The 244,954-nt window shown below is 45.1% G+C and overlaps 5 protein-coding genes across 18 annotated transcripts; 4 read left to right on the top strand and 1 right to left on the bottom strand.

Annotated features, from left to right (window-relative positions):
• Nucleotides 1-71,326: 71,326 nt before the first annotated feature.
• Nucleotides 71,327-167,666, top strand: GPR132 (G protein-coupled receptor 132). Of its 7 annotated transcripts, none has more exons than XR_007509611.1 (2): nt 71,327-71,644; nt 166,265-167,666. XR_007509611.1 is itself a non-coding variant. In XM_049828857.1 (2 exons), exon 2 carries the CDS (start codon nt 154,880-154,882, stop codon nt 155,981-155,983), a length of 1,104 nt encoding a protein of 367 aa, XP_049684814.1. In that variant the 5' UTR covers nt 71,327-71,644; nt 154,856-154,879; the 3' UTR covers nt 155,984-159,038. The 7 variants fall into 7 exon arrangements, 3 of the variants coding, with proteins under 3 accessions (XP_049684814.1, XP_049684817.1, XP_049684815.1); XR_007509613.1 differs by lacking the exon at nt 166,265-167,666 and adding an exon at nt 128,374-128,489; XR_007509610.1 differs by lacking the exon at nt 166,265-167,666 and adding an exon at nt 109,805-110,008.
• A 3,259-nt stretch (nt 167,667-170,925) lies between these two features.
• CDCA4 (cell division cycle associated 4) lies at nt 170,926-179,798 on the top strand. Of its 4 annotated transcripts, none has more exons than XM_049828863.1 (3): nt 170,926-171,177; nt 175,454-175,534; nt 177,819-179,798. In XM_049828863.1, the coding sequence occupies exons 2-3, from the start codon at nt 175,496-175,498 to the stop codon at nt 178,572-178,574; spliced, it is 795 nt and encodes a 264-aa protein (XP_049684820.1). In that variant the 5' UTR covers nt 170,926-171,177; nt 175,454-175,495; the 3' UTR covers nt 178,575-179,798. The 4 variants fall into 4 exon arrangements, with proteins under 4 accessions (XP_049684820.1, XP_049684821.1, XP_049684819.1 ...); XM_049828864.1 differs by lacking the exon at nt 170,926-171,177 and adding an exon at nt 171,220-171,355; XM_049828862.1 differs by lacking the exon at nt 170,926-171,177 and adding an exon at nt 177,405-177,682 and having other exon boundaries at nt 175,457-175,534.
• A 74-nt stretch (nt 179,799-179,872) lies between these two features.
• On the top strand, nt 179,873-203,134 carry LOC126050677 (SERTA domain-containing protein 2-like). 2 transcript variants are annotated; one of them, XM_049828866.1, is made up of 5 exons: nt 179,873-181,095; nt 182,505-183,145; nt 184,060-184,338; nt 191,351-191,479; nt 199,473-203,134. In XM_049828866.1, exons 4-5 carry the CDS (start codon nt 191,421-191,423, stop codon nt 200,326-200,328), a joined length of 915 nt encoding a protein of 304 aa, XP_049684823.1. In that variant the 5' UTR covers nt 179,873-181,095; nt 182,505-183,145; nt 184,060-184,338; nt 191,351-191,420; the 3' UTR covers nt 200,329-203,134. The 2 variants fall into 2 exon arrangements, with proteins under 2 accessions (XP_049684823.1, XP_049684822.1); XM_049828865.1 differs by lacking the exons at nt 179,873-181,095; nt 182,505-183,145; nt 184,060-184,338 and adding an exon at nt 188,170-188,314 and having other exon boundaries at nt 191,351-191,469.
• Nucleotides 203,135-203,334: 200 nt separating this feature from the next.
• Nucleotides 203,335-218,943, bottom strand: CLBA1 (clathrin binding box of aftiphilin containing 1). Of its 4 annotated transcripts, none has more exons than XR_007509586.1 (7): nt 218,857-218,943; nt 217,029-217,706; nt 213,390-213,538; nt 211,741-211,870; nt 210,349-210,462; nt 206,197-208,863; nt 203,335-206,098 (listed from the first exon to the last, which is right to left on the bottom strand). XR_007509586.1 is itself a non-coding variant. In XM_049828559.1 (7 exons), exons 3-7 carry the CDS (start codon nt 217,485-217,487, stop codon nt 208,696-208,698), a joined length of 1,020 nt encoding a protein of 339 aa, XP_049684516.1. In that variant the 5' UTR covers nt 217,488-217,706; nt 218,107-218,223; nt 218,857-218,943; the 3' UTR covers nt 203,335-208,695. The 4 variants fall into 4 exon arrangements, 3 of the variants coding, with proteins under 3 accessions (XP_049684516.1, XP_049684517.1, XP_049684514.1); XM_049828559.1 differs by adding an exon at nt 218,107-218,223 and having other exon boundaries at nt 203,335-208,863; XM_049828560.1 differs by adding an exon at nt 218,147-218,223 and having other exon boundaries at nt 203,335-208,863.
• Nucleotides 218,099-221,937, top strand: LOC126050445 (uncharacterized). Its single transcript, XM_049828310.1, has 3 exons — nt 218,099-218,169; nt 219,013-219,505; nt 220,250-221,937. Exons 1-3 carry the CDS (start codon nt 218,099-218,101, stop codon nt 220,547-220,549), a joined length of 864 nt encoding a protein of 287 aa, XP_049684267.1. The 3' UTR covers nt 220,550-221,937.
• Nucleotides 221,938-244,954: the final 23,017 nt, after the last annotated feature.

Raw genomic sequence — 244,954 nt, 5'->3', positions numbered from 1 at the left:
GCCCAGTACTGCACTGGACATGGGGGTTGGCATCCCGGGTGGGATCCCTGACCCTCTGGGACAGGTCTGATGATAGTGCTGTGGGAAGCAATCAGTGGTGTTTTGAGTCCATCACGTGCTCAAGGAGGGGTATTGACTGAAACACTGAACGAGGAGTAGGCTCAAGTCATTAGCATGGGGGGGGTTTCAAATGCCCTTAAAAAGAAAAAGGAGAAAACCACCAACAGCAACCAAACAATGGAGTTAAAATGAGACACCATCTAAAATCTGGACTATTCACGCCAGGTTATGGCAATGCTTTTAGCCCCCAAGCTCTGAGGGAAAGGCTGGGGTGAGGAAGTTCAGGATGTAGGACCTTGACTGCCAGAGCTGCTCGCTGGAGAGAGAGGTTTCCTTTCTACAACGTGCTTTTTAGCTCAGCACCCAAAGGAAGCCTCCCATGCACCCTTCCCTCTGCATTCAACCTGTGGTGTGCAGAGCAGACAGCCACCTTCCTCCTTCCCTCCATCCCAAGGCAAAGCCCAAGAGCTGCGCTCACTTCATTGTACCTTTGGCTTTGCCCAGGGTGGAGAAGAACCAGGAGCACCTGTGGCTTGCACCAGGAACAGGGAGAAAAGCCCTCTTGCTCCCCGGCCATCATCTAGTGCCTGGCCTGCTACCCATGAGGACAGAAGAATTAGAGGTCAAAGAGCTCCTGAGATCTCAGTCTGGGCCCAGGTTTTGGCAACACATGGTCTCACCTCCAGTTTTGGAGGTAAGAAACCAGGCAAAGAGCACGTTGGATCTGTACCGTGGGCCACACTTCTGGAATTGTCCTTCTGTCCACAGGAATCACTTTCCAGCTGCAGCTCCTCACTGAGCTGGGTTTAGTCCAGCACAGAACAGAAATGTACCCAAGAGCCTGCATACCCCATTAAATCTCTACTTAATATTAGCCTGTTGGGCTTTGCAAACTTCACAGAACAGTGACATGTTAATGTCCTCGAGCAACGACATGTCAGTGTCCCGGAGCAGTGACATGCTAACATCCTGAAGCAATGACATGCTAGTGTCTTGGAGCAATGACATGCTAAAGTCCTGGAGGCAGCTGTAACCAAATCCTCACTTGAGCCATGGTAATACTTATTTTACCAGAAGACCATTAAACTCATGGCTTGTCAGTTCCGGCACAGCACGACTTCATATAAACATGCAGGGCTGCCTGAGAAACTAAGCTCATTGCATTATTATTATTACTATCATTATTATTATTATATTCTTTCTTTTTATTCTTCCACATGGGCCCCAAGCAGCTCACTTCATCCCCCATTTCTGTCCCCTGGCACAATTATTGATCCACACTGAATTGTCCTTCCTGCTACAGAAAGTCCTCTCTCAATGCAGAACCTTTGCGGAGTTTTATTTGGTTCATCAGGGGACAGAAACGTATGCCACAGCCTGCATTTCCTGAAATGAAAGCACCTGAAATTCTGACAATGAGCAAAAAACCCCCAACAAAACTCCCCACCAACAATCCACCAAGAAAAACCCAGGCCCGTAGTCAATAATTCCAAGGAATTCACAGGGACCTCACTCACATTCACCAAACAAATTCCTTGCTGGGAATTATTAGCTTGGTTGGAAGTGAGTGTTTTCTTGCCCTCTGTCCAGTGGTGCATCTCAGATGACATTTTAAGAATCATTGACCCACAGCTGGCTGACTCCAGCGATGGGTAATTTACCATTTCATCCAAGGATCCACACAATAATGTCACTAAAAGGAGTCATAGCATGGGGTCTGTTTGGTTACCAAATAATTTCTCCTTTAAAGTATAAAGTCTTTGCACAGGAATACTCACACCTTGCTACTACTCAGCTGTAAATCATTGAATCTTCAGAAGAAGGAATATTTAATATTTGTTGCTTTTAATCTGGACAGGAGACCAAGCAGCCTTCTCCTGCAAAGCTGATTGAATGCCACAGAGCAGTCCATGGCTTACAAACACGAGAAACCTGTCTTCCTTATGACTAATAAATAATAAAAAAGACCCATCTCAGGCAGAGGAGTGCAGTGATTCAGCAAATGCTCCAGCAACGGCCTAGATGGCATTAATCGGCTCTCGTGTCAGAGATGATGTGTGCGGTCATCTCACAAACCAAGTTCATGGCAGCAGCTTCTGCACACCTATGAGTCAGCTACAATTTTGAAACATCAAGGTGCCAAATTTCCCAAGTGACCTCAAGGTGGTTTCCCAAATGGGGAGTCAAGTGCAGAGGCTTTGGAGCCCACACATCTGCAGTGGGACTGGGACACCATCCAGCTGTGAATCTCCTGTCGAGTAAGCCAGCCAAAGGGGTCTTTGCGCAGGATCTCACCCGAGAGGGAGCAAGTCATAGGAGAGGAAAAAGTGCAAAAAAAACTTACTGCATGAGGCCAGTTTTTAGTGCAGCGTCTTTCTTCTGCCTTTCTCCCACGTATCCAGAAGCTGAGTTACTTGACGGCGAGTCAGTGAGACCTTCTGAGAGCACCTGCTCGGTTTCTGCCCATGCACAGAGGCACTCCCAGGCTTGCTCCTGAGGTCTGGGCTCGTGTTTGGGTCTGGAGCCAGCCGGGAGGAGGGATGCCCAGCCTGCCTTTGACCGCAGAGCATGCCCAGCAGCCCAGCTCCACGCTGCTGGTGTGGGACCAGCCCCTGGCACGGGCCGCGGGCGTGCGGCATCACTTTCCACAAATGTGGTGTGCAGCCACCGTGTCCACAGAAGCCCTCAAATTTTGGTGGTGCAGGTGAGGGAACCTGTTTGGCAAGTGCTCCACGGCCCTGGAATTTGGGTCCTCTCTAATCTGATCTCCACTGCGTGCCTGCACTGGTCCTGTGGCTGTTATCCCCTCTGCAGAGAGCCTCCTTCCCTGCAACTGTGTCACCGTGCCGGGCAGTCTGCAGTGGGGCTTTCTGATGCCCCTTTGGCATCTCTGGCAGTGCAGTCACACCAACAGCAGCTGAAAAAAAAGCGCCTCTGAATATTCTGCTTTTCAGCGTTTTTTTCTCCCCACCACAGCGCATCATGAAGCTGGATATCCCTTGGGGTCCGTCCCCAGCCATCTCCTGTTTCCATTTCTGCCTGCACCTCCCCAGGGATTGCAGCCAGGTTGTCTCCTTTCAAAGGTCAGCAAGAAGTAGGGTTAATACAGTCACAAATCTGCAGCACAACCTTCCTGAGCCAGAGCCCGGACCACAAACAACATTGGGCGTTATCTGGACCGAGCTTGGAAAAGGTCTTTGCTGTGCTGTTTGCAACATCCCCCTCAGCAGAGGATGCTAACAGAGTCACTACACCCCGCTGCTTTTCACGGGGTGTGAATATCCTCACCGATATTCCCCAAGAAATTTTCTCTGCAATCGTTTTGATGCCAAGTCAAGCGCATATTGATATATTTGCACCAGGGGCAAGACCTCCTGTGCTCTATGTTTGGAGACCTGTGGCTTTTTGATTTAAGAAGGTCCACGATTGGAGGTGGTTGATGGTTTTTTTTCTCGCAGGCTTTCCCATTCCCCACAGCCTGTAAATGGCTTTCTGCCAGCTCTGCAGCTCCTCACCCCTCTGCCTGGCAGCGGCACTGGCGATGACACATTTCTCAGGTCTGCGTGGGAAATGAGTAAAGCTACACAGGATGAGAATTTCCTTTGGGGGCGGGATTTATGTGATTTTGAAACTTATCTGAGTTTGAAATATTGGTTCCAACCCAAAATGTAATAAAAAAAAAATGTCTGAAATCTCCTTCCAGAGGTACAAGTGGGACTTCAGATGTCTGAAGAACATTCTTCATCAATACAATCAATGTTCGTCATTCCAGGCTCAGTCTTTTCTGAACTGCACTGCTGTTTGTAATAGAATATGCATTAAAAATTAATGAAAAACTGTTTCAAAAAAAAAAAAAAAAAAAAGAGAAAAAAGGAAAGAGGCTCTTGGAAAAGGCCGAGAGAATATCTTGACCTTGGCAGGAAAGTGCCAGTGTAACTTCTTGCAAAGTCACTTTTGGTTGAAAGCTCTATGTTCCCACAGAAAGTTTCTGGTTTTTTAAGGAACTGCACTTTCTTTTCCTTTCCTTTCCTTTTCTTTTTTTTTTTTTTTGCTTTTTTTTTAAATTTTATTTTCCTGACAGAAAAGGACTCAACCTGAATATTTGCAAGCAGCTGTCTAAATAAGCTATGTCAAAAATATCTTCTTGTGACACTGAAGAATGAGCAACAGTATTTTTGGTCACTGAAATGGATGTACTTAATATCACACATTTTCCCTCTACACTTTTCCCAGCGTATTTCCCAAAGCTGCTGGGCAGCACACGCCTCTGCTCAGGAATTTCATCCTGGGAGGTTTGCTCCCCATCTTGGGTCCATCTGAACCTCCTGCTGCCATTTCATCCCGTTCCCTCTTGTCTGACCCAATGTGAGCCGATTGCTTCTTCCCTCTTTTTGGCAGCCTGATAACCTCTTCAGGGATTGCAGCCATTTGTTCACAAAGTGTGTATCGATGCCTTGCAGGCAAATTTTAAGTCCCTAAATCCCCTCTTAGATGCCTCAGTGGTGCATTGAATCTGGTTCAACAGTCTCTTAAGCAACAGACCCTCCATAAAGAGACGGGGGATGGACACATCCCTTTCCTTCCACTGCAGTTTGTCCCCCAGGATGAAAAGGAGCACCCCAGTTTGCAGCTGATTATTTTTTTAACACTTGGAGACATCTGCCTGGGAAAGTAGCTGCCTCCCTGGGATCCGCACACATTTGTGCATCAGACATAAGTAAATGGAGGGCAATTTTCCAGAAAAGTTGCTGGGCATGTGTGTGACAGCTAGAAATTGCAGGGAGGCCCTGATGGAGTGGGGAGGGAGGCTGCGTCCCATAAACGGCCTTTCCCAGAGGACGAGGAGGAGGGGAGGGTGGTGAGGAAGATGGGTGGGGGAAGCCAGTGCAAACCCAGTGCCCTTGCTCCTTCTGCAGAGAGGAAAGGCAAATGCCATTCTCAAACAAATCTGCAAGCGTGGGGAAATCCTGCATTCGTTTCCAAAGATATGGCAGATCCGGTGGCTGAGAAACACAAGCCCCCGCAATTTTGTCCCTGTCCCTGTGCAAACAGCTTGTGCCTTGCTCACCACATCCCCCCGTGGCTCGGCCAAAATCGCAGGGCTCTGCAGTGGCTTTCCCTGCCTACACGATTTGCGCTCACACACAATGCGGCAAAGGAACCTTGTAAAACCGGGAGCGGGAACGGTGTTTGGCCCTCTGACCTCTGACCCTCCAACAATTTAGTTAATGATTCTGGTTATCAGATATACTGGCTCAGCAGTGCATCCATCACTGGGCTGACAGGGATTCAATCCTGTAAGGGGAGGGAATGTGCAAACACATTCAATCCTGGCCCAGCCAGCCCACAGCATGCCTCGGCCCCTAAATCCAAGAACAAACAGAGAGTTTCCATCGAGGGAAGATCTGCTGTGATTTATTGTAAAATAATACACAAGAAGGGCCTCACATGCAGGACAAACCCATGAGGTGCTGCTTAGCTGCTAATGCTCCTTTGCAGTATATCGGTACAAAAGCAAACAAGCAATGATGCTTTACTTTCCACAACAGTCTTTGCCCGTTCCTCTGCAATGTTTTAATTGCACTGGGTTCAGTCCTGCAGCCCGAAACTGAAGTCAGCAGCTTGCTTCGCTGAACCTAAAGCTTATACCTTGCATCTGTACTGTTTCAATATCCATGGTCTGTGCTAAAGCTTCTTGTCCCATTTGTTTTCAGCCCCTGCCCAGGACACCGTGACACCCCCTGCCCCATCCTGTCCGGTTCCTCCACCCCCTTTTGGTAGATTATTCTGCAATAAATCACAGCAGTCTTCACATGATGGAAAAATCTCTGTTTGTTCTTGGATCTGGAGGAGGTCAGTAAAGATGCTGTCAGCCACAGCAGCCCCAAGGGCGCTAAAGTGAGGAAGAGAGATGCTGCAATAGCAACAGCCCAGGGTCAATTTGCCCACGCTTGGGACCCAGCCCAAAGCTTTCCAAGGCTTGTGGCTGCTGGCTTGCCCCTGTATTTTTGGATATCATGGTATTTTCACAGTGAGCAAGGTCTGAGACAAAACACTGAAATACGGCTCCTAAGCTCACTAGCTTTTTTTTTAACAGGCTTGGAAAAATCTGGAGACACTTCCTCTGAGCAGGCAGTGCAGAAACAAGCCTGAACCCAGAGTCTCTAAAGACCAGTCCCCTCCTTCTGCTCAATTGCCATCAGAAATCCTCGGTCCTGTTTCATTTTCTTGCCTCGTTGTGTCACACGTGCATGGGGTTGGTGGCAGGGAGGCACAGGGCATCTCTCGGGGTGTGAATTTTCACCCTCCCAGCTCCTGCATAGGGAAGAAACCCCTCCAGAGGAGAGGTCCAGAGGAACTACCATCAAACCCTGGCCATCCAGGAGCACCAGGAGACGACCGACCGCAGAGCGGGGCGTGTATTAACCAGCCCGACGTGCATCTGTTTTGCATAGCAATTATTTCAAAGAAGGCCGGGGTTAATTAGCTGCTCCTGGTTGCTGCTGCCTGAAACAGGCCACCCTCTGCGCAAAGGGCTGCAGCGCAGAGCAGACCTGGCGCTTGCCTTTGCTCCTGATCAGAAACCAGGCAGTCAGTGCCAGCTGGGTTTTGGAGGGGTGGCAAACACCGTGCTGAGGTTTATATCTGGTTTTGGACCTCTCAAGGTGCCCAAAACCTTGGCTTAGCCTTTTCAAAGCTCACTTATAGGCAGATAACACAAGTACAGGAAAGCTGGCTGTAGCAGGGATAAGGCAGCACGGGCACCTCCTGGCTGATGGGTGCTCTCTAAAGTGCCTGATGTCGATGCACTCTTTCTGGAGGCCCTCATGCTCCCTGTACAGGCTCACGGGTAGTCAAAACCCCTTCACTGGAGTTTACAACATGGCCGGGTGCTGCATCTGTACACGGCGCTGCTTGCCTCGGGAGGAGTGGCCAGCCAGGGGGAAAGCTGCGACAAATGCACACGTTTCCCCCCTGCGCTCTTTCCAGTCCTTCCATGCTTTTATGGGATCCTCGAGGGAGCCGAATGCGGCCGTCAGCGCAGGGAGGATAGCCTGAGTGATTTCTGGATAGCACTGCTGCGCCGGAGCCTCTGGTCCCATGCCAGCAGCCTTCACGCTGGCTGGGTCTTGGAGGGACCACTACATTAAGGAAGCTACACTGTAGGACTGCATGATAAAAGCAGATAAGAGAGTTCCTGCTGTGACTTCGGCATGACCAAACAAGTTTCCTGATCCTGTACCTATGCCTGCCGCTCCTTGAGACAATACTGTTATCCCTGGCGGGAATGTGCAGGCAAGCAGGAGCAAACCAGAGCCGCAAGCCCTGCTGCCCTGTGGCAAATAAACATCACTATGTACACTCATCCCGTGCAGGGGGCTGGCTCAGGGACTCGGGGCAGGGAGATTTCCCAAGGAAAAGTCCTGGCAGGGCAGAGCATCCTTACTGCATCAGGCTTGAAAGGGACAGGGCGAGGGGAGTTCAAAGGTACAGTGAAAAGAGAACAGGATGTGAACCAATGCTGAAAATATGACAAAAAGCAACTAAGAGTGCAGAAAAAAAGTCTCTCTTTGCCTAGCTGCAATTTTCAATTGGATGCTATAGGGGAGCTGAGGATCACAGCAATGGAAATGTTCTTCACTCCACCAGCTCTTCCCAGCTCCACCGCGGATACTGTGACTGCTCCAGTGTGGTGGTGCAGAATGCCCCAAGCTAGCCCCAAACCACCATGGCCTGACTACCTTGTCCAGTAGAAAAGTGCATGGAGAAGCTCTCTGCAGCTTTGCATGTGTGGTCTGGGCTTTGTTGGCTTGTCTGCAAGAGAAGAGCCTGGCTGGCAGACTGGCCTAAGCTTTGTCGGTGCAGTCCCTGCTGCCTCAGAACAAGCAAGGCTGAGGAGCTCTCAGAGTTGTTTTCTTGCGGGACTGTTCATTCGCGTGGGCACTGAGCTGGGGAAACGCTCATACTCAATGTCAGGCACATCGTTGCCAGGCTGGCATTGGTATTCTAAGGTAGACCATGTGCTGACCCATGGGGGGAGACTTTGCTGAATTGGGGCCTCACTCACAGGGGTTTGCCTGCCTGATTTCCCTAGCCATTGAGGGATTATCACTTTCCTTTTAAGTGAGCTAAGGGCTTTCTGGTGCTTTATAGTTTGCTTAGTTGCTGTCCCAGCAGTAGACCAAAGCAGAGAGCTCCAGACCCGCTCAGCACCGTGCCTCTCCGGTCTCTTCCATACAGTTGCTTGAAGGAAACACACCTGATTTTAGAAGCAGACATATTGCACCGCTATTGTATATCCAAGTTCTACTATAAGCATATAGACACTTACCATGTCATCCTTACCCTGTTTATGCAGCAGTGAAGTCATCGGGGCTACACCAGTAGAAAACAAGGGCAAATGCAGCCCAAGCAAGGTCCATACCTCTGTGGCTTGGTGTACAGCTGCAAGTGGTTTCTGAACCTCTTGGTTTTGCTAGCTCAGTGTGTCTGCGCTCATTTAATTTTAGTGCCCAACCTGCAGTCTGGACAAACAGCATAACGTCATGCCAGGGTGTGCATTCAGCATGTACAGTCAGTACAAAGGAGCAAATAACGGCCCGTTAGACCACGGTATTTAGCAAAGCCCACAAGAAAGAGTTTTCCAGCTATCTGAGAGGGCTCATTTGCATCGAGAGAGCCAGTTTGCTTCTCTGAACGCTTCCTGGCCTGCCTGAACGGTGCCACCCCAACGGCTCTCAAAAAACATTTTAATAGGTACCACTGGATAACACTTTGTAGCTGCAAATCAGAAAGGTGACCAGAAAAATTACTCTGAAATTCTTTTTTTCCCCATTAAGAGTTAATTTGCATAAATACAGCGCGATCACCGCCAGGTTTTGCTGTTCTTCAAGCTAGTTTCTGCAAGAGATCCATGAGGCAGAGATCATCTCTTCCCCTCACAAGCAGAGAAAGTGTTCTGGTAAATAAATACCTCTGCAGTTCTCCTGAGGTGCAATGGCTGAACATAGGCTTTTTCATTAGTCTCCAGGGGGCACTCAGTCCTGTGAAGACCCACTGGGTGGGCTACCTCCTTTCATGCTGAGGCTTGGGTCAATGGTAGCGGTAGACCATCTCCTGGTGTTTTGCTTCTTGGGAACTGCATCTTGGCAATGGGCTGGGAGGTCAGAAGAAAAGAAAATTGTTTGTGTCATTTGGCCAGCTCAGACCCAGGAGATGAGAAGGTGTGGAAATAGAACACACTAATGATATACTCAGACAGTGGTAGTGATTTCTACTTTACTAAGCAACTCTAGTGTCAAAAGAATAGCAATGATAATTTATCATGATTAAAGGTGCAATAGGTCTCTGTAGATGTAATTAGGTGCACTCTAGAAGGAAAAGACTATAGCTAAGCCTTGCAGGCATGTTTACTTGACCACAGAGGGCCCTCATCAGAACATCCAGTACTAATATATTATCATTAATGATGACAACCAACAGTTTCTTCTCCACTTGAATTACAATTACACATTCTCACTTGGCTGGAGAACCCAATTTTTCACAAGGAAAATTTTTTGCTCATACAGGACAAGAAATATTAGCAATACCTACAGGTTGTTCTTTCCTACCTTTTTTTTTTTTTTTTTGACTCTCTGTTGACTGTCTGTTTTCCACCACTAATTCGTTTCAAATTATTTCCAATGTTATTAAATTGGTATGAATGATCACCCACCACTTTTCTCTTTCACCAGCCCCCATGTGTCTTTAGATGTTCCACATTTTTACAGTTAACATGAAAGCAATATTCGACCTCTTAAACCAGCCATCACCAGAGGGTTTGCCAGTCTTTATTTCACGACCAAACACTTTTTCAGTATGGCATTTGACATCTGAGCTATGTGCTCCTCTCACCTCAAGCTCACCTTTGCAAACGTTCTTTCTCTAACAAGCATCTTTTAAGGACCACTGCCCGATGTCCTATGCTATGTCCTACACTTAGCATAACAAATTGCTCCATAAAGATCATAGAAGGCTGAAGCAGCTTTGGAAGAAGACTGCCTCCCTCGATGCAATCCAGTGGTGTGGAGGGAGCTGTTACCCATGTGCAGTAGTGATACCATAACAGAGCCCCCAAAAGCAGTGCACCTTAGGAGGCTCTGTGAAGCAAAGGTAACAGCATCAGCTCTTCTCACAGCTGGAGATGAAATGTGTTAAGAGGCACTGGTGTGAAGGGGCCACGGAATTATTTCAGCTAGACCCCAAAACAGTTGAAATGACCCAAGAAGGAGGCACTAGGAAGGCCTGAAGGAGAAAGTCATGGCAATCTCAGCAGCCTCTGACAAGCAACGCTGATGTTCTGAGCTGCTGTGACGGATGGGGAGGTATTGCATTATCATCTGGGCTGAAACCACTTCCCCAGCTGTGGGGAAGCCCAGCGCCTCTGTGAATCATATCCTGAAGTGCACAGACCAGATCTCAGTGGTTTCTGCTGCCACATCCCTCCGTCTGTCTGGCTGGACTGCTCCTGCAGGAGGACAGAGGGCTGGTACTGCCTAGGGAAAGCCCATCAATACCCAGCATGGCAGCCAGCAGCTAGTCCGACCTCACTGTCCCTGCTACCAAAATTCCTTCTGAACAAGACTTGTCTCCCTGGATCTGCAAGGCAGTCTCCAGGTCTAGCAGGCTTGCTTTGGGGCACTGCTCCATCACTTACCCATCCCTTGAGGGGTGAAGACATGAGTCTCTTTCCCTGTGCCACAGTTATCTTCTGTTGTGATGCAGAGCCTGCATCTCAGGTTTAGTCTCAGAAGTAAACCTGCTCTCAGGTTATGTGGATGTTAATTCTAGGCCTCTTCTAGTAAACCTCCTCTTTTATTTCTATCTTCCCCGCCATCCCCCAATTGTTACTTGGCCAAAAAGCTGCTTAATTAAAACAAAAATAAAAAAAATTTAAAAAAGAAAAAAGAAAAAGAAAAAAAACGCGCCAGTGAGCTCAGGAAACACTTTTCTTTCTTTGAAATGTCCTGCCTAATGACAGCTCTCTAGGCCCCAAGGTGCACACCAGAGAGACCAGGAGATGCTAGCAGCAGCCAAAGCACTGAGCAGCGAGGTCTGGGACCTTGCTCTGCCCCTTCTGTAACATGCTGCTTCCTGCCCAGGATGCCCAGAAATGAGCTGCCCATTTTGGGCAGCTTCTTCTCCGTAGGGCAGGAGGAGATTGCATTCAGTTGCTCTGTCTCGTCAGGCTAAGGGATTGTGCCTCGGGACTGCACATGTATATTCACCACTCAATCAAAGAGCAAGCTGCTACCTAGACTGAGGCCGGGGGCTGCGTCTTTCAGATTCAGGTGTCTGTCCTGCGGAAGAACTGGAGGGGAGCCAGCGGTGGACCCATAGCTTGTTTTACCCCACACCCTATTTTGATGTATTGCAGAGAGCTCAGACTCAGCTCTGAGAGCAGACTGAGCTTTCTGAGCCCCCAATATCCCCAGCCACCGTTCCAGTCCTAGCTCCAACTGCAGCACCCCTCTACTCTGATGATTTTGCTGCATCCTGCTAAGTACCTGCCTTTCTAACACTTTCTTGATTAACAAACATCTGCAGCCGCTTTACTCCACTGAAACCCACTGGCATCTTGTCACCGATTTCAGCCAAGCAGCTGGGTCTGACCCTCAGAAATCACGGCATTGCACTCAGAGGGTTTCATTGCCTATAAAATGGAGCTGAACACCACCCACGTTTTTCTTGGAGTCTTTGCTTGGCTGCAAGGTCCTGCTCCAGCCCACCACGGAGCCTGTCCTGCGCAGCGGTCCCCTCCTTCCCGCCTGGATGGGACGCGGCGCGCTGGAATCTCATTCATGCATCTGCTGTTGCACCGCTGCTGCCAATCCAGCCCAGGCTTTAGGAGAGGAGAACATGATCGCTTTGCAGGGTGCTGGTGGAGTCACCGCACAAACGGAGAAGACCATCTAATCCTCGCATTCCTGCAGGAAAGAAAGCCCTCAGTGAGCTAAACATAAATGGCCAACGGTGTGTGTTATTTTTAAGTCCAAGGCAAGGTTTAAAGGCAAGGCATTTTTTTCATGAGCTGTCTTAAGTCCCCTTGTCTCTTGCCTGGATTGCGTCAGCCAGCAGTGACATATTTTGGTGCGGGAGCTGTCTCTGTCCCCGTTCTCAAGGCACTTTAAGCCTCCGTACGAGGCTGGAGCGGGCAAACTGAGACACGGAGCAAATGCTGGCTTCCATCTACATATCTTGTCATCCGGGATTGACAGAGACCACAAAGTGGCCTCGTGAAGGCATAAAGTCAAACGATACGCCTGCCTGATGTTTCGTGTTATACCCTGCCTCTCCTCTCCGGAGCCAGGGGGATGCTCGCCATACCCCGCGGTGATTTCCCTGCCCGCCAGCTGTCCGTCACCGACCGCCGGCGAGAGGCCCCGGGTAGCCCCGCTGTGCTGCACCACCTCCTCCCTGCCACCCCGAGCGGGAGATGAGGATGCGAAAGCCCGGCACGTATCCTCCTTCCCCTCCCTGCTCTGCTGGCCACGGAAAGCTGGGGTTGCACCAGCCTTCTCCAGTGCCCAGGAGCATCGCAAGTCCCGCATTGCTCCGTCTGCTCCCACAGTTGCCAGAGCATCAACGCGTGTCTCGGCCGAGACCTAAAAAATCGACGACTTCACACTATGGATATGTCTAAGTCCCATATTTAGCGGCTTTGTCGCTGTGCGGGGCAGTGTTAGGAGATGAAAGGGGGGTTGCAGAAGAGGGGCACAGCGTGTGCCCTCTGAGGAGCCTTGGGAAGGCATCCCCTGGCCAAGGGCACGCACCCAGCACACCCAGGCACTGCAACCAGCTCTCACCCTGCTTACTCTGCAGTAACTAAGCATCCCGGGTACACACGGATACTGTATGGCATTAAGTAATGGGTTCCTGTTTCACACTTTCTCCATTCGAAGCAACGGTAGAGGCAGTTGAATGGTCTCCAACACTCCATAATATCTGTCACACTGATGTTTTCATATTCCAGCAATCATTTCTGACAGCAACACCATTTTTGTGAGACTGCTCCAGCCAGCTCTTACCATAATTGCAAAATTGCAGCTTCAACTTTGCAATGTTTCATACTCTAAAATTAAGATGAATATTTTTGTGACAGTACAGACGGCTCTTGCTGAAACAAGCAGCCATTCAATCTGGATTGAAATCCAGAAGGTAGGTGGGGTTTCTTTTTTGGAAGGTGACTCCTGGGGACAAAGAAGCCCGGGTCTTTCCCCATATAGAAAGGATTGGGGCCAAAGTTGGAAACCATCATGCCACAATGCTGATGAACGCGAGAGGTGATGGGAGGCAGCCGCGCGGCTGAAGGCCAAGTGTGGATTTCAGCCCATCTTGCAGGATTGCCTCACCTGCATACACACCAGCACAGGCTGACACTTGATCCTGAAATCCCCAAATCCCTGGCCTGTGCACCCTGCTGTTCCCATCCACGCTTCTCAGTATAAAGAAGATACAGGGACATATGACACAGAAAACCACCACTTTGTTTTGTGAACACCAACCTGTTCAAAGGAGCTGTCTTTTTTTGTTCTTTATTTAGCTTTGGCTGTGACACCTTCTCGGTCGCTCCACTTTTTCCACTCTTCCTAATCTACATTTTTCTGTCCCATCTTCTATCACCTGAAGAGCCTCGCTCTCACAGACAACAAAGATAAGGGAAATAAGATATATATCTCTCTACCCACCAGACCAGCTTCCAAAATTCCCTTTCCTCCTCTGCTGTACCAGGCTGGCGCTTATGAGGCATCTGGCACAAATGGGACTGATCTGAAAGCAAAATCCCCTGCACGAACAGGGCAAGGACCTGTTTGTATGGGCTAGTCCCCGCATCTCTAGAACTGGGTATGTAGAAGCAGCAGTAGCTCGGGGGTGGCAGCTCAATGTTTGTGCAGAAGCACTTGGGCTTGTAACCATGGCCTTGTCCCCGCTGGGCGAGGGTGTGTGGGCAGACCGCAGTGGCTGGCCATCTTCAGACTCCCTTGGAACAGAGGACTTCTCCTGATCTGGTGCAGAGGAAATGAAGGAGAGGAAACACCAGCGTCAGTTTGGGGATGGAGGCGAGGGGACCTTGTTTCTGTATTTTTTAATTAGTTAGGGCATGACAGTGAAAACAAAATCAGTTTAAAGAAGCCAGACTGATTTTATTAGCAATATAATTATGAATGCATGGCCTTCCCAGGCAGAGAAAAGGGTCTCATCTTCAGCAGTTTCATTAAAATAATGACTTCTACCACCTCTCCCTCCCCCCAGCCTTCACTATAGGTCCTCCCTCTCCCATGCCGGCGACCGTGCTGGGATATGCCCCCGATAATCTTCTGCTATCCTGGGGGCCTGGGAGGCAGGAGGGCCATGGAAAGAATCCCAGCATTTCCATCTGTCGAATTCCCGAGCGGCAGAAACCTGACCCCGCACGGAGCGGGTACGCGCTGCATTATTGCTGCTGTGGCAGAGCAAGCAGCCTGCGCTCCTTGTCATGCATTATTAAGTGAGCTCAGCGAGAGGGAAAGACACTGACGAGAGGGTGAGTGAACTTGAAAAGTGGAAAAGTCAAATCTATCCCTGTAATAAAAAAAAATAAAAAATGAAAAAATAAATCCAACCCTGAACAGCCTCACTAGCTGGTGCGGCAGCTGCTTTCATGGGCAGAGCTGACCCAACATGAAACAGAGACATGACAGCCATGCTGATGGTTTGCTGCAGTATCATGGGGTTTTTCCATTGTTTTAGCAACTTCCTAGAAAGGGAAGGAGCCTGTGTGAAAAATGAGGCAGTAAATGTTAAAGCCTGCAATGCACTTGTTTCAGCCCTAATTAGCTCAGGGCTGAGGGACTGGGAATACTTGGCCATTCCATGAGCTGCCCCAGAGCCAAACCCCCCAGAAGTGGTGGAAACCCGTACACCGATGTACGAGCTGCGAGCATGGCCAAGTGCTCCTGGGGTGGCATTGCTGGCACCTGAGGCTGGGGGATGCCACGGCTGGTGCAAATCAGCTTGGCTTTGGCCCCCCTCAGGCAGCACATCCCCTTGGTCCTGAAGCATATTTGGGAGTGGTGGCAAGCCCCCAGCCCCTTGCAGGGCCCTGCCATGGGCGCAGCGCTCCTGAGCCATCAGCTGAGACTGCCCTGGGACCCACATTTTGCTGTGCATCATTGCAGCCATGCTCCCAGCCAAACTGCTGCTCTGTGAAACTGCATGGCATGAAATACAGGGGAAGAGCCCGGGTGTAGGGTTTGTCCTCTGGGACTCCATCACCCATAGAGGTGGATGGGATTTGATGGGAGGGGGGAGGGAACACCCCAGAAGTCACCTGCTTCTGCCCAGCTGATCACCATCACGGTGACAGCAGGAGGATTTCAACCAGCAAACAACATTGAGCTCACCTGAGGGGAAAGGCCACCCACCAGTGGAGGTCTTGGACCAGAGATGTAAACTTGACCGGGTATGTCGTCCCTTCCCAGTCTTTTCCCAAGCCTGTTTACAGATGCTTTTATGGATGCTTTTGCCAATTTTCCAGCCCAGTGGCAACTACTCCTTATATGAAAAAACGTGAGCGTAGAGGAACTTAATGTGTTTCTAGCCACTTTTAATGAAATATAACAACTTTGGCGAGGAAGCAGAATCAGCCCAACTAATTCTTTGTGAACCCAGAGCCTGTAACTCCAAAGCCTGTTTCAAGCAGAGCAAAAATGGCCACTCCTGTTATTTGCAGAACAGGCAAAATTGAATTGCAAAGGGCCAAGTATTGCAAAACCCCAGGCTCTGCAGAAGGTGATTTATAGTTACCTGAAAAGATGTGACTAAGGAGCTCAGGAATCCCAAGCCGAACAACAGTCCATTGATAAGCCCCAAGACACTGCGGGACAAACTCTTGGCTACCCCCCAGCTGACCCCTGGCAGTGTCCTGGGCTCGCCCGAAAGGCGAATGTGTGCAGGTGAGAGGCAGCTGGGAGCCGGGGAGGGCACTGCTGCGGGCCAGGGGCTCCGCGCACCGGGGCTGGTATGCTTTTGTCAGCAGAGGATGGACCAAATCCATCGCTGGAGGCAAGCGGCTTCATCGCTGTCAAGGGGCTGAGGGTCAGACCTCTGCTAATAGGGTGGGGTTTTTTCAGGGATGTTTTCTTTCCACTTGTGCTCCTGGAAATGCAGAGGCACACAAATAGAAAAGGAGAAATCAATAAGCACTTATGAGCCTTGAAAAAGCTTTCTTCTCGCTCAGGTAAAATCTTAGTTGTGCTCTTTATGTAGCTGGGATGATTCATTACGCTGCCCTCTCCCCCACAGGCAAGCAGAAATAAACAGGAATACTTTCCAAATTCAGGAAGGACACCCTCCCCCCCTCTCTCCCTCTTTTCCCCAGTAGTAGTATAATTTTCTCCAGACAGCTCAAATCATTCTCTTTGAAGACAGGTAAACTCCTGGTCGTGCCTGGTTTGCCGCAGCATAGACTGGCATACAGGCGACCTGTCCTCCTGGCTATGGGTATGTCCCCGATCGACAGCTCGTTTCCCTGTGTGCCAAAACGCTCCTCCAGTCCCCTGAGCTCCGCTTTTGCTGTCACTGGAATCAGAGGCAAAACTTCCCCCGGCTGCAGCGGGAGCAGGAGCGCATTTCGTCCAGCAAGTCCACGCGTATCGCCATATGTTGCTTTCTCTCCCTGTTCTGTTTTCCTTTCGGCCCTATCTGCTTCATCAAAGAAAGGGAGCTGATCACGGCAGCCACGCGGGGTGTTTGCACAAAGGCGGTAATTCAAGCCCCGGCGCGAGCTGTTTTGGCAGCGTAGCCTAGGCACCGCTTGTTGTTGCAGCTGACCTCTCCAGCGGCGCCTGCCCCGGCCTCCTCGCTGGATGCAGGTGGCTCTCACGCCATCCTTCCCCCCGGTGCGTTTTTTTAAAACCGTTTTCTTGTGACTCACTCGTGGACGAAGCGGCTCGTGTTCCTGCTCAGCAGGACGCCTGAAGGTCCTCCCGCCGGACGGTTTGCGCCCTGCGGTATTTGTAAGACCCCGCGGGGCCAAGAGGTGCTGGGCAAAGGCAGCAAACTGATAACGACACTAAGAGTGAGTGCTGCCAGGGATTTGGCTGGTGTGGGTCTTTGCTCGGGCAGGAGAGCCACACGCTGCTCTCCGTCCTGCTGCACGGGTGCGTGCACCCACCGCGCTCGCGGGGCCCGGCTGCCGGCGCCTCCACCGTCTCACGCTGAGGGCAGGCATTGCAATTCAAAGGGAATCATGACTTTCTTTCATGTAACCATCTCCTTTGTAGGTCAGTCCTCGCACAGAGGGAGGCACCAAGCCCTTCTGCTCATCCTTTGCAATGGGACGGTGTTCCCTGGCCCTTACTTTGTAGACACTTTATCCCAGTCCTGTTGCCACCATCTAAGGACTTTGTAGTGAGTTTTCTGGCCCCCGACAGATTTGGAGAAAGTGCAGGGTGAGATTCCCTTTCGCTGCATGCCTCAGTTCAGTTTCTCCCCACTGCGAGAAATTCCAGGATGGAGAACAGTCAGATCAAAGAGAGACAATCCCAGCTGAAACATGCACGATTTGCATATTCCATTAAAAAAAATCAAAGGGGAGGGTGTGTAAAATATTTGCGCCCTGGAGCATATACAATGTATGCCCCAACAAGATGCTCCGTGTAGGGCTTATACTTATTTACTCTGATGCCTAATAACAAAAAAAAAAAAAAAAAAAGAAAGAAAGAAAGAAAAGGAGTCTGTTGTAATTTTCACATCCCAGAAGATTCTGGCTCATCTGATACGCAGACCATCTCCTTGAAAGAAGCGCAGATACCCCTAAAAAGCTTGGGCTGACTTTTGGCAAATTGCTTACTTTTGAAGGTCAAACTAAATACATTCCTTGTGCAGTGGGAGGTCCCCCAGTGATAGAAATCTTTATTGCTCTGGTTCTACCATTTCATTTAACATTTGATAGGCCCCAAACACAGGGGAGGTGAGTGGAGGATACATGCGCCTTTCTCTGCCAAATTTTAGAATGGTGCTGTGAAAAGTCACAATGGCAAAGCTGAGTTTGTTTTAGGCTGAGAAAAGCACGGGTTGTGAGTTCAAGTCTCCTGCTGGCTCTGCCACCAGTCAGCTGGATGACAGTGACAAGGTCACTGCTCTGTGCCAATGCTTCTCCATCCATAAAAATAACGTTATTGATCGCTTTTTGGAGTATTTTGACATCGACTGGTGGAAAAAGAGCTGTCTGAACTGTACACCATTATTTTTAGCATTAATGATCTTACTGCTTTTTATTACCACTGTGGTGGCGATTACCACTGCCAGCCCACATTGCCCCACCCTGGCGTTTGAGCACAAGCACACCCTTTTGCAAAAGCAGGGTGATACTCTTTGCATGGGGAGATGCGACCTGTGCTGCTTATCCCAAGTCTAATGACTGTGTTCTCCTTTCTGCCTACCATTTCCATCTCCAAACCCTGCGCTGATCTGCACTGCCTTCCATCAGGAGACAAAAAATAAAAGACCAACTGGTCTGTGCTCCCTATGGAGCGGTGGGTTGCAGGGCTGCTCCGCCGTCCCCCATCCCCGAAGCCTTTCTCCCGGCGGCGGGTCCGGTTCACACATCAGCAGGCCCCGAGGGATGCAGTGAAGGCTGCAGGGCAGCGTGCGGAGACGGAGGAGGCAGGGGAAGATGGTGGGCAAACACCCAGATGGGAAAACACCACCGGCAAGAGCGGAGCATCTCCTCCCACCTGCGGCTGCCCCAGCCCTTCCCCAGGCAGGAGCACAGCCCTTGGGTGTCCCCTGCAGAGCTACGGGCTGGAGGAGACGCTCTGCTCCTCTTCCCCGGAGGGGTTTTCTCCTGGGTAAAGCCCTCCTGTGCCAACGCCCCACACTTGCCCAAAAACCCGACCTGCCGTGTGCCTCGTCCCACGGTCCCATGGCTGCCGTGCCTCGCTCCAGCCATCCTCCCCCTCGAAGGGGCCAGGCACGGCGGCCGTGTGTGGTAATGCCCCAAGAAAGACGTCAGCTTCCTCCCGTTGAGTTTTCCCGGCTGTTGGCACACCACAGCAGCGCTGTATTGATTTGCTTAAAGGCAATGGTCGAGTCTCTCATAATTTATTGAAAACCAGCCGGGTGGTTTTTGCTGACTCCCACGCCTTATGCGGCTCACATTAATAGCGATCGGGTGCCAGCAACAAGTCATTTTTGAGAATATAATCCCTCTCGCAGAGCATCTTCCAAGAAAAAAATAATACGCAGGAAGAATGCACCTCGAGACATCAAGCGTTTTAGCGTTGGTTTGTTTGCTTTTTCCCAACAGCCTGCCTTTAAGGTACATCATTTCTGGCATCAGGTTTCCTCACGTAGAGACCATTTAAGTACTTAAGGTGCTCTCTATGTACTCAGCCAAATGTTTTGCCAAGAAACCTAGAATTTCTTTGCTTTAAAGGCATAAAGTCTTCCATCTGAGTCTTAATTACAGGGTTGAATACACAATGAAACTGCAGCTAAGCCCCTACATGTATGGAATGTAACACCACTTCACTGCGCCTCACCTGAAAGACAACTTGTAAAAAAGCCACAGATGAGTAATAAACTGGAAGGACACTAATAAGAAAAGAGGAAAGATTTAAAAAAAAAAAAAAATATCCCTCTAGTAAATAATTAGCTTTTTTTCTGATTACGCTCCTCCTGATAAAAGACAAAAGAGCTCTGTCAGGAAGTGACTCCATCTGAGAACCTACTTCCAGAAAATGTGGTTTTAGTGGTCTAGCCCATCTGCTCATGGCCAGGGGAAGGGTGGGTCTGAACCAGTCTGTGTTCGAACCGCTCCAACGTGGGTTCCGAGGCTCTCCAGAATCACGTTCCTGGGCTGGGTGTCACAGGGGAGGCAGCAGGAGCAATGAGGTCCCCAACCTCCCCTGGGAGAAGGAAGCCCAAAAGCCATCACTGCTGGGACGTGTCCTTGGTGCTATTAAAGATCTGCAGTGCTGGAGTCAACGGGAAATTTGCCCAGGTCTCCGTGGGCTTGAGGTCAAGCCCATCTGCAAGGCTCGTTGTGCACTTGGGCAGGGGTTGAGATGGCTCTGGGGATGTGGCAAACCCAGATGCTCCTTCGGGGCTGCCCTGGGGCTCTCCAGAGCACAGCAAATTCGTGGGCAGTGTTCTCATGGCCAGCCCAGACCCCAGCGGCACCGCGCCCACCCGACCCTGGCTTCCCACCGCACCATTTCTGCTGCTGGGGCTGTGCCATGGGGTTTTGGTGTGATAAAACAGGGTGGATAAAAGGGACTGTCCAGCTCCGGGGAAGAGGAAAGGGTGTACGAGGTGTCCTTCCCGGGAAGGAGAGGGGACATGCTGAGCCGGGGCGGTGCGTGGGGCGGAAAGCCCTGGAGAGGCAAGTTTGCTCTCCACGGCCACAGCAGCTGGCTTTGCCTTTCCCCCCCTCACAAAGAGCTGAACGGGAGAGTGAATCTCCCTGGATAAACCCCTGCCATGGCTGGGTCATCTGCTCGGGACAGAGGCAAGAGGATAACAAACAATAAGACCAAGTTAGTGCTGCCATTGCTTTGAAAGAAATGTGGTCTGCATTTCTTAGCAGGGGAAGAAGCCTCATCAAAGCATACCTGAAAGGAGGGAGCATGCTTCACCCAGAGCACATAATCTTCATTTTTAACCTGTAATTTATTTTTTTTTCCATTGAAAGATCAAATTAGCTGCTTTAGCTCCATCCCTAATTAAATGTTTTTCTTTTTTCCTTTTTCCAAATGGCAAATTCCTGCAAATTCTAACAAGTTATATCAACTGGTAGAATTAATTTTTAGTCAGGACATGCCTGTCATTCCAAACAAATTAGATATCTGAAGGGGTGGGTTTAGCCGCATTTCTGTGCACTAACCAAACCAAGCGGTTATGATCCACATGGGGCCAAAACCTATGTTCTTCAGGCGACAGCAACCCCTATGCATACCAGCACCTTGCTGAATCAAAGAGTAAACACCCATTGTACCTGGGCATATGCCACAGTGGGTCTCTGAACCGATGTTTAATGACCTTGTCAGGGAATGTGTGTGCTGTACTCTTACATTTTTAAGAAAGCATAATGGTGCTTTTGTCTTCTGTTTTTTCCTGTGTGGCAAGTTGCAGCTAGTCTTCAAACTTAGCTTAAAAACTTCACTTATTACTTCTGGACAGTTCTCTTGCCAGTTATGTGCTTTTATTTATTTATTTTTTCCTCTTCAGCTGGGTGTCTCAGCAGATATCGAACTTTCTTTTTTAGTGCTGTAATTGATAGTTTGCAAACCAGTTGTGTGTCTGTGCATGTGTGTATCTGCAGACTCACAGTCTCCAGTTCATTGAACAACCATACGGCAAGAGCATAACTTCTGCCCGAAGACCTAAAATAAACACTAATGCTCTGTTCAAAGGGCCCTGGTGTTCAGTGTCTCCTTATTCAGGAGGGAAGTTCACTAGGTGGCTGCCTTTCGGCATGTGCCAAAGTCCCACTAAATTAAAGTCTCTACAAGCTTTTATAGACACTGAGAACAGTGAAAACGCAGGATTCACAGCCAAAGTGAACCTTTCTCTCCTCCCCACCCAGAGGCTTTCAGGAGAATTTAGGGCTCTCCTTGCCTGTGTTTGTCTTGCTGTGGGCATGCGTGTGCAAAGCTCATCAGCCTGCCCTAAATTCACAGCTATGGAACTGGAAAGCTGCTGTTTCCAGCATCTAAACCTGCAGTTCAGCTACAGAAAGGGGCAGTTCATTACAGATAAGATAACAAATTGTGCGTGTACACCCAGAAAGCTGATACAGAAACTTCACATAAATTTCTTGGGGCCTGTCACTGGGATTTGTAGGTTCAAGAGGATGTTTTGGATTAGGAGGTAATAGGAACTATTCATCTGGAGCAATCAGAAAGAAGTCAGGGCTTTTGATGAATTTTTCAGTGCAGCTGTGGATTTTTCATACTTCCGTATGTTCTTTTTAACCAACTTCCATTACTGGAGAACAATGTTCGTGGCAAAAGAGTAGGATTCCTCTCACGGTGTTTTAGACATTTACAACACTGCTGTGTTATCACAGCTCCCTTCACAGTCATGTAACACATTCTAGAGAAGGATGGATGTAATTGATTTTGGGCGTCTATTTTAGCATGAGATAAATCCCGCTTCAAGCCATTGACTCTAAAGAGACAGCAACAGGCTGGATGGTAGCCAGATAGATAGAGGTACCTGGAGCTAGGGAGATGAATTTCACCCTAGGTACCATTTAAGTGTTGAACAGGTCTACTAGCCAACTGCTTTTGCTGCAAAATTTGTAGGAAAATTAGTCAGGGAGCTGGAGGAATCTGGCTCTGGGCAAGGAACATTATCATCTCCTGGCATGAAGAAAAGGCACTGGGAAGTGAACAATTAGGAAAGTGTATGAATATTAAAATCTTAATGGCTCCTGAGGTTCCTGTTAACTCTGCTAATACCTGAATGGAATGGAAGACACACAATGGGCCTTCCTACAGAAGATGAGGGTGAGGAGTAAGGGAGCCTTTAATAAGCTGATTTTAATTCATGCCCTCTAATGCCTCTCGGGAGCCAGCATTCCACTGGAGGGCAGCTGAAGTGGGGAGACCCAGAGCTCTGAGTCTCAGCCATGGAGGATTGCTCTTCCAAACCCACCTGAGAGCATCCTCAAGCATGCTGAAGTGAGGGGGAACCCTGGGAAATCTCCTTAAAGGTTATGAGATTTGGTGCAATGAAGTCTCAAAGAGTCAAGCTCAGATGATTTGCCAGGAGACAGACCCACATGTTTTTCCTCCCATTGCCTGAAGGACAGCTGTGCAGGAGGCAGGGAAGAACCAGAAAGGTGGGCTGAAGGACCCCTTTCTCTCCTCATTGCTCCACCACATGCCACAAACATGGGTATGAAACACAACCATCTCTGCAGGGTGGACACTGGAAGGAGATGAGATGAAGGATGGAAAGACACAAACAGGAGAGGGGCAGCAAGGCCCTCAGAGCATGATTTACCCTATGACATGCTAGGAAGGGGACTGAACTTCATCACTCGCGCCTCGGCTGAGTGCTTCACTCCCAAAGACCCAACTCTTCACTCTGGATCAGGAGCTGCTGACTCCATACACCACCTCCCCATGCTGCCCCATACTGCAAGCCTCTCAAGAGCCTGCCCAGCGGCACCATACCATGCTCCAGGGGTGGACACACAGCTGAGCTCCAAGATAGCCAGGAGACGTTACTGTGAGCAGGATGCATCCCTTCCTCCAGCTGGTATGCGGGTGGTTCAGCAGCCCCCGCATCCAGTCCCATGCCTGTTGGTCCCACTCCAACGCTTCCCGTGTGCTCACACGGCATCTTCCAGGGGTCACGAAATGCCACGCCAGGCAGTCTGTACATGTGTGTGAGCACACACTTTCATTCGTACCTACAGGCAGAGCTTTATTGGCTTATGAATACAGAAGGCTCCTAAGTCTTTCAATAGTGCTACGAGGGACCATCACATATAATGTCAGAGCATTAAGGCTGGCAGCTCGGGCCCTGCACAAGTGCCCCACATGAAGATAACGCTTCCTATCCCCAAAGAGCTCACAATCGAAACATAAGAGCAGGGGCAACAGGTGGACGCAGACAGCCAGGCTGGAGGGAAGTGCACGGCAAAAAAGGAAACCGAGAGATGCATGCAGTGCTGATGAAGCTGCATGTCCCTTTTATTGAGATTGGGGGTTTTGCCCATTTCTTGCAAAGTATTGCATCAAAAAATTTACACGCTCCATTCTGGGTTGTACAGATAGTGCTGGAGACAAAAATGGATCAGCCATAACCATACACTCTAGTATGGGCAAACACTGGCAACATAGGGGCTTGTGTCCTGTACAGAAGATCCCAAATTAGATATTTTTGTTTAAATGACACTTCTGCCCTTACAGCTTTTCTCGCCAGCTGTCCTATGGAGGACTATGTTCTATATCCGTTTGTTTACCTACTCTGCTGTAGGAACCGTTCCTATGACAGCTCCTATTAGAGAGAACACCTGCAAGTCTGAAACCCCGTGCTCCTTGGGTCAGAAATTAATTATTCATCTCGATGGGCTGAAGCCTGAATCGTTGAAAAAAGTGAGAGTTTCCAAAGAGCAGTCAGAACTGCATATGGGGAGTTGCATCTAGAAGACGGCAGCTTCAGATAACGATTTCCAAAATTCCCCTCTGCCAGCATGTTATGTGATGGATTTGTAATGAAAGTCTGCAGTTGGCTTCCTTTGTTACCTGTCTGATGATAAGTCTCCAGGACCCCTGGGCTTGCTGTAGCAGGCACTATGCAAACATACAGAAAGGACACAGTCCAGAGTTTACAGTAACATCACAGGATGGGCTTTTTATTCTATTCTGCTCATTATTCTTCTTTTGTTCTGCTTATGAGTAAGAGTTGGGAAAAGGTTACTTGCAACTTCACACAGCTCAGAATCAAAGAGCAAGGCCAAATCCAGAAAAACAAATCTCCCATTTGGACTCTTCTTCTGCATTGCTGAAATTAAACTGAGGTTCAAATTCTGGCAGTGTTAGATGCCAGACATCCAAGAGCAGACAACGTAAAAGCAATCAAAAATTGCTGCACCAGCAAGCACTCCAGCAGTGGCATCTATTGGTGTAACTTTCTTTGGCCAACAGACAAATGCCCATTGACTGTACCAGGAAGACCAACCTGGACTACAGCAACTAGACTGGAAATGTGCTGCTTAGCCCTTCTCTGTCTGGCAGAGGACTGTTCTTCATCAATGCTTGGTAGAAGATTGGGCTTGGTGTCTAGTAAGGTTGTTCCTGTCACATCTCCAAGAGACATTTCCATAATTTCCTGGAGTACAAAACCAGAAAAAGACTTTTAATAGGTTAAGTTATTTTGCCTTATCTGTGGGTCTTTCTACACAGCAGGATGAAGCATGACTGCTGCACGTGTTAGCACATCTCTAACAAGGATGCTGTGGCATGAGCTTTATCAAGCACAAGTAACAGGAGAATAAACCTGCTGGGGACCTGAGTAACAGTCAGGTGAAAGCCAGGCCGTGGTCCTTTCATTGCCCCGTTCCTCCAGCTAGTTAGATGAAGACAGACTGGGCATATTACACTGACTGCCTTGCTCTGCAGCCTCACCCAGGCTTTCACCTCTCGGCTAATAACTCCTCCTTACTGGGGACTTTCTGTGCTCCCCAATTTGAAGGCTCTCCTTCACCATCTTGCTTGTCACTCCCCATGGCTCACAAGTCCCATGGTAGGGGTAGAGTGGCAAAGAAAAATACCACTTGTTTAAAAATCTGATTTCTGCCCTTTGGCTCTACCCTGGTAGGATTCATGACACAGCTCCTTAGGTTTGTATCTGCAGCTGAGCAGCCATGCCCAGGGCTGACCTTATGCACTTCATGCTGGTGGGTAATAGCAGGCTGAAGAGCAAATGAAACCTCTGCAAACAAACTCTTCTCTCTTAGAAACAAAAATCTAGGAATATCACTTAACATTTTGGCTCTTAAAGTCATACAGCTGAGTCTCAGAAGCATGAAACACCTTGACAAGAGCTTGTGCCAGAGGCCAGATTTCAAGAATGACCTGAGAGGTCACTTCAACTCTACTTCCCCCTACAAAAGCCAACTTGGGAAAATGAGACTCACGTATCGGAGTCAGAACCAAATATCTGGATGCATATGGTGGCCCAGCAAGCTGCTAAAGCAAACACTGGCAGCACTACCCCTTGACTCGCCCTGTAACACAATACAGAGTAGCTCTTAGAACTGATGCTTTGCAGTGCCGTCACCCGAGGAATCACTGGACTCTGCTGGTAAACTAATCCTTGAGGTGAGGCCGGGGGGCAAAGGAGCGAGGGCCACACTGAGAAGGATAATCCCCATCTCCTTTAAAAATTAAAAGCTGTGTTCCACTGTTCTGACATCGCGTAGCACTTTGCTCTGTGAAACGCTCACAAAAGCCAGGAAATTTTAGGTGTGCAAGCTGCCCAGCTCTTAACTAGGTGCCACCCGAAGGGGCTTGCCTGGGTCCCTCTGCAGAGGCAGAGAGCAGACACCATGGAAGACCATGCACCCCATGGTCCCAAGCGGTTGGCCTCGAAGGGGGCAAACCCCCTCCCAGAGAGCCCCAGAGATGGAGAAACACCCAAAATCATATCTCCCGCCCATGGACAGCAAGAGCCTACTTTGCTCAGACAGCTTTGCATTTTCCATTTCCAATATTTTATTGGCACCTACTCCTCAAGAGACACTTCTCCATCAGGTCTGGGACTCCAAAGCCTGTGCAGCAAGCAGCACTGGAGATCTCACAGCCCAGGGATGACAGCCAGGGCTCAGATGGGACCAGAGTTGTACATACGTCCTGGGTAGCTGCCCCTCTCCAGCCTTTCACAGGCTGCCACCTCACCGGGGTTATATTTAGCGAGGCATCTGCGGTGACAGTCATTTTTCCAGTATTTAGGAAATGCTAGTGCTGTCTTCTGGTTGGCTGCCAGGTGCTACTGGGAAACATGTGTTGGGATTATTTTCGGCGCTCCCACCACCACAGTGCCCATCAATCATGCCTGCGGGGCTGCTTCAAGTCTGTCTGGACCACGGCAGCCTCGCGAAGTCCTCCTGCCTCTCCAAGGCGGGGGGAGCATGAGCATGAGGAGGCTCAAGGGAGGCATGCAGATCATTTTTTAAAGAAATTCCTGTCACGCCAGGCTCGGCTGAGCCCACCCAAGCCCTCTGCAAAGCCTGGGGAAAAGGGTGACGTTTAAAAGGAGTGGGCCCAGGCTGGGGGCACGCTCTGGCTTCATGATGAAGGCTTCCTCTGAAATGGTTCCAGGGAGGACAAGCCGAGGAAACCGCTCTCCTTCCCCGACATGCTGGCTCGCAGCAGGGCTTTCAGCAATTGGGTTGTTGCTTCACTTCATGTTGGCTTCTCCCAAGCAGCAGCTCTGAGTTTGCTTCCTGCAGGGGACTTCTTGCTATTTAGCAAGCAAAACGCACTAAGTAATTGCTCGTAACTAAGAAAGGCATTGGAGGCCAGCGGAGAGCGGAGGGGTTTTGTGAGTGGTGTTATTACTGAATTGATACGCTCTGTTAAACCCTTTATTTTCTTTTAAACGGGATTTTTTATTTTCAATGTACTTTGGCCACAGCAGCATCAAAGAAGCGTGGCTAGAACAAACACTCGTGCCAGGTCTCGATATGCCTTCTCCCAGATTGCGACAGCCTTTCCCCAGTGGCGTTTGCAGGATCTGGCCCTGCCTCCGCACCTCAGTTCCCACCACTTCCAGCTGGGGATTTTCCTTCGGGCTCTTGGTGCTCCCGGATTGTCCTTCTCAGCCTCTCACCTTCCTCACATCTAAGCTTCCCTTCCCTTTCTGCTCTCCCTCACACATCTCCTTACTGTGGGTTGCTGAGGTCAGCCTGGGAACGTACCTCAGGGAGGACTTTTGCTGCGCTCAGCCCTGAACAAGGTCTGGTTTGCCCATTAGCTGGGGAAGGGCCACAGCGGTGGCAGCTGCCTCACCAGCATCACTCCATGTGCTTGCACCTTCAACGCAAACCCCTGGGAGAACAGATTGCAGTCACGAAGGCGTATTTCAGGAAAATCCACACCCAGGGAGAAGGAGAAGGTTTCCCAGCTGGATGAAAACAGCAGAGCCCATTCCTCAGCCTGGCAGGGACCACAGCCATGGCCCTGAGCCTTCGCTCCAAAGCAGCCACTGAGGTTTCTCTCTTTCTCCCACCAAGACTTTCCTCCTTCCCTGTTGTGCCTCAATAGTCTTAAAACAACATTTTAATCTCCACACTTTGTTCTGCTGCTCAATTCTTTTTTTCACTGGAATATATACTTACATCAAGCTGCTGGTAACTGTAAAATTGTCTTGTAAATAATGTCATTAACAGTTACAAAGTGATGGCTGCGAATTAAAAATTATTTACAGAGGAAATCTGGACACTGTTTGGAACAACTGATAAGATACAGAGTTTTGCAATAGGTGCATGAGGCAGAAAAAGATATGAATTTCCCAAACACATTGCTGGTGATGGATGGATTCGTCACTGTGTTGTATCTCTTGTTTCAGCTTCTGCTGTATGTGGGCTCAGAGAAGCTTCTTTTCATGAAAACACTTATAGAAGTGTTTAGGTTTCTCTGATGGTGATGATTTGTTGATCTGCATTACATATTACCGCAAAAGCAGATAGGGGATGGCTGATTTGGTTGCTAGGGGTGGCGAGGTCCTGTCTGTGCCAAGAAAGACATTAGATGCAAATTTCCTGCAGGTGACGTTTTTACAATTCAAGTGGGTTTACAGAGGTCTCTTTGGCTGCGTGTGGTGTATGCCATTGTCACAAGCCAAACACAATGTGATAATTCTGGCAGAAGTTGCTAAACCACCCAGCGGCTCTCTTTAAAGCATCCACGCAAGTATTGGAGCAGTGTTCACGTCACCTTCCACACCTAACACTGACTCCCACAACTGCGTTTTACTTTGGTTTTGAGGAGAAATGCCACCAGCTCTCCATGAAACACTCCTTCTCTGGCCAGGCAGGCAGAGGCACATTGCACAATCAGGGACAGAAAGATCAGTAAAAGAGTGAATTTTCTACCTGTCTGCCACATCAGAGCAGCACGAATGTCCACCTCTCAGCTTGCAGGTCAAAGCACTGGTTCAAAGGAGAAGATACCACCCAAGGCAGGACAGGAAGGCATTTGGGGCCACCCAGCCCAGCCCCCCAAGCCGTGTGAGCATCACTCAGCTCTCCAGCACCACCTTTCTACGCCCCAGCCATGCAGCGCAGGATCAGGGCTGTCCTCAACACCCAAAACACGTTTCCAATGGAAGACCAGAAACCCCAAGGGGCCAGAGGAAGGAAGCAGGAGGAAACAAGTTGTCACCCCTGTCCTGGGCCCAGACAGTAGGAGGGCTTTAAGAGATGGAAATGTCCCTGCTGAGACATATCCCACTGCCAAACCTCAGACTGCCCAAGCCTCTCCCTTGTTATCATTCCCCCCGGGATTTTTGCTGAACTGGCAATAAAACAGTTTCTTATCACTTTCTTGCTGCCCCTCCCCAAATGTTTTGTCAATAGCCGGGTTTCTTCCCAGGGTTTCCAGAAATAAGTGAGAAGGGCTCTGCAGTTCATGTGCACTCTCAGACAGCAGCCTGCAACATGCTGACAGCATCCCCAAATCCCACAGGCTGGCCCCGGTCACCCTCAAGCTGTACACGCAGCACACGGAGAATACATTGAGTGCACCCTGGACACCTTGGACCTGCTGTGCACGAATGGTGGGGGAGATTTGTATGCGGTCAGGAAGCTCCACGTGTGCCGAAGACATCAGAGTTCCCGCGCGGTGCTTGCCCCAGGAGCCCGGCGCGTCTGGCACCGCTGCTGTACCCTCCCTGCACTGCGCAGTTTCTGCGCCCGTACCCACCGTGTCTTGCCCAGACTCCTGCACGCTCTCAGCTAGGGCAAACCCGCTGCCCTGCCTGAGCTGCAGACCACCAGTAGACGCAGCTGCAGGACCTTTGAAGCGAATCTTTACAAACTCAAGAGACCTATCCTGTTCTTGCAGTAGGAGCATTTGCTAACCCAGGAGGGACGCTGAGGAGCTAATGCCTTCGATGTGTGGAAAGCACAGCAATACTCACGCCTGTTAACCTTATCAGCCTTGTCCTTTGAGGACCAGCAAAGAGTGAAAGGCCAGTGCAGCTGCTAACTCTCCACTGGGGCTCTGGAGACCAGGGCTTTGCCTGCCTTCCCACGGAGCCCAGGCTGGTGGCTGAGGCCCGTCTGAGCTTGGGCACTTCACGAGGCTCCTAGGTGGGAATTTTGCCTCGGGAAACCTTGGAGCTCTGCAGCAAGAAGCCCTGCTCAGTTGCATTTTTGCTTGTCTGGGGAATAGGAGATGGCTCTGGGGTGCCTCCATGGGCCTGGGCACTGCCTCTCTGTTTCCCACCCAGCTGCTGCACCTATGCCTGCCCCCAGCACCGGTTGCAGGAGGCATACAGGGAGAATCGGCTTCAAGCAAAAGAAACTGTGTCTTGAGGATTAGTAAAGGGTGACAGCCTTTTCTCCTGGAGCAGGTTGCATAGCTCACCCAGAGAGGGCTGCCTGCAGCTAAGGTGTATTGCTGGTGTGCAGCTTGTTCACTGGCAAATCCAGTTCCTGGACACACTCGTGGTGCGTTGAATCTAAGAACGGTGTTGCTCTTTCCCAGAATTGGAATTATTTTTATTTTCTTTTTTTTTTAGGTTTTGGACTTTTCTCAGAGAAACTTCTGAGGCTGACATGTCATTTAGGAAGTGAGCATGACTGACCTTTTATTGGAGTAATAGAAACTGAAACATGAAAATTAAGCAAAATATTTTGGCTTACAGGGACTGCAGCGTCACATTTAAAGAAAAGTGTTCAGAATGTCTTCAGAAGTCATTTCTCAGCCAGGTGCCCAGCTTACTCGTGCAGTCCTGGGGGAGGAAGGAGGGACATGGCAGCCCCCAAACGCCCTCCTCTCAGCCACGGGGAGAGCATTGCCCTTTGTATCATCCCTATGCAACATGTACATGGGTCTTCTTAGAGCTCATCTTGCAGCTGAGAAACTGCATCACAAATTTTCCTCTGAGCAGATTTTCACGTCACTTACAAATCCCTCAACATAAAGTCTATTATTGAAAATATTCAGCAAAATATAGAGTATCAGGGAGGAATTTCTCTGTTTTCCTGCATGTGATCTCTTTTGAATCAGGGCTACTCAGTAAAGGCAAAACTTGTGGAGTTGCACAAGTTTCCCTACTCAGGGAAATCTCCCCATAGACTTCAGTGGGATTTTCACACAGGTAAAAGTCCAGAATTCATCCATAATGGTGAAAGAGGTGATTCTTGTGTTTAGTTGTCCAGATTTCATAAAGAAAAGGGGAATCAAAACCTGTTTTTTCACATCAGATGGCTTTTATGTAAGATTGACTGAGCTAATTTCAGGAAAAACTCTGTGTGTGTGTGTGTGTGTGTGTGTGTGTATGTTGTGTGTAACCCTGGTGACTGACTGCTCTGGAGCCTATACATACGAAGACTTCAATCAAGATTAGTTAAAATGTAATAAATCTAAATAGGCAGACATGGTCTGCCCTGACTATTAATAGCAGAAGTGGGGAACTCAACAACTGCTGGTTGCTCAAAGGGCTTAAATGGATAAAATGAAACAGAAGGTATATGTTTTATTATAGGGTGTCACAGTGTTATCAGATGCGTGGAAATCATCCTTGCAATGCTACTGCACCACTAAATCTTGCATGCAGGCTGAATGAAGAGGATTATTTCCAATATCCTTTTGCTCATGCTGCTGTCACAGCTTTTCCATATTTGACTTTGGGAAAAGAAGAAAAGAGTTTGCAAAATGAAGAGTCATGGCAACACTGCGTGCTAGCACCAAATCAAATCAGTCATGCACTGTTTTCACTGGTACATCAGGAGAAGTTACCAAGCCAGCAAAAATGGCTCAAGATCCTTTGCAAGGGGTCCATTGGTATTTGGGTTTATATCCATTTCAAAGGGAAGATGTGGATAAAGCACTTTATGGCAGACTGGCGTATAGCACTTATGAATTTAAGAGAGTAGGCAACTTGGTCTAGTATGCCAGAGGAAAAGTGCATTTAGACCTGGATTTTATTTTCATCTCTTTATGACTGGAGTTGTCTGTCTGACACTGCTCATATTTAGACTCATCCTTGCCCACCTTTAGACTCTCTGGGGCACTGGGGCTTGCCAGTTGTGTGGCACAAGCACTGCTTCTCAGCATATGCTTATGCAAGGGCTACCCCAATGTGCCCAATCTTAGTGTCTGTTGGAGGTATCATAATGCTAATATAACCTGTGGGTTGGCTTGAAATATTTTTAAATATACTTCCAATATAGCTCTCTGTGTGGGTATGTAGCTGGGATGAGCAGGTTTACTGTAGGTATTACTAGAACTGCTAGAAATGAACAATGGAACATAAAACCTAATTTCCATTACTTTCTCTTGCCTCTTCCAAAAAAATGACAAAATATATTAAAACGTTGGAAGTGGGACACACTTGTTTGACTACAGCTATACCACTTCCAATAATAGCTGTTAATGACTTCCAAAGTTCCCCGTTTTTCTTTCAGCTTCCAAATTCATTGTACTATGAAGGATGGCAAGTCATAATGCTGATGGGGGTGGGGTGTTCCTTTTTGTTGCACAACATGAAATCATGTCCATCTTGCTCCCATTTTCCATATGGGCCTAGGAGTCTACTTTCGACTTAGTCTTCCAGACTCGAATACAGATCTACAAGTTGAACCTTTGGTCCACTGACCCTTTCAAATGGTGCAACTTCCTGAAAATCTACCGCAACCTTAGGAAAACCAAGCAATGGGAAGCAATGAAACAGTGGAAAACCCATAAAGGTTACCTTGGAAAATGGAGGTTGGTCTTGAAAGGCTGTTTGTTCACTTGATGGGCTCTATTAGATGTGCTTACTCACATGACAGGGAACTCCTGGGCTCCTAAGAGACTGCTCAAAAAAAGGAGATGTAGGTAAGCAACTGAGGCCCAGATGGACCCTGGAGTAGCAGTGGTAGAGTCACTTCTCTGTGGTACTATCGCTTGTGTGGCGTGTTGCAGAGCAACCCTTACTAGGGCTGCTCCATTCCCATCTATCATGGTCCCTCACTTCTTAGATCAGAGGGAGTTTTCACATAAAGCCGTTGCTGCCCTCCCTCCAGCTGCAACCACTGTCCTGACCTGCCCGTTATTCAAGGTCATGCAAGGGTTAGTGGTTGTCCCTTGAGTCTCCCATCACACAGGAGGCTTAAAAAATAGTGTACTGGGCTATAGATGCACGGGCAGAGACTGCCCCAAGGGGAAGCCTGAGGCTGGCCTGAATACACCGATTCCTAAAACAAGACAGGGGACCTTTCTGGGGCACCAAGTGACACAAATCGACTGTCCGTGCTCCATAGCATTTGGGACTGGATCTCCTTTGGGCCCCATGTGATGACCCTCCAACACTAGTATTTTTTTACCTATTTTTTCAGCTCAAACCTTCTGCAGTAGAACTGGGGTCATGCTGTCACCAGTCAGAATGGTTAAAATGGAGGTTATGTGTTGCATGTCCTGGCAAGAAGCTGTGGGAAGATAGAAGCATATGGGGCCGTGCACCATGCTGCAAGGATAGGGGATGGCAGGAATAAGCAGTTGGACAGGTTTATCCTTATAATCCCTTGTATAAGGGCAGGTACCAGCTACACCATGCCACTGTGTCCTGCACGGTCAGGAAACATGTAACAGGATGATCCCAGAAAAGGAAAAATAGATTGCGTCTCCTATAGACTGATGGGGATGTCCTGTGGTGCCTGCGCTGTGTTGGCTGACTGTCTTCTCTCTGGCCATCTGGAAGTAGGGAAAGCAGCACATCGCGTGTGTGAAGGCAGATGATGACAGCTGAAGCTGGAAAAGAGAAGCAGAGAAAGACAGAGGAAGCTGTTTGTGCTGCCAGAATCTATTCTGCTAGATACGGGGTTTCATGTATTTAGCAATAAATGTCAGAGATTGGAAAAAACTAGAAATGAGCCCCAATAGACAATAGACCTATGAGATATGCTGAGTTTTGTATCGGAATTAAAAATCAATCATTTAAAATACTGATATTGATCGATTAAAATGCTTGAAATTACAATTTTTTGCCTTATTTTTCCCCTTTTACTCCTCATTCCAAATCCCTTTGTTCCTCACTTGTCACTCAATGTCACATAGGTTTTACGGTATCTGAGGCTGCGTTTTCTTTTCAGCTTTCTTACAATCATCTGTTTGCCTGTGTCTCATTTCTCTTCTAGTCACTCTGGGTGCAAATCATCTGACGCAATTTTAGCCATTTGAGAGTTAGCTACTTACTTGAGCTGGTCTTCTGGGCTCGTTTTACAGTAGGCAGAGAGAGACCCAGCTGGCAGTTTATCCCACACTCTCTAGGAAGGGGCAAAAGGCTTAGCTTAGCTTTCACTAGACATCTAACTCTAAGACAGTAAAGAAAGAGGGTGACAAGTCCTGTCATCTGTGACTTTCCAATAACTGCATAGTACTGGACTTAAAAGGGCGAAAGGAAGACTAAAACAAAGACAAGCTATAATTTGAAAGAAAATGAAAAGTAAACCCAAAATTCTCCACTTGTCAGAAAAGGAGATTTTTTTTTTTTTTTTTTGAGAAATATTAAATTTAGGAAAACCCAAAACTTTTCACATAAATTCCCAATTTAGGACAGAAAGGGTATTTTAAGCAAAAAGATACAAATCAGATTTAGTAAAATCATAGACTTTATTTCTCTAAAATTCCCCAGGATGTAGTTGGATACTTTATGAAAGGTAAGAGAATGTTTTAAGCGAGAATAACCTCTAGGAAGTTGCAAGCAAATTTGTCATAGACCATGGTGCGGATGTGTTCTGTAATGCAGCAGATGATACACTGTCACAGGCTGTGCTGCTGCAATGACAACAGGGGAACCTGACACATGGATCAGAAAACACATTTCATCTGGAAGCCCAGTGCATTGACTATAAAAACCAATACAGCCAAAGCAGATATTACATTTATCAGAAAAATACCTATACCCTGAAGAAAATTCCAGCATTTTCTTTTTTCAAAGAAAAGCAAATCTGTATAACTTCATGTGATATTTAAGTGCCTCTGTCTTCACTTCCTTGTCACCCCCACACCATCACTTGACATCTCTTCATTTCTCCCTATTTGTCTCAATTAAAAGACAAAATGTAATTTTCCAGCTGATTTTCTTTCCTGAAATTTTTAATTCCCTTTTTCCAGCATCCTATTAAATGTCTATCTCTCCACACATGCATAAATTACTTAATAAAGTTGGAAAAAAATTTTAAAAAAGAACAAGGGAATGTTAGAAAAAAAACTGTATTATTCACAAATGCTGGCTAATGAATAAATGCTGCTAATGCCATGTGCATTTTGATGCCATGGGGATGCTCTGCTACCTAAAACCTGTCCAGTCACTGCCCCTTCCAAGGGCCTGGGTCCATCACCTCTTTGCACAGATGTTTGTGTACGCCACTGCAAGGAGGTGAAAACCCAGTTGTGCTCAGTGCATCCTGCTGCAGGGTGCTGCTGTGGCCGTGAGGTGTGGACTGTAGGTGGTTCGATAAGGGTGTTCAAGCCAGGGTTTCAGGCCATGCACCTTTCTGCTTTGTCCTAAGCAGATCTGACCTGCCATAATCCTCAAAATTTGCAGAGGTGTCCCCTGGAGTGGTGCTCTCCATAATGTCACCTTGCAGAAACCGGCTCGCCAGCTGAGCCCCAGCATTAGTGTGCGATTGCACTGAATGGGAGCAACCTTCTTTCTTCTCATTTTAGTAGTAATTTATTCAATTGGAAATTACCCTGGCTGGAAAATCGGCATGTCCCTGGCTTATAAGGGGCATATGAAAGCGCAGCCCCTTCTGCAAACAGAGGTTTAATTTACTTCCCAATTGCTGTGAACTGGTGTGATATTAACTGCACCGGTGCCCTGTATAATCACGGCTGAAGTCAGGCTTCAACGTTTGCAAGCTCCTGTCCAACAAATAGGTCTTTTTTCAGTGAATTTGTTGGTAAGGCTGTCAAAAGGAAGAACGCTTTTCTTAGAAAAGCACTGTGCTTGTGATGTCCCTGGGTCACCATTACTCCGGCTCATTGCCCCTCGTGAGCATGAACTGGGCTGCACAGACAGAGCCTGTCAAAAGAAGAATTCTGCAAATGGGGAAACAGAGGCACGGCGCAGCAGTGTGGCCAAAGCAAGGGGGATTTTTCCCCTGGTTGAGTTGCCCTGACATCAGGGTTTGCCAGAATTGGCAATCAAACAGTAATTATGAATCCCAGGCCATGTTTTCGTGATCCTTTCTCCAGCAAAGAATTTCCCTTGCCACTGATGCCGGAGTTCAGGATCGCGTGCGGGTGACCAGCAGATCCAGGCAGCAGTTTCGTGAAGCATGGTGGATCCTCCATGACTTCCTTGGTATTCTCAGCACCCTCCAGCCACTTTCTCCCTCCCTGCTATCTACCCCCAGGTCTTTTTCCTCACCTCTAAGCTGGTAAATCAACGTCTTTCTGTCTCCAAGTGCCTTTGTGCTAAATTCATTGGTGTTTATAAACATGTGAAGGCAACTATAAAAGTGCAAAAAAATGAATATATGTTAATGTATTCTGTGATCATAAAACCAGAAAAGGGAGAAAAGAAAGCAGTGATTTTATCTCTGTAGAAAGAATAATTTAAGAAACATTACCAAACATAGCTACAGGCCAATGACTATTTCAGGTCTTAACTCCATATCGATCCGCTCATAAATGAGGTCTTTTTTTCAATATTATGTACTTCCCAAGCTGCAAATAATCTGCAACATCAGTGATTCCAGTCTCATTTATTTGCACCGATTTGACTTTATTTTTCAAATGAAAAGCACACTGCCACACATTTTGCCTACAGCTGGAATAACATGCAAGTTGTTAGCTGTTAAAGTCACCCAAGGGGAGCAGCTTAAGGTAAAGCAGCATTAGCCTGGAGCACATGTCACAGCACGACAGAACCCCTTGAAAATGAAAATAAAAAATGCAAATCTGCCCTCTGTGTCGTCTGTTACACCGTGTCACCAGTTGAGCCTCGTCTCTAGGCTTTAAACATTAAGAGAACAGCCCTGTTTGACTTTTTTACTCCCAGGTTGGTTATTTAGCTCAGTGCACAGATATTACTCTGTCAAATAACTCCTGTGTAATTTGAACTACACTACAAGATTAATCCCTTCTTTTTTTTTTAGAGGACAACCTGATGGAAAGAGCTGCAGTTAGCAGGTGGGCTTGTGGCAAAGAAAAGAGAGCAAGGATCAATTATAGCCTTGAACATGGCTGCTCAACTATGTATCAGATAACCACCAATTCCCTTAAAATCTGTCACTACCAGCAGTTGCTATGCAAGGGTGAGCGTGAGGCTGCTTAGTTCATGTTCGTAATCAGGCCAGGTGGGTGATGCCTTTTAAGGAGAAGCGGCAGGAGGAATGCATTGGGACCCAGGATGAACAGCCCTGTCGTTTTTGCCAGAATAAAACGTACCTGATGACCTGGGAGCTCTAGTTTTGTCTGCAAAGTGTTTTTGCAGGGGGATCACAGAGAAGCAGAGTCCCATCAATCAGGTTGTGACAGTGCTGAGTAATGTGGCAATGGCCTGCAACAGGCAGTCTTTTCCTCTTATAAATTTGCCCTTACACACTGGCCTGGGTCAAAGCTTTGATGGTATGGATATCTGGAGGGCAAAGAATGGGTCTGATCTAGGAAGCGCTTGCTTTCTCCTGGACTCAGCCCCCTTCTGAATATCCCCAGTTTTTTCACTGTATTGTATGTTTCCGTGCATTTCGAAGAAGAAGAAGAAGTGATCTTTCTCCTCCTGCTGGCACAGTTGCATGAACATCCTCATTTCAATGCAGCCCTTAGAGGAGGGCAAAAAAGCTGGTAGATGGTTTAATTGGTCAGACAAGATTACTGCAGGTAAATGCTTAAAATTGCTCCCTTATCTGTGGGGACACATGCAAAGCTCTTTGATGAGATAAAGAACATGCTGGTTCCTCATCTCACCTCTTCAAATGATCCCCTGAGACTGGTTAAACATCTGGCTTCATGTTCACCGAGACAAACTGAAGTCACTGCTTTATACCACCTCATGCTATCTCGCCTGACAGCAGTTTTACTTGCACTGCTGAAGCACCTAATGGAAAAGAGACCTGAGAGCATGAGCTAGAGACCCACCAACATTTTTTTTCACCGGGCTATCAAAAAGTTTGATCAGCAGTCAAAGCAGTGCAAGGGTGGATGGACTTGAAGGTGAGGAAGACACATCCTCAGCAATATGAGCTCTTCTCTGCATGGGTCAGGAGCACCAAACCTGGCATGACTGTATCAGCTGGACCTCCTCTGTGGTACTGCAGAGCCTGGTGATCCTGTAGAAAAATAAAGAGAAAGCAGCAGGTAGTTGAATGAATGAAGAAAGTTGAGCAACAGGTGAAGAAAGGAAGGAGCAATGGGACACATTCCTTACAAGGGGATCACAGATGAAGCTGTGCCCACTGCTGGGTGCTTTTCAAGAACACTGCAGACCAAAGCAGATTCACAGCTGTTCTTCAGCAAACCATTTTAAATCATGAAACAAGACCATAAAGAAGGCAAAGTCCTGCTCAGAGGTCAGTAAAGGGCTAAGACAAACTCAACGCAACAAAATAAATACATATTTTAATGCCAAGAGACCAGTACATTTTTAAGTGTCGAGAAATGAAGCTACGTCTTCACAAGTGACTCAAAAGATTGAGATAATGGGAGCTCAGGGACTAGTGGTTGCCACTATATAATGGGACAGCTGAAGTCAGGGACTGCTCCCAGCTGTCCTCTTCAAGTTCCCCATCCGAGAGCCGCCTTTGCTGCAGAGGCTGAGCAGGACGCCTGTCTGCCTCAGCCGTTACGTTTTAACTCCACATGAGTCAAGACCCTCAGGTTCCTTCTTTTGAAGATGGGGTGTAGGTCCTTACGTCTCTTAGTTGTGTATAAAAGTACTTACCAAAAACCAGACACAGAGTTACAGGGCAGTGACTCACAATTGCCTGTTATTTACTAAATATTTTTATGGTATACTAAGCACTTATTATGTTCCTCTGTGCCCTCCAAGGGGAATTGTTGCAAACACATTTCGAGAGATGATGTCTGTCCCAAAGCACTTGTAGTCTGGACAGACAAGACAGCCAAAGTGTGGAAGGATAAACAGTGGGGCAGGTAAGTGATTTGCCTGAGGTCATAGCATTAAAACTGGGACTGGCTCTCCTGATGCTCCGTTCCCTGTTTGATACTTTGTCCACTTAGTTCTGATGCTGTTATTCCTGGCTATGGAAAAAGTTAACTGAAAAATATACCAGAACAGAATATTACTGACAAATGATAGGGGTTTTACCTGATGCCTATTTACAGGAGTGGTTATTACAGAGGAACTAATCCTCAGGGTTCTCTGCTCCATGAAAACAGGTTGACTGTCTTTCATATCATTTTTATTTTCTCTCTTCTGCCACTGAGAAGTGGTACTTTACCTGCATGGGGTGGGACACTCATTGCAACAGTGCTTGATATATTTCCTATTGCTGTCCCATAGGTATAAGTGATAATCCACAGTATTCCACCGCATCTGTGGCAGAGCGGAGGCCAGTGACTCAGGGATGTCCTCTAACAGCTGAGCAGGGGATGAAAAGCAAGTCCCCTGGCTGCCTTCCCCAGGCACCAGCTTTGCAATCCTACCCTTAATTCAGCCGGTGGCTGGTTTTGAGGTGACCGCTCATCCTCTCCTGTGAACTCGGGGTGCTCCGCACGCTGTCGTGTCTCTGTCCCTGCTCTCGTGTTGCAGAGGTGTCATTCGGATGTTTCCCGTTTTACCGGGAAGCGACGGCGATGATGTGTGCTCAGAGCACCGTGAGACCTGCGGACAGAAAGGGAAGTGGCAGGGATTATATCTGCCACCTGGAAAGCTCGAAAGAGGCACTGGAAAAGACAGCGCTGTAAGCTAAATGTTAACACCTGCCTCTGAGAGCTCTCTGCTTTATCTATAATTGAAATATTTGTCCTTGAAGCAGCTCAGCTATGCCCCTGAGGAGGAAGAGCAGTGAGAATATCTGAGGGCACTGTAAGAGCCACTGAGCTCCAGGAAACAAAAATGTATCTTAGGCTTTTGTGGTTCCTGTGACATCTTGCTAGATGTTGGAAAGGTAGTCAAGTTTTAAGAACAGCAAAGGACCCAGATATAAAATGAGTAAGAGTTCAAGCCCCTGCAAACAACCTACATTTTAGTAACATTTATTCCTATAGACAGGCAGCAAAGAGAGGAGGCACTGAGGGCCCACAGAGATATTCTAGCTGCATGAACACGCTTCCTATGGCATTTACTCCTGATTTCCTAAGCCCACAAATGAGTGTGGATGGAGAGATGGGAGGGGAGTTCTTGTGGGAAAGGTGGAAGAGGAGCACCTTTGCCTGGTGGTGATGCAACCAGGTCTGTGCAAGGTTTCTTGTCCTTGGGACTACTTTGAGGGTATTTTGTGTGGACACAAGTAATTGTGCCTGCGGCAGGCTGTGGGTTTAAGCTGGGGTGTAGGAGAGCCATCACACTTCAGAGGAGCTGCTTCTGGCTGTGGAGGCCGTGGGCAGCAAAGGGGTCTCTCCTGAGGGACTGGAAACACAGCGTGTAAGGGTAGGACCTCTGCGTGGGTAGCAGGCGGGTTAGGCTGAAGGGAAGAGGCTTTTCTAAAGCAAGGGGAGATGAGCTGAATCCCTCCAGTCAGTGCAGCGGTGGGGGCTAGATGAGCAAAAAGGCAAATCCCTCAAACGCTTTGCCCTCCACAACAATGCCCTGAACCCGCAACATCAGAAGTTGGCCAGCCCTAAGGTAAAGAGAAAAATGGCAATGGTGTCCCTTGGTGCAGAACACAGTGGGTCTCCCAAATAGGTGTGCGAGTGTCTAAGCAAAGACGCGTTTACAGAAAGAGGGCTAAACTTATCACAGCTGTTCAGCTGAGCTCTGGGCAAGGTTGGGACCTGAGCATCGGGTGACCCCCGCCTCTGCCCCTGGGAGCTGAGCTCCTTCCTGAGCCAGCGGGAGCAGGAGCAACGTGAGCAGCAGAGGAGCGGGCACGAGCAGACCTTCCCCAGCTCGCACCTCTTGGCGGAGAGAAACCAGCCCAGCCGATCGCCCCACCGCTGCCGCCAGCCACGTGCCAGCGAGCCTGCCCAGCCTTGCAGCCGTTTTATCATTTTAATTAAGCTCTGCAAACCCAGAGCTGTTAGGACAGATTCATGCTTCTGGTATTTGCTTTTGGCTCCGGTGGGGACACGCTCTCCGCAGCTTTCGGGTACTGGGGAGGGGCCCTGCACACCATGGTGCTGGTGGGGCACCAGCGCATGCCCAGCAGCTCCACCGACGTCCCAGTGCCTGATTCCTGCAGGGTTACTCAGCCGGGTAGAGCCGGGCAGGAGGAATGGGCTCCCTCGGGGCACAGGTTTGGCTGTTCTGAGTGAGATCCAAGCAATGCTGGTAGCAATCCCACACACTGGTGCGGGTTGACGTGACGGCCAAGGGATGGCCACAGGGTCCCTCGGCAAGGCAGGGAGGTGGGCTGCCTCCGCTTAGCTCATTGCAATGGCTGGGCGCTGCCGCAGGTGCACACTGAACCGGGAAAAACGTCGGGCTTTTGTAAACGGGCGCGGCACCGTGCGAAGCTGTTAAATGTCCCCCACCAAGGAGATGTGGAGGTTGAATGTGGGGTTGCTTTGGTCCAGCCTGGTGTGATGTTGTAGCACTTTCCATGGGGTTTCCCAGCCAGCTCCCGTGGCCCCCAGCAAGCCCCAGCCCGGCAGGGAGGCGGCGTGCCCGGGCCCGGCATGCCGGGGCACCTTTCCTGCCTCTTTTGCAGGGGCCATACTTTCCCTGCCGTGCCAGCCCATGCCGCCTGCCCACGCTGTCTCGAGCGTTTCCTGCAAGCACCAACGATGGTGCCAAACAGAGGGTGCAATCCCCCGGGGGGGTCCGGAAAGATGCGTGGTACATCCCCGAGGAGGCTCGGAGGTAGGCACCCAAGGGCAGCCTTCTTGGTGGACATCTCAGCAGGCTGCAGCTCCAAGCTGGCTCTCCTTCATCCCCAGGATGACACGGAGTCACCTCGTTAGTACCAGAGCAGCCACTTCAGCATTGCCCCTGGGTTCAAATGGGAAGGGGTCCTCACTGTGTAACACCCTCCAGCAGCTCCTCAGGAGAGTATTTCTTTCTGTAGGTGAAAGAATAGGGATTTTGCTTTGTTTCTTTTCAAAAGCGAAAAGATCTCAGCGCAAACATTTTAGATCTAACAGCCTGACTAAACTTTGAGTTCATGTGGTCACAAAAAGTCATGTCTTCTGAACATTCATAAAGCCTTCAGTTATTAATCACATGTGCAATTTTTCCCTTGGTTCTTTAGAGGCAGGAGGTGATGCGTTACAGCCACGCACTATGTGCTGCTGCAAGGAAGGGGAAAGGCAGCCCTGCGGGGAGGGCTCCAGGGCAAAACTCTCACCATCCGCATGCCTAAGAAAATTTGGAGCAGCGCTTCTAGCTGAAGTTAGTGGAGCTGCTCCAGCTCTGCGCCACTGTAACTGAGATCACACTTTAGCCTAACGCATTTCCAAGCAGCCTCAATAGCAACGGCGTGGCACGCCTTGGCACTGGGAGCGGATCATGCATGGCAAGTGTGCCTTCTTCCCTCCGGTGCCATCTTCATCCCCGTGCAGCTGAGGGTCTGTTTAGCATCCCAGGATTTTCAAGATATATTGTTTTATTTTTATTACCGATGAAGGATTTATATTGTACATAATGTGGTGATTTGGCTTTTAACTGTTTTTTCTTCTAGGAAATGACTTCAAACTTTTATTGTTGTTGGTTTAAAAGTTAAAACGGTTTCTTTCCCATTGTGTTTCCTCCCTTCCTCAAAAGAAATGTCATTTATAGGACACCGGTATCTGCACCCAAAGTTTTAATTGCTTGTGGAAACTTGTCTGCCTATATGTGTGTCAGCTGTTTTATACCAGAATCAGAAGTGTATTTAAAGAAAAAAAAAAAAGATAAAAGAAAATGGAGCGTAATAAAAAGTATAGCTGAAGGGTTTTGAGCGGTATCTCCATATCAAGAAAAGTTACATCACCTGTGAAAACACCAGATATACTCTTACAGCTCTGCAGTCATTATCCTTATTAGCAGTGTTGTTATTACCACTGGAACAAGTGTGAGCTCAGGGCCAGGGAAGCAGGAAGGCTCAGCGCCACATCCTGCAGCACACGCGATGGGGGGCCCCATCTAGACCAGCAGCAGCAAACAAACTCGTACAGAAGAGATGAAGGAGCATTTCTGGTGGCTGCATTTTTGGAAGAAGTGGGGTTTTTTGGAAGGAGCATTTTAGAAAATCCTTTTGTTGTTTCTCTCGCACGTTGTGCCTGGCTTCTTCTCACTGCCACAGGTGTCCCGGTGCCCGGGCTCAGCCTGGCACTTCTCTGCTCTGCCTCTTGGGACATGTGTCAGGAGGGCAAATCCTGCCCATTCACCTCAGAAATGACCCCAAACGCAGCGGAGCAACTGCCACAAGAAATTGGGCAGGTTCCTAGAAAAGAGGGAAGTTTATTTATAAAGTTCTCCCTTAGACAGAAACTGCCTGTAGGCTGGCAGAGGTCTGCCCGCTAGCCCATGGGAGAGCCATGCGCCGAGTCCACCTTCACCTTCAGCCACCAGCAACCCCCAAAAATGCCACACAATCTTCCTGCTCTCCCAGGGACCATGGAAAACTTAGGTGCTTAGTTTAAAGGAGTTGCTTTGGTCCCATCCAAGGCAGGGGAGACAGGCGGACACCTCTAGGAGGTTTTCTCACCCTAAGGGGAATATTGAGAGGAAAGGGCTGCTTCTTTTCATAGCCTCCTAGCTTGCCCCATTGGCGATAAGCAAAGACCAGTCTGACTCAACACGTTCCCTTTAAAACAGACTACTCGAGGCAGGTTGGCAGAATTAAATCTGACCAAAGGTGGATACTTTTGTAAACAAATTATATTTTACAAAAAGCCAACCCCCTTTCCTAGGAAGCCACCCACTTTTTGCATGCCAGCTGCTCTACTGCCTGGAAGCTTTCCAGACAAAGTGCAAAAAAGTTTCTGGATGGGCTGCAAATTAATTCAGCAGCAGTTCATTTGTTTCCCTTAGCTGCATGTACCAATTGCAAATAAGGTTAACAGATGATATTTGCTACTTTGAATAGTTTATAAAACACTGCAGGAATTATTTATAGACTGCCTTCTCTGCATGCATGGAGATTTGATTTGAGGTTCAAGAAATCAAGCTCTCTAGCACAAGTTAAACCCTGTCTTGTGAAAGTTTCATAAATTACCATCAAGGGAGAACACTGTACAGACTTACACCATGCCAGCTGGTATCCTGGAAGACAGGTTTGCCACTTCATCAGAGAGAGGAATCACACCAGTTTTCACAAGGAAACAAGAGAACAGAGGAATTGGTGTTCATATTATTCTGCATGGGTTGGGTCCTCTGCTGATCTGTGCTGGTGGAGCTCCGTTGCAATCAGCGGTACCACTACAATCTGCGCCCCGCTGGGGATCCACCCTACAAAAAATAAGAAGTGCATTTAATTTAAATGTCAGCATTTTACAAATAAGCCTCCAGGTAAAACCCCTGCACTCCTCAGTATGCACTATGTCTCATTTTTAGATAGTACCAACAACCCATTTACAGGCCAATTAGGAGATTGGTATGCATACATATCCATAAGTGTGTGTATGGATGTGGATACAATTTTATGGCTAGCATGTAGACAGACGAGCAGTACCATAGGCTCAGGGTGCATATTGGCTCCATCAATTCATCATCAGAAATGTCTCTTCTCCAGATCAATCACCTCCTCTTAAAGCACGTTTAAACCCCCGCACTTCATGGTTGTTGGATAGTGTTGGACTGGATCACTCCAACTTAGCAGCTGGTTTCATATGAATCTGGAAAAGTCCTTCTGCATGTACAGTTATCTATTTTGCCTTTCAAAATGAGATGGACCACTTATGTGTAAAAATGGTCCTGAGGTATACCTACAGCACCATAAGAATTTAAAAAAATCAGCCTTTCTTCAGCCTCGGAAAGAGGACAGTTGATGCCTCCAAAGACTGCTGAACAAGCTTTGTGCTGGAGAACCTCTTTGGAAAGAAAACAAAACAGAAGTGCCTGTGCTAGCAAGACTCTGATTTTTTCCATGGGGTCTACCAGCACTTGTGATACTGCTGCCGATTTAGCTCTGCTCCTATGAGAAGAACTTGCAAGGATCTGGAGCTATTGAATGTAAACTTAGTTTGCCTTTCTCCTCCATCATACCCGTGAAGAATTGTGATCCACCTCTCCAGGAAAAGCTTGCAGATGACAGGTGAAGTGACCATGAGGCCGCCTTCAGATAACAGGCTGGAGATGCCTGCAGACATTTCCAAAGGCATAAGCATCATCTAGCAGTGAGCTCTGCACAGTGAACGGTGAGTACAAGGCATCCAGTACATGCAAGTGCCAGGAAATGTTTGGCATTTGAAAGATTTATGTACTCATTGTTCGCATGAACATCGAGTCCCAGGGAGCCTGGACACCCAGAAACGAGTGAGGCACTGTGGGCGTTTGCAGACCAGCCATATCACCATGCTGACTTTGTCAGAGTCAAATACCCCTTGGTTTGAACTGAGGGTCTCTTCAGCTTGCACACAGAATCATAGCTTCTCTTTTCCTCGAGTCCTCTCTAGATTTGAACCAGGCTGAGTAATTGGAGGGATCGAGTGGGAGTTAGATACAAGGCTCTTGACTTCTTTTAAAAAGTCAGATGAAACAGCTCTTACTTCCTTGCATTCCTTCAAGGAGCTCCTGTCCAACAGGAGGGATCTAATGACCGAGTCCATATGAAGCCCTTGAGATAATGGTTTTGCTTCAAAGACTGAATGCAAATTTTGTGCTTGTACATTGTGCAGCTGAAGGGCTTGGTATAAGCACAGAGGTGGGTGGTGCAGAGGGCACTGCTGTCCGTCTGTCTGTCTGAAGGATCAGGAGCAAGTCATGGCAGCGCCTTGCCACAAAAAGGCTAGAAGATAAAAGTCTTGTTAACTGCCATTCAGGATTTGTTGCCATGATGCAGGGAATTCCTCAGACACAGCAGGTCCCTCAGTGTGGGCCAGAAGTGAGACCCCAAATGATTTTGAAAAAGCAGTTTTGTTTTGTTTTCCACCCCAAATTCAAAGATCCTCAAATCCTTCCAAGGCTTCTTCTCACACCCTGAACCCTCTGCATCTCCCAATACTCTGCCACTCAACCACCACTTCCTTGGCTGCCATCCTCACTCCTGGAGCGCACGAGGACCAGGCCGAGAGCCCTGTCCTCCCTGTGAGAAGATGGCTGTGCCCCATGGCCATCCAGGCATGGGTTGCTGAGGTCTCACCACTGAACACTGGCGTGGAGGCATGGAGGCAGAGAGGTGACTGAGAGGGCCAAGAAATTCCACGGTCTGCATCTTTTCCATTTAAAGTATCATCTCCCCCCTTCCCTCTCTCGGTCCAAGGCCACTGGCTCCCACAATTTGTCAAAGGCTTGGTCTCCGTGGTGGCAGAGATGAGAGGATCCAGGGCATCCAGTTTGTCTCTCCTTCCCCTCAGCAAGGCTGTTTTCCTTCTGCTGTTTCTCCCCATTTGTTGAGGTGCAGACACCTCTACTCCTCTCCCATCCCATTCATTGGTGGTCTGAAGTCACTACAGCTCTTGCAGGCTGTAGAGTTGAGCCCAGGCCATGGTGCTCAGCCCTAAAACAGGAATCAAGTCAAATGAGGACTCTGACCAAATTCGACATCATTAACTGGCGGTAGGCAGCAGCACATTTCCAAAAGAAACGTTGCTTGGTGGGAATTGGTGCTAACATATCCCCTTGAAAAGCCTCCTCTTGGTCAGAGCTTGCAGAAGTCATGCATATGGGATGTGATTTCCAGACAAAGACTGCACAACACCCAGATATTGCAGACTGTTGATGGCTTCTAGAAGGGGTTGAAAACATCATCAGCACAGCATAATTATTCGTAAGACGGGCCAATTTCAATGCTCAGCACAATGGTTTTAAATAATACTTGATGAAAATCAATTTCCAAGTCTGTTGAGAGGCTGATAACAACCCTGGTTACGTTGCTAGTCCCGCTGGCGTGCTCATTCTCAAGTAGTCAGAGGCAGATGTCGCACAAGAATGTGACTCTGCTAACCATTAAAAAAGACACTGAGCTCCTTTGTCTTCTGAAGCAAGCTTCCATGGGATTATACCGAGTAGAATAATTTAAAACTAAAAAGCCTGTAAAAATCCTGGAATCTTTTAATGGGATTTTTCTTTAATATTCCTTGTATGGAAGAATCGAAACTAATCAGGGGTAAGGGGACACCTCTCCCCAGGGTTATATGGCCATGAAATGCTAGCTCACATCCAATTTCTGTGGGACCAGGACATACAGTCGTTGTCGGTATCTTTGCAAATCTCCCTCCTAGCTGAAATTTCATTCTCCCATTCTGCCAAAAAGCAGTAGTCATTTTTGGTTTTCAGGGGAGCTTTCTTTTCCTAGATGAGAATATACAGATATTCTCATCAAATTAGAGAGGCTTTCAAAACCCAGGTGCAGAGCTTTGGCATCAGCAACCTCCCCAGAGCACTTTATAGCACATAAATCTTGCTCCTGGTTAATCAAACAGTGCTAGAGAGAGCCAAGGAACCATGAGAACATAAGCCGCTCTCCCCCTCCCTTCCCACTTATCAGAGATTTCTGCTGCTTCTTCAGAGGCAGAGTGAGGGGTTTTATTACTTTAAACATGACTTGAACACCGGTAAGGATGCTGACTTTGTTGGACATAGGCATTTTCTGTGTAGAGAAGTGGGGGTTTTTTCTTTTTTTTTTTTTCCCAAATGGCCCTTGGTGGTCCAGCTGCAGTTCTGCCTTCATCCTATTCTGGAACAGGTCCTTCGACTCTCACCTTTGCTTTAACCCCAGTCTGAGTCCTCGACAAGGCTGGAACTGTTTTGCAGTTGTGGTCAGGAGCAATCACACTGTTTCTCTCAGCCAAAGCCTTAGCAGAGCACATGGCTGCCTTCCTAACACTGAAGCAGAGGAAAATGTAAAGTGTTGTAAATGGGATAAAGTGACAACCCTTCTGTTGCGGGTGTTTGGGTCCCCTGTGCTCCCAGGGTTGCGTGCTACAGGATGACTCAGGGTGCATTACTTTTTGCTGATGAAGAGCTTTGCGAGGGTGGGAGAGTAGGTAACACCACTGAGGCCATTCTTTTTCCACCAAAGGCACCTTGGAGCAACACCCCCTTTTTGCCCAAAGTTAATGCTGCAGGTGCCACGCTGGTTTGCAACCAGTGATGCACAGACTCAGGCTAAGCCATGTAGAGCCAGAGGAGAAGACTGCACCTCCAACCTGTTAGGAAATCAGGATTAGCACATGAAGCAGGAGCTACATTTAGAGATTTGTTCAACCTCCTGTTTAACCGAAGTCCTTAATTTAATCTATAACGACATCTTGTTTTGTCTTAATAAAGTTATGCAAAAAGTTCTTCCCTGAAAAGGCCAACCCAGGATTTTCTTTCTTCCCTTCAAACTGAGATGAAAAGGACTGCCTGAAGCCTGAATATTTGTTTCCTTAAGGAAATGGGAAGCAAAGAACTTACTTATATTAACGCTTCATATCAGGCACCTTTGATTTTCAAGGGATAAAAATTAGCCTCAACCCTGCTGCTGCGTCAAGGTTTTCATAACCTTTTTCCCACTCTGCTGGCTCCAAGGTCAGTCTGTTGCACTTCTGCTTTGGTCTGTTTTAATTCTGGTCTCTTAGCACTGATTTCTGTGTGCAAGACATGGAAGCCACACCCCAGTGTATGCTACTCCCAGGCATTAACAACCTTGAGCTAAATAAACACACAAAGATACTTCTGCATCTGGTTTTATTGGCAGCAGAAAGAGACATTATATGTCTCTGGAAATCTGATAAAGCACTGACATATAAATCCTGGATTGCAAACATTGCCAGTTTAACTCTACTGGACTGCATTTGCTGCAATGCTTAAGGCTGAGAATAAGCTTTCTCACTTTTTCTAAGCACTGTAAACCAGACAATTTTAAAATTAGTATTTGGCAATGCCTACAACTCTCTACCAGCAGATAATAACCCCTCAAATTCGGGTTCTGCAGTCTGACACGCTACTATGGGGTAATGACTTTTCATTTGTTCTGCCTTATTTGTGAATCATTGCACAAGCCTGTCTTTCTGCCATGAATATTTAAAAAAGCTGGATAGCTGCTTGGTAAAGGCCTGGGCTGGTGCCTGAGTATTGTGCAGTCTATACCATACTCTGCCACAAACTTCCTGCGTGACCTTGATAAGTGCCTGCGTTTCTCCCATTTCTCAATTTCCCATCATTGCAGTGTGCATTTCCTTTCTTCTATGGTTTGTCTCTAAATTCCTTGAACCAGGAAATATCACTCTATGTATGCATCTTTATACAGGGCTTACCGCAGATGTTGTTTAAGTTTTCAGATGCTAGAAGCAATGTGATTCAATTAAGAAAAAAAAGAATTGTACTGTTGGTTTTGTCGCTACAATATTTGACATTATTTGAGCATGAAGTATATCTGTTTAGTCCATGTTTGCAAGAGCCATTCAACTAGCATCAGACATGGAGAAAATAGCCAATGCTATGAAATAGTGCTGGGATGCAGGCAGGAGACACAGCTGAGACGAGGAAAGAAGAGCAACACCCTCGAATCACTTGCAAGTGAGATTTAATACTTGGAATAGGAGAACCTTGCTGCAGAAGAAGACTGCCAGACCTTGCCTCTGCTACAAGCTGTGTGCCCTTTCCCAGCAGTTGACTGAAATGTCTCCGGTGCCATATTCAGGAGGCCTGAAACGTGCTGATACCCCCACTCCCCAGCAGCAGTGCAAGCACGCCCCGTCCCGCTGCCATCAAATCCCACGGGCAATGTTCCCGTCCTGCCTCCTCCCTTCCCAACCCACCGGCTGTCACCCTTTGAAAGGAGGTAGCCAGGAGGACGTTAGGGAGGAGGTGGTTCTGGCAGCATTTTTCACCGTAGATGAGGAAAGCGAGCATGGTTTGGGGAAACCTGGAGCAGGGATGGGCTTGAAGGATGAGTTTACAGAAGAGCAAGTGCCACAGTTGGGGTTGTACAGTAAAAGTGGGAGGAAATATGGTCCGTAGAGCACGAAGAACAGGGTAGATGGAGAGTTTGCAAAGAGTGATGGAGGAAGATGGAGAAAGAGTGCACTGGGAGTGAAAACAGGGAGTTTAACTTTGGCTATTGCTGGTAGTAAGTTCTCATGAAGAAAAACATGATCAACAAGGACCTGAGGATTTCCCTCAGACCCCAGGACCTTCCTGGCCTGGAGAACCCAGAAGGAGCTGGCTGTTTTTAACACGGAAACAAAGTCTGCATCAGGTTAAAATTTAGTCTCTCCTCCTGTAGTCCCTGTCCTTGCCCTTTTTAAGAATTGCAAGTGGGAGGCTTTTGGCAAGAAACTTCCCTCCCTGCTACCAAAACAGAGCTGCCACCTTTCTTAGCAGACAGGGCAGTCTAGTGCAGCAGTGATGGAGAAAGTCATTGCTGAAATACTCAATTCAGCATGTTTAAAGAGGCTTCATCGAACAAAATCAGAAAGAAGAATCCTGCAAGGGATAATGTTTTTATTTAAGCAACAAAATTTGCATTATTAGTGGTATAGCCAGACACAGTGCATGTATATGGGCTACATTTAAGGAATGTATTATCTATACATTAAAAAGTCACTCAGAGTGTTATGGAAAAAGAATATCTACAGATAACATTGACACAAGCAAAGCTGTGAGTACTTAACCGCTTATCTTTGCTTAAGTGTCCTCTTAGAAACACACGTCTTCATATGCAACTTAATTTACAAAGCTTAGGTATGAATGAAATTTGCCCCCCAGTTCTTCCATTTGATTATGTCAGATACTGGACTAGATTCTTTTCTTACCTCCTTGGTTTAAGTGGATGTTTCTGTCTGTCAAATCTGGACGTCTTCTGAAGAAATGTTGTTAGTGCTCTTGCCTGTGTTTTGCTATAATTAAGTAGTTTCTATGTTTTCCCTTGATCAAAGTGTAGGATTTGTCCTTTGGGATCTATGTTGCATTTATAGTTTCTAAATGGGCCTTTGTAGTTAAATCCTAGAGATGTAATTCATTGCGGAGCAACGGTATACAGTTAAGCTTTGTTAAGTAAGAAAATACATAATATGTGTGCATAACAAGAAATTGAGGGCAAAATTCTTCTGTCTGAGCCACACAACAGGGGCAGAAGATGTGCTGGAGATGTACTGTGGCCAGCTGCTTGGGTACAATTGCATGATATGTTTGCTTTGATGGTAAAGCTAGCTTCAGATGTTCCAGTGAAATAGAAACATTCCAAACACTGTTTAATAATATAATTTTCCACTAGAATATGCGTGTCCTTCAAAAAATGCATTCTTGTTGAAACAACTTAATCAGTGACAGATATTACAAGGTATAATGTAGATCTTCCACGCACTCTGTGGCTCAGAGGAGAGTTTTGCCAAGCTGGATCAGCCGAGGGGCACGGCATGTTCACACAAGAAAGATTGAAAATAGCTGCAGAGTGTAATTGTCATCCCAGAGTTTGGTGGATTTGACACTTTACACCAGCACCACTTGAGAATCAGGGAGGGTTACTGGATCTGAGTGTTAAGTACATGAGCCTGAGCAGCGTAAATGTCACAGGAATAAGGCTGTTTGGGGAACCGGTGTTTCTTCATAAACGAGTCTCCTGCCTTTGTTTATAGACACGATTAAAGTCTGTGTACCAGTGTGTTCAAGTGGTATCTTTTTCCCCTCTCTCTTGCCCTTTTCTTCAGATAAGAGCATAGCACAGGTTATTCTAAGCTTACAGGAAATGACTGCGATATTAATCACGGATTAATCAGGATCTCTAACAAAGGCCCTGCTATTTTGAATATTCATATTGCCATGGCATTAGGAATGTCAGAATTGCCATTGTTCTGCTGATAGTGACACATCCCCGCTCTTCCTGCTTAGCATCTCCAGGATGCAGCTCCGATGAGAGTGAGAAGTGCTGCCCCTGTTCTCCAGATGGGAGGCAGAGGCACAGAGACATGAAATGACTTGGCCGGATCACATGGGATCCCACGGAGAGCCAGGAAAGAAACACAGGTCTTCTTAATCCTGGCACAGGGAGGGAACTTTGTTTCTTATAAACAAAATAATTCGCATACCTGACACAAAAGGATGTATCAAGGTGATGAATGTATGTGTGAGTACATGTGCACGTAGATAATGCATATATAATGTGTGTAAGATATATAATATTAGATGTGTAACTCATTGAGAGTTGGCCAGAAAGAGCTATAGTAGTGCCGGCTGAACAAATTTATGCAAATTAGTCACTGATGGAATTAAAAAGCTTTACGATATTCTTCAGGCAAATCAAATGCTTGTGGAACTGTTAGTCCCAAAGCCCCAACTTAGAAAATGGGTTATGATGGAAAAATGAGTCTTAACGGAGGGTGAAGGTGTATGAAGAGGGAGGTATCTATTATCCGTCTCCCTGCCACCACCCCAAGGCCGTTCTTGGCTTAGACCCCCAGGATTAGCTTTTGAGCCAGGACCTTTCTTGCAGAGCTGGTAGTCAGCTTGTGGAGTTTGTTGCTTCAGGAGGCTGTGGAGTGCCAGCAGGGCCAAGGGGGATTAGACAGACAAATTCATAAACAAAAGAAGCAACCAGGCATGTGTCCTCTAATGTCACAAGTTTGAACATGGAAAATTCCAGTTAGATATAAGGCCAAAAAATTTTTTACCATGACAGTGGTCCAATATAGCAAAAGTCACCCAGAGAGGCTGTGGGATTTCCATTCTCGGAGGTGTTCAAGGCTGGACTGGACAAGTCCCTGAGCAAACTGGTCTGATTAGCCCTACTTTAAGTTGGACTGAGTGGTCTCCGGAGGTGTCTCCCAGCCTAAATTATTCCTCGGTTCTCTAACCAAGTTACCAGCTCTTCCTTTTACTCCTCTCTCTCTTTCCTCTCCTCCCATCTGGCTCGCTTTCTCCCTAACGGGTCTGGTCTTGCAGGAGGATGGGTTTGTTCTCCCCTCTTGCCCAGCCACTCTCAGGCTGTGGCCTTCAGGATTCCCATAATACTCTCAGGCCTCATGTCTTTCAAGGCTAATTTCTTTACTCTTCTCCCTGGAGATTTTCCAGTCCCAGCTCCTTGAAACAGAAATGCTGGTTTCCTTGGGCAGTTGGTCCACAGTGCTGTCACTCCAGCGGGAACCCCTGGGATTTAACAGGCCAGGGAAAGAGCTGGCCCAACCCTGCCACCAAACGGTGGTTTCCGTGGTCATGGTACACCAATTTCCTAACATTCATCACGCTCGTGCATTTTACCCTGCCCGTGTCCCCACATTGCCAGCCCTAGTATGGGAAGCCTGCAAAGATCTGGTAGAAATTTTGGCTGGGCATCAAGTAAACATTCTCTCAAAAAACCATCAAACAATCTTGGCCCATCTGGCCCATGGTCTAACACTTAAAAAAGTGGAGGATGTACCCGGCTTAAATTGGTTTTGGTCTCTGCACAACAAATGCCTTGCTCTAGCTGGCCTGTCATTGCTCATTTATATCGATATGAAGAGGCAATGACAACGTGAGATGTATTAACAGGAAAGAAGATACCGAATTTCAAGTGTCCATACTAGAACTGGGAGACTGTTTTAACGTTTTGTGCGTCTTCCTGCCCTGAAGTATTTCAAACACTTATGTCTTGTTTGCTGAACACTCTGAACAATACACGTGTAGTTACAGATTGATGTCATTAATCACCTAAAGAACAAGACGATCTTTCAGAACAGACAGGACAATTTTGAGGAAGTTTATTTTTTAAATGGCAATATTTATCTGCTTAGTACTGTAGAAAGAAAAAAAAAGAAAATCTCAGCTGTTGGGTCTGAAAACCACCTGGGAAACATTAAAAAAGGCCTATATTCAGTCTTTGACATTGTACGTTTCTGTGTATGTGTGAATGCACATGTATATATGTGTGTGTATGCATGAATGTATATAAAACAAAAGTGGATAAGATCGAATTTTCCAGGCCAAGTGAACTCCAAAGCTCAAATTTTATTTTAGATATATGCACATTTTTGAGCCAGTGTAGAGATATGAAGCTAAACAGGAACAGACTGGATAAGCGATGACGGAGGGCAAGTTTCTCCTTCAGAGGCTGTGCTGGAATGGCTGCATTGGCAGAGACCCCAGATGTAGATGTGTATATACTAATCACAGGAGCTCTGTATGTGATACACTTATGCTGTGTCTCCTGGTAATATAAGCTGGGTCAGCAAAAGAAATCTTGGAAGGTCCTACTGAATGTTGATGTTCTGTCTCAGGAAGATTTCCAGAGTTTGTCTGTGTTGTGAGAGGGGTTGAAACCCTGAAATTTCAAAATTACTGTAAGGGAAGACTTTGGGGGAAAAACCCAAACAAACATGGGTTCTGGTTGCTTGATTTTAATTCAGTCTATTCATCTGATTAATTTTGATTTTTCAATGTTTCCATTTTGCAGTATATTGTATGAAGATTTTCTTACAGTATGATCCATGCTATAATAGACTATCAAAATAAGAAGCTGTTCTATAGTGAAAAATGCAAATTTCTTCTTTCTTCTTAGAAAGGTGGAATAGGTCCTTTCAGCAACTTTTCTGCTTGATTTTACAAATTTTCCAGATTTTAATGGAATCAATTAGTCTCACTTCCATTGACATTTCTCTGCCTAGTCCAATTTTTAAATATTAAATTATTAGAGAGTAAAAGACATACCCAATGGCCAGCAGCTCCATGTAGACAAATCCTGCTTGTAAGTTAGGTACAGTTTTCTCTCGATCAGAGAAGGCAATGTACCATTGTAGGAGGTTGCCAAGGGGTGCAACAGACTCCCTAACACTTGAATTCTGTATCTGAAATCAAGATAAAATAATTTTTGAAAGGCATGCTTTACATCACCTAGAAATTACAAGGGCAGCAGCAGGAGCTGTGAAGTGAAATTCCGTAACCAGCGTAAATGATCAGAAAGATCTTTTTGGCCCTATATCAAGCCGTGATTTTCTGAGTTCAGTAAAAGGGGACGTTTGCAGTGATGTGCCATACCTATTACCCTACCTGACAAACAGCTTCCTGTTTCAGAAGAATTCTCCATAAGAGACACAGCACAGCCATGCTGTATTTTTCATTTACGCAGGTGTGTTATTTATATACATTTCTATGGGATCAACTTAATTACCCAAGGAGTGACAACTCCAAGTTTTGCAAGTGGGGCTACTAAACACAGCAAGAGTTCAGCAGCTGGAATATGAAGTGGCTTCAACTTAAAGAGGTGTGTGACAGCTCATGCTGTTCCCACAGGCTATCCAGGGAAAGGGGATGTCCTCTCACTTCACACCAGCCTCCGTCTCTGTGCAAGTGATAAATCAGTGCCATACGTTTGCTCTCTGTCAAGAAGTGAACAGAGGAAGCAATTATCATTGCTGCTGTCTTCCAAATAATAATGAAAACATCCCCTTCATTTTCATGGACTCCAGTATTTGATCACCCAACCTTCTTGAGCAAAGTGTCTTCTTCCCAGGGGCACATCATGGGATCTGCTAGCCCTGCCAAAGGTTTGGCTTGGCTCCAGCTCTTCTGTGCACAAGGACAAGTGTCTCCTTGGTACGAAGGGGTCCTGACTTATGAGGTCTCTGCTCTGAAAAGCCTTGTTGCAAAGCAGTTGTTCCGCAGCCTCTCAGACATAGAAGGGAAATGATGAGGCTCCACTGTGGATTGCCACAATTTAAATCAGGAGGAAAAAAAACAAACAGAAAGAAATAAAACCAATTAAGGCTGCTGTCTTTCCTAACAAAGAGAACGAGAGAGAAAAGTCAGATTTCTCTAATTTCAGCCAGCCACATCTATCTTCACCTCTTCCCAGCCATTGTTGGAGGTCAGTGATGTTCTGAGCTTTTAAACTGGATCCAGCTGTGGTCCTCCTTCAGGCTGCTGGAGTTTAGTACGCAAAACCATGCATAGTTTGGACAGGATTTCTGTGCTGATGATACTTTATAAGAGGGTCAACTGCTGCACTTGGTGTTTTCCTCAACTCTTTCTAAACACCCCTTCATGATGGCTGATTACAGCAGGAAAAAAAAGTCAGAAACTGAGGATGGGGGACCACAGAAGTGAGTCCACACTCGTTCCCCCAAAATAACAGACACCTGAATATCAGTCTCCTTCCCATTTTTGTACAGAGCGTGTACAGCACTGCACCTTGGAGCTCACTTCTGTGAAGAGTTAAAGCACTTTTCTTGTATTTGTCTTCACCGCTATCCTGTCTTCTGGACCCTCTCCAGGCACGGTATGTCACGACCCAGGTGCAGCAATGCCCTTCTGCAACGTGCGCTTTGGATTAAGAGATTTCAGGACACTTAGGGAGAAGATGTTTTCCAGCACAAGACCTGTGCCGCTGCTCCGACCTCCATGGCAGGCAGAACCTGGGCTCCTCGGCTCTCTCCGTGCCAGCAGACCTCCCGGGGCTGCAGCCTGCCTCTGAGTCACTGCCTGCCGCTGGTTCACATCAAGGAATTGCATCTACAGCAATCTCCCCGCTTCCCCCTTTGCTCCTGCCATAATTTACTAGGGATCGATGCCAGGAGCAAATTGTCATCTGTTACCAGCTCAGTTGTGCTGCTGAGTGGGTGCTGAATGGGAGAGGAGTGCAGCCCCGCTACCCGCTCCCTGACCTCTCCAAAAGGCCATTTTCCACTCCTGGAGGTTTTTCTAGCCTTTCAGAGGAGGAAAGGGCTCCCACTGCAATCTGGACCCAGGAAAGAATGAGAGGAGGCAAAGAACAACCGGGAAGGAGAAAGAATGAGAAGAGGGCTCAGAGCCACTGAACAAACAGACCCGTGGCATCCAGGCGTGCTGCACTTGTGTAGTTTCAACCCCGTGGCCAAATAGCCTTGGCTGTCCCAGGCCTTGGCAGTGGTGGGGTTGGGGGAGAGAGGGAGGGGACAGAGGTAATAGTTTCACAAGGACATACTGTTCTTGAGCAATTTCTGTGCAGGTATAAACATGATTTCCTGCGGCACTGATTGGTACATAAGTCTCCCTGCTGAAACAGGGCTGAATGCATTTGTTTACTGTGTCTGATGCAAGGAAAACTTCTGATACATGTTTTATTTATGAGGTGTCCTAACAGTGATACTTTTTGTGTGCATGAGGTAAGGAGAGAATTGGTTGCCTCTCCATGGCTCCTAATTTGAATGGCTGAGGACTGGGTTTATAGACATGTGTGGCAGGATGACTTAAAAGCTATACAGACCTTGGCTGTGTAAGATGATCAGTAAAAGTGGAGTGCCTACTACTGGGTGCATTCACAGACCCTGCAGCTTTCCCCAGGGCTCACCTGCTTCTTTAGAGATGCCTAAAAGACAGCAAAGGTGGTCCCAAAATCAGGAGGAGCAAGTCCAAAAGGTCTCAAACTTTCTGAGCTGCTGCTGCAGGAATTTGGAGCAGATGCAAAGACCAGCGGGAGGGGAAATGCCAGCAACCTCCAAAACCAGGAGAGCATAAGGACAGGAACAGCAGCATGGACAGGACAAGCCCTGTGCTTGCACTGGTGCTCGGGACAGCAGAGCAAGCCCACCAAGGAGAGGTCTGTGCAAGCTGATGTCCAAACCTACGGCAGACCCAACCTTTCCAAGTGGTTGAACTTGCTCAGCCTGTCCCTTCCCTTATCAGCTGGACATGGGTGGCATGAAGGAGGCGGCCAACTGACTTGAGTGTTGGGGGTTGAGAGCTTGCTGCGGAAGGGGACATGTGGAGGAGAAGTTAATCAAAACATAAGAGGGGTTGTACCAATTCAGTCATCAGATCCATCTTGCCCAGAAACCTCTCTCTTGGCCTTGACCTACTGGTTGCGGTGCTTAAAGGTAAAAGTACGACAGATGTGTATGTTGCTGGAATACTGCTAGCCTCTGGGACTATATGGCACTCTTATTTCCCACGTCAGGACTTGTACCCATGTAGCCCTCAATAATTTCTTCTGTTGTGATCAGGCATTGACTTCATGAAAATGTCTGATCTCTCCAATACCCTGCAGCAAGGATTTCCAGGAACTATGTGAGGAGAGGACTGATGTTGCACTGGCAGAGTGGGTTGGAGGGCATTTGTCCTGGCTCGGCAAAGATGCTCTTTCCAGAGGCTGAGGAGATGGTGGCTGCTTGGTCAAGGAGACTGGAACAGGTAGTGAAATGGCAGTTGGAGGCGAAGAGGAAAAGCAGGTCCGAGGAAGAGCCCTGGTACAAGGTAGGAGCCAGTGAGACTGACCGTGACCATAAGGTAAGAAAAATACAGAGCCTGGGTGAAGACTCCAAGAAGAATGAAACTGGGATTCATTGCAGACTGGGTGAGGAAATAGTGGAAAAGACAAGGAAGAGAGAAACGAACCAGATGGGGAGCTGGGAGGAGAGCAGCTGGGACTGAGCAGCAGTTTGGGCCAGAGTGCAGGCAAGAACTGGAGGCAATGGGATGAGCTTCAAAAAATAGCACTGTGCAATGTGCTGCTCAAAAGTGAGTCATTTGACGGCAGTTTGGGTGCATCTGCCCTGCAGTTACTTCTGTGAATGCGGTGAATTATTAGGTTTGCTGGCATGGGCCATTCTGCACAGGGCAGGTTACTATAGCAGTGTTTACTTTTATGGCAAACAAACGTATCCAGTACAAGTTACCTTGGGGACAAGCCTCCCCGCTGAGCAATAGCAATGTTACAGCTCAGCCCATATTTGAACCTTTCCTTACGCTCTACTCCCAGGAGGATTTGACGGAAAAGTGCTTTAGTATTCACTTTAGGAAAGCAAGCTGGATGGGGTTTCTGTGCAAACCAGTCCATTCAACAAACCCACAGAGTTTTGGAGAAATGGATGCTATTCATGAAAACAGGTGGAATTTAGCAAGAATTTTGGCCCAGCCAAATACAAACATGTGCTGTGCAGGGGAAGGATACGAGGGGTTGAAGAAGATGACAAAAAGGTCAAAGGAGATATCAAAATTTTAATTTTCTTTGGTTTAGCATTTTCTTTGGAAACACCATCTTTTGATTCCATTCTCATCCTCTTTTCATAGTCCCCTCCTTCCAAGTTTTTCTTAAGAGCTTGGGTAACTTGCAAAGAAATTAAACACTTTCTTTTCAGAAGGTCTAAGTGGCCTGGGGTTTCCAAAGTTATTTTCTCTTCCATCTCACAAAAAAGTAGTAATAAGGAACATTCCATATAATGTAAGTGGTGGAAATGAAGCCTGGTGCATGGTAGTCCGCCTGGAGCCGAGCCCTTGGGGAGCACTGCCTGGAGTTAGAAATAGCCATGCTCTTTAGGAAAGAGAAGCAGCAATACATGTGCGTGCCACTACTGGGGCAGGCTGGGGAAGGAAGCATCCGAGGATCTGGTCCCTCCCTCGGTCACACACAGGTCCATTGTATTACAACTCCTGTGCGTTTGTAATATCCCCCCTGACCTGGCCATGCACATAAAGCATGAGGCACTGGCTGGTCTATATATACTTGCCTGCAGGAAACACCAACGTCACTTCCCCTGCAATGTTTCTTCACCAACTTAACTGGAGAAAAGTCTGTGGTGACGTGGTGAGAAGAAGTGTCTGGCAGCCACTGCAGCCAAGTGCAGGCTACCCAGGCTCCCTAATGGCAAGGGCTAATTGCATCAGCTTCCTTACTGCAAAGACCTTCCTTCTCCCAGCAAGCACACAGCCCGCTTTCTTTTTCCCCTGAAAGATCCCAGTCTCTGAGCCATCCTAGCCACAGAATTCAGGGCAAAATTCAGCCCGTCATATCCTGCTTTTTATTTGAAGAAAACAATGGGCAACAAGTCTGCCAACAAGGTCCTAACACTCTGGGGACTACTGTAGGTCCCGAATGAAGTCCAAGGGGATGTGGCCAACTTCTGTCCAGGAATCAAGATGGCTTCTTTGGTCCACATATCTGGGTGTATCAGAGGACACAGAGATGCACTTGAGTTTCCAGACAGCCCTCTTGCTTGTAACAAGTCTGCTGGTGGTGGCAGGAGTTTGCAAGGCAGCTTAGGGTATGATGATTCCTCTGGACTTCAGCAGGATGCACTGCCCCTTGCTTTTGGCATCCACCTCACACACTTTGTCTTCCAAGTCACTTCTAACTGCTGGCTTTTGTTTATTTGGAAGATGCTCATTGTCCATCCGTTTTGTTCTGCAGTTTTTAGGTAGCTCATTGACTGAAATCCCCATTCCCTTCATTTTTCTTAGGCTAGCGCTAGTAGAAAGAGTGTGGCAGGCAATAGGTACCATGAAGCTGACAGGAAAAACATTGCTGTGCAAAATGCTTCTGTCTCTGAAGATTTGGAGACATTTTAGCATCCGGGTACAAATGTGACATGATCTGTGTTGGACACAGCAATGTTTGTCCACTTTGTTCCAGCTGGAGGGCTAAAAAAGAAATTTGCTTTTCATCAGTATCAAAATGTTAGCAAATTCTATCAACACCCTATGTCATTCAAAAATAACAAATGTCTCTTCTTTAGAATGAGCCATAAGAAAATGTGCTTTGGAGTGATAATCCAAAGCAATTTTCTTTTGACAGGCTGACTGCTCAAGTCACATGCAGAAAGTCCAAGGTAAGGCTGTTTTTCTGTGGTTTGTTTGTTGTTTTTTTTCCAAAGCCCACTTTGACTCTCTACAGGGTCTGTGAGCCATAGCTAAAATCTCTTTGACTTGGGTAGTGGAGACTGTGGCTCCAGTAGCTGCTCAGGGACTTTGCAGCTGTTCTCCAGCAGAGATGTGCAATAACTGCGTGCAGTAACGTACACGTATTTTCTTTCATAGTGGATGTTAATTTATGAGCTCGCTTAGAACTTTAACACTCGGTTGGTTTATGCTGCACCATTTTTTGTTACACATAGACAGCATTTCCTGAACCAGGACGGCAACTGGATACGGGGTTGCCTCAAATCCTTGGCGAGGTCTGCCGCTCAGAAATTCTACCCTAAACCCAGCCAGGTCTTTTGTCACAAAATATTATTAGTTCCCTCTAAAAGGCCCCGAGAGTAACTAAGTACTTTTGTTTTTTTAAAACCCTAACTTACCTCAAATGGGAGGGAGAAAAGGTGATGGGAGGCTCATTTCTGTTGAGAAGATGCAGAGTGAGTATCGACGCTTTTCTCTGGTGCTCTTGTAATACATGACACATCTGCGAGTCTGAAGAGAAGCCCTCCTCCCTTTAAATCTGTCTCAGCATTACTAACATAAGAAACTGCTTATTTGCTTCAGAGTGAAGGTCACATCGGGTGGATTTCTGACAGCCCCCCTGCAAGCTACAGCCTTCTGAGAGGCACCCTAAAAAACAGGTTTCATGCAACCAGCGCTCTGCAAAATAGGTGCTTGGGGCACTCACCCAGAGGGAAGGAAGGAAGAGCTGAAGTTTATGTGGCTCTCCCAGTGCAGCAAAAGGGGATTCACATGCGGTAGGTGGGCAGCCTACTCACTGGGCTGTGGCAAACAAGTAGCATCCAGTCCCTGCTTCCCTATGCTACACACACACACTTCCAAAAACCTCTGCAACTCTGGTACCTTTCCCTCCAAATTATCCTTTTCCTTTCCTGTAAAAGAAGTCTCCAAGTAGTCCCAGGTGAAACAGATTATTAGGGCTGAAAAAAGTGTTTTATATGATCTGCTTTTTTAAAGATTTATTGGTTTTCTGAAACTCCCAGCAAACCAAAAAAAACCAGGTTAATTCAAGCGTGGTTTAAGCATGTGGTTAACTTCTTATGGTTTCTAAAGGTACTTTATACAATATACATGCCCAAGTGCTTCATTGAATGAATTCCCCGTGTTCTTCAATCGCAGGGAACAGACAACCGTGATAGCACAGTATCGCAGAGACACGTGAAAGGACGTCTTCTTGGGCTTCAGTTTAGGGCAGCCTTTCAGGGCTTCATCTCTAAACCCAGACAAATCTCTGGAAGTTGTTCTGACATGTATTATAACAATAAATAAATAATCACATGGCATTTTATTACACCATCAGAACTCTGCATGGGATACCAGTGGATCTGAATGAAGCCAATTCTAATTACAGATAAAAGGTTTGATGCATGAAAAGAAGCTGGTATTTACACCCAATTATCTGAGGGAGGAGAGATAGGGATACGCTTCCTTTTATCGTTTTCATTAAATTTCTTTTGAAATTAAAAGACTCCTTGAGTTTCTGAAGATGCAACAGTCTTTTCAACTTGCCGTCAGTGAGATACAGGTTGTTTTCCACGATGTGTTGCATAAATTCAGACACTGGGATCTCTCCCCCCTCCCTCAACTCCAGTAGAGCATTGCATGGTGCTTGTTCACCCTGTTGCTTCTTTAACAACCCTTTGCTGAAGTTTAATCTCCTGGATTTACATGTCATGTATTTCAGGTCTGAGGCCAGGCACGCTGTATTTGTAAACTGCCTCTGCCTTCACATCACCTGAAGTAAATCACTTTGAATGAATGAAACCTCCGTGCCTTTGAGGCCAGTCACAATGGGTCCAGCAGCCTGGAGATCATTAGGGAGCGGTAACACCAGCCCATTGCATGCCAACAGAGGGCAGCTGGACCTACAAATGCCATTTTACCCCAGAGAACCCTCTAAGGGAACAGTGAGAGGGCATGGGAAGCAGCCAGGTGGGTGCGTTATCCCAAAGAAAAAAGCTCACAGGGATGGGGGAGAGCAGGACCTTATCAGCTCCATGTGCTGCTCACAGTTCAGAACACCTGGTCTTTGCCACTCTTCTCCTCCCTCTCTCCTGGGCACTCTGAGCCCAGGCTCTTTTCTTGATCTCAGAATAGGTCGCTTACTTCTCCTCTTCGTTTCTCCATCGGCAAATTGGGGATGATGTGCGTAAAGCTCCCTGAAATCCTCTGCAGGGAGGTGCCACAGAAGTGGAAAGTATTAGCTATCAGTATCCTTGTTAATATTCTGCTCGACTCTGAGTGAAGTCACATAATCCTGTGTTTGGGTCATCACTGTTTGTTGCTATGGAAATGTGTGTTATCAGATATTACAAATTCAGTGTCTGAGGACATCTGAGGAGGGGGAAAATCCTTTGTTTGAAGAGACGCTTGTGTCAGTGGCAGGAAACTTTGCCAGAAAGAAGAGAATTCACCTATTTGTCTTTTGTTCTCTGAAATTTGCTGGAATGAGTCAATACGAGTTCCCCACGCTCACCCCCTGAAAACCAGTATCTCTTACTCGATGCACTGTTCCAAAATGACTGCACATGCTGGGTGAATTTCCTGCAGTCATATGTGAGTGCATCTGGTAGGATCATTAACACTAGAGCAGAAGACAAATGCAAAGTATGTGCTTGACCATATGGGTGAACGTGAGCTGCTTAAGAGTGTGCACCGTAATGGAGATGGAAAGTCTTACGAGAGAAGATCAGTATCCCCCCATCTCTTTGGTAAGGGATTAAGGCAGTTGGTCTTGCAGGAGTATTCATAGAGCGTAAGGCCAAAGGGGACAGTTAGGTCACCTAGACTGACCTCCTGCATGCTACAGGTCATGGTATTTCATCCAGTGACCCCTGCGCTGGGCCCTATAACTTGTGTTGAGGCTACAGCAAAGCTTCCAGCAAAGCCAGACCAAAGAGGCAGATGCTAACAACTCCCTGCCCAGTTTGTCCCAGTGAATAAGCGCTCTCAATGGTAAGGCACAACTGGTAAGGGTGGGTGCAGATCGAACCGAGCTTGTTACAGTGGGGTCAAACCCAGAAGTAGATGTGCTGGCCCAGTGCAGCTTCCAGGTCCGAGCTGGTGGGGTTACATCACCCTGCGCCTCAGTCCCCCCTGGCTCCAAACCTCTGCATGAATATGCCTTTTCCCTGGGAATGTGCTTACTCACCAAGTGACCATGCACTCTTCTTTGAATGAAACAGAAGAATGAAACAAGCTTTTGGGGCAGCTTGCTGCTCATATCTACAGTTCTCTATTGCACCTGTGCAAAATCTGACAATATTTTTTAAATCTATGGATGCCCAACACATGTAGGTACTCGCTGTTAGTCCTGTGCATTGACTCTACCGATATAAAAATCTCCTTCTGGTACATATTCGGCATCAGTGATTTCTAGACTTTACTGTCAGGTTTCCTGAATAAAGGCTGCTGTAAGAGAAAACATGGTTCAGGTTTTGATAATGTCTCTGGTTGAGGTATTTCATGGCCACACTCTTATCTCATGCTTAAAGATGAAACACAAGCCACACCTTTATTTCCCTTTGGTTCTCTATATTGAGTGCATTCCTCATCCTTTACCAGTTTCTCACTGGGATTTTCCTCCCTGCTTCATAGAAAGCTGATTTCAGGCTAAACGCAGGGAGAAAGGTGCATAAGACCAAGCTGGCCAGCCTGAGTTTTCTTAATTAAGGTCTTTATTTTCAGCTATTCAGGCAGGTTGTAAAAGCTCAGTAATACTTGGGGGGATGCAGCCACTGGCAGGCAGGGCTGATAAGAGCTGTTGCCTGAACATCATGCATATACTATTTTTAGCAGGCAAACACCTGCACCCAGCACTAACAGAAGGCTTTTGCACTGAGAAATGGCCAGCTTATGAAAATATGTATGTGTGTTTTTATGTATGTATATATGTGTGCATGTATATATATACACACATACATGCATATGTACATATACATATATGCACATATATATTTGCTAAGATTTTTTTCTATGACAAATATCTAGTCCATTTAAACTAAATTTTCCATATCTAATGGAAAGTTCTAGGGAAAGAATGAAGGAATATACATTGGAGGGTAGTTGTACATTGTGCTCTATAAATTCCCTGTCCGCTAAGAAAGATGATACAGCTTTTATTTTGTACAAGTTTCAGGTTTACAACTCAGACAGTAAAGACCAGGCTGGGAATCTGAACAGCGGCTTACTATTCCTGCATCTCTACTACTATGGTGATTTTTACCATCAGAACTGAAAACAGCAATTACAAGGCTCAATCATGAAACGAGACAGGATATACTTGGCTTTTTCATCCAAATCAGCAGAATCTGCAAAGATTTTGGTATTTGTAATTAGTATTAACACTGTCCAAGTCACATTTAAAAATCAAGAAGACATCCAGAACTGCCTAAGGTGTGGCTCATCAGGAGCAGAAATGGTGAATTTAAATCTTGTTTGTAGGAAGACATTTTTGGACACTTTCCATTGCCAGCTCCATGCTATTACAAACTACTTCAGTGCCTGCGACATTGTCACCTCCTCTCACAGACTGCCAATATTCAGAACAGGTATTGCAGACACTTGTAGGAAAAAATGCTGGCGTGAAAAAACAGTATCTGTTCTCCCATGTGTGATGGGAGAATGCAGGTGCTACATGTTTTCCAGCTTGACAAGTTGCTCTTCACAGACCTCAGCTCTTCTCTTTGCTGAAGAGCAGACCACAATTCCGACCTTGCACGATGGTTTAGCAAGAATTATACAGACTTAATTGTTAGGGCTGTTGCAGATTAAAACCCCAAATAGACATATAATAACACATAACAGAGTGCCATATAATTTTAGAAATATTTAATACATCCAAATTCTGTACGTGATAGCCACAATAAACGCCACTCCTTAGTAAAATTCCACTTAATTAAAAAAAAGTTACAATTTTGTAGCTTCATTTCATGCAGTTTCTCTAATCAGGATTTGCAAGCGTGTTTGTACCATTCTTTTTCCCTCCAGGTCAACTTTTGATCATTTTGGCCACTTGTAACAAACATTTGGCAGAAGAGAAGGGCTCTCAGATACGCCACACTTCCAATATTTTTATGAATACTTGTCTCTGCTTTAAGGAGAGAGAAACCTCATTAGCTTGCAGGGGAAAGCTGCAAAATGACCTCAACCACAGCAGGCGTAAAGGGCGTCTACAGAAGATGTTGTAACGGCCCAGCCACAGCCACATCTCATGTTTTATTAGACACTGGAGTCTCCAGTCACAAGACACGCAGCCCTGGGCAGCTCAGCTTTGCCTCTTTGGCTCTTCTTGGAGCTACTTGTTTTAAAACCTCCCCGGGTATGCATCAGATGCCAACATGAGAAACTCAGCCCGCAGCCCATGATTTACGAACCGCATCAGCAAGACATGCTTCTTCACTTACACAGCTCCTTGCTGAACTCCAGCCAGTTTGAGCCAAACACAGCGTTACTGCAGATCGGTCCTGACGCTGCTGAGCTTTAGCGTCAGTCATCTCCCGTCTCAATTTCTGCAAATGCCTTGATGGCAGCGAAGGGCAGGGACCGAGCAGAATAAAGAAAGGGATTGCCATGCACTGGAGAGCAAAGATCCTGGGTGCTGCCAGCTGCACTGTAGGCTGTTGCTAAATGCTGCACTGCCCTTGGGTAAGGAGTTTACTCAATCAGTACTTGATTAGGACATCTCTAGGGTACATTCAAAGGGATATAGGTGCTAGGACACAACAGCAGACACAGTTTTTAGTCCTGGGTTGGGCAGGAAGCAGTTGAATTGGGTTTAGCAGAACTGACTGGTAAAACCCATACCCAGAAAGCACCACTATCTGACCCCTTTTTGGGGAGCTGTGTGGCTGCAACATAGCAGACCTCTTCTCCTGCCCCAGCTCCCCAGAAATCCTGCCCTGGCATTGCCCCATGGCTTTTTGCCATTGCCCTTGGGGCTGCATACCCCAGTATTTGCTGGCTTGGCTTCTCCATGCAGTGGAGGAGCGTGCCCCGCATACTGCTGGATGTTTCTAGCCTGCTCCTGACTGCACGACTTCTGTCTGCTCTCTGCTTGTGCACAGGATTTTCCAGCAAAAAATATATGCCCCTTCCCTGCTCTCGTGCTCCCTTTCATTGGATTTAAATGGTACCAGGTAAAGCTTAAGTGTTTTAACTGAGCAAAACAAAAATGATGGTGAAATGAAGCCATGGGTATGCAAGGTAAGACCGATTGCGTGTTTGCTACAGATACCTGAGGGCAATGTTTTGTTTTTTATTCACCTTGGCTGCTCCAGGATGCCTCTCAGCTCACACACATTTCAGCGCAGGCCTTTATGGCAGCACTGAATGATGACTTTTGGTTGCTAGTGACATTTTCCCTCTCTCCTAGTCTACTCAGTTTTTACCCTCCAGCCACCATTTCCTGGCTTATTTTCCACTTGGAAGCAGTTCTCCACCTCCCCCGGCCATGTCTGCTCGATGTGTCACTGCTCCTTCTATTCCCTCCAGCTCAAAACCTCAGCCCTTTCTCCCACATCTCGCAAAAGCTGCGTCCTCCTCTCTGCAGGGACAAGCTGTAGGGAGAAGCTCCTTTCCCAGCCCTCTCCTCCACGCCCGCATCAGCAGCACACTTTCCAAGCCTCTTCCTTCCGTGCTCTTTTCTTAGGCTGGGCTCCCTTCTCCGGCTTCCCCCCGCCACCTCCCCTCCTCTCCGGGAAAACCAGCGCTCGCCCTGCCTCCAGCCTTGGGACGCCGACTTCTTCCTCCTCGAGCAGCCGCAGCAGCTTCCTCTGACTGCGGCTGTCCCAGACACTCTGGCTCCGCGGCACACCCTCCACGTGCACAAAAACACTGCACCGGGGCTTTGCTTTCTTCAAAACTTCAGCTCAGCCCAAGCAGCTGCGCCATTGAGGAAACACCTGTAATGCGTGTCACCCACCGTGCCACCGCCAGCACGGACACCCCAGCTGGCTCCGCCGTGGGTGCCACTGGGGACTGTGGCATTCACTCATGTCCTTACGCATCCATGTGTCCTGTAGGACCACCCTGAGAGAGGATGATATTTTTTTTTTTTTTTTGCAAACCAGATCTGTTGTTTTGTTAAAACGCAGATGCCCTGTGGTTTGCAGAGGGCACCAAAATTTTAAGTGGAGCCAATAGAAAAGCACCCTGCTTGGGTGGACGTTTGCAGAAGAGGTGGGGAATATTCAGCTGGAGTTAGTGCCCACGGGCAAGCTTGGCCCAAGGGAAGAGATGGAGGCGCATCTCTGCCGGGGCAGCCCTGTTTGCTCAGCTGCCCTCCCAGGTGCCATGACTCACCCCCCGGCACTGTCAGCTTGTGTAATGGAGGGCGAATCCCTCCTTGCGAGCGGCTCCTGTTGGAGCTTGCTCGAAGGTAGGCTGCTCTGCATGTGCAGCCACCCTGGGCAAAGCTGTTCAGGGATGGAGACGGGACCTGGCCGTCCCCGTGCAACCTTGCCGTTGCCACGCAGCGGTGGGGCTGGTAACGCGAGTGAAGCCCGGACCACCCCCGGTGGCCTGTGCCTGGTCTGTGCAGATGCCGCCGTGATTGCTGGCAAATGGATAACCCGGCTCGTAGCACAGTTCTTGCCTTTGATGCTGCCAGCTCTCAGCCAGCTGCCTGTTTTCAAGTCTCACGAACTCAGCAGACTTGGAACAAGCTGCAACTTGGCAGAGACATCCAAAAAAAATCCAGATGTTGCAGGAAGTGCTGTCAGGCTGGGTCAACCTAGGACTAATTCAGTGCTGGTAGGGGCCATGGCGCTCCTGGCCTCCAGCCGCCCAAATAGAAAAGCTAATTTTAATTTCCTGGTGGCTTGTGGCCACTAGAACTACCATGATCTCCCATTCCCAGATGCTGGAGTCTGAATGTCATTGGCCAAGCCCAGTTTTAACTTACTTAATCTTCTGCTGCGATTTAAACCAGAGTTTTGTTGACTTCCTCCTTTCTAGGCAATGGTTGTGTAACACTCCTGGCTTGGGATAGCTGTTGTGTTCCAGTCCAAAGCAGCTGTGTTGCAGCAGTGGGTTTTGGTGATCCATATTAGTTAGATACAGTGTTTGTCATCTGTCTGTACACCCTTCAGTCTGGGAGGAATGATAATGATGATAATGAGTTAAATGCCTTGACCTTGTTTGGGAATTTTACTGGGGAACATGTGCAGAACTTGGCTAGCAAGGGGTAGTGATAGTCAGCCTGTTCTTTACATTTCTGTTTGCCTAAACTACATACGCTCTGACAAATGCTATCCGGAAAGTCTGGCACAGCTGCAGTCTCTCCATCTCAAGCAAACCCCTGTTCTACCTACGGGATGGGAGACGGCTTTGGGAAGCGGTGCCAACATGTCAAGAGATGCTCTTCATGCAGTGGGGTGACAAGAAAAGTCTAGGTCTTTCACAGAGGGATGGAAGCTGGAGTGACGTGCAATCAGGAAAGCAATCTTGCGTCTCTTACAAGAATGGCTTTTGCTAGGGCAGCAAGAGGACATGAAGACACCTGAGGGTGTAAAGGAGAATCAGTGAAGTGAGACCGCAGCTGGAAAATGAGCTTTGTGGATTGAGGACCAGGATGCTTTTTGCTTGTCAGACAGCAGGTTGAGAAGTGACTTAATCACTGCAGGTGGGTGATTCCACCTGGAAGAGATGTAACGGAGGGGAACTGGAGAGGCTTTTCAGTCTTGCTAGTGAAGGTGGAACACGATCAAACAATGTGAAGCCTGGCAAACCCAGCCTTGCAGTGAGGAGTCCACTGATATCTCACCTTCCCACTTTGTTGTAGCAAGAAAGGATGTTTTTTCTGCATGATGTGCTTTGATCCAGCTTCTGGGAATACTCCTCAGTGAAGTGAGTATGTAAAATAGGGCAAGATTGCATAATGTGGGGAGTACTTTTCCCTCTGAATCCAACTCCTGTTCTCCCTCTTCCTGGATGTTATGGAGAAGGCAGCCAGCTGCAATTGTCCTCAATATGTTTATCACATATGTGGCTCTGTCTTCAAAATATGACAGTAATACAAGCTTGTGGCTCTTACAGGAGTAGATGCATTCTAGGATCATATTTTTTGTTCATTTACCACCTCCCTCTGAAGGCTCAGGATGCTTCCAGTTCCCAATATGTCAGCAAAAGGGACAGACCTGCAAATTGAAGTGTTCCTGAAAATACTCTTCGGTCTGGCTGATGTCTGGCTAATTGGCCTTGCCAGAGTACCTCACATGCTCTAAGGGGGTGCACATAGATTGGTTTCTCCAGAGACAGAGAGAAACAGTGTGAAATGCACGTCTGTCTGCAGAGGTCTGGGTGATTCAGCTGGGAGTTCCCAGAAGCAGCCAGTGAAAGGATGCAGCGCTTACTGGAAATGCTCAGGTGTCATTTCCCCAGGACAGAGCGTTAGCGTAGGCGGTCGAGCTGGGAGGTTGCACTCAGTCACATTCACCAAACCAGGGCACAGAGGGAGAGGATTACGTTTTAGCAGTTCTCTCTTGTGGACTCAGTTTGAGCAACCTGTTCCCCAGGGGAGCTGGACTTCGTGGCATGTGTGGGCAGGGGCCTTTGCCAGCAGCTGGGGGCTAAGGGGAAAGGTCTCTGGTAAAACAAATGGAATAGAATAGAATACAACAGAATAGAATGTTTCAGCTGGAAGGGACCTACAACGATCATCTAGTCCAACTGCCTGACCAGTTCAGGGCTGACCAAAAGTTAAAGCATGTTATTAAGAGCATTGTCTAAATGCCTCTTAACCACTGACAGGCATGGGGCATCGACCACCTCTCAAGAAAACCTCTTCCAATGTTTGACCACCCGCTTGGTAAGGAAATGCTTCCTAATATCAAGTCTGAACCTCCCCTTGTGCAGCTTTGAACCATTCCCATGCATACTATCACTGGATATCAGGGAGAAGAGCTCAGCGCCTCCCTCTCCACTTCCCTTCCTCAGAAAGTTGTAGAGAGCGATGAGGTCACCCCTCAGCCTCCTTTTCTCTAAACTAGAGAAGCCCAAAGTCCTTAGCCGCTCCTCATAGGACATTCTTTCCAGCCCTTTCACCAGCTTTGTTGCCCTCCTCTGGATGCATTCGAGTACCTGAACATCCTTCTTAAATTGTGTGGCCCAGAGCTGCACATAGTACTCAATGTGATGCCACATCGATGCTAAATACAGCAGGATAATCACCTTTATTAGTTGATGAATTGCTTGTTGGGGAGAGGCTAAGGTGCTGCCATTCCCTCACTCTTGTAAGATGAGGACACTACAGAGGGGCATCATCTCTGAAAGATCTGGTGGAAATGTGTGTTTACATACATACCTGACAGCAAATCCCCTTCTGAGACTTTATAGTATGTAACAGCAAGAAAAGGCCATATAAATGAGGAACACAAAAGAATTTATTGTTGAGGACTCCTAGGTTTACTGCCTGATATTTGATTTTCTTATAAGCTATTTCTAGTATTCAAATGGCACACACAAGTTTGTGTGCATCAAGTCTTTCATTAAGAAATTACTTATGTTCGTTTTATATGTTGTCTGGGAACTATTAACAATTACTAATGAGGATGTTATACACTATCACTCTGAACTTCTATTCAGTATTACACTGGCAAATCCTGGCCAGAAGGCTTGTGGGCCATGCTTGAGCAATAAGTGGAAGTGCAACAAGAAGAGTGGTGCAACAGTTGTACATGGCAGTGTTGCCACATCCCCTTTTGACTCTTGACTCTAACTTGCTGAGGGTCAAAGTGATTACTGTGTTTGAGGTTCAAAACTGGTTTTCCCTCAAATCAGAGAGCAAGGACCTGGATTCTTTTTGCCGTCCTCTACAGTAGTGCGTTGCTGATTGCCTGCTGGTATCATGGAGGCACAGCTCACCCAAGCCCTTCTCTGCCATTGATGAGGCATCAGACAACAGCAGAATCGGTCTACCCCATCCCGACTTTTGACTGAGACCCTATAGTCTTGAGACGACCAAGATATGTTGCCTAACCAAGTCGTCAGACCCAGTACTCGAGCGAAATCTGATGGTCTGTGATTGCCAAGCCAGGTAAGACAAATTAATGGCCCCTTCTGACTCCCAGCTGCGTCATGCGTTGAGTCTGTGTTGCTGTGTGTGTGGTGTCCCACGGGGCCTGGAGCATGGTCGCTTTTGGGGTGCGTGGAGGGGGACCCAGGCTTGGGCCACTCGGGCACAGCCAAGGGGACAGGTCCCCACCAGGGAGGCTGTGGGGAGCTTCGTCATGAGGGGAAGGTGCTGGGTGCAGATGGAGCGAGTGCCCTGACATGCCTCCAGGAGGGCTCCCGAGAGCCAGAGGATGCTGTGCTTTCAAATCTCACCTGAGTTTTCCCCTGGGTGAGCGTGGCTGGGTTTCGGAGATGTTCTCAAACTGCTCAAGCGCTCACGTATCTGCGGGGTGTGCTAGGTACTCTCTCCGTGTCTAACTCCTACCAACGTCTGCGGTGATTTTCACACATTTCCTTTCCCGAGTGCTGCCTCTCCCTTCTGTCTCCTCTCCCCAGTGGCAGCCGTGGATGTGTCCCCACCACCCAGCTCCTGCAGTGGGCTCCAGCTGAGCTGCTTTGGGAGGGGAAGCAGCCCCCCAGGGGCAGCTCTGGATGTTCGGTAGCTCCCGCCTCAGACATTAGCGTGACTGCTGATGTGTATCGCTCGCAGAGCACCGCTCACAAGGGAAAATTCTCACGTGTTCTCCTTGGCTCCTCTTTATTCCCAGTCACAGCAATTATGCGGCTGCTTTTTGGCCTTCGTTTGTCCTAAGCTGCTGTGCCTCAAGTGAGTGCTTATTAGCACTTCCTTCTCTAAAAAAGAGTGACTGCAAAATAAGCCAAGGGTCATTTCCCTTCCCTTGAGACCAGGAGACATCCTGGCTTTTAAATCAAGCTCAATAAATTTTAAGCCTTAGCATCTCATGTGTTTTGCCTAGAGAGGGGTGGAGGTTCCCCTCAAGAGAGTGAGGAAAAGTAACTGCTCCTGATATGACAGTACATTGTTTGGGCAAGTGTTTGTAGGGCATCTGAGACAAATGACAGTACAGACCAGTGAAAAAAAGCAATCACTAGTATACCAACTGTGTGAAATAAATCAAAAGAAGAAGTGGAAGAAGGAAGTGACCATTTTCTGTTTCTTGCATCATCTTTACTTGCATATCATCCTGCAGGGTTGGGCATCAGCAGGTGGAGTTGCTATACATCAGCCAGCAAAAAATACTGCCAGTAAATAAAATGCTGTTATTGAAAATCAACACATATAGACTCTGTTACATGTGATGAATGTAAACTTTTAGACTAAAAATACTCCCGATATCTGCAATGCTTACTATAGGCTTGGAAAGAAGGATTCGGTCTAATGTCAGAGGCTTGAAACTTTTACCGGTCCATAAAAATCCCAAATTTCCCAGCACATAAACTGTCTCCTCAGCACTACCCATGCTGATTCTTTCTGCAAGTGATTCCAGTGGGATAAGCCATCGGAGAACAAGGTGGCCCCTAACAAGTGATATCAGGATTACGTGTTAGTGGGGTGATGTGGTAGGGAGATCAAGAGCTGCAATAGCTGGCTGGTTTCAGCGGTGAGCATGATATTTGTACCTCAACATGTTCTGCTCCTTTGATGGAGTATCCCTCTAATGCCTGTGTTTACATCCCAAGAGCAGAAGCAAGGCTGCACTAAGGAGTTCCTCTCTGCCCCTTCCCTTTCAGGACGAGGGTCAGTACTGGCAGATGGAGGTATGCACGCCCAGGGCAAACACCCTCACCGAGGCAGCACACCTGGCCCAGAAACAACTGGAGGTCTAGTCTTAGGCTTGGCACTGTTTCTTGGTTAAAGTCAATAGGTTCCCCGTGTCCCCTCACTAACAAGTCCCACAGACACCAGTACTAGCTTTGCTTTTCCCTATCAAGACCCTGACTTCTCTTGGGCCTCAGTTTTAATTTCTTTTCTACAGACACAATGGTGATGTTGTTATAAGTTGTATATTCAGGAGGGTTTATGGCCCAAAGAAGTCCAACTTTTCCAAATCCATGAGCTGCTTAGTGAGATTTTCACACAGCCCAGAACTGCAATACAACCCACCTCCCACACAGAGGCGGCTCGTGGGTAGGGGGCAATTGTGTGTCAAGGGCTCATTCACTCCATCCCGCGGCATGACCACGGCAGGACAGTAGCCTGACGGTTTCAGCCTCAGGTAGGGATTAGACCACCAACACCCCATCCACCAGTGCAACCCACAAGGTGTGTACGTGGGATGGTGCTAGCATAGGAGCCACACCTGAACACAAGCTGTGTGTGGCATACAAGCCCACTTCTGCCTGAAAATCTAAGCATTGCTCAGGGAATGGAGCAACCTACGTACGGAGGAAACCTGTTGTCATTTTCTCTGGCAACTGATAGGGCTATGGGTGAGGGTGTGCCACAGAGAGAGTGAGAAGCCAGGGAATCAGAAGAATATTATTTCTTGATTTCCATGCTGCAATTAAGAAAGGGTTGTGTTTTTCGTTTTCACGTGCCTCAACTCCCACCAGCTGCACGCACCCACCCACAGCATGTGTGCTGTGTTTTTATTACAGCTGTAGCCTCAGGTAGTGTGGAATCGGGGCCAAGCATACATTAGTAAAATTAGAAGAAATATCATCTGACGGGTCTGGACGGTGCTGTGGGCAGAGCATATTTGGCAAGACTCTGCTTCCTTCGCAATCCAGCCCAGAGACATTCCCTGATCCTATCTGAACAGGGACTGAACTTGCAAAACGAGTCCCAGCTTGCAAGCTGTGAGTCAGGGATGTCTTAAACACTGCCTCAGCATCCAACACCAACAAGCTCTTTTTATCTTGTTCATCCTGCTTAAATAAATGCAGTGAGCCCTCACGTTAATAGAGCAGCCTTGAGGGCCGCAAGGCATAGGTCTGGGTTTTTCACACCCTCCAGCATTTGGCCCGTTGTATTCGGCCATTTTGACCCATTTTTCTCCTCTTCTCTGGCTCAACTAATGGGACTCTTGACCACATTGCTCACAGTGGTTTGAAACTTTCATCTGCTCCATATGGCCATGTTCATGTTCCTCACTGGTGAGCCAGAAGGATATACTCACTTTAGTGGCTTTCTCTGTGTAGCAGCCTTTGAAGAATGTGTGTCTGTGCTTAAAATCAAGTATACTTTCCAATTCTTTTGAGTACCATCCTATTAAAGAAAGCCTCCTTCACAACTCAAGAGATTTCATAAATTGTCTGTCAAGATGGGCAGGAATCTGTGGAACACCCTGCAGCACCCCTCCATTGTATCTGCAAAAGACTAATTAGAAATGTTGTGTTTGGGAACCATTTGCTGAAAAATGGTGATGAAAAACATCAAATCAGGGGAAAACAGGACTTACATGGATCTCTTCCAGAAAATCCCACCTGGTAATGCTATTGCAATGGCTCAAGCTATCCTTGACCAAGTTTCAGTGAGAAAGTGCAGATGTAAAAGCAGTAAGGAATAATGACTGCAAAGGTGCATTTACCTTATTACTAGAAGATGGAAAAAGAAAACATTATTTACCTATGAAGTAAAGGAATTTAAGGCAAAAGTTTGTAGTGACAGAGAGTAGAAAGCATAGTGTTTTGTTCAAATACAGAACAATAGAGACAAAAAGCTGATAAAAAGGGACTACACGGGATGTGTCTGATGCTTTCATAGCCTTGATTTATCTTACTTCAAAGATGGGCAAGTCACAGAGAAGAAATGAGTCCTGCATGGTAATAAACAATTTGCAGTACTGTATGGGAGAGAGTCAACTCCCGCATACCACGGGTGTATCAAGATTTACCACACTCTCATGTACCAAGAAAGACACATTCAAGTCTAAATTTCTAAGAAGGGAAAAGAAGGATCAGATTGGAAAAGAAAATAAAGGCAGCTTGAAACTGGCTTTTATCTTAAATATATTTTGCTGCTCTTCCACAATACAGTGCAATGCAGTCTTCTTGCCCCTTTTCTCACCTTCCTTTTGTTTTGCAGTATCACTCATTGCTCTTTACATGTCAGTACTGCCCACTATCAGCACAACGCACATTCCTTTAACAAACACCACCATTCCCCTCTCATGGGCTTAGAATGAATTATTTCAGAGATACCATTCAGGGGCCTCAAATATATTGGCTTTAGAGCTATTTTTACTTGCAAGTGCTTGAGCCAGACCTTTGATGTTTGGGTTCAGGGCAAAATAGAGAACACAGTAAAAAATAAGCAAGAGCTGGTGGCTTTGTTCTAAGTGTTACCAGAAGCCAGGGTGAGACCCAGAAGAGGAAGAGAAGGGAATTGCCAAAGATTTCCGTTGCCTACTTACTCTCTCCAGGGTTTTTAAATCTGTCCTGTAACACTCTTAATCCCTCCTCCTGCAGGGGAGCACGGTATCGCTGAAATCTTCACAGTCTCCTGCAATGCAGCCTTTTGTTTATTGTCTCTGCAAATCTTTCATTTTTCAGGAGATAAACGGGGTCATTTCTTCTCCGGAGCCTGAAGGCTCAGGGAAGTTACCCAGTGTCCTATCCTGCTCTGCCTCCCATCCAGCACTTTGACAGGCGTGGATTAGTCCATGTGCAGACACTGCCTCACTGGACATGCCAAAGGAATGGAGTGCTGGAGACCATGGCATGACGATTTTCCAAATTCAGGGTGAAGGGAAGGCAACCACAACTACCAGGCTTGAAGTCGACATCCATACAGCACGGAAAGCAGCCTCTGCAGAGGTCTAAGGGCCATCTGAGCTGTCTGCTGCCCAAGGGTCTCCTCGCTGATGTTGTGCACAGGGCCTGGGGGCTCCCTGCGTCTTTGCCAGGACCCTGAGCGTTGGGTCTGAAGAGGTATGAGGGGCTTTTGTACTCATCCATGGCACTCCGTGGCTATGCTCAGGGAGGTAAGCCCGGTCCTGAGAGCAGCCTTGGGAATACCCTTAGCCTGCAGTATCAATGTCATCAGAGGTGGCAGGATTCAGGAGGCTGAACTGACCTGCTCCTGCCTCCCCACCCATGCAGGAGCTGAGGAAAGTCAGAAGCGCAGAGCAGCTCCAGCATAGTCCTTTCGGTGAGTCTGACCTGAGATGAGACAGGAGCTTTCTCATCTAGTGCCACCTAAAAGCGAGAAGGAAGGAGATTGTCCCTGTCCATCCTCAGTGGATTGTACAGGGAATGATTCACATCCAAACTGAAACCATCCTGGGAGTATGCCCTGGTAGATGTGCTGCCTACCTGCTGTTTCATCTAATGAATTTTACTCACCTTTTACTACATCTTTCAGCATGTGGATAGACCCATCATTTGTCTGTAGCTATTTCAAGGAGACTTTGTATTAGAGATAGCCCAGTATAAACCTGTTGTGTCTAACATGCATATGCAGAAAGGTGAATAATTTAAAAAAAAAAAAAGAAAGAAAGAAAGAAAAGGAAATCCTATAGAAGTCATTTTAAAGGAAAAATATGCTGGGAAGAATATGGGAGAATAGGAAGAAAATGTTGGAGAAAAAATGAAAGTAAATAAATCACATATAAGTAAGCAGGGGAAATGCACAGTACAGCAGTATGGTGTTGATGCTAAAATGGGAGGAGTTTTGAATGTTATTGAACAGAGAAATTACCCTGTCGCACCTACAGAGATTAGCAATGTGGCCAGGAAATAACATAATGAAACTGGAATAATATAGGATACCAGCACTCAGGAAAAAATATCCCTGAAGGACACTCAGAAGCAGCTGTGTAAGGAAAGGCTGGGAGGTGATATAGGACAACAATCTACATGTAACTTTTGGCAGCCAGCTTGAATTGCAAAAGACCAATGCCATTCTCAGCGAGCATCACACTAACCATCTTGGGTTAGATACAGCTGGAAGGTTGCTGTTATTTTCTTGGCATCCAAATGCCAAACACTGTAAAATCAGAGGCCTCAAAGAAGAGTAGAGACATGATCAGATCATTTGGTGTGGGTTTGATTTATGAAGATTAAGTGATGCTTAGATATAAGCTGGTGAAGAGATAAGAAAATAGCTGACATGAGCCTACAAGTATTTGAAGATGTAGGCAGGGTCACATAAATGTGCTTGGAGAGAGAGAAAATAGGACATGATAGGAAGAAGGGAAAATTTCCTACCAGGATCGAGTAGACAAGACTTGGATATAGGGTCTTAGAGTAAAAGAAAATTTTTTGGCATGGGACCTTTCAAATAGCAGGAAATGTTCTGTAGATGCAGCCTTGCTTGGATAGGGTGAAAGATATTAGTTGCAGCTCAGACTTTTAAGACTCAATGCTTCTTGAGGAAAGGTGAATTTTAAAAGTGAGTTCGTTTCTGCCATGGATACAGTGAGCTGAAAAAATCATCACCTACTTCAGTTTTCTAAATTTCCTTTAAAAACATTATGTGCAATGAGCAATCAAAGGAAGCCAAGAAGCTGAGAGCTAAAAGTTAGCAAAATCATTAAAGAAACAGTAAAGAAATATTAAGAGCACAATGCATTCAAATCGGCACAGAGGGCCAGATGGTACATACCCGAGGGTATTAAAGGAATTAGCTGAAAAACTCTTAGGCCCATTATCCATTATATTCAAGTGCTCCTGAAGAACTGAGGAAGCCCTGATGACTGGCAGAGGGAAAACATCACGCTTCTTTTCCAAAAGGGGAATCACAGATCAATTAACTTAACGTCCTTTCCAGGTGAAACTTGGTCTCTAATAATCAGAAACTACTAGTAGTTGTTCTGCAGGAAGAACAAAACAGAAATGTGTTACACACAAAGACAGGTCACATTAAGACAAGCAGTTGCATCCAAGTGATAGATTCTACAGTCAGATTATACTCACAATGTTGATGGGAGGAGGAAAACCACAGGGGGGGTGTGTTGGGTGATGAGAGTGAAGAATAAGCAGCTGCTTATCCATCATGTGGGATGGAGTATAAACCATAGTGGGTCATGCTGGCGGGAAAGGGAGGGAGATACAGTCCCCTGAGTCGCTCAGTAAATTTGCCCTTAAGGGTTTCACTCATTGACAAGACAACTGGTTGTACAGAGAGCTCTCCTGCAGAGAGCTCCTTGATTTCAGTAAGTAATTGTATTCCGTTTCTTCAGATGTAATATTCCTGTAGATCCTGATCCATCCCTATAAGATTCCATGCAGACACAGTTGACTTTAACAGTGGTTGGACTGGGCCCAAAGCAGAACAAGAAAGTTGTAGGGTGGATACAGAGAATAACAATGAAAGAGATTAAAATCAGCCCTTACAATAGAAAGTGGAGTATGCTTGTAAATATTGCCATGTTGGGCTCCTCAGGGACTCCTGCTGTGTTGGACATTATATTCATCTGCAGTAGCGTCGAGGAAGGAGAAGAAAAATACATCAATCAAATTCAAAGATAACACCCAGCTGGAGTGTGAATTGCAAATAATTTATTAGAAGCACCATCCTAAAGGGATTTCAAGAAATGAAGAGTGGGACATAGTGGGAATAGCAAGAAATTGAACAAATCTAAGTGCAGAAACATCCACAGGGTAACAATGCTCATTGAAGAGAGGTCAAAACAGTAAGCCAGAGGCTGTAGAGAGCAGTAATCCAGAAAAGACCCTTGGATGCAAATGTTGATAGAAAACTACAGCTGATAATTCATTAAAAAACCCCAGATCAATCCACTTTTGAAGTGCTAATAAGAATACCACTTGGGGCAGGGCCTACTGAACAGAGTGCCGGCAAACAGGTAGTGTTATAGATTAACTGGTATAGACAAGAGGGTGGAAGGAATGACCTATTTACTAGGAAGATCAAAGGAAATAAACTCATACATAGCCTGGAAAAAAAGGGAGGCAGCAAGGTATAGTCTGATATAGAGACAAACCTTACCATGAAAGAATGCTGCTGAGTGGGAGGGAGAACCAGGGCTCATCAGTTAGCAATGGTGGGGCTACATGGGCCACACTCAGACTGGGAAAGGGGATACTGATTTGATGACTTGACAAGATCTCCAGCAGGATTGGCTTGCAAAGTCGCCATTGTCCAGAAGAATAAGGGTTTAAAACCACCATACACTCTGGTCCTCTGTTTGGTTCTCCACCTACATGGAGACTTGGCTGCCTCTGAGTTCACAGCATGTTTACAGCTGTGATTTTCAGCAATGTTCCTTGGGCCAGTAGATGTGAAAATGCAAGCAAAATCAGCAGAACTTGAATAGTGGGGGGAAAGCGTTATGGCGAGTGGAAGGAAAGTCGCTGCAGAAGAGATGGAAAATCCCAGCTGCATGGGGTGAGACCATTCCAGGTGTGTACAGCCAGGGGTGGGCAAGGCAAACATGGTAGGTAAAGAAAAGGACATGAATTACCACATGGAGAAGCCCAGACCCAGCATGAGGATTGCAGATGTCCTTTGCAGTGGTGCTATTTATTCCCCTTTTCTGGAGACTAATCAACGTGAGCCAGAGGAGAGAGAAATTTCGTCTCCTTCTTGATATCCCTGTGATAGTACTATGGTTCTTCAGTGTGGGAACTGGGAGAAAGCTATGCTACACTGCCATACCTCAAGGACTTAACTCCTCTTAGCTCGCAACCTCAACTAGACTTTCACTATAGACAGGAGAATAATGCTACATGTAAATCCTAGTTTTGTCCATCGTCTCTCGGTGTCTCTGCTTCCTCTGTGGACAACACCACCCAGTCTGGGAAAAGATGAGAGGACCTACTGGGAATTTCAGTGGTTACCTTACAAAACTGCTGGACCATTCCGCCAGTGCCCCCATTTCTCCGTGTTGGCTGCCCACCAACTTCTGGCTGGGATTCACAGTGCAGGTTATGATCCAGAAACCTCAAAATGCGTGTGGCCAGCTAGCCAATTCTTCTTCACTTTCACACACATTATTTCCAAGCCTTTACTGTTGTGGGGCTTTCAGGAGCCTACAGCAGGATGTGTCAGCAGCAGGCCCTCTGCTCTTGAATTTGCACCCAGTAGAGACACTCCTCATTCTTATCTGATCTTCACCAGAAGTGGCAGGTCTTCAACTCTCTGCTCAGGCAGTGCTGCTCACAGTAGGCTGAGGAATTCCTGGCAATTCTTCTGGGTGGAAAGGCTTTCGCTAAACATAAGAGATATGAAATCCGCCTACACGTTTGGGAGGGTGACAGCACGTTATAATCATACGGCATCACTCGAGTGCCCGTAAGAGCGACTGTAGCAACACTAGCGGAAGCTCTGAAGGAAGGGAATGAGAAATTCACTCCCACCACTTGACTCATGTGGGTTGCTGCTTAGATACAGGTTGAAGCAGCCACTGAAGTCATGGGTGTCTGTGGGCTGCCGAGTTTCTAACTTGATGTTTTATGGGGCTCTGCCTATCAAAATATTTGGGATCTGCTCATCTCTGGTTACCGTGCAGGTTTCAGCAACATGTTTTGGCTGCACCAAAGCCATAGTAAGGCACCATCTTGCTCAAATGCTGGCTGAGTTAGCTGCATTTTGAGCATGGTTATCATGGAAAGGCCATGCGTGTACAGCAACTGTGAGCTGTTGAAAACAGTTTTTAAGGGGCATCCCAAGGCTCCAGGGCTGCTATTCTGACTGGACAATGTGGTGCTTACATAAGTATTGTTTCAGAGAAACAATCACAGTGGGAATATGCAGATATGTGAACAATTGTTGGATTTCAGACTGGTAATCAAGGACCCAAAATTAATATTATATTTTCAAAGGAAATGTTACATTGTCTAATCTTCAAATCGCATGCCACTTTGGTGTTACTAAATGAGAGGAAGTGCAGGCTGGTGGTTGAGATGGTGGGACGAGTAGTCCAGGGTCAGTTCCCAGTTCTAGCCCCGACTTCCTGAACCCAAGTTACTTAATCCTCCTGCCCTTATGTCCAACAGTTCCCTATCAGGAAGTAAGGGTACTACTGCCTTTCTCCATGCTTCTTCTATTTTATCTATTGTTGTGGTTTAATCTCAGCAGGCAACTAAGCACCACACAGCCGCTCACTCACTTCCCACCCCCACCCACTGGGAGGGGGGAGAAAATCGGGAAAAGAAGTAAAACTTGTGGGTTGAGATAAGAACGGTTTAATAGAACAGAAAAGAAGAAACCAATAATGATAATGATAACACTAATAAAATGACAATAGTAATAATAAAAGGATTGGAATATACAAGTGATGCACAAAGCAATTACTCACCACCTGCCAATCAATGCCCAGTTAATCCCTTAGCAGTGATACCCCCACACCCACTCCCCCAGTTTATATACTAGATGTGACATCCCATGGTATGGAATACCCCTTAGGCCAGTTTGGGTCAGCTGCCCTGCCTGTGTCCCCTCCCAACTTCTTGTCCCCCTCCAGCTTTCTTGCTGGCTGGGCATGAGAAGCTGAAAAATCCTTGACTTTAGACTAAACATTACTTAGCAACAACTGAAAACATCAGTGTGTTATCAACATTCTTCTCATACCGAACTCAAAACATAGCACTGTATCAGCTACTAGAAAGACAATTAACTCCATCCCAGTTGAAACCAGGACATCTATGAAATAATGGGGGGACATGGAGAGAAGATTTAATATAAAGATGCACAACCCCCTGCAGAGTGGAACACCTCATCTTGAGTGACGACAATAATATACATTATTGTTATTTATATTAATTTCAGCTGCCCCAACATATTCCCTTATACAAAGGAAGAACATTAGAGAACAACTGTTATAAAGCATGGCTAAGTAGATATCACATGGGTCTGTCTTTTTGGTTTAAAGAGGCATATTTATCTGTCTAGGTGTGACAATGTGTTAGAGGCTGAGTGCTTTACAAAGGGGCCAAGTCTTATGATGGAGAGTTTATTGTGACTGAAAGGCCGAAGACTAGCTCTTCGTTTTCATGTAATGCCTCCCCAAACTAGCTATTACTCACTATATGTCTACACTGTGAAAGTGTAGCATGTATAATTAAAATTAAAATAGGTATTTGGTCATTTTGGGTACAGATTACCACGCAAGTCTATTTTAATTCATAATATAATATCTATTCTATGTTTTGCAAGCAAGAGTAAAAGTGTTAGGTATATTATTTTCCAAATCATGGTGAGGCAACGACAGACTCTTTAAAACTTCCTATTCAGGTGAGCCATTATCCCCTTTTCTTCTTTCAAATTTATGATCGTCCTTTCTGCCTTTAATTATCCTAGTTTTCCTGAGGAAATCAAAACATAATAGTATAAACCAGTCATTTTGTTGTACATAATGCATATGATTTGCCTTTTAACTTTAACATTTTTTACCCATCTAAAGCTAAGGCTGTGGGCCTGAGTCAATGGCTGTGATGACGGTGAGCAGGTCCTGCTGCCTGGTTGGATTTGTCTGGCTTATTCCCCAAGTGTCCGAGGACACTCAGGGCCACAGCCAGGCCTGAAGTCATCTCATACAATCTCAGATGCTTGAAAGTCAGGAGCTTAATCTATGTTAGGCACCATAGTCACTGGAGAGACAACTCTGCAGAGCAATTCTTCACGTGGCTCTTCTATGGTCATTGTAAGAGCATGAAGAATCACCGGTGTTGCCAACCAGGCAGGGTAATTAACCCTTCTCACTGGAGAACGTATCACAACGTGACAATCTGGTAAGAAAAAAAGCTCTGCCAGGGTCCAATGGGGTTCACGCATAACTGCCCCTACAACTATTGGGTTCAGGGTGACCAACTGCCCTGGAATTTATACAGTTACAAGGAAACAGCCTGATAGTGATCTAGGTCCTTCCACCCAAACCATCCCCACAAGGTCGCATACAGCTTTCAAGTCCATAAACAGAAGCCTAAAGTACCTGCTTAGGTATCTGCTGTGCCCTTGTACTCAGCTTCCTGCAGGGATTGAGTTGTAGACATCTCTGAGATGAATTCTCCTCCATACCTTCTTGCCAGCTAATAGGGAAGGAACGTTTAAAATTTCAGTTTCATTGTTTCTTACCCATGCCTGCACGAATTTATTCTAATAAATGGGATGGAAGGGGAGGTGTTAGTGTTTGCAAACCTGTTCTTGGCAGTATTGATGTGCCACCGATTTACGTTTGACGCATGTCACTTTCTGTTTCTGTTCTCAACAATTGTAAGTGACCTGACACAGAGCACACTGAAATCTGTGGGGTTTGGTGCAGGTCTGTGATGGGCTCAATGTGTAGAAACGCTGAGAATATTGATAAAGCATGAGATTTTCAGTCAAGCTGGGGAAGCTGTGCCAAACTTTGATCTGCCTCAACATTACTTCCATTGATGAAATACCTTTTAACGTTATGCCCCATCTGAACTTTTCACAGGGACTAACTTAATCCTCCTTCATAAACCCTATAGCAATAGCAGGGTCATATTTTATAACAAAAATCACAGTTTTACTTTGCATTTATGGAGGAGACTAATCTTTACAGTAAGGCTTTCATCACTGCAGCTTCTTCAAAGAACTAAAAGGACATAAGGGAAACAGAGTTGGAAATACTGGGGGGGGGGTTAGGTAGTCAAATGCTGAATCACTGCAAAATATGCACTGTGCTCTTACACCTGCTGCCAAAGAAGAGTGAGAAAACAGACGCTTTTCCCATGTTTGTCTGTGTCATCCTCTCGTAGTGTCTGTTCCACAAACAACACCATTTGTGCATTTGAGCATCAACAAGCTTGCAGATTGAACTCTCATATAAACCAAAGGTGAGACAGACCCTGGCTGAGGAAACTTCTCCAGGTTATACTGACGTCCTCTTGAGGTTACTTTGCTGAATATGGGTGTGCTGAACACACGCATAACTTCACTCCCATGGGTAGATGGGACAGTTAACAGCAACCAGTCTGTATACCAAGCATAGCCCCTGTGGCCACTGAATACTAGTTTCTTCAAATTTGGTAGCTATCTGAATCTCTACATTTTGTACATATTCTTTATGAGCAGTAGCATTTGAGTTGCAAAAGCAAGTCCTGCCAGGGCAAGCATCTCTGTTGGTTCATTTAAAATTTGTTTTCCCTAAACACACATGTGGCAATGCAACATTCACTTTCTACTCATTTGCCCCAAAAGGCCATGACAATGAGTGTTAAGTAAGATGTGAAGCAATATTAATAACATTTAAATTGTAATTACTGTCCATAGGGCATAGATACAAGTTAATACACCTCCTTCCACACTACAGTAGGATATATTTTGTTTTCAAAATATCCTAAATGGAGTGTCTTCCTGGAGTCTCTGCTGCTCCCATATGTTGCTTTTAAATATCAGATGAGTGTTTCCAGTTGGTTTCAACATCTTATGCTGTGGCCAGCTGATGTAAATTGGCATAGGTCCATTATACCATTGGAAATATGTCAGTCTATACCAGCTGAGATTACAGCACAGTTCTAGTTTAAAATACACTTAACATCTTTTTAGTTCTTTCTGGAACAACGCTAGTTAAGTCACCTGTTTTATCTCAGCTTCTGTCCTCAGTAAAGTATATGGGTAAAAGTTAACATCCTGGGGAAGATGAAAGAGAACAGGACCTGTCCCCACTCCATCTTTAAGGCAAATATCCTTTACAAAGTCCTGATGGGAGGGACTGAGTTTCCATAAGACCAGTAGGATAGAAGAACATAATTTACCATTTTATGTGGTTCTGAAAACAGTGCTAAATTCAAAGCATTGAAACAAATCTTTTTGGCTTCAGCTCTGGTGCTGCTTAAATTATTCACTGTAAACATATGACCATACTGATTTAACACTTTTGCTGTTCTTTGTGATTTTGTTGAATGAGATGACCTTGATTTGCTGCCTGTTCAAAGCACAGTCTTGCCTATTAAATAACTTTCAAATGTTCACCTTGGGCTGCCTAAAGGTATTACTGATAAGCTCACATAATTCCTCCCCTTGAAGTGGCAGTCTAGTTATAACAAAAAGAAATACCGACACATTGATCTCATGCCCCCATGTAAAGTACTGCTTCAGCAGAGCTTTGTACTTGCCTGCAGTCGCCACGTCCTGGCAGTCCCTTGCGTGGTGTCTCATCTCCACACCCTGATGTTCCCCATGGGATGTTGCGGGGGCGCGCTGTCAGGGACTAGTGACATTCTGGGATGGAGCAGCTAACTCCTATGTCTTCTCCCTCACCCCTCACCCCGGGGTTCATTTTGCCCAAGTGTCTTTGGGATGGCTGCGGGTACCATGAGTGAAACCGAGCATCGCGAGCAGGGCTGTCGATGGGGACGGCGAGCTGGCCTAAGCAGAGGCTGAAATGGAGTTTTCCCGAATGTCTGCCAGCTGCAGGAGTGGCATTCTAGTTCAGCAAAAGCCACTCTCCCACCTGAGCTCACCCCAGCACCATGCAGTGCGGTATAAACCCACAGTGGGGTATATCCTGACATGTCCCTGAGCTTGGCACTCCAGTGATTTCCCATTGCTTTGAGGGAAGAGCCCACCTCAGCTGTATGGGAGCTGTTGTCATGGGCTCCGGGAGCCTACAGATAGCCATCCCTGCTTTTTGGCCCCACCACCAGCCACAGCCTGTACTACAGGGAATATGCTCACCTGAGCTGTTCCTTGATGTATTTTGAGTTAACAGGAAACGTGGGCAGTAACCAGCTACCTCAATAAAACCAGAAACGATGAACAAGAGCATAAAGCAAATGTGGGTTGATGAAGCTGAAGCATGGATAAAGACGGGTGTTGTCAAAGTGGTAGGTGATTTACTGGACTAAATGTACTTCCTGCTGAAAGTTCAGTTGTTGTAGGAAGACTCATGTAGGTTGACTGTAATGGATGTCCCTAGGTCGTGCGGTCCCTGAGGTATAGAGCTTCAGCTGTGGAACAAAAGGGGTTTATCACAGCTGTTGTCCTTGCAGGGCCAACACTGGCTCCTTTCCTGTGGAAAAAGTGCCCCTTTTGGATGCTTTCAGAGAACTTCAGGAAACTGTGTCTGTCAGAGACCCCTCCTCATGCACCCCAGCCTTTCCTGGAACATCTTACTTCTTCCTTCTCCCACCCGGAGAAGTGCATGCCACTTTGGGGCTTTCCCTGCCTTCAGAAGGGAAAATTTGGATTATTTTCTTTTAAAAGCATTTTTTCTTAAGTCAGAATCATTTAATTCTCTGTCCTATTCTTGATATCTTTAAAAGCCTGTTTTGGACCACTCAGCTCAAGTCTGAGGTTTGTGAGAGTTAAGTGTATGAGTGAAAAAGAGCTGATGATACACATTTCTGCCTCTATCTTTCTATATCCTCAGCCTGTCTGCCAGGCAGTGCACTTGCTGCTTTTCAGATTCTCTGGTGATATCTGAAATCCACTGAAGTGTGAGTGGGAAAGCAAGAAGGATGCCATTTGGGAACTGGTGATTTCAACATAAGCACGTTACTGTGCTGCTTTTATGCAGCAACAAAACAAAGCTTAAAGGTCTCTTCTGTGCATGCCATTTTCAGTATGTCGGGGAAAATATATTTTTACATATATAAAGCAAAGCAAGCTCTGGGAGGCTGCCAGCTCCCTCCAGATGTCAAAAACACTAGTACCTGGAAAGAATAAGTTAAAACCTCAGAGCTGTGTGAAATAGTAAAATGCAGGGCACAGATCTGAGTAGTAAAACTCTTCTCCAAAGCAATTTGAGGATGCCTATGTGCAAGGTCACGCTGGTTTTAGCGGTCCATTTAAATGTCCCTCTTGTCAGAGTCTGCAACATAAAAAGCTTTTGGTAAGTTTGGGGCTGATTGTCATGTCCAGGGGGCATTTAAATATGCCCCTTTTGACCTGAAGGAAACATTGCTTGCCAAGGGAAGATAAATGTCAATCCAAACTCAAATGTGAGTGGTAGCATTGTTATCTGTAACCCTGAATGCAGTTGAAACTTCCAGCACTCACTGTATAAAATGGTCTTCCGCAAGGTCCGAGTCGAGTCCCTGAGATGTTTGAACTTGATCCTGTTCTGGTTTAAGACAGTTTGGTTGTGTTGCAGCCCTCGGCAATTCTGCCAGTCTATGCCAGCTGCACACATCTCCCTGGCCATCAGTCTTCGCAGTGTGTTGCACCCAGCAACTGGCAAATATTCAGTGGTTTTTCTGTTGCTTGTGTTTCTCCTAATGGAACTCCTAAGTAACCTAATTGGTAATTCACATTTTAATGGGCTCCTTATTATGGGGTTAATAACCTGCATTATTTTGTGTGGTTATAACCATTAGGAGCTTGATGTTAAACGGTTTTAATTTGTTTTGATGCACATCTGTTGACTTAGCGCCTCAAAAAGTAAATAGTTCAGTGCAGATTTGATCAGGAACAAATTTGGGATATGCCCTTGAGGTCCTAAATGCAGGCAGCAACCCTCCCACTATCTGCTCTTTTTCAATTCGCCTTATGAAGAATTTCCCAAGACCCAGCAGGATGCGTTTTTCCAATATGATGCTCCACTAAGTTGTCCCTCCACTGCAGTAACTGGTGGCATGCTATTGTAACCCAACGGGTTGTTTCCACAGCATCCCCCTAGGTATTCAGCTGAAGGAATGAATTGATACTGGCACCTTGGGGAAAAAAAAAAAAAAAAAAAAAAAAAAAAGAAAAAAAAGGAGAGAAATCTGAAAAGGGACCTGAATGGGTGGGGGAGGAGGAGGAGGACCGGTTCCCAGGGATTTCACACATAACTTCTGTTGCTATGGCAATCACTCTGTCTGTCTGTACTTGCTCCAGAGCAACAGCTTCATCCGGAGCTGCACAGTCAGGCAATTTCGATAGTTCTCATTTGGGAGCGTGGGGGACAAGCAACGGGGATGAATTCTCAAAAAAAAATTGGTGTTGGGGGCGTGTGATAGAGAGTGAAGAAGAGTTTGCAAATATGCATTAGCCTGGTCCCTGCTCTCACCAGGGTGCCATCTGGGGCACGTCTCTATATGGCACCCAGCACAACCACCACCTGAGTTTCAGCTGGAGCTTCTAGGCAGAGCCACGGTACAGATAAGCAGAAGGGTTTGGGTCAGGGAAGTGAGAATTCAGCAATCACACCCTCCAGCATATGGAGGAACTGCAAAATGTGTCTTGTATCCAAACTTCTCTTTTACGTGCTCTCAAACTAGCAGGATAGGAGAAAGTGTTGAATCATAGATATTGTCCTTGGTAAAACACCACCTCACCCACATTGCTTATAACACTAATAGAAATACGGCACAGACAAGAATCTGTGGGAAGAGTGAATCACTGGAAATGACATATTTATATAGCACCTCTCGGCATCGTATTATGGCAGCTCTGCTTCCGTGGGATCTGATCCTAGAGGTCCTGCCACACTCTAGACCTTGAGGATGGTACTCAGCCTTCAAGCTCTGCTTAATCATGGCTTTTCCAAACACAGGAGCCAGTCAAAGCATCCCCCCCAATAGGGTACCAGGTCGCTCAATTCCCTTGGCCTTGAGGCAGCACAAATTTCAGCTGTGCTTCATGATGCTACATGCCCACAGAACAAGAGGGTGCAGGGTAAGTCTAAGCCTGGGAACAAGTAGTCTTGCTTCTGCAGAAGGTATTTTCACCAGGGTAGAATCGAAGAAGAACTCCATACCTTCCCACACCCTTTTCACCGTGTGATTTCAGGAAACTGCTCCCTTGTGATGAAAAGTTCCTGCAATAATGCACCCCGAGGTGTTGGTTTTTAAGCTTTTCCAGTGAACAAGACGTGTCCTGCTTACAGAATTGTACTCGCCAGGGCACAGCTTGCCAAGTGCTAGGATTCAAACTCAGAGAATTGATTTTTCTTTTTTCTTTTTTTTTTTTTTTCTAAATTGAGCTGGATCAAGTCTTTGTAAGAAAAGAGTATTTTGGCACAGCCTGGATAGAAAACAGAGCTAATGCCAGTTGCGTGTTAACTTTTCGACTGGCACGTATTTTGTTGTTTAGAGCTGGTACTAGTGGGATGTGATCTACTTTCAGGTGCCAGAGAGGTTAATGTAACTGTCACTACAAGCATTTGAGTTAGGCAACACATATCTCAGTTTAAATCATGCTTCTCATGTAGACTTAGTGAATTGAAAGCATTTTGGATTTCAATCCACACTTCCTCTTTCAAGTCAAGGCTTCTTTCAGCTTCTCCAAATACTTTTTAAGGACTTTTTAAAGAAACTGAACTAAGTGGAGAGAGTGCTTGATACAATTTCCAGCACGTAGAGCAGTGTAAGCTCTGCACCACAGCCATCACACCCAGCAAGCCTTGCTCTGAGCATGGACTGCATGGCAGCACCTGCTGTCCTTCCCTGAACCCTCATTGCCACCAGTGATGGGCCAGAGGACCTTCTGCTCCATTTCCCTGCATCTTCTAGAAATGTTTCCTGGCCCCATGAGCCCTGAAGTCCATTATTATCTGAAAAAAATGTGAGGTGTCCTCTCGTGTTCTAGTTGCTGGTGTATGTAGCACCATCAGGAAGGGAGCATCTGATCAGGGAAAACTATCAGAAAGTCCTGTTCAGAATAAACACCGGGAAACTCAGGCAAGGGTCTGTTTTGTTGGGCCACTCAGCTCCCCTGGTTTCTGCTGGCTGGAGTCATGTGAATCTCTCACGCTTTCAGCAGCGGGGTGGGTTTTTTCCCAGCTGTTGAAGTATTCCACTTAAATAAATGGGCTTCTAATGGGGTTGCCTCCCCACTACAAGAGTGAGAAGTAGCAGGACCTATCTGAAGTGAACTGCCTGCAATCGTGTTTCTCTTTGAGAAAAATCTCACTTTTTCCAGAGGGTTCCCGCAGCCTGGAAGCCTGGAGATAAGGTGAAGATAAAGGCGGAGCTGTGGGGCTGTTTTCATTGGAAGAGACAATAAAGTTGATGATAGTAAATGCTGAGTGTATGAGACTGAATGGATGGATGGAAAATTACTGAGATATTATATGCTGCTTTATCTTGGGAACTCAGCAAGCAAATGTGATTTCTAGCGCAGCGTGATATGATACTAGCTGAGCTGCATCCTAAGATATACAGGAGAATGGCTGGCCTCTCCCGCATGCCACTCTCTGCTCTTCTCAGGCTTCTTTTCAGAGTGCTTCACACCATGGACAGTCTGTGGCCTGAGGACTGACACGTCCACTGAGGACCACCAGGCTGTTGGGATTCGTGTCCTACCTGTGCCACCCCTGGGAAAGTCACGCAGGACTGCTCCTCACATCCCTTTGATTTTTCTCTCAGTTCTTCTGGCGTTCTGAGCCTTCGTCTGCCTGTCAGTCACTCTACGTTAATTTATTTTTTTTAAGGGTTAACAGCACTTCCCTTCCCACAGCCCTGTTGTGTAGATAAATAGGAGGTGCCTGAGGGTGTATACTCCAAGCCTTTCTGACAGAGTAAACCTGAGGCCAGCACTGGGAGTTGGCCGCTGGGACAGCAGAACAAGAGACCGTACTGCTCTTAAAACAACATCCAAACCAACGAACAAATGAGTGAGACGCCTACCATCGGAAGCCTTCCTAATCCTTACCCAGGGCTCACAGCTGCCAGAGAAAATCTTTGCAGAGCACTGAGCCGGTTGAATGAAGGCACAAGGAGACTTTCTTTCCTCCAGCTTGTGGGTTGCTGTGTTGCACCAGAAACCTCCGTGATGACGGGAGGAATTCTTAAATTCAAAATGCATAAAAGCAGAAGGTTGCTGATGTAGCTGAGCTGGAATTAGGGTGGAGCCTTCGTCATTCCTTTATATTTTTCCCTTCCTCCTCCTCTTCCCCGCCCTCCGCCCCCAACAATTTCAGTGAGTCCAAGCAGGGACTGGAGGGCAGGAGTGGGACTAGGTTGCATGTGGGGAAGCACATCCAAAGTCCAAAGGGTGCACCTAGGACCTTTCCAGGGACCTGGTTGCAGCCTGTGGGTCATCTGTACCCAATAACCAGGTCTGCTCCTGGTTAGCCCCCATGCAGGGCTCAGCCTCGTGCATTTGGATCCGAAATGGAGGAATGGTCTGTGACCAGCTCAACAGCAACCTGCACACTTCTCCTTTCCAAATTTCCTGCAGAAACACTCTGGGCACTGCAGAGACTACAGCTTTGTTTTGCTTTACACATGATGTTTCCAAAGGAAAGGTGTTAGCCCTTGAAGCACGGGGAGAATGAGAAGGGTGGAAATAAAGGCATGGTCTACATTCCTTTTAGATATAAAGCAACTGAGGCCACCAGGAATTAACTTGCCCCGTTACCTTCTAATTTGAATCACAATCTTTTTCTTTTTTTTTTTTTTAACTCACAGAAAGGCACATCCTTTCCAGAGGCAGGCACAGAGGTTTTCAGATGTGAGCTTCAGAGCTTCAGGTGGGCTTCCCAGTTGAACCTCTGGGGTCTGAGAAAAGAGCCCCTGTTCCCAGGCTGCACTGAACAATGGAGACAATTTAGCATCTCCCAGCAGCATGCCGACCCTCTCTTTGCTTTGGTCGATGGTGCAGAGCTTTCCTGCCCGACATGCTGTTTCTTCACAAGCCTGGAATCTGACAGGGCTTAAAAAAAGACAAAAATTATACAGATGTGCATTCCAGGCATCATTCCCACATGAACCGACGGGGCCCAAATTAGCCTGGATTTACACCAACGCAGTAGGTCAGCCCAGATGTGAGAACGGAGACAAGCGTAGACTCAGGAGCTCAGCCCCACTGTCCTGATGTCTCTGCATCTCTTGGACCAGCTCAGTCTGAAGGGGATGGGGAAGGGTCGGGGACAGATTCCATTGCCATGGTCGTCTCTGCAGCAGCTGCTGTCTCAGTTTCCCCATTCCCAGGCCGGTCTGGAAGAAGGCTTTGGCAGGGATTGGTTAGTCCTGTGGTGTGTACATGGGGAGGTTATCCTGTATTTTCCCATCTCACAGGTAACTGGAATGCTGGGAGAGGGTCCCAAAGCCTTGGCTAATATCCAAGGGGCAGCACATGTACTCTAATATCTCATACAACTGTTTCATGACCCACGCGAGGGTGCTTCTCATTATGGGCTGCCCTGCATATTGACCCTGCAAACTGCAGATCTTCCTAGCAGCTTTGTGATTGATATTCATATATAAAAATATATATATATATATCTTACAGAGATTACTGGGCCAGAGCCTTAGCTGGCATAAATATGTGCAGGTCCAATAGGGCCAGCTGGTGTATGGCAGAAAATACGGCTCTATGTGACTGAGGCTAAAAATCTTACTAGGAGGGAATTGTCTGTGACATTTTGTCACATGTCACATTCTTAGTAAAGCTGAGCAAATAACTCACTGTAAATCATCCAGTCAATGGATGCAGCCACATTGCTGCTTCCAAAGTCAGCATGAGACTGATGAGCACTCTCCTCTCAAGCCCCAAATCTGTGCTGGGACAAGGGCTGGCCATGCACAATTCCCCCCCCATCTCTCCAGTTCGCTCGGGAAGGACCCCCTCCACGAGGCTGGAGAGAGGGGACAAGCTCTGCCTTGGAGTTCACATCCTCCCTAGTCTGGGCATGGCCAAATTATCCAGGAGCAATGTCCAGTATTCACAGATTAATTTCCCATGACTCACGATATAATAATTCCTGCCATAATTCGCGGTATGACTCCTAGCGTTGTGCTTCTAGGATTCACCATCTGAAATTTGAGGAGAACCGCGAGGGCTTGATTGGATGTGCGGATTACAGGGCGTCTCCCAGGGATCTCACGGCCCGAGCGGTGAAAGCACCCGGTTCTCGGCTACAAACGTTTCCAGCCCAGAAGTGTGGTGGATTTCCTGTTTGCAGAGATCCCAGATGGTTGCTTTAAAATTCACTCCAGCCCAAGTGTTCATGCTGGTGAACTTGTTCACTGGAGTGTTTCCAGAAAATGAATGCAAAAATGGGGCTGGGACACAGGGAAGGAGTGACAGGCGATGGTTTATTAGTTTGCCATGGGTGAATCAAATGCACACAGACACTGTCTGGGATTTGACCAGCCGTGATTGGAAAACTTGTAGGAATCAAGTAATGGAGATGGTAGAGGAAATCCTGTCATTCATTGTTTTAGTCTTACTGATGTCACTTTTATGTCCCTTTTATCCCTTGTCTCATCCAAGGCTTCCAGAGGGAAAGTTGTGACTGACAGTTCTGGTCAGACAACCAGACATGACGTGCAAGAGGTCAATTCATTCTCTGTTTGTCAGAGAGGAAGAGATTTATTTGCTGTAGGTACATCCGGCTTTGACTTCTTTGCGATGCTCTTTTGTTTATGCAAACCAGTCGGCTGGGGGCATGGAGGTCAAGATCTACATCCCAAGTAGGAAATCGGTGCTCAGAAATAGCAGCCCTGGGAGTTCACGAGATGAAGGTCCCTCCAGGCTCCCTCTCAAATGCACCCCATGGAAGGGAAAACAAAAGCCCTGTATTTCTACAGGACAGCATATTTATGGCTTTAAATTGCAAAGCCAAGCTTTATCACAATGCAACCAAATGATTCCAGGGCAGATACACAGAGGAGGTGATCGGGAACTATTAGCTACCCACATTTTTCAAGTGGAAATTCCAAGCACTTTAGAACATGTTGTGTTTTGATAAATTTTGCTATACCAGCCCCTTTTGCAAAAACATTTGTGGATGAAGACAACGAGTCCCTCTTTTCTATTTAAACACAGAATAAAGGTCAGGTTTGTGCTCAAAAGAACACAGACTCTTAATAAATCTATTCAGGTGGCTTTCTTCTCTTGATCTGCAGCTATGTGGTAACCACTGGGGTTTTTATGAGCTGAAGGCTATCTCTACATGACATAGGACCTCTCTTTCTTTGCAAGTTACTTTTACTACTTGTTTGCAACCGTGGCTTCTTTCTTGTTTTCCTAACTCATTGCTGTTAAAAATTGAAAGTGGTTCAAGTCTCAGGTGAAATAACTCCCTCCACCGACCCTGTTAATGATAGACCTATGTACTTGCCTTGCACTGAGTTCATGAAGTTGGTTGGTTTCCTTGTGCTGCCATCTACAGAGCAAGCAACAGGTAGTGCCTGGGGATTATTAACAGCCAGATAATTCCAAATTCTCCTCTTTCTTTAAATCTTTGTGATCAGTACCTTCTACAGCTCTGATAACCACCGGTGGCAGCTGGGACTGCTGGTTTTCCCTCTCAAGATTGTCCTTGAAGTCATGACCATAAGACCAGCAATCCAGATGGCTTTGCTGCAGGTCTGTGTCACAGGCTGCTTCAATACTAGGGAGATTCAAGTCTCCAACCCTCTCACTAGAGATCAAGAGCCAAGTCTCAACTCTAGGAGTTTCTGGGCCATCCAGCAAGTGACCTCTTTCTGCCTAATTCTCACTTCATGCTTTGATTCTTCATCCTGGTCTGCACAAGACTTCTGTCTCTCCTTCAGCCATGTGAGGCTCTGAAATATTCTTGCGGCGTCAGTGGTGACCTGTCTGGGGACACTTTTCTGCACACCAGCGTTCCTAGTGTGGCACAAGGGAACTGGAGTCTCTGCCACTGAGCTGCTGCATGTCCTCAGTCACGTCACTTCACCCCAGTGGCGCTCTGAGACAAGGCAGGGTTGTGACATTCTTCCGTAAATGAGGGAAAGATTGCCTGGGGTGATCCTTAATCTTTCTATTGATTTCAGTAGTTTCAGGGTTAGGTCTCCAGAGCTAAGCATTGCTCATGCCAGATTGAGTGTTCTCTGTGTACAGGTACACAATGTTGTACCTGCAGGACCCAAGAAGTGGGCAAGAAACCCCTTGAGACAAGGAGGCTGATGGGAACCCAGTTACTCCTGGTGTTTCAGACATTGCAAAAATGTCCTTTAGCAAATCCTGATGGTACTTAAACAGTGTCTGGAACCTCAAGGTGCTGCATGGACCTTCTAACAGAAATGAAGAAAGCAGACGGGGAATGTATTGATTTATAACTTGTTAACAGCTTTAAAAATCTGATCCAGCCTGAATGCTCCAAGGGTCTCTGTATGAAACCCTACCCTGGGTGACTCCCTTTTGGTTAAAAATAAATGCTGCATTTTCTGTATGTGGTGCAAACGACTGCAGTCAGGAAGCCTGGATGCAAAGTGTACGGACTGGCCTGCAGAGGGGATTGCAGCGCAAGGAAGTTTGTCACCGGGATGGGGCTGATGCCGGGTGTTCCCCTGCGGCGGCGAGAAAGAAGTACTCTGCCATGATGGCCTTCTCCTTCCTGTTGCGTTTGTTCCCTGGGATGGCAGCGGGCAGGAAAACCCAAGGTCTGGTGCGAGGTTATAGGTTCAGCGCGCAGAGCAGCGGCAGGGCACACAGTAAAGACGTTTGCAGACACAAAAAAGCCAGACTCTTGGGAGGCTGCAGCAAGCACGGCCCGTCATTTCTCCAGCCCCGTGGGAAACAGGGGGGTTAAAAAGTGCCAGCCCTCCTGAGGGTCTGCCTGGGTCTGGAGAGCAACCAGGCACCGCAGAGGCAAGGGAAACACGGTGCTGCCCCTGATCCTTTTGGTACTGGAGGCTCCCGTCCCCCTTCAAGACTTCCTCCCGCACCGTGGCCTTGCAGGATCCAAGGAGGGGAAGGGGTGGGCTACGGCTGGCGGAGCGGCGTTGGGAAACAAGCCTACGCGCCGGCATGGCATTACGCAGACCAGGCGCTGCCTGGGCCAGCTGTAGCTCCCGGGACGGGCTGTGGGGCAGAGCTTTCACCCAGCTCATGGCTGAGTTGAGCTTGCCAAAGCAAGTAAAGATATAACCTGCAGCTCCCTCAACGTGTTTGTGCAGCTCTTTGACTGTGTCTTGGAGAGGAAGGAGGGCACTAGGCAATAACTCACATACCTGCACTGGATTGTGTAAAATGTGGCTGTGAGCACCCGTCTGCCATGTTGCTGCATGCGCTTTGGTTTTATTACTCTCTGCCCCAACAGTGTGTACACTGGTATTTTCAGGGTGGGGTTCATCACAGGTTTCCATGATTTATTTCCCTTCTCTTTGCTGGGGTTTCTCAAGCCTCTGAAGAGGCTTTTGAGACTGGTAGAAGGAATCACATTTTCGTGTCTCTGCCTATTTTTCTAGGTGGGGCTGTGTCCTAAGTGTCTTTGGCTTTAGGGTCACTCTGTAGTATCCGCAAGGAAGAGGAATGCGAATAGAGGGGTTTTATGCTGCTGAGGCAAGGTCTGAGTGCTCTGAAGTAGATCAGAAACTACCCTTGGCTAGGATAAGAATTGGTTTTATTCCCAAAGACTGACGTGCAGGGCTCTGCAGAAGCCAGCACTGGCCAAGGACTTAGGGCCACCACGTAGGTTTTGCTGAAAGCCTTACTTACACTGTATAGACAGCCTGCTGGCCTCTCATGTAGAATCCAAATCCCTCGCAAAGGAGAGCCTAACAAGCAACAACAGCCAGCCTGACTCTTCAGTGGCAATTCCCAGGATGCTTGCTCCACCCTACACATCCCACACGGTGCCTTAATTCCCCTGTGCCACCTTCCCCTCCCAGGCTGATGGGGAGCCACCACCTCACCTGCAGCAGGGATCAGCTGCAGGCACTCATTGCTGCCTGCGGCTGCCTTGCAAGAGCCTGGGGGTACAGGCAAGCACTCCTTTCCTGCAGAGGACGTTTGGATTTATTTAAAAAGGCATGATTGACATTAGTAGCATGCACAGCTACCTGGAGGCTGCAAAAGCCTGTAGGAAAAGATGCCGTGAGATGTAAAGAAGTCGCCTACGGCGGAGGAAGCATCACATTGAGCTGCTGCCCTCGGCTGCTGTGCAGCCCTGACCCAGGTAGGCGGTCGGGGTGCGCACCCATTTCCAGCAAAACTTCTCACCGGAGGCTCCCACGGGCTGCGGGGCCAAAGCTGCTTGAGTCTGCCATCCTGCCTCGCCTAAGGACTGGGAAGCTTTTCCCAGGTTTTTATTCAGGATCAAAGGAAAGAGATTTGTTCAGCTTGTCCTTAGCCCTCATTGTCAATGTAGGTAGCCTACAAGGAAGTAACTGTCATTTACCAAGATAAAAGGTTGCAATTTAATCACTAATTATCTCTTATCATGCTTTGCCGGCCTGACACGAGCCAAAATGAATGCAGTGCTGCCAATAGGTGCTGCCCTGGTGTCCGGGGAGAAGGAGCCTCTGGGTTCCTCTGCAGAACATGGGCAGACGGGGCCCGGGGTTTCGGTGTCCTCAGACCCTTGTCATGTGCCTGGTACCCCCTGCACACTACACACCACCCCCATCAGTCATATATTAATGTAACACTACTTTTGAAACAGATCTTTGACCTATTCTGCTGCACTGATCAGTACCTAAATGCTGCTTAAAAGCCAGGAGCCGGAGGTAATAGCACAAGGAATGAACTGCTTGATGGACACCCAAAACAGGCACGTGAGCTCCTGCTGGGGTGCCTTCAGGCCGAACTATGGACAAATGCATAGGGACAGATGACATGGGGAAGCCATTTCAGGGAGGGCTGTAGGCGGTCCTGAATAACAGCAGGGTCTAGACAGCAGTATTAAAAGCAAAAGTCTGGGAGGCACCTGAAGCGCAACTTGGCTCCTGATTCAAATTGTTTTTGTAGAATAGAATAGTTCAGTTGGAAGAGACCTACAATGATCATCTAGTCCAACTGCATGCTAGATAGATAAGCAAGTATTTTTACAGAGTTGCGTATAAATTCTTAAAATTAGACAAAAATTCTTAACATTGGATGGTTCTTTAGTAATACTGGGTAAAATGCCTGTCACTTCATCTTGAGCAATTACAATCATCTTGTACGATTACAATCAGCACCCAAAACAAAGATCACAGACTACATCCCTGATGCTGCTGTTCTCTTCACTCCAGAAACATTATGCCCTAGATATACCATAATATTTTTTCAGCAAATTAGCAAGAAAAGTCTGGTTTAGTTAGCATATTAAATGTATTCTGTGCACTGCTACTGTCAAAATTGTAACTGACTGCATAATGAAATATAATTTGGGATGTAAAAATGGCATTTTAATATGCTCTACTCAGGGACCAGAATTTGATATGTCATGCTGGCTTACTGGTAATATACATTTCCCATCGGGCAAACTAAAAGACAAGTAGTCATGGTATCCAGGAAGGTGTCAGGTCATACCCACTCGAGAATATGCTTTTCTAGGCTGTACAGAAAAGATGTTAAATTTTGCAACACATGTCTTAATTCAGAGAAGATAACTGGAGTCACATGCTTTAGACCAAAATTACAGTAGTCAGGTGATTGCTAGAGGAGACAGTCACAATCACACCAAACTGGAAACAAGCAGAAATGCTCTGGCATTACGCAGCCTAAATCTTGCTCTACTGCTTGGGGTGCCGCAATTCAGGGGCTAGGCTCGGCCAAGGGCTGCTGTTGGAGTTGGGTATGATAACTGGAGTTGCCCAGGGCGCAAGGCATTGGGAGCTGCAGTTCTTGACAGATAGCTTTAACCAGCCTTCTCTTCTGGTTACAAGCTGGGGAAATGGTTTCTCAGATGTGTGACTTAAAACCAGAATTTCTGTTGACCACCACGCAGAGGAACCCGCCCGTTACATCTCGGAGTAGCTGCCAGAAAAGACCAAGAGACCTGAGCTTGTGACTAAACACCTGTTTCCATTTAAAATAGCCTTGTTTCTGAATTGGGACCCTACCGCTTTACAAAAGACACGCTGTGCGTGGCGGCAGATGTGCAGAAGAGTCCGCAGACCCAGCCGCTGCCACCACCGTCCACAACAACAGGCTGCAGAGAAGGGGCCTTGTCCCTGGACAGCAGGAATCTCCTAAACTGGGGCTGTTCGGCACCCCAAGGTGCCCCTTCACCTCCTGCAGTGACCCTGAGCCCAGCGGCATGTCCCAGCTTCCCCTCGGCCACGCACCAAGCACCCGGGAAGGTTGAGGTGGGAGCTGGGACTCGTCCACCCCAGCAGCGGACGCTACAGACCCCGCACCCTGGGCGCGGGGAGATGCCCCCCAGCCGCAGCGCCCGCCGCCTTCACTGGTGGCGTTTCCAACGCCCAAATCCACTCAGTGTGCTTCATCCTGATTGCTCCTCGACCAATTAGCGAGCTTCCTAACAGGATGTCATGTCACGTTATCTTTATTTGCACAGTGCTTCAAATGCCAGAGCGCTGGCCGGGCAGCCGGGCAAAGCTAGACGCTGACTTAAAGGAATATTGGCCAGTTTATCATCTGCTCCCTTAATTTCTGATTGCTTCACGGAGAATCCTCTGACCTCTCTCCTCCGACTCAGAGCCTGGACTCACAAGCAACCCCTCCACGCCTCCATATTTTTTTTTTTTTGTTTTGCCTCATTTCTGTTTTATTTTTGGGTGAGGGACAAGAAAAGCCCGGTCCCTCCTACAGCTCTAACTGCGTCAGGCCAGGCTCATCCTGAAGGTCCGAGCGGAAGCGCTTCCCAGGCTCCGGGACCCACCCTTCTGGGAGCCGCAGTGGCGGAGGAGACTTCTGCCAAGGGAAAGGAGCTTTCAAATCCCACCAGAACATCTTGCCTGGGAAAAGGGAGTCTCTGAGTCACCACAGCTCCTGCTTCCCCTTTCCACAATATCCCACCAAAAACGTGGGTTCTCGCTGCTTGCGCCAGGCAGGGTTGGAGCAGGGGATGGTGAAGGTGGAGGAGGCACAAGTACTGCAGTGACCGGCTCTCACCATCCACCAGTATAAAGCTGCCGGCTGGCAAGTGGGGCTTCTCCATCGAGTGCTCACAGAGCCCAGTATCCAGTGCTGTATGGCCAGCAGACCAGGACGCCTGCCCCAGGATGAGCCCACCTGGCCTCTGACTTAACCCAGCCACAAACAGACACTTCCCAAAACCTATGCAGTAGTATACAACCCCCCTTTCGGAAACAGCATGTTAACAGTCAGCTGCTTATTATCCTGATCAGTTTAGCATTGCGTTTTGGCTGATGCACAAAAGCCTTACAGTTGCACAAAGGAGCCAGTGTCACACTAGCTGCAGCTGAGCAGTAACATCGTTAAGGCTAACGAAGGTAGAAGAGAGCATGGATCCTCATGAAGGCTGGGGCTGTCACGTCAGGGAGTCTCTTAATGCTGCAGCTTCACTTTAGCATCGTGAAAGATTTAGGATCACTTCTTTGGCCCAACAGCCTCCAGAAACTAGAGTGCCTGCTGCAGGACGGTCCACATGACTGACAGGGGGTTACAAGCATGGGGAAATGGCACGCACACCAAGCATGTAATGAGATGTGCGTGTGCACATTCATTGAACATGCGGAAATGGAGGTTAGACTCAGAAGTGAGACCAAAACGGAGGAGACACTTATAGAACTGGTAACCCTTGGCACCTATTTCTGTACTGCAGTAGGGTAGGAATACTGCAGTAGCCTCCACCAGCTCCATCAGCATCTGAATTACCTGGGATTCCCTGGTGTACCATCTCCACTAAAGCCTTTCCTTATCTTTCCTGTCCCCACTGGCTGTACCTTTTCAAGCCTAATTTAACTGACCATTTGTTGAGCTTCATTTTCTCCAACTGGACCAGAAACATTGTGTGTAGGTGCAGGAAACATGGAGAAGCAGTTTAAACTATGTTCTTTAACTCTGCTGGAGAAAGGGACCTGGCTGGTGATTACATGCTGCAAAACCACGCAGATGAGACTTTCTAATACTGCCTCAAGGAGTATAATTTCAGGGAAGCTAAGCCTGGTCTTGAGTTGGTGTCCAGAGGTGGGAGAAGCAGAGAAGCAGCTTGCAGGCAGCCTGCGCTCCTCTTCCAGGCTCTCCGCAGAGCACGAGGCTCAGGGTTTCTGTGCAGTTGTCCTGGAGACCAGATTCGAGCCAACGCGTCGGTGCTCAGTGGAAGGATTTCTTCACAAGCATGTGTCTTTGTCCACAGTGCAGTTGCTGGGACCTGACAGTGAATTATGAGACGACTGCATATAGAACAGATCACCTCTGGGAAGACAAGGGGAAATAAATTGTCACAAAATATGTGTCAGAAAAGGAAGTCATTGCTCTTAGAAAATGGGGTATGTTGTCCCTCTGCAAGCCCAAATGTGCTCTTTCCAGTTAAGGCACTTTAATAGCAATGGGGAATTGTTCTGTCCCATCTGCAGAGCGCACCTTTGGACTTCTCCTTTGTAAATGGAGCTGAGATTTCCCCATCCCCCAGTGATGACTGGAGTAGGTGGCCTGAGGAAAAATTCTTTATTCATGTGAAGACAACCCATCAGGTTCATTAAACTGCAGATTACATAGGCTGATGACAGAAAGAAATTAAATAAGGTTTTGTCTCTTTACTTCCTTATTTTTAATTGAATAATAGACAATTAATTTGATTGAAGCTAGTCATGTTAAACAGTTTCCTAGGATACCATATTGAGAAACGTCTCGTCCTGCAGGTTGCCCTGTGACTTGGTCACTTCTTTGGCAGTGATTTCGTGGCAGTGATTTTGAGATGCCTACTGAGGTGTTGCTCCTAGATTGCTATGCCTTTTCTTTTTTTGGCGGGGGTGGTGGAAAGTAGGGTTACTATCATTATTCCATATTTATATCAGACCCAGGAGTGGTGGAAAAGCAAGCTAGCTTGAAAGTGGGACAACTCCAGTGAGAGCTAGGAGGGAAGAGAGCACAAGACCCGGGCTGCTGAAATGGAGAAGGTCCAGGATGAACACTGGCTGGACAGACACCCCTCTCCTGTTCCTTGCGCTCATGCCCATGTTAACATTACCATATCCGTCGGGAAGTTTGCCTGGACACGTGAAAGACTGCTTGAAGCAAAACAGGCTGAGTGCTTTCCAGTCGACATCTGCAAAGCCCATAGGGGTGGGCAGATCCTCAAGGACGGCTGCCCAGTGAGTTATGGACGGGCAAGCCACTTCCTCACCCCAGTGCCCCTGCCAGCACCCATGTCGATGCCAAGGCTGATCAAATCTGGTGTGGAAATGAAGCACGAGCTCAGTGGAGAAGGAGCGTGGCGAGGTAGCTGCCCCTTGACGAGGCTGGCTCCCTCCCCACCGCAGAATGTGGAATACTGTTTTGCTCCGAGCACGCATAGTTTGTGTGGGTGTAGATTTACATTTCGTTAAGGAAAATGAAATAAGGGGGCTGGTTTCAACTAGCCTGCAGTTTTTTTATTTGCAAGAGCCCTTGCCTTCATGTGACGCTTTACGTAACAGCCTTACACATCTGCAAAGTATGTAAAGCATTTCCACTGCTGGGAAAAAGAAAAAAGGGGAGGAGATTTCTGAAAGGTACTGTATCCCCTGGGAGGACTTGACAAGGAATTTTTAGCTCCCACAAAGCAACAAAACAGCAAGGGCTGCTCTGCAGGGCCGACTTTCCCTAGGTTTATGGGATAGTAGACCACATTTCCAGGGATGACCACAAAGCATGCTTGAGAACATACCCAATAACGGCTTCAGTTCAGAAATAAAATGTTAAAATGAGACGGGCTGAGTGGGAATAAAAGCAGCAGGAAATTGGGACATGCATCCTGATCTCAGGGAGAAACAATGGTACCAGGAAGAACATGAAATTAAGAAATGGATAGAGCTCAGAGAGCAGGAGAGGTGTTGCCGTGGGCAGCATCTGAGTGGCTGCAGAGCTGCAGAGAGCTGAGCTGAGGGCTACATTTCTGTCTTACATCACCTAGAAGACATGAACAAGCACACTCCTTCTTTAATGCTTATTATTGCCCTATCTGATAGTGCAAAGTATATACATGTAAGGCTGTGGAAAAAAATAGTAAAAATGTTATGAATGCCTCCAAGGAGGATTGGAATGAATGAAAAATGTCTGAAGTCGTTCAAGTGCAAAGTGTAGTGAATCAGCCCATCCACTTTGCTTTGGCTTCTGAGTCTGGGTGGACCCAAACCACAAAGAAAAGAGGAAACAAAGGTGGAGTAGACATCGAGAAAGATCTTTCTGAAACTTGGCATTAAAATGTAAGAGCTCCCAATCACTGCTCAGCCCACGCAATGTGAAGCAATTGGAAAGGACTGGAAAATCACTGCACAGTGCCCTGAGATGCAGGGGGGTGTTTTGTTTGTTTCTTTTCCCCGGGAGCTGCTTAAGAGCTATACGATTTCTGAGGAGTTGTCACCAAGTTCCTCTTCTACTAAGGTCTCCCTTAAAATGACCTGAACAAAACACAGGAAATGTGAATGTTCAGTTCCATTCACTAGTTCTGCTTCTGCTTTGCACTTAGTTGTCCTCATTGGGAGGTATGTTACCAATTTGAACAGTCTTCCCCATTTTTATAGTCAGGAATAAGTCTCAGGCTGTGAGACTCCTTCAGAACAGAAACTTGTAACCTTGGTATACAAAGTTTCTAAGTGCACATCTTTTGGACATAATCCTGCAGGTACTTCCTACGATGAGCATGGCTTACCCCTGAGAGCAGATCCCCAGTCCAAAGCTCCGTAGAGTCAGTCTTGGTTCATCGGGTCTCAGGAGCATAAGACTGTCCAGCTCCTTTCTGCCAGTTCCCATACTAAAATCATATTATAAATCCTAAAATACCAGCGTTTCTCATACCTGCACCCACAATCCCTCATGGAGCTCAGCCTAGAAAAGGTAGATGAATATGAAGTCATAGAGTAGCTTAGACATATTCATGCCTTCAAAAAAAGGGTTGGATCCAGTACTGTCCTAGCCCCTTTACCAAATCAGCAGAAAGGCAAGAAAAATCAATACCCTATTTCATGTGGGCCCTTTGCCACGGCTCTGCTCCTGTCCCACAAACCTGTTGTGCACAAGCCAGCAGAGGCTTTCAAGCAAAGGAACCCTGCCCCGGGAGACAGGGGCACAGCCACCAGCCGCTCAGATCCCTTCTGGGGGGACCATAAACCTCTCCGACGTGGTGCAGATAGAAGAGTTAGTTCCCCTGCTCCCTGCCAGGGCTGTAGCCATCTAAGGAGAACAGACATTGCATTTTCCAGCAAATGAAGAGGGTGATACTTCCTCTGAGGATTTCTTTAGATCCCCAGTTCTGTCATATAAAACGCATGTCGAAGCACTGCTGCCCCCGTGACTGGACGTTGCTCTTTTCCTTTCTTTGCCTGAACATCTTCTTGGCTGGGAGCCGTTTACCAGGAACCTTTCCTTCTCTCAGTTGTGTGCTTGATTTGTTCTCTGGTTTTATCCTCTCCTCCTTCCTCCTGAAAGGTTTACCGCTTGGTACAAATATTTGTATTACTAATCTATCTCAGGTCTTTTTACTGCTGCCCATCTCCACAGAATCTGATCCTTTTCCTTACCACTTTTCATTACTTATTCATATTTTATACAATATAGGACTCAGAGATCACTACCAGAAACATGCTCCAATTGTGCCAGGCCCACAGGGAGAAATGGTCCATCATCTGAGGACTTCACCATTGAAATGGCCAAGACAGATGGACACCTGGGGTGCAGAAGGACTGACCACCATGCTTGCACCTCTCATCTGGACCACTCGAGTGTCCTCCTTGCCCCTGACTGTGGGTTCTCCTGCCTGCCACATTGTAGTGAAGCATGACATGAACAATTATCTCTTGCTTCACAAGCAAGCACCAAGAAGCTGGAGGAGTCCTCTCCCTCCCCTGACCCACACTGCAGTACTGTCCTCTTCAGGTCAGGTTCTTCTCCATGGGAGCTCCATCCCAGCATGAGCATGGTGCAACTTATTCAGCTTTCAAAATGATCTGCAGGGCACAGTTTTTACTGTTTGACCCCTGAGTTGCAGCCTTTCCCCATGGTGCATACATACTGTTCTTTTGCCAAGCAAACGGCAGTTTTTCTTTGCTGAAGGGATAAAGGCAAAAATTTGCTCCCAGAGAGAAAGGGAAATTTTTCTTGTCCTTTTTTTGCCCCTTTTTGTAGTGCTGGCACCAAGCCAACTCACTGTGTTTTACTTTCTTTCCTCTGTATGTGCAAAATTTTTTTTTAATTTTTTTTTTTCTTTTTTTGCACAGCTCCAAAGGAAAAGGATTTCTCAGTCTTAACATCCTGTTCACTTCTGCATACTTTTGAATGCTCGTTATTAAAAGCTAGCTATTTATACGCAGGAACAAAGTACATTCCACTAACCCCTTGTGGCATAACTCCGCATGCTGACTGCTAATCTCTGGAAAGGTGAATTGAATGTATGACAGAGAGCTTTTTATAGGGATTGAATACCCACTGTACATCAACACAGTAATACCCTTTTAAAATTCTCTTTGCTATCATGTCTTTGGAAATATGAAAGGAAAACCTTTCAACAACCTCATTCCCTCTGACTCTAATCTTGATTCTGTTGAGAGGGATAGGTGCCAGATAACTGTATTGGTGGAAACAAAGATAAGAAGGCTGTGCATACCATAAACAGCTATATTGCTTGAATTATGTTCTTGGACAGATGCAGTGACAATACCAGGACAGCATTAATAGGGTGAGCGGTTAATTTACCTGCCTGGTATCTTTCAAAAAGATCAAGTTGCATTTCATTACTGGAAAATTCCTAAGGACCTAAAATGAATCAAGAACAAGTGCATTATCTCAAAATCACCCGTCTGACAATACAACACAGTGGGCATCTCACAAGGAGACGTTAATTTAAGTGATGCCTTTGTGCATCTCACAAAAGGGACTGGGGTTGAAAACAAGATGTCAAAGCAATCTCTCAGCTGAAGAATAGAAGGATCCTTCAGAGAGGATTTGAATGTTTTGGGTCTATCTACTCTTGGAATATCTTTAAGACAAAAGATTGGTGCCCAAGGTGCAATTCAACATTTTCGCTTTGATTTTCACCTTTTTTATATTCCCATCAAAGGATACATGATGCCCCCTCCGATTCACAGCTGGTACATTGGTTTCAAACCCAGCTGAATCACGCTTTTAATCTTGATGGAAGCTTCTTCCACCTGCCTACCCCAAAAATGCTTTAGTGTATGCACAGCTGTGACTGCAGTTCCACCTGGCATTCACCCACCTGAGTGTTTGCTCTGAGCCTTAAGAAAAAAAAAATCTACCCACACAACAGTGTCTCCACAGAGCATCATGCCCCAGGTCTCCAGGAGGGGATTCTGGTGATACCATGTCATGACTTGCACCAGCATATTGTGGGAATGGAGCAGGTACAGCACTTCATTTGAAGTCCCAGCCTTTCAAGAGGACAGAGGCTGTGATGCCATCCCACCTCATTTGTAGAGACGCTGATAAATGCATCGCCCAGTTTTCATAGGTCCTCGTTCTTGTACTGTGCTGGTACGAACTGTTTCAGAAAGCCTTGGCAAAAGAGAGCAGAAAAAGTAGCCCTTCTTAACCCAGTTTACTTGACAGTTTCCATAACAACTTGACACAGCTATTTATATAGCAGGAGAATATAATTTGCGTTTCATCATTTTTAGAACCTTTGTTGCCATATCAACCTCAGCGCCATGTAGCAGAGCACAGCCCCATTCAATTCTCCCTTGTTTGCTCAGAAAGAAACTTCTCTCTCAATGAATTGAAATTCAGTTGGTCTCAGAAGGACCCTTGAGAGGCCTGCATGTCACTTTTAAAGTGTCATTTGAGTCCTAATTCAAATGGGCTTGTGCCTATGTGACCTATCTGCACCAGACGGATGCCACCATCTGCACTGGGAAGCAAAGATGAGGACAGGATGGACAAGCAGACCAGCAGATTGCTTATCTTTCTTGGGAAGCAAATAATCAGAGGGACTTGGCAGATGCTGACTTTCTCTGTGATGGGTGGGGAGGGAAAAACTAATTTTGAAATTTCAGGGTTTCAAAGGCTCGGTGTTAGCATTTTGGGAGGGATATTGAGTGTCAAGGAGTTCCAGCAAAGAGCGAGGGTAGGATGCAGTGAAAGTAAGGATGGGTAGAAAAGTGGCAGAGGACAACTGCCAAGAAAGAGGCTGCATTTCCAGAGGAGGAGGAGAGGAACCTTCCTGGTGTGAGCTCGGGTGCTGTTCAGTCCTGTATTCATTCCCCGTAACGCTAAGCACCAAAAGGTAGCCCAGAAAGAGGCAGACCTCCCCGAAGCACAACTCAGGTGGGGATTAGGTGTCTCCCAACACCTCTCTTTGAAGGAAGCCATGGTGATTAGGCACTTCAGTTAAGTCCTTACAGCCAGGGGAAACGAACTGGGGCCTCAGGTTCTCACCAAGGCTTTATTTGCAGTTCCTGCTGGCTGGTCCAGCAAGTGCTTATCACTCACATAGCTACGGTCTGTCTGGGGAAGTTCCCTCCCGGGTCAGAATAGAATTAATTTTAAAATATACAATGTGCAATCACAAGTATCTATAATCCACCTGAAACCTTCGGCTGACTAAAAGCATTCAAATAATCCTTTGGCTGCACTGCATTTTGTCACTCACACTTCCTCCTCCTGTCGGGAGACGGCAGGTCAGTTGTCCGTGCCCTGACACCCCGCTGTCTCAACCTGCTGTGGTTGCTACTTTGCCAAGATATACCTGTTCAAATAGGTGTCCCCCATCTCCTCTCCTCCTGAGATCTGAAGGTGTCTATGTAGTCCCTGGAGCAGGCATCCATCTGGCACAGCAAACTTCATACAAAGAAGGTGCCCAATCGCCATAGTGCCAGTGATTTAGCCTGCCTTCCACCAGCAGACATGCACACAACGGCATTTCTAAGAAGCGGTGTCAGCTCCTGGTTTGCATTAGTCGTACTGTTCTGTCTTGTCTTAATCATCTCAGTATTTCTACAGGGTCTCCAGTGAGACTGAAAAGCATGTTAGCAGCTCCAGCACGGCTGGGTTTAGCTGTCTGTGTCAGCAGATGAGAACCTCTGCCTCATGGATGTGTTTTGTCATGTAGCAGTGCTGAATACAGACTCCACTGGCTTTATTAATAGCAGCCCTATTATTTTAACATGATGTTCTACCAACCCCTTGGACTGGGGACAATAGGAAATGGCACTTACATGTTTAAATCTGTGGCACACTGAACTGTTTGAATCTGTATGATTCATTGTCAGACAGTACTATGTCAGGCACTGCAGGCAAAATAAAAAAGACGGCATATGCATGATCTATATCTGTTCTACACGTAAGCTGTATGAAATGCATCCTGCCCAACTTCTGCTTGCAGAAGCCATAAATGAACTCCATGTATCCTTTAAAGCATTCTTGGTAAGATCTTGGGAAGTGCCAACCTGGTGCTTTTAACCGTAACCCCAGATGGTGCTAGGAGCTCTCTATTGTCTTGTCTGCAGGCGCTTGGAGGATGTCTGGCCAGCTACTGGAAGGAAATAGCTTTAGGTATGTTCTGGAAGAAGTCCTGTGATTCCTAAACCCATGAGTTACCACCCACACTTCATCAAAAACCAGAAAGTTTTGGAGTTTTGGGGTGGGGTTTTTTCATACTGACAAGTACTAGTTTAGCCCTGAGAAATATGGGAAGACTTGTGCCCTGCTTTCAGCTGGGTAGAGTTAATTTTCTTTCTAGTAGCTGGTACAGTGTTATGTTTTGGATTTAATATGAGAAGAATGTTGATAACACACTGATATTTTCAGTTGTTGCTAAGTAATGTTTACTCTAAAGTCAAGGATTTTACAGCTTCTGATGCCCAGCCAGCAAGAAGGCTGGAGGGGCACAAGAAACTGGGAGGGGACACAGCCAGGGCAGCTGACACAAACTGGCCGAAGGAATATCCCATACCATGTGACGTCATGCCCAGTATATAAACTGGGAGGAGTTGGTTTAGGGGGGGCGGATCGCTGCTTGGGAACTAACTGGGCATCAGTGGGCAAGTGGTGAGCAATTGCATTGTGCATCACTTGTTTTGTATATTCCAATTCTATTACTATTATTTTTATCATTGTTGTTGTTGTTGTTGTTATTATTATTATTATCATCAACATCATCTTCCTTTCTCTCCTATTAAACTGTCTTTATCTCAACCCAAGAGTTTTACTTTTTTTCAATTCTCTCCCCAATCCCACTGGGTGGGGGGAATGAGCGAGCGGCTGTGTGGTGTTTAGTTGCTGCCTGGGGTTAAACCACGACACCCTGAAAGTTTGAAATTTGCACTGCTTACATTCCTCCAGCATCTGTCTTGACTGATTTGTATTCCTGGATTTTGTTTCTCTCCTCTCTCCCCTTACCCCTGCTTGATTTGCAGCATAATTTATACTATTTAAAGTCACTGAATTCAAGGGGAAATTTCACATTTGAAAAGCTGTATCCTGAAAACACTACTCTCTGCACCAAAATAATAACTCTAAAGCTGTAACATACCCTGAAAGCTTGTAGCTCACTGTACAAATGGACCAATGTAAGACTTTTTGAGAATGATTTGCTTTCTTCAGACTGCAACTCCAGTCCTGGAATAGAAATGGTCCTAAGCAACATGTATGTGATTCTTCCTTTAGGATCTTCAGCCTAAACACAGTTGCCTGTTTCTTGAGAGCAACCTGTCCGAGGAGGAGACTAAGGCAGAGAAAAACTCCGCTGCTGCTAACACCCCTTTGAAAGATTGAAATTCTCATATCCAAATCAGGATTTCTTCAAAAACTGAACAATGCCTGCAAACTAAACTAAAGAGATCTGATAAAACCTTTGTGTTCCCTGGTAATTCCCAGCCCAGCAATGTGCTCCATCTCTATCATTATTAAAATAGTGTCTTATTCTCCGCTAGTTGCTTTCAGTATAAAATTAGACCTTACACACAGTACCTCTTTTTGTACTTGTCTACAGAAAGTAATTCTCAATTTACATTCATATGACAGTGATAGTTACCATTTTAAAGATAAATCCATTTGTCTGAAAGCTGCAGCAAAATAACTGCCTTTCCCCCATCCCCCAAAGCCAGACAGGTTTCTGCTCTGATCATCTTGCATGGTCACCATTTAATCCAGCTTTTCCCTTCTCCCAGCTCTGCTCCTGAAACTGTGTCCACGCCAGCCTGCCTGGCCCTGCTAGGGACTAAAATCCATCCCAGAGAGGCTTTTCTTTGGAAAGCAGCAGGGAAATCCAGCAGGACTGTAGCCCCTATAGCACCACGGATGTACACAGCTTGTGGTGTGCCTTCCCTGCTATGATGAGCCACCAGGTAGGACCTTCCAAGCCCTCTGCTTGTTGCTGATCAAAAATCTTGGGCAAAAACCTCCCAGATCTTGTGACTACCAAGACAATTTCCTCACTCTCCTCCTTGGCCCTTGGGTGTCTGCCCTCCTGCTGCAGATCACCCCCAGCCCAGCAATGATTTTAGCAACGGGCAGAGATCTGCAGGCATCATCTCCCAGCGAGACCTGCAGAACAGCCCACCTGCCAAAAGCATAACCTGCTCTTTGCCCTTCGTAGGTCAGGTAGACTCTGTATCTCTGTTTTTTCTACACCTAAAACAAAGAAAGGGGGGGGAAAAATCCATGCTTCAAATGCCAAGTCAGGGTCTGGTATACTATAACGTGATCCATCCCATTTATTTTATAGCACTTTAATGCCTCTCTCAGTTGTCTCACTACACAGACTTCAGGCAGAGTGGAGCCATGTTACTTAGCAACTCGCAGTACACATGACAAAATTAACCCAAACAGTTTTGTTTATTAACTCTTAATAAGGAGCAAACAAAACAGCACCCTGAGAGTTTCACAACAAGAATGTTTTCCATTTTGGGCGCATTACTAATATTACAGACGACAATGTTATCTTGGGTGTTCTGTGGGATTTTTTTTAGCCCTTTTGTGAAGACCTATTTGAAGCACAAAAGTCTTCCCCACCCTCCGCAATGCCTGATGTTTCTATAATGGAAAAAGTATATGTAATAATAGAAAAATCAAAACACTACTGGAGCTAACAAGCTCTAGCTGATGCCTGCTTGGCCCTGTGAAATCCAGGCTTGGAGGCTGGAGATGCGAGTGTTGCCCCCAGACTCTCCCAGAGCTTGGACAAATTGCAGGAGTGGGGTTTTCAAACTGCTGTGATTTACTTCAGGCTCTTCAGAAAACGTGACCATATGTTACTCTGTCCCTGTACCCCAACTCTTGAAATTCAGTCCTGCTTCCTAGAGCATCAGGATATGAGGATACATCTATTAACACATGCAAGGCAGCACAGGCTTGATTTGAAAAGGTATTTAAGTAGCTAACTAAATCACACTGATTTCAGCAGCAATTAGATGTCTATAGATCTGGTCTTCTGCTGCTCTAGAGATGTGAGCCAGGCCTGTTCCTAAGATGAATATCGAGGATGTTACTTGTGGAATATGTTGGTTTATGTCCAACATAAAAAGTGACTAGATGTATTCTTTTTATGGCTCCTGTCATATGGAGGTTAAAAAAAAAAAATTTTAATTGCTTTTCAAAAATACGTAAAACTTGCCAGGCTTTACCAGAGGACGAAAGCCCATTGCCTTGCTCTCTCAGGGGATTCGGATGAAAGGCTCCTGCCAAGAATTTCAGCCCTAGGAGAGACTTCTGCAAGATTATTTCCAGATATGAAACCCTTTTCCTGCTGTGCTGCTGAGCCCTCCCTGTCCAACACTTCATGGCGATTGCTGATAATGAAAGCGCAGAGGCCTCCCTCCAAAGCATTAACCACAACAGCTGATCCAGGCAGTCTTTTCCGGCTTTTATGGAGAAGAATGAGTGACTTGTGTGTTCTTGTGAGAAACTACTTAGACACCAGATACAGCACCTATAGGTTTTTATGGAAGCAGAATGCAGATTCTTATCAGACTCCATTTATTTAGCAAGTAATGACAAATGAATTCCTTGGAAACTTACTCCCAGTAATCCTGGAGCACCGAGTGCTCCGCATTGAAACGGCCTGGAGGCAGGGTGGTCAGAGGCACGTACTCCAAGGGTCACGCTCGGCCTGGTGCCAGCTGGTGGAAGGGGTGGCAGGGACGAAAGAGAAGGAGAGGGACTGGAAGGGGAGCAGGAGGTGAGGGAGAAGGTCCGCTCGCGCTCTCAGCTCTGCAGCTGGGCTCAGTCTCTTTGATGGGTTTCTGCCCAGATGCAAGAGGAGGTACAGGCTGGAAGGATGCCAACACACCCTCGCTCGATGCAATGTGGTATAAGTAAACAGATAGGATCTGCGAGCCTGACGAGATCACTTATCTTATCCAAGCCATCCTCTGTCCTAGACAAGAATTTTTCCTTTTTGTACATTTTCCAGTATGCTAAACCTCAGTGGATGTAAGCATTTCCCTTAGGAAGTCTTTCACAAGTGACTCGCTTTCCCTGCCAGGAGGTCTCACACAGACTACAGCTAAGCCCCGTGGCCAGGTGTTCTCTACAGAAAAATAAAAGGGAGTTGGTTCAAATATATAGGGGATTCCTGCTAAAACTAGCCTGCAGCCTTGCTCACCTCCCCACCCAAAATTTTGGCTAACATCTTCCAAGGCTCCCTGAGCATAGACTATTTCCCCTTTCATGAGCACTCAGCGCAGAGGGGAAACAGTCAGTCTGGGAAGGCACAGAGGCAGTAAATCAGCCTATAGGTGCATACCAAGCGTAAGGCAGATTCCCCTCCCATAGCGCCTGCTCAGGTTCATTTGCTACACAGCCCATGGGCTTTTCACGCTCTGCCCCAGCTCTTTCTGTGCACCCCCTTATAATCTTATTACTGGTAGCTGTGAGATCCCAGAGCATATCAGGAAAAATGGTCCCATCCTGCCGCATGGAGTAGGCAAGGGCCTCCCTGTTTCCCCTCCAAATTGCCATCTCTGTACCGCTATGGCCTTGGCACAGTCTTGTCCTGTGTTTTGTCCTCCATGGAAAGCCAGGCCAGCTTTACTCCTACTTCTCAGGTAAGTACCCAACCCTCCTTCCCTATTGTCTTCTCCTATCTAAGCTCCGCAGCCCCTGTGATCCTTGACACCTCTGGGGCACATTAGGGTCAGGTATGCTGCCTTTCAGTAACAAAAAGTTGGCAAAATCAAACGAACCTCAGAATCAAAACTGAGGAGACTTTCCGCTTCTACTCTCTAAGAGTGACTTGTCTATGTTGGCACAACATAGTGGCCACAGTTGAAGGGTACACACTTGACAGCACATCTACAACTGCAGCATCAAGAAGGTTGAGGTTTTGACTCTTTGCTGAGGACAGCAAGAAATACGACCAGGCCTCCCTGACCCAGACTGGGCTGCAGCTTTCTCAGCTCAACTGGATGCTTATCTCAACTGATAGCTACTTGGTGTTGAGTGTTGATGCTGTGTGACATAGCAGGAATATCAAAACCTACACCATATGGACCAAACCTGGCATTGATTTTCAACCTCTCCTGGCCTCCACGACATGTAAGTGAGATCAGCTGAGGCTTGTGGAGCTATCCATCCATCCATCCATCCATCCATCCATCACTAAAGCCTGCTGTTAAGTGTGGCTCTGGGAACAAGGAAGGGGCAGGCATGTGGCTCCAGACCTCGGCCCTGAGATCTGCTTCTGCTGGCTCCAGAGTGGACAGGCTCTGAGAAGAGAAAGCTGAGCAGATATTTCATACCTGATCTCCCTTAAGATGCCCGGTCTGTTTTCTTGCTCCCTCACCATCTCCAGCAGAGAGGAGGAGAAGCAAAATATCCGGCCGCTGTTCTGCCTCCAAATTAGCATCTGAGAAAAGGAGAGGCAAGCTTTAGCTAAAGCGTTGCTGAAGAAAAGGGCAGGATACCATGGGGAAAGGAGGGGGCTGTCCAAAATATCTTGCCCCAATCCACTCACCAAGATTTCTCTTCTTTCTATCTTTAAGTTTTTCCCCTTTCTCTGTGCACTTTCTCCAAGAGGAAATCTGAAAGCTGACATTGCCTCAAAACCTCATTTTAAGCCTTCCCCATTCCCCATTTCTACTTTTTTTCATCCACAGCTCCCTCAGTCACACCCATCTAACTCTGTGCCTTGCAGCAAGAAGACTTGGATACACATGAAGGTAGATTTGAACTATTGCCTTTGATAGTTACAGGGTCTGCTTGTGCAAGCTAGGCTTAATATAAAGGTTTCTAATGAAATTTTATACCATCCAGGTCTCTCCTGGCTTAGCCAGCAGCTGCAGAAGTCTCTCTCAGGCCAGCTCAGAGGGACATTTGCAAGTTTGGTTCACAGTCTCCTGTCAAACCCATCTTGTAGAGTTTGGGGAGTGCTCAGATGTTCCAGCCACCCTGGGCCCCTTCATGCTCAGTTCATCATAAAAACTGCTCAGGTGAAAGCGCCCTAAACCAGTGGAAAATGTTCCTCAGGAGACTGGGTAGATTATTCTCCTCCACCCCTTTCCCTTCTTTTCCTTTCTTTGTTCCAGGGCACTGGTCAGCCCCTGGCTCACCACCCTCAGACACGTGCGCACACAGCCGGGCCAAGAGGGGAAATGAATCATTTGCAGTTGGAGATCATGATTGCAGGATTCTTATCTTGAAAATGAACGTGCACATCTTCAGGAGCCTGGTGGAGCAAAAACATCTTGGCCAACTCAAGGTCTTCCAAACAAGATTTCCTGGGGGTCAGGAACAAGTCTAGCTTCTTATTCATCATGAGCTTCACCAAAAAAAAAACCCAACCCAAACAACCCATACACCAACCTTTTCAACTATAAAATATGCACACTGGGAATAGGGAGATGAGAAAATCCCTACAAGATCAGTAGCTCCAGGCAGGATATCCTCTGTGTTGGGAGCTTCAAGGGTCTTTCAGATTCCCGAAAGCTGGCAGGCTGCAGCCATTGTATCAAATTGGATTACATGGGTAAGAATTCCTGATCTGAATGTCATTTGGCTGCGGCTGCTGTGTACAAGCCAATGCTACGTAGACAATGCTCTGAAAATCCAACAGGTCCTCTGAGAACTTAGAGCTTCTCAAGGCAAAATTAATTAAGAAGTAATGAACTGAGCTTTTGATACCATAGTGGAAGCGTTGCTGCAGGCACAAACACTAAGAGAAGGGTGCTTTTGACTGATTTTTAATTAGAATTTAATAGTGCCCTGAAGTTACATCTCTCATTAAAAAAAAAAAAAAACAACTTACCTAGTTCTATGTGATGAACAACTCAAATTAGATTTTAACATATGCAAATAAATGGTCTAAAAGATCTGCGTGGGAGTAATAGAGATAGGACAGGTTAAATCTTTGACCCTTTACAGTTGATTTTTCTTTAACTGAGCCATCAATCAGTTTGTTTACAACTAAACATTAGAATTAATAGAGTTTAAAGGAAGCACTGAAAAGCCATGCGAAATGCAGACACTGAGGGCTTCAGCTGAGGTAAATTAGCACAGCCCATTGATTTTAACCGCATTAACTGCATTAACTATCTCACTGGAGTGTGCAGATCTTAACTGTATGCAATATTTCCAAGTCACAGCTAGTCCTGAGTCCCTACTTACAGTGAATAGCCTCTTACTCTCCAAGATGTCCCATTAGTTAAATACAGCTCAGCATGTATAAGCCTGAGGAAATCTGCCTGTAAAGTCATCCAGATTGCTCAAAAAGCCCTAGCTGGAAAACAGTGTGTGTTAGGGTAACTCCAGGGCCTCCTGGGGTGGCTTAGCCAAGGAGGTTTGTATCTCTGAGACCTTTGCAGGTATGTTGCCACTACTGATAGCATCAAGAAACCCTGCTAAGCAAGAGCCCACAGGGTCTGGCCCGAGGTGAGTTGCCATGATAGGAGGCCAGCAAAATGTTTTAGCTCATCCTGAGCAAAGAGCTCCTTTCGCTATTCTGTATGTAATAGAATATTTATGTCACGTAAATATAACTGACCTTCTCTGTCTGGAATGCTGTGCTTTTGCTGCACTTCTCTCAATAAACGTCCGCCTCAAGATGAACAACAACATGCAATGCTAAATAGTAAAATTAAATAATAAATGTGATTCCCCTCAAATGATCCTGCCTAGCAGAGATTACCACTTAGCTGCTTTTCAAACGCATCTCAAACCCATCTCATTCAGAGGCACGATACAGCTGCTTAGCTATTTAAAAACAAAGACAAAACTCCATCCTCATTTTACAACGTCTGGTGGAGATGAAGCTTTTCACACAGCTAAGCAGAAGGGAAAGGAGCTGACAAGACACACAAAATCATACCTCCTGCTCGAGACAAAGGGCATTTGGGTACCTAATGTAAGTGCCACAGTTGTTTTTCTCTACTCACTGTACCAAAGCCTTGCAGTCCCGGATAATAAGTAACCTGAACTACTTACAGATCTCTTGCAGTCGTATGCTATAGCAGTTGGCTGTGTGCAGTGCCAGCAGCAGACTGGATACAGCCCATAAGCTCTGGTCTGTCATGCTCAGGAGTCTTGTCTGTACAGTTCTCTAGTCTTTAGGACTTCATTAAGCATAGGGAGAGCAATAAAAAGTGGTGCTTGTTGTGGTTTGGGGGTTTTTCCTCGCTTCTTTTTAATTACACAAGAATTTAAAGGTAGTGTAGAAAGGCCATGCCAAGAAACTGTATCTTTCCTCGCCAGTTCTGTGTTCAGTTAAGCATTGATTCTGCAACTACTGAAAAGCGAGTTTGTACCTTCTCTTTGATGGGACCTTGATCTGCCAGAAAGGTTTTTGTTTACATACAGGAGGAAACACCCTGTTCCCATCCTACCTGTCTCTGGGACACAGCACGGGGACAGCTGTTGATGTAGCTTAAATGTCTAGGCCATACTAATCTCTTCATGTGACCCATGGCAGGTTGCATTCCCAAAGACAGAGGCTGTCAACGTGTGAGGGAATGGGCAGGGTGAGAGTTTCAGGTCATGGGCAGGTAATCCATGCAACACTGGGCAAGGGGCCGAAGGTTCACTACGTTTGATGGGATGCTGTGCATTTGGTTTGCTTCTGAAGCAGTGTGGTGGTAGGGGATCATGCTTCATCTGGCTGAGTGATATATGGAGTCTTTCCCCACTTTGAATCCTGTTACATTAGTATCAGTCACCATCCGCAGTGAACTCCCTACAACTGCATTTCTAGAGACACGTTTTGCTTTTGCAGCCATGGGACTTTTCCACCCTGCATTCAGATTCGGTGCTGAAATCGAGACGCTGACTTTCCTTCAGACCTAGTCTGTCATCTCAGTGCCTAAATCAACTCATATCAGTACCAAATTTTGCTTGGTTGGCTCCTTATTTTAATCTTCAAGATCCCAGATCACTCCTCCAACACTTCTCCCAGAAATCCCTGACTGTTTTGCTCCTTATTCATGCCAACCTCAGAAACCCCAGTATTTACCAAGGAAATATGTGGCATCCCAGCAAGCAGTGTTGAAAGCAGCAGCATCTAAATGCCCAAGGTAGCGGAACTATCAAGGTGAGTCCTTCGGGAATGGAGAAGGACACAGGTATAAATTTGGGCTTGAGCTGCTTTTGTGTGGCAAGAACAGCTGGGAAAGCTCACGGGTAAATCGTTCTCTTGGTGTTCAGTGGGACCTCTCATCAAGGGTTTGTACTTTCTCCTTAGCTCAGACACAAGCCCAGGGAGAATGTATGGGGGCTTGGCAGGTAGATAATGATAACAGCTCCTCGGCAATTACTCTGGGTAACCCCCCAGCGTGGTGTGTTTAGAGAGTGTCTAAAGTGGGTGTTGTTTCAAAGGGACAAAGCAGCTCCTCAAGCAGTTTTATGGCTTTGTAATTTATTTACCAAGGCAAGCTCAGGTCAGTCACACTATCTATTTCTTTTTTAATGAGGTGCTGTTTACTTTTCACTCTCTTGTTCTGGATGGACTGAGACACAAGGAGGTCAAGCGACTTCTCCCTGAAGTCTCTGGGGCTTCCAAAGCTAAGTCATTCCACCTTTTAATGCGTTAAGCACGGAGCTTGACTTGAAGTCAGGGGAACCGCAAACATGTTTAAAGGTGCTTAAAAACCTCCCTAACAAGGAGCCTACATGAGAGCCTTAGTCTTCTGTGTACTACTGAGTTTTAACACCCATGCAGCTCCTCTGACTTCAGCTGAGTCTCTCTACCAGCTGAGGTGATCTAAGGATATCCTTTGGGCAAGGTCTGCAGAGGAATATTTTTCATTAGGTCAGCTACTGATCTGGACAAATTCAGATAACCCCACTGTTTTTCATGTCTGAAATAGAAGCTCCTAAACTTAGCCTGGAGTTTTCTGTTTCGGAGCAGTCAAGGCCTGGACACTTGCCTTTCTGTCCAAATATACCAGAGGGAATTATAAGAGATACTGACTCTCTTTCCACACCTTGCCTCCACTTTAAAATTGGTGCAACAGACTGGGGAACTGAGGCATACTTTGATGGTACATAGAAGTTAAATATTCAGAGGCTTTTTTCAAAAAGAATCACTTTTTCTTTTCCCCTTTTGCAAAATAAGCAAACCCAATCTGAGACTAAATAAAATCATCCCAGATGCTCTTGCACAACTAGGTCATTAAAGAAAAGCATCAGGTGAAAAACAAGAGGGGCTGGTGTCACTTACGGCAGTAAAACACTGAACCAGCACTCAGTGCCGTGCTATAGCAGTGCCTGTGGCTTTCAGACATGCGCGATGCTCGGTGCTGCACACCAATAAACCTGCAGACAAGTTGCCATACTCACCTCTGAGGCACACAGCCACTCCAGGGATCTCCCAGCTCAGATTTGGGTGTCCAGCCCTCTGCCACAGGCTATAAGAAAAATGAGGGGCTCAAGGTCATAAGAAATGAGCTAACTGGGTAAGGCAGAAGAATAAGCCATGGGGAACCCAGGAGAGGTGACCAGGTGTTTATATCCACTTGGGAAAGTCATCACTTCTGGTGGCCCAGCGTGTGTCCTGGGGAGGTATCATTAAGGATTTACCTCGTGGTTTTGCTCTTCCACCAACACCTGCTTTCAGCCAAGGCTGGAGACAGACACGGAGCTGGATGGACCTTTCTGACCCAGCTCACGCTTCAGACTTTATGTGAGGTAGCTCAGGTTCTTCCCACAGAGACATGTCAGCTCTTACAACAGCAGTTAAGATGCTTGCAGATTTTGCAGGTGGCTTTTGATTTCCTTTCTCCTCTCTTTCAGAGAAATGCCCAAATGAGCAGGCCCTGGATGGTCTTGGGAAAGGCGGGACTCAGCCTCTCCTGTTGGAGCTGGCCCAGTTTGTGCTGCTGGTTAGCTGTTCACTGGAGCAGGAACCTGTAACTTGACTTTCCCACATCACACACAAGAGTGTCCTGACCATGGGGCTGGAGAGTCCGTCTTCCACTTCTTGTCTCTGGTTCAGTGAATGTTTAATTATTTCTATAACATGGAACAGCTTCAGCAGGAGACTTTGAGACCAAACCCCAGAGGATGTATCAGTTGGATGCTCACAGCACTTTTTCAGGACATGGGAGGCTCTACATAAACTACAGCAAATAGAGGTTCAGTCTGGGTTTCCAACAGCCTGGGAGAGGGCTTAAACCAGTGGCATCTGTTTTCAGTGCAGATTACTGGTGTGCTGAGAAAGCTTATGGGATATAGCCATTTATAGAGCTTCTTGTGCCCTGTAAATTTAGAGGATGAACTCTGAGTCAAATCAGGCGAGAGGATGGACTTCCCATTTGTTTCCCCGGGCTAGGAAGTTATCAGGCAGTATTTAGGCATGATCATTTCAGCCAAGATTTAGGCAGATTTGCATATATCAGCATGTCAGAAATGTAAACACTACAGCTAGATGCGGCAGATGGCCCCGTGTTAGAGTTAGGCTCAAAGTGGCAATTAGATACCTACCTTCCTATATGGAGTTCATCTGCAATAACTCCACAACATACAGCTGCAGAAATGCTGCTTAAGTGATTGGGGACATATAGTTAAAACGGAGAGGAAGGAAAGATATGAGGGCATACACAAATGCGACCTTCCTGCAGCATAGCCTTTGCTTAGGTTGTATATCACAGGAAGAGATTTTTATTAGAGCTCATTAAATTTTAAAGCCTTAATGGTACCTTCTGTACTGCGTGATTGGTACAAAAAGGAGAGCTTGGCAAACCCTTAATGCAGCAGGACGGGAGGTATCCTCCACTGCAGTGGTTGTGGCTGGAGATCGGCGGAGCATCCGTGGGGTGAGCGTGACATCGTCTGGTGAGAGCTGGTACCAGTCCTCGGGCTCAAGGCTGGAGCATCCCTGGGTTCTCAGGAACCCGCCAGAGAGGCAGAAAAGATTTGCCAAGTGAATGAACTGGTCCCGATGCCTTTCAGGAGAGCGTGGGAGCGTGACGGCCAGGAGCATAGGGAGGACTGCAGCAAATAAAGCAGCGTAATATCGCAAACTTGGTGTAGCAAAGCTGTAAGCAACTCAAAACTCCAGATTCTTACTTTGTAGTAATTGGTTCTGCTGTGGCTAAACCTGCCTACTGGGTCTACCGGGTTTTTTTCTTCTTTCTTTTCTCTCATTTTCCCCATTCTTGGCATTTTTTAAACTTCAAAACTTTAAAAATTCGGTGACACGTTTTCTCCTTCCTCTTGTCTGCCACCTCCAGCCACACTTTGCAGACCAGGTGAAACGCAGTCGTGGGACAGTGCTGCTGGCTGTAGCAGGAATGGGTAGGAGCAGGAGGAGTGAGTCCCAGCAGGGCAATAAAGCTGCTCTCAGGTGGATGCTCTGTGCATGACTTTGCATTTAGAAACCAAGAATCCATCTGTAAGTCTGCTATATTTTAGGGGCACCAGGACTGAAATTTTCAAAAAATCCCTAAGGGTGTTGCACATCTGAAACTTGGACTCCTTGGATGTCGAAGACCTAAACACATTTGGGTCTCTCCCTCTCCGAGCTGTACACCCACAGCGGTAATCTGAAACTGTGTGTGTTTGTATCCAGGTCAGGGAGATGGCATAAGAGCTCATTTGCCTGACTCACCAACTTCCTCGCCAAGTGAGCATGAAATTTTCATGACACTGCAAAGTAGCTGATCCACAGCCTCCTAAATGTCACTGCTCCAGAGATTTTTATACCCAGGAAGCACCCTGAATAATTGATTTGCTTTGGGGATGCAGGATTATTTATTTATTTGTTCATTTGTGGTGGTGGTAGTGCTGGTGGTTTAGGAATAATATACTGACTCAGCTGGGGAAACCAAAGTCTCTATAAAATCTTGGGTGGGACAAGACCACCTACCAGCTCTGTATATAAAAAACTAGGACAAGCCATGGGAAGATGATGCACGGCTGTGATTTTAAGCTCATCCCTGGGCCAGGGGAACAGTCTCCAGTCTTGGAGATGGAGTCCCCACCAGCCCACATTTTTAATATGACCAGTGTCAATCACTCAGATGAAGCTACTGTTCTCCAGGGCTGCTGAACATCTGTCCAAAACCCTTTTAATGCTAATGCTTACAAAGGCCTCCCTGGCTTTGCCCATTGTACCTTTTTGCCCTTCAGTGTCTTTTCCCTGCCAAGACTGAGCAGTTTCTAAGACCAGGATCATCCAGCCAGGTGTAGCCAAGAGGAGCTATAGCCGTGGGGAGTGGAGCTGTGGGGACAAACTGATGGCTCAGTGAGAACAGAGAGTTGTGCCCCATGCCCTGAGGATGACATCCATTCTACAGAACCAGTATTTGTGGAGTCAGCCTAGGCCATTCCTGAATTCCTCTGGTTTGAGAGGTTCAGACAAAAAAATCACTTAACAGTTAGGTACAAGATACTTCGAAGCCACATGTTGCAAGCTGAGTCTTGCTTTAACACTCAGTGGGGCCCAGACTGGGTTGCTTTATTATTCAAATGCACTACATCTTAGTCATGTTATTTTTTCAACATGGAAACAGCTACATTCCTTCTATGAGCAAAGAAGTTGGATGTGTAGCCTGCACAGATGAGGCATGTCTGAATTTGCCTCTTTTAAACTCTTTGATAATTTTCTCTATCCCTGAGTAACTCATAGTTTTACAGTGAGTGACCCATGGAAAAAAACCAACAAACCAGCTATCCCTGACTGCGTAAGCTTTGAAAGGTTCCCTTCAGATCACTAAACTGTGACAGCTTTTCCATGCCACCTCCGAGTCCTCTGTGCGAAAGTGCGTAAGTTCCCTTCAGTCATGTAAGAACAAGAAGATCTCTGCATGGGCAGCAGGCATTTGAGGATATTTATCGAGGCAGCCAGCCTAACACAACACAGGCAAAATGTAAATGAGCACTGTCTGAGTGCTCACACACCAAGAGCGTGCACAGGCTCCTCACCGCCAGCGTCTCTTTAATAAATAGCCAAGTAGAAAATTAAAAGCAGCTTGGTATCAGCAGTTCTGATAGGTATAGTTCTGCTTGGTATCAGAGAGTTCTGTCGAGCTACTCCTGGCCCAGCGTGAGGCTTCATCCCTGGTGGCTTCCCGGGCAGAGTCGTGCTCTTCTGCCTGTGGGAGTCCAGGCTCTGTCCTTTGGATGCATGGAACCAAATACGTGTCCATGAGGGAAGAAGGCACCTACATCTGAGAGGGGCTGTGGTGGTTATCCATGAGGAGTAATTTTTTTAGTTGTCGGAAGTAAAACCTAAAATTTGTACTTTTAAGAGTTAGAAGTTAACTTTCCTGTCAAAAACAGGGCTGCGTTCAGAGCATCTCTCATGTAACCTTTTGGACCTGGAGCGGTGACCCTGGCATGGTGGCCAGGTGGTGACAGCCCTGGCTGTAGCAGTTACGATTCTGCACCTCTAGCCAGCTGTCCAACCGTCCAGGAGGTCCTGCCTGGGGCCAGACAAGTAGACAGACAGGCAGGCAACCAGCTCCCCTCTGACACAGGCTTTCCCAGTGACTTACCCTATTTCTCAGTCAGACCGACAGTCAGAGGAGCTAGAAAGCTTCGTTTGCGTTTTGACAGTGCCCCCAAAACAACCACAAAACAGTTCTGATGCGTGCGAGGGGACGACTTTCAGCACAGCCTCAGGACATGTTCTGAGTCAGTGGGAAGGTACCGTGGTGTCACCAGCCCGAGGGACGGAGGGAAAACCCCGCAGTGCTCCCAGCCATCACTAGATGCCCTCCTCGCTTGCTCCTGGGGAGAGCTCCTAGGTTGTCTTCCTTAAATCCCTGGAATAGCTCTCCAGTCCCTTTCTCCATTCGGGACAGTTGTTCTCAGCTCTCTTGTAGCCACGTCTCATTTCAAAAAACTAGGGACTTCGTGCTTCACCTCTCAGGACAACTAATACTGCCTGCTCATCTGCCCAGTCTCTACTCATGAGCTCCTCCTTACCACCTTCATCTCCAAGGAGAAAATGACAAAGCTGGTGGTGGGTACAACTGACTCCATCGGATCCTCCCTGATGAACCTTCAGTCCTGTCTGCTCCAAAAGCTGGACTTTAATCCCTTGGTGTCTGCCCCACAAGTCATCTCTGCAGGCCTTGCCAGTGAAGGCGTCATCACTGTTTGCCAGTCCCTCCCCTGGAAAACATGTCTCTATTCCTTTTTGCAGTAAATATTTTTCTGAGAAGGATATTTTCGTCTGTATTGTTAGTCTGACCTCTCTGCAACTGTGAACTCTTACATGTCCCACCACCAGCTCAAAGACTGCTCTTCCTATAATAAACCTTTCTTTTAGCCCCATTCCTGCTAACTCCCTCCTCCACCTCCATGCCAAATTCACTCTCCTTTTCTTCTCCCATCTTCTTACTCTCTCCCTGCAGTCAGATTTGGTAACTTCTGCCCTTGCTTACAGCATCACCAAACTCTGGGGCTTTTCTCAGCTTGCTTACAGTAAAATCTCCTGCCCCCACCTTCTTCACCATCCCCAACCTTCAGAAGCACAAATTCCTCTCGCCTGACTTCCTACCCAAAATGCCACTCCTATAGAAACCACCTTGCCCTCCCTGCAGCAGCCCATTCTTCCTGTCTTTTCTTTTTGTGCCTACTCCGACTGTAATACCTTTAAGTCTTGCCCTGAGTTTCTAGACCTGACACAATGATGAGTCTTTACCATCCTTAGTGCTCTCAGGAGGCTCCATCCAACCCTCTTCCCACTACCTGATGCAGCATCCATGTTGTGGGCCATGGGACTGTAGTACCTATCTGCCCCAGTAGCCTTCTGCCTTTATGCAGAAGATGCCTTCCTCTGGCTCAAGATTTCCATTATGTTCCTCCAGCCCGTTCTAGGCTCTGCAACCAGTAGCTAGGCCAGCCTCTCCACCTGGGCAAGTCCTGGGTGGACTTGGCCACCCTGTTATGGGGTGGAAGCTGGGAGCCAAGAGCTGGGACTGTGCTGCTGGGCACTGTGTTGCCCTGCCACGTACCACAGCAGCTGCCCAAGTAGGAGGCTGTCTGGCTCATGAAGTTTCTCACTTTCTCAAATACAGACTCACTTGCTGTTTCTGTCTCCCACTCACTTCCCTTCCTCCTTCTTGAAAGGCACTCCCACCACAACAGCTTGTCTCACAAGCACCTTCCCTTGACCCAGATATTAGAGATGACGTTTCATTTTTTATTACTATAACAGCAGGTTAGAGTCAGTCTCGCTTGTTGGTGTTCATGTGAATATCAACAGATCAGCAAAACTGATCTTGAAACCTCCTAAAACTAAATATTTTCTTATGAGTATTCAGATCTTTCTTGTTTTCATCCAGCTAGAGCTGATATGAAATAATAACCTGAACACAAAAAGGAAACAATGTATTATTTGACTGATATTCTGACCTATCAAGGCAAACCAGAACAACCATAGAATCATAGAATCATTTAGGTTGGAAAAGACCTTTAAGATCGTCGAGTCCAATCGTCAACCCAACACCACCATGCCCACTAAACCATGTCCTGAAACTTTGGGAATAAGCTGTAGGTGGCTAGCACAATGGGTGTGAGACAACCAGGTTTGGTTTTGCTTGTCTCCTATTCTTGAGGAAGAAGGGTAACTGCAGAAACAGAAAGAAAAAAAAAGACTGTCACATGTAGGTTCCACATATTTTTACAGGAGGGCTATACGGGGCTGGTTAGACCAGCAACACTGAAGACAGCACTGAGAAAGTGAGCGTTGTGCAACTCCACACACAGACAGCAACTCAGCAAGACTGAACAAGAAAAAGAATGAGAACTTGTAGACATTTCTATTGGTGCTAGAAAGGTCAGTAACAAATTAAAGGAACAGGAAGTTATGTTACTTGTTTGACGTAACTGATGCCACAGAAGCCAGGTGAGATGACATTTCTGATTACTGTAATAAAACTGTTGATTAGGAAGGGCAAAACCAGGGGCAGTTCTCTACATCATCACTATCAGCTTGTGGGTTGCTAAATCAGATTTACAAGATGCTGAGCAGAAGAGAAAGAATATCTGCAGAATGATCTGCTACAGACCATCAAAGTCAGAAAGTCAAAAAGCAGGATGAGTTGTTCCTTAAACCTATTATAAATTAAACTCTCGTCTAATTTGTGGAAAGAAAAGTTCTGTATCCATGGAGGACTTCAGAACGGGAGACATATACTAGAGGTGTACGCAGCCAATAGAAAAATGGCATTTAGGTGATACAGGTGAATTCTCTAACCCAGCAGGTACTGCACCCAAGGTGAGATCATTCATTATGACATACCATGGTGAACTAATTGCTAGTTAGAAAGTTTGTTGCTCTCTGAAGACCAACCATCATGATTGTGACCTGATTATTTGTGGCATTGACTGCCCTAAACACTCAGCATGAAAATGGTAAGTTCTCTAACTCAAGGAAAGTTACTATCCAGATTCATTGGTAAAAAAAATGCGGGTAGAAAAATCTGAATGAAAGTTGAGTCCTTTGGTGAAGAGTTTATCAGATGGTTAAAAAGTCAGAATTTCCAAGTCAGGAGTGCAAACAGATCATGCTAAAAATCTCATCCCGGTCCAGTGACAAGGTGAAAGAATCAATGGAAAATAGAAAAGCAATCTATCACCGATGTGAAAAGGGGAAACAGCTGCCAATTAATATAAAATAGAAGTAACTAAGTATGAGAAATGAGTAAGTGAAATTAAAAACATCTGGAAACACCTCAGAACAGACAGAGCAAAGAAAGTGTTTTAACATCTACTAAGAAAAAAGTAGTTTAACAATAGTGCAGGAATATCACTCGGGAGAGGTAGTAAAATTAATAGTAATGTAGAAGAAGGAGAGTGCTTAATAGATAGTGGTCTGTATTCAGAAGTCAGATGATGTACATGAATAACACAGGGCTGACCATGGACTTTTTTGCTCAGTAATATCAAGAAGATGATAAACAAGGTCTACTAGGGAAAAATATTTAAAATGAATGGTCTGGCTAATTAGCATTCCTGAAAGAGATGACATGATCTCGTTCCTGCTTCTGTTTGAAGAAGTGCTCATAGTGCATCAATACTCCAAAAGCATAAAGAGGATGAACTGGGTAAGTACAGTCAAATAGAAGTGACAGATGCAAACAACTTGAGCTAAGGGTGGAAGTGTTGCAATTGCTAATAAGCATCTTTCAAACAACAACAGGATTTATTTGCCAAACTGAGTTCCAGCCTTTATGAGTCTGGCCCAGACATGATGGGTTCAGAGTTTTCCAGGCATTGGATGCCGTACCAGGAAACAAAAATGTGGCCTGTAAAACACTAAAAGTTACCCCATAACTGATGTGAGAGCTGGAGAAGTGAGAGGTTTCAAATACAAATGAATGACCACAGCATGGCCCCCCAGTACAGTCCTCTAAATAAGGAAATAAAGCAACTGCGAGCGTGTATATGCTGTTAGATGTAGGCAGAGGTGTGGGGAAATTATTTTAGCTTTGCACGTTCATGCATAGCAGTAGAAAGATCAATGCTGAACTAGTCTCTGACCTGCAGACTTGTGGAGTCAGGGACAGGCTTTCGGGAGAGGATACTGTGTGCTGCCTCCGTTACGCTGCTTTTCCCCAGGGACTGCTTTTAGCCACGGCTGGAGACCGGATCTTGAGCTAGACAGACCTTTGGTCCCCCAGTAACGCCACTCTTAATGTCTTCTGATGTCTGCACACTTCCCATGTGTGCGTTCTTCAAAGCAATCTGAAAAAAGGAAACCATGAACTACCTGCAACAGCAATCTGCAAAGACCAGAGCAAACACCATCCTGTGTGAGGTTCAGGACTCACTCTGCTCTTCGGTCTTTTATTGGCTTTAGCCCTTATTCATTATGTTAAATCACTTCTCCGTCTCCTCTGACTGTGTGCAAGTTAATTGCACAAATATTTGCACAAACCCCACTTGTTTCTTGAGTTCCTACCTATCTCCACAGCCTTTTAGCCTTGCCAGAGCAGGTCTGGCCTTGGGCATGACCTTTGGCAGGGTGCACGGGCAGCAGTTGTGGGCCCAGCCATCAGGACTGTTTCTCCGTTTGATCCACTACAGCTGTCTGTTAAAGGATAAAAATAGCCCTGGCACCAGGCACTGGGACTTCCTTCTGAGAGCCGAGTTCCCCTGTTGCCAGGCCAGTTCCCCAATCGCTTTCCTTCTGAAACATAAATGTATTTTCCATATACTTGGCCTGCTTTTGGTGGGAGAGGTACAGACCTCACCCTCTTCCACCCCCCCATCTCTTCATCACATCTTTTCTCCAGAGCAACCAAGATCCTCATAGGAACCGACAGGCACGGACTGGTACCTGCCACCGGCCGGGGAGTCAAGGACCACAGCTGCTGGATTGCCATATACTAAAGAAAAAGATAACAGCAGGATTTGAAAAGTAAATCCTGGGCGCATCAGCATTTTCTGGAAGGAGCTGCTGATGTGGGGTGGTTGTCCTCAGTGCAGATTTGCTGTACTGCGACTCTTGGGCAGAGGGACCGTGATTTCAGCACAGTTTTGAATCCACACTAGGATTAGGTGCTTTGCTGCTCAGCACTGGGCACATGGGAAGACTCAGCTGCAGGTGTCTACAGATCACAGGTGATAAGAAGCATGATTTCTAAAGAGAGGAAACAGATTGTTGGTTAGATGTGGGCTGAACAGAAAAGGGGGTTGGTTCATGTTAAGTGTCTGTTGTTCTACTAAGGATGGCTTCCAGGAGTTACGCCTTATTTTGTACCTTGAATTTACATCGAAGAAAATACCAGGAACTAAAGACTGCTTTACTTTAGGTGAGGAGGTTGAAATAGGCGTGTTCCTTATGTGTTAAACAGGTGTATTCCGTGTATATAAATGATGCACTGGCTTCTGCTGAGTCCAGACACCCTGAGCCTGGAAGAAAGGAGACAGTGTGCAGCAGTACTCTTTGACAACTGGGACAAAATACTATGGGAAGTGACCAGACACAGCGGGGGACTGGTGGGCTCTCCTTTGCATCTCCAGAGCAAGGCTGCCCATCTCTGCAGTAGATGCTTTAACCCGGCAGGACCTCTTCAGACTCAACGCAGAGCAACAGGGTGAAACGGGAGGGAGATGCAAAGCCCAGACTCAGTGACCACACACCAATGCCAGCAGAAAGCTCCCCAGCCAAGGACCTGGCCCACTTTCACGCATACTGGAAATCTAGGGGAGGTTTTGAGAGAAGGGGTTTGTTTGGGCTGGTTTTTCTTTTGAACCTTATAATAACACTACTCACATCTAGTTTGCACGCTCCTTAAAGAGCTGGGATTCCCCCTTCTGATAGAAGTTACATAGCAGTCACACTTCCTTTAATCTCCACCAAACTATTATTTCAACATACCACCTACACAGCCAGATGAAAAAGCACCAGTAAAAGGGAACTGTTGTTGTTTTGTTTTTTCCTTCTCAGAAAAAAACCCAAAGCTTAGAAGAAAAGCTCAGAGTCTGGCTTTGTACATACTAACTCCTCCTTTCCATCTGGAAATTCCCCTTAGTTATACCATAAACAAACTCCCCTCAAATATGCTAAATAAAGTGAAATGAAATTCAGTAGCAGACATGGAAGTAGGGACTATTTGTAATCTGGTGGTTACCAGAAGAAGACCAAGAGCAGATAGAATCTGATTTTTCATTTTAGACCATTTTGAATTTCTTATTCAGTGAAATAATCAGTCACCTTATAAAGTATGTTGCATTTGAATACAGCTTTTCATTTCATTTTGTGATTGAGCTTGATAAGGTTTTTAACTACAAGAGGTTGCTTCTCTTCATTCCCAAATAATGGATTAGACTTTGAAGAGTAAATACCACCATGCTGGTAGCATTTTTGAAAAGGATTTTGCCATCATAAGATGACTGTTTATTGTTTTGTTGTCCTACCATTGATGCTTCTAGTAAGACCCCCCTCTAACAGGGAGATAAAAGATGGTGTCCTAACAGCAAAGAGTATTGCTAGGAATAGGTGCACAGATTTTTTACCATGACAGACTCATAATTTGTTACAACAAACCACTACAGGGGAGCCACAGAACAAAACACCAGATGCCCTTTTTATAAATAATACACCAGCCTTCATTCTCTGCTCCTGTTTTTATTGCTAAGAAGATCTCTAGGGAAATAGGCCTGGTGTCCACTGTGTCCATTTTATTAATTATTCTTTTAAATAAAAATTCAAAGCAACAAAATTAGCTGACACATCCCTGGCTGTCATTCTACCATCCAGCAGACAGAAGCAAAGCATTTTTTAAATTGTGCTGCCATGTGCTAATAGGAACAGCCACTGGGAGCCTGACGCTGTTCTAATAGAGATCTACTTACTAAAGCAGCCCAGTTCTAACTCCATAGCTCTGAACCAGTAATAGGACCTCAATTCATAAAGCATTTTAGCTTCAGACTGATATAAGCTGCAGTTCTGCAAGCAGCTGAGCCAATATAGCAATTTGCTGCCAACCACCTTTGTACCACCTCTGGCATTTGTCAGAGCCTTGGTTGGGCCAATTCTTCTCACTAAAATGGCAGAAAACTATCCTACTGTTTATTTTTCAAAGGGGGCTGGACATTCCCCTTTGGATAGAGGCAGACTGTGATGTTGGCTTATCCTGCCTCATGGAGCTGTGTCCTCAAGCTCTGTTAAATCGCAGTTTACAGCATTCTGGTTTCCCTTCGTGCTGCTTTTGCGCAGTGCCTGTAAGAAACGGGGTCTGGTCCATACAGCAGTGTGTGAACTGCAACAGTACAAATAAAAATATTGTAAACTGGACTCAATAGAAACTGCAGGCCTAGGTAGCTTTCTCAGGAGGTCTGCTGGGGAGCAGACAGAGAGCACAAGTGGCTGTTTTCATACAAAGCAAAATGCATAGAAACGAATCACCTGAGGTGGGTAACAGGAGGCTGATGACAAACACTTCTGCTGTGGCTGCTGCTTTCCTGGTCTTCAAAGAAGTCCTGAGCAAAGGGACTGCCTGACTGTAGTAATACAATGCCAGGTTTCTCCAGGGCTCCCAAAAACATCCGTAGGATTATCAGTAACTGCTCCTACAGCTACCTACAGATACTCATATTCACCTGTCCACAGAAAAAATTAACTCGTGTATCACAGCCCAGAGCCCTCACCAACATATAGGCATCTCAAGCATCTTGAAACCAAGCAGAACAAAGACGTTGCATCCTTTCTAGACCATCTTCTTTCTTCTTTTGTCCTCACAGCACTTTCCTCCTGGTCCCAAAAGTGCTGGGATGTCACCCGAGGTGATGGGACAAGAAAGGGCCATTGTAGCGTAATGGAAGTCAGACTTTATGGGTTTACTTGTCTAAGTGTGTTCTTGGGTATCTGGCACTTGGGAGCCTAACAAGACAGGCTTTATTTTGACCTATACATCTGCTGTATATATTCCATAAGCTGCAGCTCCAGGATGCAGCTGGACTGCAACCGCCTTTGTCCTGCCAGAGGTTCTGTTTGCCGGGGATCTGAGCGGTGGTGTTGGCACAGCACACCATGACACTTTCGGCCAGTCAGGTCAGCAGGAGTCTTGGCATATAATTCTGTAGAATTCTGTGAATTTCATGCATGTTCATTACATGTAGATATATGGGGGGTTTTGAATTTGTAATTATACCTGGGTCTCATAGAGTATCTTTTTGCAGCTTTATCTCAAAATATCTTCAAAGGAAGTAGACATCACAGCTGTCTTTTTAAGTAGAGAAAAAGAAGGCTCGGACCGAGATGAGATTAATGAAAAAAGCCCACAAGATCAGCCCAGAACTGAGTTGCATCTGTTTCCTTCCCATTATTTGGTCACATACTCTACCCAAGAGGGTGCAGAATTACTAGATATTTGCATTTCTTAAAATGGTGAAGCCTGCAGGTTTGCCTGTGCTGAAGTTTCATGCAAAAACACCCCACATCTGGGTAACCTGGAGTAGACAGAGCTTTGTGGTGTCAAGGTCCACCTGCTTCCACTCTGCAAACTCACGCTAGAAAAGCTAACTCAGGTATCGCTCTCAAGCACCGCAGACTGCGGGGCAGACAGACTTCCCATCTCCAGTCTCACGTGTTAAAATAAGTCTGTACTACACCAGCACCAGGTGAAGCTACACCATTTATCTTTCCATGGGTAGCTCTGTTTACAAAATGATTGCAGCTTCTAGTGACAGGAGAAAAGGCAATAGAAGGGACATCTTATGTTAAAGAATCTTTCCAATTGATATCGTTGCTTTGCAAATGCATCTTCAAAAAATACATTCCCAGCACCATGTAGGGCATGGAAATAGTGTTTGGAAAATAAGGCTGTAAATTGTTTAAGTGAACGGAAATTGCTGAACACGAGCCAAAATCCTAGGTGTCTACAGGAAGACCAATTTATAGGAAGATCTATTTATGCTGACAAAATTGTGCCAGAGCTCAAAACTCAGTGTTTTCAAGGGTGATTTCCAGTAGATTTTTCTGTTCTCTTCCATCTTTATGATGGAGTAAGAGGATCTGAAAAACTGGTGGGGAAGGAGGGGAAAAAACTTGGGGTTTTCCCCCTTGGTGTGTATACATACTTAGAAATCTCAAGGAAGACCATACTTATTTTTTTCAGACTGTTTCAGGGAATTTTTTTGAGAAAAGGTGAAGCAAATATCTCAAGATATGTGGCCCACTAAATCTTTCACTTTAATTGAAGGCTGAATGTCATACCTTCATCAGGCACTTTCCCTTCTCCAAAACATTAAGTTGCTTGTGAAAATACAGCAGCAGAGACTGGAAGAGGCCTTTCCCAACTACCAGCATCCCTCAGGACTCAGAGAAGATGCCTCGAGAAAGGCGTCAGAGGTAACTACATAACTCTGCAGGAGGGGGTTCCATGGCCTGGCCACTGCAGAGTGGTATCATCACGCAGATCATCATCCACATATGAGCCTCAGTTTCCCCAGCGGAGGCCAGTGGCACAAAGAAAGTGGAGCAAAATGAAGAAACAAGTAATTGTAAAGTAGAGCCTGGGCAGCTCTGTGAGCTCCCTCATTGAGGTGCATTCAGGTAGATCACAAACTGTCTGGCAAAGGCTCAAAAAAATCAGTTGTGCAGAGAGGTTCTCCCTGATGCTCTTACTGAGATAGTTGCTGCTGGCAGGAGGTGTGTCTCCTGTTGCTTCCTGAGGCTCATATCATGGGGGGGGCTTTACCTCACATGAAGTCACGCAGACCTCTGTGGTCTTCTTGCAAAGGGAGCTTTTGAGAAAAATCTGAGAAATGGAGCATAGCAGTGACAACTCTACCATCACACGCCTGCTCTGCAACCACTTCTCCATCACACAGAGGTGTTGAAGTTCAGATCAGTGGCTCAGGGACTGGTTTGTTCTAGATAAGGGCTAGCATGCCCAGGGTGATTCCAGCTGTGTACAAGAGGAAATTCCCAGAGCAGGAGAATCCCAAGATGATGCAAGTTGCCCATCTTGTTAAATAAATACAGACATTTCCTTTTGAATCAAAGGATTCGCATCCTCAGTGTCAATGTGTGATCACAGACCTCCACAACACATCGTGCTTAGGAGAAAACCCAGAACATTACGTCCTGCCCGCAGTGCAATCTGCCAACCTGTTTTGTTGCCCTGTTGCCTTTTTCCTCCCACTCCTCCTCCTCCGTCCCGTTTCCTTTTCCTGTGATGCTTACATGGCAGCTCCTGTACATGCGAATCAGTAAATCAAACCGTTTACAAAGTATTATTTTCAATGTTATCTCTGCTCTGCAAAACGTTTCCTGCTTTCCTGTCTGTGGCATTTCTCTAAGGTGCCCCTTGGCAATGAAGTCCCAGCACAGACATGCCGGGGATAACCCACGGGCACCTGCCAGTTCAGCGGCAGTTTCCCCTAGCAGGGTACAAGCTTCCTAAAGCCACTCACCTTCCGAGGGCTTGTGCAGGTCTCCAAGGCAGACTGCAGGGGTCTTTGGCGTGGAAAGCTGGCTGCAAGGCTCCCTGACCTTACTAGAAGGAGGTGTTTCAATGTAAACACCGGAGCCCTTTGAATCTCTGCTGCATCAGCTTGGTCAAGCCTAGCTGCAGAGCAAACCATTGGAGGCTAAAGGGAGAACAACCACAGTAAAATCAAGGTTTGGATATACGGCAGAAGTATTTGAGTGGGATTTGGTTGATCCATACTCCAGGTCTGTCCAAGGCACTTACTCTGTGTATGCCAATTGCCTGCCCTTCAGCCGTTCACCCCACTGGGGATTTCAAACAGAGGACAAATTTTATGACTTTGTTTCTCATGGTTGACACAGTTTTTATATTAACCCGAGATATAATAACCAAAACCAAAAGAACCATGCAGTACCACAGAGCTCAGGGTAGCCATATTAAAAAGTCATACCCCCTCAGTAAATCGCCTCCTTAATGCATACTGAAATACTGCAATTTCATCAGCTTTTGGCTCTGCCACAGAAACCTTCCAAGTTAAAAACAAAGTGAGGCTTGAAATTACAGTGCTGTGCATAGAAGGTGCAAAACCAGCTTGAATTTCTGTATATTTGCACCACAGGATAAATGTGGTTGCTCAGGAGTGTAGGTGATGCTATAGATATGTAATTGGTTCTTCCCTCCAAGTTTGCTAAGGTTAAACCAACTCCAGGAGTTTGTAAAAAACATTAGAAACACATATTCTTTGAACCTCACCCTTTTCCTCCTCCCATGCGCTAACAACTGTAGCCTTTTTAACCGTGTGGGTGTTATAGTTTCCTAGTATAAGGAGGGGTTTTTCTAAAAAGAAAGCCAGACATATCAGTCAAAATGCTGCAACCTGGGCTGCAACCGTGGCACCAGGGGCAGTCGGGGCTGCCAGGCAGTGATCAGTGTCTGCTATCTGAGTCTATTTATAGTTTTCAGTTGCCTTTTATTCCAGCAGTTCGAGCTGAAGAGAAGAACAACATGGATGGGCTGGGATGTCTGGGGACATGTACATTCAGGATCGAGTTCGAAGCATGGAGCCGAATCCATTGCTGCTGCAGCACACTCACTTGTCTCAGCTTCGGCTGCGGGTGCGCCGCTGGCAGCAGGCTCTCCTAAAAAGGCTGTTAGATATAATACAGCTGTGTAGCCCACCTCATCCCAAAGACCCCCTAAGTACAGACTGGCACCTCTTTACTCTTACCATACAGCAGACAAATCTGTCATTGCCCCAGAGAAGTCAGTAGACTCAAAGGTCTCTAAGACATTTGTCACCATGTGCCAACCAGCTGTGCTGTGCCAAGGAGCTCTTGCCAGGGTACGTATGAATGCCAGTGCATGAAGGGGTAGGACTGTCAAACATGACAGAGTTTTTCTCTTCGGCATGAGAGACTTTTGCTTGATGAAGGCATGATCAGTCAAATATTTGACTGACGGATTTCCACCCCTGAGGCACACAGTACATCACTGCATCAGTGAAAACTGAGGACGACCCGATTTCTACATGCCATTCACAAAAACCAGCAAATCAAAAGCAGGAGGACTTTCAAGAGCAGATGTGGGATGCAGGCATTTATGCAGCCTGACGAACCAGAAGGAATCTGACAGTGTCATCCTGCCCTATGACGGTACAGCATGCATCACACAGAGAAAGGCCAGTGCATTGAAAGACTCAGCAGCTGACACTTCTGTGTTTCATTTCCAGCAGCAGAACAAGAAGGTTTCTGCATTCCCTGCAGACTGTGTGCTATAAACTGAATGTGCACGGGAAGCCAGAAAGACGTGCGAGGTCTGTGCTGGGCTCAGCTCAATGGTTTTGCCATTCAGCTGGCCTGATGGCCAGAGTGGGGCAGAGCTACGCTGCACGTGTAAGGGGAAGACTCTGCGGGTAGGCAGTTGCTGGGAGGAAGCTGAGCTTTGGTTTTAGCACAGAGCTCATCCCACACCATCTAGCTTGAGGGGTCCAACCTGTGGTTGATCCTGATACCAACTGCAAAAAACACCATGGCTGTTTGTCCCTGTCCCAGATCAACAGCATCGCAGCCACTGTCACAGATAAACCAGGTTTGAACCACAACCTCTGAGATTCTTTATCAGGCACAGCTGTATATCATATCAGTGCAGGGGGACTTGTACAGGGCTTGGCCAGAGGACCACAGAGCCGAGCAGACTTCAGACCTCAATGCTTCTCAGCCCCCAGCCATTGCTGTCCTAGAGAGACCCTTGAGCGCTTTTCTGCCTTGCTTTTATCATTTAGAAAGTCCTTTTTGCCATCCTGTACATGCTGCGTTCCCCAGACATGTCTGCAGCTCAGTCCCCATTCAGTGTGCTGTCTGGTAACAAGAGAAAAGCCAGACATTTGGCTTTTTCCTACCAAGACCCGTACTTCAAGGAGCTGTTTGCATTTCTTCATTTCCCCCGCTGCAAAATGTAAAGCTGTATGCCATCATTTTCCAAGAAAAATGAGCTTCAGTCGCTTAGAAAAAAGATGCACAACTGTACAAAAATTGTCTTCTTGGGTAATCTTTTGCAGACCTGTTACGTGAGTGTGACTCTGTGTTCATTTGTAGGTGGAGGTAGGAGAGATAGATGATCTGAAGTTTCCTCCATTCATAGGTTCTTCTTGGTCATGGCCGGGGAACATAACACTAACACAGAGCATTTTCATGTGCGGTGGAACACAGAAATGCCAAATATCCTACCAGCTTTCCTCTGGATAGTTTCTAAATGAAAAAGGGAATGAAAAACTCAGTCTGAAAGTCTTTGAAAGACACTAGACCCCATCAGTCTTCTACAGTTATTTCTGTTTACTGGTCAATGGTGCACAAGCATTTTCTCTATCATACTGCTGTGAACCCCGCCCCCCCCCCCCCCAAAAAAAAACAAAAAAGGTCTGTGTTATGCAGCAGTGAGCTAAAACAAAGCTCTTTTCTACCTTAGTCTTTGGACAGTCACTGTACCCCTGTAAGCAAATGATGAAGAGTCCAGAGAAGACATCTTGTATGCAGCTTAACTTGCTTAGACATGCTACCTTAAAGGCAACTATCTAAATAGCACCTAGCAATTAAAACGTAGAAAGAAATATGCTCAAAATGCCCAATCTAAACTCATTGAGGCTCAAAGAAACATTTCCATTTACTTCAATTGGATGTAGACAGAGGCCAGAGGGTTTCTGCCTTCTGCTATAAATGGTTCTTTATCTGATCTTTTTTCTGCCTGGATATGACATCAGCACAATACAACTCAGGCCAAAATTTATATTGCTGTAGTGCTTGTATTATCTCTACTGAATACAGACTAAACTTACTTGAAATGTTTGGTTTGTTTTTACCACCCACGGAACTGCTAGCTCTGTTTTCATCTCCAGTCACAGAAGATCTTGTCAGAAGTTTCTGAAAGCATCTTCAAATGTAAAATCTTGGCATCAGTCTTCAGCTTGCGAGGGCAGTGAATGTGGGTGATGTTGATTGGGGCCATATTACTGAGAGAAGCATGAAGCAGCAGTGACTCTAGTAATGTTTTTCAGGTCCACCTGGAAGATTCTAGGCTACAGAGATATGTTGTCTTCCATTTCTCTATGGAGGACCATGCAATTTTCAATGTTTCACCATAAAATCTATTTGGCAAATGCATATGTGCCTCTGAATATCCTAATCTCTGTATCAGTGTGTGCAAGCAAGCACCTCAGAGAGCATAATCAGGCAGGTATTTGACTGCACACTTGACTGCACCCAAATGGGAACTGTGATCTGGTACACCAAAAATATCACAGAGGAGCCCACTGGTCTCTACAAAAACTCCAGTTCTTCAGGACAGAGAGCACTATCCCCTTTTCTGTCCCACATCTCTGAATGAAGAATGGTCACTACAGTCCTAGCCATCTCAGAAACATTATTCCCATCCTTCTTCATGGTTTCCTTTGGGTTTGGTATCTATGCAGAGAAGGACAAAGATGAAATCGTGGTTTTGGAGCAGTGCACAGACTGACTCCAACACTATGTCCAGCCAGGCTGAGCTGGTACAGACACAAATTTCACCTGTTATCCTCCACGGATGGAGGTTACCAAGCTGGTTTAAGCCTCTTCTTCCCCAGTTCCTTCTGGCCCCTGAGAATAAATTGCCCTTCACAGAAAGACTCTTCACAGAAAGACTCTTCCCCAGAAACCCTCTCCAGCAGAACTGAACCGAAGTAACTTTTTCACCCCAGAAGGAAAGTGCATGCCAAGCATTTCTTTAACTTTGCAGAAGAAATGTTTCACTTTCAATACAGCTATCAAAAGTAAATTCAGTTATCTGCTTGTCTTTTGCTGCCACCCCAGTTCCTCCATCTCCTACCTTAGCCCTCAGCCGCCTGCAAGCACTGACAGATCATTATGGGGTGCTGTAAGCACCTCACCACAGATGAAATTGGTAGAAGTTGATCAGGAAGTTGCCTGAAAACTTAATAAATCTGGTCATAACTGACTTTCGCAGGGTCATGCACAGCATCTGCAACGACACATGGAACGGGTCTCACAAACAAGGTCTAGGCTGGCAACATAACACTGGGGTCTTCTTCCTCCTTCAGTTAAAGCCTGAGCTAGGGCACTTGGTAAAGCTCGTACTCTACTCCCTATCAATGCTCTTTGCCATTAAGGAACTCCTACAAATGAACTCTTCTTCTCCAAGCTGCTCGAACCACCATCTCATCTTTAGTATTCTCAGCCTTTTCTAGCATGACTGGCACCAGAACTGTCCTTCCCTAATATCACCACCTCCTTTTATCGGGCTTTAATACTGTTCTTCATCCATTCAAATACCTAGCCATTTCATACATATTCAAGTGAATATATGTGTAGCACCCAGAGTGGGAATTACCCCCGCTGTACAAACAAGGAATAAGCACCTACTGCAGGCATCCCGTTCCTGACGGAGCCTGGCAACCCAAGCCAGTAAGGTTTGGGGCAGTTCATTGATCTCTTGTCCCTCCAGGGCACGTTAGCACGATGATTAAGGTGCACACGCAGAACAGTTGTCCAAGAGATGAAACTTCTGGTCACAAATGGAGTTTGGCAGTTACAAGAGCTGAACCTACGTCTTCTCGCCCCTCCACAAGTGACAGAATTTGAAAGCAATCACTTCCCTTGTAAAGGCTTTCTTTTCTCTTAGCTGCTCTTCTGACTGCACTGATCAGTCTTTGCTCCCTCCACCAGCCAGCCAAAGCAGCTGATTGTGCCACAGCTGCACATGCCCAGGAAAGAGCCCAAGCGTACCTATGCGTGTCTCACAGCCTTGCTGTCACGGCAAGAAGGATAGATTAAATAGAGGCTGAAGTCAAACAACAACAGCCCAAACCCTCCCAGGCCGGGCTGTGCTGTCTGCTGTGGCGCAGGGGGGCAGGAAGCATGGCCTTTCTCACGCACCCCACCCCCCCAAAAATGCCACCTTTCTTTGATGAGCCACTGACTTGTGAAAGGCAGCAGCCGCACACGGCTGATCTCAAGTCCACTGTGCAAGAGCAGTGTTGTGCGTGGGCACTATTTCATATCTGAAAGCAATACAGCGGACAGCAATGAGAACAGGCTGTTTCAGAAGACTGTTTGAAACCTTTGACTTTGCACCAATCTTGCAGAAACTGATAATCCCGTGTGCTCTGCTTGGTAAAAACATATAGCCCTCCATCCTTGGGCTGTGCTTACACAGAGACCCACCAGCACAATGCTTTTTATTCCTTCTATCTTCCTGCTAATTCCTCATTTTCCTGTCTTGACCATTTGTTTTTTCTCCTTTCTGTTTATCCTCTACTTACAGCAACTAGTAAATAGTTTCTTCTGCCTCTTCTCACTCTTTCAGTGTATTTTCAGCAGTGGATCTTCCCCACAGATGTTCCTTGTTGCGGATGTCTTTTTACAATGACTTTCTCAAGTGATGACAGGACTAAGATTTTCAAGGCTGGGCTATTCCAGTCACCCTCCTATCTGTAAGTGTGCGCCTAACTACAAGCGATACATTTTGGGAGCCCGATGAAGTCATAAGCAATCTACTTTCTTCTAGCTCACGCCACTTATGACTGTATGCGGTATCATTAGCAACTTCCTGCAGTTTTACAGAGCAGCCTGTGAGTACGGCAGGAGTTGGAGCACTTCATTGTCTCCTCTGCAAAAGCCAGAGAAAAAAAGAAGTAAGTGATTTCTGTCCCTAAGGCAAGGCATTACTTCTACTTAGCAGTATTTTGCTTTGTTCTGCTTTGATTACTGCTTCTCCATGCTGTGCGTTTGCGCTTCAGAAATGCAGACTCTGTTGATGTTTCACTGTAGTCTAAATCTCCTTACGATTGATATAACAGACATAAAGTGTTGTTGGGTCTGTATTAATTAGAGTTCATTGCAGCTGATGGAGACTTTGCTACCTGTCTTCCTTAGGAATTCCCTTTCCTATAAAAAACGTATTTCTCTCTTACAAAACAATTTTAGTTCCAGTCAGGGGTAGAAGATAATTAGAAGTGAAGGATTTTGGCAGGATACAGGTTGCTGTGAGGTTAGATTTAACTATCACTGCAGAGCATGAGGCATGAATACAGAATTGTATTAGAAACAGGAATGCTGGGCTTCCTTTAGTAGACCATAAGGAGAATTCACATCCAGCCTTTCCTCTCATCCTTAATCTGCTGGAAAAGCCTGCTGCTCTATAGTGACTGATTGGATACACTACATTTCTTCTTTTCTCCATCTTTTATTCACACAGTACTGCTGATCTCTGGCACTCGGAAATGTGGAGACTGAGTTAAGATTTTTTTGTCAAATATTTTGGGAGTTGACTTTTTTCTCTGAGACTTCAAAAATACTGGGATGACGCTTAATGCTCTCCTCAGCAAACCAAAGACCTTGCTTTTAAATGAAAGCAGATACTCCTTTGCATTTAGCATAGCCGTTATTTTGCGTAGTAGCTGCAGCTTTAAGGAGACTACAAGTCTTGTGATAAAGTCACAGGTCGGTAACAGCAATCGCACCACACTACTGGATGGGCAGAATGAATCAGTTTGGGTTCCTTCCTTTGAGACTTTAATGGATGCTACTTTTGCTTTGAGAGATTCTGAGATCAGAGAGGATCTTTCCTATGCTAAATAAGATTTAGCGAAGGCTGAACATCCTACCAGAGCTGGGCCGGCCTGCTGACTTGATCAAACTGAATTGTTTCCTGAATTTAGTTTCTCATAGGGTCTTCTTGGCTGGTTTTCTCCCTGTTACCTCCCCCATTTGTTTGTGTTTGTGTTGTAATAGAAAGCATTACAGATTATAGCTACTGGCTTCTCTTGAAATTTTAACATAAAGTTTGCTACTCCACCAAAGACGAAGGAGCTTCTGGGCTTAGTTTTAACCTGCCCTTCCCATAATCTCATTTAGATCAGCTGCTGCCTCTAAAGCAGCGGTTCCTTAACTTCCAGTAACCTCATTTGGCCGGGGGGGTGGGGGGGAGAAGGAAAAAAACCCACATATTTGGCTCCTAAGCACTCAATGGGTAAGGCTGATTTTCTTCTGAGAACTTTTCATAGATCTGTTCACAGGACATTACCTTTAAAAAAATCCTCACAGTTTGAATTGACCATCCCTCTGTACAGATTTCTGCCTGAAACTGCAGATGACTCTTTCAGGTTCAGCATTTCCCATGCCTCTTGGGGAGACATCGATCTTATAGCCTTATCATCATCACACAAATAGCATTGCTGTCAAAGTAGAAGTGCCCGAGGGCAGCATTTCAACTATCTCAGCTGCCCTGACAAAGCTCAGTCCCATTTCAGAGCTGAAATGGAAATTTCACAGCTTTGTGCAGAATGATTTTGCCCTCCCAGCCAGGTTCCATTATTTTTGTATACAAGAGGCTACAAAAGTTCATGTAAGCCAGCGATTCCCACACCAGAAAGAGCCTGGAGTGGGGAAGCAGAGAGCAGGATTGCTGCAGTTACAAAGAGGGTCGTGCCACTGCTCACATTAGCTAGTTGCGGTCCCAATGCGAGAGATACGTGACTGGAGTGGCGGCTGCAGTAACTGCTGCATCAGACAACATGAGGACAGGTTTCTGTGGCTGCTCTCAGTTACTTAGTGCCTGTACATCTGGGCTGAGCTCAGCACAAGCTCAGGTCTTGCTTGCCTTTTCTTGATACTCAGTGCAAAGCTACTGTGTTTTCAGTGTGCCATGGGGTATAATTAGCAATGAGCAGTTCCACCTGAGGTTGTTTTTTCTCCTTTTGCCCCTTTTCCCTCCCTGCACAGACTCAGCTGCCCGTGGAAAAACATCCGGATATCTCCACACCGCTCCTGGCTCCAGGGTTGCTGTGCATGTCTCATTCATGGAGCCAGGACTGGTCTGGCAGCGTTTAGCTGACAGGACATCTTTCCACATCCCTCTGAGTGGGGTGTGCCTGGCTGTGTGAAGATCACCGCTTTCAACTGAACCGTTTTGGGGCCAATATATATGGGGGAAACGATTTTTGCTTAGCCCTGTCTCCTATGCTGGGGCTATAATGGACCAGCGGAGGAGGAGGTAGTCAAGGATCCCACCATACTGGCAGAAATCCTATCATCTTTACAGCTGCTTTCTGTAGAGCACATCAGGCTTGACAGAATCTGTCTCTTAGACTACCGCTGCTTTGATCTTACCTGCTTTCCTGAATCAAGGCTATTTTTAAAGCAGGGTGTTTAGTGCAGATACATACTACCAAACACATCTAAAGTTCAGACCTGGCTGCTGCTGTTGGTGGAGCACAGCATGTGACAAAAAAGTTCTCCAAGGATAAAATATTCCGTTGCAGACCTCAAGTCTGTAGGCACAAAGGATTCAGCAGTGTGTCCGGGACCTTGAAAGTGAAGTGGGTTGTATCAGTGCACGGGCGAGCAGGGCCTGACTGGCATGGAAAGGTCTGAGAGAAGTGGGAAATTCAGAACAGGGTCTACTGGAAACAATGTATGATTTTGATATCCCTAAAGAAGGACACTTCGGGGAATATCTGGCAACTGGGATACGTCAGTATCTTCCAGTGTAGACTCTAAGGGTCCCAACCAAGAATGAGATGCTCATTGTGGTTGATGAGCAAACAGCTGGAAGAGATCGCAGCTGAGGATTTGGACAAGACAGTACAGATTTAGCAGACTTAAGTGGGCTCACAGAGATATATGTCAGAGATGTGTAGGTGCAAAGATGAATCTTTGAGTGTCACAGTTTTTGCTGGTATAACTGAGGTCTTAAGGGGAAAACCCTGCTGCTGGTATGTGAGCTAGCTAGCTATGGGAGGTGACCCAGATGGCAAAACCAGAAAGCAGTAGTTCTCCAATTAGTTGAACGTGAATCATAGGACAAGAAGTAACAAAGAAATTGAGTTTTATGGTAAATGGAAAAGGAGGAAATATTGATGTCTAAGTTCAGAGCACGTATAAAAACCATCTTTAACTGCTCTGTTAAAAATAGGATTGTTTCAAGTATAGAAGGCACTGTGGTTTTCACAAAGCTTTGCAGATGCCACCTACTGAGACGCATTCACTTTAGCCAAAAGTAAAACAATTTTGAGGGGAAACCAGCTAGATTTCTCAGCAACAGGCAATATGTCAGTGAGCCCAAGTCTGGCAGGTCACGAAATTATTTTTGACATCTTTTTGCTGTTTTTCCCTGGCAACCTCTTTAGCACTGATGATGCTACCAGCAGCAGTGCAGCTCCCATGTTGCAGCAGCTCCCACACAGACCCACAAGGGCAATGCCAAGACTAGTAAGTCCCCCATGGGAAAGAATTAATCTACTGTCACAAGGTCAAAGCTCAACGCCGTCTTTGCATTTTTCTACTACTGTCAAAAAGCAGCCAACCTGTCTACGCTCACTCTTTTCAGTACAGCTAAGCTGCACTGGGGAATTTCAGAGGGATGAAAGGGACAATCATATTTTGGGGATGTAGGAAAAGCCTGTGTTCCCTGTGACAGTCACTATTGCAATAGAGGTGTCAGTGCAGGAATGGGGGAAGCTTGTGAATTTGGGAATTTGATCAGGAGATGTGTTTGATTATGAATAAATACACTCTGCACGTGTCACTGCCTGGTGGCAGTCCTGCCTGGAAACTTGTCCCCTGAGCCAGCATCCTCTGGCTTCCACGGGAACTTGAGTGACAAAAAAGGTCTGAGTTACCATTTGTGGATCCCCTGGGACAGCAGTGGTTTGAAAACCACTGACTGACTTGGGACAGAGGCAGGGAAAGCAGCAGTGGGATGGTGAATGGCAGGAACGAACCACGGCAATGCAGAGACCACATATAGGGAAAGAGAGACCCAGGCAAAGACAGGCTGGTAGGATGCAACCAGGTCAGCACCGGAGGGCAGAGCCTGGGCAGGGCTCAGCAGTGACAGGCCAACAGCATGCAGGACCAAGCAGTGGTCAGACACAACCCTTGGCCATTAATAAAAACAAACCAATATAGGGAACCAGACGGAGCCACTGGCCAGCCACAATCCACAGCCAACTTACAAACAAGCAGAGAAGCTTACCCCAAGGTGGGATAACTGCATGGTCACTAAAACACATGCTCTCTACCTGACTCTGCTACCACCACGTTGCTCTGTTCATGTGTGGCCGCAACGGAGCCCGAGGTCCCCATAGCCTCCGTGGGTCCAGGAGCGTGGAGGTGCTGGGTGGCACGAGCCATAGGCACGGCTCTGCGTTCCCATGCTGATCACCCTGCCTGCTGAGAGGTGGTGAGATTGAATGCTGGACATGATGCTCCTCCTAGCAAGGACAAGCGTCTCTCTTGGCTGCAGGGTGGCAGTGGTTGTCCTTCACTTGCTCATACACAGACTTGAAAGCCTTTACGTAGGCTTTGCGTGGGTCCAGGTGTCACACGTGGCCACCTACCAGCATTCACTGAAGGGTGAAAAGATAAATGGCCTCAGTCCAGAAATCGCCAGCAACTCCAGGTGAACAGTTGCTGCTCCAGAGATAATTTTGAGTTATGATAGTTTGGGGTGAAAATGGCTCTAATACAGGCCTTTCTGTGGCTCCTAGTATGTTTCTAACTGCAGGTGCCAGAGGTTTGGCAGGAGCCTCCTCTTTGAAGGCCTGGATGACTGAGGCCCTGAAGAAGGAGGGAAGTGTCCATAAGTAGCTGCTGGGGACATCCTAAAATCTAGAGGTTGACAGAGCATCTCTTTGTTAGGGGCACACCTTGGGGTTTGAATATAGGTCTTGGCAGTTCTTTGCTCAGCCACCAGAAGTCGGATTTTCCTTAAGCCTGTCCGTTAGACACACTCAGCTCTAGCAGTGTGCTGGCATGGCCAGACCTCCTGGACTTGTTAAAACTGCTCTTTCCGGAGTCTAGAGTAATATTCATGCACATATAAGCCCTCAGTGTCAAATTTACCAGCCCTTGGCTGTGCTTTCACATCCAGGAGCACCCCAGGGCAGGTCAGAGAAGTTGTGCATGTGAATTCCCCCTCTCATCTCCTTCTTCCAAGACTTCATAGTTTCAACACGAGCCAGCGAGAAAGTCTGGCCAGTTAGGCTCACAAATAAGCCACTCAGGTAACAGAAGCCTCGTTTAAATAGCCCCCACTGCCAAGGCTATCAATTAAGCTGTGATAGCTTTAGGGAGGCATCGAGCACGAGTACCTGCCAGTTTCATGTGTGAAGAAGAGGGTGTGAATCAGCAGCACAAAACTCACCAGCCTTGGGGCTGCTCTCAGCTGTTCACTTTCACTGGCTCTGCTCCAAAACCTATGCTTTCCTCAGCCTTTTGACTTGACAGGCTTTATAGTTTAGCCTCAAATTTACAACAGCTTTTCTAGGGTTCCTGATGGCTCTCCTGACCATGAAGCCATTCCTCTGGCTGCAGGACCTTTTCTAGACAAGCTGATAGGTACCAGAGAGTAAATCTGCCCCACAACAGCCACTCTCTGATGCTCTCAGGGAGGACTGAGAAACTTTGCCAGGTCCAAAAGTCCCAAAATCATGAGTCATGGCCTCCAAATCATGAGACTGGGGAAAATATTCCACGGGTACAGGGGGATTTAGGGGTCTGTTTTTCACCTGTGAACTTCCCCTATCTACTTCATATGACACTGTCATGGTTTAACCCCAGCCGGCAACTAAGGACCATGCAACCACTTTCTCACCTCCCTCACAGTGGGATGGGGGAGAGAATCAGAAGGGTAAAAATGAGAAAAACTTGTGGGCTGAGACAAAGTTTAATAGGTAAAGCAAAAGCTGCACACGCAAGCAAAGCAAAAGAAGGAATTCATTCCCCACTTCCCATGGGCAGGCAGGTGTTCAGCCATCTCCAGGAAAGCAGGGCTCCATCACGCGTAATGGTGACTTGGGAAGACAAATGCCATCACTCCAAATGGCTTCCCCTTCCTTCTTCTTCCCCCAATTTATATGCTGAGCATGACATCGTATAGTATGGAATAACCCTTTGGTCAGCTGGGGTCAGCTGTCCCAGCTGTGTCCCCTCCCAACTCCTTGTGCACCCCCAGCCTGCTCCCTGGTGGGGTGGGGTGAGAAGCAGAAAAGGCCTTGGCTCTGGATAAGGACTGCTCAGCAATAACTAAAACATCCCTGTATTATCAACAGTTTTCAACATAAATCCAAAGCATAGCCCCATGCTAACTACTATGAAGAAAATTAACTCTAACCCAGCCCAAATCAGCACAGACATGTATGTAACTTTACCTACTTTTAGATGTGTTGAATAAGATGGTTTTAAACCCTGTAGCAGGAGCTTTCATTTACACATTTCTCTCTTACCTGCCTGGCATTCTTCTCTCCTCTGCAGTCCCTCACTAGGTAGTATAACATGGCACTAAGACACCCAGTTTATGGAAGGATCACAGTTTTAAGCCTGGTCCTTTGTCAACCCTGAATTATGTGACAGTTCACTCACAGATGCTTATTTTAGCAACATAGTACATTTAGTTGTAGATTGTGGGATGAGGGAAGTGGATGTGTGGATCTGCATAAACGCCCACAGACAGGTATTTAAAACCTCTAGCTGCTGAGAGTTCACATCTATTAACAGTGTATCATGAGGTAAATCAAACACCTTCCTCTCATCAGAAATGATTGCTGAGTTCCCCTCCTAAGTGGCAGGTGATTAATATCATCTGTCTTTTGACAAAAATCTTCTTTTTTTAATAAGATTGCTTATATCTGCAGTATAGAGTGAAATATTAAGGCTGTACAACTAATCACAAGGTCCTGCTGCTTCCTTACAGCAGCTATTTTCAGCCTACAAATGCTCCATAGCTTGTTTTAACCAGCACTAGTCAACAGAGGGATTACCTTCTTCACCACAGTACACTCTGTCCGGCGTCTCGCAGTTGGAGGTTAGTGTAAGCACTGATGCAGAAGTGCTTACTTCTAGCAAAAAGCCTACCTGAACTTCAGATGACTACACTTGGTGACCAAATCAAAGCATATGCCATACCTTGATTCAGCAGAAGGCTGCTTAGAGGTCTTGTTTCTTGAGAGTCTTCTCCACAGCTGCAGCAGCCAGGGAGCGCTCAAAAGAGGGTAAAACTTAAACAGAAATCTAGCAAATACAAGAAACTTGCCACTTTCATCTTTCAGGAATCACACGGAGATTTTTTTTGTCCTGACTAGGCATTAAAGCTGCTTTGTACAGTGTTTATTTGTCTCTGCATTCAAATCCCATTGGTGGTTTCTTGATCAAGCTAGGGTGGAGGCAGATATTTTAAGATGGAGTTGTGCTCAGGCTGGATTCCCAGTGTAGTCCTGTAGCTTTAAAACACCCTTTTTTCTCTACAAAGTTTTGAAACTGTATAGTTTCAAAATTATATATTCATATATAATATTGAAATTTGAAACTACATAGTTTCAAATCCCACTATCTTATGTGTGTCAGTAAAAATGATCCATCTGCTGGGTAACTAAGTGGAGTCATTGCTGCTTTTCCTTTGTATGCTGAGACTTGCTTATAGGAGTGACTTCATCTTGGACTTCATTAGTTTATTACTAATGGAAAAAAAACCCCAACCCCAAAAATAAAACAGTTCACTGACTTGCTGGGCTAATGGGTCATAATCTATTTTTATCCACAAACATACCACAAACATTTTTTCTACTTTCAAGAACAGCAGAGAAAACAATCCATGGTAATTTCTTACTTTCTGTTAAAGTTAACAGACACAAAAGCTAGTGGTCAGAAAGTTTAATAGTTCATAGTTTACAGGCAAGTAATGTAGGTTCTGCATGAGAAAGAGAAGCCCAGGTTCAGAACAGGAATGATATTGCTGGTGATGAGTACTGTAGGTGACGTATATGGGAATTGATGTCATACGATACTACATCTGAGTGGTCTGACTGACATCATGTTAGTACTCTTGTGTCAAACAGTTACAGTACCACATGCTTCTAAGGAAAGCACACAAAACCCTTCAGGAGAAACTCAGGTCCTGTTTCATTGAAGACTGATTTATGCTTTAAAATATGCAAGTTGTTATCCTTTCCAAATATTGGGGGCAGGAAGGAAGGTGTGAAGGGATGGTTTGTTTTTATCTTAACCATTATAAGCATGGCGATTTTTAAAATTATTCTTAATATCTACATAAAGCCCTCAAAATTTTCAGCTATAACAATAATCCTTGCCTTAGGAGGATGATCAGAAAATTATTAGAAAGTGAAAAATATATGAAATAATGTGCTCTGCTAAGTCTTTTCTCTCTTCTGTCCCTCTGTATTAATCCAAATTAATTCTGTCCCTCTGTGAATTAATCCAAAGACTTTCAACCAGTGCTCTGTTCAACTATTGTGCATTTTTTTACTTCTCCCTCTTTTCCCTGTAACTGTATCTGCAATTTTTTTTTCACCTTTCTTAATAGGGGTTTTTTATCACTCCAACTTCTCTGTTGGAAATTGAAACAGTTTCACATGAGTAGCTTATAGAAAAATAAAGCAAAAAAAAAAAAGCAAAATAAAGCCTTTTGCTTTCCCCCTTGTTTTCACTTCCCTCTTTACACCTCAGTGTTAGCAAAAATACTTCAGTCTCTTGAGGGAAGATCAGATATTAACGCAACTGGCCCGAGTGAGCAGCAGGAGCCCGCAGTCAAGTCTCTGCACCTCCCAGGACCTTCTGCTTCATTCAGGGACCAGACTCCAGTGAAGATCTTTACATTCACCCTGAAGCAATAAGCTCTAAGCTGACAGGCTCCCAAAAGTCCACATGCTTTTCAGGGCTTAGCACTGGCATTTTCAAGGCAAAAGAACTGAAGAGAGTGATGTGGTTAGAGCTGCTGTCCTCGTGACCCAAATGGCCAGACGCACTGCTTATCCCAAGCGCTCTGCTCAGGACCTGCAGCATCCACAGAGAAGGTGCCCCGTTGGGTACCTCGGTTGCAAAGACCCCTAAATAGTCAGCAGAGATTGGCAGTGCCTCTGGAGACTGACGGAGGGTGCAGCTCACACTACGGCCGCGCTGCTCTCACTACAACCCTCCCTCCTCCTTCCTCTGGCTGCTCCGCTCTTGGCCGTGCACTACTTACTACTAATTCCCTTGTGCCAGCCCTGGTGCTGCTTTGGCCCTGGTGAGGCACTTCAGAAAGTTCAACTGGTGGACAGCTGACCCAGATAGAAAAAGGGGACAAGTTTTCTGCTGGCTTACCACCCCGTGCACATTCACGGCAGGGTCAGGCGACCTACCGGTCAGGGGCAAGGCAGAGAGAAAAAAAGGTGAGAGGCAGGCTGTTATTTTGGCATGGCTGTGATGTGAAACCACATGCTCACAGCATCCCAGGTTTGTGTTTTCATCTCCCATGAGCTGCGCAGGGCACATCTCTAGGATAGTTCAATGCTCCCTGATGCTGGGTAGGGGAGAGGACAGATGACCATCGCACAGGCTCTCCTGCACAACAAAGCAGTGCTTTGGCCCCTGTCCACGTGATGGAAGATCTGATTTCGAGACCAGACATCAGTGTGGTATTTGGAATCTGCCATTCTCTAGGAAAGTCTGAGAAAGGGCACCTTCCCATTCCTCCTGGTAAATTCGGGCCATGAGGAATGTAAGGTGCACTGGATCAAAGAGAAGGTGAGGAAAGGGCAGCCAGTCTCAATCTCGTTTCACAGCCCTGCTTGGTGAGTCTGCAGAAAGATACTTCTGCTGCTTTCTCACCACACCCCAAGAAAATGGCATTTCACATCCATCATGCCTCTTCCATCCACGACCCTTTTTACTGGGGCATCTCCAGGTGCCCTGCTCTTTTCCAGGGTTTTCTCTCCTTATGGAGATACATTAAGGCATGTAGGCACTCCATTTTAGGAGTAAGAAATGTAATGATCTATTCGTCTAAAAGTGTGAACATAACACAACAACGTTAGATATGCTAGGCCTACCTACCCCAATATTGTGGCTATAACCTAGGCCAAGAGCAGTTGTCCAGGGAGGAGTTTAAATACAGAGCAGGCACACAGCAAATCTTCCCTAGTGGATTACCCCATTTTCCACTCATTTGTGGTGGGGTCTCTGTCCTGGAAGATGAGATGTTTTGCACATCTTGAAGGTAAAAACATGCACATGCTGACTGCGGTTTGTCATGTGCAATGAGTCTCACGGAGCGAGAAGCCTCAGAACAAAAACACAGCCAGGACCTGATATAACACCTAGTAATAGTTGGTGAGCCCTAGCAGAACAGGATAGATCACAGAAAGGTGAGAACTGCTACTTTGGACAGGTTTTGCTCAACTGAAAGCTATGGGGCAGCTAAGAAACCTAATGCATTGAAACTGCTTGTCTCTCACAAATGTGTTCTTGGATATGGCTCATCTTTGGCATCACAGCAATGTTTGACCCTTTACAAATGCTTGGAAATTGCTGGATGTGATAAATCTCTTAAGTTCTGCTGTTCCAACCAATGTTTAAATCACTAAAATCGCTCATTGCAAATACTAGCAGAAACTGAACCCTGAAGTTGTGTATGTTTTTTTCAGTTGTTACTATTTTTTATTTGAATGGATATCTGAGATGCAGGTTAGCCTGCTCCAGTCCTGCACCAGCGTGGGACAACAAAGTGCTCACAGGTAGCCTGCTGCCTCTTTAGATAAAGCAGTAGAGTTATGAATGACATATTTGAGAGGTGTGGGGATGCATCCATCACAGCCCAGCCACCACAGAAGACGACAGAACCAGGAATCGTCTGGGCTGAGCCAAGTATCAAAACAGCAGACTCTAAAGGCCTGAGAAGAAGATTAAAATGTGCATTCAATTGCAGAGAGGCAATGTCAGAGGGAGAAATTTCATAAATTGTCCGCTGAGCGCTGCTTTCTGATCTTCAGTTTGAGGAGGCCTGGGGAGCTGAGCAGAGACAAGGGAAGCTCAGAACTGGAGCTGGATGCAGTGTCCAGGGCCAGAAGACTCTTCCCTGGTCAGGGCAAAGAGTCAGGAGAAGGCGAGGGAGGGGAGCAAATGGACGCGCTCCTCTCCTCCTTCCTGATATGGGGCTGGGACATAGATCATTACTGCTGGGAAAGATCCAGGCTCTTGAGCTGAGAGGCCTGGCCTTCAGGAGAGGCGTTCAGCACATGCTTTTTCTCTACAAGTGTAAATTCACGCCTATGGCTGCACTTTGTCAGTTGAGGCTTTGTGCTTGGCAGCTGACAGTCATTTAAGGGTGAAGGTCTCTTCAGCTCAGCCTCAGCCCAGCGGCTTAGGCCATATGCCAAAAGCCAAGGAAAAAAAGCATCCTCCATGCAGGCAACTTAAAAAGTCACAGGCGTCTCCTTCCCAAGGCTCACTCACAGGTGATAAGCACGGGAAGGAGACTTGGAGCGGAGCAGGAAGGGAGGAGGCGAAGGGAAGGAGGCAAGAGAAAGAAACATTGGGAACCATGTGTCTACAGAACAACTCTTCTACCACTTCCTTCCTGCCCTGCACCATCGCCGGCTGCTCGCTGGTGAGACAGGTACCTCCAGGGGAAGCATGCCTTCGCACAACCAGCGGCGAACAGCCCGCGTAGGCAGTGCAGAAAGGAGAATATTCAGACGAGCGCGGGGTCAAAAGAAGTACGCAAAGCCCAGGGGGAGGGGAGGAGACCGCACCTTCAACCACTCTTGGTTTTGTTTGGTTTTTTTTGTTAAGTCGCGCGGGGTAGACAATGACTAACGGAGATGGTGTGCAACTGTGCCGCATCCTGGCTGTCGCCATCTGCCTCACGTACGTGTTGTATTCACCTGCTGTGCTTCACCTCAGAAGGGGAGGTCTCCGGGACCGCTCTGTGGTGTGCAGGTGTACAGCAGCTCTCACATCGCTCAGATGCACCTGAGTCAAGGACAAGCTCTCGTATGCTGCGTCCCAGGTGAGAGCCGGGCAGAGAACCACTGCTGACCCTGAAATCAAGCACCTTTTTTTATCCCCTCTACACAGCGGTTTGGCAGGTGGCCCAGAGAAGACCCCACCTCATCCACCAAGGGTGGCAGATGCCCAGAGGCAGCAAAACCTCAAGTCACCACCAGCCATTATCACAGCTGTCGTTTTTTCTAGGTTAACACCAGCTACCAGTACACTTTCACTGCTAGGAAAGAAGGGAAGTAACTTTACACCCTCTCATGCAGAAACCTTGCGGCAGCCCCGCCGAGTACCGTGCAGTCTTCCCTACACAGCAGTGAGGATCCTCTTCTCCAGTCATTCTTAAGATGGGACATTTGAAACTAGACGAAACTTCAGATCCCCCTTGAGAGGGCTTCAACATACGCGTCGGACTCCAGTCTGATTCTCAGATGTGGAGGGATGTGACCCTCTGGCAAGACACTTTGGCCCAACTAGCGCAGCAGCCACTGCCTGCTAACCCTCATCCACATCAGCACACCAGCAGAGCATGGTTTGCCGCAGGGGGAAGTGGAAGGTAGTCGCTGAGCACGGTCGTACCCTCCGGTGTATTTCTTTACACAGACAGCACTTTCTCAGTTCCTCTGTCTGTGGAGGCCCCTTCCAAATGTTCTCGCCCCAGGGAACAGCTTACTCTGCTGCTGGTGCCGGGGACAGCAGGTACCACTTGCCTCTGCCCCAACTGCTCACTTGACAGGACATCTTCACTCAGAAGCTGCTGTCATTGAGTGGGGTCTGACTGCGTTGGGGTACTTGATGGAAGCGAACGCCTCTGAACACGGGCCAGGAGATCCTCTCTGGGTGTTTATGGCTGTGGCTGGCACCGCACTGCTGCCTAGGGCAGCCTAGGGCAACCTGTGTACGTTTTCTCATACCGTTCTCATCATCTGGTAACTAAACTAAGTCAGGAGACCTGACTGCCCTTCAAGCTCTAGGGATCTTGCACAGCAGGTACTCTGTTAGGCGTTCAGGGTGGAGTTGCTTGTGCCACCCCAGAGACTGCTCTTGCCCACGTGGAGGGGAAGGAACAGCCCCACCAGGTTGTCCACCCCCCAGAGATGCAGGAGACAATCCCACTGCACTGGGAGCAGACTGCTTCCCCTTGGTCTTCTTGAGATGGGCCCAAACAAACAACAAATAAATGTTCAGAGGCTGCTAAAAGCTACCTTCTCCCCTGCATGAACTCAGGGTTAAAGAAATTGCTCATGCACAGTGTAGACCAGGAAAGCTCATGCCCCTCCTCTGACTGAAGGGACTCGGTCTCTTGTCAACACATCTCTTTCTTGTGGAATTAGCTGGCTATTCCCTGGAGCAGATGTCCACCCCATAAGAGAATGACCAAAAGATTAGGCCAGACAAGATCTCTTTTTATCCAGGATGTTATACAATGAACACCTACAACTCATAAATACAGCAAAGTACAATTTTCAAGGGCACGCAGCACCATTACTGCACGCCCAGCTCCATATTCCTCTATTCACTTGGGGAAGGCTTCTGCATGGAAATCATCAACGTGACTTTGCAAGAAATGCTTCTCCTAGCACTACTTAACACTGACCAAATGCCAGGTCTGCTTTTGTGTTTGGTCGTCTTGGAAAGGTGGAGGTTTTTGTAACCGCTTCTGTTCAAAGAGCATTAAATGCCTTTGCCTCCATTTCTCAAACACGTGTATGTTCTTCTCTTTGGTCTGTTTACTTCCTCTAGCTGCCCTTATTTCCTGTTGTTTCCCAGAGGCATCAGACTGATGTGGTAGGCAGTTTCACTGGCTTACTATGGTAGTGTTGTGGTTTAACTCCAGCAAGCAGCTAAGCACCACGCAGCCTCTTGCTCACTCCCCCGGCTCTGCGGTGGGATGGGGGAGAAAATCGGGGGGGGGGGGGGGGGGGGGGGGATGACAAAAAACTCATGGGTTGAGATAAAGACAGTTTAATAGGATGGAAAAGAAAGGGGAAATAATAATAATAATAATAGAATATATGAAACAAGTGATGCACAATACAATTGCTCACCACCCGCTGACTGATGCCCAGTCAATCCCTGAGCCGTGGTGCCCCCTGGCCAACTTCCCCCAGTTTATGTACTGGGCATGATGTAATATGGTCTGGAATACCCCTTTGGCTCCTTTGGGTCAGCTGTCCTGGCTGTGTCCCCTCCCAACTTCTCGTGCACTCCCAGCCTCTGCTGGCAGGGCAGTGTGAGAAGCTGGAAAGTCCTTGACATAGTATAAACATTGCTTAGCAACAATTAAAACCTCAGTGTGTTACCACCATTACTCTCATCCTAAATCCAAAACACAGCACTATACCAGCTGCTAGGAAGACAACTAACTTTATTCCAGCTGAAACGAGGACAGGTGGGTGTTAAATCGCACTACAAGTTTATGTTCTTCAGCTGCAGTTATTCATTAAGAGGAGGGAGAAGAGACGTATGAATTAGCTAGATTTGAACTACTATGTTGTAATATATTGTGGAGGTACATGTCAGTGACTGGATTCTCTTTCCTATATGCTGGGTAGTCTCTGACACAAAACTACCACCACCCACTTCAGACGGTTCCCCCAGCTGACTGACCATAAATGATAGTTTCTTTTGGAAGTCTGCTTCTGATATCTCTGTGGTTTGCAATTTTTGTTACTCAGTTTCAAAAAAAAAAAAAAAAAAAAAAGACTAATGCCCTCAGTTTCCTCTGGGAAGTGACTTCAGTAATTGATCAGCAGCTCAGTCTTATTTATGAGGCAGCCTGATTTAGGGACAGTCCCCAGTACCCTGTTCTGGTGAATAGGCATGCTGTAGTCAAGAAATTCCTTGTGAAGAAAGGCACTTTTTCCTGGAAATAAATCAGACCTGACTCCCAGGGGACACTGCAGTAGACCAGCAGGTCTTGGAAAACTTGCCTGTTTTAGATGCTTCCCCAAGACAAGCATCCCACTTGTTCCCCTGACATGTCCTGCTGGCACCTATGGGACCATAACCTGTACTGACACTTTTTTAAGTGTAAGTGCTAACTTTCCACCTTGTCTTCTGATTCTCAGGAAACACCAGCTGGAAAAAGAATAATGGAAAATTGTACAGACACAAATAATAGCTCCACTTGCACAGGAATTCCCTACAAAGACAGCAAGACACTTCTGGTTGCAGTTTACAGCATCGTTTTTGCCATAGGCCTTCCGGCAAATTGCTTAACTTCCCTGCTTACATTTCTACAAATACAAAGGAATAAAGTAATCGCCATCTACATTTTCAGTTTATCATTGTGCGAGCTGATGTATTTAAGTACCTTGCCTCTCTGGATTATCTACGTGCAAAATGAGCACCGATGGAATATGAGTGTAGAGGCTTGCAGAATAACAGGATTCATCTTTTTCTGCAACATATACATCAGTATTCTGCTTTTGTGCTGCATTTCTTTGGATCGTTACGTGGCACTGGTGTATGCTCTGGAATCAAGGGGGAGAAGAGGACAGAAAAAGGCAATCATAATAGTGTGTTTTCTCTTTGCTGTGGTTGCAATAATCCACACTCCAGTATTTTACATGGAAGATAATCCAGAACGTATTAATAGGAAGACCTGCTTTGAAACTTTGCCCCTTGACATAAAATTGGCTTCTTTCAGCTTTGCTAGATTCCTATTTGGATTTGCCATACCTTTCACAATCCTCATTTTCACAAACTACAAAATTTTCCAAAGTACAAAAACAAGCAGCAGCTTGACTTGTCGCCAAAAAGCCAAAGTGAAGTATCTGGCTGTCGCCATTATTGTCATTTTCCTGATCTGCTTTGCGCCCTACCATGTGGTACTCATAATAAGATCCATATACTTTATGCTTCATCAAAATTGCTCATGTCCATTTGAAAAAAATATCTATTCAATTTTTACAGTGTTTCTGTGTTTAACCACTGCAAACAGTGTTGCAGATCCAATCATCTACGTGCTGGTTAGTGAAAACGTCAGAAAAGATTTTTATAGGACTCTGAGAAGATGGAGATTGAACTCAGCCAGGCTGAATTCATCCATTAATCACAAGACTGACAGCCTAAAATTGAAAATGTCAAAAGAATCACAGGAAGGAGGGCTCAAAGAAGAAAACAAAGAAATACCAGATTCATCTGACATTCAAAAGACCTGTAATAGTGGCAAAGACCAAGAAGGTGGCAGCTAGCAGTTAGGTGCTGACACAAATAAGAAGTTCCCACCACTAGCTGTGGGCTGCAGACTGCAGCGCACGAGTATTTACATCCTGTAGGAAGTTTTGTCATTGTGTGTGAGCCAGCCACTCCTTGAAGATGCTACAGGAGTGATACGTCTTATTTCTGTTTGTCTCCTACAATAAAGTTTGTCCACCAGTATCATTGGTGAAAATATTTCTTACTAAGGACACGTGGAATAAACTAAGTAATTTACTTTGACTCAAATTGAAATCTTAAAAGCTTATTTTTGGGGGCTGCCTTTTTCTTCATAGGAATTCAGAACCAGTTTTATCTTCTGAGATGGGCGAAAAAATCCCTGCTGAGGAGAACAACATAGGACCCATTCTTAAGGTTGAAATTTTTAGTTCTTGAGGACATACATGTTCAGATTCTCATACACGAACTCTGTTGTTACCGTTTGTGGTTAACCAGTGGAAAATATTAAAAATGAGGAAGTCTTTCAACGAGAGCCTTAAAAATGTTCCTAATACTTCAGTATGCAGCTTTATTTACCTCGCACATTCTGGGGAGAATCAAAGGGCAAAACAGTGGCCCGCTAACACAGGACAACAGTACTTCTACGGTATTAGTCAAGATCCTGCAGTGTCCTGAAATTCTTAAAATGTACAATTCTAATGCTCGATATTTTACAATTAGTAGATTTTACTTATTTTGCAGTTAAATCTGGAATGCACTGAAGTGTACAGAAAATTTATACATTTCCAACTGGTGTCATGGATTGTTTGTACGCCATCCCTGAACGTTTGTTGAACTTGTGTTTCATTTCTGACTAAGCTAAAACTTCCCTTCTGGTACTGATCCAACTTTCACTTAGTAGGAGTTTGTACAAGAGTTAAGTGCCTTACTGACAAGGAAGGGCTGGCAGCATGGAGAACACAGTCTCTTCTCCCCGTAGATGGGAACTCCCTTGGACGTGCTGGTGGTGCATATATGAGACTACACCGGGACAGATTCAATTGTTGCTGCTGCCACTTTCACTATGAATACATTATTGATGGTAGTTTCCTGTGCCTTCAAAACAGAAATTCAAAAATAAGAGTGATACAAATCTGGCAAGATTTACCTAAACAGCTTCCTCATATTTTTATGCGGTCAAAGTAAAACAGGCAAAGATCATTAATCAGTTGGATGTTTATTTGAGTACAAGTTTGTAAAAGTGTTTCACAGCGTCATTCTGCTTCGTCTATAATGTTGTATTTCTGTAATATTTTCAAATTGTCATCAATGTTGACATTTCTGAATTGAACTTACATTAGCCAATGTTCAAGTAAATACAATACTTGTTAATGTTTTGAAATTGCCATAGGTATTTCTGTATATTATGCTTACTTCTATATACTTTTGCAAAGAAGCATTGTGCCACAATGGCATTTCCTCAAGTTATTGTATTTATGACATATTTAATTTTTTTTTATTATTTAATGACTCCTCTGGCATCTACCTATGAAAGGCTTATGTCCTCAAAAGTAGTTGACATAATACTGGATTGAATAGGAGATTGTTTCTTGGAAAAATGTGAAATTCTGTTGTGATGCTAATTAACAAACTGTGGGTTTGTATTTGCATAGCCATGCCAGAGATCAAAGTCTCTAAGGTATCAGGGAGAGATCTGCAAAGTGCAGAACATCTGTAACTTTGCTGAAAATCAAACTTTCCATTACTAAAAAAATCAGCTGCAGGCGTTGCTCGTAACAGCCCAGTCAGCCAGAGCACTGATGATTAATCTCTGAAGACACATATGCAAACTGCCCCAACCTCAGGATTTTCATAGTCTAAATGTAAAACTCTGATGAATAATAGCAGTGAACTTAGAAGAAACTAAAGATACAAGCTTCTGAACTGATTGAAATGGATGCAAATTAGATACTCATTTCAATGAAGTCTGAAATCTCTCTGATGTTTTTCCTCTGATAAAACGTGAGTATCTTTAGAGCAACCAGTATCGGAGCCCAGTGCCGCAGATGCAGGGGACAGGGATTAGCAGGGTCTGATGCAACATCTGCAATTCTTTTGCATTGCCTAATTTACCTGCTCTTCTAAATCACTATATCATTATGCATCTTCTCTTAATAAAAATCCTTGGAGGTTTTTTGTTCAGATGCACTCTGAAATAAAAGCCCTAGGGGTGCCAAGGCCCTGATCCAATTTTGAAGACGACCTCAATGATCTCCAGAGGTGCTTTCCAAACTAAAATATTCCGTGACAGGGAATAGGGGCCAGGTACCAAGCAATGTATCCACATGGGAAAATCGCAAATCGTGACTTCTGTGGATAAATGGAAAAGCAGCTTTACATCTCAGTGAGTACATCAAGAAATGCTATTTCCATGTTGTTAAACTATCCCATCAGATAAGCCGACTGTTTCTCATGTGACAAATTGAAGCATGAGATCTGTTTTGTCACACGGTATCTGACTGTGCCATACAGGCAAAGGAAGGGTCTCAGCACTGGGACACTTGCTGGAGACACAGCAAAGGACACTACTCAGGTCAGAGGAGATCTGAAGGATGGCTTGATTGTGTGGGTCTTTCCATCCTTTCCTCCTGCAGGGACATTTCCAGCGAGCCTGCAGGGACTGCTTCGTGCTCTGAAGGGTCACCTACTACATCAGATCTGCAGTTCTCAGCCCAGCTATTTGGATCTGTCCCCCAACTTCCTCAACTCAGCTTAAGCTATAAAATGACTTGGAGAGAGTACAAAACTTAGGCCGTGCTTCCAAATTTGATCTTTAGATGGCCAGGTCTCCACACGTATGGGTCAGAGTGGGTAAGTAGGTCACCAGTGTAACAGGACAAAAGTCCAAAAATCCACTCTCTTTTGTACTCAGCATTTACTCAGGTATAACTCCCATAATTTGATTTAAAGAAGAGTGGGCTACTCAATAAATAAAATTTGATTTGATTTTAACAGGCGTCTCAGACATTCGTAACATACCTGGGAAATGAGTGGATGGCTGATTGTTTTAAGTATGACTGTGAAGCATGAAGTGAATAATTTCTGGCTATGAACTAGAGCTGGCCAAACTAGTTTTTCCAGACAATATATCTGATTTGTTTGTTTATTCATCAATTTTAAGTTATTTCTAAAGACTGCATTTTTAAAGTAATTGTTTGGGGTAACTCGCTTCTTATAAAACTCTATTCCTGTCTAAGAAATGCTTTCATGTTCAGTACTAAATTTTGCTTCAAGAGGATAGGTACACAAAACAGGCAAACCCAGATACAAATGAACTCAGACCCTCCGTGCATGACAAAGTTTCATCTGCAGTTAGCAATCCTGTAGCTGGTCTGATTTAGCCTCTGCTTTCATATACAACCCAATGTCGAATTTCTGTTGGGTAGTGAGTGATGAAACCCAACTCAGAACCAGGCTTTCAAAAACATCCGCAATCTAATAGCTTTTTTTCATGAGCATATTGTCATCCTACAGGTCACGCTGTGGGATAGGCCTTTTAGGAAACATCCTCTACATAGTGAAATGACGCCAAAGTTGCCTCACAGGTTGGAATACCTGTCTTATTTTCAAACCAGCACAAACTAAAGGTAGCAAATAAGGGTGGAGGGATTGCATCAGAAAGATGGAATCTTTTTTTTTGAACCTCTTTGGTGTGCAGGGGATGCGTACAGGTGGTAATATTCCCAAAGGTGGATCTCCCAGCATGTCTTCTGCCACTAGTGTCTAGAGATGAGGACACCGACCAGTCCTCTCCATTTCTTCTTGTCCCTCTTGGGTGGTTTGCATCCCGCTGCGCTCCCTCTTTCCCCTGCACAGTTAATCTTTGCACAGGAGAGGGCGCTTCTCATAGTCTATTTGCACCAGGGATGCAGCATGGCCTCATGATGCAATCTTCAAATTAGAGGAATGTGAACCATCAAAAGAGAAATCTGTTATCCCAAATTAGACTAGTACTAATATCCTGGTAATAAACTTGCCATCGTGAGCAATTGGTAAGAAAGAGTAGGACTCAACTCATTATGTCTCATCGCTATAATTCAGATCACGGATAACTTCTAGGGTCTTACTCTCTTTACTCCATCCTGTAAGAAATGCTCAGGGATAACAAAGCAAAAACCAGCCTTGCAGACAGATGGAAAGTCTGCTGAGGAGAAATGATAAGCTACGTGGTAAGAATTTCACAAAGCATCACATGAATATCGTCTACACCAGCAACCTCAAAATAAGCCTTCTCAGCGCGCCATAAAATCATCCATCCTGTTTGGCAGCCTCAGTCTGTGACAGAGCCCACACATTTCAGCCCATGATCACAAAGTATCCCTTGTATGTTCAAAGATCTGTCATGAAATATTTTCTTGAGGGTGGTAAAGAATCAAAGAGGAGAGAGATACTGTGGGAAAAAGGGTGTTGTATGATGTACAAAGTCCTGAAAAGCCTTGTAAACCTAAAGTCACAGATGTTCTGAACAAGTATGCAAATACCTGAGTGTTCAGAAAGCTACTTAGAAATACATCAGCTTGTATCACAGTTCCCCATCTGTAAAATGGGACGCTTCTTCCCTTGAGCATTGTCTGTCTTCTCAGTTTAAAATACAAGCCCTTGCAGGAGATACTAGAAAGAGTGGGCAGGTGTGTTGTATACATATTCAGAGCTTACTGCAGCGGAGCGGGGAACAGTGTGGAGGCAAATATAAGGTACTAAAGCACAAATTCTAATGAGTCAGCACTTTCAGGGTCAGATTCAAAGCCCTTCATTTGCTTCTATTCATGCTGGGGCATCAGAGAAAAAAAAAATATGCAGACTTTCATTTTAATTTTGGGTCTCCTTCTGGCAACATGGGCACTAGACCCTCCGGGTCTTCACTGGGATTTTTCCTCACTGGGTTATTTTGGTATTTGGAGGTGTTTTATTGCTTCCAAAAGGTAAGAGTAATACCGATCCACAGAGTTGACTTCCAGACTGGAAACACTTAGGGCCAAGCGCTCACAAAGTTCATAGTACCTCTCTGGGTGCAGGACTGAAAACAATCAGTAACACTAATAGCATTTGCCGTTGCAACTTCTGTACACAGTAGGCCACCAGTAATAATCTCTAAAATCCTTAGTGCTCTGAGATGTATCCATGTGGACACTGCCTCTCAAGCTCTTCCCTTCCTGGCACTGTTTTCATGGGTTGGGAAGCACTTTCTTAGCACTAGATTTCTGGAATGTGTCTCTGGCAGTGTGAGCCTGATATGTGTGAGGCAACAGCACTATTGCTTACCTATTTGATTAATTTTGGGGTTTCTTTTTGCCTTTCTTAGACATAGTCAAGATGACTAGGGTCACATAAACCACTACAGGTAGTTTTTATTACTGTATGTTTGACATTTATAGGTGACTTGACAACATGTTGGATAAAGGACATTTGATAAGGTATTAAAAAAAAAAACCTGCAATTTTCCATTTAGCCGCATGTACAGTTCCTGTCTACCTCTAATTCAAATCTTTCCTAAAATAAGGCCTATGAAAATGGACAGTCCATAGCTCTCAATGGAATGGTGCACTTAACTGTGCCGCTTGCAGTAATAGCTGCATCCCGAAGATAACAAATGCACAAGCCTCAAACTAAACTCAGCAGTGGATGCAGCAATATGCAGGAGAGAAGAAAAATGCACACTAAATAATAAGGGAACTCAGGAGTATGGCTGATTTCTTGCTTTCTTGACTGTTACGGTGGGACTCACCCATCAACAAAAGGCAGGAGATTCTAGCCAGGCCAAGTACAAATCTGAAGTTTCTATCAGGAACAAGAAAAAGGGGGCGAATGGGGAACTTCGTTTGGACACAGGGGTGTGAAGCAGATACAGACAGACTGTAATGCAGTAACAGAAAAGATTCAATGGGAAATGAACGGTCAGCAGGTAACTTCAGTACTCCACAAAAGCAGAATTCAAAGGCATGTGTGATTTTGTAACTCAGCAAGGGGCTTTCCCTAATGAGAGGCTGAGTGGCCCCTGCTTGCTTTAGTCAAGCACTAGTCACTCCCTCTTCTGACCAGAAACGTTCCTCTTTCATGAGAGGGAAGAAGCTGGAAATTACATTAAATATTTGCCTTTTTGTTTTCTTAGCATTCAGTTTCAGATACTAGAACCATATCTTAGTCAAATTCTAAGATGAGAAATAACACTGTACAAGAAAAAATCCCAGAAAATAATCTTTTTTTTTTTTCCTCTGGAGATACTGAGAACTATTACGAATAAATCAACATGAAGTTAAACCAAAGCTGTGAAAAGAGGCCTCCTCCCCTGAAGGCTGTGCAAAATTTAATATGAATCTGAACTTTTTTTGCTGGCCCATACTTTCAGATCATAATGACTTCAAACCTCCAGAACTGGGAGGAAAATCTCTTTTTTTTTTAATGTAGAAATGTATATTGGACCTATTCTTCCATGATGAAAAGCAATATTAACGTATAATCCTGACTTGCCTGTACTTCAGTATCATGTCTAATTGCCTAGCATGAAGAAAAGCTTTTATGAAAGCAAGATATCACAGAAATATTCAACACACCAGTCAACTATGGGCTGTGAGTCTACTGCCTCTATTCTGAACCATGCAGCAGAAGTTTCATTTCAGAAATGACACTGAGAGGTTAATTCCCCTTTTCTGTACTCCCGGCTTTTATTTTGCATAAATTTCTTCGTGTTTTCCAGTGTAACTCAAGCCCTGATCGCTTTTAAATCACGAGATTATGTTTTTCCAGGAGTTTAAAGTAGTCACAAGAGGGCACCAGACTCTAGCCTATTTCTCCTGCTGGCCATGGTGGACTTCACAGTGCAAAAAAAAAAAAAATTAGTATCTCTTTCTCTTTTAAATTCGCAGCCTGTCATCATAAATTTGTAAGACTTCGTGCTGCTAGATAAAACAGTCCGTACAGATGAGTGTGTGTATGTGTGCTCATGCTTACCATACTGATGGCTGTTGAGACAGACCCAAGATTGGGTTATAATGTTTATCCAGCTACGGCAGAAACATGCAACTTTTTTCAAATGGTGGCTACAAACAGGCAGAAAAACAAGAAGCAAAAAAAAACAGGACTGAAAACAAGCAAGAAAAATCATGGGGACAAAAAGAGAGAGACAATTCCCTTGCATCACACAATAAAAAATGGAAGATGGTGGAACTTGTCAGGATCTGTCCATGATTCCCTGGAGAGGATGTAAGTGGCAGGCAGCAAACATAACATATAAGCCATTCAGCTGAACCAGCCCCTGCGGTATCTAAACACCCACCAAATTCTAAACAACTCTTTCAGGAGCCCCACTTTGCCTCCCTGCCTTGGCAAACCACACTCCACATCGTCCTGCACCACTGTTCACTGCAGCTCCGGTGTCTTTATCCCAAGTCTGTTGGCATTTGGTGCTATTTGTTAGACAGATTAAGTAAGGCCAATTAAAGATTTATTATTCTGTTAACATTAGATATGTTGAAATGATTGCTGGGAAACCACAGGCTATCGACAGAGCACCAGGATACATGAGTTAACATTCCTTTATTGCTACAAAAGTCAAAGCTGTCGTTCCCATCAAGGTACAGGACCAGAGCAGAGAACAAGACCAGCTCACAGCCTGTTATATGTGTTCATACTCATGCTTCTAATTGGGTTAACCCTTTAACCAGATAAGGCAGACAGGCATTAGCAGTCATTCTCTTAGGAATAGGGTAAAAAAAATAGGTAAAAAAAGGCTAAAAAGATTACATTTTTAATATGCCTTTTCATGCCTTAGTTTACCTACTTCTTATGCTCATTTTTGGATACCCTCATTAAACTGTAATTGCTATGCTTTTACTATAATTTATTATATATTTTTTCTCACAGACTGTGTAATTCAGGTAAGTCACCATCAAATCAACATCAGCAATAATTTGTGGATACGTTTTCCAGTTTCACCTATCAGTTCACCGGACTCTAAAACAAAATTTGGAAAAAATCCAAACAGTCCAACAAGCCATCACAGCCTTCATCTCCTCTTCCAAGGAGCATAGAAGGTCATTTTAACTGGCAGATAAAGCATTAACTTCTACAACCAGCATACTTCTCTTACTGATGCTTAATTTTATTCTCCTCGTTATTTATGATGGGTCTAAGGAAAATCACATTTCTGTTTTGGAAAATGTAAAACAACTCTGCTGTCAATGGTTTGTTACTAAAGTCTCAACCACCAGAATTAAGTTACTGCATAAGAAACTCAGTGTTCTTATTTTTCTACCTTTTCCCCCTAGTTTTCATGGTCCAAATGCTTAACAACTTTAAGGCAAGCTTAAACATAAACAACTGACCTACATATTCTCTAAAGTTTTGTTAGCTTTAACTGTGCTTTTGAATTATAACTCTCCAGTTTCCCATTGGTATTATAATTTTCAGGGACATGGCTTCTAGAAACAGCACAGTGCCTTCCAAAAGGCTGGTTTCAAGAGCAAACCACTGTAATATCAAAAGATGCAGAACAGCAAAGGTGTTAAGCCTCAAATCTGGCCTAAAAGATCTGAAAGCCACACTCTAATGTATGTTCAAGGATATATGAAAAAGGAATTATTCATTAACTTCTTCAGCTTGCAACCGCTTCAGGCTATTTTGTTCTTACAGTATCTGCAGTTTTTCAAAGGAAGGTAGAGCTGGTGGGGGAAAAAAGGTCTTCACATGCACAGCACAAACACACTCATCAGAAACAGACTAACTCCCGAGATGAAAATATGGTACTTAGCTTGCTGCAAAGAAAGGAATACCTTGTGTAGTGACAGGCTGCACATGTTTTTTGAGCTTGTGGGTGCTATTTAATAGTAGATGCTTAGTTGCTATAGCAACTGTCATACCCTATGGTATTTATGCTTAGATATGGAACACATATTTTAAGCAGCACCAGACAACATGGCATTCAAGTGTCCAAAATACATGTTTAAAAGAAAATCCCTCTTATGAAGGAAGTAGGTGTGTTCTTCTAGTTATTAGAAAGCCTTTATAACGCAACACTTTTGCAACAACAAAACAATCCTGTCCCTCACAAACATAAAACAGAACTACCACGATGATCCAGAAGAGGGCTTAGAAGCCTTAAAATAAAACCCCAAACAACATTCAGGACTTTAAAAATCCATCTTTGCTGACTGCTACTGCATAATCTGGAGACTTTTGCTGTTCGGTACGGTGCGTGGTGCTTTGCCACTAGTAATTTTAGTATCTCGCCAGGTACCTCTTCAAAAGTCTTAATTTCGTATGCTCTGGGCTTTGCTCCTACCACAGATGTCCACTACCAACACAAAGCAACATACTGGCTGTCGGCCTCTGCCTACCAGTGTGCATACGCATTATTTGTGGTTTCATGGCTGGAATTTCTCAGGCATGCTTTGTAGCCCCTTTGGCTTCTGTAGTTTTGCATACCGCCCACCATGGAGAACACTTTCTCTGAATTGGCTGGCAAATGTAAATCTTGCTGAAAACATTTCTTTTACTTTGTCACATCCTGATGGTTGAGGAGTATAAACAAATATTGTAATACAAGGGCACTCTTTCTTTCAGGTCCTTTCCACCATAAGAGGAAACTGGTGGTCAGTAACTTCTACAGCCGCCTATGAAGGGTCCTTAACTCCAACACAACGACTTCAGCCAGGCAGGCTAAAAGAGTTTGCAGACTAGTACAAGCCTAACAGCTTCCCCGTGTCCTGTTTGTACTGTATTTCCTGCAGTCAAAACATATTACTACCTCTTCTTAGCAATTTATTATGGGTTCCATAAAGTTACTAGCTGACGTCGATAAACAGTGGTGCTGGTTTTAGCTCCCAGAGTTTCTTAGTCTGTACATGTTCTTAAAAAGAACTTGTTTCTTAGCTCATGTTACCCCTAATCCCCCTGGCCTCCCAGTAGATAGATCAGATACCCACAGCCTTAAGGCCTGAGGCTGGTGGCCCGAGGCAGACAGATCTCTGCCTAAGAAAGGATTTGCCTTGCCACTGTTGTACTGACAGCCACATACCCTCCCTCCCATCACCTGTCTACTACCACTCCAGTTTTTCGCCAGCACAAACACCCAGCTGAGCCAATACAGCCAGCCAGCTGTTGCCATATTCAGACATGCATTAGCTGGTGCATGGATTGGTTGGTGTGATGAGTGCTCTATGTTATTCTCATTTTGTAAGCCACTAACAGTTGATGACAGCATCATTATCCTCCAACATCAAGCTACAGTTAGCCCACAAATGCTCGCTCCCTTACTATGAATGCTTTGGTTTGTTTTACAGGCACCAGATGCCCGCTGTTCTTTGTCCAACCCCCTCCGACAGGTAGAGCGACAGCCTTTCCAGGCTCAGAGCAGTGAAGGAGAACCTTACCCTCACTGAAGGCTGAGCAGAACTTTCAGCCACCTTTGGTGGTCCACACATTAACATGTTATAACGATGCAGAAACAGTTTCTCTTAAATTCAGCGTGCTGTGACTGCAGACCGCACGCAATGAAGTTGTATCCTGTACCTGGCTTACGGGGCCCAGCTGAGCTGCTACAACAGGCTTACTTCTTAGGGAACAGCCACATTTAATTACCCTCCTTAGCCTTTCTTCCATCTGCTCCTGGATTTTTTAGGCTAGTTCTGCTGCAGGAATGTGCTTGTCTGCAGAAGCACTCAGGACTGTTTCATAATGCTGCCTATCTCAGAGGTAATCAGAATTTGCCAGGTCGGGCTTAAAGGAAACGGTACGTTACGAGTGGGCCTCCTGCCCTACTCTGGAGCCAAATTAAAAAGACAAACATATCTTAAATGCTTTAATCAAACAGTAATTATGAGAGAAACAATATAGACTCAGAGCAAGTACACGTTGTCTTTAGCAGGCAGAGGCAAGCAACCTCTGTCCCCGTTCCGAACTGGCGAGATCGCAGCCAAAACTCTTCCAAACCTCGCACGGTCGTGCCAGTACAGCACAGAGCTTGAGCTAACACACCTAGTCTCTCAATACAGCCCACTAGCCAGAGCACAGCGCTGCACTGACGACAGCTCACGGCTTCCAGCTCAGGGCTGAGTCATGTCTGGTTGGCTCCAAGCACCGGCAGCGCAAGCACTCGTTTTCCTGCCTCCGACTGCACAGCCCTACTCCGAATTGTTCGCCCAGCTACATAAACCCCAGGGCCCTCGGACCAGAGACAGAAAACAGCAGTGCAGAGTGGAAAACGCTTCACTGTCAGCTCGGTATTGGTATTGAGACAGGACTCTGTCCTATCTCGCTGAAACTATTTGTTTCAAAGCTTAAGCAACCTCCTGACTAATTTTCCTACCCTCTTTATCTGAGGGCTTGCAAGCCACTGGTTGTGAAACACTGCGCTAAGCCTCGTACAAACACCAAGCGAGACCTTGCCTATCAAAGCCCAAGAAACACTCCCTCCGAGAGACCTTGCCACGGGCTAGAAATAATATCAGTGCAGTGACCCAGTGGAAAGTGAGGAACTTCATTCTGCATGTATTTCTGTTTCTTATTCACCTACGTGAAGATTATCTGTATTAGCCGTTTAAAACTATTAAAACTCCCTATTATTATAATCATTTGTAATGTGGAAATGTGATGGACCTAGATCCTTTGTGCAGCTTGAAACTGCACAAATAAACTGGAAATTCTGTTGTCTTTTTTTTTTTTTTTTTCCTTTTAAAAGCGCAGTTTCAGCCCTGCTCCCGGCCATTGAGTTCCTATTAATTTCTGCGGTTTTGTAAACACTGTCCAACTCTAAACCAGCCTTCCCGTCACCGCCGATGTGTGAAAGCCTGGCCAGCTCAGCAGGGGCTGAGCAGCTCTGAGAAAGGAGCAGCAAAGCTCCCGAGGCATCAAGCACAGCCCAGCACAGGCTTGCTCCAGAAGGGAAGGAAGGGGGCTGGGAGGGAGGGAGTAGTGGCTGCTTTCCAACCAGCATGGCACGCAGGTCACGCCACCCGGTACCAGCCACCGCCGGAGGAAGAGGCAGGCCAAGGCTCCCGGGAGAGCAGGCTCTCTGCCGGAGCAGGCGAGCTGTGGGCTGGGGAGAGCCGGAGCTGGCTGCCAAGCACAGCTCCCGCAGCCGCTGCTGCTCGGCCGCTGAGGAGGCAGCATGGCTGAAGCCCATGTGTACAGGCAGTTCTCACAGACTGAAGGCAGGCCCATCCTTCATCCACGCCGAGCACAAGCTAACCCCTGCCCAGCCAAGGGAAGGGGCTCAGGACAGCAGCTCCACTTGACTCAGCCCTCCTGCTCCAGGGCAGAGGCTCCAGCTCAAATAAGCCGCACCATGTGCCAAGGATGGATCTGCACCTTGGACCCCCTCGGAGCGGTCGAGGCAACGCCCGCTCCTGTGAAACCAGCCCCGTACCTCCTGTTTTCACACAAAAAGGGCATCCCATTCACCCCTCTGGCCATCACACTTCTATAGAGGCTGGCAGTGCTTTTAAATCCCCTCAGGACTGCCACTCACTGAAGATTTTGCTGGGTGCCAGCGGTGACCCGTCTTCCTAGGAGAGATCTGCTGAGCTAGTTTGCATCATTTTCTTCCCTGTCACCCATGTTAGTCATTTCATCAGCACGCAGGTTGCTCTGCAGTGTCTCACTAGGTGCAGCGCCTCTCTATTGTCTAGAAGCTTTGAGTACATATTATGAACCACCTTTCAATTTAGGTGTCTCCTGCCATTTCTGACCAGTAATTCCCCCTGCCTTTATTTTGTATGCAGTTATTGTCTTCATTTCACTTTCCCCTATCAGGCTGCTTTGCAGACGTTTCTTTCCAGTTCTGCTCCATGCTTTGTCTCTAGAACTTCAACTTTAACTTAGGCATCGGTTCTGCTTTTGCTTGCAGATTATCTTAGCTGTGAAAGTTTCATGAGCTGAGATAGTTTTTTCAATACATAAATAACTGTTTAGGAAATTACCAGGTTTTCACCTGTTCTTTTTAACTCTGGTGTTAAAATTTCATTTACTGAAACCAGTAGGAGGATGAAAAACTTCAGCGTGTAACTAAAATTTGATCATTTTCTTTATCACATGGTGGTTACAATTCAATTATATTCTTTATAATGCTATTTTATTCCTATCAGAGATTGTTTGCTTTCTAGTAAACACTTTGGTCTGTATTGTTTTGCATAGGCCTGTCCAGATTTTTCCATTTTGACTTTTCAAGTTTTGTTTCTCACATGTGTGAGATGTGAGAGTTGTTTTCTCCGGAGAATAATCAAATCTGGTCACACCTCGATGAGACAGTTTCTCAGCTTTTCAAAGGAGGCAGAGTGCTGAGAACCTTTCACAATTTTTCTTTCAGTGGCTTAATCAGAAACATAGATGATTTAGTTTTTAAGCCATCAGACATCATCTCATTTCACTGGAGGATTTATTAGGAAAAAAAAAATCAAACCACGAAACAAAAATGTCAAGACTCTCTCGCATTGTATCTAGAAGGAAAAAAAAAAGATAAGGAGAGGGGACTTATGTACCTTACTATGCAGATGATGCTATCACTAGAAAGAGCAAACCCAATAAACTCTTCCAGCAGTGACCCTCCAAGGAACCACACTCACACCACCTCAAGAGGGAAGTCCAGAGAGGCTCAAAGGTTCTTGCAGGGTTTGTTGCGGGATTCCCTATTTTAATTCTTTGCAGCCAAACTAGAAGCAGCCAATGTCAAGCTGAATAGAGCACGAGAATCTCTCTCTTTGTGGACTTGTTCTTTCAAAGTTTTGACTCGTATTTTTGCACCACGATGCCATAAGCACGCTGCAAGGAACTGTAAAAAACACAAGGGGAAATACTGCACTTTGTAAACCTGCCTTGTCCCAAAAGCAGATCTTGCTTCGCTATGGAAACGTTATTTCCTCCTGCTTTCCCGTGTCAAGCTACAGCCCTGTTGTTTTACAGCCTTTCGTACCGATGACCCTCAGCCCCAAGCCCCGCTGATCGCCCCCGGCGGTGCCTAGCCCACCCTTTCTCCATTTTCTTTCTCTCCTCGCTCCCCGCCCCACCGCGGGCAGCAGATCCTCCCCCTGCCCGAGCCGCAGCCTGGAGGCAGCAGCTGCCGTGCCGCTGCGGCTCTCTGCTGGCAGCCGCAGCCAGGACAAGCCCAGCTCCCCTCCCCGCCCCGACCTCCCCTTCTGCCTGCTTTGGAGACAGCCGGCACGTAGCTGCAAGACCGGGAAAGCGACGGAGGAACGCTTGGCCGGCCTAAGTACTTGCAGATGTGCAGCAGCATCGAGCTGGAAGTCACCGCAGCGTTCAAAGCTTTCGGGGTTGTTTTTTTATTTTTTTTTTTTTTTCTCGCTCAGCAGGGCGGTTGGAGCTTTTGGGACAGCGGCTTCCCGAGGGGTGCGAAGCTTCACCCCTTCCCCTCGCCCCGAGGAAGCAGCTTCCCCGTCCTCCGCCTCCGACACCCGGGGCTGCGAGGCCGGGCCCAAACAGGAAATGCCACAGGCCTTGCTAATGGAGTCATGAGGCCTGGCACCCCCCCGCGGGGCGGCCGCACCGGGGGTGTGGGGGGGAAGGCTGCGAGGGCGGGCCGGCAGCGGTTGGCGCCGGGGGCTCCCCCGGCCCTGAGGGAAGCGGCGCCTGACGGCAGAGAGCGGCCGGGCCCAGCGGGGGAAGGCGGCGCGCCGCGGCCCGGGGGTGGCCGCCGCCCGCTCCTTGCGGCTCCCCGCGGGCTGCAGCGGGGCCAGGTCTGAACCTGTTCCCGCCGGAGCCCGTGGCCGGGAGCCCAGACGCGCCGCGGGCCCCTGGCTGTCGTTTGAAATCGGGGCTCCGCCTCGCCCCCCGCCTCCGCCTCCCGCCAGCCTCTCAGGGCCGAGGGGAAGGGCTCGGCCGCCGCGGCAACCTCGCAGGCTCCCGTGGGCGGTGCCTGGGGGGGGGGGGGGCGGGAGAGGCCGGGCGCCGTGGCAACCGCGCCGCCAATCGCAGCGGTGCGCGGCGGCTGCGCGTTCGGCGACGGCCAATAGCAGCTGCCGTTCCCTTGTAGGCGTGGCTGGCGGGGCAGGCCCGTCCCCCAGCGGGAAGACGGGGGTGGGGGAGGAAGCGAGTTCCTTTGTGGGCTTTGACAATAAGATGGCGGGCGGGGGGAGGCGGGGCTGGTCCCTACGGTTGGCCCCGCCCCCTCCCTCAAGCGCGGAGCGGTCGGTGAGGCGGAGCGGGGGCTCCCGCGCTGGCAGGCGACGGCAGCGGCGAGGTGGTGAGTACGGCAGGCTGGGCTGGGCTGGGTCGGGCGCGGCGTGTGGGCCCCGGAGCCGCCCGCCTCCCCCGGGGCTCCTCCTGGGGACGGCGCGGGCGGGGAGCCGGTGGCGGCGGAGCCCGCGGAGGAGGGAGCCGAATCAAAATGGCGGCGGGCCGTTTGCCGGGAGCGCGGGACGGTGAGTAACCGCCGCGCGGGGCCCTTGGCGGCCGCGCGCGCGCCGCCGGAGCGGTGAGGGGCGGCGGGGCCGGGGCCCGTCTCCCCGTCGGCGCCGGGCGCCCCTCTCCTCCGCTCGGTCCTTTTCCCAGCCGCGCAACTCCCCGTCGCCCGCTCCTCCACCCCCGGGCACCCTTCCGGCGCCGCCGCACGCCGTGGCGCCGCTGCCCTCCCACCGCCGGCGTGCCCGTGCCTGGGGACCTCCCCCGGCTCCCCCAGCGCACGCATCGCGGCTCAACCCCGCCTCGGCCCCCGCCGCGCTCCCTCCCCCAGCCTCCGTCCGCCGGGGCTCCCTCCCCGCCCCGGCCGCGCCCGCCGGGCACGCCTCTCCCCGCCGGTTCTGGCGGGCCGCCCCCCGACCTCAGCCGCCACGGGCCTCCGTCGTCTGCGTTTCCACGAGCTTTCTGCTCCACGCAGCGCCTGCCATCGCCCCTGCCCTGGGCGTGCGGCTGCCCCGGCTTCCCAGCCTGCCTTTCCTCGGGAGCTAGTGCCCTTTCCCGAAGCCCTCGAGTCCTGGAGAGGTGCCCGCTAGCCCCCTACGCCCGGGGGGTGGACCAGACCCCGGTGCTTTATAGGTGCCTTTGTCCCAGTCCGAATAGGGATGTTTCTGGCCCTGCCAGCCCTCTGCTGTGTCTGCAGCCCACCTTGTAACTCAACACCACCATGCACACACATATGCATGCCTAAAGAGGAGTACCTGGCTTTCCATCTTCTTTTCACCATTACACATAGCTTTGATTTCTTACCACAGTTGTTATAAAGGACAGTTTTGTGGGGGGGGGGATTGTGGAATCATAGAATGGTTTGGGTTGGAAGGCACCTTAAAGATCATCTAGTTCCTACCCCCCGCCATGGGCAGGGACACCTTCCACTAGACCATGTTGCTCCAAGCCCCATCCAGCCTGGCCTTGGACGCTTCCAGGGATGGGACATCCACAACTTCTCTGGGCAACCTGTTCCAGTGCCTCACCACCCTCACAGTGAAGAATTTCTTCCATATATCTAATCTAAATCTACCCTCTTTCAGTTTAAAACCATTACCTTTTGTTCTATTGCTACATGCCCTTGTAAAAAGTCCCTCTCCGGCCTTCCTGTAGGCTCCCTTTAGGTACTGGAACACTGCTATAAGGTCTCCCCGGAGCCTTCTCTTTTCCAGCCTGAACAACCCCAACTCTCTCAGCCTGTCCTCACAGGGGAGGTGTTCCAGCCCTCTCATCATCTTTGTGATGAAGATGAATTAGATCATGAAGATGATTAGAGTGGTAGAGGGGAGATACAATACCTTCTAACCTTCCCATGCTAACCATCACCACTATGCTTACGTTTGTACAAAAAGAAAAAGCATCTTGCTAAGTGAACCTCCAGCACTTGCCTAGGTAGTTCTTGTCTGCTTTCTCGTAAAGGTGAAGAGTGCTAAAATTTTCCATCTTCTCTATTACCCCAACTCTTAGGAAGCGACTTTTCCCCTTAAGTATATCTTTGGCAGCATATTTCTACATGAATCTGAATTGAGTGTGAATCTGGAATGTTTAAGTTGATGCTGTAGTAAGAATTGGTACTTGAAATTTGATCCTTGTTTGTAAAGCAGACTGGGCGTTTGTCAATCCCAAAAGCAAAACTTTTAATGAATTACATAATACTGTGCTTCCTGTGCTACTGTTAAAAAACAAAAAAAACCAAACCCAAAAACCAAAAAACACACCAAAACCCACAGAAACTCCTTTTTCCATACTGTATTATGCTACAGATAGCTGTTGTCTCCTTGACAGCTCTTTTTGTACAGCTATTTCAAACAGTGCTTAAGTTTAACACACTAAGTTTGGGCTCTTGAGACTCTGATAGTGGAAGAAGGGAGGTGATACAGCTAGTCTAGACATTGCCTCTTGGACAGAGACAGATGCTGCTTGAAATTATCAGAGAATTTTGAACACTTTGACTCCAAAGCAGCAGCAATCTTGCTCTCCTGAGCCAAGAGGTTTTACACAATGGCTAATACCATTTTGAGTATGTTAGTATGTAAATCAATAGAGAAATATATTTTAATCAGTTAGGTTTTAAACTTGGTACTTTCTTGAGATGAGTCCTTGTTGGAGATAGTGCAGGGAAGTCTGGGGAAGGTTTTTTATTTGCAAGGTTTTAATTGCATCTGATAATGGCTATGAAGTTAATTATTTTTTTTTTTTACTGGGAACTTGGGTTCTGAGGCATGCTCGTATGCCACCTAATAGAAATAAGTGCTGTGATGGGTATATTCTTTAAGTTTATGCTAGCAGAGGTCCACATGGTTTGTTTATTGCTCTACAGAAGAACCTGGAATCACATGCAGCAGGTCTTACGCATTTTTACATTGCATGGGCAAACCGTTTCCTTCTGGTCTGCCAACATCCCCTATGTCTTTTCGTTTGTGGATGTGATAATGGCTCTTTTGCCAAGAACTCATGTGTTCCCGTCACCAGTCCTCTCCTCTATCAGTCTGCTATTTTGGGAGGCAAAAGGTCAAAGCCTCTTCCTCTAAAATTGTCAGATATCCAAAACAGCACCAGAAAATATTTTCATTTATTGTTCTCGTGACTGCATCATCTTTATCTGTAGTTGTGGGGGTTTTGTGCGTTTTTGTTTGGATGGGTTTTTCTTTAAACAAAGTTTATGCCCTTGTCACCTACCCTAAAACTATAAGCGTACCTATTGGGAATTTGGGGATTCAAATAGTTACTGTATACAGGCTGTCAGAGAGATTGCCCTTCGTTTATAGAGTGTTTTGAAAGTATACCCAGGGAGCAAAAACTTCTGAACTTTTACAGCATCATAAGGTGTTTGACAGAAATAAGAAATACTTTATTGACTTGACACTATGGTTTCTCACTGGAGTTGTAGTTCATATGCTTCATGACCCTGTCTTGAATGTTGCTGTGAGCTCAGTCTGTATAAGAGAATGAGACTATGAGTTGGTTGAAATACCATTTCCATGACATAACAGCATTTTAGTCTGAATATTTTGAGATTGAGTCAAAAGATTTTGGCTTGAGAGTGTTTAAGGTGGGGTTTTTGTTGTGGTATTTTAACAAGTATGCAGTTTCTTGAGAAAAATGTGTTTGCTGCCCCTCCAAGTCCTTTGTTGACCATCTCCTTCCCTCCCAATTTTGAGAGCAAGCACTCTTCAAGTATTTTGCATTACCAGCCACAATAGAAAATAAAAATAGATGTCCATATGCATCCTTTTTACTTGTTTCTTTTCTAGGTATGTACTTCAGTTGCAGACACTGAACTGTCTTGTATTGTACAGACATGTCTAGAAAAGTATCTGAATTGTTTTCATATTTTATCGTATAAGTTTTTGTAGCCTGTCGAAACAGAGGATTCTTTTAGATTTCAGTAATTAAAGGAATTGTTGCATGTATTTGGTAGTTGTATTTGGTATATCAAATCTTATTTTGCCTTAAATGTGTTTTAAAACCTCAGCTTTTATAGTTAAAACAATTTCATTACTGTCATTACTTTCATTATTGTCCTCTTGCAAAGTAAATCTTAGTCATAGTTTCTGTGCTGGTAAAGGAAAATCCTCCCTGGTTTTGCTATGTTTCAGTTTTATATTTGTGTGTGCTTGCTCTTTTTCTCTAAATGCTACAGCAATACATGGTTTTGTACAACAAAGGTGAAAACTGTATAGTTTTGTGATAAAAAGACTTCCTTTCAGTATGCTTTTGCGTGCATTCAAATTTTTCAGATGATCGCTAAAGATTTTGTTTGCTCTTCAAATGGCAAAGGCGTAGGGATAAGGGAGAGGCTGGTCCAAAGGTCAAGGTAACAGCCTAGGACTTGGACTTAAAACTGGCAGTTGCCATCTCCTGCTGCAGATTTTGGGTGATTTTTTCGGGCAAATCACCTTTGTGCTCTAGTTGTAAATTGGGTTTAATAGTGCTCTTCAAGTTTGTAGGAGTGTTGTGAGGATAGAGATACTGAAACAATTGAAAACAGAGATGTGTAAATTTCTGAAATGGGAAACTATTTTGTTCTCCATCTCCTGTACTTGCCTGACATCTTCCTTCCTGGTGCTTGGTAGGTGGTGCTCTAACTTTTACTGTATGGACTCTTGCTCAGTAGCATGGGAGAAGAGGAAGGACTGCATCAAACACAATTACTGGTATGTAATTTTTTGCTTCTTAAATGAAACTGTAATCTGTTATTTTGTGCAGTCTCAGGAACAGAGCGACAACTGTTTTTATGATGTAAGATACTAACTGGAAGTAAGTGTTACGGAAAAAAATCCAGTGAATGCTGTGAAAGGTTTACCTTCAAGAATCCATAAATGTTTTTTCGTCTGCTGCTACACACCCAAGTGTATGTTTTCAAGTTTTCTGCTGTGTCCTGTTCTTCTGTTGATGTGACTTAGAAGGCATTTAAATGCCAAATAGTAGATGTATGAAAACCAGGTTAACGTTCAATTGAAGTTTTAATTATTCTTCACAAGAATATAAGTTGAAATAAAAGAAGCTTCAAACTCTGCACAGAGTGTTTAATGTTTGATGACATGGTCATACATGGTTGATTAGTAGACCCAAAAGATATTTCTAGGGGTCAAGTTTCACATGGTGTGTGTGTTTAGGAATCACTGTACATACAACTTTGTAGGAAAAATTAAATGGGATATCCTCTGATAGGAAGTTTGCAGGAATACCTAAAAATCCAGGAAAGGCACTATCAAGCAAAAACTTGGGTTGTATTTAATGGGAATAATGCAAATATGTTAGGTTACGGGAGAAACTTTTAAAAGAAACTTCCAAAGCATTTAATATATTGGTAATCCTTGGATAGCTTTGAAGAAGTCTATGAAAAATGACCATAAGACCAAGTTCATATATTCTATATTGTAGTCTCTGTGTATTATGATTTCTAAAGAGTTTTGTACCTTCAGGGGAAAGAAATATTTAAGAGTTGGTGAATACAAAAAAAGGTTATTTTATGGATATATACAGCAATGTAAGAAGTATTGTTCAGAGTCAGACCAAATGTTTATCTGGCTGCTGTGCTATCCCCAGGTTTTCAGAGTAGATAAGTATGTAGTGTATTTCGAAAGGAACAGTGTTGCACTTTGGTGGATTTTTGGTGACGCCGAAAAAGCTGAGAGAGCGTTCCCTGAAAATATGTGGAACATACTGTAGCAGCCAGAAAAGCAAGGCAGAGGTTAGGTCTTACCAAGGGAAATGGAAAATGATATAGAAAGATACTGCAACAGTTTTTGGGGTTTATCACCTTTTAGTTGAAAAACGTTGTTTTGTTTGGGTCACTACATTAAAAAAAAAATAAAAAATATTGGGTAAACAGGAATTCCAAGGACAGAAGACTCAGAAGGGACATAACAAAGGTGCATGAATGTAAAGATCAGGTACCAGCTTTCATCTGCAGCCTAATTTTTATAAGATGAAAAGAAGTGACATCTATTGCATTTAAAAAAAGAAAAAAAGTTACTTTGTATTTCAAGAGATCAGCTGCAATATTTGCATGGGGCACTGTTGTCAAAATTAGTGCAATTCAGAAGATCTGGAGGCTAGTGCTTGAAAGTCATACCTTGGAAAATTCAGCGAGTGATTTTTAGATATAAATAATGAGAAGCCTGGATGCTCCCCACTTATTTTTAGCTGGAGAACCTAAACTAGGAATATGGGAATTTTGCTTTCTTACAGTCAACTGGGAAAGAAGTACAGAAGCCCGTACAGAGGATGACTGTGCCTATCCTTATTGGACTTGCACAATTCGTATTGGAATTACATAGTTCATTTACTCACCTGAGTGAGGGAACCAGAAGGACTGCTTTAGGCACCTCAGTTGAATGTCTCAAGTTATATGGAACAAATGTAAATCTTACTTGCCCTGTAGCCAAAATAAGCTAACCTTTTCAAGTATGCTGCCCGTGGTATTTTTTTCATGTTACTCTGTTAGGCATGTTGATGTTCTGGAGGGGTCAAAACTTTTAAAGATGGTGTGCCAGGTTGTATTTTTATTTCCAAAATTAGAGGTTAAGCATGCCAGTAGAAACTTGGGAGGAGCGAGGAGAAACTGCCTCTCCAGTAGGTGAAATACAGCCTTTGGGATGTTTGCTTCCGTGCGAAGCAGCGGCTCCCGACTTCCATCCAGTGTGGAGCTTAATGGGAGCCAGGAGCTGGAAGCCCCTGCCTCTCTCCGATGCCATGACTTGTGGACCTGCTCACCCCTGGTTCCCGAGTGCCGTCTTTGGGACCCAGTCCACATGTTCCTGACCCCTGTTGTACCAGACTGGCCATTCTGTAACCTGGTATGACAATTCTGATGTTTCTATCTTAAAAGAATTTGCTGTTTAAAGTTTTCTGGTTTGTTTTTTAGTCTTTCTTTTAAACTCTCTCTCAAGCTGTTTACGCTGTACAAGAATTTTTTTTTTATTTTTTTAACAGGACACAATGTTTGTGCGAGGATTAAAGAGAAAATGTTTTGATGGTGAAGAAGATATTGAAGGAACTCTGGCTGGTATTAAGGCTATTCCTTCATATAATCTTCAGCGGCAGTCACTTTTAGATATGTCCTTGGTTAAACTTCAGCTGTGTCACATGCTGGTTGAACCTAACCTTTGTCGTTCGGTACTTATAGCCAACACGGTACGGCAGATCCAAGAGGAAATGACTCAAGATGGTACTTGGCAGATGATAAATACACAGAGTACAGGGCAGGCATCCCTGGATCGTCTTGTTTCAACAGATATCCTCTGTCGTTCATCTAGGGAACAAGCTGAGGGAAAGCATGTTCCAGGCTATACTACTTTTAATAAAGACTTTGAGGGTGACCAGGCACAAGATAGTTCAGAAACTATGTCAACAGCCTCTTCAGTGCAAGTTCCGAGAAACCTGCAGAGCAATGTGTGGGAAATGGAGAATCCACAAGAAAATAAAGGAAACTTTCAAAAATCATTAGATCAAATATTTGAGACACTGGAGAATAAAAGTCCTAATTCTGTTGAAGATCTGTTTTCAGAAGTTGACAATTCTTACTATGATCTTGATACTATGTTAACAGGCATGATGAACAACTCAAAAATGGGACACTGTGATGGGCTTGAAACGTTTTCTTCTCCCACAGCTACAGCTTCTAACTCTAATTGTAAATCTGATCTTAATGAGCTTGATCATATTGTGGAAATCCTTGTTGAATCCTGAAACTCCTGGTGTAGGAGATAAAGATCTGTTAACGGGAAGAAAAGACTCGAGAAAGTTATTTCCACAGTTTGTTCTATCAAATCTGCACGTGTATTTTACAAATATCTATATATTATATAGATATATATATTAAAAAGCACTTCATATTGCAAAGGAGTGTTAACTCTTAAAGTTAACCTGCAACTTGTAGTGTAATAATCCGATTTATTGTCCATTGAACTGTAAGTACATACGGTAAATGTTTTTAAGCTTTTGGGTCCAAGGCTCTAGAAATTGGGTTCCTTTTACCAATTTGTTTTAGCCTTTGATGGAGGATGTGCTCAGTGAGAGGGATTCTCTCATCTTTTTCTTATACTTCTCCCAGTAAAAATGGTAATAAACATAGAGAGAAGTTAGATAACTGGTTTCCTATTTTCCTCCAGTTTCCACTTTGTTACATCACAAAACTCCTGCTGCTTCTAAGTCGCTACATGGCTCTTAAAGAGCAGTATGCAATAGTTCCTGTTATCCTAGCTAGTGTGTTCTGTTTTTTTGCTACAATTTTTACTTCAAAAATAGTTTTTAAAGTGTTTATTGGTGTTTAGATTTTTCCAGGTATTTTCCTAAAATATATTTTTACTACAGATGTTATGTCAGCTGCTAACTTAGTAACTTTTGATCATATCTGCAGTTGATGTATTTTTTGAACGATTTTCAAAAAGGGATGTTTTTTTTTTTTACCGTGAGCTACCCAATGTAGTTCAGTAAAGTGTATGTAAATGTAAATATACGATTTTATACTTTACATTAAAATGTAAGAGCTGTTTTCATGATTCTGTTTTATAGAGTAGTGCTTTACTAAATTGAGAATTGTAAAATTATGCTTTTCATACCCCATATACTTGAGTATCATTAGAGGAAGAGCTTTGATCCAGCTAGATACAGTTACATTTAATTCATTTCAGACCATGCTTTTTGTTAACTACAAACCTAAATTGCATAGGTTTTTATTTATGTGTATTTATATGTAAATGTCATCAAGTGAATTGTTTTATCACTGAAGTCTACCATCAAATATTTGTTTATGTGGGATAACTATCTTGCACTAATTACTACAAAAAGTGTTATTAGCGGCCTTTAAATCTCAACTGGTATGTCATGATGTCTTGTCATAATTAATATGCTCCACTCTTACCAAGGGTTTCCTCTTGGCTTTTTTTAATAACAAAAGATAATACAACATGGGATGGTGTTTTTTCTTCAAGTAGCCACATTTGGTATAGAGTGTATATAATTAAGCTTATTCTTATGAGACTTTTTCAGAGGAAAGGGATAGATCAAGTACAGTGTATGATTTTGTTATAAAATGACAAATATTTACCTTCACAAGCTGGTACTGGGGAAGAGGCCTGAACTAGCAGGGAGGTGGAGGAGGGGGAAAAGATTGATTGGTTTCTGGAATGCATTAGCATTGGTTGTGCCAGGGGAAGACATCCACCAGTAACTCAGTTGTTTTCTGTAGACCCGAACCAAGCAAGTTGCTGAACGTGAAGTGAATACCTTTATGCATCTGACAGACTCTGCCTTCCCACAAGTGACCTCACCTACTACACACTATCCTTTTCAGATTCTCAAACCCCTAAAAAGGGGAGGGTGGGGGCAGGGGGGTGTTAAGGACACTCCAGTGTCACCTTCACAAAAGGAGACCACTGAGCTTATGGTTTCAACCAGTGCTTTAGAAGCATCTGGTTTGGGGAGAAATGGTACCACTTTGCTAAATTTTTCAAACTTGATAGTTTAATACATATTAGCTTAGTTGCATTAAACCATGCAGTCAGTGTGAGTCTTTAGTGAATTTGAAAATCTTTCTTGTACTAAACTTGGCATGAGATTACCTGTAGTTGCTGTAGTAGTTAAACATTGCTTCCTCAATTAAAACTTGATTAATAACTTCTTATTAGGATGAAATAGCATATAGACACTTGGCAAATTCAGTCCATGTGATATAGCTGGACCAAAGAAGCATGCCAATACTACATGTCTTAATAGAGATATAATGGAAAGGTGTTGCAGTAGTACATCCTGCTTCAGGAGGATATGAATGTTGATGTGAACTGTCATATCTCACAGTGAAACGACAATCTGTTTTATTTGTCACTGTTTGTTGTAGTATCAGAGATTGCTGCAAAATTCTAAATCCACAGGAAATTTTTCTTTATGCTTTTCTGTGTGTGAATAGGTCCACTGAATCGGACAGCAGATGCCTTAGTGTAAAGCGGAAAGCCAGGCAGTTTCAAAGTTTTATAAAGGGAACATTAGCATTGAGTTGAATAACTAAAAGTCTTCTATCCCTCTGGGAAAGTTCTCCAAAACTTTTCTTCTCTGAACTGTGGTTGAAAACCCACAGGTTTGAACAACTGTGGGTGTTCCCCTCTGCTCCCCCTTAATCTCCATTTTCATTGAATGAGCAATTGCATGCTAATGTATCTAAAAAGATGCTCTCCCCCTGCCTCCTTAGTGGGCATCAATCTCCATGTTACAGGTAGGAATTAGTATAATTTGTTCATAACTCTTAAACTGAATGTGTCAAATGCATGTGTGTGTATCTGTATCTCTGTGTACAAACCATCTAGCTGGGTGCATTCCTCTACTGAGGAAGCTATGCCTAGTTAGAGCAATTTGTAGAGACTACTTGGCTTAACGGGAAAGGTATTAGGTAAGTATGCATTTATGTAGTTAAGCATTTAAATAGAAAAACATATCCTGTTTATTATGTTCTTAAAACTTATGCCAAATCTTATGTGCTTTTACATGCCTGGTATCTTGGCTCAGGTCTTCAGCAGGTATAAGAATTTGTATTGCTGAAACTTGCACAGTCACTGCACCAAACTGATGTGTGCCTAGAACTGGTCTGACTTTGCAAGGACCAGTCAGTGCAAAATCAGCTTGTCTCCCTACTGCTTTATTGGTGTGTCTCAGTCAAATTCAGCTGCTCATGCTGGGTAGCTTCACTTCTCCTGTTGTTTTGTTGTTTTTTTTTTTTAAAAAATGAACTGTTGTGGTTTAACCCCAGCCAGCAACTAAGCCCCATGCAGCTGCTTGCTTACTCCCTCCCTGCAGTGGGATAGGGGAGAGAATCGGGGGGGGGGGGGGGGGGGAGGGAGGGGGGAGTAACACTCACAGGTTGAGTTAAAGACAGTTTAATAGGATGGAAAAGGAAGGGAAAATAATAACAGTAATAGAATATACAAAACAAGTGATGCACAATACAATTGCTCACCACCCGCTGACTGATGCCCAGTCAATCCCTGAGCCGTGGTGCCCCCTGGCCAACTTCCCCCAGTTTATGTACTGGGCATGATGTAATATGGTCTGGAATACCCCTTTGGCTCGTTTGGGTCAGCTGTCCTGGCTGTGTCCCCTCCAACTTCTTGTGCACTCCCAGCCTCTGCTGCCAGGGCAGTGTGAGAGGCTGAAAAGTCCTTTGCTTAGTATAAACACTGCTTAGCAACAATTAAAACCTCAGTGTGTTACCAACATTATTCTCATCCTAAATCCAAAACACAGCACTATACTAGCTACTAGGAAGAAAATTAACTATTCCAGCCGAAACCAGGACAAGAGCTTTATTTTCTAACTTGCTTTGTCATTTCTTTGCTAGTCCAAAAACATCTTAGTTAAATATGCATCACTTAGAGGGGAAAAATACTGTATTAACCTTTATGTATTCCTTGAGAGACATCAGAAATGATAGGGTGCCTGTAAAACAGTGAATTTTAAATTACATGTTTTGTGAACTGTTACTACAAATGGCAAGAGATACTTGCTGATGGTGGTTTTCTTAATTTCTACATATAAATGGGAAATAATTTAACTCTGTTAAATTAGGAAAGGCTTCTGTCAGATTTTGCTACCACTTCCAGCACCCTTTTTTCTTTTATGTGCTCCTAGGGAAAAGAGTCATGAAACTTGGCACGGCAGTCAATGCTGTGTCTCAAACAAGGCTGTTGGTCTGAATGACAGAACTCAGCTGTAGACTTGCACAAAAGAAAGTACTTTCAAGCAAACAGCTAACATCAGATCTGCTTTCTTCTCAGGTAACCTTGAATATCTGTCCATATCTGTTCCCTTCTGCCTCTGTGCCTGTGGTTTTATTTCTCCTCCCTTGCCACAAAATCCAGATCGCATGGAGCTTCTGAAGCTTGGGCATTCAGCAAAGGCAAGAAGTGTGAGGATCCAGGTTGCATTAACAATGGCTTGTGCACGCAAAAGCTTGTCTGCTTATCGCTCCCCTGTTTGTTTGCTGTTTGTTGGGTTTTTTTAATCCCCTCTCTCTTCTGCAGATCTGTGAGTTTATCTAGCAAAAGCTGTTGCCTGTTTCTGTGAACATAGCCATATTTGCCTGAAGGAAAAATTTGGTAAATGAAGAGGGAATCGTTTCTTTGGATGAAAAACACCTTTCCAGACTGCCTCAGAGGCGCAGCAGTGAGGGTTTCAGCCTTGAGCAGGTTAGGGATGCACATGCAAGTCTTCACGCTCACCAGGAATTACCTGTTTTCAAAGCTGTCCTTAGACCTTTTTTGAAGTCTCAGGTATGCCTGGACTGCTTTAGGAGGCATTTTAAAAAGTGTTGTTGTAAATTGACTGATAGTATAGTTTTATATTGTAATTATCAGACCATTATGGATGTCTTGTGCCTCAGAATATTGATTTGAGTGTATGACTGCTTTACAGTTCTGCAACTTACTGCATACTCCCATATAACTAAACAAACTGTCAAAAGCTAGGATGAAAAAAATAATCCATTTATTTGGTGATGTCTAGGGTAAGACAAAAATGCTTTCAAAAGTGACTTCTTTTCAAAGTGAAAGTCTGTTTATGTCTCAGGCCTAGGATGTATAGTCCCTTATGCAAAAAACCCGTGACTGATCATGACAAATTTTGATTGTTCATCAACTCTTAAATGAGTGATTTCACACTATGTGATTAATACTGAAAGTACAACACCACCACGTTCCGAAGAAATGAAATATACATCTTAGGAAAATATGTATTTTTGTCAATTTGGCTTGTTCAACTGTAAGCTTTTGCAAGGATTGTCTAAACTCCTTTTGGTGTCTCTTGCAAAGTTGACAGTTAAGATAAATTTTCCTATATTTTCAAGGAAGTTCCGCAAAGAGATGAAATCCCACTGAATAATTCAAGTTGTCAGGAAAGAGATTTACTTCAGATGTCTGTAGTGACTTGACTTTTTTTTTTTTTAAGACAGTGAAAAATACTAAAATTTCATTGTCTGACATGATTTTCATAAGTGTAGTAGCTTTTTTTAAAAAACAATTGCTCCTTTGCTTAACCAAGATTTCCCCCAAATGAGTGTTTTATGACCTGAAGAATTATTGTGGTAAATGTTGATGCATGACCAACATGTCAACAGGAAAATATAAAGCTAGAGGCAACTTTCCATTGCAGGGAAAACATTCAGTAATTTCAACTGTCATCTTTTTAGGGAAGAATAATTGAAGATACAGGTGATTACATGACTTCTTGCAAAAACAGAATTAAAAAGAAATTGTATCCACATGTCTGCTGTATTTGGAAGTCCCCTAGGAGCATGTGGGAAGTGGCAAGTAGGTACTGCAATAGTAAAATGCTGCAACAAAGCAACAGTATATTGTATTTTTCATGTGCCGATTACAGACAAGTTTTGGAGATCAAGAAAATGTAATGTAACTTCAACCTTGGCTTGTGCAAGCTTCCAAAACAGGACTTCTAAATGGAAGAGCAGGTATGTTGCTAAAAAAAGGAAACAAAAAACCACCATACACCAAAAGAGTTTTAATACTCAGAGGAGAAAAAAACAGTACTTAAATTCACTTTTCTGTGTTTAATTACTGAGACAAATGCTAGATGCGGAAAGTACTGGGTGTTGAGAGGGTTTTTTTGTCCAGTGAGCTGAGTGAAGTTTAAGATAAAACTGTTGAATGGTTATTTGTTTTAATTGAAGCCCAGTAACATGGTTTGCTTTTGTGTGTCTGCTTTGTTTGAAAGGTATAGGGAGAAAGTGCTTTTTCTTGTAAATTGTGATTCTTTTGACAAAATAGCATAATGGCTTATTTAGTACTCTGACAAATATTCAATAATGTGTTTTTTGTTGGTTTTTTTAAATTATCATCTTGAGTCACGGCTTGCTTTTTTTTTTTCTTTTTTTAAACTTGAGTAAGTGTGGGATTAGTTAGTAGTTCACAGAGGCTTTGCCACCAAAAACGGGTGGTAATACTAATCAGGCTTTTGTGCAGTAGGCACTACCCTTTCTCACCTTCTTGTGGAAGTATGGCATACATGATCATTCTGTCATTAGGCTTTAGAATAGCTAATGAATTTCAACCAAATCTGGCAGACCTCACAGTCACTACATTTTCAGAGGGATTTTTTTGGTGGTTTTTTTTTGTGTGTGGCTTTTTTTTAAGTGGGGGGGTGAAAGAAAGATCAAAAGAAAACTGCATTCTGTACTGATACACAGTAATCCAGATAAGGAAGAGACATTTATAAGTTACCAGGCATAAGACTAGCTTCAATTAGAGCTTGTACCTTAGACACAGAGGCAATTAATCACAGGCATAAATCCATAGGAAAGCAGTCTTCATTAGTTCCTGTGTTCCTGGAACTGTGTTTTTGAATAGATGCTGAAGGTAAGTAGAAGTAGCAGACCTCCAGTAATCCTTTCAGATGAGTTATATAGAGACCCTGATTGGGTTTGGGGTTGGGTTTTTTTCTGGCTCATGTGAAATTTGCTGCAAAAGCAAAAATGCTGCTCATGAGAATGGTATCCTGGCCTGCTGCGGCGAGTGTAGTCATACTGAAAGACCATGTTTAAATAAAAAAAATCGTATTGCTAAGTCCTCTGTTTGCCTCGAGGTTAAAGGCAAAACGGGAGTGTATTAAAGACTTCTAGAACATGACCTCATTTGAGAAAGTAAGGGCCTTTTAAAGAAAAGGTTTTTTGCCAAAAAAGACCTTACATGCGAGCTCAGACCTCTGAATTCTTAAGCCTGTGAGACAAGCACAGCTCCTCTAGCTTAAGAGGTGAGTTGCACGGGGCATAAACATCTCTAAGCTGAACTAGGTTCCAGTTCTCTTACATGAATCCCACTGTTGACACAAGCAAAAAAGTGACAAAAACCTTTGCAAATAACCAGTGTATTTTCTTCAGTTTCTATTAACTTCTCCAAATGTTAGGCCATAAATCCAAAGTTCTAATGCACGTATTTAAACAACTCCGTGTTAATTTTTTTTTTTAGATCTTGTCAGAGCATGTATGAAACAGAACTGACCTTTCTAGAAATGCCTGCTGTAGAAGGCATGCGCACCCTTTTCTGTTAAAGAAAACAAAAATTGGTTACACAACCACTGAGTGCATTATGTTCATAATTTAGGAAAGAGTGGGGAAGGCAGGGTGACCGGTGGTGGTGTCTTTCTGAGAGGTCTGCTGACTGGGAGGAGAATGTCAGGGTGGCTCAGGTACTGCATTAAATCCCTGTAGCTGTAGAGAGGAATGAATGGTCTGCTGTACCAGTGCTACGGGGTTGCCTGGAGAACGTATAGTTTTGGCCAACAGGGGTCAAGTCTAGAAAACCTAATTTTTGCTCAAGTTATTAAAACACTGTAGTGGTGCTGCTGGTTGAATTACCGCTTTATATGCTGCATTAGACATCATTCCAGATCGGTCCTTTCTACAACAGCTACCTTTGTACGCCTATCCTGTATCTGTTCCTCGGAGATAATCCCTGGCATATGGCAGGGGTCGGTCCTGGTGCGATGCTCCTGGTTGTCCCTGGTTGACTTGAGCAGACAGAAGAACCCTGAACCTCTTAGAATTACTTTTCCACTAAAGGCACGGTATTGGGGGCGGGGGGGATATTTGGTCCACTCCTTCCCGGCTGCCACCGGTCCCCCACTCGCACTTGGTGCAGCAGATGGACCGTGGGGGTAGGGGTGTCACCCCTCAGCCTTTCGGGGAGGCATCCTCCTCTCCGGCAGCGTGTCAAAAAGGATTCATTAATGCTTCTTGCGGCAGCACTCGCTCCCCTTCTGTGCTCCGTGACCCCCGGCAGCGAGGTCAGAGCACAGCTGTGGCCCCGAATCGGTGGCGGCAGGCTGCAGGAGAGAGGTGGTCTGGAGAGATGTCCCCTCGCCGCCGGCGATGGGTCCTGCGGGGCTCCGCTGCGGATTTCTGTGCCTCTCTGCCCTTCGCCCCTTCCTCGGGGTCACGGGCCCTGCGCGCTCCTACCCCTGCGCAAATGCCTGTCAGGAGGCACGGGGGTTAAAATCTGTTGGGCCTGAGGGGCTCCAGCCAAACATCGGTTTTCTTGAGCTGAATAATCGCAGAAAGCAACTGATCTTTCATCGGAGTTGTAGTTCATCACCACCAGACAACCGCAAGTGTTTCTGTAGTATTTATTAGACCAACACGCAATCTGTGTGTGAATTTGCTCTGCGCCTGCGTTCCGCGTAGGAAGAACCCGTCTGCGCCAACGTGCTCGATTTTTGTTTGGTTTTACTGTCCTGCAGATCAAACCAAACCCATCTCCGAGAGAGCTGAGCAGCTTTTTGGGGATTCATCAGGTAACCCACGGTAGGGTTCGACAAAGGCTCAAAATCAATCTTTACAAATACTTAAATGTCAGATTTTGAAATCAGGTTTGCGCACACACTTGTGCCAATATAACTTGATTACGCAAATGTCTCTGGAAAGCAAATACGAGAGGTTTGAGCATGGCCAAACCCGCCTCATCTTTAAAGGAAAAAAAAAAAAAAGATATCAAGTGAATATTTATGGAAGAATTTTGCAATGTTTGATGTAGCTTTATCGCTGGTCAGGAGACGCGTGCGCCTCGTTTCCCAACTGCCCTGGAAACGGGAGTTGTAGGAATGCTGCTTTATGGAGGCCCTCGCGCTTCCTCTTATTTAAATTTGGCAATTTCGGTCAGAGACCGACTGCGAGTTATAACCAAAAAAAAAAAAAAGAGAAAAAAAAGAAAAAAGGCGGAGGGGGTGGGTGTTGCAGGGCTCGGGTCAGGGCTGGCCGGTCCCTCCGCGGGGTGGGGGGGGGGGGGGTTTCAAGCCCCGACGTGCGCGGCAGCACCGCCGCCGCCGGGGCCCCCGCCGGCCCCGGGGCCTGGGGCGCGGGGCCCTGCCCTGCCCGCGCGCTCCGCCTCTCCCCCCCACACCCTTCCGCCCCCCCCCCCCTTCCCCCCACCGCCTCCGTCGTCAGCGGCACCCGCGCCGCGCGGGCGGGGCCGCCTCCCGGAGCGCCGCGCCGGGGGACGGGGGACTCGGCGGCGCCCGTCTTCCGATTGGGCGAAGCCGGCGCGCGGCCCCGCCCTCCTTAGCTCTCCTAGCTTTCTCATTGGGCGGTGCACCGAGGCCAGTCGGAGCCCAGCCCCCCCCGCTCGTCGGCCAGTGAGAAAATGGTTGCTGGGCAGGTTGAAAGGGCCGCTGGCCAATGGGAAGGCGGCCAGCTGGCGGGCGCTGTGCGCGCAGCCCCCCCCCCTCCCCTTACACCCACCCCCCCCCCCGCCGCTTCTGTGGGTGCCGCGGGCGGAGGGAAGGGCGGAGCGGAGGCTGCCGGGGCCCGGCGGGGGTGGCGCTCGCCTCCGCCTCCTCCCGGTCGGAGTCCCAGCCCCGCCGAAGGGAGCCCGGCCGGCTGGCTAGGGAGGGCACGGCAGGCTGCGAAGAGAACGGGGGGCTTCCTCCGCTCCCAGGTGGGGCCGCCGGGCAGGGTCGGGGTCGGGTCGGGCCGGGCCGGGCGGCGGCTCTGAGGGAAGGCGCCGTGAGGGGGGCAGGGGGCGGGAGGGCAGCCCCTACCCTCCGCGGGCGTGGGGCTGGCGAGCCTGTGCGGGCAGGGAGGTGGGGGGGGGGGCAGTACGGGGTGCGGAGGGACGGTTGGGCACGGCGGCCGGCCGCGGCGGGGGCGGTCGGGAGCCCCCTGAGGGGGCAGGGGGCCCTGGCCGGGGGGAGGGGGGGGGGGGGCAGGGCGGGGGCCGGGCTGGAGCGCGGGGACGGGGTGGCGGAGACAGGTGGGGAGGGCTGGCGGCAGGGGGGAGCCCCGAGGAGTTACGGCTGGGTCCGGGGGTGCGGGGCGGGGTGGTGGGGGAGAGCGGCCGGGTCTGGGGAGGCCGGCGAGCAGGGCGCCGGGAGCGGGGACCGCGGTGGAAGTTGTTAGCGCAGTTATAATTAGCTTGGCCGGGGTCTCTGGTAAGCTGGGGAGGAGGAAGGGGGAGGAGTGTAACTTTTCGCAGCTCGGGAAGCCCAAGGTTGTCTCTGGTTACTGCTGCCCGCCGCCGCGGGGGGAGGCGCGGGCGGGCGCCTGCAGGAAGTACCAACTAGTCTCCTTCCACAAAGGCCAAATGGTGGCAGGCTCCCTTGGGTTGTATTAGTACTTGTGCACTCGCAGGAGTGGCTGCGGGGAGGGTGGCAGGAAGGAGGCTTTGCCTGAATCGCAGCTTTTTAATTCTGGCACTCGTGATCGCTGCCTCTTGAGAGTTGCGACTTGTGTGTTTGCTGCAGCTACATTTTTAATAGCAGGTTTTGTTCGTCTCGGTAAACGCGTACGTTAGCCTGAACTACAAGCAGGCGGATAAGACTGGAGGGGCATAAGCTTGGGCTCCTTTATGCATATCGTAAATTCATCTCTCTGAGAGACGCAGTTAATAATTTCTGCCCTAGATAGGCCTGGAATTTTTCAAACTATGCTGGAACAGTTCATTTTCAAAAACATAGGTAGGAGCCCTGTGCAGTAGTTTTCTACTTTGTTTTTGATTCAGCTAAGATTCTTTAGTTCAGGCGTCTAACTGCAATGTGGAAAATACCATTAACGTTGAAATGAATGCTCTAATCTCAAATTTCTGAAGTGACCCGTAAACGGGCACTAGGAAACTGCGAGGGAAGATGGTGAAAAAGAAAGAAAAAAAAATTTACTGGGCATATAATTCATAGTGATTTACAGCTACTGTGTGTCTTCTATAGGTTTTTTTAACAGACTGTAAAAACTAAACCTAGCAACCTTACCTCTGTACTTCTTCCTGACACTCGTGTGAAATCATACAGGGGAAAAATCATAACCTCAACAATTAATTTTGCGGGAGTCCTTTAAAGTATATAATAAAGGAATTAAATTTGATAATTTCTTGGACTTCAGCTCCTTCTACTAGCAAAGGGGTGGGACTTCTAAAATACGATTAGAAGTATTAATTTTTTACCAAACGCTTTAAGCTTTTTTTTAACTAAGGTGCTGAAGTCTGAAACTCTTCAACATTTTAGTATGCTTGTTAGCTTTTTTTAGGATTCTTTAATGCTAAAAAGACTTCACATTCTAAAACGTTTGTTCTTTTATATTCATTGTATAGAAAATGCAATGAATGTACATCTCCCCCTGTGACCTAACAAGTACACTTTAATAAACCTCAGTAGTGACCTTCTGAAGTCCTGCTATTTCAAAGCAAATAGGTTATGAATCTGCCCGTGTCTATTTGTTTTTATATTTTTATTTACAAATAGCATGGGTCTCCTTATGATGGGCAAGAAGTCAGCTTCTAGAAGGGGGAGGGAGATATCAGTGTGTCTATTGCTGTGGGTTCGATTTGGCATTCTCGTGTCATGGGCATTTTACTGCTGTTTTACTACGTCTTTACAGTTCTGAGATCTGTAAACGGAGGAGCCCTTTGCTAGCATCAGGTTATGAGTTGCTATGTAAGATCAACTGTATTTGTTTACTTGTCTGTCTAAATGTAAGACTGCCTTTCACTATGTATTATTTTAAGATTTGTAAAATAATGTATGAACTCTGGATCACGAAGGACTGTATTTATCTGGATAAGTACTGATCCTTGCTCTTGTGGTAAATTTGTGAAGTAATTGTGCTGTAGTTGGGGTGCATGTGTCTGTGTGTGTATGTATGTATATTGTACACAAAGAAACATGTTAAATACAATCCAGGTGGTAGGCTGTTAGCCTGTATAAGGGCTTTAATTCTTGGAATTAAAAAAACTTTGATTCTTCAGCTGAAGTTGAGACCTCAACAGCATGGATCATGCAGTTCCCTCCACATCTCCTGGCCTCGTCTGTAGTTTACTGTCACTTCAGCCTTTTCACATTTCCCAGGGTTTCCAGTGCCTTGATCTATTCCATTATTTAATCTATGTGGTGTCTTGCCAAACTGCAGATGTTGCTTTATCAGGGTTTTGACGAAAATGATGCCACACTGAATATTATGTGCAATCATAGGACATCCTGCCAGCTATCTTCTCATGTTGGTTTTGTGTGTGCTGAAGATGAGGGAAGTTAGGGAATTCAATAAAAATCTTAACTGCTTTCGTAGCCTGTAAATGTTAGGGGATAATTCTGGAATGTACTTCTTTACAGTTCATGAAATTGTGTCTCCTGATACGAGATTTCTGAGATGCTTACTACTGTAGATTGGTGTTCACTAAGCTGAAGAAGTATCAATGCAAGTTCTTATCCTAAAGCTTAACATTTGGAGGATCAGCGTTCTATTCTGTAGTATTAATTTATGAAAGATAGTTTCCACATTTTATGCGTTCATAGGTGGAACTGTTAGGTCCTCTTATTTCAGTGTATTCACGAACTTCAGGGGTTTTTATTCAGTTTAACTGTTTTAATAGGATTTAGCACAAATAATTTTAAAAGTTGTGTTGAATTGTGTGCTTAATACTTCTGCTTTAAAAAAAAAATCACATAGTAATGAAATACTCTGTTTGTTTTGGTTTTTTCCCATTAAGTCACATCATCCTACCTCGGTGGATGGCTTGGCCTCTTGAATAGTTCAGGACCCTTGGATGACCACACTTTATGCAAGATCTGGAATCTTCCTGCCTGGACTCCTTTCTGTTTTCTGAGGGTAACTATTTGTATGTTGTTATGAAATCATATCTTACGTGCATAGCGCGTGTTGTGATAATCAGCTGTAGATGTTATTTTTGTGGGTTGGAATGGTAAACTGAAAAATAATTTTTAGAAGTGGGCTATATAATATAAAGTGAAGTTCTTTAGGCTTATTCAATAGTATAAGCTCTTTGGTTTTAATATTCTGAATTTGCAGTACTTGTTTTTTTCCCTTTATCAGGAGGAAGTATTATAATGTAACAAAGAATTTAGTATTGTCATAGGATCACATTTCTTGGAAATTTAACTAAGACCTCAGTCTTACAGCAAGGTCCACTGTTCAGCTGCTGAAATTGACTGTTACAGTCTTGTGAGGAGAAGGCATTTTGGATACGGAAGAAGAGTTGTTGTGTGCTACTATGTTAGAGAAAATTTAAAATGATTTCTGATTTGGTTATTGATAATTATTTACCTAAATATCCCATACAGAGGGCTAGAGTAAATGCATGGTCCTCTATCAGGAAAAGAGAGAACTTCCTTTTTTTTCTTGGTTGCTTTTACTGTTAATGGTCTGATTTTTCTGTTAAAGTATGGGCATGCGGATTTGATAAGGTTAATAAGCTATAACTTTTGTTATTAATAGATCTTTATTTAGACACTGTAACCCTGATGTAGGTGAATACATCCAGTATCTCTGTATTTGAAGTAAATAGATACTGTAAAGAAAACTGAGAACTGTTCAGTTGATTAGAACAAGCTGTGTCATCGCGTTTGCAGTTCTGATGATCATCGGTCTCTCCAGTGAGATACTTTGGAACCGTGGTGGTTTGGTTCTTGCTGTTTGGATTCCTTTATGTTCTCATTTAATTACAGTTTAGTTTTACTATGGGAGCTTCTAGATTTAGTAACTCTTGATCGTGTGTTAGCTTTTGCTAACTACTATTGATCCTTAGTTTAAATGATTCTGGGCCTTTCTTACACTAAAAAAAAAAATAAATAATCCACTCAAAATTCCTGGAAAAAATCTGCTAAACACACACTCATAAAAAATATACGTGAGCTTTATATGTAAATGTGGAACTAAATACACAAGCTTAGAGGGGGAGAGGAAGAAGAGTGGCAGGGGTTTCGTTTGTTTTAAGGATGGAAGTTTTTCTTTACCTAACACTGGTACTGCCTCAGCAGCTTTCTATATTAGCCTCTAATGATACATACAAGCTTCTGAGAATACAGTTCACGTACTGTTGTAAACAGCCCTGATCCACTTGTGGAAGGTACACATCCTAACAGAGGAGTTTCTTCTCCAGAGTGAAATGTTGTGCTCTGAAACTTAGCTGCGGTAGTTTGTAAAGCAAAGCTCTTACCAGTGCTTTATGTAGTAAAATGGGAGTAAGGAACTTGGGAAGATGTCCTTTAAGTGCAGGAATTTTCCAGATCCCATTAGACATAACATAAACAGGTTGGTGGGGGGGCTTCAAACTAACTTTTAAGTCAAGGTAAAACTACTCCCAAGTGCTTTGTAAACATCATTTCAGCTCCTAAAATACGAGTGTATGATACGTATTTATTCTCTACTTCCACAAATAGTGAAGCGACAGTGGGAAGGTTTTGAATTCCAGCCTAATTCTGTGCTAGACTCGGTCTTCCTCTCATTCCTTTCCTCTACTTAATGAATACTATTCAGCCTACTCTTATTTTCAAAATGTGGGAAAGGATGTTAGGCACATCCATAGGTGTGGGGGTTTTTTTCTGTGTGGTTTTGGGGTTTGGTGTTTGGAGGTGGGTGTTGTTTGGTTGGGGTTTTTTAAGTCTGAACAGTAGCATATCTTGGTTCTGTGTTCCAAGTTGCTTTAGTAGTAACAGACTTAAGTGTCCTGACTTAGCTCAGGATTTTGGTGACTAAAACATTGACATTAATTCTCCCTTCTTTGAGCAGCTATTTTCTGGTCGTTTCTAACTCCTGTAAAGAAGTTGTTACATAGGAGTTTAGGTATGGGATTAAGCTGGTAGGACTGCACTCCTCCCTGTATGTGCGCTTTTAGCCACTTGTGCCTTCTCCAGCAGTTACTCATCTCTGCTAAACTGGGGCAGGGCTGGGGGTGGTGGGGAGGCAATGAACTTAAATACATTTTTGTGTATTTTAAAGTGTCTTCAGTTCCAAATTACTTTTTACTTTGGTGTTTTCTAAGTTATTTAATCCTTCTTCACTCGCTTCCTCTTAATTTTTGCTATCGGCCAAGGTGTGATGTTATGGGGATCTCCAATGCTTGCTGATGACACCAGCTCAGATACACTGTTCTGTGTTGTCTGACAGCTTACTGTGTTACGTAAGTCATGTTCAAGTGATCAGTGTTAAGTCCGGATGGGAGAAAGGATTTACACTGTGTCTGTTAACTGTACCTTCAGCCTTACCTTTTTCTTGTGCAGCTTCTTATACATGGAATACAAGTCAAGAGCCAGTCCACCACTTAAAACTATTAATGAAGTTGTGTTGCCTAAGCTGAAATGTATGTTGGATAGGGGAAGGATTGTAATTCAAAATAGTGTGCAGCATACATCAAATAATTCTGGGAAATAACCGTAACTGTGGGGATGTTTGTCTTCCTTTGCACTTCCTGCAGATAGATGTGTGCTTGTGAAATGTGTGTTCATGGAAGAGAGGGGAGAGCAGGAAATCAGGTTATCAATCGGCTTTGGTCTGTCACTAGGATGTTTACAATCCAAAGAGACTTCTGTCTGTTTTTATTGTTACATGTTTTCTACAGTTATGAGCCAAAGGAGACTTTGAAAGGGAAATACCCAAATTAGAACAGTAAGGAGCCTCTAATTTTGATTTTAATACTTAAGTTGTGTTACTGAAAACGAGACGGGCAGCTTTCACTTACGAGGTGCTTACAACTATTCAAATACAGTATTTCTGTCCTACCAGAAAAGTGATTTTTCACTTTGGGACAGTCTCGGGCTGAAAAATGCAACATTGTGGCTGTATGAAAAGCAAGTCTGAATTTAATAATATCCTAAAAAGAAAAGCCAGAAGGGACCACTATCAATGAAATGATTTTGACCTGCATAGCACAGGCCAAGTATTTTATTGATGGTCTTGCTATTTAAACATACTCTTTAATGGTAAATGAATAACTCTTGTGTAGTTGACTATAGTGCTTGTTTTGTGCATGAAAACTTCATGTTCAGACAATACTAGCTGTGGCAGTCAGGTTTTATATACTAATGTTTTCTGAACCTTTTCTTTACCAAAAATTAAAGCTCTGTGTGGTTCTGAGTTCTAAACATTGTTTAACTTGCTCTTAAAACCTTTTTTGGAAGGTGAGGAAGAGAAAATTAAGAAGTAGTTTGCCCAGATAGAAGTAATTGAGGGTTTTCACATGCTGCGTTCTTCTTTGTGGCTGTTTCCAGCTGTATTTCCTAACCATGTGTCGGTGGCAGCTGCACTGCACTATCAGACCCTGTGACAGATGGAGCTGTGTTTTTCCTCTGAAATGGTGGCACGAGTCCTGTATTGTCCACAACGCATCGCAATGTGAATTTTTCTTGGTAGCCTGGAACGTTTCTTCTGAGTAGCTGCACACTCTGACCAGGCCTGTTTGTTTGGTATTCTGTGTGGATTTGCCAACGAGGGACGTGCCTGTTCTCTCCCAAGTTTTTTTCAAACCCTGTATGGTGTAGGATTACAGTGCATGGATGCTTCCCATCTTAGCAGGGAGGAGTTTCTATGAAATGTCCTCCATGGAACTGGAAGAACTGAGGAACACGCTGTCAGAGGCAGAATTTCTGTGTAGTCTCCTTCGTAGTTCAGTGACATGGATGGAGAGTTTGGCGCTCCTAAACATTGAGTTCACTTTGCTTCCTTTTCTCTATATCTGCAAAATAATTTTAATTAAGAAAGCATTCTGCCATAAATGGCCCGTGGCTCAGTTTGCATTACTATAATGAGAGAAGATGAGAAAATGCAAGAAAAAAAAATCCTGAGATATAGTGTGGTTCCTCATTGTTCTTTTTTTTTTCCATGACAAAAGATTCTAAAATAGAGCATCTGAACTCAAAAAAAAATTTTGTTGTTGAATTTTTAAGAAAAAGTTCAAGAGAAGGGTGACTTCCAGCTTGCTTTATTCTTTTATTATTGAACAGCTTTGTATACATCTCACATTTGAAGTTGGCGTAAACTTTAATTTTTGTTCAGTTTATTTACTTACAAATTACAGAGTTATCAGATTGGCACAGTCCAAAATCCTGTTACTTGATCCAGTTTTTTGAGATCCGAGTAGGTTCCTGGAATTAGGCTGGAGTAAGGAGAGTGCAGTTTCTAGTCACTCTTTGTGTTTTAGTATGCCCAACTTGTGCTTCTTTGAACTGGCTGTGCTGTTCTGTCATCTGATTGAAAGGACTGAGAACTGTGCAGCGATCACTCAGTAATACAGGATTGTCTGGGCATAGTAGCGTGGATTTTTGTGTGGACTTCTGTTTGTTTTCCTTAGTACCAAAAATTGAAGTGGGGAGAGCACTGCATAATTAAATAATGTCATCAACATCTTATATTGCAAAGTAATGCTATCAAAAGAGAGCATTTGACCGCTGTGTGAATTTTGGGGTTGGAATGTGTGTGTTAATACGCAGTGCTACAAAAGGACAAGTTACTTAGAAAATATGGAGTAGTTTAAGGATATGACCCTGTCAGAAATTCTTGTGCTAGAAAGTAAAGCAAAAAGCCTGATAAAATGTAGATTAGCTGGTAACAAAGGGGCTTTGTATCTTTTGTAGGTCAGCAGCTGAGTGTGTTTGACAAGAACTGAAATTTAATGTCTCCTGTAGCAACCATGACACTAGTCATTTTTAAATCCACTGTACCAGTGGTACTCTGGTTTTCATTAGCCTTTTCCAAATTTTTATGTAACCTCTGAAGTCATCTAGCTTCTGGAGGGAGACTTAGGGATTCTTGCAGTTAGGCAAAAATCATACTAAACAGGGAGAATTTCTAAAATATAAGATAGGACTATGTTTGTGTACTTAAGAAACAATAAAAAAATCTTTAACATCTAGAGAGTGGGGAGTCTTAAGCAGAAACATTTGAAGTTGGAGCAAATAATGTTTCTTGCACTTCATTTTTATTGTTCAGAGTGCTGTTGTGCTCAAGCTTTGTTACATATTTCTAGAATGTTCTGGAACAAATTTTATGAAGGAAAATTGAGGAATGAAAAGGAGGGTGTCTGCATATATGAGCATGGAATATTTAGTCTAACTACTGTATGAATTTAAAAACCATTTCATTTTAAGTTGTTTTTGTGAAATTATATATTCTTGCCTATGATAGTTAGCTTGCTCTTTAAGCTTGCTTACAGAATTTAAATACTAGCACATTTTTGAGATATTAGAAATCAACATTATTTAATTCAAATAGATAAGCCTAGTATTTCCTGTGTGTCTAACAAAGTGTAAATACATATTTTATAATATATTAAAAGCAGTAAATCGTCAAAACCAAGCATTCTGAACATATAAAATGTTAAATTACTGTTCCTTCTATGTTCTTAATTTTGTTCGCTTGTGAGTGAGTTTTGGTCTGCTTTAGTTTAGTGGAGAGAAAAAAACAAACTAGTGTGCAGTGTATGGGAAGGATGGTGCTTAGTGAACAAATAGCCATTTTGATGTATATTTTTATTCTTTATGGTAATGGTATGGGGTAATGCCTTAGGTAGTACACAAAACTTAAATGCTACTTAAAATGGAGAGTTAATAATTTTATTCTGAGTTTTCCAGGATTTGCAGACACTATTTGTCTTTGTGATATGTTATGAATTGGTGTGTTTAGCAACAGCTTTACTATAAAGTCCTGCATAATTGTGATTTTTCCATAGATTGTGTCTAAAATTATTGGTTGCCGACAGTGTTGTCAATAGTTTGAGGATGCCTGACAGACACACGCACACTGCCCCTGAAAATACTTTCTATTATTATATTTGGTGCCTGAACTTTGTATCCAGGTTTCTTCTGATTTTGTTTGTAATTGAGTGCTCAGTACTGTCTGGTTCTTTTTGCTCTAAATGGAGTGCTGGAATGGGGGAGCGATATGTGATAAGTGTGGCAAGATCACCTACGTGAATAGGCACACCACATCCAGACACCTTATGTTTTTTAAAGAGATTCAGCTGGTGCTGTGGCAGTTTAGCAGAAAACTTTGGAGTAAAACAGACTTCCAAAGTTAAAAAATTGCAGCACTGGTAAAATCACAAGTAATGAAAGTTTGTTGTTGTTCTAATAGTGAATGTGTTAGTAAACTGAACTATAGGCCAAACTACTACCTGTTATGTAAAAATGCATTCTTATTACAAATATAATTTCATCCAGATATGTCCCTTAAAAAAAAAAAAAGTGGGTGTGATCGAGAAGTCTTAAACCCGAACTCCTCTAGCATCTGTCTGTTTTTTCTTGCGTGTCTTCCTGAGAAGTATGCACTGCTTGCTTACTTCCTGTTCCTCCAGAGGAGCCGAGTTCTCCAACAGTCTTGTCTAGGCAGATGGATGTAGCCATGGAACCCTGCAGTGCTTCCTACAAATCTGGAGAAATCCCAAAAGTAAAAGAGGCTTTATCCTGCTGCCTTCTCCTTGTCCCCAAAAGTCTAGCAACAGGCCAGCAGCTGGCAGCTGCGGCAATCAGCTGAGCTATTGCTGGCAGTATCCAGTGCTCACATGAAAAGGAAGCTGGGAGGCCCTCTGCAGCATGCAGGGTCTGGATCATTGTGTGTGAAGGATCTGCCCTTAATCTGCCACTGGGTGTCTAATTTATGATTGCTTAATTTTTTTTTAATTGTTTGGGAGCAAGGTGTCTGTATTCCATGGACACATCAAGATTTTACCAGTATTCCTGTGCGTGGCATACTCCTTTTCTGTGTTTATACCAGTGATTGCATAGTGCTTGTTGTCCCTAATAAAACATTTGATATTTTGAATGGTAACTGCAAAGTATCCAAGCATTTATTTGTTTGGATCACGTGTATTTTAGGTGTGCGTGCATACAGTTTTTTGTACCACAGTGTTCTAGACCTACCATATTTCAATGCAAAAGCACACAAAGCAGACTGAAAGCAACTATATTCTATTTCTTTTCTTTTAGCTGTTTATCAAAATTGGTCACTTTTAAAATGCCATTTGATAGGCTCTTGCTGGATGTCATTAGTGTTAAGTCAGTTGCAAGTTGTGAACCAGCAGCCATGAGCACCGATCATGATTCTGTGAGCTCTGTGGCCCAGCCAAATTTCCTCCCACTATTTAGCTAAACTACTAAGCTATGGAATGGATATAAGGATCCCATGGGAGGCCCTGTTGTTGGTCTTGCTGGGTGGTTCAACTGTAGTAAAACAACTTCAAGTCACCCAAGAAGAGGGAGAGAAATGAGTTCTACAGAGAGTTCTCAGAGACACTGAATGAGACATTAAGAATACCTTAATGAGAGAAAAATGGGTGTTGAAACTAGCTTTGAAATCTTACCTACTGTACCTGGGAATGAATGTTAAAATGAAAATGTTGAAATATTTTTGTATAGTTATTATAATCCTTAGTATAAGCATCAGTTTTATTTCATGTGGACATTCAGATATTTCTCATTAATTTTTGTATGCTATTAATTTAAATGGATAAGACGCTAAAAAGCTCACCTACTAAAGATTTTAAATAATGAAATTTATATTCTTATAGTAGAGTTAAAATTAAACCTTAAACCCAAAACTCTAGAAGCATATAGCTTTTTTTAAAAAACAGTTACTATATTTCTTTCATGTTTTCTCTTTAAAAAAATGATTGTTCTGAAATAATAGAGCTGGAAAGTGCATCTTCTCAGTGAAAGTAGTATCAGGTGTACGACTTTATTCTGTCTTTAAATGTTATATGTCATTAGAGTCTAAGTTAACCAATACATTGTACACTACAGACTTTTCAAAAGCGTCTGTTGAGATCTTGCAGAAGAAGTGTTAGTCTTGCCCAAGGTTAATTCATAATTTCTCTCTTTCAGGTTCATGTTGGGGAGAGGTCTAAAACGCAAGCTGAGTGACTATGAGGAGAACATGGCTGGTCTCTCGAGTGCCTTTGATTCCAGTCGAAATTTGCCATATCCACTTAAGAGGCAGTTGGTGCTTAATATGTGCCTCACCAAGTTACAGACGTACAAAATGCTGGTGGAACCGAACTTGCACCGCTCTGTCCTCATAGCCAACACAGTACGGCAAATTCAAGAGGAAATGAGACAAGAGAGTAGTCAGCAGCCAATTAATGTCTGCCCTGGCATTACTCCTAGTTCTCACAGCTACACAGGGATGGAGTCATCTGGGATTTCTCTTCAGTTGCCTTCAGGTATTAGTCAGCAAGAGTCTAACTGTTGCGACTTACGGTCTGTAGAAGACCCAATTGAAAATAGCCTGCTCATAGTTTCAGATGATGATATGTCATCTGCTATTTCATCTATTCTGAAGGATTTAGACTTTGTAGAAGATATAAGCCCGCCTACTTGTCTGGTTCCTACTGGAGATGACCAGCCAAAGTTTCCAGAAAATACTGGTCTAAAACTAGAAGATGATAGACAGGATTTGAAGGGAGCTGAATGTGTGTTTGGTTCCTTTGAGATTTCAAATTCAACTAGCTACTTGAAGGATTTGGCAATAGATGACATTTTTGAAGATATTGACACTTCAATGTATGATTCAGACTTTTGCTGCCCTCCATTAATGCCACCCAGACCACCATCTCTTGCTACAGAAGAACCATTGAAAACCTTTCCATCTTGTAATTCTTCTTCAGCAAGCAACATTCAGATATGTAGAACAGATCTGAGTGAGTTGGACCACATCATGGAAATTCTTGTTGGATCCTGATACTTGTTTTACCCAAAGATACTTATTAACTGCCACTTTCATTTGGTTTCAGGATAAAAGCCACTGGAAAAGTTGTAAAGAATTCTTTAAAACACAAACTAAAAATAATTTGTTCACAGTGGGATTTTCTAAATAATTCCAAATCTTATAAACCAAAAAAAGTGGCAGATTTTTTTTTTAAAAGAAATATTTATTTATCAGAACTGTGCAATCATCTTTTTCCTTCCAGGGTGTATGTGGAACAATAGGCACATACCCTTATCACCCCTCATGCCTCTTTCAATAAACTTTTTTATGTGCAATTTTTAATTTGTCAGAAGAATTTACATGCAAAGCAAATTTCATACGAGATGATCTTTTACAAAGCCTCCACTTTATTTTTAATATCAGAGTCTATGCCAGGTTGGCATACGTCAAGTTGCATAGTTGGATTGCGTGGATTGCAGGCGCATTACTAGAGATGGGTATATTTTAAAAATGAGATACACTTCGCTTTCTTTTGGTCAGAAAAGCAGATCAAGACACTGATCAATGAAGTCTCTTGCATTTTCTAAAGCATTCAGAACTATTTATTTTTGTAAATTTTATAGTCTTTCTACATTTTACTACGTTATTTCATCATAGTTCAAATATAATGGACTTCTAGTTGGATGTGTTTAGCACTACCTCTGAGCTGAAATGCTTTAACTCTTTCCAGTGCTTCGTCTAAGACTGCAGATCCTGTTTCTATTTTTTTTTCTGGGGGAAAGTACTTCTAACTCATTAAGCTGATCCTTTGACAGTGACCTAGCTGATTTGTGAAATCAAGGGTATTCAATGTTTAAAAACTTTTAAGTATTTACAAATGTAATTTATATGTAGATTGTGCAATTTTAACATTTTTCTGTCAGTATTATGTGCTTAGATTTTGAATAATCTTGGCGTTCTTTAAATTAAAACTTACTATGTACAGGTAGCTTTTTAATCTGTTTTGGAAAACACTGTCCTTCAACCCTGCTTTCACTACAAAGTTTAAGATGATTTTTATGTGCAATATTATTTAAAAAGATACACATTTGCATACCTGGCATTGTGGAAAGAAACGCTTCAAACTTAAAACTTCTAGCACCTTTGGAGGATACTCGAGTCAACATGTCGGTATCCTTTTAAGAAACAAAGCTGAGAACACTTCTTACTACACCAGTGCTTACTGCTTTGAATACTCCTGAAATACTCATTGATACGTGGTGAGTCAGTGCCGATGACCAAGTACCATCGTGCAGCTGTGTCTGTGGGAGCTCAGGGGTCTGACCGCTCAGATGCAGCGCCAGGGCTGGGGCCTGCGTGGGCTTTGGAAGCATCGTGGTGGTTGCTGCTGCCGATGCTGCAGATTGTACTGGGGAGGGAGGGGTGCGTGTCTATCGCAGGTGTGTATATAAGTATATATAAGCGCACTAATTAACTGAAGATGAGATTTGCAGTGAGAACTATTTCCATAAGACAGTTTGGATACTGTGTTTCAGCTTGAACTGAGGTCTGTATTGATCTTTTCTATTGTCTTCTGAACTACACACTTGCACATTAGTTTTTGGGTTGTTTTTTTATTATTTTTTAATTATAAAACTTTACTTTGTTCTTGAAAGCTGCAGCACCTGTCTTGTAAGAAAATTTGCAGTTGTAAAAGCTTTGCTTTGGTTTGTTGGTTTTGGGGGCGGGGGGTGGTTGTTGTTCTGCTGAGACTTTTCATGAATGGGGCATCGGCAGAGGAATAAAAATGTTGCCTGTGTGTTGCATCTCACAGAAGCTGAAATCCTGGCCCTGCTGAAGGGGCCCGGGTGTCACCTAGTAGTTCTAGTCTTAACTGATGCTGTGGCACACCTACCTTGTGCAAAGATCTCCATTTTTTACTGTGACTATTTTGGTTAACAGTTAGCTGCCGATACAATTTGGTATCCCAAACCAATGGAGAACCAGTTCAGGTCACATCCTCGCAGCCATCTGGGTTGTTTAGCAACCGAAGGGTATAAATGTATTTATATGCATATAATGTATTGATTCTAATATAAAACCTCTGATCTAAAGTATTTTGAATTGCTGGATAAAGGGATTTGTTTGAAGAGTGTATAAATAGTTCTTGAAGAGGTACAGCTTCAGAATGTACACAGATTGTGCATTGTGTATAGACTACTCTGGCTTTTCCTCAGCCTCTACTTTTGTATTAAAGATATGACTGAATAAATCCTTGAAATATTAAGGGCCTTCTGCACTGTGATGAAGCAGAGTTGTGGTTAAAAATGTCTTTAAATTCAGTAATGAGGGATAAAATAAAAAGACTGCATCTAATTTCTTTTTGCATTTGAAAATATGGAATGTTACTATGCAGTAAAGATATTTTGGTATGAAAATTGTATTATGTAGCAAATAGTGAATGCTTAATAAATCCACTTACTCATGTTGGAGCCCCTACAGAAACACAAGAGAAGACAACTTGCTTTTCAGCATTTACATGCTAAAGTTTTTTGTATGCTTCAGAAAAAGATTAAATTGTTGGTAGATGTTTTATCAACAATTCAAAATGCAGTTTTTGTTCAAGTGCTTGCTACAAAGCTCTGTTTCTAATTGGTTGCTTGCATCACAGTGCCAAGACCATAAGCTGGTATGTAATGCAGTTCGGTTATGTATGGAATTATGTGGAAAGGGAAGTTTAATTTTTAAATATGCACAAACTAATTTTAAAATCCTTCCATGTAAAATGAAGTTAGAGGCTAGTTGTGGTGGACCTATTTATTGTATGTTTGGAAATAAAAGCCACAGTTTTGCAGTTTAACCATTTATATTTTGAAGCCTTCAGTATTTGACTGTTTAAAAACAAAACAAAAACCCATGGTACCTTGCCACCCTTCATTTGGTCTTTTGCTCACGAAGCTGTAACATTTTCCCTAGGTTGCTGCTTTTGTACCTTCCCCCCCCCCCCCCCCCAATACTTGTAATACTTAATACTGTAAATACCTTACACATCTTTGCTGTTACGGAAGTTACACATGCCACCATAACAGGGTTTGACTCGAGGTTTCCATGTAAGCTGAACAATAGATTCCTTTATGAAAGTACTTTTTATTAATAGTGCTACAGCTTGAGCCGGGTGCCTCCGGAGAGGGACCCAGAAAAAAGAAATCCCTGGGCAATTATACCCTTACAGTCAAAGCTCCCTGCCCCTCTCACACAATAATTCGGACCAATAGTAATATTAAGGTCTGGGGTTTTGCTTTGTATTGGTTTGACTTGTTTGCTGTTTTGTTCCTAAGCGGTTTCTATGCGGTCATCTTACACCATATCACTTCCTCCCAGGTTGTTTTGGCCAATTCTGTAGTTAACTATCTGGCCTGTTGCAATATGGTTCTTACAGTTCATATACCACAATCTATAGGCTTTGTCTGCTTTAGCTATTAATATTTAAGCTGGTAGCTTTGTCCACTCTAGCCATTATTAATGTTTAAGCTGTGTTAGCTCTTAAGTTTTGACTAGCCTTTTCTACAATGTTGCATCCCTTTTATGTGCATGTCCTGTCCCCACAGAGCATTTTTTCCAGCTGGTGGGGTGGGGGGATTCCTGTTATGAACAGGTGACATATGTTAGCATTTTGCTGTCCTCTGGATTTTGTCTCAACTGCCCTTCGTAGTCTTCCAGGCCCACGCAGTTCTTTGTGTTGCTTCAGGGGTTGTCACGCTTTAAAGCAAGTGTCAGATACGAGTGTCCTTGATGCACATACTGTTGACACTTCAGACTTGCATACTTCTCAGTCTGGGACAAAAATACTGCCACTCAGTGCGAGTGGAGGGTTGTTTGCTAGTCTGTGCTAATCCAAATTACACCAGTGACTTCGGTTTAAAGGTTTCCAACCTCTTCCTGTTGTGGACCTCTAAAATGACATCCTGACTTTTCTGCAGTGAACTTCATTTTATTGAGGAGACTGCATTGGCTGCTACTTACAGATGAGGAATTTGTCCTGCCTTTTGTCCTGGAGCCTGCTGACCACAGTGTGAAAAGCATAGGTCTAGAAGTAACTTCTTCACAGGAATCTGGCTTTGACTGTGAGGTGGTTACCACTGTGGTGTTGGCCCTGTGACTGTCTGCATTACTGAGCAGGACACCACTGATACTGCAGTAGACCTGCTCTTGTACTGATGGGTCTTGAGGCTCAGCAACAGAAAATGCTGCCTTGTGAAGGTATGCTGCAGTTTAGTCTTTCAAAGAAATATTTTTGAAGTATTGCTTTCAGGTCATGTTGAGACTCTTTAAAGGTGGTGTAGGGTTTCATGTACTTTCATCAATTTCAGCCACACTGAAAGATCTGAACTTAGAAGTGTGCTGAGCAGCACAGCTCAGTGCAATGCTGGTTTAAAATGTGGCTAGCTGCGGAGGTGCAGGTACAACCCAGAGTGCTCTGTCTAGCGCAGTATCCTGTATACTGGAAGGGAGACTTAAAAAGACTAACTTTCCAGGTCAGGCAAGAGTAAAATACACTAAAGAAAATAAACTATTGATTAGTTCTGTGCGGAAGACGAGTTATAATTAGTTGCGAAACTGATTTTGAGCTATTAAAAAACAATATGAGAAGTGAAGAGTTAAGCTGTTAGGATGCCAAAGTGTGTCTATAAAAGTATGTATTACTAAAGCAGATGTTCAGGGAAGCTGGAAGATTTTTGGCATTTAAGTATTTGCTCAGCATTCACAGGCATCTTGCCTTGATTGAAAGAGAAAAAAATGTTGCAACTTCATTCCATACATTTTTCCCTCATTAGGACCCATTTATCCCAGCCGAGCACTACGCTGGGCTGGCTGTGCTTTGGCACCCGGGCTGTGCTGTGGGATGACAGCTTTGGAGGTTCTTATCTGTATTTCAGGAGGGGGAATGGAGAACTTCTGCTAGATGTGACTGAAGAGAGCCTGTGCGTCTGCTGGCTGGGTGCGTGGTTTGTTTCTTTTGAATCCTCCAGAGTGGATCTGGCAAGTTAAACTCGGATCCATGGGGAAGTTTGGGGTTTAACAGTTGATTTGAGTGCAGCTCATTTTTGGCCAAATTCCCTCTGCCATCTTAACTGGAATAGGAGTACCCTAGGAAGTCCTCCTGTTAAAAAATGGGACAACTATTAAAACTGATCTTCACCGTTAAAAAGATTAGAGTGGTTTTAAATCCTGTAATGACCCTGCACTTTGAAAAGCACTTTTAAGCTTTTAAAAGATTTGTTAGTTTTTTACTCCAAGTCTTCTGCATATGTCCAGCCAATGGTGGGCTTATGGTATACTTAGAAATCATCCTAGGGTCTGGAATGTGTGTCTGTTCCCTCCCCCCCTTTTTTTTTGTTAATCAAATTCTACATATTATTTGGACTTGTAAGTCTACAAATACTAGCAATAGCCGTTTCTAAAACAACTTCCCAAAACTTTGCCTTCCCACTCTGCTCAATTTTAAGGGTTGTTGAAATAAGCTCCCTAAAACTTTGTTACACCTTTGAACAGAGTATACATTGAAATATTTTCAGTCTTTCACAATGTAGTTGTTCTTTTGCAAAGCTGTTTACAGTGTTCCTTCTACAAAGGAAACATTTCAGTAATTACATTGCTGATTTGAATTTTTAAAAACTTTGTTCTGTGGGTATATTTTCCTTCTAATCTCAGTGGAAGAAAAATGTACTTCTGCCTAGATCTGCTGTCTAAAACTCTTACCTTGCTTTAGTTTTCACCTTTTCAAAATCCTAAGCAAATGTCAAAAATTGATGGTATTTGCTTTCTGCAAACACAGAGTACAGTAACACGTTTAGTTCATCAAAACTCAGTCTTTCATAGCCAAGAGCTCACCCCTAAGATGAGAAATGATGAAATTTGTACCTTAAAAAGTACTGAGATACAAAGTTTTATTTTCTGCCTGCACCATTTTCACAGAATAAACACCTACTACTCCTCCGTGCAGCCACGCAGTCGGAGAGTGGGTGCGCAGCAGTTGTTGGCATGCTTGGCTGGGTGCTGGGGAAGGCAGGAACGAGGAAATGACTGACGGAAATGAAGAGCCAGTATTTGTGCAAAACACACCAGAGGGGTTTCCGGCACCCCTCGTTTCCCAGGATAGCCGCAGGAGGCAAGGCAACTTTATACAGTGCAATATGCCTGAAAATGGTCTGCTAAAATTTGTTCTGTCTCCCCGAGTGTGCTCTTTTGTCAGTTAAGAGAAACAGAGTGCAATTTTCTTTGTGAGTACCCCCAAATAGACAGATTGTGTCCACATTCCGATGAGGGCTGGCAGGCTGCCAGGACCCCACAACCTTGAAGCTGAATTTAATTACTTTGTACTTTCATATCTGCTAGTCTTTTTCTCTGAAGAGATGAACTTGCTGATCTTGGACTGAAGACAGGAGTCAAAAAGTCTCTCAGTTGTCTTGTGCAGCCAGACTTTACAGGTAGTATGGGCTCAGGTGGCCCAAAGCATCTGTCCAGAAAAAGACGACCATCACCTTTGGAACCCCAGATAGTTTTTTGTTTGTTCCCCCTGCCCACACATACTGAATTAGAAAGGGCTGAAACTGTTTTTTCCCCATTTGGTACCTTGGACAGGGCTGTAAAACCTGCTACTATGAGAGAAAGATGATAAAGTCACCCTTCTCCTGGGGTAAGAGTGCAAAACATTCTTCAACACATTCGTCCAGTGTTAACAAAAGTAAAGACAAACATGAAAGCCCAGAAGAAAAGCAGGCCTCTGGGGTCTGCTGCATCAGTCAGTGCTATACCTGCTACAAATTGTCCCCTCAAGCCCCTCTGCAGGGCCCTGCTTGTCTGAAAACTTAAAAATATTACTTTATTCTTACCCTTGATTTCAGTAATGTTTATTACCAACCTCAACTATCCATTCATCATTTACTGGCAATTTACTATTTCGTGAGTTTGTGACTACAACCTATTTAATACATGGTTTTAAGTGCTCTGAAAGACTTACAAGGGAAAGTGAAAATTAATTCAAATCCAGTGTTAAGTGAAACAGTTAACCCTGCTCATGTATCCACACGGATTTTTCAGTCTGGCACAGCAGAACTCCCTCTAGGGCCAGGGAAGCTGCTGAGCCACTTCCAAATAGCACTTTTCCAAATGGCCCATTACAATTTACTGAGTTACCAGTACACAGTTCATCCTATGCTAATAGCACTGAGGTATCATAAACATTACTAAAGTTGCAAGTTATTACAGCAATTGTAATTTCACTGCTGAACAGTTTACTAGATTAAGGGTTGGAGTCTGCCAGTGCTTTACAGTATTTTTAATTCTAAGAACAGAATAGGCACATCATTAAATAATTAACTGACTTAGTTTTGGAATATCCAAGTTTGTTCCCTGCTTTTAACACATAAAATACCAGTTGCAGTACTTAGCAACTCTTTAAAATAAAAAGCCATATAAAATTCTCATACTGAGAATGGCCAAAGCAGTAAATAGATTAGTAACTTGCATACCAATGAATAAATAAAGCTGTTGGAGTTGGCGAGGCAATACCACAGATTATATGAACGATAGTGAAGTGCATTCCCTCTGGCACTCAAGCATGCCAGAAGATGGGCAACATAGTCAATAGTTACTCTAAAGTTTTAAAAGGGCAGCAATTTACAGCATTGTCCTAAACTACACCACTGTTAAGCTCTAACGAGCATGGTTATGCGTGGTATAAGTGTTTGGTAGCTGAATGAATCCAAAACATCCTGTTAAAGTCAGCTTCAGAGAGGCGAGTTATTTCAGTTAAAAACCAATGCCGGAAGAAAACGTTTCACTGACTCTACCCATATCACCACAGTAGACTTTATCAGACAGGAGTTAAGAGTTTTATTTTCCTAAACCCCAGTGAAAGCCACCAGATGTAGAAGGCTCCTCTCTATGTTCAGCAGTAGCAAAGTAGCAGACCTCAGCTAATCCAAACAAGACCAAATATGAGGAGAGATGGTGACAAGGCACACTTTACAACACACCCTGAGGTGTGTTTAGATTTTTGGCAGGGAAATGAGGTTTTTGATCAAAGCAGCATTAAGGCCTGAAAGGTCAGTAGTTCAGGAAAACAGTCCACCAGAGTATCTTTAAAGTGTGATTGCAGCTGGATACTGTAAGAGATGACCCTGCAGCAAAACTGAGTGGGACAAAATTACACCTTTGACTTCACAACTAAATAGGATAAATATCTTCTAATAGTGTGGCTTTAGGTACCTCATATCCGGTAACATGTCACTTTCTTAGAGACCATATGTAGCCTTATAGTACCAAGCCAGTAACAAAATGAAGGTAAACAGCATTCAGTTCAAAAAGGAAAAAAAAAAAAAGAAAAGAAAAAAGAAAGGACTAAAAAGTGCATTTGATTCAACAAACATCACTACTGAAAAATTTCATTTTTAGGTTGTGTGTAGCAAAAATGTGCTTCTTCCTTGGGATTGTTATATATTGCATGTTTCCATTTGACGATGTGGTTTTCAAAAAGAGGTTACGGGTGAAAAGATGACCATGTCTGGAATCGGGTGATACAGAAAGCTGAGTAAAAAAAAAAAAAAAAAAAAAAAAAAAAAGAGAGAGAGAAAAACAACTAAGTTAATTTTTTCCATCCTACAGTAAGTTAATCACTTTGCATATTTCAATCTAATTTTTATACAGTTTTCATAAAAATAAAATTAGCATAAGAAAAAAAGGACGTAACTAGGAAGATAAATGGAAAACATCCCATTATATGATTTAACTTACTTAAAATTAGAAATGGCAACATCCGTTTCCTAATGAGCTTTACTTTGAGACACCAAGCTGCAGGGCTTGTTCTTTCCCTTCAGAGGCTACTCCAGAAAAATATTGTCCATTTACCTTAACTTTGTATCATGATTCTTTTTACTTCCACTCCTTCTTCATCTACCTTGAATCACTTCTCCTTTGCCTAAACCCTGTCTCTGTATTTTATACATTTCCAAGTATGTATAAGCTACTGTGATCCCACCCTCACGTACTCATTGAAGCAAGCAGAACTGAATTATGAAGGAATAAGCGGGACAGTCTCTTCTGGTTTTATTTCTGAATTCTCTAGCCTAACATCTCTTATGCACAAGGTTCCCAGAATGGTTATACATCTTCATTGTCCAATGCAGTAAACAGAATAAAACAGAGCAATGAAAGTGTGCCTCAAACCTGCTGTGCTGCACCTCCACAGCAACAACAGTTGCTCAAGTTTATTCTCCACTGAGGAAACGACCTTGGGTTAAGAATATTCATCCAAAATTGTTAAAAACAGAACATGACTGATTTTTTTTAAAGCAACGGGGAATGACAGAATTTTCCTTCCAACTTGCATTGCTTTAGAAAGAAAGAAACAGAGCTTATTAAAGCCTGTTTAACCAAAGATGTAAACGCACTAACTACAAAAAATTTCAGTTTCATTTATCTACATATTTTATAACACAGCTTAAAAACTGATGTTCTCAAATCCTTGTAATTATAACATCAATTCTGCCTTCCTCCTTAAGTAGCTTCTGTTTTTTCCTCAAGTGAACAAACCAAATCTGAATCATTCTGAATATCTGAAATGCAAGTCTGAATGCAAATTCTTCTTTACGAGCTTCTAACGTCTCCCTTACCATATATTTTAGGAGCAAGTTACAGTCATCAGTGATCAACATGTTGATCCTTCTATAGACACACTTATCTTCCTTTGTCATCAAAGCATCCTGACTACTTTTTATATATCGCTGCTCTCTCTCAACCAATAAGTAATTTGGCCTAAAGTCCAGCTTACATAATGAATAACCTGTTTCAGTATCCCCCATATTATGTTGCTTTACATTTTGTACATTATATTGTACCTTTTCTAAAGCTGTCAGGTTTCAAGAGCAAAAAACAACTCCACACCTAAACAATTTTATCAGAACTAAACAATTACATTAGGACATACACTAGAACAGCTGGCTACAGCACAGAGGAATACGTAAAATACACTCTGTGGTTCTCTGAAGTGCTTGCTTTCAGAGCAATTCTTACCTTGGTCTGGATCAGTGCTCTGCAGTTATTAATACTGAATCCATCAAATCCAAAGTCGTCGTTATCTTTAGCATCTGATTCCTCAAAAATGCCATCCAGGGTCTCCGAAAAATCCTAATAAAACATAATTTACATTTTTCTTTACAAATTCTATGTGATCTCAAAGCATATAACCTAAAGAGATGTTTCCCTCAAATAAGAATAACCACTAAATTTTACTTTCTGAAGCTGTACTTTGATTTATCATATGCCCCCCCTGCATTAAAACAATTTTATGCCCAAACAAGTTCTACACACATGAATCTAGTTGTGACTTAAATTGATAAAAAAGCTATTTCCAATTAAAATTAGCCTTAAGCTACACCAGAAAATAGCTGAGAAATACATCTTCATCAGTATTGTTAAAAGCAATACAATTTTCCAGTAACAGAAGTAATAACAGAAGTTTAAGCTGCCTGGGCACTGATTTAATGCTGATGTATCTATGGGCAAAAGGAACAGAAGGGGAGTTTGACTATGTTGGAGACATGTCTCCCATTCTCTCCTGTTAAATGACACTTCTATAAAAGTGACTTTCAAGTGCAGAATAGGTCCTATACCTTCAGCACTGTTGTTCTGTTTGTACATAACTTGCATGAAAGGTCAAATATGTCCATAAAATCAAAACAGAACACAGTACCCCCCCATGCTTCAGCAGTCAAATTATCAATTGGAACAGTTAATTCTGAAAACCACATGAGACTAAATCATCCCAACTAAATAACCAGGTTGAATACTAAACTCTTTGTGATACCTTTATCTTCTCAAAACAAGAGATTAAACAGAGATATTTCTTTTTGAGATCTTTCAATGCTGTTGGTTTGGTCTCAATTTAAATTAAAATGTACTCTTCCTCAAGCCTTGCAAAACCAGATAGAATAATCTGAGGAAAAGGGAAGTGGAACACACTTTCAGTTTGTACACAGTAAAAACATCCAGTAATTACTTTAACAGCCTCTCTGATTCAAATCTGATTTTCACTTAATGGAAAGATATTAGAGGCTAACAATTTTCTCATACTCTGAGCAAAAGAGAAAACCATCTTACTGCACACATATCTGAAAGCTAATTCTACACCCATACTAAACCTGAATGTACCACCTAACAACAGGGCGCTACGTAGTGGAGAATTCAATGTAAAGATGATCAAAATTTGATCCTGCACAATTTCATAGTTACTTACCCATAATGATGAGAAAACAGTAGACTATCATTTTAAAAGGCTGTCTGTAAAAAAATATGTATGACTCACCCAGATCTAGTTCCTCATGCATCTGCATGTGTAACTCACAGAAAATCAGATTAATAACTAAGTGTTTATGCTGGCATACTAGGAAACCGTTGTTCAATTACCTTTTGATTTGCATCTATTCCAAGAACACTCAAGAGGTTTTCTTGGCAATGAGATTTACTCCAGGGATGTCTTAAGCTGGGGGTATTACCAAAGTCTCTGAGTGTTCTCCATATATTTCCAGAATCGATGCTAGGAAAGAAAACACCATTTGAGGTTGTAAGGTGTACAAAGTGTCCAGTGAACATACATAACCAAGTTATTTTCACTACATAGAGTCATGTACTAGCCTACCTTGATCTAAAAAGCAACTTATCTTAAAGCTCTTTTTTTACCTTCCTTCAAACTATCAACCCAATGTACTAATAAGATTGCATGACAATTAACAGAAACAGTAAGTCAACATAACTATGTTTGGGCTTCTCAGATAAGAAGCGCATTAGAAACATATTTCAGAGATGGGTTTATGCCAACAACTTGTATTATTCAATTGCTTCTGTGAAATGTGGGTAGAGTTCAGCCCTATTAATTCTGCACTTTGCATTTTCTGTCCCTCAAACCTTTCTCCTTCCTATCAGTCATGCTTCTCCACTGCAGCAGCCTGCTGCTCAGGTGGGTGACCTGCATCTGCTCTGGACATGTACGTACTACAAAACAAGCCAAAGGCACACGCTACTGAAACAATGAGAATTAAAAGAGTTCCCTCTACATAATACTTTTGGTTCTTATATTGCATTCATCTTATATAAATCCAGTTGCTTTTCACTTAGTACAGGATGCAATTATCGTTGATCTTTGTTACTCACCACAGTAGATCAAGGCTTTCTTGTCTGTAGTCGGTACTCTGCTATAATATTGCAGTCCCTTTTACATATATATCATATTTCTCCAGAAGTTTCAGGCTGATTAAAATATAATGCATATACAAGGAACTGGCCAAAAGGATGCCCACATTTTAACTTACATTTCTTGTGATTCTTACGACATTTCCAAAGTACGGTCTGACCCAGCTTTCTAGATTCAAAGCCTCAGATGTATGCAAAAATAACCACAATCCTGTTCAGTAACGATACTGCTCAGAAGCTGCTGATCCTTCAAAAACATGTAACAAATCTAAAAGTGTTCCAGCTGTCTTAAGAGAAAGCTAAGTTAATGATACTAATTGCTATTAACATAACCCCAGGAAAGAAGCCAGATGCACTGCAGATTCTGAAGCACATCTGGTTAAACATAAGAAGTTACCACCTGGGAAAACTGGGGAGGGAGGAAAAAAATAACAAACCACCCCCAAAAAAGCAAGTGGTTTGTCAGTAGAAGCAGCAGCAATGCTTCTGCCTCAGATGATGGAGAAATAAGTCGGATGTGTTGTAAAGAAAGGACAAGCAAACAGGAAGAACAGGCTGCCTGTTGGGTGTTCTGGAATTCCAGAGGCTTAGTCATAAGGAGGTACAGCAACAGCAGGAAAACCCTAAGCAGGAATTTGTAATTTTGATATATTCCCTTCCTTGTTTTCCAATGGCTAAAACACAATCCATTTCCTCTAACAACACAATACAAAATTGGTAAGATCTACATGCTGAAGAGCATAGTGATTAAAAAGCTTTTAAGTTCACCTGCAAGTACCACTGATTTTTAAATTATGAAATAAACAGTGTAATTGCTGAGGAGCTTCATAATTTATTTTTTTTAACTGTTGATCTAAACTCATTACCAAAGTTGATTCTTCATAAGTTCAGGAATCCCAACATCTTCATTATTTGTATCAAGTACTTGATCTAAGCTTCTTATGCTCTCTCTGGACTGTGATACAAAGACTTCTGGAAAGCCCAACTTAAATATATCCTCATAGCTGTGGTTTGCCTAGAAAAAACAGAGTTTTATTACATACATTGTACAGGCCATCCCCCCACATTTCATGAATGACCTAGTCCAAAGACTACAATGTTTCTGACAATTGTATTATTGATTGTTTTTAAAATTTGTATTATTATTAATGGCATAGAGGGACTGAGCCCATAGTTCACTGTTTTGAGTACTTACCTAGAATTAGAGGAGGAGAAGGAAGAGACCCAGAGTTTCTGATGAACTTTAGTCTCATGCTTCCCAGCTACTAAGTTATAGACTGGTGTGCCCATTAGTACTCAGGACTCCTCCTTCTGCTCAGCTAATTCAGTCCAGGTCAAAATTGATACATCAGTTCAAAAGCTTGTGTTGCTAACTTAGTATTCAAACACACCTAATTCAGCCAAATGTAACATAACTACTAAATGCTATAGTCACCAATAAATACTTGCACTGTGTAAGTCTGCATAAAAGCTCGGGTGAGTATGTCTGTATATCCTTGCATTTACACCAAACTTTTTTCCAGCCTATCTGATTAAAAATCAGAGCCAGATTTATATACTTGTTCCTCCTCCAGCACTGATGAGGAGGAAATTTGGAGGACTGAACATAGCCACATGAGTGATCCAAACAGGCCTACTGGAAGTAACAGGGTTATCTGAAGACTAAGAAATACATGTACAAGAAAAAATGTGCATAATTTACATCCTATCCTAAAGGGATGTTATCATGCCATCTGGTCCACAAGCTTTGTCCTTTTATTCCTTCAAAGAAGGAATCACTGCAATTTTCTAAATCAAAGCAACTAACTGACTTCAACACCCTGCAGAGGGACTGCAATCCGGGAGCAGCAATGTTGTGTGAAAACTAAAGAACGAAACCAGTCAGTTTGTTTTCTTTGCCTAGCAATCAACCATTTAATCTGAAAAACGGTCTGTATTTTGACAGTTTCATTTAATTGTAATTCAAACAGCTGAAATAAATTGAGATATTTCCAGTTTCATTGTACTGAACTCAGACAAGTGCAGCAAATACTGAGAGTACGGATTTAATCTAATGATGAGTGGGCAAAATCAACAGAGCTGGTAGAAGGTGTCTGTACTTCTAAGCATACTTCTAGAAATAGAATTTGTGCCCCACGCTGCTCCCTCCTCAAGTAAGGCCTTGCTAAACTGCCTATCCTGAAGGGCAACTGCTGGGACATTCAAAGACTCCTTAGGTAAAATCCTTTGAATCTTGCCCAAAGTGTCATAATACTTTAAATCAATTTGTAAACTATTTCAGTAGACGTAACTTACAACAGGGATACTATATGGAGGAGCAAGATGTCAGAGAAGCAGAAGTCTGTGAAAGCACACTTGCTAAAGCATACATGGAGAGTCATCATCAAGGAAAAAAAACCTTTCAAGTAAGTACCAAAACCTAAATGTGACAGGAGCTAAGCAAAAGTCAGGCAGCTGCTCTTGGCCTTGGGGTGGGAGGGAAATTACAGCCACAGAAGTGTGAATCAAGGGAAGCACAGGTTTGCCTCATTTATAGTATCTTCTTAGAGTCTGTGACATTGCTCCAACATTCATACAAGTCACTAGCTTACAGTTTAGCCAAGCCAGATGAAAAATGCAAGAAATTTTTTTAATAACATTACTGTCTACTTCAGTGGCTGTTTCTAAAACAAAATTTGGGTACATTTCCATTTACCTTCTAGCTTTGTACTAATTATAAAGATATGAATGCACAAATTTCGCATTCATGCTTTTTGACGAAATCCTCTATATCCTATTATATCAGAATACTCCAGTGCTTAAGCAAGTGCACTAGACCCCCTCACAAAGGCCTGTGTTTAAAGAACACATGAAAAATCCTCAAAGTTATTCAATCATGTAGGCAAAATACCCAGCTACTGCAAGGAAATTAATTAGTGATTGTTTTAATCTTAAAAAACATGATTCTGCTCCAGACTGACATCCTTTAATTAACTGAAGCATTAGATATTGAAGGTCAGACCTCTGACCTCAGATGATCTCTAGAGGTCCCTTCCAACCTACCTGGACTTTTTTCTAATGACCATGCAGAAGACAGAGCCCCAACCTGAAGAGTTTATGATCCCAAACAAACAATACAAAAAGCACAGGGACGAAGGACAGCTACCCAAATATTCTACACCCAAAGAAATCTCCAACAGCTCTGCAGCTGTTTCTCTACCCTGAGACAGGAAAAGACAACTTGAAACCCTAGGCATGGTTAACTTCTTTAGCTTGTACTGGACATTTCCCATTGCCTTTGATAAATGCAAAAATAAAGCAAAAGCTTCAGTAAGATTAAGATCTCCTGCTTTTGGAAAGAAACCAAACATTCTGCTATATTCTATTTCAGCTCCAGTCATTACATACTCCCTTTTTTCAACCTAAGACTTCTTGTCCCCAATTTCCAGCATTACGAACAATTTAAATTCTCTGTTTATGGATACCAATAACCAGGTATCTTGTGATCTCCACTTTTATCAGTGCTGGACAGCTTATCCCACGTGCATCTTTGTGCTTTTCCTAGTAACACCTCTGCAGCAGGTGAAGTTCCCAGGCAAGGGCAAGAAAGCCTGTCTCCAGAAAACCCTCAGTTCCCTATGCATACTAAACCCCATCTAACAGACTACAAGCAGTAAGCTATTACTGCTACTGATTAACCCCATGGAAGTCTTAGTAGATTGCTCTCTTTTATCCTAAATTAAAACATTTGAAAAAAAGTAGTAAGAATGAGTGTTCTGTTTTGCATTTGTACATTCTTATTTTCCTTTTGTTACTTTGCTTCACTTTGGTGATGCATGTTTGGTAAACGTGGAAACACATTCATTGCAACAAGGTATAACCCTTAAACCTTTTTTTTGTGCTAATAAGAATGCATTATATTATTTATTCACATTATCAGTTCCAACACTGTATGAGAGAATGTAACATCCCATGCTAAAAAAATGGATGATAGTAAATTATTTCTATTCACTTTGTCATTAACTTCTACCCACCATCAGTCTAAAATTCCAGAAAGATTGTTGGATTATTCAGGCAGTATATTACTTAACAAAAGTTATTGTTTTTGCCAATTTTTAAGTCAATTTTACTTCAGTAAGATTGCAGGCAACTCAGAATTTTTGTCCACCCTGGTTTTGTTACCCACCTTCCCGATTTTTTGTTTACTATGCTCATTCTTGCCTAGCTTTTAAATTGCATGTGCTTCAGGGCAAGGTTCATCGTTTCTACGTGCTTGCTTATTCCTAGCGTCTAGAAGCAAAGTAGCACATCATTCTTTAAAGCTCTCCAGCAGGATAACTTAAGTATTTGCTAAACACTGTAAAGAAGTTGCTTTTGTTCCACTTGAGTTAGCTGCAAAGTAGCTTGATGGTTTCTCTCCCTATACAGCATTATCCTCTATCGAAGAGACATTCAGATATAAATCTTGAGATGTAGGAAGCAGAAACACAAACATTTCCGGTCTTTGATTTACCATTAATACATACCTCATTTAGAGAGCTCGAAGTGTCCAGTATCCCACAGTGTAGAGATGGCTCAGAACAAAAGCCACCAACAGAAGTGCTACAATGTCCGCTGCTTAAGTCTGTATCAACTCTAGAGGTTTTTGTTGACTTCAGCAAAACTTCAAGATTATGACTGAATCTCTCCGATTTGTCTAAGGACTCCTCGAAGCCTTCAAAATCACCCCAGGAACCGCTGGGTTCTGAGGGACTATAACTGCTCTCAGAAAACCCCTCACAACTTCTCCCTTTGCTAGTCACTACAGGGAAGCTTTGCTGCATTACTTCAAGATTAATAATTTCTTCATTATTTGTCCTTTCATTCAAGTTACAGTCACCTTCATAGAGAGACATACTACCCACTTCATCTGCTAGGTCTTTTAGAGACATCTGGTATAATTTGTCTGCCTTAGTAAGACTTTCTGCTAGTGATAGGTTCTGCATCTTTAAGAAAAATTCATTTGTTGGAATCTGAACTGCAAAAAAAGGCTACTGAAGTTCAGTTGCATTAGAAATCTGAATATTTCCAAACCAGATTCAAATTCTTCATTTCACCCCCAAAGAATGATAATACTGCTGAATCAAAACAGGATGACCTTCAGCGTCTCCTCCAGTAATCAGCATGTGCATGTTATTGTCTCGCTTTCTGTGTAGGGTATTAGCCTGCAAAGAAAGAATTCTAAATAAATACTTCTGTGATAAGGGCTGTATAGGAATAAAGAAAGATAGCTGATAAGGTAGGAGAAAGAATGCTCAATTAGAATAAACACATTCCAGCATTATACAACTAAAAATCGCTGTAGGCAAAATTATTTAAAATTTACACTTTAACTATCTGCCCACACCACAAGCAGGCCATTAACTGAGGCAACAACATTCAGCAAATACTGAACAGCAGCTGTTGGATATTGAGTACTGATTGAGTATATGGGAGACAAACCAAAATAATTATAGACAACATCCAGCACTTATTTAATATTTTCTATGACTACTTCATCCAACTCGCACACAGTCAAACAGCACTCTTTTTGCTCGCTTGGGCTTTCCCTGTCCGAATGATTACCAGAGAGGTGAACGTGACTTGCAGCAACGGGGGCACCGACCGTTTAATCCTGCGAAAGATACGGTGTTTCCAACTATTTCAGCGATTAAGCCAGACTTAGCAAGTCCAGTTCGGCACCTGTAAATTACGCAGGCAATGCTGCGTTTATCATTTTAGATTAATCCCATCTCCTCGAGCGTTTTTCCGACGGACAAGCTGAAAGACCGGCCGCCGGTCGGTGCTTTCTGTGCTTAACAGACAGAACAAACCTCGGGGTTCCCCCCCCCTCCCCCCGGCCCCAATTCAGCTGGAAGGCGGCACAGCACCGGCCGGCCACGGACCCCCGCCCGCCCCGCCGCGGGGCTCGGGGGGGGGGGGGGGGGCGGACGGGGACACCCAGGAGAGGGGGGCACGGCGGAGCGGGGCTCGGGGAAGCCCCGGGGGGGCGGCAGCGGTGAGGGGGGGGGGGGGGGGGGGCCGTCCCCGACCCGCCGGCGCTGGAGGGAGGGAGGCGGCTCCTCCGCCCGCCTTTCCCACCGGCCACCCCGTGCCCCCGGCCGTGAGCGGGCACCGCGGGGAGCCGCGCCCCCGGGGAGGAGGAGGGGGAGGAGGAGGAGGAGGAGGAGGCAGGCCAGCCCCTGGGGAGCGGAGGGCCGCGGCCGTGCCTCAGCTGACGGGGCGGAGGGAGGGACGGGACGGGACACGACACACACACACAGCTGGCCCTTAGGGCAGCTCGGGGCCCCGCCACCCGTGAGGAAACAGCCTTACCGCCGATCCAGGGCCCCGCCGCCGCCGCCCGGCGAGCGCCCCGGGCCGAGCCGAGCCGAGCCGAGCCGGCAGGTCGCCAGGGGTGGGGCCGAGGTGTGCCGGCGGGGGGGGGGGGGGAGGGGGGCCGGGCCGTTACCGGCGAGGGGCGGGGCCGAGGTGTGCCGGGGCGGGGCCTGCGGGCCGTTACCGGGCGCCCCCAGACCCCGTCGGTCAGGGTCGGCGCCCAGGCGTGGCGGCGGGAACGATCCGCCGCGGGCCCGGCCGGCCTCCGCCGGCTTCCCGCTGTCAGGCCTGGTCCTGTCAGGCATCGCCTGCGCCTCCTGTCAGGCCTCCGCCCCGCCCAGGGGAGCGGCAAGGGGCAGAGTTGCCCCGGTTCCTCCTCAGCCTTCCCGCCGGCGAGCCGGGCTGTGGCCCTGGCGAAGGCTTCTCCGGTTCTCCGACCTTGCTCCTGGGCTTCGGGCGTTCCGGTCTTCACCTGCGGCTCCCCTGGGTTAAACGCGCCCTGGCGTCCTCCAGCCAGAAGTCAACTGCCGCCCTCCGGGAAGAGGTTGATTTTAAAGTCGTGAGGTGGAAGAGAAAGCTTGTCCGCAGTTTTTCCAGCGTCTTTCTGCGATCTGGCAGGCTGAGGACATGCGGTTTGATGGTGGCGGTTCGTGTTTGCTTTTAATTTGAGAACAGCTAAAATCCTTACACAGTTACCAAATTCCGGGATACGGGCTTAAAAAAAAGTAACAATCAATCCACGCAGTCATAGAACCTCAGGATGAAATGGTAGGAATAGGCCAGCGACAATCTCCCAGGATCTTCTCTTCCTCTCCCTCCTTTGCCCCCCAAGGTATTTGGTTGTCCCCCCTCCCTGCTGAGGCTGGGACTTGATCCGCTCGATGTGTCAGATAAAGCCAGAAGCTGTGAGTCCTGTTGCTGTGGAGGGGTCACCCCACGGCCTGAGGCGACCATCTCTTCTCGCCCCCCTCCTGAGGAGCAGAGCTGTGGGCTGGAGGTGTCGCGCCCAAGGCTGGGTGCTCCCACATCTGGGTGGCAGAGGGAAGAGCGCAAAGGAAACTCCTCAGTCTCTCTGTCCTTGGGGCTGGGTTAAACATCTGGGCAGTCCCAGGCAACAGGGGACAGTTGTAGAAGCAATGTAAAAGGTTTTCGGGAGCAAGGCCCAAAGTAAAAAGGTTTTTCTAGGCATTACGGTACATATGTTTTCCAGCCCAGGCACAGATACGTGCACTCCCTTCCCACGCATCTGACTCTCATTCCAGGCTGTAGTGCTTTATCTGAGGGCGAGAGGCTGAATTTGGGAATGATGCCCAGACACAGAGCCAAAGAAACTTTATTGGCAAGCCTCTGAAAGATTTTTTTAATTTGTTTTCTTTCTGCTCTGGAGCAGTTTCTTACCCTCCGTGGCCATCCTGTGGCAGCCTGCAGCTCTGAGGATATCCGCCCAGCTCAGCGAGACAGTGATTCAGCCCCAAAGCGTCTGACACTTGTTGGGATAGCGTCATCATCCTGCGGTGCACTAAGTTTGTGCTGCAGTAAGTTTGTGCTGCAGGGACCTCAGGGGTTCCAGCTCTCTTTTCAGTTTCGACGGGAGCTCAGCATTTTTTCAGCTACCGAGACTGCACAGCTTTACATTTTCACCTTTGTCTTCTCAAAGGAAAAGGCTACAAACAGACTGCACAAAGGCTGAGATGCTCCTTTCCATACAACGTTTTGCATCCGGGGGGGGAAGGGGTGTGTGGATTTTGGAAACCTGCCTCTGCCCTGCCAAGTTCAAGCTGTCTTGGCAGTAGTGCGAGCGGAGCAGTGGGAGAACCAGTAAGCATCAGAAGCTGCCGCAGACCTTAGAAACCTCAGTGTAGGAACAGAAGAAACTGTAGTGCCTTCTTCCCAGAGTAACATCAGTAATTAAGGACTTGCGATATAACGATGTTGTTTAATTTCTCTCTCCAGCACACCTTATAACCCACCTTGGGAAAACCAGTTGCTAACCCTGAGCCCCTGCAGAGGAAGCAATCAGCTGCACCATCTGCTGGTTGTACATCCTGCTGCCTCCGCTCTCAGGCAAACGCAGATGGAAACCCACAGAATCACCCCAAGAAAAATATGCACTGGTGTGTTTTGGGCAGGTTTTCAAATCAAAAGGAGTCAGCATGAGGTACAGCCACCCTGCAAATTGGTTTTCACCTGTCCTTCTCTGAATTTATTTCTCTTGATTCAGCCCAGCTGAGTGTGAGTGTGACAGCTGCTGATGAGATCTCTAATTTGTGTTTTAAATGACACCCTCTTATAAACTGACTAGTTTAAGTTAAAAGCATTACCACAGTTGGACTAAGGGTTTTCCCCTCTAAAGTATATTGGGGACAAAAGTCATGTTTTCTGTTTGGGGGATAAGTCTTAGGATTTTGTCTGACATATACCAGGCCTTGGCTCTTATCCCATAATTACTGTATTAAATCAATAATTTCTTTTTGAACTATCCCTTTTATTTTTAAAAAATAACACAGTCTTTATTTAAAAGGTAAATATGCCAACAGCTTCAAATAGGGACTATAAGCTTATATTTAGACCCTTAAATGTATGTATCTACTAGAGCAGAACCTCACTACTCAAAAATTGACTAATGCAAACAACTGAATTGACTGAATGCTCATCTGCAGCTGCTATTGCTGCCCCTGCCATCATTCTTGCTGGAAAATTGAGTTTAATACACATACTCTATATTTACTGGTTTTTTTCATTTTGTCCTTCGAAAAAATACCAATTTGCAATAAAAAAAACTCAACAGAATAACTGAAAAGTATTTACTTGCAGAGCAAATCAGCACCATACTGCTGTAATATGAGTTTTTATTTGTTTGTGAAAGATCTGGTCCTGAATTATTGAATTGTGTGGTTCCCCTGTAGATGACTAGGGTGATATGGATGGCTTTTTTCTTCATTTTCTCTACTGGAAAAAAATGCAGACAAGGAGTACCTTTGTATGCAGAATTTTCAATGCTTTTTTTTTTAATTGAAGCATTAAACAAGATTAACTTAAATGACTGAAATGTTTTCTTTAATTGGTATTAAATATTTGGGTGTCTCTTCTTGTAAAAAAGACTAAGTTACATTTGGCTAAACTGGCTTAAAATGTCATTTAGAAAGTAAGAGTAAACATGTTTTCAGAAGTTGATAAATAATTTTGATTGACTCAAAGCAAATTTTCATTAAATGAGCTGTCTTTTCAGTCAATGATTAATAATTTTTTTCTCACCATAAGTATCCAGACTTTAGAAGTGTAGGGCATCAGTAATTCTTTCATTTCCATTGTAATAGAGAGCGCTCAGCTTTTGGGAAAAAAACCCAACCCAACTCAAACCATTGTAGATATCAGGTCTAAACACTGACTTAATTGACTAGCTATGGCTTAAATTTGAAAATGTCGTTGATTATTCCATTAAACTTCCTCCTGGAGGCACAGTGGTTTTTGCCATACCTTCCAGCTTTACTTTGCTGTTGGTATGGTTGGTCTGAAAGGTCAGGAAAATCCATCGTCTTTTTCCTAAGTTAGAAACGACAACAGCAGCACTTCAGGGCAAACTTTACTTCTCCCCAGGGCACGATGGGTGCGGATTTCCTGGACCTCCTGAGAAATATTGCTCTGTGTGCTAAAACAGTGGGATGGGAGTCACTGGCATTCATGAGTCACCTGCAGCAGTAAGCGGTGCCTGGGCTAAAAGATGAACCAGAACGTTTCCAACAGCAGATGGCAGCTCGCCCTTGTCTCTCTTTCGTGCACACACCACCACTGTTAGTTCTCTTGAGCAGGGGAAGTAATTCATCCCTTCTACACGCTACACTAAAAACGTGTTGGACCACCTGCTTTACGTGCTGACCACAGAAAAGCCATGTCACAGGACCCCTTCACTGACAGGCTGTCAGTGTAAAAAGACCTACCCATAAAAAAGGCAACACCCTTTGCCAGGAGACGTAAGATATACTTTAGGTCCTTCTCTTCTTCTCTCAGGTGTGGAAGATAAGGGAGCTGTAATTCACCTCTCAAAAAAGCTAGATGTGCAAGAGATGTGTGTGCCCTGGGTTCAGTGGCTGCCTTTAGTGCTTTTGTCTAGCCCAGTGGTGTGGTTTCAAAGCAAAGCTCACATTTGCTTCTATGGCTAGTCTGGTTCTCAGAGTGTTGCTGATGGAGTGACGCACTTCACTCCTAAGAGAGAAGCTACAATATGTTTGTTGACATAAAAGTGTTTAACAAAGTTTGATATTAAATGTGACAGTGGTTTAGCAAGATTCAATGGCAAGGTACACTTGATTATTTACTGCATAGAGGACAGGGCCAGACCAAACTGTCAGGGAGACCCTTCCATTGAGTCATGAGGTTCAGAAAGGACCCCCTTGCATTCTGAACTCCTTCTCAGAGGGGTGTCTAGGTGTGGCTGGATGCACTCCTAGTCCCAGACTTGGTGAACGGTTTATGTCTGAAGGATTATATATGCTCAATCTATCCTTTATTATCACTTAGCTAAGATTTCAAAGTTTAGCATGCTATTAATCACTTACCAAGAATCTATTGTGGTAAGGAATCTCTCAAGCTCGAGGAGTAAGGGATCTCTGCAGCAGGTGTAACCTTGAGAGACGTTCCTACTCAAGGGGAGATCCTGGCGTGCAGCCTGCTGCTGTGCAGGAGAGCTCAATAGGCCGTGGGCTGTCCACTATTTACGGAGTAAGATGATTGACTCACAGTCATGTTTGCGTACTGACTACAGATGTTAGCTTCTTCCAAACTTGGCTTGACTTGGACCTTAACCAGCACTGTGGTTAGGTGGGCGCATTGCTCAAATTAGCCCTTGGCTATTGTGTTGTTATCTGCTTCCCCCAAGTCCACTTTGAGCCAGATGCAGCCATCACGACCAGACACATCCATTACGACTGCCACTGGTGGTTATTGCTTGAGCAGGGTTATGGGAAATAAAGGTAAGGTTGGGGCTGGGCAGGGGGAACATACCACCACATGGAGTGGTTTTGAGGAGCACAAACTAGGTGTCTTCTGGGGAAAGGCAGTGGAATGCCGTTCCACTCTGGCATTTCATGGAAGTGGAAACATCGTCTTCCAAATCCATATGTGGGCTGCACTACTTCAAGATCCTCCAGCATGTTACATAGCACATGTGCCAAAAGAAGACAAACTATTCAGAGCTCCCACAAGATCCTGAAGTGGTTCTTGTGCTACATGTAAAGGGCCAAGTACCATAGGCACCTTCCTATTTGCCAGTATCTGCCAGCCTTCAGCTCGTTGCCACCACTCCATCATCCACTGACACTTGTAGTCTGAAATCCTTTCCTGTCTTCAGCTGCTTTCCCTTCTGTTGTCAATCCCACATGCTGAACCCCTCATTTCATTTGTCAGATTTTTTTCTTACTATCCATTTGCCAACTGTTCTCTCCTGCCTTTAGCCTCCTGAAAACTCAGAGAGTTGCGACTTGGGCGCCTTATGGAAGTAGTAGTGCTTGTTATTCCATGAGAGGGACAGAGGTTTCCTGGGTAGCAGAATAATTTGCTGGCAGAAGGAGGAGGTTGCTAACATCATGAGTGCTCATGATATGAAAGCACTGGCAAGCAATAGCCCACAGATTTCAGGAGAATAAAGGCGATCCTCTTAAAGTCCCATTACACCTCATTGAGAGCATGGCAGACATGTGCCTGCTATGTGAGCGCAACATGGCAGCAGCTGCTCACAGGGACTCTGTCACCATGGTGGAGAACCTGGAGAAATGACAGTGCTTTGACATGGCTCCAAGGTTCCTATTCTTGGATCCCACAGAAGATCCCCTCGAAGTAATACTGTAAAGTACCTTTTTTACCTCCTCCCCACTATAGCTGGCATCAGCACCCCTTTATGCGTACTCCTGTTTCCAACACAGTAAGTGTCTGCTTTTCTATACATGTTGCCTGGCAGCGGGGACGAAGCTTCTGACAGAATTACAGCTTTGGGCTCGGATCTGCAAGGAAGGGATGAATATCACCAGACTGCCCAGGAGAGCTGGCACACCTCTAAAAGCAATTCCACAGGGGCTGTGAGCCACAGGAGCAATCATTCACGCAGGAGCTTCATGAAACTATCAACAACGATCGGAAACTGCATACCCAGTCCTGACCCAGTATGGATGACTTCACCTCACAGCCGTGCAACAAACATTGTAATACATGTGTAAAACAAATGGTAGCACGGCTCCTTCATTCGTTCAGCAGGGCTGACAGCTATTCCAGATGCCAGACTGGCTACGTGGAAACAAAGGCTCTGGAGAGGTGCCATGGCCCCACATCAGTGTCTCCCTCCAGAGCGGCCAAGCTGCTGCACACACGTCCTGCAGGCAGGCCTGTGGCAGGAGCCGGAGGAGGAGGGAGTTCAGCACCTTCTGGTGATTGACGCGCGAGTCCAGCCTCAGAGAGACAGTCTTATCGCACCAAATTATTTGCTACTGTAGGCATAGCCCATGGCCATCTAAAGATCTTGCTTCTCACGATCCACCCAGCCAAGGAAAGGATCCTCAAGGCAGACAATTACACATCTCTCGAGCCCTGAAACCTCCAAGCCCTGCTTCTCTTACTGCTGTTCTCTTCTACTTAAATCTCTCCTTGCCCTAAGTGTAGTCAAAGCAGAAAAACTAGGAGCATATCTTCTCCTTACAGTACCCTTTCTGAACACAGGTAAAAGTGGGCCTTACACTCCCGGGACCTGCTAGAGCTTGTAGAAGGATGCTACATATCCCACATCTTCGAAAAGGTGATTGTTTAAATGTATGGCAGTAGCGTGTGGTACCACAGTTGAATTGTATTCGGTGCTTCACAGTCACCCGCATGTACCTGCTTCTTCCTCTATTGTCATTTCCCATTAAGCTACTGTTCTGTGTCGCTTTTTCTGCTGATCATTCATAATTGTGATACACGTACATTGAGTGTAAGTCCAACAGTCTCTGCTGCCCACATGGGTTTTTCAGATACATAGACATTAATTTACTGAAAGCATGCCTTGTAATTTTTGCCAGTCCCCTGCATGCACTGTAAACTGAGTTGCAATTGCTGCGGTTTGCAGCTCACTAATCCTCTCTTTTAATGCCTGATTAGGTCCCAAATCCATTATTGTTAGTGAGATGTGGGTGTGGGGAGGGCAGGAGGATTTAATCCTCTTGGCTGAGAGTTAAGCTGCTAGAGGTACACCGACTGGTGCTGTACCAGTGTATTAATTAGCTTGCCTGGAAATTTCGTTGGTGCTGTTCAGTGAGGTTGTTGAAAGGTCAGACACTCCATTAGAATTGTTGTGCTTCAGCTGTAAGTCATAGCACTTGACACTTAACAAATCTCTAGGAAAAAAAATCAAATAAAGCATTAGCATAAAAGTATTTTTAAAAACTCAAGTCTCCACTTCAAGCAGCATTTGAAAGAACACTGAATCATAATGATTAGCATCTTTCTAGCTCCCTAATTACAAGGATCTCACTTCTTCATTCTTCAAGTGAGCTTCACAAGGACTTCAAGGTAGGTGGAGTAGTGGTCACCACTCCACCTTGCACAGTGGGAAACAGAATTAAAGGTAGTTTAAGTTACCTGCCCCCAAAAGAAGACACCAAGTCCCTGGTGGCTCTCTCCATGTCCCAAACCCTGTGAAATGAAAGTAATTATCAGTAAAGATGTCATTTTATTGCTTAAAGTGTAGCACTGCAGTATGAATGAAAAATACATGCCATCCTTGCAAGAAAATAAAAACATGGAATTAAATGGCAAAAAGGCAGAATTTGTGTGAGCTTTGTGTATGTGTGTAAGGCAGTCATCTGCCTTTCCTGCCAGACGGTGCCACCGCTCTGGTAAAGCAGTATAACTGCGGTACGGACAACAGGCAAGGGCTTAGCCATCAGATAAAATAGATGAAAATTTCTGAAGCCGCAGGAAACTGCCAGCTGAGCTTTCAAACCCTTGCTGTGCCTGCTCTTACCACCCCTGGGAGGTGGGAACGTGCTATCTCGGACCTCTGCCTCAGCTTTAAGGTAGGACACGTGTGTCTCATAGCCGGGTGAGCCGAGAATACGTGTCCAAGGCGTTGGGGCAGCGCGGGGGACTGGCAGCTGGCGAAGCTGCTGTAACTCGACCGTGCCGGGCTGCGGGTGAGCCCGGAGCAGCAGGGCAGGCTGTCGGCTGGAGGGTCTGGGGAACAAGCCCTTCTCTTCCACCTTCGCTGCGGACATCCTACGTGTGCTCTCACCTTGTCTCTCCCTTCCCATCACAGCCAAAAATACGGCGTGTAAGACACTCTGACAAATGTTTTAGAAGTGTCCCTATGGCGTATGGACTGCATTTAAGCCACCTTCAACCATCTCCTCGAGCCCTATTTCCAGATGCTCTTTGCAGCTCTTCTAATAAGAAGGCAGGGTTTAACCTCCTTTTGTCCGTACTGCAAGTGGTAAACTAAATACAGCTAAATGGATCACGACGTAGCCCTTTTTGAAAAGAGAAAACTGTTTAAACCCACAAGGTTAGAGCTAACAGTCAGGAGGCTGCTCTCCATCTCTGCGTGTCTAACACCAGAAACATAAGGCCGGACAAGTTATAGAAAAGATCAAAAGAGGGCAGGCGAGAGTACACAATTCCTCCTGTGCTAACGATGCTATCACAGCTAAAGCGGGAAGAGGGCAGCGTGTGTTTTACTTATTGGTTCATATTGCTCCATTGCTGAAGTCACATTTCTGAAAGCAAAACAAATCAGCCGTAAAAGCAGGGAACCTCTGCTGCGGCAACTGGGTATGGCCTGGAAATTCAAAGTTTGGGTCTAGATCCAAACTCTCCCCAAATGCCCAAGGACTTGCACTTTAAGATTTAGATTGTGTTCATTTCTATTTATGGTAAAAAAAAAACAGAAAAAGCTTAGCACACATCTATTAGCAGCTGGTCTAGGCTTCTTACGCTATTGTAAATGAGGTTAGCAGGACTCTGCAGAATATTATCGTAAGGTTGCAATTAGCGATGAGAATTATGCCACCCATTTTACATTAAAGGAAACAGTTGCAGTAAAAGGCTGTTCAATTCAGACATCAAAGCACGCGGTTCATGTAAATTAATAATACACCAAAATATAAACTTTATATGCACAGACACACCAGTAGTTTATTTTTCAAAAGAGCTCTTGTTGAGAAGGTTAGTCACACTTTATATGAATTTTTCATTTTTGAATATTTTATAAAAGGGCACTAATTTATTATTATCTTGAATACAGACATGATTTATATGGGTATCAATGTGTCAGGGAAAAACATGAGTTATATGGATATGAACATGTCAAGGAAAGGCATTTGTTAACTAAAACCCTCTTTAAAAGTAAATTTACTGAGCTATTACATTTTATAAAATACTTAACCATATACTAGCCTGTCTGTCTATTGTTGCTCTCTACTTAGAAGCTATTGATGCTCTATATGCTGTTTAGGAGTAGAACCTTGCAGAATAAGGTGACTTGAAAACTTTGAATTTTTGACTTTATAGCTAACACCTGCATGTGGTTCTCCTTACAGTCAGTGAGATTGCTTCATTAGCTATAATTGGAAGAAAGATTGGGTCCTCTCTTTTGGAATAATGATGCCAAGGTTTCTATATTTAAATCAATTTATATGGAAAGGCTGGCTGGCAAACATATCTGAATACAGAGAGCACTGAACTGAATATAGTGGGGTAACTTTAGTATTTTAGATCTTTGCCTTGTTTAATTTTAATGTATTAATTTTGCATTTCTATACAGCACCTTTCAACACAGAAGTACTGGGCTAAATTTAGTTCCACTTAATGCAAGCTCCACTAAGTAAGGGCCATGAATGCATTTGACAACATCTTCATGAAGGGCTGTAACAGCACAAAGCACCTTCTTGCAGAGAATCCCAAATGGAGGCTCAGAAGTCCGTGACATCAGGGGGCAAATGCACGCAGTCAGTGCATCTGTGTCAGCGCATCATGACAGCGTTTGCTGCAAGGGGTCCTTCCGAGCCACAGTCAGGTTCATGCTGCTGTTTTCCAGGCAGAAGCCTCGTGGAGGACAGCAGCGTAATTTTCCTAGGCCCTCAGTTGAGGCTGCTGGTGTACTGTGTGTGTGTGCTACAGTATCCTGTTTTCCATACTCCCCCAACAGGGCAAATTATGTCTAGAAAATCTCATTGCAGGACTGCTGAGTGTTTGACAGGCAGTTAGCCAAGTGAGAAGAGAAAAGCGGTAAATCAGAGCCTGTAATGTAGCAAAAAGCAGCCAAGGTGGTTCCACAGGTTGAAAACAATCTTCAGACACGGTGCTGGCAAGGGAAATGCCAGCTTAGCCAGAGAGCCGTTGCAGCGGGAGCTCTCTGACCGGCGGCGGCTGTGGCTGAGCCATTGCTACGCTCCGGCAGCTCTGGGGCTGCACTGTGGTCTTGCTGTGAACGCTTTGTGCCATGGCCATGGAAGCGGGTGGCGAGGCTGCCTGCCGCTCCTCTTGCAGCAGGGGTGAGGAACAGGCCCTCGTGACACCACACTCTACACCCAAATGCTTGGTTGGGCTCCTACTGTCCACCCTGTAAGCCTCGGGACGTTTGCTGGCAAAGATGACGGTCATGTTGTCCACTCTTGGTAGCAGTCAGGCATGATGAGAAGTGCAGGCTCACATCTCTTTTCAGCTGACCGTGCAGGTGAGAGAGGCTAACCCTCTTGTCCCACGAGCCACATGCCAAAATTTGCCGGTCTTATGTCACGGGCATCCAAAGAGCTGTGAGAAGTCCAGCAGCCATCCTTCCATCCTAGTGATAAATTGAGCAAGGCTTGGGTTGGTACTGGGCAGCATGGTTAGTTCAATTTGAGCACGCATATTTGGTTTGCCCTCCAACCTGTGGATTTTGCTAACCCAGCAGAACGTGAGCTATAGGTCTGGAGAGGATCTGTGCTTCATCTACTTGGAAGTAGCATGTAGCTGCTGGTTGATCAACCCTTGTGCAGAGAGCTGCAATCTGCTGCCCAGGTTTCACCTAGCTCTGTGCGAGGACACCACGTGCCTCAGCTACGCCCTGTGTCACTCACATGTCGATATATGCTGTGGGTGGCCTGCTAGAGGTTCTTTCCTTTCTCACCCATGGACCTGAGGATAAAAATACGATTCCCTGTCACTTGCTTCCCTTCTCAAGCTTAACTGTCCATGAGATGGTGGTTCAGCCAAGGGACTAAATGGATGATTGGCACCTCATTCCCCAGACAGCCACTCCAGCAGTGTGCAATTCAGAGCACTCTATGTAAGAGCGTTGTCTGTTCTATCATGGTTTTGCTGTTATTTTTAAACGTTTCTTTTGCTACATCTCCAAAAAATCTGCAGAGTTAGCTAATTTGGCTCTGTTTACTGCAAGGATTTCAACATTCAATGAACCAGACCGAATTACTAATTTCAAATGTCTGATCTATAGCATGGACAGAGTCTTGAATCAATTACAACTAGCAGAAACGATGTGTGTGCTGAAGCGCAGACTGGTTCTAGCACCATACCTCTTTCCGTCTCTACGCTTTTCCCGGGAACTGAGGAGACATGTTTCAACAAGATACAGAGTCTATGATTTTACAACAGTGCTTTCTAGAGATCGTTTTGGTGGCTATGCCCTAAAGTTCCTGGCACTCTAAGGAACAAGGCTCAGCAAGAAACTTGAGAACAGTCTGTCTGACTGCAGCATACATGTTGTATGAGGAGACACCTGAGGATACAATTTTCCTAAATTTTCTTCGTGAATGGGCAGTTGCCTTCCTAGCTGTAGTATAGTCTAGAACCACTGTGAATAAAACCACACAACTGGCCACTGCTATTGTAATTTAAAGCAGTTGCAGCCATCAATGGTTCATACTGCAAAGCATCGGTCTTCTTAGAGCTCTTTCATGAGCAAGGGGACTGTCATGGCTGAAGGAGCTACCTCGCTTCAGGTGAGCCCTGGGACCCGACCCTATATTCATTTGTTATTGAGTTAACGAGCGTGTTTTGTTCCTTGGGTGAAGCAGATGGGAAGAATACGAGAAACTGTTGCCAGGGTTGTGGCACCTTAATAGCTTTTGATGTTTGTCCACACCTTTCCCATAACTGTGAGTTGCCAAGGGTGACCTGCTCATGCCAGTCACAAGTGCTGTATTTATAACAAATATGTTTTGTGGCTACCAGAGCTCTTCCCTAAGGTCTCAGCTGCTGGAGCAGAGGAATAAGCCTGTCTGCATGTTTCACTAGCAACTCTTCCTTCATTTGCTCAGATTTTCTACCAACTTTATCACAACTTTGTAATAACTAGGCTCAGGAAACACATTTGCAAAGTCCCTACTAAAAGATTTTTCCTTCTTCTTAAGTAGCAATTTACCCTAAAATCATATATGAAATAATTGTATGATATGATAAATTCACACCAAACTTTGGTTGTTCCAATTGATCCAACCGTTTTCCCCAGTTAATGACAACAATTTTTTCTGTAATATAAAAATTAATCAGGTCATTTTATAGACTTGCAAGCTGAGCTTTTGAATGAATTAATCGAGAATTTTACATTTCTGGGGTGGATTCATAGTGCTAAAAGAATAGGTGTATATGCAGCAGTTTAAATAATCAGACTAAATAATTCACAGTGTATATATAAAGTTGTAAAATAGTCACCTTAAGGAAAACACATGTTTGAAGAATACTTAATGTTGATTTTCCTATTATTTGAGTAATTTTGAAAGGGATTTTTCATGGATACAGAGTGTTAAGTAAGAAATATGACAATATTTTGCCTCAGGGGGATTGTGTTCTTATCTTCTGACTTGCAAGAGGCACAGGGTGAAATGTCCAAGCTGTTCTAGCTGTCATAGCTACATAATACCACTTTGAAGTATGTTAATATTCTTTCTGAGCTGTTCCACTGCAATCCTCCCATTACAAGTTGTCTACAAATAACAGAAACAGCTCAAAGAAACCTTAATCTGCAGGGCCGCGCGATGCTGCTTTAGACATGTTGCAAAAGGGGACAAGAAAAGACAAGAAATTAAAACTAAAACTGATGTGGTTAAACTGTGGAAATTCACGCGGCTTGAATTCCATGGACTTATTTTAATCAGTCCTGCGATCTGTTTAGTTAAGCTGTTGTAAATCCTAGTGTAAACACTACGAGGGATATTTAGTAAGGCTAAGACAAGGAAGACTTGTTTCCCTAGGCTCTTTCCAGAGTCACGGGAGAGAGAAAAAGGCTTTTCCAGGAGAACAGCTGGGGCTGTGGATCCACTGAACTGATCTCATGAAAAGGATGCTGAAGGAGCGATGTCCCTTCCTCCAGGCTGTCTGCTCCCTCCAGCTAGCTCTTGTACTCACTGGGCTTTCCCACCAGCCAGATCAGCTTTCTAACACAGAAGAAAACGATGCTGTATTTTTCTGCTGGGTTAGTCTGCTGCCAGGCTGGTGGCTGAGCTGGCACACGGGGTGATCTGGCCTTCTCTAGGTAGGGACTCCCCTCACAGGGTGGTGAGCAGCACTTTGAATCACTGAGTATCTTCAGAGAACTCCGTGCCTTATAGGGCATCGCCATTATTCTACATTACGTATATGTACATATATATATATACACACACACATATATACATACACAGGTATATATCAATATGTATATATGCCTTTTTAAATACTAACTATAGAGACATACTTACCCCTACATTTGCCTAAGAGGGGGCTACATAAATGTATAAAAACTATGTTGAGGAGCAGTTTGTTTAAAAAAGTGTTGCTATGGCTGCAGTGGCTTTTGTGTATGGTTATTTAAAAGTGGGTTTATGCAGAATGAAGTGAGAGGCAAATACGTATCTTTGTGTGGTCAAATTGCCGCTGGCTGTTGGTTCAGCTCTGCTTGCTAGTTATGACAAAGGACAGCATCTCTCTGGTATCCTGGGTGAGCAAGTCTGGAGCTCACTACTCATAGTCATCTTCGGGCAGCTGTGACTCAAACAATCACTCTGAAACTCTGCTTGCTTGAGAAAAGAGGTGGATGTGTGTCATTTCCCTGCATAGACACATAAGCATCATTTTCCTTTCTGTTTTTTGTTTGTTTGTTTTTTTTCCTGAGATGGCAAATCACTTGGGACCTACAATGCAGTGCAAACTGCATAGCGAGGCCAAGGCTTCTGAGCATGAAAAGACTGAAGGATCTGAATTTTTTAATGGGTCTTCATTTGAACTCCTAAAAAATCCAAGAGGCACCTGAGATGGCACGGCACTTAAAAATGTTGTCCTTGGATTACACAGGGGGAAAGCAGTCAGTGAACCTATCAAACAAGTTATGAAACTTAACTTGAGAGGCATGGGAAGGAAATGTGTCATGGAGTTTGGGGCTGAAGGGACCATAGGAGAAGTAATTTTAAGCAAAAGCAAGTAAGTTCTTGGCAGACATGAAAGGAATACTTGTTCATCTCTATGGGATAGTGTAGCTTACCAGGAAGAAATATTTCTATGGTCTGATATTGGGGATTAGTTTTGTCCTTCTTGTTTGTTGTCTTTTGGGGAATTAAATCAGTCAGTGGCATAATCGCAGATTTGAACAGTATGATCCATATCTGATGGGCTGTAACAGTATTTCCAGTGCTCTGTTCATTGCTCTGTTGCTTTCCATTTTAATTTACCTCCTTTAAGAAGCACACGCAAGAAAAAGGCAAAAATAAAACAATGAGAAAAGAGAGGGTAAGGAGAGAAGATACCCAGACTTCAAAGATCTTAACACAATTGATAAAGCCCTGAGTGTAAATACCAAAATGAGTATCATTCCTTTCTTCTCCCAGTCTTGAAAGCGTTTATGAACAGTATGCCATTTTTCACTTGCTTGGAAAGCCCAAGTCCAAGAATTGTGCCATTAATGAGGTGTGCACAGTGCAGATCCCCAGAGCACGTTAGCAGAAGTCTGCATACTTCCTCATTTGTAGGTCAGAGTCTGGGTTTTACCCATAGAAAGGGTAGGTGAAGTTTTGATCTTTATGCTCTGCATAGGAAGCCAGAAGGTTTAATCCTTTTGGGAGAGGAAGACTAAATAACAGGTTGGTCCCAAGCCACCCATCTTTGTGGGTCGGTAGCGATCTGGTGCTCTGTACGGACCCTTGGCTTCCCCAGGAGTCAATGGGCAAACATCATGTGTAGCAAATAGATCCAGATCCCATGAGACCCTCTCTTCTATTTTGGATCAACTCTGCCAAAAAAAATCGGCCAAAAGTCAATTTGCAATTGTTTCCATAGCTGTGTATTTATAATGAGGTCATTAATTATCCTCCATGTTATTTACGAAACAGTTCTAGTGATTTTTGGACTTGGCCTTTCCATGCTGATATCTGTGCTCCAGAAATGTATTGACTAGGGCCCTGATGCCCCATGAGCTCCCCTTGGGCAGACTCTTGCTCAGGTGACCTCTCTGGAGATGCAGAACCTCCACCGAGCAACCACAGGGGATCAGGGCCCAAAGGTTTTGCTTCCAGAAATTTCAGAGGTGAAATGTGCTAGAGCTGGGCAGAAAGGAATGCCAGGAGAGCTGCTCTCTGCCTGTGAAATTAAGAGAAAATGAATGGTCTTGATTTTATGGATGAAATTCTTGCATGTAACTTGTATGGTGCATCCCTAGTGCGTACTATGTAAGTACATATGCCACCATATGCATGGAATGTATCATGCTATGACATGTTTAAGTGCTGACATTGAAATACTTGCACTAGCTGAAGGTGTTATATATTTTTTTTACAGTTGCTCATCTTCATAATTACAATCAGTATTTGTATTTCTCATTCAAAACTTTGGAAGAATGTTGATTCTTTTCACTTCCAGCCATGACATTATCTGTTGGACTCTCTGGTTTTTCCTCTCTGAGATGTACCTCAGCAGGATTTCAAGCAGCAAGGATTTGTTCAAACCACGCACTTTTTGGCAAGCACAAGGTAGAAGCCCAAGTATGAATAAATTCCCTAGCAACTCCTAGCTTAAAAGACAGGGATAGAGAGATCAGAAAGATAGCACTTAGTTGGTGAGGGTTCAGACTGGTTTGGCTAGAAGGTACCTTTCTATCCACAAGAGAGATACTCTCTGTCATCAAAGACTTTATAACCTGATATACCAATTACATTCGTGTGGGTGGTAGTCTGTGCTCATAGCTGCACCAGCGTCAGCATACCTGTTATTCACCATCAGGTGTAAATACTAACAAGAAGTAAAAAAATCCGTCAATCTTTATCTGGGAGGAAGTGTAGCAGAAACAGAACATCTCCCAAGGGGTTGTACACTGCAAAGTAAACCCAGCACCTCCATAAATAGAAGTATGGGCCTCCCTAGTCTGAGCTGAAAGTTCATTCTCTGTGAATAAATAGGGGAAGATCTGGGTCTGAGCACTGCACATGATCATCCTCATCACTAAGCTGGTGGTGGGCACCATGGCATGGTTTTCTCCCCGCATTCACAGTTTGCGGGGTCAACATTGCTCCTGCAGGCCTCTCGGTCATAGCCACCACATCCAGGTGAGCAGTACCGATGCAAATTGCAGCACGCCATGACCAGGAAACAGCCTATGCACCATTTTCTCTTCTAGCTTGGATGCAGCCAAAAATCTAGTGCTCAAGCTGAGCAGAGCAGTCAGTCCTTCGCCTCTGTGTTTTGGGTACCACCTGGGAGATGGAGCAGATGCTGGTGACCATCACACACTCAACATATTGGGCCAAATACGTGAGTGAAACTGTCAACCCTACATAAGGATTAGGTACTTAAAATCCTCATTGGATGTGGGTCTTTGTCACCAGATAGGATACTGATTAGGCATTTAAATGGGTAACTGTGGCTCTGAAAATCCTTCCTCAGTAGACACCAAGGACCAGAGTACCTAAACACCAAATGTCCTTCATTTCCTGACGTTAAAGTTCCCCTGATTTTTGAACACTGTACTCTGGGCCTGCAGATCTACAAACAAGGCACTTGTCCGTGTACATCTCATGAGCTTGATGCACGAGGCTATCACAGTACACTGAGGAGACTCCAACAGAAAGGGGCTCCCACCAAGTGCAGACAACTGCGGCTCCCTGAGAATAGCAAACCCAGCGTTGTCCCCCTAGGAGGGGAGACCCCCTCAGCAAAGCACTTACTGAGATCCTAGGAAAGCCAGGTTCATTACTCAGCTATGCCTACAGGGATGCACGTTCCCACTTCCTAGGACACCACTCTAACCACCGAGTCTCAAAGAGAAGACACCTCCCAACTTTCACTTGAAAGATATTCAAGATACGTTTTGTCAGAAACAGAGCAAATACAAATGTTAATATTAAGGTAATCTCTTGAGGGTCAGGAATCCTGTAGTATAAACTTTCTTCCTGGATCTACTGATGCAGATGATTTTCACATGTAGTTCACGGGTAGTCCCAGGAACAGAGGCTGAAAGTCTGAGTGATTGTCCCAACCACTAGTCAGAAACTGATGCTGGGTGCCCCATGTCTTAAATGCTCCAAACTTCACTCGTGGAAGAGTGTGCATACAACACCTTCCTCAGTATGATGCTGTCTCCCATGTTTTGAAAGAAGAGAGTGGATTTTAGTGCTATGAAAGTGCTGAGGTCCCTCTCTTGGTGGAGGACAGAATATGGATCCCAGGTGGATGGGGGTCCAAGTTGGCAGCTCTAGGAAAACCCCTCGCCACTGCATGTGGTTGAGGCTTATACAACTCTTTCTGCTCTTCCACCAGCAACCTCATGATCCTGGATTACACATTGAGGGCTTACTCCTTGTATAAGGAGCCCAAGTACCCAGCACTGATGATGGATTTCTCTGTGACGTATGGGCACACATTGCTGTGATAATAAGACACTTCCATCAGCTCCTGAACTCGTAGTGCTGCAGGGATGCAGCCACGGGTCTACATCCCAAACCAAATTGTGTTGTGCAACCTTAATAGGGAATTATAGAATTTATTCATAAAGTACTGTATGAGCACTAGGAGGAGTTGTTAGTCACTGGATTGAGCAAACAGACTACTGTTGACTTGTCTCTTTGGCCAATCAGTTCCTCTGTTGGTTATCGAAATGTTAAATGCCCAGTAGAACCAGTTGAGGTTCCTGAATATTACCTTTGTTCCCCAGAAGCCAGAGTAGGAAGGACAGATGGCTGGACCATATGCAGCACTTGCTCTGTATATGTTTGTGTCTGTATGTGTGCATACGTGCCTGGACTGACAAACACGGTCCGTGTTCTGGTTTATATTGCAAGTACATGATGCAATACTGTGCCACTTAAAGAGTGACATTACAGTATTCCAAGCAGGCAGTGTTTTACAAGAATCAATAATCATGTTAATTAATAATGGCTAAAACCTCTACAGACTTGTTTTCCAAGGATATCAAAGCACTTGGCAAGCAGGGAACTAATTGTCCTGGTTTCAGCTGGGATAGAGTTGATTGTCTTCCTAGCAGCTGGTACAGTGCTATGTTTTGAGTTCAGTATGAGAAGAATGTTGATAACACACTGATGTTTTCAGTTGTTGCTCAGTAGTGTTTAGACTAAAGTCAAGGATTTTTCAGCTTCTCATGCCCAGCCAGCAAGAAAGCTGGAGGGGCACAAGAAGTTGGCACAGGACACAGACAGGGCAGCTGACCCAAACTGGCCAACGGTGTATTCCATACCATGGGACATCCCATCTAGTATAGGAACTGGGAAGTGGGGGCAGGGAATTGCTGCTCGGGGACTAGGTGGGTGTCGGTCAGCAGGTGGTGAGCAATAGCACTGCGCATCATTTGTACATTCCAATCCTTTTATTACTACTGTTGTCATTTTATTAGTGTTATCATTATCATTATTAGTTTCCTCTTTTTTTGTTCTATTCAACCGTTCTTATCTCAACCCACAGGTTTTGCTTCTTTTCCCGATTTTCTCCCCCATCCCACTGGGGGGGGAAAGTGAGTGAGCGGCTGCCTGGTGCTTAGTTGCTGGCTGGGGTTAAAGCACGACACTAATTCATGCTCCTGTATCATCATATTGACTTTATTGGAGATGTTTATGTAGAAAAAGGTATAGGAACATTTGCCTATTTCATACCAATGAAAGCAGCAAAGGTGAGTGAATCTTGTGTGGTTTCTTTTCAGAAAGGACCTGGCATTCCTGGCTTGACTGGATGCAATATTGGCAGTCCATTTTATTCTCTTCTTTGCTCTAACTTCTATGAGACAAGTACTCCTCCTCAGGTCTACCTTTCAGTGCTTTTGATATTCTGCTGGATTAGATCAGCGGTTTACTAAGTCAAGAGAGATGATTCAAGATCCCTATTGTCACGTTTGGCCGTGTGCTGGAGTAATTGAAAGGAAGAACTGTACTACGGTAGGAAGAAGTCCCTGTATGAAGGTATCACTAGTGAAACTGCTCCAGGCATCTTCTACCAGTGTTTGACACCGTCTCCTTTCCACTTATCAACCTGTGTAACACCCATCCTAAGAATTTTTTTGCTGCTGTAGTATCAAAACAAGTTCTTAGAGATTGGAAGGCCAATGAAACAAGCAAACCATGATTTATAAATGAGACATTTGTGAAGGTGAAAGAATAACCACTCTTCCTGGATCCAAAAATTCTCATTCAGTAGACCCTCAGATCCAGGCCAGCCAAAATTGTTTGTCATGCAGGTTTCAGAGCAAATGACTAGGCATAGCCATGCAAAGCCACTAGCACACAAGAAAATGAAAAGGAGCAATACATGAGAAATCGTAGAAACATTGAAAAATTCAGCTTGGAAGGGACTTCTAGCTGTCACCTAATCCAGCTCTTCACTCAAAGGAGGGCCAACTACATGGGTTGCTCCGGGCCTCATCTAGTTTTTTACTGTCTTCCAGGATGGAGATTTCCCATCCTTTGGGCAGCCTGCTTTCCCAGTGCTTGTCTGTCGTCATAGTAATTTTTTTTTTTTTCCTTAGCAGGAGAGTTTCTCACTCTCCTACTTGTGTCCACTGTTTTTTGTCCTATTGTTGTGCACCTCCAAGAAGAATCTGGCTGTGGTTTCCAATACCCTTCCATAAGGCAATTGAAGACAGCAGTAAAATTGCCCTCAGTCTTCTCTTTTTAAGGCTGAACAAGCCCAGTTCCCTCAGTCCCTCCCTGTCCATCATGTGCTCCAGACTCCCACCTATCCCATCTGCTACCTCCTCTCTCCTCTCAGACCTTTTTGAATCCAGGATAGATCCGTGCAATTGAGAGGGACAGTGACCCACTGTCCAAATCGTGCCCTACTAGAGTGAGGAGCAACTGCACTGAGGTTATTGGGGCATTGTCAGAGCTCTCTGGGCTCCAAAATATTCCTAAACCAGCAATTTTTAAGATGCAGCAGTCTCTGGATCAAAAGAGCTCATGAGTGTTGCTGCCAAGGTAGTTCTAAATTTCTGCTCATTGCAGTTACTGCTACGGGAACATTGCTGGCGTAACATTTTCTCCTGGAGTCTTTCTAGAGCACCTGCTTCATTCACCACGTGTGCAGACATAAGCCAGGACAGATGCTCAGGGAAAGAGCTGAAACCCCAAAGCTCACAGGGCTGACGCCCTTTATCAGAAAAGAGGCCACCCAAGTTCTTGATTTAAGGGGGGAAGGCAGAAAAAAAGTCTTTGGAGAAGAAGCAGCTTCCTTAAAGTGTTTAAGGAAACCCTTTCCAGAGACAATATTAAAAATGCATGGGTGGGGTGAGAGAGAAAGAATTCTTATTTATATATAAAGTTACACATGGAGACAATGTCCAAAGTCACTGAAAAAAAGAGTCTGTGTGTCTCTGTTTTCCTGAGTTATGATAGCATGTGTTTAGTATTATGGCTAATCCGTTTTAGGAGCCAAAGTTAACATCTTCCAAAGCATAAGGGTTTTTTTTTAAAGCTCAGTTAAATTCTAGCAATTCAAACCTATTTAAACACAGGGAAAAAAAAAAAATCTCTGGAAACTCTTTATTTAGTTTTCTGTAGTTGAAACAATTATGTAATTGGATAAGCAATCAGGCCAGTTCAAATTGGTGAAATTTTGCATTACAGAGCAGAACAAATTATATTTGAACCTGGAGAAAATAGTAATATAAGAAATGTAGTGCTTTTTTTTCCATTAAGAAAGGATAGCCACATAGCTCTAGTCTAGAGGAGTCTTATTGTAGCTTGAGGAAACAAACTTAAAGACTTCATGGCATGACATATTGTGCACATCCCACAGTACACAGCTGTAACAGGACAGTTGGATGCAATGAAAGGTGGCTAGAGAGGGCATCTTTGGAGGCTTTGCACAGTTCTCGCATCCCAGTGGATGACATTCCACTCACTGAGGTTGCTGCCTGTGGGTTTTACGTGCTCAGCGTGTTGAAGTGAGCAGGCTCTGGAGGTAGCAAGTCGCAAGGAGGAGATAGGAGCAGTTTGTGCCTCCCCACCCTGTCTTTTCAAGCAGCACAGCCATCAGATCAACAAGATGGTTAAGGCACATATGTGTTTCCCAAATGGCTTAAGTCATTTGTCTTTAACTCAAAACTCTTTTTGTTTGTGGAAAAAGGGATTTCACTTTTAACAAGATCACTTCAAGCAAAACTGTTGGAAGCTGTGAGTGTGTATATTTTGTTAGGGGCTTTCTGTAGAGTTGTTGGTAGGAACAACATAAAAAGCAAGGTTGTAGAACTGGTGCATTAGGTGGATTTCTTACGTAGGAGAGGGCACACAGCTAAAAGGGATATTACTTTCCCCCAAATCAGTCCTCCCACATCCTCTCCCCTCCGATGGCCTTCAGCTCGGAGCTGGCTGGTAGTGACAGTGTCCTTGCCATGGTGCCATGCTGTCAGGAGCTGTACATCAAACACTATGAGAGCAGCAGCACGTAGGCAGGAGACGCTCAGTTTGCCTGGTCAGTTCTGCCAGGACCAGGTCTTCTGCCCTGGTCTTCAGTTCAGGACTAACAGAGTTGGATGCTTTTTTCAGACTAGGAAAGCATAGTACTTCTATTTATTGTTGACACAGGAGCTTTCTTTAATGATTTTCTTGTCTTAGGGACTTAAAGGCAAAGGTCAGGACTCAGCGCAGCACTTTATAGTGCCTGGAGAAGGGGACTGCTGACAGCAAGAGCCGTGATCCCTTTCAGGAGTCAGGTCTGGCAGGACAAGCAAAGTGCAAAGCTGGTGGAGTTTCTGCACCTCATCCCTCCCTCGTCCAAGGACAGTTAATTCCATATGGTTTAAAGCAGGGAAAGTGAACAAGAAGCAAAAAGGCCTCTTAATTAAAACCTGAGGGATTCAGTACGGACTCAGTGCCACCCAGTGTCAGCCAGAGTTCCCATCCATCCAAGCTGGATTTCCTACAATTTGTTTCATCTCACCAAAATACTGCATAACAAATCACCTTCTCAGACAGCACGGGGAGAAAAGCTGTAATTCCACAACACAGCACTGGCAAACAAAATGTTATCGAGGTCTCCTTGGGCAAAGAGCAACCCAAGTAGTAAGAAGATGACTTCTGGTGCTTTTCTTCATGAGCAGAGCAATTCATTTTTTTTCATTAATCTTGCAGAAAGAGCAAAATACCGAACTGTTAACTTGATTGATACTAGCACTGTCCAGGCTGCCACACGTTTAGCAGCTGATAGCTAATTTGTACAGCTGCTTTCATCTGACTGATCCAGTAACTTTTCCAGAGTTTTAGGGGGGAACATGACCAGATCCAATTTCTATAACTTTTCAGGGAATTGACAGGAGAAACAAGCCAGATCAAACATGGCCATATCCTTTTTCTACACATAAGGCCAGGAGAGAGTGAACCACAGGAAAAAACATGAATTTTCAATGTTTTTAGAACTGGATGGTTCAGCTAATGTCCATCCAATGAACCAAGGGAAACAGAGAGGAGAAAATGTTTTATTACAAATCACCGCTTCAATGGCGAAGACTTACTTCTGTGGGAGAAGAGCCACCTCGCTGTGGTATTTGCTCGTCTTCTCAAGCTTGGTCCCTGTGTTTTATCTGCTCACAGCTTCCTTGCCATTCAGGTCTTTCCACCTCACTCTCTTTTCGAAATTCAGAAAGAAAATATTTTTCACAGCTGAAGGCCTGTCTGCTCTGCAAGGATGTTTGTGTTTTGTACAATATTAGAGGTTTGCTCTCCTCTGTGGTTATAATATTATTTACCCTGCACTTACCTGGCCACCATTCCCTGGTGTTATGTACTCATACTTTGCAGGGGCAGCTTGGATACAGCTCGATGAAATTGCCTTAGGAGAATAAAAGCAGAAGTTTTATAATTCTCACTATTTCTCAAGCCCAGTTGTGAATCTCCCCATTCCTCCCATGCAGGCAGAGACATCTTCAGACATAAAAGCTTTACAAGGACTTACAGATTTCATTAGGTAGACTAAATAGACGCAAAGATGAACTTTGCAGTGATCTTCCTGAGAAGCTGAGCAGTGGATGGGAACAAGAACCTCCTTACCAATTTGAGGTCTAATCACTTTAACCCCTCTGTGTTTTAGAGGTCCGGCCGGCAGATAGAGATGCTGGAGGAAAACCAGGCTATCCAAAACTGTTATGAGGGTCTGGTGAGTGCTCTGCCCAGTCTTCAGACGTTTCTGAGATCAGTGGTGGGACATAGACTGGTAGGAGTCACAGCAAGGATTAGCCACGGTGTGAGGGACCCACATGAGTTGCTACAGGCTGGAGGGCAGAAGCTTTCAAGGTCACATCCAGGCTGCTCGCTGCCCTGCGAGGGATGGACGGGTGCAGGCGTGGGAGCTATTCACACCACCTACTGCTGGGGCTGCCAGACCATGGCTCTCCAACAGTGAGATGTCAACTCCTTATTCAGGTAGCCTATTAAAAATGACTTATTTAAGTGCCAAAATAGCCTTTCTTTCCTTCACTCACCTCTTAGAAGAACACAAAGCAGCAAAACTAGCTGGGCCATGAGTGCTATGCCCTTCACCTTCACAGTAAAACCCCAAGTATGTGACAAAAGCAGCACTCATCGGTTGTGATTTTGTTCACAGTAACCTATCACACAGCCTGGAAGCAAAGCCAAGGAGTAATGGCACTCCCACACTCAGATGCATAATTGACCATCTATTTATTCCATACAAGAGGCATGTGCACACATCCCCCCGCAGACCCCCTCAAAGAAATCTTCCTCACAGGTGTGTCATCAATACGAGTACAATTTGTTTCACAAATAAGCTTGTGTTGCAAAATATAAATGCTAGTCCATCTAGCCTGGTCTTCTCTCTGACACCGACAAGAAGCAGATTCCTGGGGGAAGAGGTAGGAAACGTGGCGAGCACCGAGTTACCTATTCCCTGCTTATGCCATCTCAGCCTAGTTGCCTGTAATCAGTGCTTTAAGAACCATGAGCTATAGGTAGCATCTGAACTATTTAACAGCTCTCAATGGATTTCTTTTCCCTGAGTTTGTCTAAACCTGTGTAGGCTTTTGGCCTCCACAACATCCTGCAGCAATGAGTCATGATTCAGTTATGCATTGTGTGAACAAGTACTTCCCCTTGTTTATTTTAAAATGAATCTGCTACTTGCTCTTGTCACTGGGCTCCCTTCAGTTCTCATGTATAACAAATAATGTCCTGTTGTTCCTCAGCCACCTTCTCCACACCATTTGTAACTGTAAAACACTCTTTATTACCCCCCTTTAAACATTCCTCATGTCCTTCCCATTTATTGCTCTTCCGTCCCCCTGGTATCAGGAGTCGAACAAGATCAGTGCCCCCAAATGCAATCCAATATTTTCTGCAGTACCACAGGGGCAGAATAGTCTGGTGTCATCTATAAATGCCAACAAGCTTGGAATTAGACAGTGGCAAATAGATGAGGTTGTTACACCATGAGATACAAGCTTGTTTTCAGTGCTCATTATGGGCAGAATCAAGCTGAGCAGAGGATTTATTTGGCTCTGAAAGTGCCCTCATTTGAGGACACCACCTCACGTTTTCCTGCCAAGAAGGATAAGACCTTGCCTGCTTTGTGAGCTTTTTGACTGGACCCCAAGTCAGACCTGTAAGCTGTTCTTCCAGTCTTGTGCTTTCTGAGGAGCATGCACAGATGCCTGAACCAATAATGATCCCCTATGAAGTGGATTGATCGTTTTATGACCCAAAGGTAAAACTACCCATGAAAAGATGAAAAAAATCCCCAAACATATCACTTCAGGAAGGTGAAACACACATCTACTTCTAAATGCACCAGCTCTCATACTCCATTTTGCTACAGTAAGTATAATCACAGCAAAACTGAGCTCAGCGGGGCTAATCATCTGAACACTGTGGACAGAAGTGTGTCTCCTGGCTAAAACAAACCCACCTTGACTTTATTTTGTTCAGTAACGAATCCTCGGACAAATTAGTCCAAAGTACAGCTCAACAGAATTTAAAGGAGATGATTGATGCCCAGTTATCACCAACATGTCTCTGCTTGTCTTTGAGTCACATAAATGTAAGATTTTGGAAGTTTAAGGCGTGGAAATACTATTGAAACCACACATCCCTTTGGGTTGTAACTGGAACATCCTTTGGCTTGAGGGTTTGCTGAAAGAACAGAATGAACCTCAAACAACACCAGAAATTGTTTATGGTTATAGAAAACTAGCTAATTATCCAACATGGGGCAAGGATTTGTTCATTAGAACAAGCAAATGCTTGCCATGTTTATTGGCATCTCATGACCGGTTAACAAGCTGTAATGCTTTGCTTTCAAAACAGTTTGACAATGCAATTTGAAATGAGTACAAGTCATGGGACTGACCCCATCGGACTGGTGTATGATAAGGTTATACCAAAGGAATCTGACAGAAGTGCAGAAAAAATGTCTGCCTACTATGCCCACTGTGTACGTGCCCTGTGAGGTGGCCATTTTAACAAACCTGTTTTTTTTTTTCTTACTTATTAATAGTACAGCCAGGCAGATGAAAGCACAAGTATAAAAATACGAAAATTTTAAAAAGTTATAAATACTGGTAGCTGTAGATGAGCCCTTAAAATAGTGTCAGAGGTCAGGTAGCATAATCTCCTAACCCTGATGGCCAGGGACTGACAGGCTCCAGGCCTGAAGTTTGGTAAAG

This window comes from Accipiter gentilis, chromosome 25 (genome assembly GCF_929443795.1).
Source record: "Accipiter gentilis chromosome 25, bAccGen1.1, whole genome shotgun sequence".
NCBI classification, from domain to species: Eukaryota; Metazoa; Chordata; class Aves; order Accipitriformes; family Accipitridae; genus Astur; species Astur gentilis.
Note: the sequence above shows the minus strand (reverse complement) of the source record. Positions and strands in the feature narration are given on the sequence as shown.

Bases quoted from the DNA above. Each gene is read 5' to 3' on its own strand.
- GPR132 (XM_049828857.1), top strand. From the start codon at position 154,880: ATGGAAAATTGTACAGACACAAATAATAGCTCCACTTGCACAGGAATT.
- CDCA4 (XM_049828862.1), top strand. From the start codon at position 177,482: ATGTTTGCTTCCGTGCGAAGCAGCGGCTCCCGACTTCCATCCAGTGTG. The intron at 177,683-177,818 runs GTATGACAATTC...TTTTTTTAACAG, and splicing joins ACTGGCCATTCTGTAACCTG to GACACAATGTTTGTGCGAGG.
- LOC126050677 (XM_049828866.1), top strand. From the start codon at position 191,421: ATGCAAGATCTGGAATCTTCCTGCCTGGACTCCTTTCTGTTTTCTGAG. The intron at 191,480-199,472 runs GTATGTTGTTAT...TCTCTCTTTCAG, and splicing joins TTTTCTGAGGGTAACTATTT to GTTCATGTTGGGGAGAGGTC.
- CLBA1 (XM_049828559.1), bottom strand. From the start codon at position 217,487: ATGCAGAACCTATCACTAGCAGAAAGTCTTACTAAGGCAGACAAATTA. The intron at 211,871-213,389 runs GTAATGAGTTTA...TTTCTTTCCTAG, and splicing joins CTTATGAAGAATCAACTTTG to CATCGATTCTGGAAATATAT. The intron at 210,463-211,740 runs GTAATTGAACAA...ATGTTTTATTAG, and splicing joins GAATAGATGCAAATCAAAAG to GATTTTTCGGAGACCCTGGA.
- LOC126050445 (XM_049828310.1), top strand. From the start codon at position 218,099: ATGATTACCAGAGAGGTGAACGTGACTTGCAGCAACGGGGGCACCGAC. The intron at 218,170-219,012 runs GTGTTTCCAACT...GGCGGGGCCGAG, and splicing joins TTAATCCTGCGAAAGATACG to GTGTGCCGGGGCGGGGCCTG. The intron at 219,506-220,249 runs GTTCGTGTTTGC...GCTCTGGAGCAG, and splicing joins CATGCGGTTTGATGGTGGCG to TTTCTTACCCTCCGTGGCCA.